General features: G+C 39.8%; 14 protein-coding genes and 1 long non-coding RNA gene across 28 annotated transcripts in view; 7 read left to right on the forward strand and 8 right to left on the reverse strand.

Moving 5' to 3' along the window:
- Positions 1 to 10,461, reverse strand: part of LOC308392796 (guanine nucleotide-binding protein G(i) subunit alpha-1) — an 11,797-nt gene extending 1,336 nt beyond the window's left edge. For both annotated transcript variants that reach the window (XM_080876047.1, XM_080876046.1), the window contains exons 1-7: positions 9,959 to 10,461; positions 7,196 to 7,238; positions 5,144 to 5,285; positions 4,064 to 4,221; positions 3,801 to 3,929; positions 2,846 to 2,975; positions 2,609 to 2,762 (exon numbers count right to left, since the gene is read on the reverse strand). In XM_080876047.1, the coding sequence (XP_080732173.1) occupies positions 2,609 to 2,762; positions 2,846 to 2,975; positions 3,801 to 3,929; positions 4,064 to 4,221; positions 5,144 to 5,285; positions 7,196 to 7,238; positions 9,959 to 10,076 (874 nt within the window). In that variant the 5' untranslated portion in view covers positions 10,077 to 10,461. The remainder of the gene's footprint in view (positions 1 to 2,608; positions 2,763 to 2,845; positions 2,976 to 3,800; positions 3,930 to 4,063; positions 4,222 to 5,143; positions 5,286 to 7,195; positions 7,239 to 9,958) is intronic.
- Positions 10,462 to 21,891: 11,430 nt separating this feature from the next.
- On the forward strand, positions 21,892 to 30,199 carry LOC308391821 (muscarinic acetylcholine receptor M2-like). Its single transcript, XM_080874578.1, has 4 exons — positions 21,892 to 22,013; positions 26,536 to 26,758; positions 26,975 to 27,838; positions 29,305 to 30,199. Exons 2-4 carry the CDS (start codon positions 26,567 to 26,569, stop codon positions 29,626 to 29,628), a joined length of 1,380 nt encoding a protein of 459 aa, XP_080730704.1. The 5' UTR covers positions 21,892 to 22,013; positions 26,536 to 26,566; the 3' UTR covers positions 29,629 to 30,199.
- Positions 30,200 to 33,837: 3,638 nt separating this feature from the next.
- Positions 33,838 to 38,089, reverse strand: LOC308384772 (uncharacterized protein; the record flags this gene model as incomplete). The annotated part of the gene is made up of 7 exons (XM_080863363.1): positions 33,838 to 33,950; positions 34,846 to 34,996; positions 35,677 to 36,018; positions 36,186 to 36,282; positions 36,389 to 36,552; positions 36,845 to 37,138; positions 37,988 to 38,089. 7 exons carry the CDS (start codon positions 38,087 to 38,089, stop codon positions 33,838 to 33,840), a joined length of 1,263 nt encoding a protein of 420 aa, XP_080719489.1.
- Positions 38,090 to 41,209: 3,120 nt separating this feature from the next.
- On the forward strand, positions 41,210 to 58,041 carry LOC308385447 (putative adenosylhomocysteinase 3). 3 transcript variants are annotated; one of them, XM_080864350.1, is made up of 17 exons: positions 41,210 to 41,476; positions 49,250 to 49,346; positions 49,720 to 49,857; positions 50,025 to 50,125; positions 50,355 to 50,457; positions 50,548 to 50,642; positions 52,118 to 52,224; positions 52,311 to 52,427; positions 52,637 to 52,700; positions 52,788 to 52,876; positions 53,001 to 53,071; positions 53,193 to 53,287; positions 53,370 to 53,468; positions 53,897 to 53,965; positions 54,080 to 54,158; positions 54,885 to 55,005; positions 55,093 to 58,041. In XM_080864350.1, exons 1-17 carry the CDS (start codon positions 41,222 to 41,224, stop codon positions 55,097 to 55,099), a joined length of 1,707 nt encoding a protein of 568 aa, XP_080720476.1. In that variant the 5' UTR covers positions 41,210 to 41,221; the 3' UTR covers positions 55,100 to 58,041. The 3 variants fall into 3 exon arrangements, with proteins under 3 accessions (XP_080720476.1, XP_080720477.1, XP_080720478.1); XM_080864351.1 differs by lacking the exon at positions 41,210 to 41,476 and adding an exon at positions 42,598 to 42,716 and having other exon boundaries at positions 55,093 to 58,038; XM_080864352.1 differs by lacking the exon at positions 41,210 to 41,476 and adding an exon at positions 42,761 to 46,189 and having other exon boundaries at positions 55,093 to 58,038.
- A 28,580-nt stretch (positions 58,042 to 86,621) lies between these two features.
- LOC308391978 (ubiquitin-conjugating enzyme E2 H-like) lies at positions 86,622 to 94,523 on the reverse strand. Its single transcript, XM_080874819.1, has 7 exons — positions 94,235 to 94,523; positions 90,866 to 90,942; positions 90,690 to 90,764; positions 90,550 to 90,589; positions 90,309 to 90,361; positions 88,324 to 88,452; positions 86,622 to 88,093 (listed from the first exon to the last, which is right to left on the reverse strand). The coding sequence occupies exons 1-7, from the start codon at positions 94,285 to 94,287 to the stop codon at positions 87,969 to 87,971; spliced, it is 552 nt and encodes a 183-aa protein (XP_080730945.1). The 5' UTR covers positions 94,288 to 94,523; the 3' UTR covers positions 86,622 to 87,968.
- Positions 94,524 to 101,029: 6,506 nt separating this feature from the next.
- On the forward strand, positions 101,030 to 107,411 carry LOC308392038 (kelch domain-containing protein 10-like). Its single transcript, XM_080874885.1, has 10 exons — positions 101,030 to 101,274; positions 102,204 to 102,296; positions 102,522 to 102,743; positions 104,432 to 104,586; positions 104,667 to 104,815; positions 104,935 to 105,019; positions 105,104 to 105,170; positions 105,255 to 105,302; positions 105,378 to 105,517; positions 105,606 to 107,411. The coding sequence occupies exons 1-10, from the start codon at positions 101,190 to 101,192 to the stop codon at positions 105,813 to 105,815; spliced, it is 1,254 nt and encodes a 417-aa protein (XP_080731011.1). The 5' UTR covers positions 101,030 to 101,189; the 3' UTR covers positions 105,816 to 107,411.
- A 1,383-nt stretch (positions 107,412 to 108,794) lies between these two features.
- On the reverse strand, positions 108,795 to 122,610 carry LOC308392724 (uncharacterized protein). Of its 3 annotated transcripts, none has more exons than XM_080875924.1 (20): positions 122,456 to 122,610; positions 119,655 to 119,807; positions 119,458 to 119,564; positions 119,251 to 119,365; positions 117,724 to 117,840; positions 117,585 to 117,646; positions 115,730 to 115,882; positions 115,327 to 115,518; positions 115,139 to 115,238; positions 114,919 to 115,060; positions 114,653 to 114,836; positions 114,255 to 114,354; positions 113,726 to 113,859; positions 113,599 to 113,630; positions 112,120 to 112,232; positions 111,852 to 111,997; positions 111,684 to 111,778; positions 111,526 to 111,604; positions 111,313 to 111,421; positions 108,795 to 109,241 (listed from the first exon to the last, which is right to left on the reverse strand). In XM_080875924.1, exons 1-20 carry the CDS (start codon positions 122,523 to 122,525, stop codon positions 109,168 to 109,170), a joined length of 2,277 nt encoding a protein of 758 aa, XP_080732050.1. In that variant the 5' UTR covers positions 122,526 to 122,610; the 3' UTR covers positions 108,795 to 109,167. The 3 variants fall into 3 exon arrangements, with proteins under 3 accessions (XP_080732050.1, XP_080732049.1, XP_080732051.1); XM_080875923.1 differs by having other exon boundaries at positions 112,087 to 112,232; XM_080875925.1 differs by lacking the exon at positions 119,655 to 119,807 and having other exon boundaries at positions 112,087 to 112,232.
- A 4,049-nt stretch (positions 122,611 to 126,659) lies between these two features.
- Positions 126,660 to 129,502, forward strand: LOC308384776 (zona pellucida sperm-binding protein 4-like; the record flags this gene model as incomplete). Its single annotated transcript, XM_080863376.1, has 8 exons — positions 126,660 to 127,614; positions 127,808 to 127,992; positions 128,085 to 128,182; positions 128,261 to 128,421; positions 128,509 to 128,701; positions 128,996 to 129,158; positions 129,246 to 129,321; positions 129,402 to 129,502. 8 exons carry the CDS (start codon positions 126,660 to 126,662, stop codon positions 129,500 to 129,502), a joined length of 1,932 nt encoding a protein of 643 aa, XP_080719502.1.
- Positions 129,503 to 131,262: 1,760 nt separating this feature from the next.
- Positions 131,263 to 137,630, reverse strand: tmem263 (transmembrane protein 263). 2 transcript variants are annotated; one of them, XM_080864643.1, is made up of 3 exons: positions 137,463 to 137,630; positions 136,137 to 136,207; positions 131,263 to 132,622 (listed from the first exon to the last, which is right to left on the reverse strand). In XM_080864643.1, the coding sequence occupies exons 2-3, from the start codon at positions 136,201 to 136,203 to the stop codon at positions 132,327 to 132,329; spliced, it is 363 nt and encodes a 120-aa protein (XP_080720769.1). In that variant the 5' UTR covers positions 136,204 to 136,207; positions 137,463 to 137,630; the 3' UTR covers positions 131,263 to 132,326. The 2 variants fall into 2 exon arrangements, with proteins under 2 accessions (XP_080720769.1, XP_080720770.1); XM_080864644.1 differs by lacking the exon at positions 137,463 to 137,630 and adding an exon at positions 137,106 to 137,384.
- A 2,553-nt stretch (positions 137,631 to 140,183) lies between these two features.
- LOC308392408 (NAD-dependent protein deacetylase sirtuin-3) lies at positions 140,184 to 156,290 on the forward strand. Its single transcript, XM_080875437.1, has 8 exons — positions 140,184 to 140,464; positions 146,922 to 147,144; positions 152,996 to 153,214; positions 153,383 to 153,615; positions 154,807 to 154,907; positions 154,991 to 155,152; positions 155,243 to 155,455; positions 155,570 to 156,290. The coding sequence occupies exons 2-8, from the start codon at positions 146,930 to 146,932 to the stop codon at positions 155,756 to 155,758; spliced, it is 1,332 nt and encodes a 443-aa protein (XP_080731563.1). The 5' UTR covers positions 140,184 to 140,464; positions 146,922 to 146,929; the 3' UTR covers positions 155,759 to 156,290.
- Positions 156,291 to 156,435: 145 nt separating this feature from the next.
- Positions 156,436 to 166,563, reverse strand: ric8b (RIC8 guanine nucleotide exchange factor B). 2 transcript variants are annotated; one of them, XM_080875436.1, is made up of 10 exons: positions 166,353 to 166,563; positions 165,896 to 165,943; positions 165,181 to 165,810; positions 163,085 to 163,179; positions 160,692 to 160,842; positions 160,321 to 160,416; positions 160,076 to 160,220; positions 159,792 to 159,936; positions 159,406 to 159,525; positions 156,436 to 157,676 (listed from the first exon to the last, which is right to left on the reverse strand). In XM_080875436.1, the coding sequence occupies exons 1-10, from the start codon at positions 166,434 to 166,436 to the stop codon at positions 157,568 to 157,570; spliced, it is 1,623 nt and encodes a 540-aa protein (XP_080731562.1). In that variant the 5' UTR covers positions 166,437 to 166,563; the 3' UTR covers positions 156,436 to 157,567. The 2 variants fall into 2 exon arrangements, with proteins under 2 accessions (XP_080731562.1, XP_080731561.1); XM_080875435.1 differs by having other exon boundaries at positions 160,321 to 160,419.
- Positions 166,564 to 168,663: 2,100 nt separating this feature from the next.
- On the reverse strand, positions 168,664 to 185,833 carry rfx4 (regulatory factor X, 4). 4 transcript variants are annotated; one of them, XM_080861288.1, is made up of 18 exons: positions 185,609 to 185,833; positions 183,478 to 183,564; positions 183,248 to 183,308; positions 180,607 to 180,730; positions 179,283 to 179,344; positions 178,010 to 178,223; positions 177,459 to 177,536; positions 177,190 to 177,353; positions 176,556 to 176,656; positions 176,389 to 176,447; positions 176,134 to 176,278; positions 175,754 to 175,848; positions 175,180 to 175,297; positions 174,139 to 174,258; positions 172,531 to 172,689; positions 172,269 to 172,428; positions 172,027 to 172,165; positions 168,664 to 170,220 (listed from the first exon to the last, which is right to left on the reverse strand). In XM_080861288.1, exons 1-18 carry the CDS (start codon positions 185,649 to 185,651, stop codon positions 169,948 to 169,950), a joined length of 2,202 nt encoding a protein of 733 aa, XP_080717414.1. In that variant the 5' UTR covers positions 185,652 to 185,833; the 3' UTR covers positions 168,664 to 169,947. The 4 variants fall into 4 exon arrangements, with proteins under 4 accessions (XP_080717414.1, XP_080717415.1, XP_080717413.1 ...); XM_080861289.1 differs by having other exon boundaries at positions 172,269 to 172,389; positions 172,531 to 172,692; XM_080861287.1 differs by having other exon boundaries at positions 172,531 to 172,692.
- A 3,794-nt stretch (positions 185,834 to 189,627) lies between these two features.
- polr3b (polymerase (RNA) III (DNA directed) polypeptide B) lies at positions 189,628 to 218,338 on the reverse strand. Its single transcript, XM_080861278.1, has 28 exons — positions 218,154 to 218,338; positions 217,863 to 217,895; positions 215,418 to 215,474; positions 215,265 to 215,329; positions 215,065 to 215,140; positions 214,419 to 214,519; positions 214,063 to 214,154; positions 210,766 to 210,883; positions 209,455 to 209,563; positions 208,643 to 208,765; positions 205,356 to 205,472; positions 205,132 to 205,266; positions 203,907 to 204,068; positions 202,449 to 202,649; positions 201,997 to 202,159; positions 200,341 to 200,494; positions 200,115 to 200,189; positions 199,755 to 199,853; positions 199,522 to 199,649; positions 198,293 to 198,502; positions 198,027 to 198,185; positions 196,148 to 196,265; positions 195,891 to 196,033; positions 192,748 to 192,851; positions 191,397 to 191,563; positions 190,410 to 190,523; positions 190,147 to 190,320; positions 189,628 to 189,977 (listed from the first exon to the last, which is right to left on the reverse strand). The coding sequence occupies exons 1-28, from the start codon at positions 218,223 to 218,225 to the stop codon at positions 189,848 to 189,850; spliced, it is 3,399 nt and encodes a 1,132-aa protein (XP_080717404.1). The 5' UTR covers positions 218,226 to 218,338; the 3' UTR covers positions 189,628 to 189,847.
- A 136-nt stretch (positions 218,339 to 218,474) lies between these two features.
- On the forward strand, positions 218,475 to 220,480 carry LOC308383471. Its single transcript, XR_013969151.1, has 2 exons — positions 218,475 to 219,622; positions 220,223 to 220,480. It is a non-coding gene; the product is annotated as an uncharacterized lncRNA (long non-coding RNA).
- A 27,910-nt stretch (positions 220,481 to 248,390) lies between these two features.
- On the forward strand, positions 248,391 to 252,964 carry LOC308383396 (uncharacterized protein). 4 transcript variants are annotated; one of them, XR_013969130.1, is made up of 9 exons: positions 248,393 to 249,172; positions 249,982 to 250,060; positions 250,271 to 250,392; positions 250,490 to 250,558; positions 250,717 to 251,080; positions 251,207 to 251,308; positions 251,670 to 251,758; positions 251,856 to 252,034; positions 252,381 to 252,964. XR_013969130.1 is itself a non-coding variant. In XM_080861322.1 (9 exons), the coding sequence occupies exons 3-8, from the start codon at positions 250,272 to 250,274 to the stop codon at positions 251,911 to 251,913; spliced, it is 924 nt and encodes a 307-aa protein (XP_080717448.1). In that variant the 5' UTR covers positions 248,395 to 249,172; positions 249,982 to 250,060; position 250,271; the 3' UTR covers positions 251,914 to 252,034; positions 252,381 to 252,964. The 4 variants fall into 4 exon arrangements, 1 of the variants encoding a protein (XP_080717448.1); XR_013969131.1 differs by having other exon boundaries at positions 248,394 to 249,172; positions 251,527 to 251,758; XM_080861322.1 differs by having other exon boundaries at positions 248,395 to 249,172; positions 251,229 to 251,308; positions 251,527 to 251,758.
- The last annotated feature ends 35,394 nt before the right edge of the window (positions 252,965 to 288,358 follow it).

Genomic DNA, 288,358 nt, shown 5'->3' on the forward strand with positions numbered 1-288,358 from the left:
GCATGTTTTACCATAACGCTAATTCCAAAAGGAAGTGCAGATCTCACAAGCCCACATTTAATTTTGTTCAAAACATAGAAACAGATGAGATAAAACTAGGATCACTCCAAGTTTGATTGCAGCAACATGTCTTGAATAAGTTAGGACAGGGTAACAAAAGGCAGGGGAAAACAAACAAACAAAACCACAAAAAAAACAACAAACAAACCCAAAAACCAAACATCTGAATTACAATTTTGCTAACAATTCAATCACTTTGGTGATTGGGTATTTAAAAAAAAAAAAAAGAAGAAAAAAAAAAAAAGGCAGTCTTAGAGAGAGGTCTTCTAAAAGTCCTGACAACTTTACAAGCAAGAGTGGCCCACAGATAAGCTGTACAATGCCTCCATCTGACAGCAGAGCTCCCTGCAGGCAGACAGGTCATCCTTAGACTGGAGAGGACAGCATATGTGCTACCTCTGTTGGACCGCAAGTCCTGCTTAAGCAGTTAATCCGGGAGATCCCGGGAGTTCCCTGGAGTTCCCTGGCACTGTCTCACAAGTCACAATTACAGATAAGTGGGCTGGCAACAGTGTGGCTGACTTCACAAAGGCAGATAAAACTATACAGCAAGTAAAATACCAACAGGTAAGACACAATACTGAAAGTATGATGTGTTTAACTGAAAGTGAAAGTGGCACAGTTGCTGCAGGCAAATCAGCGATTACGTGTGTGAGAGGAAAGACGCTGGATACTAGTTTAGTATTAACAGCACTGTATGTGTGAGGGCTTTAGCTGTTTTGGTCAGTAAAATGGGAAATCTGTTATATTTTAATAAAAGTCTTGCATATTTGAAGAAAAGGAGGAAGGCAAACTGTGTGAGTTAACACACAGCTCTATCAATAAAACACAGGAGAACCTGATGGATTATAATCGAGTGCTCAATCAGATTAATGTTTAACTGGGTGTTTGTCTTAGTTTTTATTCTTTCAGCTGCAGCCTCTGTGGTGTTTAACATTCTGAGTGTAACATGCGAATATTAAAAACAGAATCCAAACGTGGGCTTAAAGCTACAATAGGTGAAAAATTTGATTTAAAATACAAAAGGCAGCCTACAAATATTTATGCTTATGGAACAATAATATTATTAACATTAAATAAATTATTTGCAGAATTTATAAAGACTTTAGTCCCTCATAGTCTCAGTACAAAGGCATCTAAGGAATCTTCCAGAAATGACAACAATTATTCGGAGGACTGACTGGTCAGTAGGTGGTGATTTCATACATGTCCATCTCTAATATGGTTCACAGCATCAGTTACCATGGCAATGCACCCAGTACAGTGGTCTGATGAAGAGCAGGTGTGCTTGAAATGTCATACACTACATGCAATAAGGAAACTGATTTAAATACAGGAAACTCAGCGTTAACACTCAATTTAACTGGATAAGCCAAAGTCCCGCTTCACAGTACAGGCATCTGGTCTCCTCAGTACCCAGACATTTACACACTGTTAGAAGAAGAGGTGATGCCACACAGTAGTAAACATGCCTTGTCCCAGCTTTTTTGAGATGTGCCTTCAAATTTAAAATAAGCCAGTATATTTCCTCAAATAATAACTGTTCGCAGTTTTAGAAGTTCACGAGATTTGAAAATCGCTGCATTCTGCTTTCATTCGTATTTTACACAGCCCCCTTTAAAAAAAAGGAAGTTGTACTTTAAGCTTATGGTTGTTACTTAAAATTTCTTACTTAAAAGTCAATACTGAGGTCAAAATGAACAACATCTGGCTTTATGAATTGAAAAACTTTTGCTTAGTATCACAGCTGAGTGTGATTTTTTTTTTTTTTTTTAAAGTTAACGTGAGTTATCAGTGTGTAAAATAAGGAAGTAAACGGCCACCACAAAGTAATGAGAAGTGTGACACCAATATTACTGAACTGGTTCTAAAAATTCAATCTTTACCAGCAGAAATAAAACACGACAAACCCCACATCTATTTTAGGCACAGAAATGGTCCCTTGAGTGAGTGTACCACATTTGGAAACCATAAAATGTCCTTTCACAATAAATACAACGTGACCCGGCGAGCCTCCTAGGGAAGAAAAGGTTAAAACTTATCTTCTACTGAATCTCTGGATCCTTACGTCACATCGATATAAATAGATGATGACAGCATGATGTTACAGATATGGTGTTCGAGTGTAGATTCAAACCAAAATCATGGCTATTTAATCTGTATCTGTGAACCTGACAAAAATGCATTGTTTAAACATGAAGCAGCCCACACAGCTCCAGAGCAGAGCAGTGGGATAAAACATCTGTCTCATCTACAGGGCCTGCCACACCTTTGTGTAGCTACAAAACAAGTTAGGCTCTAAAAGCAATAATCACAGGATGCTGACAGTATAAAGGAATCCAAATATGACTTAGTCATGCTACACAAAAACAACAGTTTAAATAAGGTTAAATTTTTCTACACATCATTACAAATCCACGATTAAAAGCCCAAATCCTGCATACATAGTTGGGTTTAATGATTTATATACCCCGCCAACACACAAAGGACATTATTTGCATGTATAAAGCACCAGCTCTGCATGTCAGTGTTTGTTTATATGACTCACCTGCGTACTCAGGGAAGCAGATTGTAAGGGGGCTCTTTTTGATCTTCTCCTCAAACAAGTCCTTTTTGTTGAGGAAGAGGATGATGGAGGTCTCTGTAAACCACTTGTTGTTGCAGATGGAGTCAAACAGCTTCATGCTCTCGTGCATTCGATTCTGAGCGGGAGGAGAAGTGCACAGTGATTACCGATCAGAGACGTACTAGTGGGCAGAGTGTGCCGGGGTCAGACAACTCTTACCATTTCCTCGTCCTCAGCCAGCACTAAGTCGTAGTCACTCAAAGCCACGCAGAAGATGATGGCAGTGACACCCTCAAAACAATGAATCCACTTCTTCCTCTCTGATCTCTGTCCACCAACATCAAACATTCTGAGATCACAGAAAGATATTGTTAAATAAATGCAACTCTCACACACTCACATGATCTGGGTGATGACATTTTCACACAAACACACGCAAATCTTTCAGAATGTGTAAAATACTGTGGACAGCTGTCAGAGCTTTTAAAAGCCGCTTTTTCAGTTAGTTTTCAAGAGTATGAAGCTACTGTGTTCTTGCATTCAGTGTGATATTAGGTGACGAGACTACATGCTGGCCGACCACTCGTAGCTTTTCATTTTTTCATGAACAAGGCATCAACTACTAGTGGTTGCCTCACATAGGAACAGCAGGACATCTTCTATCAAAGTGCAAACTCCTGAATTTGCTGATTCTGATCCTTGCAATATGCGCTCTCTCTCTTACTTTTAAATATAGATTTATGCATAAATGTTAGCTGGTGGCTGGGTCTCCATGTGTTTATTTTAAAACATGACAAGCAACACATTTCAGCTTTTTCTGAAACTATAACAATGCAAATGAGAGACCTTTGACACTAAATGATTTTATGAGCTATGAAAATGAGGAAAGAATTGATGGCTATAAGAAAGCCATAAACCATTACCTACTACATGTCACATTTTGGTTCTTGGAGGCACTCCTGTCACAGTGTTTGGTCTAAATTGTTTAGAAAACTTCAGATGCACTAATACTATCTTTTTTTAAAGCCATGAGCCATTTTGGCTTCTAAAGGTTAACAGTCATAAATGAAAAATAAAGGCAGGCATATGTGAGTCAGTGTAGACTTTACATGGAGCACCACGAGACACTGCTGTGTTTAAACAAAACTAAAACAATGATGGTGGCTATACTCACTTGAAGTGCAAATCCTTGAAAGTGAAGTGTGTTTCCACAATACCGGTAGTTTTGACTCTAGTCCTCAGCACATCCTGCTGGGTTGGAACGTAAGCACTGTTGGATATCCTGTCCAGGTCATTTAGGTAACTTTGGAAAGAGAAAAATCAACAAGAGAAAGAAAGATTGGCAACAAGCTAAAGCACTGACGTAAGAGCGGGAGTTATTCTTCCAAGGACAGTCCCCTGCTGTTTGAAGTATGCGTGTCCGTGCATCCTACTCACTATGCTGCAGAGTCGTTGAGCTGGTACTCTCGGGAGCGGCTGAAGCAGGCTTGAACTCCTCCATCTTTCCACAGCCGCTGGATGACCCCAGCCAGTTCACTGGTCATGAAGCCCTCTTCTGCTGAGCCCGCCAGGACGAACAGCTGCCGCGCGTCATCCTAAAGACACAGAGACACTTAACTGAAAACAGCCTAAAGAAGGTTAACTCATTATCAAATAGAAACAAAGATTTACTAGATTTGTTTTGCTAATTTTTTTCTATATTTAGAAAGATCACAATTCATCTATTGTCGTTACTCCTTAGCCGAACGGGCCGTGCAAACTAAAGTGATAAATTAATAATTAATTAACTGTGTTTTTCCCAGTCTTTCACCTGTTATACTTTACATAAAATTAGATTTCAAAAGGGGCACAGTGTCTAAACGCCAGAGGCAAAAACCTTGATATTTGAGAGAGCATAAAATCAGAAAAGAAAGGCTTCAGGATTAAACTTGGTCACGATGAGAGAGCCAGGCCAGTCACGCAGACACAATGACTAGCTCTTTCATTATGCCAAGAGGGGAAAAAAAGAAAAAGGAAAGGAGAAAAAAAAAAGAAAAAAAAGGAGAAACAGATTTGCAAAAAGAAACAGGAGTCTGTTTAAAAAAAATCTGCCAAACAGGATATTAATAAACTAGACTTGTGAAAACAGAAATAAAACAATGGCCACGACGTCTCCAGTGAGAGAGAAAAACAGAAATGTTGCCTGTTTATTATAAATCAGGCAATAATAATTTTGTACACTGGATTTATTACATGGACTTTGCACATCTTCTACTTAAATTTCCTGAACTCCCCTCTCCCACCCCACTGTCCTGGTCATAATCTTTAAATATTTCTTAATCTCCATAGATAGCTGGGATATATTCTTATTTTTAAATGTTTTAAATGTGATATTAAGCACAGACCTAGTTTTTTAATCCTTTTTTTTCTCTAGAAGGTTGCAATGCAAAGAACCCTGCCCATAAGGCAAATGACTAAGCCGCTGTTACCACAGACAATCTGTGAGGTTGTCTGGATGCTGTGTTTTCTGTCACTTACTGCTCTGGCTTGATCAGCAAAGTCAATCTTGAGGCGTCCCATGGCTCTGATGATGGCAATAATGGACTGGATGGTGTTGCTGTAGACCACAGCCTTGTACTGCTTACACTCCTCCTCTGAGTAGCCTGCTTCGTGGATGATCCTGAAACACAAAGAGAGAACATTAGCAGGCGTGCCACAGTTAATTCTAATTTCATACAATAAGTACAAACAATGGGATTCAATCTGTTCTTTAAATGCTGGTAAACTGGTTGATAGTTAACATATCAAAATAGATTATAAAATGTATAAATAATGGTCCATTTCATGTTAGAGATTGCTATTAAAATCTGCAACAAGGCCAAACAAGCAATCAACTGCTTTAGAAATCCAGGAGATACAAGTAAATGCTGCTGCTCATCTGGAGTCACGTTTGCTCTAGCTCTGTTTTAGGTCTCTCCCAGCTCCCGAGGGAAATGTCTGGCTCATTAGTTGCCTAATACTCCACCATGTTCTCCAGCTAAGTGAACCTGGTGGCTGCTTTTTTTGTTTTAATAGAAATGACACAATGAACCAACCTAGTGGAGGAGCCTTCTCAGTTAAACAATGGGCTGAAAGTTGGTACCAAAGCTCTGTCAAACAGACTTAAAAATATATAGAGTTATACTTTTACTGATCACTTGTATAATTTGAATGATTAACCGTACTTATTAAAATCAAATTCTAATTCAAGCTCTTATGCCTCTATTTTCTTTAGTGTTTATTCTTAGACTATTTTTAGAGTAGTACCGCATCATTTCCAGTTGAAAATAATCCTTATTTATTTTTCGATGAGATATGATGCAGGTTCTCAGATCATCTTAAGCATTGTAGCTCCTCCCCCTATGAGGACATTTATCTCTGACTGGCTGCTCCTCACAAACTGAAGGTCTAAACGACAGGTATGTGGGGCTTATGTATTCACAGCCAGAGTGGTGTGCTTGAGATGAAAATATTAGGAATACCCATTCTGACATCATACAGAGCCAAGAGCAGAATAAATATCTTAAACTGCGTGTCTGGAGCAGTCTGAAGCCTGAGCTTCTGGCAGCATATATGACAGATATTAAGTAAAATAAAAACAGAACAACTTTCAATTGTTTTTTGAGTAAGCCTCTACTCAATTACTTTTTACTGAATGTTTTTGGGGGAATTAAAAATAATTAACTATGGGACAATCTGGTTAATGACTTGCTGCTTTTTATGTATTTTTTTTAAGGTTTTATGTTTAAGTTTATGGTCAAAAAAAGGCTTCTTAGATTTGCTACACCTGCATTCCCTTACAGTGTAGAAAAACAAAGGTGTATCATTTAAACTGCACTTATTTTAAAAAAAGAAGTCTCAGATATTTAAATCTAGAGTTAAAACATCTTTGCCCTGAAAGAATGGGGAATAATTTAGAGAGTAGATTATTTCTTCTTCTTCAGATTTGACTGTGTGTGTCTCTCCTGTTGTAGAACAGGGGTGGGCAATCTCAGTCCACGAGGGCCGGTGTCCCTGCAGGTTTTAGATCTCATCTTGGGTCAACACTACCGAATCACATGATTAGTTCGTTACCAGGTCTCTGGAGAACTTCAGGACATGTTGAGAAGCAAATTCAGCCATTTAAATCAGCTGTGTTGGTTCGAGGACATCTAAAACCTGCAGGGACACCGGCCCTCGTGGACTGAGATTGCCCACCCCTGTTGTAGAATGAGGATGACATGCCCATTAAAATAGAACATTTTTTGTTGCCTGTGCGGGAAGGAAATGGTTGTGCTCCACATATTGCCTATTCACCACATGGTGTATTTTATACTGTATGTTTAACATTAAAAAGAACAAATATTTCCATCACAAACAAAAACTGAGTGTCATGTGATAATTTCTAATTATCACAGTTGCGTTAGATAATCCATACTCTTAATGCATCATAAGGGAATTCACTGAGATTGGCACTGGTATACTGTGATCACCCTTTTTAATAAAAAAATACATCAAGTATCTTAGTGCTTGATGTATTCTAAACTGTATTACTGATTCATTCATGCTTACTTCATCTGTTTAACAATGGTACTCTTCCCAGACTCCCCAGCACCTGAAACACAGAACAGAAGTTAGAGAAAATTACAGCAATTGTGTTAATTATTTCAAAACAGAAGCGGGTACAGTTCAAACCTACAAAATTACATTAAATGCCAACCAGTGTGAAATAAACACGCATAGTTTACCTTTAAATACCAAACTGCATGATTCATTTCGAGTATCTGTGCAGCCCTACATTTAAAACACTAAGATAAGTTAATGGTGCCAGACTAGCTTCTGTTAAATGCACTTTTTTCAAGTTTTAAGTGAGTTCTGCCTGTGGTGTATGAACACCCACAGCGGTGTCTGAGGTCAGATTTAGCTGAGTCACAAAGCGCAATTGGATTAATTAATTGGATCGTCTCGTCAATGAGATTATAGACAGCTTAAACTTCCTTGTGTAAGAAATTCATCCCATACCAGCTTGGCAGGACTCTGAACTGCATCTCCAATGATTTATGTATGACTACAACACTACAGTATATAAGGCAGCGTGATACCACTACTGCCTTTTAGGTGACACATATCAAAATATAAGAAAAATACAATGCTGTTTCATTTCACATAAAGCTCAACAACTCCATCTGAGATTAAGGCATGTTTTAAGATGAGCACACAACATTTTAATTAGCTTACCCCTCCCGGGACTTTTAGTTCCCCAGTGGCTGGAGAGATTTGCCACTTCATCATCCCATATGAAAACAGCAACACACAATAGAGCTACCAGTACTGAAAACATCACTTAAATTTAATTTGCAAACACGCTTGCGCCTGACTGAGCTGCTGAAATTGAAGGGATAATAGAAACCAATTATGACAAAAACTGGTGGAGTAAAATGGTTAATGTTTTGCCACAGAGACGAGATGACAGGGAAAACAAAATACACACTTATAAAATGCAGATATCTCTGCAGTTTTTGCACCTATGCAGCTTTTTCTGTCATTTGTTTGCAAAAATAATGCTACACAAAAATAAAAACCTGTCTCATATTTGCATTTAAGCTGCTTGCAAAAACTCTACAATTAAGACAGCCCTCCCACTCAAAGCAGTGATTGCAAGAGCCTGTCATTTGCGATTACTGTATTATTGCATACATCCCCAGCGGGGAAGCATTACAGAGCAGCAAACTGCAGTGAGAACATATCAGTCTCCCTCAGAGACGTGAACATTACACCAGATATTCAACGTCACAAATGTGGATGTAAAACATCTTTGTGTTTAAACAGATTAGCCAGACCATTAGATGATGAATCCACAAACCAAACTTGCATCTCATGCAGGTGGTTGTGGGAATCGTGACAGGTAAAAGCACCATGAAAATTCAAATAAGGTTTCATCTCAAATGACGCACAGGCTTGACAACAGGACGTATGGGGTTGTGAAGCCATGCTGGAGAATAGCTGGTGCCACAGCCCTGCTTGAGCAGAGATTAGCTGCGAGATGCAGAATAAGACTGCATTTTCAAAAACAGCTTGCAGACTGCATGGCTGTGGCAGGCATCCCATTAGCACGCACTAACCGTTTCTGTCGTGCGTGCATTACTGTCAGCCCGGCTGCATAGGTTGCTATGCAACCTCTACCCCATCTATCCATGCTGAGATAGGCGAGAGTGGTCATGTAATGGGAAGAATGGAGAGGTGTGGCAGCTTTCCTTAAAACTGTGAAATAATCCTGGAGAAATGTGACATGCGGTTATGTTAACTGGAAGCTTATCTATGGTTTACATCCCATAATTTGAAAGCTGGGCCATAACATTTTTTAAGCAGCATTAGTAGTTTAAGTATGCAATTTTCTGAACATATTTGCATGGTAGGCCAACATATTCAAATGGCAGCACTAATGCTCCCCCACCCCCGACACAGCATTTGGATAATGCAGTTTTGGATGACATAAGAGCAAGTCATACAGAGATACAAACAGGTATAGATACAGAGGGTTTAAATTGTGTGTACAACGCTTCAGAAGAGCAAACATGTCTCGCAGGAGGGGGGGGGGGGGGGGGGGGCGTATTATTCGAGACCTGTTGAATAGTGGAGCTCGCACATACTTTAATGCTGTTCCAACAGATAACAACTTTAACACTGCTCACAAGTGTTAGTTTCAAATATTTGCTGGATAGTACAGATAACCGATCTAAGGGCACGTCTACTTTCTTTTTTATTTACGTCACGAAGAAACAGGAAGGGAGCTAGCTAGCTATTGTACTTTAAGCCATATTAAAAGATGTGCTATTAGTCGGAGTCACGAAAGACAGCAACACAGACACTTGATTACAGAAAGTTATTGATGCTTTCTGACGGCTAACAAATCCAAGCTAGCACCGAGGCGTTACACTAGCTAAGCAGCTAATTGCTTAGTTAAATTAGCTTACCGACTTACCGCTGGGTATTAGCGGTTTGCTTCTGTGGAAGCAACTAATCAGTGTGCTCTTATCTAGTGTTAGTTAACAGCACAGTTACAATTAGAGGTAATTCAACAAGGGATAAAAGATAGGAACTCCACTAGCTCAAACTTTTTTTAGCTAACACCACCGTAACATTCAAATAAAGCCCCGACATTTCCCCACCTTTGCCTCTGTTGCTTCATAGGCTGGGTAAAACTTGAATTTTAGCAGCTACAAAAACTTATTTAAACCTTTATCGGGTTGTTTTTACGCCTGGGCAACCAGAGTCCCACAGAAACACACAGACCCAGTCCCCGTCCCTCCCTCGGTCCGTCCATCTTTCTCTCACCAAGCAGGAGCAGCTTGACCTCCCGGGCAGCCTTTTCACCGTCGTCTCGCAGATTCCTGTCGATCATCTTGCTCCGCTCCTGCGCCGCCTTGTCGTCCGTGCTCAGCGTACACCCCATCTTTGTCTGTTCCTCAACGGACCTCCGAATAAATACAATAAACGCACACGAAAACACAACTTTTGACTACGACTGCAACGACATGCAAAGGCTACCGAGTTAGCATCCAGTGGGGAGGAGGAGGAGAAGGAGGAGGGGGCAGTCTGTCTAACAGTTAAGAGTCAAACACGCCCTAACCTCGCACTCAAGCTCCGGATTTATCAGCCGAGGCTTCTCAGATATCGTTAAAAAGCAAAGTGTCGCGTTTCTGATATCTTCGTCTAGGGTTTAAATTAGTCGACTGGTCAAGCAGGTGGAGTCAGTCACATTAAAGCAAAACAGACGGCACCATCTGCGGAGCAGTCCGAAAAACGTTCGCTTCCTGTGTTCCGCTCACATACCTGCAAACTACGCATGCGCGAAACGCAACAAGCTTCTTCTTTTAAAAAGCAGAAAGCTTATTTTTGGGAAGTGACCACTGTGGGAAAAGAAAGAAAACCACGAGACACAGAGTCAAAACTCGAAAGCATTCACGCTTTATTGCTTAACAGTTTAACAATTTTGAAACGTTCCCTAAGTGAGTTTAAATTCAGATTACACAAAATTAATTCAACACGTACTAAGGCAAAATGTGAATTTACAGATTTTATTGCTAATTTGCTTAATTATTATTATCGTGGCTCAAGAGTTGGGAGTTCGCCTTGTAATCGGAAGGTTGCCGGTTCGAGCCCCGGCTTGGACAGTCTCGGTCGTTGTGTCCTTGGGCAAGACACTTCACCCGTTGCCTACTGGTGGTGGTCAGAGGGCCCGGTGGCGCCAGTGTCCGGCAGCCTCGCCTCTGTCAGTGCGCCCCAGGGTGGCTGTGGCTACATTGTAGCTTGCCATCACCAGTGTGTGAATGTGTGTGTGAATGGGTGGATGACAGGTTGTGTAAAGCGCTTTGGGGTCCTTAGGGACTAGAAAAGCGCTATACAAATACAGGCCATTTACCATTTATTTAGATAAAGAAAACAAAAAACGTTTATTTAGAATTAGAAAAGTAGAAATATAAATTACAGTGGTACATTTGTGGTTATCTGTCTACACTTATCATGGTTATGCATGTCATGGCAATTTCGGGATTTCTTTGAATTTTTCTTTTTCCATGTTGTACAGCAGACATTTTTAATGACTTAAATTTTTTTCTAATCCATACAGGTTCAAAATTATACATAGAGGCTCAAATAAATGCTTATACACTCACTTAAATCTTTCAATAAGTGGTGCTAAAGGTTAAAATGTGTCTTATTTGTGCTTATGACTGAATACAGCTGTTATTTCCTCTTGCAGCATAAAAAGGATTTGCCTGACAACACTAATTGGACACAATAGCAGATTTAAACAAGTCACAAAAGTCTCTAGGAGCCATTTCCAGACAACTGCAGATCCTAACATCATCAGTTCAAACAACTGTACATAAGTACAAGATGTTCAGATGTGTTACCACTTTGCCAAAGTCTGGAAAAAGACAAACTGTCACCCTCACATGAGAGGAAATGGGTTAGGATGTTCAAGTACAACTTAGGAACCACCATGTCTCAAGCCTGCCATGAACTGGAGACTGCTGAAAAACCAGGGTCACTGGTCACAGCGAAGCAAGTTTTACATCACTGTGAACTGAGAGAAACCCCTGCTCCAAAATCAGAACCTTAAAGTTTAACTAACATTTGCAGTTGCCCACACGGACAAGCCAAATTCCTTCTGGGCAAAAGTACTATGGTTAGTTAGACAAGTATTGAGCTATTTGGCCACAATGATGCATGTTCAGAGAAGTAAAGGTGAGCTTTGCAAACCTAAGAACACTGTGGCATCTTTCAAGCATGACGGTGGTAGCATTGTATTCTGGGGTTGTTTCGCTGCCAGTGGTACTAGTACAATGCACTTAAATGGCCTAACAAAGAAGGACGACTACATCTTAGTTCTTCAAATTTACCTCAAATCAACATTCGGGGATTAAAACTCAGACACAAATGGGAGTTGCAAGAGGACAGTGTTCCCAAACCATCAGTGTATGGTGGGGTGGGGTGGGGGGAAGCTGCTCCTGCTTGGTGAGATCTGTCTTATTTAGACAGATCTCTGTCTAAATAAATAAATAAATCTGGGTAAAATCCCAGATGATTAAACACGCAACTAGAAAGCAAATCAGCAGCCCATTTATGCAAGATAATTCATAATTTTATTGGGGGGGTTATATTGGTTGGGTCTGACTATTGGGGGGGGGGGGGGGGGGGGGGGTAGGGTTTCCAGGGGGGTGTCATAACCCCCCTGGAAGTTACGCCCCTGTCCCAAATGCACACAAAAAACTGGTTTTGGAATGGATAAAGTAGGCTAAAAGTGTGGTATGTGCAAAGAAACAAACCAGTTTAAATGAATTCTACCAATTCTGGTAGCAGAGGAATGATCAAATAGCCATCTAGGATTATGGCAGAAGCTTGTTGATCGTGTTTGGTGCAAGATGCAAACGCTAAAGGACATTCATCCAGATCTAAAGTGTATGGAATTATATTAGCCTGTTTGTGTATTTTTGACCATGTGGATTAGGGAAAACTCAAATTTCACTTCTTGTTTTTTTGAAGTCATTAAAGATGTCTCTTCTACAATCATTCCACGCTGGAAAAGTAACTGTTTAAAGATTACAAATAGCTCCAAATTACCATGAAATTCATGCCTATGATGAGTGTATGTGAATTTTTTTATACCAGCTGTAGCTCAACCATTTTTATTGCAAATAGAGTGCAAATATTTCAGTTAAAAAATGTCAAAATAACGACTAAAATTTGGTTAGGAAACATGTTTTGCTAGATAAATCTTAACATTTCTGCATATTGTATGCCACGAGGACTCTGTATGACGAGTATCTCGGTAATGTTCAAGCAGCTGCTCTTCATTCATGCAGTGTTCTTGAGGCATGTTGGTCATGTTGCTAGGATCCAGAGTAGGTGCAATGTAGAGTTTGCAGACATTTGGATGCACTCTTAGTGAGGTCACACTCATCTGTGACCTGACTGTTGATAACAGACTCTCCCATGACCTTGTGCATTTTTCATGAGCAAGGATAAACAACTTATAAATAAACGTCCTCTGAGTGTGACATCCACAATATCTTTGCACGAATTTGATAGCATGCTTACAATAACATTTCTTAATTTGAATTACTATCAAATGAAACTAGCAAATACTAATTTACTAACACAAAGAACTTCACGTTGTATTATGAAGTGAAATATGTTCTTAGAAATGAATTCATGCATTTACACTGCTGACAGAAAAGCTCTTGATTTCATGTCAGGTCTTAAAAAAGAGAAGCTGGAGAGTTTTTCTGGTATGTTGCAAACATCTGTAGTGTCTGAAAATCACATGATAATTTAGGCAAATCAGCTGCAATTAGGTGGCACTTGTTTGTTTTGTGGAACTATGCAACGTAGAAGTGTTTGTGTGTGAGAGAGCGCAGAATAATTCACACTTTGCCTGTGATGTCGGGGCTGTTTTGCATTGCAAGCCTCTGTTCGTGAGTTCTGGACATTCAGTAACATGTTTGCATATGAAGCTTGTGAGAAAAAAAGCTGTGACATGCTTTTAATGTAGAAAAGTTTGCTCATTTTGAGTATTTCACATATAGATTTTTGCCTTTCATAAACTTTTGTCCATATAATTTCTATTATCAGTTGTATTCCTTAGAGATCATTTTCACCACGAATATTTTGACTGGTCATGATAGGGAACCCACAGGTATATTACTCGTGGGTAGGTCCTGGATTTGTGCATCGTGGTTTATGGTCATGGCCCTTTAGGACGCTTAATCAAATTGAATTATCACACGTGAGCCTTCCCTACTCTGCATGTCAAAATGAAAAAGGTCTACAGTGAAAAATGTCAAATCTATTTATAAAGACTACAGTCTTTTCTTCCAACATAAAAACAACATTTCAAAAACCTAAAAACACAATATATGAATTCCTCCTACTAGTTTCTATAGGTCTTACAGGTGATAAAGGCGGAGACAGTCGATGACAGTCTGAAGTATTTCTGAATAACCAGCATTTGAATTGTGAATGCGATTTGATTTCGCCATAAATAAGTTAGAAATTATTGGGACAATGGGACAATCATTGGGACACCGTCAGGCCTCTTGTGCGGCTGTCAGGTGGTGAATGGATAAGCTTAGGTCCACAAATGAGGGCTACACCCTGTGGTTGACCTCTCCCAATGACCACATCCAAGAATTCAAATGAGTGTTGTGACCAAAGCACCTGAAATCTGTGCAGCTAAAAAAAAAGGGGAAAAAAGTAGAGTATGAAAACAGGATTTTAGTCGTGTTTAGGAGTTTATTTTATGGGCCATTATTTTGAATTTAATAATTTGAAACACGCATAGACCTGTGAATACGGAGGGCGATGAAATCAAAATCCTGCTCTCCTAATGTCAGCTCGACCTTTCGTGAACCATTGTACGCGTAATCATTTTGTTTATACACAGGATGGGACAGGGTACAGATGTGGTTAGAATTCATATCCTCAATTTACATGTGATTTCCTTGGGAGATGGCTATGTCATGCAAACTAGCACCATCATTTTTTCAGTCTACACTAAGTAATCATGGAAAGATTCCCCTTTTGCATGTACAATGTGCAAAAATCAACAGGAAAACCCCCCGGTTTTAATAATCGTCAGAAAACATATGTCAGGCTCTCAGAGGAGGGTGTGGCATGTTTTTTCTTCCTGTCAGTGTAACTCGCGAGAAACAGGAAGTCTTTGAACTTTTTAAACTGAGTGCAAAGTGAGCGTGTCAGCACGTTCACTTTGCTCCATAGAGATCAGGGACTCTGAGGGAGACTATTATTGTGTTTGCATGCGTATATGTGTTAAATGGGTTTCTGTGTTTTTGCACAAAGAGCCTTAAATATCAAGAATAAATGGCAAAATAATCACTAACTACCTAATGTACTGGTGACAACATCGGATTGCATTGGTATTATGTAAACACCACAAGCTTTTCATTGGCAGTCATAAATCTGCATGTGGTGGTACAACCCCCCCGCACACACACAACCAAAGAAAGACCCTCACCTCTTGCTAACCACATTATTAACCCCATAATTGTGCCACAGAATAGGAGGAAGTCGTGAATTAGTTTTGTGAAAGTTTCAATCACAAACCCAAGACACCATAACAAACTTAAATGTTCAAATATTTCTGGTTTTGCTCTGTGTGTTATGACTTTGCTGACAATTTGGGGCAATCGTGGCTCAAGAGTTGGCAGTTCACCTTATCATCAGAAGGTTACCAGTTCGAGCCCCGGCTCGGACAGTCTCGGTCGTTGTGTCCTTGGGCAAGACACTTCACCTACCGCGTACTGGTGATGGCCAGAGGGGCCAATGGCGCGATATGGCAGCCTCGCTTCTGTCAGTCTGCCCCAGGGCAGCTGTGGCTACAACTGTAGCTTGCCTCCACCAGTGTGTGAGAGTGAATGAATAGTGGAATTGTAAAGTGCTTTAAGGGTCTCAAAAAGCGCTATACAAATGCAATCTATTATTATTATTAAAAGGTGAAGCATGGTTCACCCACTTCTACATGATAGTCATCTGCAGATCAAGAAGGCAGAGGGGGCAGAACCAGGAGTTGCTGGCCCTCCACAATCAGCCCTCCAGGTGGCACCAGAGTCAAGAAACAACTCATCAGCAGGAGCTCAGAACTGGTGAGTGTTTAAATAGAAAGAAAAACTTTCATCTGTGTTTTTATGAAGATTACTCAGGATCACTTAGAAAGTTGTTTGTCACACATACACACACAACAAATGGGAGAACGTTTGATGATGAAGTTGAGCATCCACAACACCAATTGCAAAAACATTAGAACACTGTTTAAAATGGAAATAATACAACGATTTACAAGTCTCATAAACCCATTTTATTCACAGTAGAACAAAGGAAACATCAAATGTTTAAACTGAGATTTTCTTTACGACCCAATGAAAAATATCAGCTCATTTTGATATTTGATGACAGCAACAAAACAAAAGTTGAGGCGTGGCAACAAAAGACTGGACAGGTAGGTGATACAAAAAAGAAACAACTGGAGGAAGATTCTGCAGCTAATTGTGTTATAATGGCAACAGGTCAGTAAGATGACTGGTTATAGAAAGAGTTTCTGTTAGAGAGAAAGAGTTTTTCAGAAGAAAAGATGGGTAGATGTTCACCAACCCTCAAAGAATTTCCAAATAATGCTCCTTAATGAATTATCTCATTATCTGCAGTACATACTAATGTCAAACATTTCAGAAAATGCGTGTGCAAGGGTTAAAACCCCAAATCAATATTGGATGCCTTTGATTGTTCCAGAAATCACTGTATTTGAACAAAGTTCACCGTGCCATCTACAAATACAGTTTAAGCCTCTGTCATATAATGAAGAAGCAATATGTGAACTTGATCCAAAAACACTGCTGTCTTCTTTGGGCCAAAGTTCATTTATAATGGACTGAGGCAATGTGGAAATTGTTCTTTGGTCATATGAATCATAATTTTAAATATGTTTTTAGAAAACGTGGATGCTGTGTCCTCTAAACTAAAGAGTAGAGAGACCATCCGCCTTTTATCAGTGCTTAGCTCAAAGCCTGCATCTCTGATGACATGGGGGTGTATTAGTGGCCATGGAACTGGCAATTTACACACCTGGAAAGGCACCATTGGTGCCTGAAAGGTATATACAGGTTTTGGATCAAATTACAGTCTCATTCAGACAGTGTCTTTTTCAGGCCTTGCATATTTCAGCAAGAAAATGCTAAACTGCCTACTGGAGCTATTAGAACCTGACCTGCCTGGAGTCAAGACCTTTTACCAACTGATAACACTTGGGCCATCCTGAAATAAAAAAACACGACAAAGAAGATCCAGGACTGTTGACAGTTATTATCCTACATCACACAAAAATAGGACCGCATTCCTCTCCCAGAAGTCCAGCAGCTGGTCTCCTCAGTGCCCAGATGTTTACAGGCTAAAAGAAGAGGGGATGCACATACACAGTGGTAAACATGGCCCTGTCAGCAGCTTTGAGTCGTGTTTACACCATCAAATTCACAGGCACCGTATTTTTTCTTAAAATTGTACATTTTCTCCTTTTAAACATTTGGTATGTTTCGTATTTTCTAATGTGAATAAAATATGGGATTTGTACAGGACCTCTTCTACACGTTGAAGGTAAAAACACTTCTACAAAGGATACACCTATGCATCCTCAATTACAGCTCCTCTGGCAAGCCTCGTCACTCCTCTGTCCTCTTGATGCATTTTAGGAACTGACACATCCTCAAATATGAAAGTTTCCTTTCCAGTTCACAGGCAGGAGGCCAAAGCAGACATGGGAGGCACAAATTTGAGAAATAACAAAGGTTTAAGGAGGCCAGCGGATATGATGAGGGGAGTAAAACAAGAACAAGACACATAAGTTGACAAAGACACAGGAAAATGGAGGACAAAAGCACATGATGACAAGATAGCGGGAAGTAAACCACAGGGAACACAAGAATACAAGAATAAAATCAAAGCAGAAACCAAATCTCAACAACAGGACAGTGACAGACTTTAATGTTGGAATAAGTCAACAGCAGCTGTGAGCATGGAGCCAGAATATTCCCATCATTCATTTGATATATTCTGTGTTTACATGCTGCTGACACGTTGGAAGTTCTGAACTGATATTTATCTGAGAAGTTTCTGCTTCTCTTGCTACAATAACAGTGTCACAGTGCAAAGCCTTCAGAAGATATTTCCAGAATTCTCAAACAAGAAACAAGAAACAATAAAAGGCTTTTGTACAATAAGAGTCACATGCTCCTCCATCGTGACCCCCAAAAAATTCTATAGCCAGAAGAGAAATCTCTGCGGTAAAACCGAATGACACATGTGATTCTAAATATTAAATATTGCTGTTGTTTTGTTTCTTTTCTAGTCTCACACAAAATAATCATGGGCACGTGTTTGAGGGATCTGATCGTACTTTGAGGAGACAGGGAAGAGCTCCTAAATTCATGAAGCATTTATTTGTTTTAGGACATCTTGTGTGTAGCTGTTTGTCTGTCCCATTAGCTGATGGTAAAGAACAAGATATGCAATCCAGCACTAATTTATGTACAGGTCATATCAGTGCCAGCGCTTGACAATAATCCAAGTGGCCCAAATCTCAACTGTGCCCAAACGCACTGATGAATTATAGCCTTTCTTTAATGAATCAGCAGAGGAGATTAGAAAGTCACGATTTGCTCGGGGCTTGGTGAAGACTTACAGTAAATGTCCGCGGATCATGATGAACATTATGCTATTAGCACACGAGGCAGCATGCAATTAACCAGAGATCACGAGTCCGTTCGACTTTTAAAACATACGTTCTGCATCTTTGCTATGAGCGGAATGCAGTAGGAAATGCATGGTATTGTGTGTGACCCTTCTCCATTCAAATAGCTGCTGGGGCTCCAAGTAGATGACCTCGTTTCCCTGCTGTCTCAGAGCTTTTCGTCATATTGTGAGGAGGCGAGGAGAGAGAGGAGCCTCATTGTTTTCTGTTCTTTCACTGCATGCATGAGTGGTTCATAGCAAGGTTCACATTTTTAGAAGTTTGGGAACTGGCAAGAGAAGGGAGAGCGAGAGGACAATGTATGTAGCTTTTATCACACATGCTGTTACGTAATAATATATATCATATACCCTAAAGCAGCAGATCCACTATGGTTTCTTTCTGTCCTCCTTTCATACATGTATACTTCATGAAAGAATATTGGGCGTTTGAATGAAGACACAGACAAACAAGAATACTGGAATATGTACAAATGGTTACTATATACAGTAAAATACACCAATATTTCTATTTATTAATTTATTTTTATTTAATGTGTATGTACAGGCATTGATGTGTTAATTAGTTTCATCTCTGTCTTCTTTCCCACCTGTGTCTGCTTCCCTTGATTACCTCATGCATGTATTTAAGGCTTCAGTACTTATTGTGTCATATTGTTGCTGTTTTCTTTGTGCTCTGTTTAAACCCCCTTCCCACTTTTTAAAAAAAATATGTATGGAATACGTTTTCAGCTGCCTGTTGGATTTTCTGCTGCACCCAAACAAAGGTTCATTTCCTGTTTATTAAGGTTGAGTTCAAGTCTGTGTTTCAGGTCCAAATTAACCACACGCCAGGATAGTTTTGCCCAGTGTTAGGGAAAAAGATCAATACCTCCCTATTGTCTCCATTTTAATAAAGTGACACAACTGCTCCATGAGTTGACGTCACAATAAATTCACCTCATTGGAACGATGCGCTGTGCATAAACCTCAGTGAACTGAAGTGCAAAGAAGAGTGGACCAAAATTCCTCCACTGTGATTGGAGAGGCTAATAAAGTCATCCAGAAAACCACTAATTCAAGTCATTAGTGCTTAAGGCAGTTCTACCATGTACTTGGGGGTGCTTAGTTTTTCTCAGGACTGAACGTTAGATCCTCTTAGTTAAAAACAGATGAACACGTAGCTAAAGTTAGCCCAGTTCTAGTCCAAGATGCCCCAACAGAACAATGTTCCAAGCGTATGTAAATGTGCCAAGTCTTTACAAACACATTCACATCAACCACTCCATATCAGTATAGAGCATTATTTTTTTCCCTGTTGAGATCTGGTGTGTTCGTTTACGTTTTTGAGCTGCACATGTGTGAAAGTGTTGTCTTCTTATGTATTGTTCTCCAAGTCCAGCTTTTCAATAAATGTCTATCAGCTGTTTTCAACTACATGTAGTTTCTGATCATTAGTTGATATTGTCAAGTTAGCATTTGATGATAGCTCAAATTTTTTTCAATGTAAATTACATTAAATGCCACCTTTTTCACTCACTGTGTTTATACACTGCTCTGCTTTTGATTATTAGTTATTTTTTACTTCTGTCTCTCTTCCACAACATGTCTTTGTCCTGTCTACCTCACCTAACCCCAAACGGTCGCAGCAGATGGCTGTCCTCCCTAAGACTGGTTCTGCTGGAGATTTCTTCCTGTTAAAAGGGAGTTTTTCCTTCTACATGATTCTCTGTTTTCACTGTATTGTTCCAGGGCTTTTACTTACAAAATTAAACTGCCTTGAGGCAACTGTTCTTGTGATGCTATATAAATAAAATTGAATTGAATGTTTGAGTCTTCATCAGTTTTTTCAAATCAGAAAAATCAATGCACTGTTTAAAAATATGCAGCTATAGTTACAAATAATAATTTCCTGTAAGTATCATTAATATAATGTCTCTGCTTGTATTCAGGTCATACTGAAAAAATAAAAATTTTTTAAAATAAAGATTAAATATTGTCAAAATTAATGACAAAAAAGGTCACTTTTTTTTTGTTGAAATTAATAAAAATAATAAAAATGGATAAATGTTTATATTTCACGCTTTTACTTGTGTCTTTTTCTAACTATCCATATGAGCCAAACATTTATCAGAGAGCTCTAAAGGCTTTGTTTCACCATTTTTTTCTATCTTAACTATAATTTATTCATTCAGAGTGAAGATATCCCTAGTATGGTCATCTCAGCCACGCAACTCAGTGAAAACCAAAGTCTCACCTACCTGCTGTTCAAACCTTCTGTTTCTCAGTGGCAGCTAATAAGAAACAAGTTAGCTTAAAGGGAATGAGATGGGAACTCAAATGACTTGTTTCAGGTGCACTAAACTCCACTGTACAAGCAAGAAGGATTATTTTGATCTGTAACTCATGCATAGCTGCTCTAGTTGAGGCCAAGGATAAAATTATGATGCTGAAAATTAGCATTAGCCTACACATCCTCTTTAAGATCTGCTTTTTGAGGAAATTTGTTATTGCTGTAAAAGATGAAAGATGAAATGATCCATACCTACCACCGTATATATATATTTTTTAATATTTAAAATTACTCAAGATAATAAGACATGCCAGACTTTCTTGGAAACCGGAGAAATTGGCTTATAGGAGACAGGAAACAAACACACCCAACTGCAGACAGACAGACAGACAGACGATGATATTGATTTGTGTTCTTGACAAATGAAGAAATAGTAGAGGTGGCGCTTATGTCCTTACCAATGCAGTTTTCAAAGATATTACTGTAAAAATAACAACAAACAAACAAACAAAAATACATCTGTGATGATACTCAGAATTTCAAATGTTCTGTGGTTGTGCTCAAAGTCTGGATGGGACAACCACAATAAATCATCTGATATTTTCTCATAGCAATTATGTTACATGCAGGACTCTGGTTTATTTGATAGCACGGTCCTTGTTTCATTTACTGTATTGTTTTGTGGAGAGGGACCATTATCCTCAGTGGTAATTCCATCAAAGTAAGGTCATCTACCAACTGGGGCAGTCTGCGTCACCAGTTTGGTTAAAAGGTCAAAACAACAGTCTGAAAGGTTAGCGTCCTGCAGCAACAGAGTAACAGAGCGAACCTCTCTCTTTGTCCTCTTTTTTAATAGTGCTTTACCATTTTATCTCATCCCAGATCCATTCATACTTCTCTCCACTTGATTGCCTACAGCTCTGGAGAATATGATGTGTTTGTGCCACAGAGGCAAGTGCTCTCCATGGTCCTGAAACAAACATCTCTCTTTCTCTCTCCGTCCATCTCCATCTCCTGCTTACTGAAACTTGCAACCCTAGCTTGAGGGATTCAGCACCACAGTCACTAATAGCTCCCACAAACCCCTCCCTACTCTATCCGTCTATATTTCTAACACACAAACAAACTCTCTCTCTGTCTCTCTCACACAGACACACACACACTGGTTCTTGTCAGAGGAGGAGTGTCATGAATGTCAGGTTACTTTCTGCTTTGCTCTCCGCTCCAGTGTGTCGGGAGAAGAGAGAGTAACATGGACGACTTCAAAACAGTTCACCTGTGTCGTTCTCTGCAGATGAGGTAAGATAAGATTTTTCTGCAGATTTCTACCAAACTCCTGCAGGTAAGAACACTCTGTTAGAAAAATTATGCAGACTTGGAAAAACTTCCATGGAACACATTTAATGTCTGCTCGCTGAGGCAGCGGTAGAGTCAAAAGATGGGAAATGTTTTCCTAAATTTTTATTCCCACGGGAACTTTGTATGTAATGTATGTAAAAAAAATTTATAACCACTTTGATTCAAAGGAAACAAAGTCAGCTAAGGATATTCTTTAAAGAAACAGTCTCACATGAAATGTTAAAGCATTATAATGATACATCAATATATTGATTGACATTTTATCCGTGGCTTGTTGTTCAGTTCAGTTTCCTGATAAAGATTGAATTGAGAGCAAAGTAAACCTGGCGTCTATTGTTCCCCTGAGACCTTTTAGGAGATGTTTAATCTTAATTTCTCTCCTGACACAAAAGGTTTCACTCAGCATCAGATCCAGACTCTGGATTCCCTGGTTTCCCCGCTCCCGAGGAATCCCCTTATTACAAAAAAAAAACAAAAAACAAATTGTTTAAATGGGAAATTTCCTCTAACTCACCAACTTGAAACTTCTCAGTTTTATTTTTATAAACCTTCACTCTCTAGTTGCTGTGGTATTTTTGTGTTTTCTCACTCTCAGTGCTACACTGGGCATTCAGTGGTTTTCTCTTCTCTCAGTTGCACCGCTCTGTGAAGCCAAAGCTCAGGCTGATGTGAAATTTCCCACTTTTCACATTCAAGACACAGTTCTCTGAGATGAAAAAAACAAGTATGAATTAGTGCCATAACATAAGGAACATTTGCTGCGAAACGTGACGGTGGAAAAAAAAAAAACACTTTTTAAATTCATGAAATGTTAACCTTACAAATTAAACTAACTGAAACTGTTTGTGCTATACGTATTTATTTCATTTAAAATCCTGTTTAAACATTCAGTGTGGTGTTGCATTTTACAGTTAGACGGATGTTTGTCTTCTAAAGAACTGAACAATAAAACTACGGCACAGATCAATATAAAACGGAGCTACCACACTTTGATCCCTATAGCCATTAAATCCCGTAAGCGCTGTGAAACATCTGCAGTTGCAGACGTGTTTCCATACCTGCTCTTTTCTCTGCAAACAAACCTGCTGTTCCCACGTCTCATCCGGCAGTAAGTCTGCAGCCGCCTGGTGTATTGTTCATGGTATCAAAGACTTTTTTAAACCGAGCTCGCCCAGTCAGAGGACTGTATCCTAGAACCATATTACCGGTGCAGCTGTTGCAGGCAGCATCTGCTGGATCTAATTACTATGTTTCTGTGCCTGTCAAAGAAATATGGTTTGCCTCTGTGACTCTTTCCAGTAGCCCTGCATACCAATTAGGGAGATCCAGTAATGTAGGTCTTATTAGTGTGAAGAGAGAAGAAGTGAGGATGGCCTTGAGAGGAGGCAACAATCTCCTTAGCGAACTCTACATCACGTTGGAAAATCTCTGGCGAAGCCCACTGAGCAACTTGATAATTAAGATAATTTACTCGGTTAATCAGTAAAGTCACTAGAACAGCTACATAAAGTTAAACACATCTGACTGACACATAAGTGCTGCATTCAAGTACAACTGCAAGAGAATACCTAATGTCAAAACCTACCTACTTAAAATAATGCATCCAGTTATTTTAAGTATTGTGAACCTTTGTACAACCAGTTGCTTGGCATGTCGAGAGAGTTTCTTCTCCAAGAATCGTGTTATTGCTCTTCTATAGATACAGGACATTTGTTGTGGCTACAAGGTGTAGTGGTTGACACAACTGCTTTACAGCAACAGACCCCCAGTTTGACAGGGACGAGGCACAAAGCCAGCCTCGGGGTGTTACAAGCTATTGTGTCCTAATGCTGGTCCCAAACCCGGACATATAAGAGGATCACATCAGGAAGGGCATGTGCCAAATCAAACATGTGAATTTATTATTCTTAGGAAATGAAGCAGTAGCCAAAAATACCCTTTTATAGATAGAGATATCTTTATTGTTCATAGAATAAAGCTGACCTATTAAAATTTTTATGGGCTCCTTTATCATGGGGCCCATAAAGAAATGAGTATTGAGTCAGGCTGCTTGCAGCTTCTTTTTAATATAAGCAGTCATTTCTTTTTTCACTTTCAAATATCACATTTTGTGCAGCTTTTTCTGTAAATATAAGAGACTTTATATTTTTCTTTAAAAACTCTTTAAAGAAAAAAACACGTGAACTGCTTTTAAAATGCAGTGTGCTGTTATGAATATAACTGACTTAACAACAAAGTAAGAACAGGCTCCCATGAGCATGTCCATAAAGCAAACTGTACTTTTATGATAATATTTATGTACCGTAGTACAAGTATTTTTACTTAAAAGGGCCACTGTCAGTTCATTGCTCTCAATTCATTAATGAGAAGTGATTGATGAATGATATGATCATAAATTTGACCTTGAGCCAAAGTCAGTCCTTAACACTCAAATGTAACATCCTACCTTTTGTTGTCCTCCCTTTGATGTGCATCAATTTTACATTTTTCTGACTTTACAAATCATCACCGTTAGGCTCTGAACTCTCTCTCTCTCTCTCTCTCTCTCTCACACACACACACACACACACACACACACACACACACACACACACACACACACACACACACACACACACACACACACACTCTTTTTGTATCTGTGACTGAAAAGACCCGGAATGGGTCTTTAATGAGTAAGCGATGGAGTTCAACATGCTGTAATAGAGTTTAATCTGGCTGTAAGAGCAGGAAGGAAACATCTTTCAGGTACAGTATGATGTTATCATGTGGCCTAATGGAGTCACTTACAGGGTTTTAGCAGTATGCACCAACCCTCGTGGTCTCAACTAAGTATCTTTTTATTGATTCTCTGATCAGAACAGACTAGTTAATCACGTTGTTTTGCCACTATTTCTGATGTTTCTTCATTTTTAATATAATAGTAACAGTAATGATGCTTAACAATTGAGATACATAATTGGTATGTTTTGCCTGCCCGGGATCATTTTAAATACGCGGCTCGGTAGTAATTTAAAAGAAGCGGTATCCCCATATGCATATCATCTGTTATTTACTGAATGCTTTTATCTAAATCACCTGACAGCACCACGAGCGCCTGAATCTCGAGCGTGGGTGGCCCCAGTGGAAATCTGTTTGTACGCTCACCCAAACAGGCTTTCATAACTCGCAGAACAAGCAGTTCCAGTGCCAAAGAAAAGACCCCCATCCTCCCTTTTTTCTCACTGCAGACACAAGTCTGCGGATAACGCTTCTTTAGCCTCAGAGAATCTGTCCTGTCTTAACATAAAAACCGCAGCTTCTATTAAGACTTAATAATGGATTGGATTTATATAGCGCTTTTCAAGGCACCCAAAGCGCTTTACAATACCACTATTCATTCACTCTCACATTCATACACTGGTGGACATCTGTCTGAAAGAGCCAAACACACAAGCTCATGTGGACACACACATGTTTGAATTTACCCAAATATGCCAGGCAGTCCCTTTTACATATCCAGGAGCAGAAAATGACGCCTGCAGCATGAAGCGACCAACTTGATCTTTTTGAAATGACTCTCCTGCAAAGATTAGACACTCTCTCAGGGCATTTTTGAAAATTGTAAACTGTAGATGTCCTCGTTCAAGCTCCCAGGAAAGAGTGGATTGGTTAAGATTTCTGGGAGCCAGACACACAAAGCTCAAAGCTAGAGATTCATGCACACTTGCATATGCATTCTTTTTGTGGCATTTGAAAGTTGTTTTGTGGGCACACACGCTATTTTTAGATCCTTTGAGATTTACATAGTTTAAACATACAAGAGAAAAAGAGGGAAAATAAATATTAGCAAAGGATAAAATGTAGCAAAGTTTAACCAACATGAAAGATTTGATATTGTTCCGTGGTGCTGCAGTGCTTTACAGCGATCTGTTACAGTGGTCTGTTATCTGGATTCTGGCTTCAAACCTGCTGACAGTGTGTGTTTTCTCAGTGTGGTCCATATTTTTCCTAAAGCCCAAAGACAAACATGTTTAACTCCAGTATGTAACCAGCTTGTCGCACAGTGAAGGCTGGGAAAGACTGCAGCATATCCATTTTAAAGAGTTCTTAAAAAAGTAAATTAACACAATAATTCTACTGAAACTGTTCATTTTTCAGAATCAACATGTCAGCATCTCCATTAGCATCAAAGCCGTTTTAACATGTTATTCCTGTTTGTGAGATGTGGCTGTGACTTTGTAAACAAAGCTGCTGTGACCTTTATTTGCACACCTGCCCGTTCTTTTCACCGGGAGCAAGCTGTTAGCACAAAAACACCTGCGAATCATTTACATGCTGCAAGTTCTGCACAATTTTGCATGATTTTGCATCTACACATAGAAAGATACTGAATAATTTGAACACCCCCGGCCCCCCAAAAAAACCAAAAACAAACCTATAGTACTAAAAACTTATGTTTTATAATCTCTCTTCTTTTCAGGTTTTGCACATATGTGAACGACGCTTGAAGCATGCAAAGGATGCTGGACAGCATGGAGATTCTCAATTCATCCCACGCTAGCAACATCAGTGTCAGCAATGGCACTGGCCTCTTCTTTCGAAGCCCGTACACGACTTTGGAGATAGCGCTCATCATTCTCGTTGCAGGATCTCTGAGTCTGATCACTGTCATCGGAAACATCCTGGTCATGCTCTCTATAAAGGTTTGGGGTTTTCCTGTTTTGATCCTTCATGATTAATGAGTGTGATTCAAACATCCATCTCTGGACACCTTGAACAGCACAGCCAGACTTACAGATAAGACTTGAACATGTGCAACCCAGCACAGAGTGGTAATTTAATAGAAACGAGAAAACACACATCACATTGCACAAAAAAGATTAGCATCTGACAGCCTCCTCTATGTTGTTCCTCTAAAGGTAAACAGGAACCTGCAGACCGTCAACAACTACTTCCTGTTCAGCCTGGCTTGCGCAGACCTGATTATTGGTGTCTGCTCCATGAACCTCTACACCGTCTACATTGTGATTGGGTTCTGGCCCCTAGGAGCAGTGGTGTGTGACCTATGGCTGGCTGTCGACTATGTTGTGAGCAACGCCTCAGTCATGAACTTGCTCATCATCAGTTTTGACCGTTACTTTTGTGTCACCAAACCGCTTAGTTACCCAGTGCGGCGCAGCACCAAAATAGCAGGGCTGATGATTGCAGCAGCATGGGTCTTGTCCTTCATCCTGTGGGCTCCTGCAATTTTGTTCTGGCAGTTCATAGTTGGGGGAAGGACTGTGAAACCCAATGAGTGCTACATCCAGTTCTTCTCCAACCCAGCGGTGACCTTCGGGACGGCTATCGCGGCTTTCTACCTACCTGTGGCCATCATGATCTACCTTTACTGGCGCATCTCCAAGGCCAGTCGCAGCCGCATGAGGAAAGACAGCAGGAAGACCTCAGGCACTAGTCTGGGAGAAGCTCCTTCTAACAGCCAGGAGGAAGGAGGTGAGAACACCACTGCAACAAAAAAGGTTCAGGAAGAGGCTGCAGATGGCAAGGAGAAGGAAATGCTCCAGCAGAAACAGCAACAGAACGGAATCGGTCCGTGCAAGGAAGACCGAACCAACCAGGTGGACTCCACATCAGATAGCATTCAGGCTTCGACATCCAAGGATGCTGAGATTCCACCTTCGTCACGGAAAAACTCAAATATTGGGAAAAATGAAGCCCAACCATCTTCTCGGAAAAACTCAGCAGCTGACGCTCAAATGCTAGTCACGAAAACTCTGTTTAAGGTAATCAAAAGATATTCATCCTTAATTGGCCAGATTTATTACAATTTAAAGCAGTCATGGGTTTGGTCATGTCAAGTTTGTTGTTAATTAAAAGTTGTTTTTTTTATCACCATATTTAATAGCTCAGCAGAAGTTGTCTTTATTTTAGAGGCATCATAAGTTTGGTGCCTGTAGTTTAAAGAATACATCTGGAACAGTTTATAATCTGGACCATAAAGAAAATATCTAGAAGTTCACAATCTTTTTTTTTTTTTTTGGAATAAGTATTAGGACAAGAGAGTCCAGTGCTGAGTTGTAAGCTAATGCTAGCTAATGTACACACAAAGAGGTGCTAAGGGTGCAGCAAACATAAATTAAACAAAATAACTGAATTTAACTCAAATGAGCAGAAAGTAGTTAGGTGGTGTAATTAACAGCACAACAGGACATATTATTAGTCAGATAATTTTTAGTAAAAATGAATTACTAAACACCACAAACATAGTCGATATGTTCTGTCCGTTGATGTAACTTAGCAGATAGGTAGCAGCTAACCAAATACCACTCTTACTTATTCAAGTAAACTGGTAACCATATAAATGAAGATGGTAACCATGGTGAAGAAAAAAAAGGAATAAAATGATATTAGATTTAATTTAAGTGATCTTTGTGCCTGATGGCAGCCTCACAGAGTTGCTAGCATGACTGCATTCATTCAGCTCTATGAAGCATTTTTGTGTGGTTGAAACTTCCGTGTTGTTGTTTTGGGTCGTTCTTACTTTTCTTTGATCTCAGTGTGAAATTGATACACTTTCAGATTTTCTTTAATTTTCCTTGACAGAGATTCAATACTGAAAGTATTTCTCAGATATTTTGGTCCATATTGCAATGATAGCATCACACACTTGTTTCAGACACTTAACATTTGTCAGTCGCACATCCATGATGATCCACCACATCCAGATGGTGCACTACTGGATTGAGTTTTGGTGACTGTGGAGGAGATTTGAATACAGTGAACTCATTATGTTCGAAAAATGAGTTTGAGATGATTTGAGCCTTAGGTTCCAGTTCTTAGCTGACAAGCGTGTGAGGTCTTCTGTGTTGTTGTTCATTCAGAGATGCTCTTCTGAATACTGTTGCAACAATTGGTTATTTTGTTTACTGATGACTTCCTGTCAGCTAGAAACAGTCAGCTAGAAACATTCTTCTCTGACCTCTGGCATTAGCTGGATATTTTCTCTGTTTTGGACCATTCTCTGTAAACCCAAGAGATGGTGTTGTGGGAAAATCCCAGCAGTTTGTGAAATACTCAGAACAGCTCATTTGGTACCAACACAGGTATGGAAGGTTATGTTGGACTTACACAGGAGTGACACACACACACAAACACACACACACACACACACACACACACACACACACACACACACACACACTAAAAAGAAACAATAGAACTCTTTTCTTCTTCTACTGTCATTTTTCAGGTAACAATGCGCGCGATGAGTGAAAACGCTGTGGCAAAGTGGAAAAAGAGGGGAATTTCTTCCAGGGAGAAAAAGGTCACACGCACCATCATGGCCATCCTGGTTGCATTTGTCGTCACGTGGACGCCGTACAACGTGATGGTGCTTATCAACACATTCTGCTCCATCTGCATCCCCAACACGCTGTGGACCATTGGCTACTGGCTGTGCTACATCAACAGCACCATCAACCCAGCCTGCTATGCCCTCTGCAACGCCACCTTCAAGAACACCTTCAAGCAGCTGCTTCTGTGCCAGTACAAGAACATACGCACTTCACGATGAGCAGGGGGTGCAAATGCTTTACTGTGTTTGTGGTGGAATCTGAATAATGTGACAAATCTTTTAAAGAATGATTTCGAAAGTTGGAAACATAGATACATAGATAAAGTGTGGTCTTGTTGTGCAATTACTTCATGTTGCTTTTCGGTGGTAGAATCCCCCCCAGCCCCCTTCTTCCACTGAAAATAAAACTGTGATTTAACTCATAATCATATTATAAAGTCAAACTTTCAAAGACTTAAATGGAACTAATTTCAATGAGCTTTACTGACTGTCTGAAAAATACTTTTGCATAACAGTCACTTGGAGTTTTATTTCTTTTTTTATTTCCTCTTTTTGCTACTTCTACACAAACTTGTGCAGTTTGTTGTTTAAAATGTGCTTGTTGTGATGGTTTTGTGAAGGTAGTTTAAAAAAGATGTGATTGAAAATTATACTATTATGAGAGCATTAGAGCTAAGCTCTAAAAATGAACCATGTCTTTATACTAAATCCACGGGAGAAAAGAGAATTAGCAGCTGTGAAGTGATGCGTGTCCTGTGTGTCGTGCTAAACTTACATTTCACATTAATGGAACCTGTAATCTGTGATGTTGTGAGACGTGTGCGACTATTAAACGTGCCTGTGTCTTCCCTCTTTTTCTCTGATTTGTGTAAATAAAAAGGATGACAGTTTGGAATCAGAGTTATTTGTCATAACCTGGGTGTCCTCTTTTTTTCCTTCATTTCTGCTAATATTATTTTTTTCCCATTGGCTATCATCCGATATGAAAAAAACTTAACCAAACCGACCAAATTACTGCCACAAGATTACAGGCTGTATACGAAAGAAAGAGGTAGCCATCACCCATGATGATGTCACCCATTTGTTTTTGTTTGTTTGTTTTGTTTTAGATGCTGTAAATAACATAGTCATGTTTTTTATGCTGGGAGTCTTTAGGGACTAATTTGTTTTTAGAGCCAGACTCACTAGAAGAACTGTAGGTTTTGGGTCTGAACACCATTGCAGGAGTCCTAGGCTACGTCTACACTAATCCAGATAAATTGGAAAACGGCGTTTTGGTCTAATAACGCTCCGTGTCCACACTATCTTTTTCAGTTGTTTTCTTCCACACTCTTAGAAAGGATGTGTTAAAATTGACACATCATGTGTTAAATTTTAACACATGTGCTGCATCAGCTCAGGGACAACACATGATGTGTCAGTTTTAACACAATTAATGTGTCTGCTCCTTTAACACATCTTCTGTGTTAAAAAAAGTCAACACAAGGATGCGTTATTTTGACACAAAGATGTGTTAAAATGTGTGCATTTCATTTTTTTAAAAAAGGAGAAAAAAGATGGTATATATTATACATTTATTGAATTCCATTTGTTACTTAGCATATTATAAATTATTACAAACTGAATAAACAACAGTTTTCAGAATCTTTTCAATTAAAATGTATTAAATTCAATTTTAGCCAAAGCTATATTACAATTTTTACTTGACAAAATCAAACAAAATTAATATCTGTTAGTTAATTAATAACTTTCTAGATCACTAAAATGTCAAATATATATGTTCTCATATAATCATGTCCAGACAATACATGAATTAACTTTTTTTTAAAGGTAACAGTTGTCATCTTCAACAAATTGTCAACATTCAACAAATGTGCAGTTGCATGCAAACAGAAAAATATATTTACATTTTGGCAACTATAGCATCCAGGTTATACAATTTTGTACCTTGGGTTTAAATACAGCTTATTAGCATCAAAGCTTGTCACTATATATAAAGGCTGAAAATCAAAAATTTCAGCCAATGTAATCAGTTCATATTCGTCTGACCTTTCCACTGCATAGGCATAAAAATGGTCATCAAAGAAGCTGACTTTCAGAATCCTCACAAACACGAAGACGGACTCATTAACTGACTGTGGCAAGATATGAATGACTTCACCAAACAAAGGCTCTTCTCTAAAGTCTCTTCTTAATGTCAATACAGAACCAGTTCTATAAGTCTGGCCGTACACACCAATACTGTGTGACACAAAAACAGTACTAGTCAGAGAAAGGTCTTGTTCAAGGGTTAACCTCAAGTTGTCTAACAAGACATCTGCTTTTTTCAGTGACCCCACACTAACTAGATAGGCATTGGGCACATCCATTTTCTTAGCTAGATTATCACTATGCTTATAGTGATACATGTGTTGAACCTGATGTTTAAAAGCCAATGTTTTTGACACATTTTTGAAGTTACAAACTGAATGTGCTAGTCTTTTAAATGGATTGTGCTTGGATTCAAATCGCATACACCAAAGTTTAGACAGAGGTCCAAACAAAACCATCATTCTTGGATAATGTATCATAAAATGATGTTTCGGAATAAGATTTGTGGCATACAGCTGTTTGAAAAGAGTATGGTGCTCTATTATCAGTTCTTTTAAGAATACTGCAAGTCCCCTTGTAACGACTGGTGCAAAGATGATACTGCATATCTCTCTCAGTAAAATAAATAAATGCCAATGTTGACTTTTTCGGTCTACACAATCTCCCAACAAAAAGGGCAAGACCAGTAAAAGGCACCACATTTGAGATGCTGTCTGTTTTAATGCACTCTCACTGTTTCTCAAGTTCATTATAACACTTGGCTTGTTTTTAATGTCTCCATATCCATATTGAAAACTGGAAATCCTCTCATTTAGCTGTTCCAAAGTCAACAACTTCTCCTCATAAATGAAATGGCGAAGCATTAACTTAACCTCTAAAGGGGCTACACCTTCAAGTACATCATGCATGATATCAACACTTATGTTTTGTGTTACATGAAAATACTTAAGGTTATTCAGACAGGAGTCCTCTTTTACACCAGTTTTGCTTGGTTCGTTTAAGCTGACATGTTCCTGATAACTGTCTTTGGTGCGCAACTCAACTTTGTCTTCATCATATATCAACTGTGCATCTGCTTTGTCAATCATGCAAAACTGACAGAATTTGTTTGCAGAGAAACTTTCAAGGTAGCCACAAAGTGAATGAATTGCCAAATTATCTGCTGTTAACACACAAACTGTACCATATAGTTGATGGCTATGACCTTTTAAATCCACAATTAGACCAGAATTTTCAAGAAATCTCAAGTCATCAAGAAGTGGTTTCAAAATCTTGTCAAATCCATATACCTCCCTGTCAATTGAGTTAAACAAAAGACACAGGTGAATATTTGCAAGTGAGGAATTCCACTCTGGTGGCAAATTCTTCAAGGTAAAATACACAGCTCCTAGCTTATGTATTTTTGTCTTGGAACCTAAAGGATTTGTTGTTTCAAAGTCATCAAAGTAAAGTTGCATTTGAAGAGCATCAGGGTACATTTTAAACAATGGGTGTGAGGAAAAGTGAGAGCCATCACAGTAATCACGCATTTTGGCATCAGTGTTCTTCTTATTCTGAACAAAGAAGTCCTGAATGTCCTCATGTTGGAATACAAACTTGAGCGTTTCAATGACTGATACATACTGGCATGTATCTGCTGCCAAAACCTGTTTCATCTGACCATCTTTTCTTACAGTATCTGACCTGTGACCCAGAAAGATTTCCTGTGGTTTAACAAGGGAAAACTTCTCAGTGAAGTATTTGTTCATTTTATATTTCGTGTCTACATCTTCAAATATGTTTTTAGCACTTTCAAACTCCTTCATTAATGCTTGAACAGCCTCACTGTCTTGTGGTACATCCAAGCTACTCAACAAAGCAGCAGTTGACTGTTGCAAACAGTCTACAGTTTTCTCAAGCAACTCCTTTGTACAGTTTACACTTCTTGTAACATCTGTTAAAGTAATATTTGATGATGCATACATCTGTGCCATAAAAGAAGCAGCACATTCACCAAGATCAGTATAGTTTTTTAACTTTGATACTGCACCTGCTACATCACTGGGTATCTCCAAAACATCAGGAACTAGATCATCAGTTTCAACTGAACTGTTTGATGTCTCTCCTTGGTAAGAAGGTTGAACTGAGTCAGCATCCATTGAAGATGAAGTAGAATGAGATCTATGCAGGTGCTTTGAAAATGAATTTAAGTTATAATACGTCCTTGGGCAGCCATCTTGGCTACATATAATTTTCAAGTTTTGTCCATCTGATAAGCAGTGTATTTGACGAAGATGCCAAATGAGGTTTCTCACCTCTGTGAACAGAGACTCTCTACATTTTGGACAGGTGAACATTTTACTTGCATGCTTTAATCTGTGCAATCAGCTCCAGTACTTTGGTTTTCCTTTGGGTGGACAGCGGCAGGTCATAGACAAACTCAAAGAAGGTGAAGACGGAGCCAAGCGGTGCTGGATAGGACAAGTTACATACCCAGTACAGTTTGAAAAGCTTATCCACAGCACACGTCAGGCCATCATTCAGAGGAATGGTTACTTTATCATTCTTAGCAACAATGATGTACTGCCTGGTTGCACTCTTTAGATCACCGATGCATATCAGCTGGGGTTGGTGTGTTGTGGATGATGCTTCAGGATCACTGCAAAGCGATGCAATACTTGTTCCAGGCTTGGAGATGGGGAAGATAAAGATAGATTTTTAGAGAAGTATTCAGTGAGGTGTTGACCAATGCTTTCCTCAGGTAAATACCATGAGAACTGTACTGAATACATACCAGTGCAAAATCAACCAAGTGCGTTATAGCTGATTTAAGGCTGCAACGACTGGCACCAACTGGTGGGAGCAGGTGTGTTAACACCACAAGGGCAGTGTAACAAACCTCATCTAGCAAAGAAAAGCAAGATGTAAAATTATTCAAAATACAGAAATGTGTTATTTAATGAATTATGAGATGTACATCAAAAATGACTTTTTCTTTTGTGAATAGATGAAATCAGAAATGCAGAGGCTTAATGCACCTCATTTGGCTTATATGTGCAGCTAATAAAGTCGCCCAAGGCCACATAATTTAAATTCTCCTTACAACCATCTCCATAGACCTCATTCTCCACCATCAGTAAACATAGACATATTTCAATTCATTTACCAAAGGGTGGCATCTAACAATTTCTTTGAAAAAGAACAACAAAATTTAAAAATATAACCCCTTCTTGTATAGTTTTTCTATTCAGCCTTTAACATCCACTTACTTGTCATCTAAAGACAGTAAACAGAACTATTAATTTGATCATCCTTTTTTTCTTACTTTCTAATAGTAAACGTGAGGCGGGGGGGATGGAAAAATACCTTCAGTCTTCTCTTCAAAATCCTTCAACAGAGAGGACATTCTTGTTTCCAGGGCAGCTACTGATTTGAGTTTCGGAATGATACTGGCTTCCCATTTTCGTAAAAAGAGGTCCACCTTTCCTCCTGTAAGCTTGCCAAACTCCAAGTCCAGCTAATGGAGAGAAAAAAAGTATTTAAGTTTAAAATTAAGCATTAAATACATGAAATTAAAAGTACATTCTGCCCATTTGGTAGCTGTATGGCTAAAATCAAACCTTACAGTATCACATTTCTGTTACCCACTTCCACATCAAGCTTACCTACACAGTGAAACATAACAATTTACTTGGAGTGGTATTTGAATACAAGTCTATTATTCCTTAATTTTAGCTATGATTTGGGTCCCATCAGACCCTGAGAAAAAAAATAGGACTTTTTAGCTGATGTTCAACTTTCTAGCAGCCAATTTCTTATTTTGTCTGCGGTTTGTCCTGTAGAGCTTTTTTGCTGAAAATAGGTGAAAGCAGAGTTCGTACAAATTTAGGTGATCCTTTTGTCGTTTTTTCACTTCCACGAGCAGCACCTTCTGCATTGTCATTTGATGTCCCTACTATTAGATAGTCATTTGGTGGCACGACTAAGATTTTGGATCATTTGAAACGTGATGCTCATTGTAATAAAAGCCCAGTGAATAAAGATCCAACTCTGAAATTATAAAACTTTCAAAATATTCACTAGGAGCTCATAAACATACCTCCAAATGTATCCACTCCTGTTACATACTTTGTATGCAATACACAACTGAGTGGAGAAGGAGTACATAAACCATTACCAGGGAACCAAGCAACTTACCAGACTTGGCATGTCCAAAAACCGTGGGTACTTTCTGAATATTTCAGCAGCAGTGGGGGAGTCCTTGCTAATCCAGGCTCTGCGACTGGTGTATGTTTCCTCCATGCCTGACATGATAGTTGGAAGGTTCTCAGCTGAGGGCCGCAATCTTTTGATCAGGGTGACCCACTCATCTGTGCTGCTGGTATTCCCATCCTCTTGCCTGAGCTTCTTGTCTTCACCACAGTCATTGGTCACTTTTCGCTTCTTATAACGTCTCTGCCCCTGGTCGAGATTCCGTCTAAGGTTGCGCAGTTTAGTCTCTAGGAATCCACAATGAGAGACTGGATCATAATAATGCTCCTGAGGAAGAAAGGACAGAGGTATATGGATAACAGCTGAGCAATTTTAACTGAGAAAAAAACCCGCTCTAATAAATAATGAGATAAAGGTTAAAAGATACACAGTAAGTGGGAACAAGTGCAAGTATGTAGTGGAATTTACATTATTAAAATGCTAAATTTACTTACAAATCCTTCCCCCTGTCCTGCCACTCGGACACTCAGGGATGGAAAAGTGGTGATGATGCTTTTTGCTACAGTCAACTTCTCTGCACTAAGAGGGTAACTGGAAAATAAAGGTAACCTTTCTTTTACTCCTGTGCACTTCAACATTTTTAAAGAAAACATTCATTGCAAAATTTTAACAAAGTGCAGTAAGGTGCTATACTTACTAACCACACCTCTCCACCAAATCCCCAATGCAAGTCTTCACAAGAAGCTTCCTCGATGGCACTGACAGGGTACCTGTAGTTTCATACTCCTTAAGAATCTGTGGGGCTTTCCTCTTGAGTAGTGACTTCAGGGGTTGACTTTGTTCTTCTGTGGTAATGGTAGACTGTGTAAAGGCAACACCAGACACTTTACCTCTCTGCAATAATCTTCAAAGTCATGACAGCAAATTTCCACAGAGCATAGAAGCATGAGTTTACTCAAAAAGCTGCAGCAGAAGAAGGCGGTTTCTTAATTACCGTGATTATAACGCAATGACTAAAAGAAATTCTGAATAATAATTAAATTGATTTTATCTTCTAGTTGCTACTTGGTGAATAAATCTGATCCTGACTAATAGTTAATAACTGTTAAAACACATTTTATGACTTAGGAAACTGAAGAAATGCAAAGTGTACCTGATTTTGTCTAATCTCCCCAAGAGAGGTTTCCATCGGTGGCCCTCTGGCTGACAGGAAGATATGGAATCTATCAAAGTCCTTAACGTCTACCTCATTGTCAACATCAATATATTCCATGAAATCAGTGTTATGCTTTAGCAACCTATCAAGCACGCAGCCCATGTGCTGAGCTTGGCTTTGACCTATGATGTCTTTGGCACTGCTGACATGAAGAATTTTTTTACAAATCTCTTTCTCATCTATAAAAGTGGTTACAAGGACTTTGACAGATTCTAAGTTGTCATATTCGTGCTGAAAAAAAAAGAAACACATGGCTAAAGTGCATGGTCAAGTTGCTGTTGTTTTTTTGTTTTTTAAATAACACTGACTATTACTTCCTCATAAGGTCTGCATAAAAAAGAAACTATATCAGAGCATGTTTCCAGCAAAAAGCCTTAAAAAAGAAAGACTTTAGTTAATCATACTAAATGCAAAAACTGCTTTAACTGCTTAAAAAATAATTATCTCTGTCAATGTGAGGTATATTTCATGTTAACCAGTGATAAGTAATTATAACAAATATTTATCACAACACTACTAAATGTAGTCTATTAAGTGTGATAACAGAAGACAGAGGGGCGACATCAAACTAAAGTTACTCAGTCTTAAATTCCTATTCTGTGCTAGCAAACGAATGGTCGCGGTGATAACTACATTTGCTATATTCAGAGCTAACAACAATATTGTCATTTTACACAACACTGCAAATGTTAGGTGCTGACTCTGGCGTTGCTCATAGACACCAGAATGCCTGTCGGAGCCGCTAGCCAACTACCACACTGGTTCTAAGAGCAATTTCTGAATACTCTAATACATAAATAAAGTAAATAGATAAATACATGAATAAAGTAATACATAAAAATACTACCAAAACACATTAACTCTAATGGAGTATGGCACGAAAGCCAAGAACTAATAATAAAATTAAGAGTAGGATATGTTAGCAAGACTGTTACATTAAAGTTAGCTAGGTATAGTTAAGCAGTAATTAACTTAAACTCAAAACTCCTACATAACTCCAATATTTTATGTAAATTCACATTCTTCCAGAAACCCGGCATATTTTCAGTACATTAAGATAAACTGGTAAATGATACTTACTGTAAGGTCTGACAACATACTAGGCGACGTAACCTCCATCTTTGTCTCCTTTGTCTCAGTGGCGCGAAAGATAGCGCCCCCTTCCCGCCGCTGGTATGTCATGTTGCTGGGCAGATTTTGTTTCAATTTTCAGCATGTGTATTCTCAATTTCCTACTTTTGCTTCAATTGTATTCACATGTTGCGGTCAAAATTAAGCCTGTTCTTTGTGGATACTTATGCTTGTAGTATAGCCATGGCCATTAATTGGTATGCCATACATATTGAGAAATAAAAAATTAATCCTCTTTCAGAATTTTAGTACACCATACACACCTTGGTCCACATTAAATTATAAAATGTTTTATTTGTTGAACGTAATGAGGAAAGGATTAAGGAAAACAAACAATAACTAAACATTTTATTTATTCAGTTAATATAGTTATAATACATTGTTAATCTACAATTTATTTCACTAAACACAGGGCTAGCATCAAATTACTGAGCTGCTAATTTTAGGTCCTGTTGTTAGATTCTGAAAATAACACACAAAATGTGTTAAACTGTGCAACACATCAAGTGTGTTGAGCGTTTTACACATTTTTTCAATGTTTACACATTGTCTTACACATGTTATGTTAAAATTCACACAAAATGTGTTAATAGTGTAACAACACATTTTTTGTGTCACTTTTTAACACATCTTTTCTAAGAGTGCACACTGAAAACCCTACGTTCCTGTACTGTGCATGTGTGAAAAGTAATACGATTGAGCTGGGTCATTTCTGTCTGCCATTTATTTACTTTCTGGTTCTTTGAAAAGTCAAGGAAAAGTGCTGAGTTTTATCTGGAGCTATCTGGAGCATTTACAAACTGATATTAATCTTTATAAAGGCTGTCAAAATTGAGAGCAAACAAAACAACTGCTGCACAATGCCGTCCGCCATCTTAGTTGAATTGATCACATGACTGCAACGCTAAAACGGTGTCTTCAAATGTATCCACTTTGGAGAGCGTTTACAAAAAGGTCTGTTTTCCTTGACCAAAAACGACGTCTCGGTGTGGACGGAAGGCCAAAACGGAGCGAAAAAGATGCATTTTCAAACAAAAACATATTAGTGTGAACACGGCCTTAGACAGCAAGCTGAGGTTGCTTAAGTCACATACAGATAAGTGTTTGAAAGATTGTAATCCAGTTTACCAGCCAAAAGCAATTTACTTCACATTTTTAACGAGAAGAGTTATTTGCTGTAAGCATTAGGATGTGTGCAGTCCTCTGTCCTGTTACAGACTTATCACTCAAAAAGTGCTCCCACAAAAGAGTTTAGACATAAAAATAAGAAGTAAATAGACTTTCTACTTGAACTATATAGACTATAATCCTACTTAGGTAGAAGCTTAGTAGGTTAATATTGTTCAAATTGTATAATCAAAATGATGACGATCATTTTGGCTAAGAGCCCATGACTGACGGGGGCCCTAGAAAACAGCAGAAAAAACATTATTAACCTGTCTCCATAAAATAATGTTTGCCTCAAGGTCCTTAGAAACATGTTTGTTTCCTGGCATTACTTTTATTTTGGTTTTGGCAACAACGTGGCCTCCGACTGCCTCACCCCTCCTAATTCCCTGATTTGGTTTGGTCCAGATGCACGCGCTCCTAGCTGATGCCGAGCAGCAGCGGTAAGAGGTTTGGGAGACAGGTTTTTATTCTACAGACTTATTTATTGTGTTATAATAATACATTATAATTATAACCTATCCTGTTTATATTTTGTACACTGCCTGGGACTGTTGCATGTGGTGAGAGAGTTTTCAGTGATCCAAAACTGATTAAAACCTATTTGAGTTTCACAGGTTTCAGGACAGACATATTTTATTTGGCAATACTTTGTTTGAAAGTTGATATCCAAATGAGTATTTAGGTTATATTTGACAATACTCAGTATTATAAATAAAAATGTTTAAACAGTACACCATTTTATAGATGAGAATTTAAATGTATTTCCATCTGTATTTAGTGTACAATTAAAAAAAAGATTACAAATCTGATAACATTATCATTCAAAATAGAGAAAGATCCAGGCGCTTCGTCTCCGATCATGGTACTGCAAACACGTCCTGAACATCATCTTAAAGTCTTCTCTCTCAGAGGGTTTTTCTGTCTTAGCTGATGGGAAAACACCTCCCAACACCTGCAGAGCTGTTACACCCTCTAGTGGATAAAAAAAAAACATGTACCTGGAGGTTAAAAGGTAGAAACCTGAAAAGACCAACTCTGTCCAGTTCACTGGATACTGCACAGAAGAACCTTTTATTCTGTTTGTAGGGACCTTCCTACTGCGATCTATTTAACCAGACATAACAAAACTATTGTACAGACTAAAGTTAAAGGACCTTTTTTTTTTTTTTTTTAAACAAAGGTTAATAAAATCTGTCTTCAAACACCAGTCAGGTGCCCCTGTATGAACATTAAGACTTGTCTGTCTTGCTATATTTATTCGTCTGGTTCACAGTGGCCATTATGTATTAGCTCGCCGTACACTGGCTATCATCCAAAGTTTCTGCTGTTTTGCTGCAAAGTTTTTTCTTTCTGTAAGTGCAGTTCATCAGGGGAACACTAGGTGCGATTTATAACTGTTTCAAACCCCTTATATATACAAAAATCAGCCTATCTGAGAAACCCAGGCACTTCTGCCCATACCTACATGCAAAATCCCACCTCGTGTCTTTCAGCCTGGCATTGGAGCAGGTGATCAGGAACCACGGGGCCTCTGTTGATGCTGGTGGCATTTAATGTAAACATGACATCATGCCTGGTTGTTTATAATGTAACCCTCTGATCGAGTTACACATGTGCCTTAATGGGATTTGAGTCAGTGTTATCAAAGGCAACACAAAAACAAGAAATGCAAGTCCAGATGACTCAGATCTTGAATGCAAGGGCTTCCTTGTGTCCTTTTAGCATGAAAGACTGTATGACGGCACAAACTGACATCTACTTATTGATGGAGGTGAGTTACACTCCTGCATTTCCAGGTTACGTTTGCCTCGTGTCGAGCAGCAGTGCTCATATCTCTGTTTACACTGTACACACTGCATCCAAAATCAATTATCTGCTTTACATTTAGTCAAAGTAACCAAGAACTGCTACTGTTTAGAGTAAATACACTCTATGGAGGAGGAAATATCAGATATATGTGGGTAGAGAAGAAGAAGAAAGAAGCTAATTCAACACATTACTATCAGAGGAAACATGGAAAAGAACCAGATCCTGGGATTAGCTGATGGGTATCTGAAACCACTAGAGGAGTACAGAGCTGAACTTAATGGGGAGGATATGGAGAGTGCTAATGGTGGAACAAGGGAAAGCAAAGGCAGTCCGAACCTGCTGCAGATGCTAAAAACGGCAGAGAGGAGGAGGGCGCAGCAAAGTCGGGACAGAGACAGGTTAGAGGTATCCAAGGTTGTGACGAAAGAACCGGTTACTGAAGCGCTGAAGACTACCATGGTGAGCAGAGACAGCGTTTTCACTATCACTATAAAAGTGCTAGGCCCACATAACATCACACATGCACCTGTGACTACACCACGGGGAGCGTGAATGTGCATCTACTCAAGATGTTAATGATATTTAGTCGCCATGAATGTTTGACCAGTACGCTCACGCAAATACTGCACTTGCTTTCCCTTTCTGAAAATGTAAAACGAGAGAGCTAACAAACTGACTCGTGTCATGTCTGATGATTGCAGCATTAAAAGCAGGACCTCTGAATAAATGTTTGTGAAAGAAGGATAAAACATCTTAACGTTTATGGGAACTACTCGTGGGAAGTGTGGGCAAATAAAAATGGCAGATCTTTTTCAATTACTTAGTACATTTGGCCCTTCCCTGCTCTGACATATCCAAATGTCTCTTTTAAAAAGCATATATATATATACATACATATTTCATTCTTGTGTCACCACAAACCTGGGAGCCTATCAGAGATACACCTATGTACAATCAGAAATGGGCAATATATCCTGTTCTTGCTGCCGATCAAGCTCCAAAAATATTGAATCCCAAAGTTCCTATCATGGCCTCAGTTTTGTTTTAGGTCCTGTGACTTTACAGAGCTGCCCTGTAGCCACAGAAAACAATAACCAACTGTTTCTGCAGGCTCTTGTCTTTTCCGTCACAGTTTAAATCAGTCAAATGCCACTCTAAGAGACTTCAGTAACACTGCAGTGCTGCTTGGTCATTCTGTGGACAGAAAACAATGAATTCATGCTCTATTGTCACATGGCCTCTCATGCTTACCTCTGTAACCCTTTTGTTAAGAATAATGTTCTTTCCTCGTGACCAGTTCTTCTGTCGTTTTTCTTTATGTTGCAATAACTGTCATTACGTTGCAAAACTGTCACCTCCCTGCTGTCTGTTTATTTTAAACTATTTTCATCTGTGGCCTCAAAAAGCACTCAACTGAGATTTTCTTTCCTTAAATCTCGCTCTTCATCTTTGTAGTTCCTGCTGTCGGTATTTTCTCAGAATCACACACAGAAAGCCTCACAGAGGTCACATTTCTCACTTCCACCTTCTTTTGTCACCTGTTTGGTGAGGGAGTGGCATCAAGCGTCACTTGAACAGCATCGGCTTGCAGCTCTGCAGGGTTCATGAGAGTCACTGTGCTAGCATGAAGAAAGCGTATAATCTAGTGAATATATCTAAGGGCAAGAGTGAGGAGGCGGTGCAGTCCATCTGTATCAAGGTATCACAACTTTTCTTTCTTTTACAGAGGGCAGCGAGTCGAGGACTTGATGTGTAATTACAATTCAAGCTTTTTTAAGATTAGAGGGTTTAAGCAACATTACATTGGTTATGTTGGTCTTTATCGATTGCACTGGCATAGAGGAAATGTGTGGTTGGACACAAAGAGAGAGATATTTTACACATTAAGATGTAATTCTGAGATTTATTTGAAGAGTATCTGTGCAGTAGCTGCTTTGAATTTGAATGTCCACCTGTACCTCATTAAGTTAACTTTCACACTGCTCCAAGTCAAAGGTTAATAGCTTTTGTGTTAATGATTGGTGGCTTGTGTAAGTGGCAGCTATTTTTGGAAGGCGGTATTTAAGTGATTTTACGAAACACAAGGTTTTCTTATAACCATGTGTTTAAAAAAAAGCCCCCAGACTTTAAAATACAGCTTTATTTATATTTATTGGTGACTTTTTAATATAATTTATTTTTGTTTGTACCTGGTATTACTACACCCCATGTACAAAAGCCCTGGGCCACTTACAGGAAGTGCTTGGTCAGTTTTTATGGTGATGTTAATGCCTGGGGAGGTTTGAACTCTGCAGTTGTTGACACACTATGTGCCTCAGTAGAGCAGTGATCCTGCTCTGTGACTGTCACGGTCTGTGGGATTTGCTGTGGACTTCTGTTATCTGTGTTTCGTCTTAAATTCTAGTTTCCTTTATGCCTTTTACTGCTAGGCTGCTTTTTGATTCCTGTTAGTTTCATGTTTATTTCAGCATGTCATATTTTAGGTCAAGGTTAGGAGTTGTGGAGTTTAGTTACTCGTGTTTTAGACAATTCAGCTCTGATTATGCTTTAATCCCAGTCTGCTATAGAGTTTACTTCCATCTCATCCTCATGTGTCTTTTCTTGTACAGTTTGTTCAAGTTTCTTATCGATGTTCACTGCCTGTTTTATTTTGCTAGTTAATTGTCTCCTATGTCTTGTCTTTAATCAAATGCTGAAATCTCAAGGCAAACTTCAAGAAACAACAAAACCTTTATTTAGGTGAAGGATAAAAATCCAAAGAATTCATAGCAAAGTTCAAAATCTTCCTGAGCTCCAGAGGCACATTTTAAGACAAGTTGAACAGACTGAAAGCCTCGTTATACCCTGCAGTGCCTGGCAAACAGCACCATACAATAATGTTGTCATCAAACTGACATGTGCTGTCATAATCCGCCCTTACTGCCCATCGTCCGCCACAGCTGTCTTGAAGACACAAGTGCACAGTTGTGTTAGTTTTTACTGTGAATTTAATGATATATCAGTGCATATACACATTCACTTATACTGAGGGAGCTATTGCAACAGCACAATGGTGTGGTGGTTTGCACTGTTGCCTCAAAGCAAGGTCCTGGGTCAGGAGCACTCCAGCTTCTCCCATACTCCAAGACATGTAGTGCCTTGCAGTGCAATTATTATCTTGCAGTTATATACATAGTAGGTAAGTGCGGCAGAGTGGGTAACAAAACACAGCTGAACTAGACCAGGAGCCAAACTGAAAACAGGCCACAAGAGACAAATGACTATCAAAATACAACAGGAGGTAACATGACAGAGAAACTCCTAACACCTAACTCTCATGTTTTTTAACTTGCTTTTGGTTGATTTTTATCTTTATGTTTTAGCTCCTGTGAAGCACTTTGTGATTTTTATCTTGAAAGGTGCTATATAGATAAGATTTTACTTGACTTTTTTACTTTACAAATACTTAACAAGATACGAGAGACTATAGGAGAATTACAAAGTAAAACACAAAGTAACACATATCACTCTAAACACAAGACTAGAAACCATAAAATAAAACAGAGGCCAAGGCAAAAGAAAATATGAACATCACAAGAAATTCATCACAGAAATGAAAACTTGAACCACCCACTAAAAATTCTAAACAAAAAAAAAACCCTGAACTAAATTTAACTTTAATAGTGTTACTAAAACTGTAACCAAACAGAAAATATTTAATATCAAACCCTTTAGCGTTCTGCTCAACCAATTGGTAGAGCACATTTTCAGGCCCTATCTAACTGAGGCTTTTGCTGAAATTGACCTACCATGTTGAGTCTTTTCTACCAATTGGTTTACATCTGTAATGCCAAAAAAGTCCACCAGAAGGCACTGTGAATGGAAACTGTTGGCTCTTCTTATACCCCTCCCAACCAGGAAGTCAGAAACAAAAAAACATCCAACATATTTTGAGTGTTTTTGATGAAACTAAGATAGGAAGATATAATTTTTTCTTATATGACAGTGTTAGAGGACTTACTAAACAGATGTATTTCACTTGACAGCATTAAAAAAGTGAAATTAAATGTTTAATAAATTTTTTTAAATTTACCACTAGACCCATTTTCTTTATCCATTGCTATTGATAAATCACATTAAGTGTTAGCACAGCAAGAATATGCTGAAATAATTTCCTCAGTAAGTCATTTTTGTAACTTTCTGAGTTAATATTATTAAATATTGTAAAAATCAAGACTAACATGTGGAAATCACAAATATCACAACTGATTACCTTTTAACCAAATTACAGTATCTGGTAAATTAATATTACTAAGTTCTCAAAATTATAATTTCATGTTTAACAAGTACTATGTGGACGTTAAACAATTATATGGCTAAAAATCACATAGTCCTGTGGCATGATACTCATGTATACTCAGTTTTGGTCATGTATGACCAAACTGCACCGGTGGAGCTCCCCTGATGGCAGACAAAGACCTGTTGAAGAAGGGCCATGGAACCTGTTATTACAGGTCTGATGAAGGTCTGATTGTGGTGGTGGTGGTCAGAGGGCCCGGTGGCGCCAGTGTCCGGCAGCCTCGCCTCTGTCAGTGCGCCCCAGGGCGGCTGTGGCTACAATGTAGCTTGCCATCACCAGTGTGTGAATGTGTGTGTGACTGGGTGGATGACTGGTTGTGTAAAGCGCTTTGGGGTCCTTAGGGACTAGTAAAGCACTATTCAAATACAGGACATTTACCATTTTACCATGATTGCAATAAAATGGTTTGACAAGAAATGTGTTAACCTTCTAAACAATGCCTGTGGGTTCATGCCTCTTTCATTGGTCAAACGGTGGAGCAAAGAGCCCAATGCAAAGACCAATGCCCATCACTCATCCCTGTATATAATTAGCATATGGGAAGAATTAAGCTTTCTGATATGATATTACACCTGTATAAGACAAGTTATAAGTTACAAGTTAAGGAGATGGCATATTCCACTGTTCGGATACATCCTTGACTTGAATACCTGGTCTACAAGAGGGACTGTGCCCTACTGGACCAGAAACCGATGGCTCTCAAAAGGTTTCCACCTGGCTGTGTCTGAACCAAGTTAACAAGCCAGCATCTAGAGTTGGAGGACCATGATTCAGCTCTCCAAGACCACAGAATCAATGCTACACCCTACCCCGACGACCAAAACCATGAGCAGGTGTGCTTGATTTGCACTGTTTTTATTTGATTTTGATTTTGCACAGTAGCATTCAATCAGAAATGGCCTGAATGGGAGTATTTTGTGCTGCAGCACATTTTTCACATTTGCAGACTAAAAAAACGATGTATTTTGTTGTTTGATATAATACTTTCCTTTGATGGAATGAAAACAGCAATGTTCACTGGCATGCTACTAGAAATAAACTGTATCCAATGCCCTGGATAGTTTTTGTTATCAATTTAATTATAATTTGGCCTTTTTTTATAATTGTATTATCTAATGTATTTGTATGACATTTCATACTTTTACCATTACGTGACATCTCAACCGTTAGAGATCAATATTTTAAAAACTACAGGGTCTATTGAAAAAATATATATATTGATTGTGGTTATTACTCACCCAAATCAATAAGAAATGCAAACAAAAAAAAATCCATTGTTTTTTCTTGGTGTTGACCTCAAAGGGTTAATTCAAAGTTAAAAACCACAAAACCCACAGTTCTGAATCAGTGTTTTAGCATCTGCATACTCGTCCTGTGTCCTACTTGTGTTCCCTGGGTGGATCTCTGGTTGCCACTTGGTTGGGCTTGCTGCCCCTTATGTAACAAAGCTCGTCCTTTGTTTTTCTTTTGTTGTCCGCTTCAGAGACCTGTGTTTGGTTTCTCTTTCACACCATTCATTAGAGTGTCTTTACTTGGTCTGGCACTTCATGGCACTTCATGGCTCAGTTGCTGTGGTCTCTAAACACTTCCACTTTCCAATAATACCACTTGTGGGATATCTCAGCGGGAGGAAATTTCACAAACTGACTTGTTGCAATGGTGGCATCCTGTTACAGTACCACACCCTAATTTAGCAAGCTCTTAAGAACAATTCATGCTTTTATAAATGTTTGCACAGGCAGAGCGCACGGCTAGGTGCTGGATTTTATATACCTAATTTCAGAGATTATGAGGCGTGACCCAGTACTGTTGCCCATAAAGTGTATATTTAAACCAGATCAGCAAAGTTTACTAATGTTGTTAATGTTGACAAGAGACCTTTGCCAAACAAAGTATTTAAATGAGGCATGCTTGTCACAGTCTGGCGGAGGCAGACTGTATGGAGTGAACAAACTAAAACAAACAACAAAAAAAAACCTGGACATGAAACTTGGAAACATGGTGTGGAGAACGTGACGTGAACAACAGACGACCTGACAAAGAATGAACAGAAACACGCCGACTAAATACACACATGGGGAAACAGCTGACACTAGTCTGACATAATGAGACAAAGGAAGCAAATCTGACTACACTGACATAGGACACAGACCTTCAAAATAAAACAGGAGACATGAGACGCAGACATGACAATATAAACTTGACAACATAAGACACGCAGCATGAAACACATAAAGGGAGAGGGAAACTTAAATACAGGGGTAGAAAACACAAAGGGAATCTAATAAACAAATGAACTTAGCTACACTAAAGAACTTAAACATAACATCCAAATAAACTAAAACTCAAAACGCTGGGTCAACAGACCAGGAACTTGACAATGCTGGGCTGTTTTAAATCAGCAGGTTTATGAAATAAATGTTCATGTATGTGGACTGTATTTCATTCATTGAAGAATTTGACGTGTAGAGGAGTGGCATCGTGAGAGTGGACAGTCTGTCACAGCAGCTCCTGTAGTTTCCTCAGTAATTTCCCTTGTGAGATCGATAATCTGCCTGTCTGTCTGTCTCTCTTACTTTAGTTTAATGGACCTCAGGGTGTCCAGTCTCTTTCCATGACTGCCTGCCCTGACTTAGTATTTTATGCCATTATAAAATTTATTTGGATTCTAGATTTCTTCTTGCACCCTCGGTCTAGTTTAAATGTGTGGTTAAGTTGGGGGATTTAAAAAATATTACCCTGCCTGGACTTAAAGATACCTGGAATTAAACTGTATCACATGTAATGAAAAGAAAGTTTTTTTCAGGAACGTAAACCCAGACCAATGCTTTTTTAAATATGCAATATAAAAACCATAGGCTACCATCATTAAATACATGGCAAACCAAATCAATTCTGCATAACACTGTAGGTGTTCTGAGATGAGATTAGAAACCTGAACTCGTGCTTCACTAAGCTTTCCTGAAGGCAGACACCTTTTCCATGCATAATATCTTTTTCATTGCTTTGCTTTGTGTCATAAAAAAGCCTCAAACATATGTGTTAATCGCTTCTGTCTTGTTGTTTTTAGTTGCATGACTGCTGTGTTTCAGCCATGAGTGCAGTTTCTTGCTTTTTTCTTCTTTTTTGCTCACTGTTGTTGTTTTCTCCTTCTGTGGGGTTTGAAAGCAGCTGACGAGTTATGACAGCTAATAACAGAATTGAAACAAGTTAGTCAAACCCCCATTACTTTAGGAGCTATATGTTACTGTATTTTTTACATTACAAAAAATAAGAACCCTCTCCTTTCCTGTAATGCATCTCACAAGGTGCTAATGTTCCCATTTGAGGCTTATTAAGGATCAAGTTTGCAAAAAACAGAAATATGTTACATTTTCCAGAATGCAATCAAATGATATCTTAAATGCAAAGCTTCAAACACTTGAGGTCAGCGTGTGGGCGTGTTGGTCTTGGTGGGTGTGCACATATGTAAGAGAAAGAACAAAAGCAGAAAAAAAAATCTGCCATCCACAGAAAAGCTGAAGACAGGTGGTGAGCCTTCAGTAAGGCTGAGCTGTAGGTTTAAGTCTACGCGTGCAGCCAGGGAGCAGACATGGCCAAGTGGGATTCCTGTGGCAGCAGCCCAGCCTTCAAACAGCCACACTGGATGGTGAGATTGCAACAGATACAGAGATAAAAGAGAGAAATAGAAAGATTAATGACACAGATAGGCTGTGAGAAGAGAGTTAAAAGAAAGTTGGTGTTTTATGAGCAAATGTATCTGCTTTGACTGCCGCATCTATCTGCTTCAAACAGAGAGGAAAAAACTTTTGTGACCTGCTGAGAGGTAAAACTGAAATATTTGGTATCTGTCTTTTTGAGCCTGTCTGTGATTTCCTTTTATGATTCTTCAGCAAATACCGTTCACTGGCCAGAAGCAAGAATTCAACAGACCTCCCACAAGGACTGTTCGGTCCATGTCTCAGTCATCTACGGATAGCTTCGCTTCAGGTATGGAAACATGAAAACAGACTCGCTGTGAAGTCTAATCACATGTCTCTGATATATAAACTGAGCTGTTTTTTTGATCCCAGCATCGCAAACTGAGGATTAACCTGTAGGCCAAACCTTAATTAAAGTGAAAAGTCTTCTGCAGAATTAGGTCTCATTAATTTGGTCCTAATCTGCTCCATGAGCCTTTCTCAAAAATGTCAGTCACTGCCAGAGTATGTGCAGACTTCAAAGAGATCAGAGAAAAGAATCACCTAGTTATCAACAAGATAAAGGCTGGAAAACCTGAGCCAAAGAATCATGTGTTTCTGTAATACTCCTTCATGTGTCAGCCAGATGATTTGTCTCACATAGTCTAAATTATGTGTTGCAGTGCACAGTGACACCTCTGATGATGAGTCTTCTCCTCGAGACAAGCTTCAGAAATCCACCAAAGGCCCGTCTGACTTCTGCATCAAAAACATCAGTCAGGCTGATTTTGGACGCAAAGAAATAGAAATGGCAGAGCAAGGTACGCCAGTACCAACGGCCTTCAAACCACAGTTTATGCAGAAGTTACAATATAACAGTAAAATGAATGTTACTGCCCATCTAAAGAGGCTCTGTAGAGAAATGCACAAGAGGAGGATCTAAGACTGTCCTGGTTTTTGTGTCTTGATTCTCATCTGTGATATTTAGAAATGCCAGCTCTGATGAACCTGAGGAAAAGGGCAGGTGGGGAGAAACCGCTGGCTGGAGCCAAAGTAGTGGGCTGTACACACATCACTGCACAGACAGCGGTCAGTTCAACACACACACTGCTGTCAAATAAAGAAACAAGCACTGACAGAGATTTACAAAGTGCCAAATACAGATCTGGTTTGTTTCTTTAAATAAAGAGAAGAATATCACTATTTAGATTTTATTTTATTTCTATATTGCATATTATCCACAGTGCATCATATAATTCTGCATTAGCACTACTTCAGTGTCTAGAACCGGCCTCTGTGTGTTTATGGTGTCCTGCAGGTGCTGATTGAGACTCTGGCTGTGTTGGGGGCGCAGTGTCGCTGGGCGGCTTGTAACATTTTCTCGACTCAGAATGCTGTGGCAGCTGCTCTGGTTAAAGCAGGTACAGCTTCTGCACAAGCTCCTGGTTTTACTCTTCCTCCCTCTTACTTTTTTGACCATCACACATTTTTCATGCCACTTCCCTTCTCAGGCATCTCAGTGTTTGCGTGGAGAGGAGAATCGGAGGATGAGTTCTGGTGGTGTATTGACCATTGTGTCGGCACTGAGACCTGGCAGCCCAACATGGTATGATGATCGACTCTGCTTACACGTCACATAGCTTCCCCTAGAAGTACACAGTTCTTATGGTAGTTTCATTTTGATGGAGAGAGACAGGCTAGCAACCAAAAATGAACCAGAAAAAACACAATACATACAAGTTATAAACTGATTTGCATGTCATTGAGTGAAATAAGTATTTCATAACCAAGATGAGATTTGGTACTTGGTGGAGAACCCTTTGTTGGCAAACACAGTGGTAAAGTGTTTCTTGTAGCTGGTTACCAGCTGTGTACACCACAGCACGTTTCTGTATCGTTTAAAAAGACAGGCCTGCACATGTGGCTTCTTGAACACGAGGACCATTGCAGGCACTGCAAGATTTTAGTCCATTACCCCATAGTGTGTTACCAATGGTGTTTTTGGTGAGTGTGGTTCCTACTAACTTCAGATCACTAACAAGTTTCTCCGATATAATTTTGTGATGATTCACCACCTTTTTCAATTATCTCACCTCATGAGGCAAGATCTCACGTGGAGCTCCAAACCGAGAGCAACTAGTGATCATTTTATATTTCTTCCACTTTCGAATAATCAAGCCAGCAGTTGTTGTCTTCGAACCGCGCTTCTTGCTGATGGACTTGTAGGCCATTCCAGACTTGTGCAGATACTTCTTAAGATCAGAATTATCTGTAATTGATTGATTATAATCTGTGTGCTATATGGACTCACAACCAGCATGAATTACAGCAGGGTTGTAGGGGATCATTTCACTCAGTGTGGGGTTTTTTGTTATTTTTTCTTGATCTTTTATTGATATTCGGACTCTCTCCAGTAAAATGAAATTACCATGAAAATTAAACACTGTTCATTTATTTCTAAGTGAGCAAACTTACAAATTCAACAAGAGGTTGAATAATTATTTTCACTCACTGTATGCATAATGTGTCCTGTTTTTTTCAAAGCAGGTCTATTATGCACATTTCCAGCTCTATATCCTTAGCTATGTTTTCCTGCAGCCTCATCTGGAGTCTTAAAATAAACTTCTTTGAGCTAACTTTCTCCTAAATGTTGGCTTTCACCTGATAGCTTCATGTGCAGATTCTCTTAAGAGAGATTAATGTAATATTTAAGCATACATTTCAGGAGGAGTGTATTTGTACTCACATCCTCCGTGGTATTTCAGAAGATACTGTTCGTGTTTGAAGACTTTTTGTAGCCTCAGATCTTAAACACCATTAGTATTTCAAATATAATTAATACTTGGTAAACTGTTCCTTTACACTCAAATTTTCAACGCAATTTATTGGAATTTATTGGAATCTTAATGAATAATTATTTGAGTACATGAACCTTTGATTTTATATATTTCAGATGCATTTTATTGAAAATTATTGCTTCATGTTTATGTGGGCCAAGAACCATTTGACCTACAATTCAGTGTGTTATCTACAAATGCTTCCATGAAGGTGCCTCGAGCTTGTTTTTCTTATTATTCCCAGGTCCTCGATGACGGTGGTGACTTGACTGACTGGATCTATAAGAAGTATCCGGAACTGTTTAAGAATCTCAAAGGTGTTGTGGAGGAAAGCATCACAGGGATCTATCGGTGAGTGTAAACACGAAGCTCGAATGACTTTAAGGTTACAAAGTCAATCTGCAGCTCACGTGGGTGTTTCCGTGCCTCTGATTCAGGTTGTACCAGCTGTCAAAGGCAGGCAGACTGTCTGTTCCTGCTATGAATGTCAACGATTCGGTGACCAAACAGAAGTTTGACAACCTGTACTTCTGCAAGGAGTCTGTACTGGAAGGGTAATTAATCCTGTTGCGACTATTGGAGATTATGTATCGGAATTTCAGGAGCAGGACCACGCCTCCAAACACGCTCCTTCCGGTTGTCATCTATATAGGTTGACAAACTGTCTGTCAAACCTAAAATGAGGTCATGGGCCCAGCCAGTGAATAAACAGATAAAAACACCAGCATAGCAGCAAACTGACCATGATCAACTCTGCTTCCAGGCTGAAGCGGACCACTGACATCATGTTTGGAGGAAAGCAGGTGGTGGTGTGTGGATATGGCGAGGTTAGTGGGATATAAAGTGTTTGCCCCGTGAAATAACCCACATTTAAGCCACTCGGCCAGACTGTGTTGAATTTCTTTTTCTCGTAGGTTGGAAAAGGCTGCTGCGCTGCCCTAAAAGCACTGGGTGCTATAGTGTATGTCACAGAAGTGGATCCTATCTGTGCCCTTCAGGCCTGGTATGAATAGAAGAAGCTTTTATCAACCAAGATGTGAAGTGTTCCCTCCTCTTACGCCACACCATGAAAAAAACATGATGAAATACTGTTTTAACCCTGTCCTCTTATCCCCCACTCCACTCAGCATGGATGGCTTCAGAGTAATTAAACTGAGTGAAATAGTCAGACATATAGACATGGTCATCACCTGCACAGGTGACTGCTGTCATCCTATGATTAATACTTTTTTTTTTAAACAAAACAATCAAAATATTATTTTTAATTAATTTTTTTTTCACCTGTTTTTTGTTTTTTTTTACTCACTGCTTCTCTGCAGGGAATAAAAATGTTGTGATGAGAGAACATCTGGACAAAATGAAGAATGGCTGCATAGTCTGCAACATGGGACACTCCAGCAGTGAGATAGATTTGGTAAAGACACATGTTGTGTGTGCGTGTATAGGCCTCTATATGTGAATGATTTGGCGTTAAACTATAGATTCCTATGTCTCAGGCTGGTCTGCGGTCTTTAGATCTGAAGTGGGTGCATGTGAGACCTCGGGTGGATCACGTCATCTGGCCTGATGGCAAGAGAATTGTCTTGCTGGCAGAGGTGAGGATACTCTGTTCTTCTAATGAGGCCCAAATCATGTAAGGACTTTAAATGTGTGACCTTAAAGTACACTGCTTATTTAGCAAGAGAAATATGCGCTCTTCTTAATGTATTATAAGGAACAGATGGGTGAATCTGAGAGATTCTGAGATAAAAATAGAGAGAAATTCAGAAAAGAAAAGCAGCAATTATGATATAAAGACCAGGTGTGTATCCTCCAAAAGTAAATAATAACATCAGACAGCACAGGAAGAGCATTTGTGTACGCTGTGCTTTAAACTGGGGGCTCATACTACACTAATCATAACGTTATCCTGTTTAGTACATACAAACCACAGTTCAATTGGGATGAAATATTATTTCAAATGGTTGTAATCATAGCCGCTCTTACGTGATTTGTTTTCATTTAGTATTGACTTTCCTCTCAGGGTCGTTTGCTGAATCTGAGCTGCTCTACCGTGCCCTCATTTGTCCTCTCCATCACTGCCGCTACCCAGGTAAGAAAACAGATTTACAAAGTGGTTATTCTTTTCTAAATGCATCACAGCAGCTCTGTCAGTCATTAGGCTGCTCGCAGTCACTTTTAGTTAACGTTCGCTGTTATGTTTCAGGCCATGGCTCTCATAGAGCTGTACAATGCCCCAGAAGGAAGATACAACAAGGATGTCTACCTGCTGCCAAAGAAGATGGGCAAGTTACAATGCATTCTTCATTTTAAAAAGGACTTTTTCCCTCCCACTGTTGCCAAGTGCATGCACATGTTGGTTGTAGGGTTTTTACCTTTTAATATAAAGTGTCTTGAGGACTGTTGTTGTATCTGGTGCTATACAATTAAAACTGAATTTAATTTAATTACTTTCTCTTTCTATCCCACAGCTGTTAATGTATCTTGTACTCGATACTAAGCTTTAGTTACTTACCATTTTGTATTGGAAATCTACATTATATAAGTGAATACCTGTAATACAGTCATTAAAAAGTTACAAAATTAAAATGCATATAAATGAATTAATAATTATGATCTAATAATATAAAGTATTGATTGTGGAAAAGTGCCATTCTACATAATGACTACATTTACTTTAGTGTTACTAGATACTTTAAATATGTTTTTTATATTATATAGCATGATAATTATTAAGCTACTTAAAGGGGATTTTATTTAATTTAAGTTAAAAAAAAAAGTCTAAATACTTTTTTGCACTTTGCACTATCCAACACAAAATCAAGCTTGAAAACATTCACATAATACATTTGTAATGGGTCTCAGGGCTGCACATAAGCCTGAAAATCATATTAAATGTTTTATAGACCATTATAATTTTATTTTGTCATTAATTATTCTTTTTCCTGTTTTATCAGTATAGCCAAGAAGAAAATTAAGGTGTGATAATCTTTGTGTCTCCATATTTTCAGATGAATACGTGGCCAGCCTTCACCTGCCGATATTTGACGCACACCTCACAGAGTTGTCAGATGATCAGGCCAAGTACATGGGCATCAGCAAACACGGACCCTTCAAACCAAACTATTACAGGCATAAACTTCTCTCTCACATAGACAAACACTAACACACATTTTAACGTTTAATGTTTCTGATCTTTTTCTGTTTTTGTTGTAACAGGTATTGATGTTTTGCTCACAAAATTGACGGACAGACGATCTTCAGAAAAGCTGCTGTGAAAACAGGAGCGCTGACGCCCTCTACAGTCTGAAGCTTTACAGAGTGTATCTGAAGCAACAGCATATTACAGTTTTTTACAGATGCTAGGACACATTTCTCAATACTTAGGTCACTTTTGCAAAACTCTTCACACAATCCTCCTAACTGACCTTCAGCTTGGCAAAGCAGTTCATTTCACATTCAAAATGCACTACAACTACCAAAACACTTTATTCAGGTCTCAAATAAACTCATTCTTCCAGAACACTAGCAAAGGTTGACAGCCGACAAACACACTTTGTCACCCACAAAACAATGACCTAAAAAACACTAACAACATGTAGCATTACACAGTGTTTTCTTGTGTAAAACAAGGACACATCTCTGTTTATAATTTCAATATATGTTACTGGAATGAATCAGACATCATGCAGAATTCGTTAATATTTGTTTCTGTATTTTTTTTTTTTTTTGCACTAAGTAATCCCAAAATACAAGAATTTGTATACACACCATCCACTGATACACATACAATAGTAATGCTATTCTACTCGGTCTTCTCCATTTGGCCACAGGTTCTCATCCACATCACATCTCATGTCATCTAGGGCAACACACCTAGGAAAGAATCTTCTGGCTGCCAGAATTGAAGGAGTTGAAAAATTGAAGGAGTAACACCTGTGTAGATGTTCATCTACAATGAGAATCAGCTGTGGCTGGTTAAACTGCATTTTTAGATTTACAGTTTTTCTCAGTCGCTTTGGTGCGTTTCTCAGATCAGAATTGAAATTCTCATAACTATTAGTTCAACCTCCACAACACTCAGTCATTTGTGCACATCATAGTAGCAATTTCTCCTCTCTCTGAACAAACTGCAAATGATTTTGGACATGAATCAGTTGCTTCCATACATTTCCCTGCTGCTTTCTGACATTTCCATTTGCTTATGTCATGTCAGTCAAAAGTAATCATACCTATGGATGCTGAATAGTCGTTCCCAATAAAACTAATAGTCATACATCCATTGCTTAAGTCATCACACACAAAATTGTTGAATTAGTTATCACATGCCAAATATTGGCCATCTGTCAAGCAAATCCTATACCTTTCTGTATCATTTTTCCTGGAAATGTCTCCGAAATTGAACAATTGATCTCAGGTGAATTACAGCTGTCACTCATGAGGAGGCTCTACCAAATTGGTGATTTTATGTTTACATGTATTCTACAGTGAACAAGTGACTGTAGCATATTTTTCTTTTGCACAATTCTGTAGGATTACAAACACTTCTACACAATGGAAATGTGAAACGTACGTATTCAGTGTCTCAGTTACTCCCAAGACTCCCATAACATCTACAGTGACTTTACTGCACATTTCAGATGACTGTACAGGTAGGCCATAGTGCTGTCGTCAGCATTTTCAGGTGTCACCAATTGTTTTTGCAATGGGAAACACTGAAATTATAAACTGTCATAGTGGAAACATGACAATGCCATTTGACTATCTTGTTCATAAAGATGGTGTCAAGACTTTTCATTTTGATGGCACTGACAGTTTCATTGACATGGATACTTGCTTTTGAGGTATGGATAATCAATTCTGTGCATGTGACGTGCTTTTGCAGGCTATCCACTAGGTTTTGCAGTTTGCACTAATTGTTTTGGGAAATGCACTAACTGCTGTGCAAATGTTAATGGTGTTCTGAGAAACGCGCCAAAGCGACTGAGAAAAACTGTAAAATATGTTTCAATAAAATATTGCTGTTGCATTTTGCTGTCTTTTCAAGTTTTGCATTGTGTTATTGTTTTGGCCATGAGTTTAACAGTTTTGAAAACAGTATGTAAGCACATGCAAAATGTCCTGTACGTACAAAGATTTTTGGCAGTTGTTGTGTCTGAGTGAGAAAATAATTCATGAAATTTGAGAGATGTAGTCATTGAATGCATTTTGTGCCAAAACAATGATAACTGGTCCTCAGTTTAGCCCACATAGACTTCTGTTGTGCTCACTGTGTGAGGAGTTTTGCAAACGTGACCTAAGTATTGAGAAATGTGTCCTAGCGTCTGTAAAAAACTGTAAGACTGACTTTTCTGTATTCCTATGTATTGTACACTGTTCCAGATTTTCACATTGTCCACAGTAACCAGAATTTAATCAGTATGATGTCTTAATTCAAGAGGGAGGAAATGAAAAACTGTTCTGAATGGGACGGAGTTGCTTTTCTATCAGCTGAATGGAGTACCTGAAAACGTACTCTTGTCACATCACCTAAAACCCCCATCCTTTTCTAACATTTAGATAAATTAATTTTAACTAACAGGCAAGTTGTTAGACTTTTGTACATATAAATATAAAATAATTATTATAATAAAAAATACATTTTACTCTTTCTGCATTTCTGCTTTATAACTTGAAAACACCAAAACCACCAATGAACTTTCTAACTTATAAACCATAGAACAACTTAATGAACACTATTTGACTTATTTGTATTGATAGATACGGTTGCAGTTGTGTACAACCTTGTATATTCAGGTCTACTTCTGGTTTCCAAGAATTAAAATGTATAGTAAATGGGCTGGTTCTGCCTCATTCACAAAAGCCATGTTTCCCCTTCACGCTAGTGCTTTCTGTTTAACATTCACACACCAAAAAAATGCATCTGAGAGCAACTTGGGGTTCACACTTTAGTTGCCAGGGATTGCACTACCAGCTTAACAATTTAGCCAGAGCTTGACAAAGACTGTGCACTGTGAGTTTCACCCACTAGGACAGGGGTGGCCAACCAGTCAGAGACCAAGAGCCACTTTTTTTTTTACTGTGTTACCGCAAAGAGCCACATCATACGCATGGGCACACATGAACATCACCCATCCTTTCCTCCCTCTCTCTCTCTCTCTCTCACACACACACACACACACACACACACACACACACACACACACACACACACACACACACACACACACACACACACATCTCTGCTCAGCCAGATTTATTGTGTGGATGCTTTAAGCATCCACACTATTGAGTTCCTGTTTCTCTTTATTAAGTGTGCCTATGCGAAGGCACACTTATTACTATTGCTCGGATTTATTATTATTATTATTCTTTTTCCGCCTGAAATTTTGGACCTTAACTCGCCCCACAGTTTTGAGACAAGGTTCACATATGATATATCATTGTGTGCGGCTGGAGCTGGAATGAGTTGCTATGACTTTTGGTGTTTATTACTTCTATAGTTTTTTAAATATGAATATTTTAATGCAAGTTTTTGCCCATTCAAATGAATGGGAACGAACGAAAGTGAAACTTTACTTACTTTGTGGTGTGTTTGCTCACTCACTTAATTTGTGGTGTGTTGGCTCACTCTAGTGGTATGTCCCCGTATTTGGATTACCATAATGACAACAATACGAACGGCGCGCACAGCGTCGGTGCTTTCAGGAACCATTGGAATTCTTAAGGTTGCACGAAGCATTGAATAGTTACGGTAACGGCAATGGTGTACGCTTGGTGGAAAACTGCATATCCCACAATTCAAAGCACGCCTCTACCAGTCAAACAATGGCGGCTGCCACTTGGTTTAATATATTCCTCTTATTTGTGTTTCTAGGTCACAAAGTAAACTTTTAAGATATTTTCAGGTGAGAATGTAGGTGTGTAAACGTCAAATATCTGCTCGTTTTGTCAAAACATCCCATATTAGCAACAGAGTTCTCACGATGTTGCTGCTAGCCGGCTAGCTAGTTCGGCCGGCTAGCTAGCTCGGCTAGCTAGCGCCGCTTCGCTCAAAAGCACCCAGGCTTGGCTTTCAGTGAGGCGTCTCTAACTCCTTTCACCCCCGATCGCTCCGCAAACAGTCTTTGTCTTAGCTGGACTTATTTTTCGTTTATATGGGCCGATGATGCTGGTCGATGTGGAAAAAAATAACTGAGTTGTTCATATACCGGTGGCTAGCTAGCTCCGCGTTAGCCACCGGTATATGTCTCTTCCCCTCGTATGCGGGGAAAGAAACACCGATCGACCGGTGGTGGCTAACGCGGAGCTCAATCGTGGATAAGGGAAACCCAATGCAGGAGAAGCAGGCGGCTGGTGAACTGAATTTCAGGTAAGACGTTATTAACTGCACTCTATTTGGGTCAGATATAAACCGACTTTAGGTGTAGTTTATTTTCGTTGTGCTGACAGTTACAATAACTGTACTGCGTGCTAGCTAGCACGACGGAGTTTCTATACAGCTGTGCGCGCTAAGTTACTGATGTTGAACTTTATGACAGCCTCCCCTATTTTCAGGCGAGAATGTAGGGGTGTAAACTTCAAATATCTGCTCGTTTTATCAAGAAGTCCCATATTTTATCAAGAAGTCCCATATCTCTCACGATGTTACTGCTAGCGCCGCATGGCAGCTAGCTGGCTAGGGCGGCTTGGCTGACACCTAGGCCGGGCTGACTGATACCCAGGCCGGCTCACGCTCACGTTTCACCGCCGCATGGCAGCTAGCCGGCTAGCTGGCTAGCGCGGCTTGGCTGCCACCCAGGTCGGGCTGGCTGACACCCAGGCCCGCTCACGCTGTCGTGTTATTTTTCATTTATATGGGCTGGTGATTCAGTATGAGTGTCCGGTGAACTGAATGTCAGGTAAGACGTTATGTATATGTAAGGTAGTGACTGGAATAAGTCACAAGGTGTCGCTGTTGAGCTGCATATATGTTGTAAATTTTAGCAATTTTGACCATTTGTCCTCTGCAGGACACCGTAGTTCAGATTTCTCGTTCGCGTGGGCACCATCTTGGTTCAGTGTTTACTGTGATGTGCAAAGGTAAGCACTGTCAGTGGCGAACTGCATTGGTTTTGTTTAAAAATAAGTGTTCCACTGTGTAAAATAGCGGTTTGTCATTTAAGCCGAGCATATATTTTGTTTATTGAGAGGTTCATGTATTGTCTGATGAGAGTATGAGACAAAGATATACTTTTCTTTCTTACTCTCATATAAAATATTTAGCTTTTATTAAATAGTTATCTGAATCTTACAACCAAAGTTTGTATAATAATACACAAGATTGGCTGTAGACCATTGTTAATCATTCAGAACACTGTGTAAAAATAACAAAAAACAAAAAGTGAATGAAAAGTGCATAAATATTTATTTTACGTGTTTGATGTGTGTGGCAGGGCGTGGTCGGCAGTGCTGCTGCAGGGGAGGTGGACCCACCTCAGCGGCATCTGCAATCACGCCTCTCAGGTGTAAAGTCTGTGCTCTCTCTGCTTTTTTTTTTTTTTTTTTTTTGTATGTGTCGGGCTATGAGATGAAAAGCTACAGCCGGCTGTGTGGGTACAGCAACTATGTGTGAAAAGTGGTCCATAACGTAATGCTTCAAAGTGTGTTCATGCAAACATTGTCGGGTCTGCTTATGAACCTCTGCGCACAGCGTCTACAAATTGGGGCTGTACGAAGTCACCTCATCTTTACACAAAACCGTAAGCTGTCATCTGTGAGGCGCGAGCGGTGTTTGGTTTTACCATAGTTCATGGTGGAGAATGGCTGCTCTGCTGAGTTTTGCTCTCTGTGGCCGTTTGAATGGCAAACTATACTGATTAGCGGCGGCATAGGCACACTTAAAATTTCTTCAGAAATTTTCGCTTTCTAGTTCTTTATTATTCTTAGGACTTCCGTACACTTTTCGCCGTGGAACTACTTCCACAATTTTTGTGCTATTTTCACCGTTCAAACTTTAAACTATTTAGCTATTTTTGCTAATGCCGGCTATGACTTTTGCTATTTTTAACTATTATACTTTTTAAAATATTCCACTTTTTTCCTTTAATTTGTCCCATTGAAATGAATGGGAAACTTCTGCAATTCTGCTAAAATTTGCTTGTTTTTGAAACTTAACTACTTCCTCATATTTTCACCTAGAACAACCATTCAAACTTTAAAATGTTCATAAATTATTGGGCTATTCAGGTATGATTCAGCTTTTTGAAATCTTTTACTGTTTTACTTTTATGCCTCTTAAAGTTTTGAGTTGCAAAATTGTGATTTTTCACAAAATACATGCGTTGTTATGGTTGCTATGCTCTTGGCTTCCAGTGTGTCACTGAAGGTTTTGCAATTTTCACTTCATGTCCGAACAACTTCTTGCTACTTGCTCAATTTTCACTCAACTTCCACAAATTATACATCAAAACGTAGGTATTTTTGCTGGCTTTCAGAAAATGTCACTATCATTGTTGTGGGATTTATAGAATTTTTGCAAATCTCCTCAGACCAACACAAGGTCTCAAAACTCTCCATATAAAGTCAATGGAGAGCTTGTTCAAAATCATCGCTGGATTTCTGTAATGAGAGGCATATTCGAATCGTCATATCTCCTTAACGAAGCGACTTTAATACATGAGGCTTGTCCCCGAATATCTTCAGACACCCCTGACGCTCACAATTCAAGAATTTCTTTCTCACCTATTACCGTTCTGAAATGAGTTGGACTTGTTTGAGGGTAGGAAATTCGTCCTTCGCTCAGATTTCTTCAGATTTAAAACTCTGGAAATGAACCACTTTTTTCTCTCGTCATAACTTTTTTTTGGATTTCCACAGAGACCTGAAAATTTCCATGACTGTTCACCAAAGCCTGCTGTCTCTTACGGTGAAAGAATGATATCGATACTCCAAATAGATTTAGAGTTAGAAAGCGTTGTTTGAGGGCAAGTCAAGGCAGTTTTTGCTTCGCTCTACTCAGTTATGGTGCATTAGAAGTCAAATATCTTTAATAATTCATATTTTAATGATAAATTGTAAACACTGGAAGATTCCCCCATCTCTTCTGAACAAAACGGTGTAAGAATGACCGCTCTAGCCCCTACGGTTTGGAAATTATGGTCATTTGTTTGAGGGGAGTCCTCACTATGAGAAATAGGCTGCAATAATCCTGTGCCTCTCTGTGCTGCGTGTGTAAAAAGAGGCACATGTTTTGGCGGGAAAAAGTACACAGGCTCTCTGATTGGTGGATTCAAATTCAGCAGCTCCCAGGCTGACCTAGAAACTTACTTCTCTCTCCCTGTGCATTTTTTTGCTGATTTTTTCATTTAACAAGTATATTTGAGGGACCCTCAGCATGTTCAGCATTTTTTCAGCTGTCCATTTTGCTTTTCCAATTTTTCTGTTTAACTGATTACTATTGTGCTAAATCATACTATTTCTGCTATTTTATAAGATTTGTGCCTAATATAGTATTTCTGCTAAATTACAGTATTTCTGCTTTTTATACTATTTGTGCTAAAACATAGTATTTCTACTAAATGTAGTATTTATGCTTAATCATACTATTTCTGCTTTTTATGGGATTTGTGCCTAATATAGTATTTCTGCTTTTTATAGGATTTTTGCTCAAACATAATATTTCTACTAAATGTAGTGTTTATGCTTAATCATCCTATTTCTGCTTTTTATAGGATTTGTGCTTAATATAGTATTTCTGCTAAATTATAGTATTTCTGCTTTTTATAGTACTTGTGCTAAAACATAGTATTTCTACTAAATGTAGTATTTATGCTTAATCATAGTATTTCTATATATTTCTGCCAGGTGCCCAGGCAGCCAATCCTCTGTGAGGACTTAGACATTCAAATTTTCAAATCAGGGCCTGCACGGTTTTCCAGCCAATCATATATGTGTCCTGAGGCATTCAAATTTGCATATTGGGGCCTTCAAGGCTTCTAAGCCAGCCAATCATATCTGAGGGCTGAGGAATTCAAATCCACAAATCAGGGCCTGCACGGCTTCCCAGGCAGCCAATCATATATGTGGCCTCAGGCATTCAAATTTGCATATTGGGGAATTCGTGGCTTCTAAGTCAACAAGTCATCCATGTCGTATATCTCTAAAAATTCACATTTTAATGATAAATTGTTAACACTGGAAGATTCCCCCATCTCTTCTGAACAAAACAGTGTAAGAATGACCGCTCTAGCCCCTACGGTTAGGAAATTATGGTCATTTGTTTGTGGGGAGTCCTCACTATGAGAAATAGGCTGCAATAATCCTGTGCCTCTCTGTGCTGCGTGTGTAAAAAGATGCACCTGTTTTGGCGGGAAAACGTAAACAGCCACTCTGATTGGTGGATTTAAATTCGGCAGCTCTCTCCCTCTGTGTCTGTCTGTGTGTGTGTGTGTGTGTGTGTGTGTGTGTGTGTGTGTTTAGTGGGAGAGAGAGGACCCTGCCCTTATTTGGCAGCATGTCATTGTAGGATTTAAATTGAATATAGTTAGACTGGTTGACTGAATTGGATCTTGTGTGTGTGTCTCTCTGTGCATGTGTGTTTCCTCATGTGTGCATATTTGTAATTGTGTGGCTGTCATAAATTTTTTTGCAGATTTTTGTCATTTAACTAGTATATTTGAGGGACCCTCAGCATGTTCAGCATTTTTTCAGCTGTCCATTTTGCTTTTCCAATTTTTCTGTTTAACTTATTACTATTGTGCTAAATCATACTATTTCTGCTATTTTATAAGATTTGTGTTTAATATAGTATTTCTGCTTTTAATAAGATTTGTGCTTAATATAGTATTTCTGCTAAATGTAGTATTCATGCTTAATCATACTATTTCTGCTTTTATAGGATTTGTGCTTAATATAGTATTTCTGCTTTTTATAAGATTTGTGCTTAATATAGTATTTCTGCTAAATGTAGTATTCATGCTTAATCATACTATTTCTGCTTTTCATAGGATTTGTGCTTAATATAGTATTTCTGCTAAATGTAGTATTTCTGATTAATTATAGTATTTCTGCCAAATTATAATATTTGTGCTAAAACATAGTCTTAATTTAAAATTACAATATTCATAGTTCATCACAGTGTCTCTGGTAAATCACAATATTTCTGCTCTGTTGTACTATTTTTCTAAATCATAGTGTTTCTGTAATGTTTAAGTATTTTTGGCTAAATATATTCTTTCTGTTATCTTATACTATTTCTCCTAAATTCTTGTATTTTTGAGAAGTTATCATGTTTCTGGTAAGTTACAATATTTCTGCTAAATTCTGCTATGCTATTGTATTTCTGCCAAGTATTATGTTTCCTCTAAGATATTGCAGTTCTGCTAAGTTATTCCATTTTAGCAAACTTCTTTTGCTTCTGCAAAGTTTTTACAATTTCTGCAACTTTTCAGCTTTTTCAGCTAGTTTTTGCATACAGCTTCAGCTTTAAGCATCCACACTGCATTTTCGCAGGAAATGCAAATTTTTCTAGTTGTAAATGTCACACACCAACATGATAATGACAGAAATGGACTCCTACAGTACTAAAACCACAGGCCAGTCATTTTCAACAATGAACATTGTGTGCACTGTCTCACACACACAAACTCTCAGTTCAACCAAGTCCACAAACAAAAATATAATAATCTACAATAGCATTTACTTTTATAATGCATGTTGTTTAGTGGGACTTCTGGCATTCCTTGCCTTGAACAATCCTCTTTAAATCTGGCTTGTATTCCGTTGTTGTCACTCGAAGCAATTCTTTCACATGTGTGTCAGTCAGAACAGATCGATGCTTTGATTTCACATGTTTTAGGGTAGAAAACACAGACTCGCAGACGTATGTTGACCCAAACATTGACAGTATCTTAAGCGCAGCCCGTTTGACATTGGGGTATTTTTCCATTGGCACACTTTTCCAGAACTCAATGGTCCCTTCCCTTAAAGCAGGTTTCAATTGGTCCTCTTCACAAAGATCGATCATCTCCAACTCAGCCGCAGCTCCATCTGTGACTAGCGGGACTTTCAAACAGCCGGTCTCTGCATTAAATGGGTCGACGAGGAACGTAATCTGTGGCCTTTTCAATTGTAGATCATGGAACCGGGTCACGAAGCTTTCGTGCAAGTTTTCAATCAGCATTGCATATCTGGCTCTTTGCTTACTCAGGGCAGCACTGGCGACTTGCCCGCTGGCTTTTAGCAGAGTGGGAAAATGCGTTAAATCTCCCTTTTGAATATGTGTCTTGAACAGCTTCAGTTTGTTGACAAACGCAAACACACTTTGCACTAGGTCAGGGAGCATTTTTAACTTACCCTGCAGGGTCAGGTTCAGTCTGTCCAAGTGACACAGCATGTCGACCAAAAAGGCCAGATCCATAATCCACTTGAGGTCCGAGAGCTCGGGATAGTCCTTGTCCTTCTTTTCCATAAACAGTTTCACGGCATCCAAAAGCTCAAAGAAGCGAGAGAGTACCTGGCCTTTTGACAGCCACCTCACAGTGCAGTGCAGCGGCAGGTCACCTGGAAGCCCTTGGTCCAGCTCAGCGATGAGATTCTTGAATTGCCTGTGGTTAAGCGCATGTGTGCGGATATAGTTGCCAATTTCCATCACAGGCTTCATGACGTTATCTAAATTCAATGATTTAGACACGAGTTGCTCCATGTGGATGATGCAGTGGAAATTCCAAAAGTCAGGAATAGTTTGGTCAGCTTTGCACAGCCCCACAAGCCCGTTCACAGATCCCATCATGGCTGGTGCTCCATCCGTGGCTATTGCAGTTAATTTCGTTATGGGCAGATTTGCTTTTTCAAATGCAGCCATCATGGTTTCTTTCACATCTATGCCACGGGTTCTGTCTTTTAATGGCACAATATCCAGGAGTTCTTCTTTGATCACACAATCGTTTGAAACAGACCGTGCAAATATTGCCAACTGAGGCTTGTCTTGTATAAAACAACTCTCATCCAATGCGACACTAAAATACTCACATGCTTGAAGGTCAGAGTGCAACTGTGATTCAATAGCCGTGTTAATGTCCGATATTCTGTGTTCAACAGTGTGGCGGGACAGTTGGACGTCTGATACCATGCGTTTTAATTTGTCGTTTTCAGGAGACAAGATTTCAACAACATCACTGAGGCATTTTTTAACGAACTCCCCTTCATTGTATGGCTTTTTAGCCCGTGCAATGTTCCAAGCCAGCTGATAGGATGCGAGCGTTATGGTCTCTGACCGCTTCGTAAATTTTTGGAAAAACTGTATCTGCTTTTCTGCCTGACTTTTCAAAGTGGCCAACTCGTGCTTGCGAAGTTCAGTCCCTTTTGGAAATTCGAGGTCGATGTTAGCATGGAGTGAGCTGAAGTGGCGCTGAAGATTTGAAGCTTTGAAATGCGCTAATGACGTCTGACATATAAGGCAGAATGGCTTACCATTGCGTTCAACAAAAAAATATAAACTCTCCCACTCTGTTAAAAACGTCCTGTGTTCATCTTCATATTTTCTTTTTGCTGTGCATTTTTTTCCTGCCATTTTAAGGGCGAACTTGCTCCTACTGGGAAACTTTGCGGTATTTTCATCTCACACACATGCGCATTTGATGAAAATACCGTATTGAACTCAAGCGAAGCGAACGCGCACATTTTAAAACAACAACATAAAAAAAATCAAAACACAAACATAAACTTTGATATGAACGTAAGAGCCGCATGAAACCAGGCAAAGAGCCGCATGCGGCTCGAGAGCCGCGGGTTGGCCACCCCTGCTCTAGGAGGAGGAATAGTAACATTATCGTTTGGTAAGCTGTGGTCCTAATTGCTTGTATGTGTGTTGTGTGGTGTTAGTTCAGCAAGCATTACACACACACGCAGGTAGGAACAGAGGATTACCGGAGTTGACTCCTTTCTTTATTTTTCTTTTTTCTTCTTCAAAACCACAACCAGAACAACATACTCACTAGCGCCCTCTAGCGCTTCTGGTAAATGCATCTACAGAACAAATGCAATAGTATGTGTGGACACAACAATGTGTCACTGTCAGAGCCTTCAGTGCTGCTATCCTTGTATGGAGTATCTGAAACCTGTGTGTGTGTGTGTGTGTGTGTGTGTGTGTGTGTGTGTGTGTGTGTGTGTGTGTGTGTGTGTGTGTGTGTTAATACTGTGCTTTGGGGACATGAAGCCACACAGTCACAATATGTATCTGAAACCTGTGTGTGTGTGTGTGTGTGTGTGTGTGTGTGTGTGTGTGTGTGTGTGTGTGTGTGTGTGTGTGTGTGTTAATACTGTGCTTTGGGGACATGAAGCCACACAGTCACAATATGTGGGCTACCTCCATTGTGAGGTCAATAAGTCCCCATAACATATATCACCAAATTTTAAGGTGAAGGCTTTGCTAAAGGTTAGGGTAAAAGTGCAGTACTGTAACTTGATGGAATGTATTACTAAATTCAGTAATTACCTTAAAGTTGCATTTATGTTGTTACTTGTGCCACAAAGATTCTTCAGATATCTGCACGCCAGGTCGATAGAAAAAAAATCATAAAGCAAACATGCATTTTTTTTTCCTGCACGGTTGCACTGCACTCAGATGCTTTCATTTCGTATGCTGGAGGAGGAAAATTGTGGCGCAGTACAGAGACACAGCTTTTCAGGAGCAGAAATATAGACAGCACTTTTATTTTTATTCCAGAAAAGGGACAAAAGTGTGATGGTAACGGGCAAACTGTTGCCAGGACAGAAACAATCACAATAAGTTCAAACAAAAGTAAAGATTTTTTTAATCTTTACTTTTGTTGTCACACCTTCACGTTCATATGTAAATACTAAAAGAAAGATTGTACGTGTGTCTTCATTAGGATAGGGATTCATGTTGGTATTAGTGTGTGGGACTGTAGCCTAAAGTTTTATATTGTTACGTGATAGTTATGAGACATTGCATTTGAGGTCATTTTATGGAGTAATGAGAAAGTACTGTAGTGAGTAGTGTAACAATTTACTTAGTACTTGGGAAACATGGGAAACATAGAAACCCCAACAATTAGACCCCATATGAGCACTTTGGCTTGCTAATATAAAGCCCCCAGCAGCCCTGACTTATTGCAACATAACTAAGGGAGGATTCAGTGTCACCCTAACTATATGCTTTATTAAAAAGGAAAGTTTTAAGATTAATCTTAAAAGTAGAGAGGGTGTATTTCTCCAAAATCCAAATTGGAAGCTGGTTTTCATAGAAAAGGGGCCTGAAAGTTGAAGGCTCTGCCTCCCATTCCCACAGGTGTAGACCTAGAGGAAATAACGAATGGGAGATGTAAACATTTGCACTGCCATTTACAAAAGCCTTTGTTGGAAGATAAAACGCAAATATTTACTGTAGACTGTCTTAAAGTTGGGTTATGTTGCTTTCCAGCAAAATTAGAAGCATTGCTGGAAAGGTTAATGGTAAATGGACTTGTTCTTATATAGCATATTTAACTATAAATAAACTATATGTAGTTTGTTGCTCAATCTGTCCTGTAATTATAACACATAAAAATTTTGTTGCTTTGCAGATTTTTTTAATGTGGATTCATTGTAAAAAATACAAATTTCTTTAATAGATTGTGTAAAAACAAAACCTTTTCTGTCATTTTATTGTTTATCTATTAGTTAATAAATTTTGTGTGGTATGAATAGCCACGGGGGAGGCCTTTTTCAGTATGAAAATAACATTTATAAAAGCACCGGTAAAATATTTGACACCCCTGTGTTAGGCGTAAACTAATACAATATGAGGTTGCATGAATTTAAATTTAAATTAATCGGCTGAATCAGAAAACCAATAAATACACTATTTGGTTCTGTTATTAAAGTTCTGGGGAGTTAGATGGGTTAACAACCTCTTTCCCTGAGATAATTTGAGGCAGTCAAAATAATTTTGTACTGACATCATTCGCTCTACATGTGTTCCTCGCAGACACTACGTAATTAACTGTATATCCAGAAAATCCAGCTGGTCATATGACAGTGATTATCTGTTTTCCTCAAGTGTCTGCCTCTGGTCATGTAGTCCTAAAAATACCCCCAGTCCCTGGATTATTGTAATCCAGTCTTCCTCTTTGTACGCGTGTGTGTTTATAGTGCATGGCCTCTATACTTCTTTAACTATATAATACGATTCTTTATGGCAGCAGACTAAAGCTCACAATGCTGCATCTAATACTCTGATAACGTAACAATAAAATTTACCCGAAAAACAAGTTTTGCTTCCAAATCCCAGCTTTTCTTTGACTTCCTCAAGCATTTTTTGGTCGTTTGTATTGTGAGATAATCTCAAATGAATCAACACTTACCATCCTGTTGAGATTAAAACACTTTTATTGTAACAGAGGAGCTGCACAGTGATGTACAACGGAAAGAAGCAGTTGAGACAACAGCTATTAAACTGCCATTAGCGCGTGTGATTAATGAGGAGATCCTTCCATAACTTCCACACCCAATCTAATCTAATGATACCACTCATTCTGTTGTATTACCAGACTCTCGAAATCAGAGGGGGGTTAGTATGTGTGTGAAAGAGGGGTGTGTGTCCTAGGGCAGAGCTGCTGATAATCCATTGGTTGGTGATGCATCTGCAGAAGACAGATGGTCAGTGCAGCCTATGCTGTTGGATGTGGTAAGCTGAGTTTGTAAGCAGTTTTAGCAACCAGGAAGTTGTGTATCAGGATTTCATTCCTCTCTCTCTGTGTGTGTGTGTGTGTGTGTGTGTGTGTGTGTGTGTGTGTGTGTGTGTGTGTGTGTGTGTGTGTGTGTGTGTGTGTGTGTGTGTGTGTGTGTGTGTGTGTGTGTGTGTGTGTGTGTGTGTATCATTGTGTCCTCCCACTAAGGGATTCTCCCTAAAGAGCTTTGATGCCTTCCCTGCATCACTGCACGGTCTAATCACTCGTACCAGCTGTCAGCATGTCGGCCTCCCTCTTTCCTCTCTCTTCTGGCACCACTTAACCTCAGGTCCTCTGCAGTCGGCCATAATGGACTCTCACGGCATTCAGACTGAAACATGATGAACATACATCAGCCGCTCATTGCTCCGGCGGTGCTGCACAGATGAAGCCCTGCCAGCTATATGTTTTGTCCTTTTATGAATGCGCTGTACTTCAGTATAACCTTAAGCTACTTTATGGACGTGTTAAATTAAGAACACAGATTTTTCACTTTTCTCCACATCACTCTTAAACCATGTGTTCTTCCTAGTTTTGACTTCATTTTTATTCAAATTCAGGTGTTTAGCTAAATCATTTTTGTACATCTGCATACTTACGTTATAGAAACACTGAAATCTACATAATACGTTTAATGATGGAAACATTTAAAGACAAATTTCATTTCGTAACAGATTTTAGATACATTTTATTGGAATTTTCCAGGCTGTAAAACACCTGTTTTATGTTTTGGACGTTTATTTAACTGTTTAAACATACTATCTCTACATAAAGGTTCGATTATTACTTGGAAGTCTCCCAAAAAATCATAATTTCAGAAATATAAACTCTTTATTTTAACATGTAGAGGTCTCAAAAAGTGTACATATCAAACGTCACTATCACTATGTGCACTGTATGTTAAACTGCAGATTGTAAGCATCACCTTTTGTCTCTTTAACTTCCCGAAAGTAGAACTGAGGATTTTATTGCAAGCCCTCAAAGATAGTTACAACCCTGTGAATGTAACAAATGCATCTAGCCTCAGTTTAACATCATTTTGCACCGCTTCACTTCAGTTCTTTCCTGACTGAGAAAGATCTGGTTGCACCATCAGCACAGCTTCTGTATCTGCTGCTGCTGTTAGCAGATTTGCAGCTACAGCTATTTACAGCTGCTCCTTTCAGACAAACGAGCACTACTGATTTCTCAATCAGGGCAAATGATTGTCAGTTCAAAGCTTAATGGTCTGCACATGGATTATTGTCTCATGGCCTGATAATCAAAGTGTCCTTTGGTTCGTACTTTGAGTGTTTAAGGCCTGAGATTACAGAAGAGTTAGATATTGTGATCGACAAACTGCGTTCAAGAAAACTCTGAGAAGCATCGCAGCTTCAGGAGGTTTAGAGACAGACTGGGTGGACTTCAGAAGTGTTTGTCCTTGTGTCTTGTTCCTTCCAAATATTGGAAATTTTCTCCATCCTTGCAGATTTCTAAAGTGTTCTGAGACTGCAAGAACGCTCAGGGGGGGATCATCAGTTTTAACCCCATGCTGCTCCGCCTGCAGTCACTCACACAAGCGACACCTGAACCTGCTGACCTTTTTTGACACCAGGATTTTAAAAAAAAAAAAAGGTTATGGCCCTTTTCCAAGCACCTTGTCCTGCAGTGAGTCCCCTTGTGGAGGGTGAATGGGCAAAAGCTCTCAGTCAGTTGTTGGCAAGTCTAGAACCACCGGATCCTTCCAACTCACCAGAGTGAGTTCTACCATTGCCAAACACTGTGGGAGAGTGCACCGGTAACCACCACCAGATCTGTTACATGGAGCAGCATCTCAGAGATAAAGCCTCCATGGCAACCAGCGACATCTGAGATAGACGACCCAATCGATGAGATCCACAGTTCAACCTCCCCATCCCTCCCTCTCCTCTCTCTGTGGTTCTCACTGTTGCACAAAGATAGTACACAGGAGGCATTAGAAAAAAGTTTGGATTCCTTTAATCTGAAAAGCTGCACGTCTGTCTCATCCTATATTGGCACCACACATGATTGCTCAAAAGAGGAGAAACAAAGCAAAAATGTGCTAGTGCCAAAATGGGCAAAGAAGACTTGGCGTGAGGTCGAGAGTAGATCCATCAATCACAAACTTCAGAATCAGAATGAGGACACCAACGTAGGCTGTGTGGTTCTGTCTCTACTCTGTTTATGGCCCTATGGTAATTCACTGATAGTGTGCTGTGACAGTGAATTCTACCAGTGCCATACACAGAACAGGAGGAGAAGGAAGTGAAGTCTGACTATTCTGCAATAGAGCAACAGCACAATTGTGAATCCTGACTGGACCTCCGTGTCTTTTCTGCGAAGCTACCACTAACCTTTTGAAGTTTTGTGTTTTGGTGCCAGTGGTTTTGCAGTCACATGCAGAGTCTGTATCAGAATCAGTAGTGTCCTTCCCTCATCTCTGTTTTGTTTATAGCTCACAGGATAGTGAGTAAATCCAGCTATGCCATCTGCTGCTGGGCTACTGGATCGGACTGTTTATCCCAGTTCACCCACTGTCTTTGAGCTCTAAATGTTAGCACTGGGTAGCTGGGGTGGGGGGGAGGTCTTGGCACTGCATTTATGGCCTCCATGAGAGCCTTCCTGAACACGGTCTGAAGGTCTGCTGTTCGAATTGATTCTGGCTGTAGGGAATGATGTGCTAAGTGATTTTTGAGATGCTTTCAATGGGTCCCAAAGCAGGGCTCATATTCCCGTTTCCGGGAGAGATCGATACTGTAAAAAGCTTGAGTGAGAGAGAGAGAGAGAGAGAGAGAGAGAGAGAGAGAGAGAGAGAGAGAGAGACAGAGAGAGAGAGAGAGAGAGAGAGAGATCAAAACATCCGAAGTTACTCTGTTTAGCTGGTTGTTTTTAGTTTGTATCTCACAACTGAACAATAATAATTATTAGGTCACACATTTCCAAAAAACCTGATTTTCTATAAATGGAATAAAATGCATTCATGTTTTTATAATCAGACCACAGTGAAAGCTAAGTCCACTGAGCCTTGTGTTATAACTGTGTCTTTATGCAAAATTCTCACATCTTTACATCATGAAATTTGCAGTAATCTGGAGGGAAAAATCATTAAGTTGTCATTTTCAACTTGACTACAGACCATAGTTCCCCGTTTTGTTTTGTTTTTAAATTTCACTCTGCCTATTAAAGTCCTGCGCCGGACATTGCTCCTTACCTTGATCATGTAGTATCCTTATAGCGCTCAAAACCCCATCAGTTAGAAAAACTGAAGAAGCTTCTTCGCTGAACCCACCCTTCAAACAATCCAGGAGTAAAATATTTTCAAAATATTTTTAAACTGTAATGAAGGTGACAAAATTTCCCGACTGGGCAGCATGTGATGGACTTTTTTTGTACTTCTTCAGCCTTCAGAGTCCAAACAGGATCAGATTATTCTCCTGGGCTCCACGTCTCCCTCCCTCGCGGATACTTGCTGGTTTGGGGCAGCAGAGGATTTTCTAGTGGACAGGTAATTAGTTGGTAAGCATCTTAACTCAGTGGCAGTATAGTAATCCATTATGCCCTCCTCCCTTTCCTTCTGCCGCCTTCACACGCAAGTCTACGGAAAATTTCCCCTGCGCCCTTTACGCACTGGACGCGCACTGCAGTGGGAATGATGAGGTCAAGCAGGACTAGTAATCCAACACTGCCCATATTTACTTTAACAAAATATGTGTTGTGGTTAAAAAAAACAAACCACAGAGGAACAAAAGCTTCGTTGTGTAATTAATATATAAAGCAAACAAGAAAAACGAGTATTTTTTTGGCTCTTATTTACCTTCTAGTGTCCGATAAAACTCCAACCGTCGTAATATCTGCAATCAGACCTACCAGCATCCAGCGGGTGTGGCTCACCGCCGCAGCCAGGCCTCAAGTTCCGCGCTCTCATCCCTGCACAGGTCCGAAAGTGTCTCCTAACCTAGGCCTCCTCTACTCCTTGTTTTATACCAGCACGCAGATGTCCCTCCAGAGCTCATTTACCTGCTGTCGGTGATTATTAGACAGATTGCAAGTGGAAAAAGTGTCATCATCCTTTCAGCTGACGCGAGTCCACTGGAGTGGGATAAGACAGGTTTGGGTTACGGCTCTGTCAAAGTTGAGGCTGAAATCCACCCGTGCGCCCTTTGTCCTCTCCATACATTATGAAGGATGCCCAGCCGGTCAGCAGCATCTCCTCCTTCTCCTTCTCCCCCTGCTGCTCAGATTACCCTGAACTAACTAACCAAACTTTACTACTTTACTGTTATAATTACCTGCTCCCCCCGCCCCTTTTAGCAACATTTGCAAACCGGGATTACGAACAGAAGGATCAGTTTAGTCAAATTTGCGAAATTCATCCCCCAGAATCGAGGACCAGAATTGAATAGTTCATCAAACTATTCATTTTTGTTTATTGTTGGTTTGTTCATTTGTTTATGTAACACATTTCAATAGAAAATAAATTCATAACAAAATAACCTGCGTAATACTGCGTGTGGTAAAGCGCCCAAACTAAACCGATGTAGGAACTGGAAACCAGAATGAGCTCAGAAGCGAGCTACTTGTCCGAAAACCGATGAATATTTCATAGGATCCTTATACGTTCGGCCTTAGTCTTCAGAGCATCTCCTCAACACACACACGGACCATCTTCGGGTATTTGTTTTCGTCTTTAATTTGAAAATCTTAAAATGATCGGATTAAAAAGAATACCTCCAAGTTTGTAGTTTTTCAGGCTCAATGTGTATATATGATGAGGTATTTTAGCCGAATTCCCGGGATAATGGTTAAGATCAAAACTGTTTATCTGCCAAAAAAACAAAAAAAACAACAACAAACAAACACTTTCTCAAGCTTCACCTTATACAAGCAGTAGACACAGGAGTTAATAACTCCCTGAACCTGAAGCATCGAAAAGGAAATCAACCATCAATGACATAGAACAGGAATAAAATATAAAAACGGAACATATATTTATATATATACATGCAGAGGCATTTTAATAGCTTTCGTCATACTTACCCGTTTAAAGAATAAACCTCCAAAGTTACGATAAAAAGAATAAAAAAGAATTCTTTTTGTGCTCTTTTGTGAAGACACGTCAACGTTTACTGCCATCCAGTGGACACAGGAGGGACACACGCTATAATGGTTATTCTGTGTGAGACGTTTCCTCCAAAATAAGACCATTTTTATTAAACCTCAAGACTTTACAGAACATCAAGAATTAAAATTTATATAATAGGGATAACAAAGGAGTGACAGAGTGCATATTGGGTCAGCTCATGTTTCTAATAACAGCACAGGTGTGAATGATCACCTCTCTTTTAGAAAACAGTGTCAATCCCAGGATTGGAATAAACTGGAATAAACTTCTGACGCTGAGCTTCATTCATGACAGCCAGCATTTTCAGTATTGTGATGAGTTCGCTGATGCAACTCCATCATCTCCTCCCTGTTTCACTGCAGAGGCTGTACGGAATTTCTCTCTTGCTGATTTTCACTGATAATCCTTGTGCCAAGTCTGAAATACTCACCTGTTATTCCAAGCCAGACTGTGGCTCTTTTTATCAACACCTAGTGATTATTTTTACAACTGAACTTCACTGTAAAACAGATAACTTCATATTCAAAATCTTTTAGAGATGGATATAACTACCAAAAATGGCACATGCAACTTTTACTCTTTTTTTGATGAAGTCCCTTCGCAATTGAAAAATGAAGATGAGGAAAATATAACTGTTTTAGCTGGTGAGTCAACAGGACAGTACTAACAGGGATGCAGGGTTGTAATTACAGATAGCACTTTTCAGCCCAGATCCTAGGTCACCAATAGGTGGAGTGCGGTCCGGATTAGGACACAGATCTACAACTACATTTTCGAAGGACAGTTTCTATTTTACTCTGCGCAACTTTTCTCGTACTTATGGTAGGGCTATTATCCGTGCAACCTTTTTCTTTGTATTTATAAAGAAATTAATACGATATTAACAGGCTAACTCGGCTAACTAATATAATAATTGGCTAATAATAACTTTCATATCGTCTGTGTTCTTAAAATGTCTTTTAAGTTCACAGGCTGTTATAATTTGGTGGACGTTCATTTCAGCAACGTGTCTAATAACTGACTGGGTCCTAAAATATCTTTCTTGGTAGGACTGCTATTCTTGTTGTCCCCTTTTTCACCCTTATCCAATCACTTCTGTTATTTACTGCCTCTACCAGAGTGCATTGAGGAGTAAGACTATGTGGTCTACAGATCAGCATTAAATGACTTTTTATGAGATAAACTGTGTGGTCTGCCACTAACCAGCTCCTGTTACCCACTCATTTCCCTCGTGTCTGGCTCTCCTATGTTTCAGAAATAATGTGGAAAAGTTTCAATAAATATTTTCCTTCATTTTCGCCCAAATAATTGATGCATGTTCTCCATTTGGGTTATGTTGGTGTAACTTGTGAGCATTTTAATAGTCACAAGTGGGCGTTTTTCTTCAAAGTTGCAATAATCAGGTAATATGTGTACAGTGGGGCAAAAAAGTATTTAGTCAGCCACCGATTGTGCAAGTTCCCCCACCTAAAATGATGACAGAGGTCAGTAATTTGCACCAGAGGTACACTTCAACTGTGAGAGACAGAATGTGAAAAAAAAATCCATGAATCCACATGGTAGGATTTGTAAAGAATTTATTCGTAAATTAGGGTGGAAAATAAGTATTTGGTCACCTCAAACACGGAAAATCTCTGGCTCTCACAGACCTGTAACGTCTTCTGTAAGAAGCTTTTCTGTCCCCCACTCGTTACCTGTATGAATGGCACCTGTTTGAACTCATCATCTGTATAAAAGACACCTGTCCACAGCCTCAAACAGTCAGACTCCAAACTCCGCCATGGCCAAGACCAAAGAGCTTTCGAAGGACACCAGGAAAAGTATTGTAGACCTGCACCAGACTGGGAAGAGTGAATCTACAATAGGCAAGCAGCTTGGTGTGAAAAAAATCAACTGTGGGAGCAATCATCAGAAAATGGAAGACATACAAAACCACTGATAATCTCCCTCGATCTGGGGCTCCACGCAAGATCTCATCCCGTGGGGTCAAAATGATCATGAGAACGGTGAGCAAAGATCCCAGAACCACACGGGGGGACCTGGTGAATGACCTGCAGAGAGCTGGGACCAAAGTAACAAAGGTCACCATCAGTAACACACTACAACGGCAGGGAATCAAATCCCGCAGTGCCAGACGTGTTCCGCTGCTGAAGCCAGTGCATGTCCAGGCCCGTCTGAAGTTTGCCAGAGAGCACATGGATGATACAGCAGAGGATTGGGAGAATGTCATGTGGTCAGATGAAACCAAAGTAGAACTTTTTGGTATAAACTCAACTCGTCGTGTTTGGAGGAAGAGGAATACTGAGTTGCATCCCAAGAACACCATACCTACTGTGAAGCATGGGGGTGGAAACATCATGCTATGGGGCTGTTTTTCTGCCAAGGGGACAGGACGACTGATCCGTGTTAAGGACAGAATGAATGGGGCCATGTATCGTGAGATTTTGAGCCAAAACCTCCTTCCATCAGTGAGAACTTTGAAGATGAAACGAGGCTGGGTCTTCCAACATGACAATGATCCAAAACACACCGCCCGGGCAACAAAGGAGTGGCTCCGTAAGAAGCATTTGAAAGTCCTGGAGTGGCCTAGCCAGTCTCCAGACCTCAACCCCATAGAAAATCTGTGGCGGGAGTTGAAAGTCTGTGTTGCTCGGCGACAGTCCCAAAACATCACTGCTCTCGAGAAGATCTGCATGGAGGAATGGGCCAAAATACCAGCTACTGTGTGTGCAAACCTGGTAAAGACCTATAGTAAACGTTTGATCTCTGTTATTGCCAACAAAGGTTATGTTACAAAGTATTGAGTTGTATTTTTGTTATTGACCAAATACTTATTTTCCACCCTGATTTACGAATAAATTCTTTACAAATCCTACCATGTGGATTCATGGATTTTTTTTTTCACATTCTGTCTCTCACAGTTGAAGTGTACCTCTGGTGCAAATTACTGACCTCTGTCATCATTTTAGGTGGGGGAACTTGCACAATCGGTGGCTGACTAAATAATTTTTTGCCCCACTGTACGTGTTATTTAGGCCAGGTTTTAAAATGGGATCCTCTGGGAAAGAAATCCTCCAGTTTGGATTGCTTGCTATAATAAAACTTGGGAATTATATCTCTGCCTGAAATAGTTGATGAATAACAGCTCCACTTTAACTTGTTTTTTTTTAACTCTTGTGGTCAGTATAAACAAATTCTTTCATAATAAAAGACCTGTAGCAATAAAGCATTAGTATCAGGCAATGACTTTTGGCATGGTAACTGCATCAGCCCCGGGGTGTGTTTCTCTGATTTGTTGTGTTATTTGGCTTACTGCATCCCCTGTGCTGTAACAAAAATAACATTGTTTGTGTGGGTCAGAAAACTATGTGCACACACACCTGTATAGTGTAATAATACATAATTATAGCTGATATATTTTCCTTCTGGTTTTATAGTTTATGTTGGAAAACTTGGTGTTGTGGGGGATTTTTTTCAATGGAGTGAAATGCTAAGTTCGTTTTGTTTTGTTTTTTTGTTGTATTTTTCATATTGTTGGAAACAACACAGATTATATTGTAATTAAATTTAACAAATGATGTAAAGATTATCTCATCAAACTACTTCTTAAGAGGTAATATATTGATGATCACAGGCAGGTGATATAAATTAAATATTCAATTATGCCACCAACAAATTGTTCATTTACAAAAGTAACAGAGCAGACTGTTTATGACATTGTGGTTGTAATAGCATCCATAACTAAATATTTTTCATTAATTTATCTTCACATGCCTAGATGATCACATCTGTTTTGTTTTTTGAATGAGGTGTTAAGTCGTTGAACGTTACATTAACAGTAAGTTAGACATTAGGGAGGAAACTGTCCACTGCCCTGCATTTACACAGACTCTGAGCAGTGTTTCAGATCTAAAAAAGCTCTGCAGATTAATTTGGGGGATCAAGGGGTCACAGAAGGAGTAGGTAACAGACTTGCTGGCTTTAAACTAATATGCTTGTTGTGTTATTTTAATGAGACAGTTGCCTTAGCTCTGAGGTGTCCAACTCCAGGCCTCAACGGCCAGTGTGCTGCAGGTTTCAGATATCACCCACGACACTATAACTTTGCTGCATTTTAAAGAGTGGATGTCTAGGATCAGAACAGAAAAGGTTGTCTTATTTCAGAGACAAATTTGGTGTTGTAGACCCAGTTGAATATATTTAGAACTGTTTATGTCCCAGTTCAAAAAAATTCTGCAAGGATTGTTAAATAAGGATGATGTTATTGACAAGAGGCAATAACAGAAGATTGTAAACCCACTTCTGGGAACCCTACAACTGGGAACCAGTGTTATGGTTACAGTGTTGTATGTGTTATCTGATCATTTAGGAGCACATTCCTTTGTCGGTTTTCAGGAGTCATTTAATGTTGATAAATTTTGTCGGATCTGTTTGTCCCCTGCAAAGTGGGTCATTTTCACTGAGAACCAAAGAGTTGTATAATGTCAGTGTTTCAAAGCTCAGACAAAATGTGAAAATGCAAACTGCTGACGGGGTGAAAAATAAATGTGTATTCAGCAGGTTGTCTTGCTTTCATTGTACAGGGAATGCAGAATTATTAGGCAAGTTGCATTTTTGAGGAATAATTTTATTATTGAACAACAGTTTGCTAACGACACTGCTGTTGTGGGCCTGATCTCCGACAACATCGAGACGGCCTACCTGGAGGAGATTAGGAACCTGGAGACCTGGTGCCAGGAGAATAACCTCCTCCTAAACGTCAGCAAGACTAAGGAGCTGATCGTGGACTTCACTACAAAGCAGGCGAGAAATTACAAACCCCTCATCATCAGTGGCACGCCAGTGGAGAGAGTGGACAGTTTCCGATACCTGGGTGTCCACATCACTCAGGACCTGTCATGGTCCTGTCACATCAACACCCTGGTTAAGAAAGCCCGTCAACATCTCTTCTTCCTCAGAAGATTTAGAGACTTCCATCTGCCACTGAAGGTGCTCAAGAACTTCTACTCCTGCACCATCGAGAGCGTCCTGATGGCAAACATCTGCACCTGGTTTGGGAACAGCACCAAGCAGGACAGACGAGACCTGCAAAGGGTGGTGCGCTCGGCCGAACGCATCATTCAATCAGAGCTCCCTGACCTGCTGTCCATCTACACCAAGCGGTGCAAGTCCAAAGCTAGGAAGATTATGATGGACCTCTCCCATCCCAACAATGGACTCTTCTCACTGTTGAGGTCTGGGAAGCGCTTCCGCTCCCTTAAGGCCAAAACAAAGAGAATGAGGAGGAGCTTCTTCCCCCAGGCTATTCGGGGCCTGAACCAGGTGTTGGGCTGGACTCTCCCAAACACGTCACTATAAGACTGGACTCTCACACACGTCACCACACGCACCACCACACATTTCCTATCCGGTTGTTCAGTGATGACGCGACGAATCCTACTTCCGGGTCTAAAGTAGTCTGCGTTTAATATGGCTTTTGTGTTGTTAACATGTTTAATGTTATGTATTTTCTTCTATTTGATCTCAAAAAGCTCCTAAAACAGTCAGCGACCACTGTTGACCTCCCTCGGCTTTTATTACCGCTAATCATTTATTTAAGCTCAGTTTTTAAAACCTTAGGATGTAACTACAGCCCAGCCCATGCAGCAGTATATGAATGACTAACCTCGTATTGTGGATGGATTATCTCAGTTGTTCTCCTGGCTGAAGTTTGGTCCTTTTACAGCATCCTGCCATGCGATTACATTTGTTCCTGACCACCGAGAACACTCACATTAACTTTTATCGAGTGGAAAAAAAGTTAGCTTGTTTATATTATGCTAACATAGCTGTGTCGCTAGCGGTCACGTAGCAAATCATTATATACCAGCTAGCCCAACTTCAGTAACCCTACAAACGTCACTGCTATTTAGTTTTCTGTCTTCATTTATGCTGGAAGTGATAGCAGAGCTGTACGTTTTAATTTGTTTCCAAAACCCCGCAGTCAGGACATGCTATATTGTATTTAGATAGAAGCTAGCGAGCTAACTCCCTGCTAACTTCTAACTCCGTTAAATGTCATAAATTCGGTTTTCATGGATGCCTGGATGTTAAACTCAATTGTTACACCTGGTAGAGCAGAACGCTGATCATTTTATTAAAGATGAAAGACTTTAGACAGTTTTTCAACTCTCAGTAATGCCATAGTGATCGTTTGATATATGGACCTGCAGCGGAGTTTAGACCCAGACACGGCTAGTGACGTCAGACTGAACAACCGGATAATCCTATAATTTATAATCCTTATCTTTATAATCTCTTCTGCTATTTGCACATTCTTTACTGTAAATTCCTAAGTTAATTTGTAAATTTTTGTAGTAAACTGTAAATTGTAAATATTGTAAAACTTTTCTTCTGTCATTTAATGGTCGGGCATTGTACAGCTACAAGCATTTCACCCCCATGTCATACTGTGTATGGTTGTGTGTGTGAGACAAATAAAATTTGAATTTGAACAACCATGTTCTCAATGAACCCAAAAAACTCATTAATATCCAAGCTGAATGTTTGTGGAAGTAGTTTTTAGTTTTAGCTATTTTAGGGGGGATATCTGTGTGTGCAGGTGACTATTACTGTGCATAATTATTAGGCAACTTAACAAAAAACAAATATATACCCATTTCAATTATTTATTTTTACCAGTGACACCAATATAACATCTCCACATTCACAAATATACATTTCTGACATTCAAAAACAAAACAAAAACAAATCAGCGACCAATATAGCCACCTTTCTTTGCAAGGACACTCAAAAGCCTGCCATCCATGGATTCTGTCAGTGTTTTGATCTGTTCACCATCAACATTGCGTGCAGCAGCAACCACAGCCTCCCAGACACTGTTCGGAGAGGTGTACTGTTTTCCCTCCTTGTAAATCTCACATTTGATGATGGACCACAGGTTCTCAATGGGGTTCAGATCAGGTGAACAAGGAGGCCATGTCATTAGTTTTTCTTCTTTTATACCCTTTCTTGCCAGCCACGCTGTGGAGTACTTGGACGCGTGTGATGGAGCATTGTCCTCCATGAAAATCATGTTGTTCTTGAAGGATGCAGACTTCTTCCTGTACCACTGCTTGAAGAAGGTGTCTTCCAGAAACTGGCAGTAGGACTGGGAGTTGAGCTTGACTCCATCCTCAACCCGAAAAGGCCCCACAAGCTCATCTTTGATGATACCAGCCCAAGCCAGTACTCCACCTCCACCTTGCTGGCGTCTGAGTCGGACTGGAGCTCTCTGCCCTTTACCAATCCAGCCACGGGCCCATCCATCTGGCCCATCAAGACTCACTCTCATTTCATCAGTCCATAAAACCTTAGAAAAACCAGTCTTGAGATATTTCTTGGCTCAGTCTTGATGTTTCAGCTTGTGTGTCTTGTTCAGTAGTGGTCGTCTTTCAGCCTTTCTTACCTTGGCCATGTCTCTGAGTATTGCACACCTTGTGCTTTTGGGCACTCCAGTGATGTTGCAGCTCTGAAATATGGCCAAACTGGTGGCAAGTGGCATCTTGGAAGCTGCACGCTTGACTTTTCTCAGTTCATGGGCAGTTATTTTGCGCCTTGGTTTTTCCACACGCTTCTTGCGACCCTGTTGACTATTTTGAATGAAACGCTTGATTGTTCGATGATCACGCTTCAGAAGCTTTGCAATTTTGAGACTGCTGCATCCCTCTGCAAGATATCTCACTATTTTTGACTTTTCTGAGCCTGTCAAGTCCTTCTTTTGACCCATTTTGCCAAAGGAAAGGACGTTGCCTAATAATTATGCACACCTGATATAGGGTGTTGATGTCATTAGACCACACCCCTTCTCATTACAGAGATGCACATCACCTAATATGCTTAATTGGTAGTAGGCTTTCGAGCCTATACAGCTTGGAGTAAGACAACATGCATGAAGAGGATGATGTGGACAAAATACTCATTTGCCTAATAATTCTGCACTTCCTGTATAAGGTACTTTTGACACGATGTTTTAGAAAGTATTGTACCTTTGGAGCTCTGATTGTGTTTGAAAAATGTTATTAGAAAGAAATACTTTACATTTACATACTTTACTTAATAAAATGCTTCCCCTATAAATTTTCTGACAAAACTAACTGTACACGGAAAATTTCATTTTCAAATACTTGTATGTGAAACTGTTGGGGGCAATGGGCATGAAAATTGGGCTCTTAAACTTAACATCACTGCTTTAGCCCACTTATTGACTTTTGGTCAGTACATTCCAAAGCTAAAACAAACAATTTATGTTAGTCAGCCTTTTACAGCTGAGGGCTAATAAAAAATAAAATAATGTCAAGAGACATTTTAAATCAACCAGAATAATTTGAATTAACATGCAAGAAAGATTTGTTAAAGGTTTACACTTTAATCTCAGATGAAACCCCAGACTTTTTTCCCTTTAGGCTCACCTAAAGATGCAACCATTTAAGCACAAGGATGGTAAGTGCTAAAGGCTTAGTTTTTCTGTCCTCGAAATCTTCTACAGCCCACAGACAATGAAGACACATTGAATCAAGGGGATGGAATTCTGCACTGTGATGGTAAAAGAAGAAGGCATCATTGATGTGTTGGTTGTCTCGAGGATGCAGTAATCCTGTGTGATCTGAGTGATGTCCCGTGTGCCGTTGCCATGCTGATGGATCTTATTTTTGCCCTCAACATAGACTATCCAGAGGAGCTTAGGTACACATTTGAAGTCATTCAGAAGATTCTTATCAACACTGATTGTTGTAATTCTTAAATTCCAATTTTACTGTTTGCCTTTCCACAGCAAATGCCTTTACGTATTTGTTCATGGTTTAAGAAACGTACTTCTGTGAAAAACAGTATAATGGTGGACTCTGCAAGTGCTCATCTCATGCAAGTTCATAGGGTTTTGTTTGCATATGAGCACACTGAAAGCTATGCTTCAGAAGCATGCACTCATTTTCAAAGCAATTGGTTCTCTGGAATTTATTGAGGTTGTAAATGAAGTCACATACCAGAGTTTGAGGTGTTTTATGGTTTATATTCACACACTGATCTGCAGTACAGTGTTTATGCTGTGAACTTTAATGCAGCAGTTTTTTAGCTCATGCCATGGTAAAGGTTCTGTTGTCCAGCTGTCCACAGTTCACAAGAATCGTTATTCCTCCCGGAGTATTGGTCAGAATTTAATTAAACATGCACAAAGCCATTACCTAATGAGTAAATAAATGGATGGATTGTGAACCCAAAAAGGAACATTAATGATTTTTCTGATATCTGTTTCTAACATGAGTAAGATGGAGCAATAACTGAAATAATTGTTGAGTCCTTGTAACAAACTTGATGCGTGAAATAATGAGATAAACTTGAATCTGTTTTATTTATTCATTTTTTATAATGTATGAATAACTAAAAATCAATTTAAACACAAATTTAAATGTAAGATTTGCGGTAAACCTAACAGGTTTGCTGAAGTTGATGTTGAAGGCTTAAAGATCTTAAGTTCATACACAAAAACATCTTGGTCCAGTAACCTTTATAGATCAAATAAAACTGATTTACAAGTTCACACTAGACGTTTGGGTAATTAACAGACCTTAATCAACTAAACTAAGTTAAGAGTTTAATCAACAGATTGTTCTAATTAACCTGAAACTGATTCTCAAAGTTAAAAACTGTAAAAGCATTTGAATTAACTAATAAATCTAAGTTAATTAAACTGAGATAAGCGTAAGTGTAAGAGTTATTTTACAGTGTGGAAAAGAGGAGCCAAGAAAAACCATTTCAGGTGACTCCTTCATGAAGCTCATCACGTGAGTTCCAAGAGTGTGTAAAGCCATATTCAAAGTAAAGGCTGGTTATTTGGAAGAATCTAAAATATAAAACAGGTTTTGAGTTATTCAACACTTTTGTTTACTACATAATCCCCATGTGTGTTCATTCATAGTTTTGATGCCTTTGGTGAGAAACTACAATGTAAACAGTCATGAAAATAAAGAAAAAACATTAAATGAGAAGGTGTGTCCAAACATTTGACGGGTAGTGTAAGCACCAGTCCAGCTACTAGTTTCACTTTAATATAGTCAAAAACACAGATTTTTTTTTAACTCAGAGATGCTGCAGTAAAATACTTTTTCCCTAAACTTTAAGTGTTTGCCAAGTTGGATCATTTCCAAAAAAAGTGTGCCACAGGAACAAACACACAAATTCTGGTGCTTGTTTCCACTTTTGAAACACTGTTTCATTGTTGACTTGATCTTCCCTGTTCCTTTAACAGTCCGGATAAAGTCTCAGCAAGTTTTTCCACACACAGCGGTCACAACTGTACTCTCATTTGTTGCACTGAGTTTCATAGTTTGAGGCTCATGTTTTGTTTGTATTTGAATGCTCATAAAAGGTGTTGACAAACGTTTTGTTTGTCAACACAGAAATATTGAACTTTATGAGGTTAAGATGACATAACACACTCACTTCACTTCCATGATCGCTCCCCAAATGCTCAAGAAATCAAAATAGAACTACCATCTCCAAAGGTTGATTCTGTTCATCTGGACGCAGCGTTTTCAGTGGGAGAAACGTTTCGTCACTCATCCAAGTGACTTCTTCAGTCTCAGCTTACTGCAGGTTTCCCCAATCTTATAAACGCCACATTTGCATAATGACTGAAACCAGCCCACTGAAGGAACAATGGGCTGGGAGGTCACCTGCAGTCAGCTGAGACTGAAGAAGTCACTTGGATGAGTGACGAAACGTTTCTCCCACTGAAAACGCTACATGCATCCAGACGTTAAAACTACCATCCACAGAAGCATTTAAAAAAAAAAAAAAAAAGTGTTTTTTTTTTTTTAAATAAATCACACTAAACAATAATTTTTTTGTTTATTTCTTTCAAGTTACAAGGGAAGCACATATATTCATTTTTTGCCTTTTAAAATTTTGGGATATCTTGAACTGTATCATGGAAACAGGGCATAGGAAACTAAAAAAAAAAGTATTTTAAAAACCAAACAAAAAAAAACAAAAAACAAAAAATAAAAATACACATTCAAACAAATTTAGGCATCAAATATATGCGTTCCAGTAAAATACATAACACAACAAGGAATCCAGGGCTGACAAACAACAAGTGGTTTGTTTTCTGTTGCAAATGAAAACCAACTGTGACATCATGTCATCTTAAGACCAACACCCTCATATATTTGGTTATCGAGCCGAATTAGAGCAATTCTCACCTTTCTTTTTAAAATCACCATATCAAGAAGAAGTCTGACATGCAGTTTTTACCACCTTAATTAAGGTATCACCCTCTTGCAAGACACCACAAAAGAGAAACGGATCTTTTTTCTTTCTTTCTTTTTGTTTTTAAATTCATTGAATTTTTGACTCAAAAAACGAGAAATGGCTCCTTTTGATGGTGATATGACTCTAATTATGTTTTCTTTCACAGGGAAAAAACAAAACAGCAAACTGATCTGTAATGCAATGAGCACAGGTTGCAAACAAGATCAGGGTGCCATCACAGCTCTGGTAACACCTCCGCCACACGAATGCTAGCAGGCACATAAAGCTTTTCATAAAGCAGGAAAAACGCTGAAACTGTCCTCTCAAGAAGAAGAAGAAGATTCTGAAGAGTGTTGTGTCCAAATTGAAGTTTAAACTAATCTGAGATTCACCACTTGAGAGTTTGACCATTTGAGGAACTTTTATCTACTCAGCTTCACTCTTTATCCATAACCCAGTTTAAGCTGGGGGGGGCATGACACTACAGCCTGTAAGATTCATTAGATTTTGGTCCCACCATTTTTCGGAAAAACAGGCCACCAAGAGCATAAAAAAGTGAATTGGAAACAGAGCGCTTCTGTCTGGCAGCAGAAATCGCTTTTGATTGAGATGTTTATGTAAGAGGGAAAAAAAAAAAAGGAGGGGGGGGTGCAGAGGAGCAGGGCTGCAACACGCCTCTAAAGACTTGCAATTCTCCCCGTCTTCATCAGGACAAGAAGTCTTTTTAAACTAGTGTGTAAGTATTAAACCATACATTATGATAGGATTCACCAACCGCGAAAAACTAACTATCCCTACGCAAGTCAAACACCTATTATAGTTCAACACAAGCAATAGGCAAAGTTAAGAAGTCCGACGATTCACCGAGAAAACCCGGATAACGCGTGACTCACAGAGGCGTCCCCTTCGTGTCTATAGCGATACAGCTCCACAAAGCCCTACACAAACTTTAACTGTGTCATGCCACAATATACAAAGATACTCAGAGAATGACAAACGCTTTCCTAAAACGGAGAGGAAGAGGAGGAGGAAGAGGAGAAGGAGACGGGTGCTGAACAAAAGAAGTGTCGGGATTATTGAACCTCCTCTTCTGGTTTCTCCTGAGCATCGGAGGGGGAGCCGGGGCGCCAAAACAACACAGATTATCAATGGATTACATTCATGCATGCACACACACGCACACACACATCTAGACACACGCACATGCTGTGGTGTTTTGTGTGGCTCATGGTTGATGTGCCGCTTGCTTGTTAAGTGTGTGACGTGCCTGCAGGTTGCACAGAGGGCACGGGTCTGTACACATGACCGCACGCTTGTGGCCTTCTGCTCCTTCAAAGTGATGCTTTTAATGGCAACTCCTCATCGTGGCAGTGTCAAAAAGATGAAGATGGGGCACAGGTAACTTAGGGGGAAAAAAAGGAAAAAACAAAAAACAAAAACAGGATTCCTCTCTCCTTAGAAGCAGAGACTGCTCTGAATCATGGATGTCCTCCTGGCAGTCTTCTGTCAGCGTGGAAAAAATGCCTCATGAAAAGAAAAAAAAAAGAAAAGAAAAACTTGAGCGTTTTAGAACGAAAGGTGGCGAGGTGAGGCCTGTGGTACACAGTCTAGTTTTGTGCTGATGGCTCTCCTCCCCTGCCGGCCTCACAGCTCAGTTTCGGTGGTCGGAGCAATGTATAAACGTCGGCTCGAGCCACAAAAGATCAACCCGGTCTAAACTGGGGCTTGGGACGAAGGAGGAGGAGAAGAAGAAGAGGAGGAGGAAGATGAAGGAGGAAGGAAGGGCAGGTGGCAATGACTTCCTAAGTAAGAGTGAATATTCTGCAATATCATACTGCAAATCCTCGTGTAGCAATAAAAATCCTTGTGTTGCTGTAAAAAAATTGTCTTGTTTAAATATGAATATAGTACTGAGTTTCTGCTCTTTTTAGGAAATGACAGTCTGCTGTGAGGTGAAGGCGGCTCCACCTTCACTACAACTCCATATCCTGAGCCTCGTCCTCCGAAAAGTCTGACATGGAGCTCTCAGAAGATGAGTCGCCTCCTCCTTCCTCCTGCTCCTTTAGCGCCTCCTCCGTGGCGTACTTCTGGATGTACTCTGAAAGAGACGCACAAGTCGAGCAGACTTGATGATGACAAACGTGGCACAAACCCATTCCGTGCACATTTTCAAGCTAAGCATTGATAAAATATGATTTTAAATACAAAATTTTGGAAAATCTGGTGCAGGTTGACGTACAAATCTGACATTTTGGGTATAAAATTCGTAGTTTGATGTTACAGCGCTGTATGAACATTTGTGTTTTCAATCATGTGTGCGCAAACTACCTTTGATTTTGTGTTTATAATCCTCTGGCCGGTGCAGGTACATGGCGGCTGCATCCCCATTCAGAGGATCGATGGGGTTGGGGTAGGCGAGCAGCTGAGGGAGGAACGACTCAAAGATGTTGGTGAGGTCTGGTGGATGTGAGGTGAAAAATTACAGTCAGTCCAGAAAATAACAAAGCTGCAGAGAAACGCCAACAACATGCACGAGCACTCCTCACTAGTGCTCGTCTATGCTTCTGTGTTTAACCTCCCTGGAAATGCAACTACACGTCACATCAGTGCAGTGCAACTATTCTGATTGGCCTGTTCAAGACCACCGACTCCCAGGAGCAAAAGATAACATAAAAAATGCTTTGGACCAAGTATAAAACAAGAGGAAATTACTACAAGGTAATTAGCACATGTAGAGTATTAAATGCTGATAATTACATCAGCTACTTACATAAGTTGGGCTGTACGTCTACAAAGAATCACAGGAAATCTAAAGCAGACTTTATTTGAAGCAGTCCGTCCATTATGTGTGCACCTATAAAAACGCCCACTAGGGGTCTCCCTTGCAAAGAAAAGTTCACTTCACAGAGCTGTTTTGTTTCCTCTCTGGTTATAAGCAACCTTCACTTCAAAGTGTGAGTGGATGATGACGAAGGAACTGCTCAGCCTTTAATGACCTTTATAGCAGCATTCAGCTCACTGTACATACAGCACTGCACAGGGTGAGGCGTTTTTCTCATTTACTAATCTACTAAACCAACCACATATAAGTTATATGGATATTAAATTACAGTGTTTCCTACAAAAAAGTCTTTACCTAGAATATTTTGCAATTTATTTTTTCATTTGTCCAAAGTGGCCACTACTGGACAATACACTGGCTCTTATTTTGAAAGTTCAGTTGCTGTTAACCAGGTAGTTCTGGAGCTTCCCGTGTAACATTTCCCTGCAGGCAGACTGGTCAGGTTGTTGTTACAGCACTGAATGTAAACCAGCTCTTTCTCCGTTTCCACTTGATCGGACAAACTCCAACTGCAGGCAGTGACGGCAGCCTCTGTTCTGCTCTGTAGAAATGCTGTGAGTTCTCCAACCAGAACCTGCCACAGGTGGAGAACCTCAGGCTTTTTACTCCAAGGATTCAGAGCAGAACAGGAGCTACTGTCACCAGCTTGTGCAATTTAAAGAAAAAAGGTCAAAAGGTCACATCACAGCACCCTATATTACAACTCTATCATCATCATCAGGAAGTATTTTTAGAGTAGCCAAGGAAACTTTAGGACAGACTGAAGATGTAACACCAATTATTGGCTAATTTAATATCTTATTATGTCATTGTGATAGCCTCTTTCACGCCGTCAGGCTAAAACTACACTCAGATACATAATTAAGCAAGCACTGTTCTCAGTGAGAACATCCATTAAATATACATGCTGAAAGCCAGTATAATCAGTATTAAGGAGGCACAAAGACGTCACTGTAATGCTACAATGATAATGCTTCAACTGGGGCTACTGACTGTAACCTTCCATTTGTGTAGATGTTGAGTCAGTTACAGCTTAAGATTATTATCTATGTGGAGTTGTCGTCACAGTGGTGTTACAGCACCCACGGAAAACACTCAAACGCATATAGAGGTGTTTTCACACATACAGCACTTCTAGAAAACAAACACAGCTGTGGATCACAAGCAGACTGAAAAACAGAAATGTACCTTGTGTCCATGAATGAAACAGTTGACCTAAACTTTGAGTTTATTTACACTCTCACATAAAAGACAACTCCACTCCAGCTGAGTGTGTGTAAAGACCTCTTAGTCTCGAGACCTGACCCATCTACCGGTGCTCAATGCATGACCTCAATACCAGCAGCGGTTATCACTGAAGTGTAAGCAGATTAAACCGAGACGCTCTGCCTGAAACCGCGCTGCAGAGGTGCAGCACAGGCCGCTCGGTCATTGTTTTTATTGGCACCAGTCAGAGTATGTGTGTACCTACCATAGAGAGCTGTCCACGTCTGGTTAATGACATCTAAACATACAGTTCCTGACCTAAAAATAAAAAAAAGAAAAAACAGTGAATAAACTACACACAAATCGTTAGATAGAACCAATGATTCTCTGTAGGAGTGTTTGTGTGCTGAAACAATTTCCTATCACATAACCGTCAGGCCGTGCATTTAATCTTCCCCATATTCACCGGATAAATGATCATTGATGTTTGAATCTGTCCTACTTACGCTTCATCAATGTTGGGATGAAAGATTTTGTTCATGAATCCTGAAAGAAAAAAAAAAAAAAAATGCAGATTTTTTCCCCACGTTTTTAAGTTGTCTGTTTTTTTTTTTTACAGTGTAAGGTGAGTTCAAATGTTTTATACCTATTGAAGGTGATTTGAAGGGGTACTTATCAGGCAGGTCCACCCGGACCTTCCACACGCCTCCTTCATACGGCGCTAAAATAAAAACATATTAATTATCCACATGTCACATGAAGCTTTTAATATATGTTTAATATAAGTGAAATGACAAAAAGCTGGTTAACGCTGGGTCTTACTTCCAGGTGGTCCGTGAAACTTGACCACAAACTCATTGAGTCCACTAAGGATGGTAACCTCGTGCTTGCTCTCGATGCTGACGCCGGGTTAAGGAAAATGCTACAAACAAAAACAAACAAACAAAAAACAACAGCGAACAAGCTGGAAAAGTCACACATGATCACATATGGTTGTTTTCTGTTTATTTTTCCCAGCTGGGCTGCTGTGTCTGCCTCTTTCCATGTGAATTTGTCTGGGCAGAGGTCACGCGTGGGTTCAATAACATTAGCCGTAATAATGAGATCAATAATGCAGCGGCCTCTGTCAGACAAGCAGCCTGCTTCTAAAGTGAAAACAGGCTCACGGTGAGACAGGATGGAAAGATACTAGCAAGGGCAGAAAGTTTTCTACTGCACACATCCTTTCAGCGCAGAGAAAGGCACAAACACGAACCTGTGACACGTTCTGCTTAGTTAATAATCACAGCATGTGGTGAGAGCGAGAGACTGAGTCAGCTGTCTTGACAGCGGTGCAGAAAGGTGGAGTGGGTTTAATCTCAGTGACTGTGTGAATGTGACACAATGACGGAAAAACAGAAAGGAAGAAACCACAAAAGTAACAGTTGCGCCCTGTTTCATCACCTCATCGTAAATCCTCCTGTCCTCACCATTCCAACAATCTGAACAAGGCAATGTTCACATGCTAATTTAGTTACATTTCTCAAGCACAAATAGAGCTACACGGCCTGAATGCATAATAGCCAGAAGCAAAGAGACTAAACATCCAGCAGAGCAGACGGTGGTTTAGAAAAAAAAAAATGGAAAAAAAAAAAAACCACTGACCAAGACAGGGAAGCTCTAAATGTGATCCGAGGGAACAGCTCCTATAAATAAAACCTGTTGTAGATGTACGCTTGTGCAGCAAAGCAGAGCAACTCTTGTGCTTTTTTAGCCCCTACAGGGTTATCCATAGAAACCTCACCAAGATTTATTACACAAGGCAATTCCTATATTTGGACAGAAGCTTGCAGAGCACCTTATCAGCTCCTTTTGACACAAAGATATGAAGGATTTATTTATTCTTTTAATTGTTTTCTTCATCACACCAAGCACATCTTTCCCATCTTCACTGGCACAATTAAACCTGACACCAGCCATACAGAATCGCCTCACCTACAGCACATGTGGAAGTACATTTCGAATGATATAATCTGTCACAGTGATTCAGTCTTACATATTCGATTTAAAGACACAGCGTGAAACTATGAAAGGCATCTACTGTTACACGCTGCTGCTGCGGCGCTCTCTGTTTGGGAACTGGTGAAACGAGATCCACAGCAGCAACACCTGATGGGTCCCAACATGTTTTTCCTCAGTGACTCCTATTATCCAATACTGAATTTCTCATCTCACTCAGCTAATAAAACACAGGAATCTTATTTTGTACCAACCCCCCACATACAAAATACCTCATTCTTACTTCCTAATACCAGGTTACATTGGTGTTATGAAACATTAAACCCACTGTACACCTTATATGTGGCTCCTGCTAAGTTAAAAAAAACTTCACTGTTATCAGGAAAATATTAAAATAACGATAGTATGAATGTGGCAAAGCTTCAAGGAACGAAAGGAAGTGCTGACTTAATTAAAATTAATCAAGGCATTGACATTAATAAGAACTTATTAGATCTTCTAAATATGTACGTTGAAAACTTTTTGGACCACAAGGAAAAAATGAAGCATATAAAATGGTTTTGTTTATCCATTAGACAAAAACCACATGTAATACACACTTCTGCTAAATAAAGTAACAAAGACTTATTGCCTTAACTATCTGTGGATCAGTTGAGCTTACATGCACAGGTCATCCCTCAAAAGGCATTGTTGACCCATAAAACAAAAAACAAAAAAACCTTGTTAAATTTCAACTTTATGGCGACCTCATTTCTTTAAATGGAAAAGTAGATGTTTTCGGTTTGTTTGGTTTTTTAATGAACGCTGTTCAATACTGAGTCATGTACTTCCCGAGGTGTGTGTCTGTGGAGGTGATAGATGAGTGTGAGTGAGTGCAGCCCTGTCCCTGCTCCCAGCCCCCACCCCCCTTTGCCCCCCCAACACACACAGAGCATGCTTGTTGATCCTCGATCAGCTGTGTGAAAGAAGCCCCGCCCTCTACCATGTTCCGGATGGTAACAAGGTGGCCAATGAGAGCGCAGCATGTAGCTGCAGGACAAAAACAAAACAATTGAGCCTCACGCTGTCAGAAAAACCTTTCAAGCAGAAACTTCAGCAGGTCACTGCAAACAATTACTAAACCACACAAGCATTTATACGAATATAAGAAACGCAGGTATAAGTCGATAAATGAAAACTGCGGAGGGGGGAGAGGGGGAGTAATTATGTAAAAATAAAGATCACGATCACTTTGGTTTGTATTCCTTTTTTTCCCCCTCATTCAGACTGAAATTAAACTAGTTTTGCTTCACATCCTGCTGGAGAATCTGTGCCAAATACGCCATCCGTGACTACTGTGTGTACCATTTGTGATTTGTTTGTCTTCAGTTAGAAGGATTGTTTTCATTTGGACAACAAATTAAATAAATAAATAATAAATAAGCAAAAATTATTAAAGTATTGTTTTATGTTCTCTGATCTTAAAGAGCGAAAGGTCGTTAGCTGTCGGCTCTGCATTTTTCAAAGATCGTCTCCACATCGACCTTAATTGTTCTTTCTTTGGTGATAGCATGCTACACAGCTAGCTTCCTCGGCGTCAACGCTACCAAATCACAAATAAAGGAACGTGTCCTTCCACATATTTGTTTCCAAAACGTACAAAACCCTTCGCCATGACTTCCCAGTGTGCTGTCAGTCCTGTGGGAATCACATTTTAGAAGCCAGTGGGCTAACTATAGACGCTATCAGGCTAACGCTAACAGTGTCCAAAGCTAACACAAGAGTTAGCAGCCAGCGTTGTATTGCGACAGTTTCCGCTGCTAATTCTCTATCGATACAAACAGGACGATAATGCTAACGTAGCAGCGAGCTAACGCTTCACAACAGGCGGTGGAGTTCACTCAAAAAACGTTAAATAAGCGTCCTGTTCGCCATTCTGCTAACCGAGCTAACGTCCAGACTCGGTGGAGACACAGAGCTGTCTGTTAACGTTAAAGTCTTCATACTTTTTTTCAGAATCTCTCAATCTCACACAGCTGCCAGCCACCTCATATATATTATATATACACACACACACACACATACACATACACACTTACAGAGCACCCATCGAGAGCAAATTATGTAATTAAGCACTACCACAAAGCTAACAGCTGATCATTAAGATAAAAGAAAAAAAACCACCAGCTTGTGTTTATATACTGTAAAGGATACAGTTTCACCACGTCGGTATCCATTCGCCTCTTTCCCGGACTTGGAGACGACATTTTTGTATTCCTTTCAGAAGTGAGCTAAAAATACTGCGGCTACTCAGCTACCTCAACCTCTCAGCTTGAAAATACCAAGAGAAGCTCCCCGGTCTCTATCAGCAGCCTTTCCACAATGTCCATACACGATATCCCAGCTGCAACATCGCCCACTTTTTTCCTCTCCCTCTATCAGCGGCTCCTTGCCTGACCAGCTTGTGTCCTGTCCTGAAGACTCTCTGCCAGTGACATCAACCTCCAGCGACTAGAGCGAGCAGAGGAGGGGCTGAGCTATAGAAATACAGCCGAAGGACAGGGCCATACTGTCAGCATTCCGCCTCTCAACCACTTTAACTTACTGCGGTGGAGCATTTCTGCAAAGACAGGAGATCAGGAGGAGATAAGGTTTAAGGAGAGACATTAACTTCTGGGTCATTTTAACGAGTCTGCTCGCATAAAACTCAAAAAGAAAGTGCGTGCTGTTCTATCGTGTGTAGATCTATGTTAAAATCTCATTATTGAGGGGCTGCAATAAGTACATTAGGCCGAAGTTGTTTGTTTCTTGAAGCGCTGAATGAATCATTTAAAGGAGTAGATATAGGTTAATTCAAGGTGCTTATTGCACACACATTGCTATGACATCCAGCAGGTTTTAAACAGTTAGTAAGAAGTCAGCTAATGACTGACGCAATCCAACACAGCCGTCCTGTAATGCACCTTGGTGTTTAATGGATTTTCTATTTGTTTTGAAATCAATATTCCTTTATTGATATGTACAGTTAAATGGATTGCAGACTTCTAACAAGAAGACAAATACACAAACTACAAAAGAGGCTCAAGAACACGAAACACTAATGATTTATTAATAAGAAAAAGACTTACAATATAACAGGTAAAGAAGCCAAATCCGATTTGTAATGCAGTCTTCCTCAGAGCCGTGCTTGTGTTAGTATTGTTCTTCCTTTGCTCAGGTTTTTACCCTTTTCCAGCATTCTCTTCACTAAAATCCATCCAGCGTTTCCAGGGAAGTGAAGTAAGGCAAGAGGTAGACTTGTTTTAGGCTTGACGGTTGTCCTAAAAGCTATGAAAAAGTATTTTCTCCATTCTAGATTTCTTAGTTTTTTTTTTGTTGCATTGTTGTATTGTATTTTTTGTTGTATTTCATCAAACAAAATCTAACATCAGACACAGATAACCCCCATAAATACAAAATTTAGTTTTTCAAATGATGATTTTATTTATTAAGGGGGGAAAAGTGATCAAACCTACCTGGCTTCTGAAAAAAAAATTGCTCTCCCTCTGTTCAATCATGGCTTAACTGTGATTAAAACTTTTATTCAGAAAAGCTGATTTTACTTTCTGACTTCACATGATCTAAAGAAAAATTTGAAAAACAAATTGACTATCTATGAGTCTGGAAAGAGTTACAAACACATTTCTAAGGCTTTGGGACTCCAGTGAACCACAGAAAGAGTCATTATCCATGTATGGAGTGACTGGCTTACCAAAATTACTCCAGGAGCCATCGACGACTCATCCAACAGATCAAAAAAATAACCCAGAACAACATCTAAGGTTGGTAAAGATAAATGTCCATGATTCAACAATAAGAAAGAGACTGGGCATGCATGAGAGAGCACAGAGGCAAAAACCACTGCTGACCAAAAAAAGAACACAAAGGCTCATCACACATCCTGAAAATATCCCCAAGACTTTTGGGAAAATAATCTGCGGACTGTGACAAAAGTTGAACTTTTTGGAGGGTTTAAGTCCCGTTATATTTGGTGTAAAACTAACACAGCATTTCATAAAAAGGTCATCACATCATTAGTCAAAAATGTTGGTGGTAATGTGATGTTCCGGGGCTGCTTTGCTGCTTCGGGATGACTAGCTGTTGGAATCATGATTTCTGCTCTCCACCAGAAAAGTTTATGCCCTGAAGGTCAAGGACATTTGGGTTATGTAGCAGGACAACCACCAGAAACACACCACCAACTGCACCTCTGAATGGCTGCAAAAACACAAAAACAAACAAACAAACAAAAAGGTTTTGGAGTAGTTTCAGCAAAGTCTGGTTTTAAGTCTGATTGAGATGCCTTAGCATGACCTTAAACAGGATGTTTATGCTGAAAAACCTAATGTACCCGGATTAAAACAATTAGGCAAAGAAGATTGGGACAAAATCCCTCCACGATCATGTGAAAGACCCATTGGCAGTTATCACAAAAACTTCTCTGCCAAGGATGGTACAAACAGTTATTAGGTTTAGGTGGCACTTTTCTTGCATTAAACTGTCTGCTCTTGGACTAAACTTGCACAGTTGACTGTCTGCAAATTCAGCCCATCTTTAGATTTATTCAGTCTCTTACTAGACTCATAAGCACCCACAACTACTTTTGCCATATTTCACCTCACAAAATATGGCAGCACCATTTGTTTTTGTTTCAGAATCTGACTTTATTCTGTTGCACTCTCACGAACGTTCATTGCACATGAAACCTTTCAAGCAGTGCTAAACAAAGATCAGCTTGTCCATAATTTCTTGTTTTAAAGATTGGCATGTACGACATTTTGTGCGAAGGCCAGCACACTCGCTGTAAACACAGATGGTCAAAGGTGAGGTTTAAAAAGGTGCAGACATCTAGCGCAGACATAAAAGAGATAAAAATGTGTCTTTATGCACCAGTGAGACGTATTTGCACAGCGACATCTGCACTCAGAAATCTATCCATAGATGCCTTTGAATATCAAGTTGATCACTGATTCATTCTGGTTTTGTATTAACTCATTGTTTCCATTATTGGTAACACCTCACCACAAATGTGTTGTGCCAGCTGTGCTTTAATATAGTGATGTGAGAAAGGTTGCTAAGGTTTAATATATCTTTTAAAAAGTAATCTCCTCCATACCAGGTTATAAGGTTATTTAAATGCAACCTCAACTGAACAACAGCACATCCTCCTAAAATCATTTATTTCCTCTGTAGTGGACTTTTGGTTTTGGTTTATATGTTTTGACTTATTTCAGCTACCCTACCAAAGGTTAAACTGAAAGATAATTTTATCCCTCTCTAGGATCTCCAGGATATGACACATTATTTGTTTAACAAAACTTTATTTAGGCTTGTTTTCCAGCAAGAAAACCAGAGGTTGCTGTCGTTGAGCTGACCACGAACTCCTCTGGATACCACAGCAGCAGCAAATCTGCAACAGAATGACTGAAAAAGAAAAGGCAGGCTTTGGCAGGAGCTTCAGGGAGCTGTGCACAAATGAAAGAAGCTGTAAAGAAGAGTGGGCGAAAATTCTTCCACAACGATGCAAGGGTCTGATAAAGACACGCAGACGTCATGTTTTCTGATGTGCTGATAAATCTTTCATCTAAGTTAGACTATACTTTCATTGTTACTATATTTTTATATTTCTTAGCATCTGCATACAGAACTACAGATCATTGAAGTCTGTTGTATATCATGTGAAACAGAGAAGTAAGCCATTGAAATCATGCTCTGATAGAAGCTTATTAAACTTCATCTATGATTGATACATATGACATATTCATGTGTAACACAATAAAGCAGCACTTTGTCTAGCCTGACTTATTCAGAAGACTAGCAGACACTCTGACAACATCATCCAGTTGGATAGTTCAGTTATCTTTAATCTTTACATGGAGGAACATAGAAATGTCATCAATGTGGTGCATCTTCCAGTAAGTCTAATCAGTTTTCAAGCTGGTTGATCTCACGTCCTGACCTCTGTAAGTCAATAAGTAGATCACAGCAAGCAACAAAAAGCTGCCGACTCATCTCCTGTTTGATCTCATTAACACAGCAGTGGCTCATTGTTCAGGAATTTCTTACTGTCTGTGACATTTCACAGACTCCCTTCATTGTCTACCTGCCGCCAGTCTGTTCAAGGGTTATTTGGACAGTCTGTGTTACATTATGAGACCAACAGTGGCTGAGAATCTTTCTGCCTCTAGGTGAGCTCTGAATGTACTCTTTGGGATAATATTTTAGCTTCAGATGAGAAAAAACGTGTCTGTAAACGAGTGAACATTGTAAAACACCAGCAGAAGGATTGTTTGATTAATTGTTGCATTGGGAGTAGCTGTCCCATAAAAAGAGATCAGGTGTAAAAACCTTTGTCTCAAAAGGTTCTTGCATTTTAACAGGGTTTGGGCACGCCTGCTGTATTTGCGCTTGTACCTTAAACAAAAGAGGGTGTTGATCTTTTCCAGATCATTACTCACTGTGAGAATTAGCAATTATTACAATTCTAAGTCTGTTTATTTACACATGGTCCATGTAAACAAGCTACAGTTGTTATGTGACGGCTGTGTGCAGGCAGGAAAAGGACCCAAAGTGCAGACTCCGGAGACAGAAAGTAACTCAAAACAGCTTTAATGCTGAACTCAAAAGGGTAACATAACTAAGAATACACCTACACAGCCAGCACACACAGCAAGATAAGGGTAGATAAGCATAGATCACAACAAATGAAAAACTGAAACACAGGGCTTAAATACATAGAGGGAGCAATCAGGGAATGGACAACAGGAGGGAAACACAGCTGGGGCAAATCAGAACTGACGAGACAAGGAAGCGTAACCTGAACACACTGAGATAAGACAGAGACCTTCAAAGTAAAACAGGAAACACATAATACAGACTGAACAAAAGACACAGACTCACATGCAGACACTACAACAGAGGGAACAGAGACGTGGGACCAGGGCAGACACAGACACTGACTGGACACGGGGATATAGCGGACAGGGGAGACAGCAACTAAGGATTACACAGAGACAAACCATAAGACATGACTCTAACAAAAACCCAAAGACTAGAAATGATAAATAATATAATAAACTCAAAAACCCTGGGTCAACGACCCAGGCATCCTAACAACAGTGGCTAGTCATGCGTTTGTTTTGCTCCTTCTGCAACTCCCAGTGAGCTTCAAATCCAGATTATAACATGTCTGCATTGCAGCTCCCAAAGATGTGGGCGAAAGGTTGACTCATGGTACAGCTGATCAAAAGGAGTTACTCCAACCACGTGTTTGGCTCAAATATCCCTTATTTAAGTTGTGTGTTAATTATCCTTTGTAGCTTGGAAGACATAAACAAAGTTTGTCACTTTTTAATTTCTTAATACACTTAGATCCATGTGTTGACAAACAAATAATGCAATCAATATATGATTGACATGCAGAATTTCAGCTTTTATTCAAGGCCTTTAACAAAAGCATTGAAGTAACTGTTTAGGTGTTGCATCTGTTTTAGCTCCTTATATTGATACATTATTTTTTAAATTCATGAATAGAAACACAGTGGGTTTACAGGAAAGTGAAAACTGATTCAAATTGTTGGACTGATAAAACTAAAATTGACTTGATGGAAAGAGAAAAGTATGGAGAAGGAGGGAAATAGCTCATGATCTGAAACAACCACAGAATCTGTTAGTGATGGAGACAGTAAGACAGTGTTTATTGATAACATGACTGCTGATAAATGTAGCAGGATTGTGAAGTGTACAGGGCTACGCTTTCTGCTCAGATTCAGCCAAATGCTGCAAAACCGATCAGACCAAGCTTCACGGTGCAAATGGATAATGACCTAGAGTATGCTGCAAAAGCAAAGCAAGAGTTTCTTCGAGATATAAACGTTCTTCAATCTCAAAGTCAGTCACATGATCTCAACTCAATGGAGCGTGCTTTTCAGTTACTGAAAGACCCACAGACAACAGGATTTGAAGGTGGCTGCTGTAAAGGCCTATCAGAGCATCCCAAAGGACGACTTTTTGCGATGTCCAAAAATGATTTCCGACACAGGAGTTTCATCTAACTAAAAACTGTATTTCTAAAATCCAAAATATGTTAGTTTCTCCAATGACGTATGAACCTCTGAATATCTGGGGATTTACATAAAAAAATTACACTACTGTGAAAAAAAGTCTGTATTTCACTTGATAGCCGTTTATTAATCCCTCAAGTTTAAAATCACAGTTGTTTTTAATGGCTAGTATGTGCATTAAGTATATAATATAAGGTAAACATGCAAATCTACAAACATCAAATCAAATCACTTTTATTGTCACATCACATGTGCAGGTACATTGGTACAGCACATGTGAGTGAAATTCTTGTGTGCGAGCTTCACAAGCAACAGAGTTGTGCAAAATACAATAATGTAAACAAGCAAAATACAAGAATGGCTACATCTGAAACTAATAAATATATGTACAATATATAATAGTATATGCATTTCTGGATGTGTATACTAAATATTTTTCTACGTGTGTGTGTGTGTGTGTGTGTGTGTGTGTGTGTGTGTACACATATTTTACAAATTAAATAGAGTAAACAATAAATAAAATATATAAAAATATACAGAGTTGAGACATGTGCAAAACAGTGGCATTACTGTACAGTATGGAGTGCATAATGTTAAAGTTCCAGTAGTGAAGCTGAGGTGTCTATGACGTGTTCAGCAGTCTGATGGCCTGGTGGAAGAAGCTGTATCTCTGACATATACATGTCATTATCCATATATCTCTGATAAGCCATATTCATTCAAAACAAAGGGTATTGACGTTCACGTCAGTTGTTACCGACTCTTTTATTTATTTGTTATTGCTAGATTATTGCGGCGAGGCCCTTTAACAAAACTATAAACATTTCCATGTGACTCTTGAACGCCACTTGAGCGTCCTATTCTCCTCTGATTGGTTAGTTCAGACCACGTGGCTATGACGTCTCGGACAGCAGCAGCTGTGGACAGTTGGAGGAGTTAGCATATTTCTTTATTTTGCTCTGAAGCCAGAGCTGGTGGTTTCATGTCGCGCCGTTTGTTTGTACTGAGGCGGATTCCTGTCCGGGTCTGGGTGTGAGCCTCTTCGGTCGGCGTGTCCCAGGTTAATCATGTCTTCGCCTGAGCACGGTGAAACTTTCAGTCAGCTCAATAAGTTTGAGAAACTGTCGTGGAGGCCCTCCACCCGCGACTCAGGTTTGTAAACACAGGCGACTGCTCTGCAGCTGGATCCAATCAGCAAGCCTTCCTGAGAAGTTAATGTAAATACTTGGTAATGCTGCTCAGAGCTCGCTGCCTCTTTGGACAGAGCTGGCTGCTCATTTGCATTAGCTGGGCTTTGTCTGTGAGCTAGCCATACTAGCTTTGTGTGCATTCTGCATCGCTACAGCAGCTACACAGGCCAAATGTTGCTAACGTTGCTACGGAAGCCAGCAGAAATCAGCCACTGAATATTTCAGTGTTATTGTTGCTTATGTTCCCATTTAAATGGAAATGAAAGACAAAGGCACAGCAATGGTTTTCATATTCTGTAAGCTCTCCCATACATGAAGTGGATTCTCGGTTACACAAAGCATACTTAAGAATAGAAAATGAGAGCGGTTACACCTGTAATCCTGATTTCTCTGAGTGTAGCAGTGCACAGAGTATCTTGATTCACCGAGGAAGTACAATAGCTGTGGCTTAAAAACAAAATAAAAAAAACTATGGGAGTATACGATGACTGTATTCATATACTTCTACGGTTTTTACTGGGATCGTCCCAGAAACATCAGCCTCGGTTTGCTGGAAGTGTGACGCTTGGCTGAATATACGTGACTGTGGTTGTTCAACATTTGTAAAGCCTGCAGTGTGGTTGAAGTAAAATAAACAGGTGTGACGGCGGTGGAGCTATCAAATGATCGTCCAGGAGCTCCAGAAAATCTTTTCCATGACAGAAGGATCGTGGACAACACCAGCTGCTCACAGCAATCTGTGAGATCCTGTAATTGGTCTGTAGTGAAAAGGGGAAAGAAATGTCCCTTTGGAAGTTAAAATGAAACGGTAGATGCTAATTAGTTCAACCCCTGACAAGAACATGAGAGAATTGGTTTATGAATCTGTCTTTTTCTCTGTATATCTTGCAGCCACTAAGAAGCGAGCACGGTGGTTTCAGGCCCGGCGCATCTTCTCCCCTTCCTGCCCAAACCTGCGGATCCCCAACAGGTTTCTGAGAGAAGGTACTAAACCTGCACAGACACCACACTGGACGGTCTAAACTCATAAACAGTAGAATTCAAAGTGCAGGAGCTGCAGTTAATGTCCTGTAAAGCAAAGCTAGAAGTGTTATATTGCTCCTAATAGAACTATTCAGAGGGGAGAAAGAAGTCTGCGTGATGATTTACATGGTGGTGTGTGGCGATGAGACTGATGGTGTCTGTCTACAACTCCTCCTCCCCCCACAGGACACTGCATTCCTCCTGCCCGCAGTGGACACCGCTGTGTAGCAGACAGCACCAACCTGTATGTGTTTGGAGGCTACAACCCAGACTTTGATGAGGCAGGCGGCTCAGAGAACGAAGACTACCCTCTGTTCAGGGAGCTCTGGCGGTATCATTTTGCCACAGCATCCTGGCAGCAGGTCCACACAGAGGGGTACATGCCCACGGAGCTGGCTTCTATGTCAGGTAAGGACTGATGCTGCTTTTATTTTTATTCCCTTGGTATAAGGGACAAGCTGGAGGTGGCGGCTGGGGAGAGGGAGGTCTGGGCCTCTTTGCTTAGGCTGCTGCCCCCGCGACCCGGATGAAGCGGATGAAGATGGATGGATGGATGGATGGATGGATGGTATTCAAATGATGTGATGTGGTTCTGCTGGATTGATGAAAATATTTTTTGACTTATTCCAGTATTTTTATCAGCATATTCTAAAGGCTGTATGCACACCCCTGCCTTCATTTATGCAATACACACTGAGCACATGTGGTTAGTCTAGCTGTTATTGAAAAGCAGCTCTAAATTCACCCCTGCACACTTTTTTTTTTTTTTTTTTTTTTTTTTTTTTTTTTTTTTTTTCTTGAACTCACACAAATAAATTAGGACGCATCACATTTGAGGCTAGAAGCTGGCCTGCATTTCTCAGCAAGTTGTGAGACTTTTGGTTGCAATTTACAGCTCAGTTAATTTAGGTGTGAATTCTGGCATTTTATAGCAATGTCTTTTTTTTAGCAATAAAAATAAAATATTCTGCTCTAAATGATATTTCTCAAGTTCATACTTTTATCTGATAACTAAAGTTTTATCGTTGTTTAGTCAACAAACAGATGCAAAGTCCTGCAAAAACTCAACTCTTTGGTTTGTAATTCATTATTTGTGTAGTCACAGTTGACTGTTGTGTAGACTTTAGGGGGACCTTTTGGCATAAATGTATTCAGATTTATTTTTAGAATTAGTCCATATAAGAGGGAGGTCCACCTCCACACTACATTGTGTTGTCATGTTTCCACAGCATAGGCAGAAGTGTGCAGTGAAGGCCATTTAGTTGGTTGAAATCTGTAGCCTCACCACTAGGTGGCACTAGCAGAGAAAGCAAAGCTAGCAGAGGTGTCTCTTCTGGGATAAAAAAAAAACAAAAAACTACAGTATTCAGAGGACAGAAGTCTGCATGATGATTCACTGTGTTGCATCAAGATGAGACTGCCTGAGAACCACTGAGCCTGGTTTGTGTGCGCCAGTGTGTCTCACTAACGGACGTGAGCCAAAAATGACCTGACGGCGGCTGCCGTGCCCTGCACTTTAATGTCTTTCTGGTTTTGTGTCAAAGTGATTTCCAATGTTTATGCATTTTCTCTCTCGGTGTGTTGGTGTGTGTGTTGCTTCTATTGGTAAATAAACTGTAGTGTAGTCTCAGGATTTATGAAGGTTATGTATTAAATAAGGAAATGACCCGTTTTGCAAGTATCTTTGTGACTTGGCTTTTTTGTACCTACATTATAATCAGTCCTTTGTATCGACTTTAATGTTTTTATACAACTGCTATGTTATTTGTCTCTTGCCCTCCTGGCAAGATCACTCTTAAAAAATATACATTTTTAATATCATAGAAACGTTTTGGCTGGATACATAAAAGATATATAAAAGTCACTATGCCAAAAACTGATTGCAGCTTCTTCGTGACAGGAATATTCTTTTCTGGCTCAACATGACTTTACATCATTCATGCGAGATGAGATCTAGAAAACACTTTGACTCAGATTTCCTATAGGTTTTATAACAGAAGACTCCTGTACAAAACATTCAGGGTTTTGTTTCTTTTTATTCCCAAACTTCACTCCTAATCAACAAAACTGAGTTTGATGCTGTTATCTTTCCCCAGCTGTCCTACATGGGAACAACCTGCTTGTGTTCGGTGGCACCGGGATTCCATTCGGTGAAAACAACGGCAACGACGTCCACGTTTGCAACGTTCAGTACAAACGATGGAACCTGCTCAGCTGCAGAGGGAAGAAGCCCAACAAGATCTATGGACAGGTAACTGTTTTTGTGTATGAGGTCCTTTTGAATGTTCTGTCCCATCCCATCTGTTACAACCATTTATCCTCCTTTTCCAGGCCATGGTCATCATAAATGGCTACCTTTATGTGTTTGGAGGGACGACGGGCTACCTTTACAGCACCGACCTGCACAGGCTGGACCTGACCACCAGGGAGTGGACCCACATCAAACCCAATAACGCGCCCTCAGACCTACCTGAGGAGAGGTCAGTCACCTTAGGTCATTCATACACAGCTAAAAGCAGCAGGCACACTTTGTTAAACACACAGTGAATTCTCTACATGTGGCTCCAGATTTTCTGAAAATGAATCAATAATTTTGCAGATATAGACATGAGCTAGCTCATGACGGGCAGAGAATATATATTTTTGGAGGCGGGACTTCCTGGACATCATATCCACTAGACAAGGTGAGAGTAACTGGCACTTAAACACCATTGCATGCAAACTTGTTGTCGTCCTGTCTTTAAATTAAGGTTATTTGTGTTCATCAGATTCATGCTTATAATTTGGAGACAAACTACTGGGAGGATATCATGACAAAACCCCAAGAAAAAATAGGTTTGACTCATGTTCAACTTTTATTTACAGCGGTAAAGTGTTTTGACTGCCACAAGTCAAATTCATTTCATTTTCTTCTCACAGGATATCCTGCCGCCCGTCGATGTCACAGCTGTGTACAGGTCAAAGAGGGTGAGTGTTTCACACGACATCATCAAACGGGCTTTCTCTGAAATGTTTCTGCTTCATGCCTCTTTTTATGTGCAGAGGTTTTTATATGTGGGGGTTATAACGGAGAGCGCATCCTGTCAGACCTCTGGAAGCTCAACCTGCAGACTTTTCAGTGGACAAAGCTTCCTGCGATCATGCCGGAGCCGGCTTACTTTCACTGTGCTGCGGTCACTCCGGTCAGTACCATCGCACACTGAGAGAACAAAAACTAAATCGTCATAGAGTAGACTCAGATTTCATCCTCTGGTGTTCCTTTTCCTTTAGGCCGGCTGCATGTACGTCCACGGCGGAGTCATCAACATGTCTGGGAATCGAAGGACTGGCTCTCTGTATAAAGTGTGGCTGGTGGTTCCCAGCCTGCTGGAAATGACCTGGGAGAAACTGCTGAAAACTTTCCCTCACTTATCCCAGCTGTCCACCCTCCAGCTGCTCAGCCTGGGACTGACGCACACGTTAATCCAGCGGCTCAAATAAAGACTGAATGCAGCGGTATGTGATGGCGTAGCACGGACTCTAAGATGTCTGACGATTTAGGGTGAAAGGACAAAGTAAGCCTGATGATGTCAGATAGTTATGAAAATACTTTGATTGCCTTTTTACATTAGTCTGATGTAAATGTGTGGGTTGTTTTAAAAAAGTGCAATTTTTTTTTTTTTTTTTTAAGTTTCCCAGTGTGTCATATGTGCACGCATCCATCAGAAACTGTGTAGAAAATAGAAATTACTGTATGCTGTTTGTTTTTCACTTCTGCCTTCTTCAGGTTTTTCTTCGTTTTTTGGTCGTGGAAACTTGTGGAGCCTGAGAGATATTTTATAAACTCCAAAGACCACTTGTTAAAAGGCCAAATGAATGTTGGTACAGTAGTGAAGTTTTAGCTTTTATTTAGAGGCAAAGACTTTTTTGTCTGTTCTTTCTTTTCCCAATCCTGAAGTGGAACAGGTTGTGCAGCACTACCCTCAATCAGTCCTGCTGTTCCCTCTTCAAACCCAGCAGAGGCACCAGTTTGTAGGCCCTGACATTTAAATAGAAAGTTTCGAGATTCTCAGTAAAAAGCAGACTTGTATTTCTGATTGCTTTTCACAGTTTAAGTAACACATTTCAGCCTCAAAGACTCACTGATTAGGGTGCTGATTTGGAGCTGCGATTAAAACTCAACCGTTCAAATTGAAAACTGTTCCTCTTGCCGGTCACAATTAGGCCTTCTGATCAGATGAAAACATGTGACACGGCATCACTGTGAAATATCTTATGCCTCTTCAATTTTTATTCCTCTTTTTTGGGGGGGGAGGGGAAAAAATGAAAAACCTGCTTTGAACGCCCGTAGCTCCAGAGTATCTATTTATTTAGTGCCTTTTGAATTTCAAAAAGTGGGGTGTACAAATTGGTCTGCAAGAGTCAAGTTTATTTCACTCAGTGTGTAGCCCTTTTTTTTTTTTTTCTTTTTTCTTTTTTTTTTTTGGTTTTGTTTTGTTATTCGCCCACTAGGTTTTAGTCGGTGCTCTTCACAAGCTATGTATGCTTAACTAGTCTGTTATTTTAAACCCACGAAGCCATTTTTACTATTTAAATCACTGTGCTGCTGTTTTTATTCTATTAGAAATCTTTGAACTGCACCCTACTTGTAGCTGTACTTCCCCAGAAACCCCAACCCAACATTTCTGTCACGTTCAGTTTTTTCCACTTTAAAGCCAAGAATCCATTTCAACTTTTTGTACTGCAACATGCATTGTTGATATTATTATTATTATTATTATTATTATTATTATTACTACTACTACATTGTTGTTTTTTAGAGATGCTGTGCTTTGGTACTTGGCAAGGAACATTAACAAACTAGTAACAAGGTGTGGAAGGTGTACTCAGGATGTGAAATACTGTGATCAGTCTGATGAGCCGTGCAGACACTCATCATTGAAACATCAGCAGGTTCAGTGTGAAACCAGATCTAGGCACACCAGCAGCTTTGTTTTTTGTTTTAGTTACTGTGGACTGTAAATCTTTGATACTGTTGTGGTTCTCCTAGTTGCTTTCATGCAAATTATTATTATTATTATTATTATTATTATTATTTTATTTTTTAAAAACACATTTTGCCTTGCATTGAGCATTTGAATTCACGTTAACTGCAACTGTGCTGGTTCGATTTCGAGCTGCGTTAATCTGACGGCTATTCTACTACGATCCCTTTTGTACACTGCGCCACACCTCAGTTCCTTTAATCATGTCATGGCCTTATTCATTTCTATTTTGAAGCATTCTGCTTCACTGCGTGCTCAAACTTAGTAACGACGTTGCTTCAGATTGACATGTTCAATATTTGCATCATTTTTTTTGATGTTAATGAAAGCTCAATGATCTGTTGCATGTCGGTATGGTGTGCATGTCACTTTAAACTCTTGGGAGAAAAGTTGAATGTCTTTATAAAAGGCAAATATGGCTGCAATATGTTTTGTAATTTCTGTGTACAAACAATTAAAAACGCAGGCAGCTGGTTTTTCAAAACATTGTATTGACTCACTTTTTTTTTTTCTCCCCCCCCATAGCCTGTTCATAGAGAACAAATCTTTGCTGGTACAGCCTGCCATGCCTGGTTTCCAGTTAGTCTTTTGAAAAATTCAGTACACGAGCGTTCAGGTCTAAGGTGTTGCGTATCAGTGTGTACCTTAAAACATCATCTGAAACATTACAATTGGGTAATACAACCTAAAATGAACAAACGGCAGAATAATACAGTCATTTATTTAACAAAAAAAAAAAAAAAAATGTAGAAGCAGTTTGTTGAAAAGCTAGGTACCATCTTACTGCCTCTATAAGAGGCTAAGTACAAGCCAGATGCTGCTAATCAAATGTACTTGATGGTGGGAAGGAAGAACTCCTTTTGGTAAGTCTGTTTTATTTATAAGCATATTTTAAAAACAACACAGGTTGACTAAAGTGCTGTACAATAAAACTCAGTCACAATTAAATGCTAGGGATTAATGTGTGGTAAGACCCCCTAGGGGTCTCCAAGGGATGGTGGTTTGACAGCCACGGGACTTGGGACACGTGCAGTCATTGAGTCGACCATGAACTCTGAATATTAAAGTATTTTAGAGTCGAATACAAGGCCATCTAACTGATGAGTCGTGGCCAAATTGGGTAATGCAACAAAATGATCTGAAGCACAGCAGCAAATTGAAGTGTAGCAATGACATTTCAAACTCCAGACTTGCATCCAACTGAAATCCTGTCCCAGGACTGAGAGCTGTGCATGAACAAACGGGGTGTGTGGTAGTTGTTCACACACTGCTTCTGTTTTGGCGTAGCTTTGGTTAAATAATGACACTGTGTAATATCTCATGCTGTTGTCGTTCATCTGAGGCTGTGTTTGAATCATAAAATCTGTTAAGCACTGTGTGATGTAAAAGAGGGTAAACTTTCTAACATAATTCACACGACTCATTTAAAAATGTCACATCACACACACAAAATTTTACTGCAGTTAAAATATACAGACTTCATCACAATTGTTGCTTTAAAGTATGATCAGTGCAGAAACTCCTGTTGTACAGTAAAAATAGTTGATCTCTCATTGCTGTTAATTATGTCAGTTTATAAAATATACTTTTTTTTTTTTTTAACAGCACTAGTCACAAAAGTACCATCCTGAGCTTACAATTTTTAGTTTTGTCTCAAGTATGATTACAATAAAAGAAATAAAATAGATTAAAAAAAATTAAAGGTTCCATTTGGGATTTCCCCCATCGACATTTATGCATAATTTGACGAGATAAGAACCTGCCAAAAAAAAAATCGGCAATTTGTGCAAAAAATCCCCATCCAACGTTCAACAGTCGGCTGGAGATGGAGCAAAGTAGTACTGAGCCAGGAGGATGAGGTAGACGACCACCAGAGCTGTACCTGGGAGAAAAAAAACACCAAACCACACTGGATCAAAACACCCTAAAATAAGATTCAGGTCTTTCAGCTGCCATTAGTATCAGATCCCAGATATGCCTAAGGAGTAAACGAGAGCAACTAGAGAGCAAAACTCCTTCCAAAGGGCAAGGGCTATATCCATGATGTTTTTATTACAATATGCTAATGTCAGCCTGTTGTTCCGTTATTGTAGGGATGTTGTAGGGAGTCGTATCGAATTTCATATGACTTGATGTGGTTACTTTAAATTTTTTTGGCAATGATCAACTTTCAAGGTCAAAAGCTTAGCCAACTAGGGTACTCCTGTCCCCCAAGGCCTAGTATATTGTTTTGAAGTTTTAAGACCATCCATAAAAAAACTGGGCAGTATAAAGTTTTTATTTTTACATTTTACACATTTTTACATGCTCCCGCCCTTCAGGGGAAAAACAGCTCACTCTGGTTTTTTTGTTTTTGGTTAAAGTTTTAGATTTCAAAACACCCATTAGTAATGCAAAAATACAGTGCATGGACCCCTTTTATAGTCTTATGTGATGTATTTCACAAAGGGGGAGCACATTGTAAAAATTCTGTTTCTTAAATGCACATACAGTGGGATGCAAAAGTTTGGGCAACCTCATTAACAGTCTTTATTTTCCTGTATAAATCGTTGGTTGTTACAATAAAAAATGTCAGTTAAATATATCATGTAGGAGACACACACAGTGATATTTGAGAAGTGAAATGAAGTTTATTGGATTTGCAGAAAGTGTGCAATAATTGTTTAAACAAAATCCGGCAGGTGCATAAATTTGGCCACTGTTGTCATTTTATTGATTCCAAAACCTTTAGAACTAATTATTGGAACTCAAATTGGCTTGGTAAGCTCAGTGTCCCCTGACCTACATACAAAGGTGAATCTAATAATGAGAAACAGTATTTAAGGGGGTCAATTGTAAGTTTCCCTCCTCTTTTAATTTTCTCTGAAGAGTAGCAACATGGGGTCTCAAAACAACTCTGAAATGACCTGAAGACAAAGATTGTTCACCATCATGGTTTAGGGGAAGGATACAGAAAGATGTCTCAGAGATTTAAGCCGTCTGTTTCACAGTTAGGAACATATTGAGAAAATGGAAGACCACAGGCTCAGTTGAAGTTAAGGCTCGAAGTGGCAGACCAAGAAAAATCTCGGATAGACCGAAGCGACGAATGGTGAGAACAGTCAGAGTCAACCCACAGACCAGCACCAAAGAGCTACAACATCATCTTGCAGCAGATGGAGTCACTGTGCATCGTTCAACTATTCGGCGCACTTTACACAAGGAGATACTGTATGCGAGAGTGATGCAGAAGAAGCCGTTTCTCTGCCCACAGCACAAACAGAGCCGCTTGAGGTATGCTAAAGCACATTTGGACAAGCCAGCTTCATTCTGGAATAAGGTGCTGTGGACTGATGAAACTAAAATTGAGTTATTTGTGCATAACAAGGGGCGTTATGCATGGAGGAACATGGATTCCACTCAGTATCAGCAGATTCTGGAGAGCAATGTCCAGGAATCAGTGACAAAGCTGAAGCTGCGCCGGGGCTGGATCTTTCAACAAGACAACGACCTGAAACACTCCTCAAAATCCACTAAGGCATTCATGCAGAGGAACAAGTACAACGTTCTGTAGTAGCCATCTCAGTCCCCAGACCTGAATATTATTTAAAATCTGTGGTGTGAGTTAAAGAGAGCTGTCCATGCTCGGAAACCATCAAACCTGAATGAACTAGAGATGTTTTGTAAAGAGGAATGGTCCGAAATACCTTCAACCACAATCCAGACTCTCATTGGAATCTACAGGAAGCGTTTAGAGGCTGTAATTTCTCCAAAAGGAGGATCTACTAAATATTGATTTCATTTCTTTTTTTGTGGTGCCCAAATTTATGCGCCTGCCTGATTTTGTTTGAACAATTATTGCACACAATCCAATAAACCTCATTTCACTTCTGCATCCCATTGTATATGATACAAGAGCCAGCTATCCACAATTTCAGCTCCAAAATCTTTTAAACTTACTAACTTTAACTTACCCTGAAAATAATCACACTTGCCATCCATGAAGATGTAGTTGACCAAGATCACACTGAAGATGCTGGCCCACAGGTGCTGGTCACTGAAAATCAACACAAATCCCACATCCTGGGAAAGGCAGAGATAGATTGTGTCTATTATAAAACACTGTAAAGCAGCAGAATGACTTGTATTTATATATGAATAAATGAAGGATTAAAATGAAGGCTTACATAGAAAGCATTAAATAGGACCAGTATTGGTATTTGTAGCATGCAGACCTGCACAGCGATACAGCTTCCCACCTCGAGGCTGGAATAAAAAAAGAAAAGTAGATACAAATGATGCTCTTCAAACTGTTCCTGTAGCTTATTGATGAGACGGGATGTACCTGAGACTGATGTTGTTCTGGAGTGCAAACTGGATCCCGTTAACAATCTCGGGGATCTCAGGAACCATAGCCAGAACGGTCACCCCGATGAAATACTGCCGGGAGAGAAGAAAACATTAAAGCTATAACATACAAACAGCCTGAGCGTGCTCAGATCCGTGTACTTACCTGAGAGATGTTTGGTTGGCTTAGTATGGGCTGAATGTGCTCGGTGGCAAGATCGGCACAAGCAGACGTGAGCACCGTAGCCAAGATGAGGATGACCAGAGACCTCCAGCGTGACCAGTGGACCACCGTCCCGTGGTGGCCACTCACTGGTGAGATTATAGTATTGTAAGTAAGCATCAAACACAGCTCACTTTTCTCTAAAATAGCAAAATGTAACATGAAATTTTTGGCTGACCTGTTAAGTGTGACTCGTTAGAGTGATTCATACCCTGTACTTCTCCTACGTGGATGTTGTAAATGTGGGAGTGCGTCTTCAGAGTGAAGAGCAGACCGATGATGTAGGCAACGGGCAGGAGGGCACACACGGTGTACACCAAAGGCCTAAAAACAAACATTGCACAATTAATGAGCAGCAAGTGCAGCAAAATGATGATGAATGAGGCCTTAATGTGTGGTTTTTAGACACAGTTTCTACAGCTTCAGATTGAATTACTCCTCTCCAGGAAGATTTGTTTCATTAGACTGGTGCAGCAGTTAGCTTTGCTACCTCACAGTGGAAGGGTCCATGGTTTGAATCTCCTGGTGGGGTCAGGACTGTCTGTGTGGAGATTGCGTGTTCTCCTCGCGTCCTGCAGAGGTGAACTGTTTATTCTAATTTGACTTTAGGTTTAGATGGGAGCCTGAACGGTTTTGCGGTTTAGGTCCCTTGACAGAGTGGGCACCTATCCATGGTGAACCCTGCCTCTAATCTTGGATCTGCTGGGATAGAGGTCAAGAAAATGGATGGCTAGGAAAAGAGAAAAGCCCTAAAAGTAATTTAGGGAATATTTAGATTTAGCAACATCAGATAGTCACTTTCAAATTACAATGTCAAAGTAATTCCCAATTATATCCATCTATACTTTTAACTGCTGGAGCCAATCCCAGTAACATTGGGAAAGAGAGACAGACACCGTCCACACCTTTGCCAATTCAGAATAACCACTCGGACTAACATGCATGTCTTTGAACTGTGAGACACAGACACAGGGATGATGCTCAGAAGCCCCGCAGCTGGCCAGCAGGTCCGAACCAGGAGCTTTCTTGTTGTGATGTAACGGTGCTCACCACTGCACCACCCAACAATGATCACTTTAATAAAAAGTTAAGTTGGTGCGTTAAATTGGAGAATCCGCTTAGAACACCTCACCGGCCACTTTGATAGGTACACCCGTTTAATTGCTTATTAATTCAAATATGTAATTAGCAACACTATGGTTGTTCCCATGGTCCAATGAGTCTCAATTTCTGCAACAACATTCGGGTGTTTCAGCTGCTAACCTTTCTTTACATCGCTTCCATTTTCCCTGCGCTCAAAGCAGACGTCATTGCTTTAGTCCAATCATTTTGCTGCTCGCCTTCTCCAGCCTGCATCCTTTTTTGTCATTCTGTTTTTTTGGGTCTCATTCCTACAGGCCACTTCCTCACCATATCCAGCTCAATATCTAAGCCTTCATCTTCATCTATCCTCCAGGTGTCCTCTCATAATTCCTCACTGCTGGGCTTTGTTCTGCTATGATGGGACATCGGAGTCTAATTGCCAAATGGCTTAAATTAATTCTGTATCTCAAAAATCTTTTTCAGTTCTTACAAATGATTTCTCCCTATTGAACTGAAGGAAAAAGGGGGTCCAAGCAAGTTCTTGAAAATTAACTGTGCAGTTCTAAAACAAATTTTTATTAGTAGATAAATTTGAAAAATAACTTACTGGACATGGTTGTGAAACAGTGTACCATTGCTCTGTTGAAAACAACAACAACAACAACAATAAAAACATTGTACATGTGCAGTACAGTGCATACGGACAGGGTGTCCTCCTGGCTAATGATACCTACCAGGTCATAGTGGCAGTTGTGGCAGACAAACGACCCGCTGCTGTTGCTTGTGCTGTTTGCCCCGGTAGAGTTGGTACAGGAGTCACACACCAAGTTCCCATAAGCCTTAGAGAAGAGCGTGGGTGCGAACACACCTGCCAATAACATTCAGAGGAGGGAAGTGAGTGTTTAACACTGTTTGTAATGTTTTTAAACTATAAGATGTTTCTGGGGAGAATAAAAACAAACTGTTCGTGCTGCTTTCAGCTGACTTGATTCATGAAGACAATCCTCTTAGACTTAGCTTGTATTCGGTGTTTTAAGGGCACCAGTTCGATGGTATTTGCATTTGATTATTTAATATCCAGAGATTATAATGGCCGACATCTGCTGCGGGTGTTACTTACTAACAAAAACAATGAAATAAAACTATCGCAGGCATAAACATTTGTTTTCTGATTGTGGCACATACATGCTATTCACATATTTTCATGTGGCAGTCTGAACTGCTTCTGCAGCCTTCTGCGTGTGCTGATTTTCAAATACGTGCCTCCTATAGAGATGAAAAGCAGCGCGCAGCTCACTCCGGCAGAACGGCTGTTGAACCTTTGCTCACTGTGACGGAGACCTCCAATTATCATGCAAATGCCCTGAAAAGCAAACAAAACATGACGTCTCACTCATACATGCTTATTTAACACATTTCTCAAACCTACGCCTTGAAAATATATATAAAGTATACTGGTGCTGGCACTAACTGTGTTACTTAAAAACTGACGTACTAGCATTTTTTCTTTTTTTGTACAGGTAGACTTTCCAACATATTAGCCATTCATGTTGTTGTGCACAGCAGTGCAGTGCCAAAAGGCTGTAGGTAAGTCTTACCTACTAACTAACCAACTAACAAACCTAAGCTAAGCAAGCTAAACAAGATGAAGCTTGACTCACAGGAATAAAGAGGATACATCCAAGCAGTGTCCCAGTCAGCGCAGCCTTAACAACCTCCTCCAGACAGGTGTTAGCTTTCTGGTGACCTCTGAGCAGGGCTGTGATGTAAAAGGTCAGTTCTGTGATGGAACCAAAGGTGGCGTTGACCACAGCGCCCACAGCAAAGTTACTCTGAGCTGAAATGCTGCAAATGCAAAAATGAAATATAAAAATCAGAGACTCTGTTCTGCTTCTCGAGGTGTTAATGGTTAATGAAAAATACTTACCTGGCAATTCCCATGCCAATGTAATATGACAGAGGTATGATGGAGCCAATTGCTATGGTGAATTTGACATCGGAGCTGGCGTACTTGTTTTCTCTGTCAATATATCCAGTTACCAGGGCAACTATCACTAGAGGGAGGAGGTCTGAGACAGGAGTCAAGGATAATAACAGGTCTTTATATCACAGAAGGAAACACACACATTTTATGTGTAAAAGGATACTGGCAGCAAACACATTAATCCCATCAATCGTGTACTTGTAGTAGTACCAGTTGGCAGCGTGGTAGCAACACAGTAGCGCTCTGGTCTCATAGCCCTGATGCTAAAAGTGAAGAAAACCAAAGAAAATGGTGCATTAGGAACTCCCCAGGACTATGCAGTGACCAATAAACACTACGTGTCACCTGTACCTTCCTCTGTGAGCCAGCAGAGATAGACACATCCTCAGGAGGCAGCAGGAGGATGACGCCCAGAGTTCGTGCGTTCATCTTGAAAACTGGAATGGTGAAGACCAGGATCCAGGAGATGAAGCACGCCAGAGAGTGAACGACCACCAGAGGAGGATATCCCAGCAGCAGCCACACATAGGTGGCAAAACGACGCTGTACAACAAGAAGGGCACATTGTATAACGATATGTTACACTTGCAGCAAAAAATCTGCTAAACATGCAATGTATTCAGTGCTAGGTCAGTTTTACTTCTATAACCCAGTACTGCAAATTACAGCAAGCAACACCCTCTGCACTAAATGCCAAAGTCTTACTTGTGAATTTCCGGTATCTATATATATGTTTTTAAGTGTGAACATTTACCCAGTAAGGAGTGCGCAGAGGTCGGTCTGGCATCTCTGGGACTGGCACCTCTGTGGGTGATGGCAGCAGAAATGGTGAGTTATCTTCTTCCGCCTCCATACTGCATTCACAGTCTGGTGCGCGCTCACAGCATCGCCTCAGTGTATTTCCCATCTGGAGGAACACAACCAAAAAGATGTCTTTTACAATCATGCTTCATGCTTCAGGTCTATTCAGTGGTTTTATTAAGGTACAACTTAACAACATGCACACATTTAAGGTATTCCTGCAGCAAAGATTCTACAATGTACTTAAAACAGTGGTGTCCAAACCCAGGCCTCAAGGGCCGGTGTCCTGCAGGTTTTAGATGTGTCCTTGATCCATCACTGCTGATTTCAATGGCTATTATCTCCTCAACATGTCTTGAAGTTCTCCAGAGGCCTGGTAATAAACTAATCATTTGATTCAGGTGTGTTGACCCAGGGTAAGATCTAAAACCTGCAGGACACTGGCCCTCGAGGCCTGGAGTTGGCCAAGCCTGACTTAAAACATGCTGTAAATGAAAGAGTCAGTGGAAACATGGCATAAAATTACTGCCTACTGACCAATTAACTGCAATTAAAAAGCTTATTTTTCCATGCTGTGCATTAAATCACCAGATTAACAATTAAGCATCATCTCTTGTTCTTTTTTTTCAGTTTTACTATTAGATATTCTACGTTGTTCATAGTTTTTTAGTCACCATTTGATAATATTTCAAAATAGATGTCATAGGGATCATTTTCTGTGGAGGAGAGAAGAGTCAAATGACCCTTAAAACACCCTCTTTTTGATTGGTCAGATGCTGCCAACACCCTTTTATGTGAATGCGCAGGAGAAAGCCTGGGTTAACGTAACAAACTGATGACCAGCTTCATGTGACTGTTTATCCTGATTTCCAATTTTAGGGTAAGTAAATCCAGATAACAGAAAGATACCCTGGGAATGCTGAATGAATTCGTAGTATAGGGCCCAGGTTATGTGTTCGGCATACGCTACCATGCTGATTTAAGCAGGTAATATATAAAGACAGTTTCATGACACAGAAAACTTTGACTTTAAGCTCGTTGAGCCATTAATCTCACTTCACAGTACACCTCTCTGTGTATGGGGAACAAATACAGATGCTGTGACACAGACTAAGAGAAGGAGAGAGAGGGGGGATTAAGGAATAACGAACAGGAGGATAACAAGCACAATCCCATACAAGTGAAGATTATCAGGAAAATTAAGGGGACTGTCGAGAAAAGTGGGACAGAGAGAGATTGAAGTTTCCTGGTGAAAAGGGTTAAAATCCAGTCTTTTCACAATCTTCACTTTCATTTTTGGAGTGATAATTGAAACTCTTATTTTGCTAATAGTAACTTTATTCTTAATCAAAGGGATAAATCAAAGTATAAGTCTGAGAGATATGTAGTTTGAGCTGTGAAAACGTCTAGACCAGGAGTAAAACTAATCCATAAACAACAGAAAACAAACCTTCAAACAGGAAGTACCAAAACAAAAACTAAACACGGAGACAAAGATACAAAGAAGCAATGGAGGACAGGGACATAAAACAGAATAACAAGTCAGAGGAAGGAGGCGTTAGGGACACACTGAGGGAACTCACTGAGGGTGTTCAAAGTCGCCCTTGCACCCTGAACGTGTCGCCATAACAAGTTGTTGCAAATGCACTGTTGCAGACTTGTGACATCATTCAGAAAAACACGACTTCTGCTTTAATGACCACGAGTCAATGAAGAAACTACCGGATTTACTGTGAATCAGTCTGATGCCGGCTAAATGAAAAGAACCACAGACAACAGCAGGAATATTAACTCAACCCAAACAGCACCTCGTGGATTGGGTTGCCAAACGGCCACAGGAAGTAGCAGCACAGCTTCCAGCACAGTTTACCTGAAGACAGAAACAGAGTGAAGAACAAAGGGAATTGCAGATGATCAATTATTATCATTATCTATTACCTCACCTACCATACGGTACCCCAGTAACAGTGATGAACATCAGTGTGCCAACCAGGAAATATGCCAGAGAAACCCACCAACCAAACAGGAGCACGTAGGCTAGGTTTCCACATGTGATGAAATGACCTGACAGCAGAAGGACACAGAGAATGAAAGAAGTGTTTCAGCAGAAATATCTTTACGCTTTTAGGATTTATGAATATAATTTAACTTAAATTTCATTAATTAATGCAAAAAAGAACAGAATAAATAGACAGATTTCACTTCCAGATTATTATTATCAGACACTTTTTTATTAACAATGTTACTAAAGCCTCAAAATATAATAACAAAAAATTCTATTGTCATCAGATTTAGTTCAGGTAAGGATTTGTAAGTCTTATCAGTTTCTTCATTGTTGTTACATGTAATGTGTTCAAAAGAACTTGACAGCCAGTTTTATCTTCTACAACTAATTCATATCAAAGATGGTTTCAAAGGTTTTTTTAAAGTAACATTCATAAAAGATTTTCTCAACTAAAAACTAAAACGAGGCACAAAAAATGTGTGTAAATTGGTTAAATGGTAACAACTGTCTTACTCCCTCTGACTCACTCCTCACTTTTTCCAAGGAGAATGATGCTATTTTACAATATTAAATCTGACTTGAATCTTTGATCAAATGTCATGATCCTGGGTCATTTGACCCAGCATTTTGAGGTTTCTTGTGTTTTTCTCATTTTGTATTATGTTTAAGTCCACTTTGTTAAGGGTTTATTCTATAGTACCTTGGTTATTCTGTTTAGCTTTCGTTTATTAGATTCCCACCTGTGCTTTTGCCCTCTGTGTCTCCCTCTGTGTCTTTGTGTGGTTGCTTGTGCCTTGTTTCCCCTCCTTGTGTTTTATTCCATCATGTTTATTCTATGTTTCCCCAGCTCGTTATGTCTCCTCTCTCTACCTCATGTTTCTTCGCTCCCTCTCCTCCACTCTTGCGTCATGTTCCTTCGATTCGTATTTTATTGTGAAGGTCCCATGTTTTCTTGTCTAGTTGTGTTCCCCGTGCGTTCTCACTTCCCTCGTTTTCCTTCTGTGTATTTATGTCAGCGTCTCCCTCAGTTCTGTGTCGTGATCTCCCTCATAGTTGCGTGTGTTTCACTGTGTTCCTAGTTATGTTCCCAGTATAGTTTTCTATCACTTTTTTAAATTCTCTGCAATAAAGCTGCATTTTGAGTTCACGTTTCGCCTCAATTGAGTCTGCGTTTGGGTCCTCTCCTGCCTGCACACAGCCGATTTATGACATCAAACTTTCAAATCTATCACTATTATTATTTCTCTTATTCTAAACCGAGACGTAGGGACAAGAAAACATTTTAGTTTTTAAATACATTTTTAAAATACATTTACCCTTTCATTACAGTAATTTAGCTGTAGTGTTTCTCAGCAATTATCTTTGTGCTCAACTTCAATGAACATGACAAATAATGCACGAGATTTAACAGACTGATATCATGCATCAACACAAACTTTACATAAAACAAAAACATTAACAAAACATACCTGGACCTGAATGCGGTTTTATGACATTCAGCTCAGAGTATAGTTCTTTCACAACATCTGACCGGCCTTCAAACGGCCGCTCCGTCACGTGGCTCTTCCACTTTCTAAACCCAAACTGATAAAAACGCACACACAGACAGCAATTACTCCAGTGTCCTCAACTCGGCTCACTTTCTTTTCCTGTGCAAAACTCTTCCAGTTTCTTACTCTGTAATTGTTGACCAGTTTGTTGGCTTCCACTTCATTCTCGGCTCTGATGGTTTTCTTATTTTGGCTTTCCTCCCAGCTGTCTTCGCATGCATGATGGCTCGGACCTACAATGAGAAAATAACCAAGAAATGGCTGCAAATATCTCTTAACAGGAGAGCTGAATATGGATATAAAGACTGGTAAACTACACTCACATGCACATGCACATGCAGCAGTGCATTTTGTTGCAGAATATAAGGAGTGTTGTGAAGATGAAGTGGAGGAGTCTGCGTGCTGAGCGCCACACAGTCGATCATGGGCCTGTTCATTACTGTAACCTAACAGAGGATCATGCTCGCTTGAAGAATCTGTAACACCAAAGAAACAAAAACTGAAAGATGTCAAAGACAGCATTCATACACCAAGTGCCATCCTTAAAAAGACCCAGACTGGAACTTAGCATGAGCTGTTTTTGCCAGGTGTCCATGGGCCTGAAAAGGACATCCCATAATATATGGTAATAGGCAGCATTTTGTGTTCAATCAGGTTTTAATCAAATATATTGTTGTGGCACAGCAGTGAATTTACAATGACTTTTAGAATAATCAGACAATTTAATTTCAATTGTATTTTTATAGCACGGAATCACAACAATTTGGAATTTGGAAGTGAGCAATCTGGGAAAAAAGCAATTTCAGCAACTCATGGTATTTCAGATTTTCACCCACAACCATCTCCAGATTTATAGAGAATGGTCTGAAAAAAACATCCACTGCCCAGAGATCACAGGAGAATGCAGAAAGGCAACATTATCTCAAAGAACCACTCGTTACATCTGAGCTAAGCAGAATTACAATTTGTAATTCTTGCGAACATTCAGGTACAGTTAGAATTTGGAGTAAATAACATGAAAACTATGGATCCATCCTGCTGTGTATTAATGGTTCAGTACAAACTCAGGACCCCTCAGCACCCATCACTGATGGCTGTTTCAAGCAGAATAACGCAGCATGTCACGAACAGTTAAGCTGTGCCAAACTATTCCAACACTCGCTCCTATGAACTGATAAGACAAATAAAAACATCACATGGAAACTGTTTCAAAAATCACTAATCACCGTAACCCCAACTCTGTAAAAGACTTCAGCAAGAAAATCATCACATGAAGAAAAATCAAAATAGCATGACTCTCAATCGATTCTCCAAAGTAAATGGCCTGTATTTATATAGCGCTTTACTAGTCCCTAAGGACCCCAAAGCGCTTTACATATCCAGTCATCCACCCATTCACACACACATTCACACACTGGTTAAAACAGTAATCAGAGAAGGCCAGTTTTTAAGTATCTTGCTCCCCACTTGCACATATTGCATCTGGGTCAAAAAGTATGATGTGCATATAGAATCAGATACACTGTGTCACAGTGGACGCCAGGTTTTGAGGTTTTTGTGGTTTCATGATTTCTTTTTGCTTTTTAAAAGGGATTTATGTTTGAGCTCTTTAGTCTTTTAATGATTAGACTTTATGTGCCCCTTGTTCTTATGAGCTGTTGGTTATTCTACACCTTGAGTCCTTTGCTTAGCTTTTGTTGGCAATAGGTTACTTGCCTTTTGTGTTCCCCATTCTGTTCTTTCACTCCTGTCTCCATGTGTTTGTCTTTTTTCTCAGTGTTAGTTACTTCTTGTTTTATTTTGATGGTCTCTTGCCTCATATGCTTTGTATTTAGTTCTACTTCCCTTGTCTCGTCCTCCAGGACCACAGAGTACAGGAGGATTGGAAGACAATTCTTTGCAAGATATCCCCTCATCTGTTGCTTTAAATATTGGCCTTGGTGATTCTGGTGAATTCAAATGAAATATCATGTGACTGTCATCATTTTCCTACTAACTGAACCATTAAGTGACCCCCTCATGCCATACAAACAGGGGCTTTGTAAACCTGTCAGTGTAGATGAGGAGATTCTGATTTGCCTTCCCTCTATGTCCCTTCAAAAGCTGCACACAAAACACCTCATCTCTTAAATTTTTCATTATTATTATTATTCAATGACATGATGAGACGTGTACATAGATCTCCTGAGGGGCATAAAAGGCTTTCTATCTATCTTAACTTGACCTGATTAAAGTAGCTAGATTTGTTACAGTGAAACCAGACTTGTGACAGCAATTAAAGCAAGGAAAGCGCCTGCAGCCATTCAGAAAGATACAGAAGATTGATGAATGAATGGATACATAACAAACCAGATGCATCAAAGGCAATGTGGGCACATCGGTCCTGACTTCCCTTTTTCAACAGCTCAAATTGGCTCACACACTTTTAGGTAGTCTTGTTTTGTTATCCTGGTTCTGCTTTTTTGTTGGCTTCCTTAAGTGTGTCTGCAAATACAGCAGCTGCAGTGTTATATGATGGTGTTAGTGACTGTGCACACACACAGCATCACCTCGATACACTATCGTGATTTTGTTCTTTAGTGTGCATGAGTATTTGAGAACACTGAGAATGCCTTTTAAGAAAGAAATCACCCTTGTTCCTGTGAAATCAAATACAAGTAACTAAAAATGCTGTTATCTTTAAGTAACAGAGAAGCTTGAGTAAGAATGGAAGAATTGTTTAAATATGCAGTAATGAATTAATATCTTTTCTATTTCTTTGTGTAAGCCTCTATGGCGTGAAAACTGGACATTGGCTGTTGTAATATTTGGCTTTCAGGAACGTTTGTCAGGTACATATAAAGACACTGGACAGGAGGGCACTATTTATGACATTTATAGGTCTATATTAATCTAAAAATTAACTGAAATATATGTTAATTAGTTGAGCGCTATCATTGATTAGTTGAGAGCACAACCGTGCAATAACTCCATAATGAGCTCCTGTAAATATCAGTGTAAACAAAGCCTACGCAGACAGAAATAAAGCGGAGACAGTTAAAATGGGGAGTGTAATAACGGTGCTGTTAGCGACACATAACAAATAAAGTTATAAGACGCTAAATAATGAGCTCGTGCCGCTCACCTTGCGCGTGTTCAGCCGGCCTCCTCCTCCGGCTGGTCGTGTCCGGGCTCCCCGTGGACGACAGAGACATCTCCGCCGGTAAAAACACTTCACCGTTTGCTGAGTGTGTTACCGGAGCCTGACCGGATCATCTCCTCGGATGCTGCTGTCGCTGTCGCGTGGACTCACTTGATTTAATGAGTGTTATGGAGCGTGGAATTATGGGAAATGTAGGCCTCTGGCGTCTTAAAGGGAAAAGCCACAATAAAACGCAACAACTGTTCACTTCAGCTCAGCCGAGCCTTTGTTAACTGAAAAATAAAAATACAAAGTCGTCTGACTAAATAAATAAATATTTTTTTAATATACGTATATTTGTTTTTATTTCAGCTATTTAACTTTACAATAATTACATTTTGTTATTAAAAAGGCTAAGTGTGAGTGGTATGGAGTCTTTTACCCTTCTTGAACTGTTGCTGGTACTGAAGGTGTTGCCAGTTTAGTTAATTCATTTGAAAGGACTCCCGGTGTCCGGTGCAAGTCGTGAAACAAACACTTCTTATTAATTATATAATGATGCTGGCATATTAGTGAATTAAACATTGTATTTCATAAATATCGCATGGTTTGTGTGGTATACAACGAGACTATTTTAGGTTTGTGAATCTTGGTAAAATACAGAATTCGGTGTAAATAGAAAACGAGATAAATGACAGCACTGAACCTACTAAATGTTATGAAATGCATCAGAACCCAGGTCGTTAATACCAAGGACCAACAAACAGCTGTTTCTCTTTCTGTTTTTATCGCTCTTTTTCACTAAAAAGGTCACATCCTTCAGCTTAGTTTCACTCAATATATTTCTCTTGGTTATTCATGCTCCACATCCAGTGGGCATACAAACGACCGCGGTTGCTATATCTGAAAAACAAAATAATAATAAACTGGGCCAATTTAGTTGTATATATGTGTTAAAGAGTGTAGATTTTCTAAACAACAAAACTGCACAGTTATGTGGTGCGTTTGACTTGAAAATGACTGTAGGCCAGCAGAAACACAGCAAATAGCTCCACGATATGGTCACATGTAGCTATGACATGAAGCGGTTTGTCCTGTTTTTAGGTTTTAGCAGAGGTTTCGTACTATAAGCACCAAACACACTTTTAAAATGGTTACATTCTAAATCCAGACAGGAGGTTCTTTGCAAAGTCAGTGCCTTATTATCAGCTTCTTTCTTGCTACCATAAATATATCTAAATAAATTTTAAATAAATTAATTTAGAACTGTAGCACAGAAACTCCCTCACTATACTGCACACTGTCCCAGAATAGTTTAAGGATCAGACAGCTCCAGAAACCATCTGAGCTGTCCAGACTTTAGTTTTTTGGAGTTAGGAAAAAAAAAACCTACACAATTTTTCAATGAAAATCACTCCACATATATGGCTGTTGTAGTTGTTTTGATATTTATTATAGATGTCCATTATAGAGGTGACTGCAATTGCCAATTCACATTTAGTCTTCATATAATTTATTGAACGGCCCCTCAAATTAATAATGATCCTCTATAATTATCCACTTGTGCTTTTATACATTTCAGAAATAAATGCTTAAATGAATGTCTCAGTATTATCTGATATATTTAATATGCGTCCTTTAACATTCTTGTCAAAGTGATGTTTAAGTTGGAGGTCCTGAAATAGAAATCCTGACGAGCTAGTTTGTATCTATCAGGCAATTTTTTAAATGTGTCCCCAACAGACACAGTGCTGTCAGTCCTCGTCTCCTCCACTGGATAAACCTGTTATCATTTGCAGCAGGTTTAACTAGTGTTATAACTTAATCAGAGGAATCATGAATTTGAATTTTGGCCACATGGCCGCAACTGATAAACAAGCTTTACATTGTAGTGTAAAGTTAGAGACCTTTGCATTTCAGAAGGAAATGGTCGCACTCAGGCAGACTCAGAGTAAAGCAGTGCACACTGATTTGACTGGTGAATGAGAGACGGTGCAATCAAAAAGATCCCACAGAAAATTTGCTTAAACTCACCAGCGTGTAAAACTAGAGACTGATGATTGAAAACTCTTGCACATTTTATGTGAGCTAGGCTTAATCTGGGTCAACATTATCTCCTTTTTCTCCTCTAATGGAGGCTGGTCCAGTATGGTGAAGAAGATAAGAAAGAAAGTACTGGGAAATACTGCTCCTTTACATTTAAAAACTGGCTCTCATTTCATCTACCACTTCTAGGTCATTTCACTGTTACTAAGTATGAAAACAAACTATTCAACCTCAGCTGCTGTGTTCAAGTCAAACATAGTTTTCATCTGTAAAGATTGCTTACTGTGAAAAAAATATTTAGCATCTTAAGAAATTTTTTTTTTTGGGGGGGGGGAATAGTTTTTAACTAATCTTTTGCATTCAAAATAAGAATCTATTATTTGACTAATCTTATGTGTAGTTTGGCATTACATTTGGCTTAGCTTAAGATTCTGTGCATATATCCACTGTGTTGGCCTGTCTTCACATGTCGATGTTGTGTAAATGTTCAACTGTTAGAGGAGTAAGATAAACAGCTGACAAGGTCAAATGTGAGATGTCCGGATTATTGCGTTCTGGCAAAATGAACATTTGCTGGCAAATAAAACTTGAGGCCACGCAGACCCTAAAAAGGTCTCTGTGACCCAGAGTTGGACCTGTAAATAAACTCTTTAATCTCAAACTGTGACCAGCACACTGATCTTTTATTGTAGTTTCATCTCCTTTCCCACCAATACAACTTCTTATCAAGTTTCTCAAAATTATATTACACATAACCAAAAAAAAATGAAGAGTAGGAGGCTGATACAACATAGGAAGGGGCTTTTGAGATCTCATGCCTACATGTAAATGTAGCAGCAAATATAAATCATTCACTTTAGAGCTCTTTGGGTAAAACTGGGATCAAACCATGGCAAAGTCCTTGTTTTCTATAGATAAGAACCTTGTTTAACAAACACACTCCAGTGGATGTACTGGGGGCAACTCAGGGTTCAGTATCTTGTCCAAGTATGCTTCAACATGCAGAATGAGGAAGTTTGGAGCACAAACCACAGACTTTCCGATTGGTAGACGACCCAGTCTGTCTTATGAGCCACATTCACCCAGTTAAGAAGTACATATGGAGAAGGTGTGAAACAGCTAATGATCCAAAGCATACCACATAACCTGTAAAACATACTGGAGTCAGTGTGATGGCACTGGGACACTAGTGTTTGTTGATGATATGGCAAAGGGCAGAAGCAGCCAAATGAATTCTAAAGTTTTCAAAGATAGTGTCTGCCCAAATCCAGCTAAACACAGTCAAACTGATTGGGGCTTTTCATAATACAGATGGACAATGACCCAAAACATACAGCCAAAGCAACCCAGGAGTTTATTAAAGCAATGAAGTGAAATATTCTTGAATGACACACTCAGTCACCTGATCTCAACCCAAGTGATCACGCATTTCACGTGTTGAAGATGAAACTTCAGACAGGAAGGCCTGCAAACAAACAGCAACTGAAAGCTGCTGCAGTAAAGGCCTGGCAGAGCATTAAAAAGATGGAAAACCAGCATCTGGTGATGTCCATGAGTTCAAGAATTCAGGTTGTCATTGCCTGAAACCAGAAATAAACATTTTATTTTCAGTTATTTCATTTGTCCAAATAGTTTTGAGTCCCAGAAATGACGGGATTGTGTTAAAAATGCTTTAGTTCCTCAAATTTTTATGCAGTCTTTTTTGTTCAACCCAGCGAATTAAAGCTGAAAGTCTACCATTTGACTGCATCTGAGTTGTTAAATTTAAAATTCATTGCGTTAATGTACAGAACCAAAATTAGAAAAAAAGTAGCCTCTCTCCAAATATTTATGGACTTAACTGTCACTGCGAAATCAGGCTGCACTGACATGCTATCAGTTTGGATCCATGCAGTGTTAGTTTTAAAAACATTTGGTGACAGATACAATTTGAGGCTATGAAGACCTTTAAAAGGTTTGTGTGACCCAGATTTTGGATTTGTCAACAGATATTTAAATGTTTCTGACTGTCGAAAGTTGCTAAGCTCTGATTGGTGGTTTTTTTGCCCGAGGAGGTGGGTTTATAAGAAAAAAAAAAACTTTAGGGTTGGTAGCAAATAAATGGTACAGCTGACTGAAACTGTGCACTTTGGAAGTGTCCAGATCAGACAGCTGAGAAACCATGGCAAAGTTCTGGAGTGCCAAATTTTTCATGGCACTAGCTTGGCTAGGCTCTTTAGCTGGGACAGAGGTGGAGGCTCAATACGTTCCACCATTCGTGCCTCCTCCGTGGCAGAAACCCCAGGACCCTCAAGTTCCACTGTACCGTCCTCCTCCGTGGCAGAAACCCCAGGACCCCCAAGTTCCACCATTTCCGCCTCCTCCTCTTCCAAAGCCCCAGAACCCTCAGATCCCTCCACCATACCGCCCTCCTCCACCGCAAGATCCTCAACAGCCTCGACCTCCTCCTCCACCTCCGCCATACAATCCTCCTCCATGGCAGAAACCCCAGGACCCCCAAGTTCCACCATTCCAGCCTCCTCCTCTTCCAAAGCCCCAGAACCCTCAGATCCCTCCACCATACCGACCTCCTCCACCGCAAGATCCTCAACAGCCTCGACCTCCTCCTCCACCTCCGCCATATCAGCCTCCTCCATGGCAGAAACCCCAGAACCCTCAAGTTCCACCATTCCAGCCTCCTCCTCTTCCAAAGCCCCAGAACCCTCAGATCCCTCCACCATACCGACCTCCTCCACCGCAAGATCCTCAACAGCCTCGACCTCCTCCTCCACCGCCATATCAGCCTCCTCCGTGGCAGAATCCCAAGAAACAACCTCCGCCTCCACCTCCACCGCACATCCCTCCTATACCACAAAATCCCCAGCAACCTCGACCACCTCCCCGGCCATTCCCTCAAGGGCAAGTCCCACCTTTTCCTCAAGTATCCGATGATTACTTTCCCCAAAAACCAAAAGTCCCACAGAATCAAAAGTTGCCTCCGACGCTGCCACCTGCTCAGAGCTGTGATGTGGAAAGAAGTGTGAGAGTCCCATGCGGAACTACTGGTATTTCAGGTGCTCAGTGTGAATCCATAAAATGCTGTTTTGATGGCAATCAGTGCTACTTTGGAAAGGCAGGTGAGGTTTCTTTGGTTTGTTTTATCTAATAAATGGCTTATATTAATTGATCCAAAGCTGTTGTCAACAAAACCTTGAAGTCTGATTACACTAAAAATATTCAAGTAAAAGTGGTGTTCTTAATCTTTATGTTGTTTACAGTTTGTCAGCAACATCAAATCCTTTATCTGCCAACTTTTTTTTTTATCACCAGTGACTGTCCAGTGCACTCGGGATGCCCAATTCGTTGTTGTTGTCGCCAAAGATGTTACTCTACCCCACCTTGACCTCCAGACAACCTCGCTGGCAACAGGTGGTCCTGGCTGTTCATATGTTGACTCCAATTCAGCCTTTGCCATATATCAGTTTCCTGTTACTACCTGTGGCACTACCTTTATGGTAAAACAGTGTATTCTCCTACTTTTCCACCAGTCAGGCAGGGTATATTTGTAAATATTGTTATCTTACCAACCACGTTTAACCTTTTGCAGGAGGAGCCTGGTGTAATAATCTATGAGAACAGAATGACTTCCTCATATCAGGTGGGGGTTGGGCCTCGTGGATCTATTACCCGAGACAGTCACTTTCAGTAAGTAAACATTTTAGAGTGTCCTGACATTAAATTAAAGTTTTGGACTGTGTAGCATGATATCACTTTCTTTTTCAGCTTCATCTTCCAGTGTAGGTACATCGGCACCGATGTTGAAACTGTGATTGTAGAAATCCTACCGTTACAAAATCCCCCTCTGCCAGTTTCTGCTATGGGACCCATTAATGTAGTCTTGAGGTTGGCCAATGGACGATGCCTTACAAAGGGTTGTAATGAATGTAAGTGTATTCCAACTTAAAAGAGTCCATTCGTTTGCAAGATAATGTAAAATCTTGTAATAATAATTGACGTGTCTGCTCTCACAGTGGATGTGGCCTATACTTCGTTCTATACGGAAGCAGACTACCCTGTGACCAAAGTCCTGAGGGACCCTGTGTACGTGGAGGTTCAGCTTCTCAAAAAGACAGATCCGATGCTTGTCTTGACTCTTGGTCGCTGTTGGGTAACCACAAGCCCTTTCCCTCACTCCTTCCCCCAGTGGGACATTCTGATAGACGGGTAAATAAGATACCAGTGTGCTCAGTCCTGTTTGTGACAACATGTAGAATTTTAATCAAAATGTATTTAATGCTAGATTTTTGAAGAAAATAATTTTATTAATATTTGGGAATGAAATAAAGACATGGTTTTGATAAATCATCCAATAATCTAATAAGCTGAAAGGTTCGTCTGTAGTGGACACACAGTATATTATTTATAATCGATCTTACCCGTAGCTGGTATTGCTGAAGACAAAAAAACTGTTGGCTAGTGTTCTCTTAAATAAAATTGTTCTCCATGCACTCCATCCAGATGTCCATACCGGGATGATAATTACTTGTCCTCACTGGTACCAGTGAGTGCTAACTCTGGCCTGGACTTCCCCAGTCATTACCGGCGTTTCGTTTTCAAAATGTTCACCTTTGTGGGTTCCTCAGTAAAGGACCAGAAGGGAATGGACCCACTGCATGAAAAGGTAATTAGTACATCAGTTTGAGCAGTGTTTCTGCACTAACTAAATATTTTTCCCTTTTAACCAACACGCTTATCCTTATTCCTTCAGCTGTACATTCACTGTAGCACAGCCGTGTGTGTTAGCGGACAGTTTGTCAGCTGTGAGCCAGCATGCCACAGGACAAGTAAGATATAAATTCATAGTCTCTAAGATTCAAATGCAAAATGACCTTCAATCTGATCATGTTTCTATTTCCATGTGTAGGGAGAGATGTCGAGGCTGAAGACCAAAAGACGAATGAACCAAAGACTGTGGTTTCCTCTGGGCCACTGATCATGACTTCTCCCGAGCAGTTGACAGCTTGACCTCAAGAACTTTGCTGAGAACAACAAGTTAAAAAAAAATCTGCAACATGAAACGGTTATTAGTAGTATGAAGTGGAAATTAGATTATAATGTAGGAGAAAAGAATTCAAGTGTGCTGTAGGAAGAAATATGTCTAATGATGTCATTGAGATTTATATTAAAGAAGTATTGGCTCCAACATGATGCAAATTAGTTTGTTTTTTGCTTGTACTATACCTTTTTTACCAGTGACATTCCTAAAAAGGAGAACCAATTTCTGTAGTACCCAAGTCATGCCTTTATAATGAATCCTACATAAAATACAAAAAGTCATCTTTCCCCAACCACATCCCTTTATTTTAAGAAAATTTTTAGAAAAGATTAACAGATAACAGACACCTTCCCAAAATGATTTTGGGAAGGTGTCTGTTATCAAACAAACAAAAACAAACAAAAACAAAAAAACAAGATATTAGATATTGGTTCACAGCAAATCTGTAAGCAGGTATATGGACTCAGAATGCAGAACTAAACTCACAATCACAGCATTATAACTGGTAAACAGGTGACAAAAACCAAAAGCTAAACAACAGATCCTGAGACATGACAGATTGGGGAGACACAGGGACGATGAGATGAACGTGGCAACATGGAGGCAGAACACATAGAGACCAGACGGACAGGACTGGGGAGATCAAAAGTAAACAGAAATTAAATAAATTTGCAACGTAATTTATGTTCCAAATTATAAACTAAGGTGAAAATTGTGCAGAAAGTTTAAAATCTTCAGAAAGATTAGCGTAATACACACTCACCAGTCACTTTGTGAGGTATACCTGTTTAACTACTCGCTAATGAAAAAATCGAATCAGCCAATGGCATGACAGCCACTCAATGCATTTAGGCAGGTGCAAGTGGTCAAGGTGGTCTGCTCAAGTTCAAACTGATCATCACAATGGAGAAGAGATTATTTAAGAAACTTCGAATGTGGCATAGTTGATGGTTCTAAACACGCTCGTCAGAGTATTTCAGAAACTGCTGACTTACTTGGACACAAATATCTCTCAGGTTTACAGAAAATGGTTGGAAAAATCCAGTGACTACATGGAAAAATTATGAAGAGAGAGATTTGATGTCGGCTGTAACATTCAGATGCCAGTAGGATAAGATAATAAGGTGAGAGATTCTAAGGTGCTCAATCCAGTAAAGCACCTTTTGGATGTGGTTGAATGGGAGACTGTCACACATGTATGTGCAGCTGACAAATCAGCAGTAACTCCGTCATGTTATCATGTTAATACGGACCAAAATCCCGGAGTAATTTTCAGCACCTCATTGAATTTACCTTATGAAACAGCAGTTCTGATGACAACAGTGGGTCCAACCCAATACTAGCAAAGTATAGTTACTGAAGTGTATGTTATAAACTGAAAAATAAATAATAAAAATTGTGCCTTTTCAGTGTGCTTAAAAAAAAACAAACAAAAAAAACAAAAACAAAAAAAAAACACACGAACAAATACTGATAGAAGAAAAATAAAATAAATGTTAAAGCCCTCTATTTAAAGTAACATTAGTAGACTACAACAAAAACATGAAGGAATAAGGCTGCTTTAAACTGTGACATGAATTTTACAAAATATATTGATGAATGTTCAGAGATGCTGGTGCAGTTCTGAATTTAAATCACAAATGTATTAATAGTGTAACGCTAGTAAATGCAATAATTTGGTCTTACATATATTAAATCTTATTTAGTAACAGAGGAAACAGAAAACAAATGACTTTCAGATATTTTATTACAAAAACAAATTCTAAGTATATATTTGCCATGTTTGAAAAGGCTTCTAACAATCTGTAACACTGATCATACAAAAGCTGTGGAACCTCAGTTCTCCATGATACAAAGCCTGAAAGCTACTTAACTGGAGCTCAAAGGTATGCACTTTCACAGGTTTTCAGCTTAAAATGTACACTTGAAACTGAGAATGTAATTCCAAGAAATCCAGCTGTCAGAGTTTTACCACACAGCAGTAAACAAAGTAACAAACAAAAAACAAACAAAGCACTGATGAAAACTTTACTGGACTGCAGACAGTGTGTGGAAAAATGTTTAAATAACAGAAGTAGTGAATGTATGAAACAGGAAAAGGTTTCATTGCAATTAACAAGCTCTGAATTTTAGACTGTAATGCTGTATTTATTATAATAAATCAGGATCGGTATGACAGCACAAAACATTTCACTAAGCTGAAAAATACAGAAAAAAAGACGTCAAAAACCCACCAATGAAATATCAACAACCAGCAATGACTTTTACAGGTCTGATATATCTTTGATTAGACATACCTTCTGATTTGTGAACAACTGAGTAAATGAAAGGACATGAAGGAAACCTAAGAATTTCCACATAAAGTAACAGTGTTTGCCAGTTAACAGTAAAATATGAATAAACACATCATCACAGATCGCTGATTGTCTTGCAAGTAAATTTGACTTCATAAGTGCTGGTTTTCCTCCCGTACAAAAGTTACTAATGGAAGCAGTGTAGCGGACCATCACTGAACATCATACGAACATTTTATTGGCACAGCCGAAAGGTCTGGTGTTTGCATTTAACAGCAGCAGTGGAGTGTTTATTATGCCGCTCTATACAAAAAAAGCCATTTAATTTTATGGATGTAGGTTTTACCAACAAACACACACATGAAACTAAACAAAACAAAACCAACAGCAAAACGTGCACACTGAACTTCTGAGTCCCACGTTGCTCTTTTCCTGCTCAACAGTGCTGAATCAGGTGAAACGCCGTGCCAGCGTTACCACTCAGCTGAGCGTCTCTGCATCAGTCAGACTTGTCCTTCTTTTTGCCTCCCCCTATAGGAACTTTGCTGGCTACTGCGGAGCCGACAGCAGTTACTCCTCCAGCAACAGCACACACTCCCCCTTTAACCAGTCCTACTCCCATCACAGGCACGGCGACTACGGAGGTGACAGCAGTTTTGGTGAGGTCCAGACCCTTTCCTCCTATCCAGGTCACACCGCCTACTGTTGCTCCCAAAGCTCCCTTGGTGGCACCGTATAAGCCCCCCGCCAATCTGCCGAACATGCCCGGCTGAGCCACTGGATGGTCCTTGTTGTCTGATTAGAAACATCAAAAATATCATCTTACATTTTTTTTTTTTTTTTTAAATCCTCTGAGCCATCCTGAACTATATTATACAAAATAACACTTCACCCACAGCAACAATTCTTGCTTCACATATAAATCTAAATTATTTGTGACATAATTGCACTAGGGCTGCCACAAACGATTATTTTGATAGTCGACTAGTCACTGATTAGTTGACTAATCAGATCATGCATCCATTGGACGTAAAACGTACAGCTTATTGCACCAGCATGCATTTGCTCTTATATAACTATCATTAGTTTACAGCTTTAAGTGTTTAAGATATGTGCTAACTAAAAATAAAGACAAGATGATAGTTTATTACATTTTAATTAAATTTGCAGATTGTTCGGTGAAGTTTAATAAACTCAGCAGTCTGCTCCTTGCTATCTAAAGTATAACAGGACACCGGAGTATATTCTCGAGCATCTCACACTTCTGATAATCAGTTGTCTGCTTGACGTTTATTCAGCTGTGTAAAAACTATAACTTTAATCTCAGCCAAACCAATTTACTCAGGAACAAATAAAATACTGATAAAAGCCAAACAATAAGATTTTTAACTTATCTAAGTGACTTCCATATATTTAACCTGAGTAGCGAAAGACTGCTAACTAAAAATAAAGACAAGATGGTTTATTAAATTTTTATGAAATTTGCAGATTGTTTCGGTGAAGTTTAATAAACTCCTTGCTATCTAAAATATAACAGGACACCGGAGTATATTCTCGAGTGTCTCACACTTCTGATAACCAGCTGTCTGCTTGACGTTTATTCAGCTGTGTAAAAACTATAACTTTAATCTCAGGAACAAATAAAATACTAAAAAAGCCAAACAATAACATTTTTAAGTTATCTAAGTGACTTATGTATGTTTAACCTGAGTAGTGAGCCTGTAACCCCGGCTAGCTATCGAGCTAGTGGGTAACAGATGTCTCCGAAAACGTCGGAGAGCTTTTGAAAATATGTGGTGTCTTGATGAACTGAGCAGATATTTGAGGTTTACACAGCTACATCCTCGCTTGAAAATATGTTAAACGTTTATTTTGTGACCCAGAAAGAATAATAAGAGTAATATTAAAACTAAGTAGCTGCCGCCATTGTTGGAAACTGAGCTGGGCTGCGCTATGAATTCTGGGACACAGCTTCTTCTTCTTCGGGGTTTAACGGCAGCTGGCATCCTTGTACATGCAGTGCTTCTGTTTCAGTCCGTTATTACACTCTTAAATCCTACTACTTATTCCTGCGTCTTTTGTGATCTTACAAAGCTTCAAATGACATCAGTCGTTGACGATTTTGATAGTCGACGTAATCGTGACTAGTCGACTAATCGTGGCAGCCCTAAATTGCACCAGATGGCTGAGGAAGGAGTTTCGTCCTCTTAAAAGGGAGTTTTTCCTTCCCACTGTTGTCAAGTGTCTGCTCAGAGGAGGTCATTTGATTGCTGGGTTTTTTTCCTGTATTACTGTAGATTCCTCTGCCTAAAAATATAAAGTGCCTTGAGGTGACTGCTCGTGATTTGGTGATTGATATATATATATATATATATATATATATATATATAAAATTAAAACTATCATGTTTATTAATGATTAATTTTTGTATTTTTGTTTATTTAAATATATAATCATTTAATCAAGATGTCCCAGAGCTCAGGCTGAACCCTTCAAATTACAATCTAATCAACAGCCATAATGATATTGTAACTGGTGGTTGGGCCTCAGGAGATAAAGCAGGTTATCCACCAACTGGACGCTAGCTTGATCCCCAGTTCCTCCAGTCCATATGCTGATGTGGCCCTGGGCAAGAAACTGAGCCCCAAATTGCCCCAATGCATCTGCTGGAGTCTCTGTGCGTGTGCTTGTGCATGTCTTTGCGTGCGTGCGTGCGTGCGCTTGCACGTGTGTGACTGTTACAAAAGCTCTTGAAGGCATGTGACAAAAAATGCAGTATAAGTGTGTGTGTGTGTCTTTCAGTGAAAAGTGCCTTGAGTGCTCAGTTAAGAGTATAACAGTTCCATTCTACCCCAAGTACCAGTCCTACTTGGGGTAAAAATTGCAATAAAATTTCTGATGAAATTTTAAAAAAGAAAAGAAAAAGAAAGGTGAACATTTTACTGACGCTTACATCCAGCAGAATTTATAAGTATAAGTAAATAAAAGGCATTTTCCATTCTTCTTTTCCAACGAGCTATTATAGTTAATGACACACTTCCTAATTTAAAATGTAAATCTACTGAAACAAGTTGGCACAAGCAGCAGCAGCAGCACTATAGCAGTGACACGACATTGTATTCACTGACAGAGCAGAAGACAAATTTTAGCCCAAAATTAGCCTAGGTTGTGCTTTTCACTGGAAATTCAAAGCAAATAGCTAATAATAACAAACAAATACTAAAGTAATGTAACCTTATAACTCTTTAGGACCTGCACAAATATGTCACATGATAAAAAAATAAATGAAAACTGAAGTATTTTCTATACGTGGGATGAACCAGCTGTTTCAAAACCTGCTATTTCACCATGTAACAACATCAGTAATTTCCATCTACTGATTGCTTTTCCTGTCATATGAAGTGCAACTAGCAAGGCTCAGTGGAGTCATATGTTGACATTTGGGTCACACATCCACAGGTGTTAGCATCTCCTCTTTCATAATCTGGCTGAACTCAACGGTGTGTTTTTGCCTCAAGTGGTGAAAGAAGTTTGTTGTTGCCAGCTTTAGCAGAAACTGCTTTCTTGCATATTTTGCAAAGTACTGTGATATTTTAGAGGCGGTTGGAGTACCTCCCTTCCTAGGTACTAAATTGTCACTGGAGGCTAAAAGGAAGCTCTTGCTCTCACGCATCCCTGGCTAGTCTCTTTGCGAGTACCAAGAAACATAGAAAATATATCGTAACATGATATTTTTATCTATTTTAAAAATTTGTACCACTGTTATTGCCGACAATATCAATGATATCGCACAGCCCTACCTGTGTTTCTGTAAAAGTAACCGCTGTTCAAGATTTATTAGATAAAAGTCCAATACAAAGAGTTGGACTTTGGCAGAGTAATGGTGACGCACCAACAAGAGTATAAATGTAGACAACACTGTTGCCCAGTACAGCAATGCTATTATAGAAAACATGTTGGCGGTGTGGAACAGCCATTACGACTTTCCCCCTTCATACGGGATATTTAATTATAACATTTCCCAGTTTTGACAAACTGTAGCAAAAGGACATGAGGATTTCAAACAGAGCAGTTAAAATCTCTTTGTTGTATACAGGCTACCCTGTGAACACCCGCTAATCAAATTTTAATAAAATTACAGTGCCCTTAATAGCTGATTCCTGGAGAAACAGCTAATCACTGTGGTAAAAACGGTCCTAATTACATATAATTTCCCCCACGTGTACATCTTTAACCAAACAGTGTGCTACTATGCTAAGCTTAAAAGACGTGTTAGCATACGTCAAAGGAGGTGTCCCGCTATACTTACCTGCAGCTGCTGGCTCATCTTCATGGCATGCAGGCATGTCCGAAGGCGCCTGCTCTGCCTGACTCATCTCTCTGGGAAAATAAGTGACACAATTACCAACATGTCACACAGCAACGCAGATATGAAGTGTACTGAACTACAGCTAAACAGAGACTGCCTTAACTTGAAAATCCCACTGAAACTATTGAAAGTTATCTTGTTACTGACTGAAGTGTTTCCGTGCATGTTGAAGCACGTTTAGCTGTAATGCTGAATGTGATAAGTTGCTGTATTTTCAGTTTATGTCCTTAACATTATGAACAACAAAGTACATAGTGCAAAACTGCTCCACCACAAACACGTTGGTGTAAGTTTTGACGTCTGTGACAATGTTTTGAGCTTACTGAAAGCCTTTCTTCCAAATAAAATATGTATGTATGTAAGACAGCCTACAAAGACAGCTTTAACTTACAACGTCAGTGTAAATAACTGGCTGCTGGATGCACAATGTGTACAGAAAATAAAGGAGCTTGCTTTGGGCGTGCTCCGTATCCTTAAAACAAGGCGGACCTGTTCAGGTGTTTCTCACAGAGCAGGTTAAAAAAAAAAAAGCACAAAGAGATAAAATATGAACTGTGTACACCTTCACTCCAAATCACTCCAATTCTATTGTTGAATTCGTTAGTTAATTTGTGCACAACTATTTAAAGCATTTTCATGTCTGCACAAGCCTATTTCAGAACAGACGTTGGCCAAAACAACAAACATAATAAATAAAGGGCCATTTCAAAAACAGACCATTAAGAACTTATAAAAACCTGCTCAAAAGACATCTTCTTTAAATGGGTTGTAAACATAACGACGGATAACGGTTGAAAGCTGTGGTGGAAACAACTCTGTATAGGGTTCAAACAGATCGAGCTCTACGTGCAAAATGCGACAGTAACTTCCAGTCAGTACTCGAAGAGTACGCTAACTTGTATTACTAACCTTTATAACCGTCATAGTTGTGTGACTTATACGCGGAGCCTGAACGTCACGCGCTGATTAATGTTATTTTGTAGAATCTTCTAGCTCAAACGTCACATCTCTCCCCAGGGAAACGCCACTTTCAGCAGCTTTCTCCCGCTAATAGTCGACAGTGCGTCGTCATTTCTAAACTAGCCGTCCCGTATAAAGTAAGGGTCTGCGGTGTTTTCGCTCGGGAGTTGTTTTAAGGAAATATGGCTGAGGTGTTTTCCTTTTCCTTTTTTTCTTTTCAAAAGTGACGCTCGTGCTTCTGCTGAAGTTTTCATGGCTGACTGTCATCAAACAAACTGAATCCCAAACAGCTAACCCAACACTTACCTTGCGCGAGCGTACAGCTAGCAAAGAGAGCGACCCACTTTTGGGGAAGGCTGTGTTCTTTAAAAAAAATGACCACAGTTATTTCTAAAAGGACCAAAATCCTCAACAATGAAGCTGCTGATGGCGAAGCGAGCTTGTGTTGTCTGTCTGACTCTTTTTTTTGGAGGAGGAGGACCTCAGTCTCCACCCATAAAAAAACAGACTTACGCACTGTTTGCAGATGGATCCCCAGCTGCTTCTCCGTGTGAGAAAAACACACGGCTCACAAATACTGGATCTAAAATTAGACTGTTCCTGTTTATAATTTTAGTCCACTTTTTGACATGTTTCCGAAATTAATTAGCATAATTTCATAATGCAGTGAGGCCCTTACGTTTAAGAACCTAAACAGTGTTTTCCGATTATATCTAAACGGTTAAGAAGTGTACAGGGGGTTGTTTTCACATTTAAAAAATGTTTTTATTTTGGATATGATTGGGAACACCGTATTTCGAAATATACATTTATATGTAGTAGAAACAATGGGTTTAAATAATACGCAGCCTCAAAACACAACCAGACTTTGGTGGGATGGGACACGGACATAAATACCTCGAGACCGCCTCCTCCCTTCGAGGCGGAAGTGACGTACATGTTTAGGTTTACCAGAGATCGTCTGTCTTAAATAGATGGTCACGTCTCACCTGAAAACAAATGCAACCTCTGTGCGTAAAGGCATAAGATAAGATAAGATAACCTTTATTAGTCCCACACGTGGGAAATTTGTTAAAGGTGAAAGGTGGTATGAAATATGATAATAAGCTATTAATTTTAGAAATATACACATTAAAAACTTAGTATCAACCGAACTGAAGTGAATAAGGGTATAGGTCCTGTATTTTAAATCTTGTCACAGAGTTTGTGAAAGTTATCCAAACATTTATCACAACATTAAGATAAGAGTAGTCCAGGGGTAGGCAACTCCAGGCCTCGTGTGCCCTGCAGATTTTAGACATCACCCGGTTTCAACACACCTGAATCAAATGGTCATTCCCAGGCCTCTGGAGAATGTCAAGACATTTTGGGGAGGTAATTTAGCCATTTAAATCAGCTGTGTTGGATCAAGGACACATCTAAAACCTGCAGGACTCGAGGCCTGGAGTTGCCTACCCCTGGAGTAGTCTAATCCACACTTGGTCAAAAGTACACATACAGGCTTGCATATTCATAGACCTTCACTAATACTTGGTTAAATCTCCTTTAGCAAGTTGCACCTTGACCAGATGCTTTTGGTAGCCATCAAAAAGCTTTGGTTACAGCTTCCGTTGGATATTTGTTCACTCTTCATTTCACGCTTGGTAGTTAATTGAAATTTGTTGGTTTGATACATGGACCTAACTTTCAGGTGTAGTCTGCACATTTTCAATAGAGTTATGGTTTGGAAAGGTTTGGAAAGATGTTTATAGCAGCTTAATGTTTGCCTGCATTTTCCACTCCAAAACCAGTTTTGATGTGTCTTTGTGATCATTGTCCATTTGAAACACCCAATTTTGTCCAAGTTTCAACTATCAAGCTGTTGATTTGAGGTAAACTTGAAGAATTTAAAGGGAGTTCTCCTTTATTATTCTGTCCATTTTCTGTAATGTACCAGTACCCCTGGTAGAAAAATAGCTGCAAACAACATGCTACCACCACTATGCTTGACAGCTGGTACAGACTTTGCAGATTTAAAAGCCTCACCTTTACTCCACTAAACATTCCTCTTGTCATTGTGGCCAAAGAGCTCAGATTTTTCCTTGTCTGACCATAAAACTTTTCTTCAGAGGACAGCTGGACAGCATGGACAGCTGTAAATTTCAGTCAAGCTTGAAGATGTTGATTCTAGAGCAGGGGATTGTTTCTTGACTGACACAATCTTGTTCCATAGTGATGCAAAAATTCACTTAATTGTGGGCAGAGGACATTGATGTTTCAGCAGTTTCCAGGTCATGGCAGGTTTGAGCCTCGGTGGCTGCTGGGTTGTTCCTAAACTTTTCCTGTCGTCTGAGGGTAACAGTTTGGCTCTTTTCCAGACATTACAAACAGATGACAGATCTGAATATCTTGTCCTGGCCTTGTCTTGCCAGAACAAGATGTTTAAATTGTTGATCTTGAATTAATGATCTTGTAATCTGTTTAGAAATGGCTCCAAGAGACTTTCCCAACTTGTATAAATCTATAATTCTCCTTCTTAGATCTTAATTGAGTTCCTTGGACTTTCCCATTTTTCTGCGTATCGATCAATCCAATGAGTGCTGTCAAACACAGCCTTTCTATGTTGGCAAAGAGAAACTACTGTTGTAGTCAATCATGATAGTTTTTATATTTACAAAATGTTTAGTTTTGGTTCATTTTTTAAATTAATTTCTTTTTTTTTTATTTCTTTTAACTATTACAGTACTATAATATGGGGGTTTAATCAGGGCCAATTTTTTTTTTTTTTTGCTTGTGTCTTTACTGGTCTTGTCACATGTTTGTGAGCACAGGCTAAATAAAGGAAACATCTCTCTGTATGATATCAGCAAATCAAGCTACAGCCTCCAAAAAGATTACAAACACCTCTTTGAACATCCAAAATGTATCGCTGGGTGACTTTTAGACCTACTATTAATTTGAATAGGACTTTACCGGAAACGTGGTGTCACGTGACTCCTGTTTAGTTTCCCGCCTGTATTCGTACACAGTAATTTAGTACCCGGAAACGGCAGCAGAGTGACATCTCGCTCTGTAAAAACTTCCCGTTCAGGCTGCGTGCAACCTCACTGTATGGCTTTGAGAAGAAGGAGACACCCTTAATACAGTTTAAACAGCTGTTTGTTTGGCTGCCGCAGCTGGAGGGCTACGCTTTAACATTTTACGGGAAGCTCGAAAGTTTTTGTTTATTTTTTTGGATGTAAAACATCACGAGTGGCTCAACAAAAGTCTGCAGTGTGTCGTCGTCGTCTGCTCGTCATTCAGAACCTCTGCCGTCTGGAAAGACACAGGTAGCTAATGACATGCAAATGAAATGAAAGCCCTCTTATAACCTTTCAGTGGCATTACTGTTAGTGCTACCACTGCACTTCCATCTTTTAATATCAATTCCCATGTTTTCCTGCAGAATGAAGCGAAATGACGTCAAATTGATTTTAGGGAAAGCTTTTTTTTTTTTTTTTTTTTTTTTTTTTTTTTTACTAAATGGATCCACATACAGTTTCATGAAACGAGTCCATGGGCCCTTCAAGTGAATTAAAACCCCACATTTTCAGTGTGATCTGACGTAGTTTGCACTTATGCTAAGTCGAAGAAAGGGCTGATTTTCCTCTCTGAGAAAGTGGTAGGCCTATCTAGATGTCTGCTTCCAAAATGTGGAAAGTTTCACGCTAACATGTCTCCCCCATCATTTTAGTGACAGTGTAAAGATTTTCTGAGCTACAAGCATTCAAAATACATCGGGGTTTGTCCAGAAAAAGCAAATCAACACCTGTGACAGAGAAACCGAAATAAGCATTGGCACCCTGGATGTTATATGTGCTTTTATTACAGCTCAACTGTTGTTCGTGTAAATCAGGCCTCCCTTTCACACCTTTAGTTGGTCCAAAATGCTGCTGTTCACCTTCTTAACAGAAAGCATAAGATGCAACTTATTCCTCTGATCTGGCCTCTCTTCAGTAGCTTCCCCTGCATCTTAGGATTGATTTTAAGATTTATTTTTTGCGTTGAACCCACCATATATTGCTTATCTCTTAACACCTTATGTGCCTCCAATCAGAATCAGAATCAGAAAGGGTTTTATTGCCAAATGTTGAGCAGGTTTACAACATTAGGAAATTGCTGCGGTGCTTCAGTGCAAACATACTGTCATAAATTACGCTAAAATAGACATGAAAATGAAAATAAGAATAAGAATTAAAAGTGCTACGTAGATAGATATATACATGAGTGCAGGTGGTGATCAGTGCCAAACATGGAATGATGCAGTGAACACAGTGTAGGGTCATGTGTTAGTGGTGGGAACAGTCATACGGTTATTGTTCATGAGTCCAACAGCAGAGGGGAAGAAACTGTTCTTGTGGCGAGAGGTTCTGGTGCGAATGGACCGGAGCCTCCTGCCTGAGGGGAGCAGGTCAAACAGACTGTGTCCAGGGTGTGAAGGGTCAGCTGTGATCAGAGTGCACGCCCCAGTGTCCTGGAGGTGTACAGGTCCTGCAGAGATGGGAGTCTGCAGCCAATCACCTTCTCAGCAGAGCGCACAACACGCTGCAGTCTCTGTTTGTCCCTGATAGTGGCTCCAGCGTACCACACGGTGATGGAGGAGGTGAGGATGGACTCAATGATTGCAGTGTAGAATTGCATCATTGTCCGTGTTGGCAGGTTGAATTTCTTCAGCTGCCTCAGGAAGTACATCCTCTGCTGGGCTTTCTTGATGACGGAGGTGATGGTGGGCTCCCACTTCAGGTCCTGGGTGATGGTGGTACCCAGGAAGCGGAATGAGTCCACAGAGGTGATGGGGGTGTCAGTCAGGATGATGGGGGGGGGAGTGGGGCTGTGTGCTTCCTGAAGTCCACAATATTCTCCACTGTCTTCTGGGCATTCAGCACCAGGTTGTTGTGGCTGCACCAGGACACCAGACGTTCAACCTCCCTCCTGTAGGCAGACTCATCCCCGTCCGAGATGAGTCCAATAACGGTGGTGTCATCTGCAAACTTGATTTGCAAGGGCCCTAAGATCTGCTAACCAGCTATAAACACTAGCCTTAAGAACAGGGAGGGGAAGTCTAACTTTCTCAGCTATAGTCCCTAAATTGTTGAATAAGTTGCCCCCCACCTCATGTTAAACTGGCTCCCACCTTTAGTATGCCTTCAAACTCATGTTTATTCTTTGACTTTAAAGTCTGCGTGAAAGCTTAGATATTTAAGCTGATGTATTGTCTCTTGCATTTTTGTGTTAATTACTGATAAGTGTGGGCATGTGTGCGTGGTGCATCTTTCTTTATTGTGTAACTATCTGCTTCATGTGCAACACTGGTCAACTTTGTTATTTTAAATATGTTTCATAAACAAATTTGGACTAGAATTTTTCTGTTAAACGTTTAAAAACATATTTCTGGGTCAATTTTCAAGGATCATATCATTTTTGACACCAGGCTCATCTTATACATCCATTTCCTGTGTTTCAAAAGTAAATATCTAATATAGTCATTTTAACACTTACAAGTATTTGGGCTTTGAAATAAAAAAATAAAAAAACACAGAAGGGTGTCTGGATCAGTGGATCCTTTGCATTCATGGACTAGGACAGGCTTCAGCTGTGTTGGATTAACGACACATCTAAAACCTACAGGGACACCGGCCCTCGAGGCCTGGAGTTGCCCACCCCTGGACTAGGAGAACTTCCTCAGAATCTGAAGTTGTTGGATCATTGTGATATCACCAAACTATTCTATAAAACACACAAACATCAGTGTTTTCATAGCCATGAGTTAAAAATGTGACTGCCAGAAATGATTTTGACACAGAACAGATTCATGTATATCTAAATGTAGGGGAAAGTGATGCTCATATGACCCTTGACTGTTTACCCAAAGTGCTTTGTTTTTTTGTTTGTTTTCTCCAGTGAAATATTTAAAAAAAACCCAAAAAAAAACCCCCAGTAATGTTTGCACTTGGTGCAGGTGTTAGTCTGCACCCTAAAATTGTTTAAATGTATAAAACCACAGCAGATCCAAACTAGCCCACTGGTACAAACTATATCAGTTTGTACTGATGTAGCTTGGAGAATACAGAGGTTTGTAGTCAATACAATGCACTTACCACATTGTAGCTGAAATTATCCCTATGTTGTTGGTGCCATATGTGTCCGCCTTTACTTGGGGGTCTAACATTTATCCACAATCACGGTTTCTTCATTCATTTTTATGGTTGGGCTTCTCTGTTATGGCAAGAATCTTGGTAATTTTTGTCACTGTTTTTGCATTGTTTTGTTTTTAATAATTAACTGAAGCCAAATTTCTAACTGAGATAGAAATTTGGTGCTTGCACAGTCCTAGTTTGTGGTTAGTTTGTTGTTTACTAAAATGTTATGTGTAATGCTTGAGAAGTGCCAGCAGGTGACAGTGTACCCTCACTGTGTGTAACACAGCACTAACAGAGCCTCCACCATGTTTTACAGATGACTGTAGACACACAGTTGTACCTCTCTCTTTAGGTTCTTCAAACATATTGACGACAATTTTAATCAGAAATTTCAAATTTACATTAATTAAGACCTGTTGCCACTGATTTTCAGTGCAGTTCTTGTGTAATTTGGCTACCTCAGCGTTTTCTCCCTGTTTCCCTTCCTTAAGAATAGATTCTAGACAGCTATCCTTTCTGAGAATATTTCTGTGAGACTTCAGTGAACAGTAGATGAATCAACTAAGGTGAGAGGTGTACATCTCAGGTCCTGTGTAAAGTCTGCTGGATTTTTCTTTTTCCCTATTTCTTAAAGACACAGCTTTCAGATGCTGTGTAACTGTTGTAGATCATGTTTATTCTAGCCACTTCTTCTCTGGTTCTTCACTTATCCGGTTTCCTGTTGTGACTCACCTTGTTGGAAAAAAAATAAATAAATAAAATTATGTCTGTCAAATTGTGTTGTCTTTGGCATTTTCATAGATTCACCTTCAAGTGACCACACGTTGTTTTTCAAACATTTTTGGACATATTTCAAATTATTGAAATTATTATTTTTTCTCATATGGAGTGAAAATAATGTAGAATTAAACTGTTTAATTAGAAAGTGTTTCTTATTACTAAGTTTCACTATTGTGAAAATAATGTCATTTGAATTTTAAAGTGATGCAGTGACTTTAAAGAGAATGTAGGTTGTTCGGTACAAGCTATAAGCTTGTATTGATAGCTCATTGGTTCTTAATTTAAGGCGAGTGCGTCTTCAGAGGAGCAGCAAGGCAAGAGTCATTATTCAGCCATCGACCTGCTGGGCAAATTTAGCTCTCCACCGCCCACCTTCCTCTCTACATGCAAACAATATAGCAGCACAAATTAGGACTTGCTGCTTTGTGTCAATTGAGAGTCCAACAAAGATGCTACATAGAGTGATATGTCATTAGTGAGCAGGTGGGGTGGGAGGACATATAGCTGCTGCCTCTCCAATTAAGTAATGAAGTGGTTTCTATGGAGACCAGGCTGCTGTGTCTGCTTGGGGAGGGGGCAGAGTTCAGAGTCGGCAGTTGTCAACTCTGCTGCAAGTGGAGGGTTAAATGCCGGGGCTGCAGGGGGAAGCCCCTCATTAAACATACCTAAATTTAATCAAAGGGACACCTGAGCCTTTCTTTGAAGTTTCAGTTGCACCGCTCACAGAAAATGGATAAACTGCAGCACCATTACGATGATGTAATCATAAAAACATACCTAAGCAGCTTTAACATTATTGCACTGTGAATGTCAAAACTAAACACGAAACTAACACTCTTAATCCTGTTCCTTATGGAAATGTTTGCTGTTTTTTATTTTTAAAATATAAATTACTCTACTATTCCTTTGATTTATCTCTATTTGTGTTCCTTTTTAACACAGTATTTAGGTAGAACTTGTTTACCTACTGATCAGTAAATATCGTGGGGATGCTGTTGCCTTTGTTCCCTTTATACAAACTTCTTGGTTGGCATTTGGCCTTTGCTCTCAGTCTCTTATATGTTAAAAGGATTATCAATCAGCCTAACTTTCTTTTAGGGGGGTTTCGTGGTGATCAGTGAGGTGTCCTCAAACCTAATTAGATGACTGTAACCCTCATATGAGCAGCTACAGGCCTGGTGGTCTGGTAGTGGGACTCTCTGGGCTCAGATTTTCAACTAGGGAGAGTGAGAACAAGCAGAGTGAAAGGCCAAGCAAAGAGAAGGGGGCACTCAAATCCGTTTTAAGCCTTTTGTCATTTATTCAGGGATTTATTTGTCATTAAAGAGTGATAACGGCATCTGTGGAACGTTTAGACTTTTTGCTAGATTTGGGGGGGGGGGGGGGGAAATTAAAATCAACATTTAAGTCAAAGTCAGCGTGATGGTGGTGGTGGTGATGTCATAAAAAATGACTTTGTGGACCTTTTGTGGCAGAGTTGTTTCTGAAGTTTAGAGGTCAGAGTCATTTGCTCAACTTAAGATTCACTACAGCAGTTTGTGCAGCATCTCCAGATGTGATTCTGCTACAAGAGTTAATATCATGTTGTTGAGTTGAGTGCTGCAACACAACACGGTCTGTGCGAGATCTTAATAATTGGGCTGGTGATATATTGCCTGTACTCAGCAGTGTCTTTTTGAGAGGGGGCCAGACAAAGCCAAGACCCTCGGCCTCCTGCTGTTTTTAATAGTTCTTTAGGTAATGTGGGAGCTTCAGTCTTTTATGGAGGGAAAGAATGTGTCTAAAATATAAAGCAGGTTGATGAATGTGAACTTTAACATGTTCTTTATCACTAATGCATTATTTTAAGAGGGGAAAAAAGTTGAATTTTTTTTCTCAATTTTTATTGTTTATTTTTTGCTTCAAGCCTTTAAATGTTAAAGTAGTTTTAGCAAAGTAGTGTCCTGCAGAGGTGTCTCTTCTCCTCTCACCTCTGGAGGGTGATAAAGAGCTTCTGGAGGAGGGTGCATCGTATCTCCCTGCTGCTCCCATTGCTTTCTGAAATGGACTTGTTTTATGGGTTGTACATCTTTTGTTTTCTTGTTCACAACCTCTCTGTGGTCATTCCTCGTGGAAGTTCTTTGAAGGCCTAGAATAGCTTTGAGGAGAAGCCCCCTCCTCCCTTCTGTCCTCTTCTTCTCCTCTGCTACCTTTTATTGAATCCTGCTTCTGTATCATTTATCTCTGAACACCCCCTCACCCCTGTCTGCCCATTTGTGGGGGCTGTTAGGGGGCATCCTCTTTTCTCTCCCAGCTGGGTTTGTTGACACACAGTCAACCTACGCTTCTCTTTCACCTCTGCTCCCCCTCTTTTTAACTCTCACCCCCCACCTCGCAGCTCCTCTCTCTGCTTCGACTGAACAGTAAAGCTGCCACAGCTGTGGGTTGTATTGGCATAGCTGCTGGGGGGGTAAATATATTGCAGTCATTACCTTTTGTTCAAGAGTTGACAGTTTTAAAACATTTCAGCTTCTCAGTGTGTAGAGGAACTGAAGAGAAAAGGATGCCCCGATGATTTGAGTGTAACAGCTTTTTAAATATGGGAGGAGAAGGAAGGAAAATCAGAGAATACACATTCATAACTAATTAGCAGAAAAAGATGTGAATTGAAAGGAAAACGTGCATTGGAAAAAAAAAACAAGCTTATGAATTGCCTCTTTAAAAAAAATGTCCATTGTGCTATCAGTACACAGACAAATCTCATACAAATAAGACAGAGGGAAGAAATTTGAATTACAGCTCATGAACAGTCACTGAAGTTTAATTTGTGTATTGTTTTCGCCAACAGGTGTTGGAATGAACAGGTCCAGGTCCAGCTGGGATAAAAAGACCTCCCAAGCTTCAGTCACCAGGATAACCCGCAGCTCTCAGGCCAGGCACACCAACCACATAGAGCCCCCGGACTCCGGGCCGAGCCTGTATGGAAAACAAAGGAGGAAGCAAACTGATTCGGCATTGGCTCAGAACCTCAGTCAGATGAGTGTGAGTGGACAGGATGCTTTGTTTACAGGGTAAGGACATGTAACAGTGATCCTGTATAAAGAAAACCACTTAACATCACACAAGTCCAGTACAGCAGTGTATTAATTAATAGGAAAATGTTCAGTGTCTTGGAGAACTTTTGGCTCTCTCAAGCCATTTTTCCACAGGAACATCAGGAAACATCAAGACAATGGCCCTCATTTACTAATATATACATAGAAATGTCACTATGCTATGAGCACTAAATAAAAATAATCAGGTTTTAAAAACATAATATGATCAAGAAATTGGAGTGCAAGTGTTGCAGCAGTGTGGCCTTAATATGCTTTAAAACTGAGGCATGATCATCATCATTATGTACAGAAGTGTTCATATCAAGTATTTTTGTCTAGCAGTGAAATGGTTGCCTATGAACTAATTATTATTTTTAAAAGTATGCTTCAGCCCACGCCCACCAAAATGTCTTGAGTCTTGGTTTCTTTACACTCAGTTTTAAATCCTTTTGTTTGATTCTGTGGGTTTTACTGTTGGTTAACATTTGGGAAACGTGACAGAGATGAAATTATGAATATTTTGTCATTTAAAGATGTGTTAACTAGAGCAGGGCAATATGGCCAAAAATATTTATCACGATATATATTTGAAAATTTGCGATAACGATATAACTGACGATATAATTGATGCGAGACAAAATACAACTCCACAACATTACTAGCGCAAAAAGACAACCTTCCATTTATTTTCACTTAAACAAGAAGCTGGTTTTTATGTACATTAAAGCTTTATAAAAATGTAACAGTGCAAATGCAAATTCCTTGCTGAAAGTTTAACCAAAAGGCATTTCCAGTAGAAATGGGCTGACATATACTGAGCATAACCATGTATAATATTCACTGAAGTTAAAAAGAGGTGCTTTGCAACATTAAACTGCAGTGTGCAGTATGCATTTTTCGGACCATGAGGTGCACAGGATTATAAGAATCAGAATCAGAATCAGAATACTTTATTGATCCCTGGGGGAAATTATTTTTTGTTACAGTGCTCCATTTTAAACCAACATTAAGACAAGACAGACAATACGCTAACTAAGAATAGTACAATATATACATATATATACATACATACATACATAAGTCACTTATAAATAAATATTTGGAAAAGAAACATGTGTAGTTGTAGCAGCAAACAGTGTGTTAAGTGGATGCGTTGTACAGGGAGATGGCCACAGGCAGGAATGATTTCCTGTGTCGTTCAGTGGTGCTTTTCGGTAATCTCAGTCTCTCACTGAACGTGCTCCTGTGACTGACCAACATGTCATGGAGTGGGTGGGAGGTGTTATCCAACATTGTCTTTATCTTGGACAGCATCCGCCTCTCCGACACCACCTTGAGGGAGTCCAGCTCCATCCCCACAACATTGCTGGCCTTACGGATCAGTTTATTAAGTCTGTTGGCATCTGCGACCCTCAGCCTGCTCCCCCAGCATGCAACAGCATAGAGGATCGCACTGGCCACCACAGACTCATAGAAAATCCTCAGCATTTTCTGGCAGATGTTGAAGGACCTCAGTCGCCTCAAAAAATAGAGACGACTCTGGCCCTTCCTGTAAAGTGCTGTGGTGTTTTTAGCCCAGTCCAGTTTATTGTCAATGTGTACTCCAAGGTATTTATAGTCCTCCACAATGTCAACACTGACCCCCTGGATTGAAACAGGGGTGAAGTGTTTCCTGGTCTTCCTGAAGTCCACGATCAGTTCCTTGGTCTTTGCCACGTTGAGCTGCAGATGATTCTGCTCACACCACGTGACAAAGGAGTCGACCACAGCCCGGTACTCTGTCTCATCATCCCTGCTGATGCATCCAACCACCGCAGAGTCATCAGAAAACTTCTGAAGATGGCAGGTCTCTGTGCAGTGGCTGAAGTCTGTGGTGTAGAGGGTGAAGAGGAAGGGGGAGAGGACAGTCCCCTGTGGTGCCCCTGTGTTGCTAATCACCTTGTCAGACACACACTGTGGGAGACGTACATATTGTGGTCTTCCTGTCAGGTAATCAACAATCCAGGACACCAGAGAAGCATCCACCTGCATCGCTGCTAACTTATCACCCAGGAGGGTCGGCCTGATGGTGTTGAAAGCACTGGAAAAGTCAAAAAACATGACCCTCACAGTGCTCGCCGGCTGGTCCAGATGGGTGTAGACACGATTGAGCAGGTAGATGATGGCGTCCTCTGTTCCGAGACGAGGCTGATAAGCGAACTGAAGGGGATCCAGATGTGGTCTTACTATGGGTCGCAGCTGGTCCAGGATGAGCCTTTCCAGGGTCTTCATGATGTGGGAGGTCAGTGCCACGGGCCTGTAATCCTGGGAGCCACTGGGACGAGGCGTCTTTGGTACAGGGACGAGGCATGATGTCTTCCACATCACCGGGACCCTCTGCAGACTCAGACTCAGCATAAACAGTTTATGAAAGACTCCACACAGCTGGGGGGCACAGGCCTTGAGGACAAGGGGACTCACTCCGTCTGGTCCAGCAGACTTGCCTGAGTGAAGTCTCCTCATTTGCATCTCAACCTGGTATTGAGTGAAGGTGATGGGTGGGGGAGGGGTGTCAGGAATCTCACAGGAGGCAACATGTGAAGAGAGAGGCTGGCACAGTGGTGTGGTTCTGGATTCCAGGCTGACTGCAGGTGAGGTTGTGGGGGTGGGAGCAGACACTGTGGTGTCGAATCTATTGAAAAACAGATTCAACTCGTCGGCTCTATTCTCACCTCCCTCAGCTCCCCTGCTGTTGGTTGGCCTGAATCCAGTGATGGTCTTCATGCCCCTCCACACCTCTCTCATGCTGTTCTGCTGGAGTTTCCACTCCAGCTTCCTCCTGTAATTGTCCTTAGCCTCTCTGATCTTGTCCTTTAGTAACACCTGGACCTTCCTCACCTCCTCTTTGTTGCCCCCTCTGAAAGCCCTCTTCTTGTTGTTGAGGAGGGCTTTGATGTCCTTAGTCACCCACGGCTTGTTATTTGGGTAACAATGAACAGTCTGAGCTGGAACAATGGAGTCGGTGCAGAAAGTTATGTAGTCTGTGATACACTCAGTAAGCCCATTGATGTCCTCGGCGTGAGGCTCACAGAGTGTTTCCCAGTCGGTCACCTCGAAACAGCCCTGTAGTTCCGCTATTGCCTCCTCCGACCACCTCCTAACAGTCCTGGTGGTCACAGGTTCCCTCCTCACAATTGGCACATAGCGGGGGGTGAGGTGAATCAGGTTATGATCTGACCTACCAAGTGGGGGGAGGGAGGAGGAGCTGTATGCATCCTTGACGTTAGCATACAGTAAGTCTAAAGTTTTCTCTCCCCTGGTGGGACAGTCCACATATTGTTTGAATGTTGGTAGTGTATTGTCCAGTGATACATGGTTGAAGTCACCCGAGATCACAAAGGCACTCGGGTGCTGAGTCTGTAGCCGAGCTATGGCAGAGTGGATAGTGTCACATGCAGCTGTGGGGTTAGCAGAGGGGGGAACATAAACAGCCACCAAGATGACGTGAGAGAATTCCCTGGGTAAATAATACGGCCTGAGTCCAACAGCACACAGTTCAGTGTCCGGGCAACAAATCCTTTCTTTGATTGTTATGTTGGCAGGGTTACACCACCGGTTGTTAACTAAAACAGCAAGCCCACCTCCTTTACGCTTACCGCTAGCGATGCTGTCCCTGTCCGCCCGAACAGTGTGGAAGCCTTCCACGGAAGCATTCTCATCGGGAATGACCTGGTGCAGCCATGATTCGGTGAAACACATCAGGCTACACTCTCGGTATTCCCTCTGACTCCGTACCAGTGCTGAGAGCTCGTCGATTTTAATTGCCAACGATCGCACATTTCCCATCACGATAGACGGCAGACACGGTTTAAACCTCCTCCTCGCTTCGAGCCTCCGCTGTCTCACCGTCACCTTTTTTCTTCTCTTCTGTCCTTGACCTCTGCATCCCCGATGTGTTTTCCTCCAAATTTCAGCTGGTACTTCTGCGGGCACTTCTGCGGGCCTGGCCAGCGAGCCGGCCGGCATCAGGGCGATCAGCTGATCTCTGGAGTAAACAGTCCGTGCGTGTAGGAGATGTGCCGCGGTCCCGTTCCATGATAAAAGTAACAGTTCCACGGCCACCAGAAGAACAAAAACTCTCTCAATCCACATGATTGAGTAAGAGATAGAAAACGGAGGAAAATACAAGTCAGAAAAAAAAAGAATACGTAAGAAAAAAGAGCTAAACTAAGAGAAAAGCAGGAGCGACTGTAACAGGCTGCACGCTGGTTGGCGCATGCGCACTTAAGCGAAATTAAGCGAAACAAAGCAGTCAGATAAATCAAACTTTATTAAACTCATTCTTCTTGCTTCCTCCACTTCTCTACCATTGATTCATTAATGTTGAATTCTCTGGCAGCTGCTCTATTCCCATGTTGTTGCAGTATATTAATGACTAACCTCGTATTGTGGATGGATTATCTCAGTTGTTCTCGTGACTGAAGTTTGGGGCATTTACAGCATCCTGCCATGCGATTGCATTTGTCTCTAACCATGAAGAACCTTCACGTTAACTTTTATAAGTGTAAAAGTGTTAGTGTTCGTCCTCCAGCTTCACTGTTTATGTTATGCTAACATAGCTGTGTCGCTAGCGATAACGTAGCACATCATTATATACCAGCTAGCCCAACTTCAGTAACCCTACAAACCTCACTGCTGTGTAGTTTGTCTTCATTTATGTTGGAAGTGATAGCAGAGCTGTACCTTTGAATTTTTCCAGAAATCTCTCAGTCAGAACATGCTATATCATGCTTAGGCAACTAGCGAAACTAGCGAGCTTACTTCCGCTAGCTTCCTGCTAACTTCTAACTCCGTTAGTTTTGTTTTCATGGATGCCTGGAAGTTAAACTTCATAGTTACACCTGGTAAAGCAGCAATGCTGATCGTTTTATTAAAGATGAAAGAATTTAGACAGTTTAACTCTCAGTGATGCTGCAGTGTTTGCTTGACCTGAAAGTACGGAGTTTAGGACCCAGATTACTCCCAGATTTAAGAGCATCTTAGTCCGACAAGTACGACAATAACGACGGCCGCTTGCATGTTCTGCAAAAAATGTGCTTTGTTGTGTATCTGACGGACAAACACCAAACCAGTTCCACATCACGGAAGTTGCACCATTTTTACAAACCAATTCTGGTTCATCTGTTTCACTCAACAATCGGCCATGTGCGTATGAAAACAAAGGCACTGCGCGTGCGCGTTTTACTCATATTCTATCGCGATATTTCATTTTCCTATCGTCGCCTAACATTATACCGGTATTACCGTGAACGTTATAATATGACCCAGCCCTAGTGTTAACATTCTGAGGCGTGCTGGCCTTCTCAGACAGGTATAATTGTAATAAAATATTGATGGATGCTGGATTTGTGCTGAAGATCACAGATCTGTTTGAGATTCCTTTTGGTTGAGGTGCCTGTGGTCTTTGAGTAGAACATGCAGGATGTAGGACCATTCACTAGCTGTGAAGTCACTGCATTACTATTACATACTGCTCTATTATTTGAGCCACCAGGTGAAAGATTTAACAGCCAGTGTTTGCATCACATGCACTTACTGAAGTTCAGCACTGTTTTATGAAACAAAAATGACACACGGACTTCATGAGGAGTTTAGGACTCACAGTGCTGAAGAGAGTCCTGCAACAATGAGCGGAAACATAATGAATTTGGGGCAGATTACACCTCCTTGGCGGTATGGCCTGACTGATAACTGTCTAAAGTAATGTTGGTGTGGTCCATGTGACACGAGACTATAAAAAGAAATAATGAAAGCTGCAAAGTAAAGCACACACTGTCTTTTTCTCCAGTAAAGGAAAGGTTCCCAAAGCCAGCAGTGATTCTGTGCCGGCACCTCAGCCCTCTGCACCAAGATCTGATCAGACTGCTCCATCTTCGCCCGCTGTTAAGTCATCATCCCAGGGAGGCCTGGCATCTGTGGCTCGGCTGGTGAAGCTCGGCCGCTGTAAGAACGTAGTGGTGGTGGCTGGAGCAGGAATCAGCACAGCAAGTGGGATCCCAGACTTTAGGTTGGTGTCTAAAACCTCACCAATCTGCAGATTTTCACTGTGAAAGCTGTGTAGCAGCTCAACCTTCTTGTCCATAAGAAGAAATCCACCACTGGCTCACTTTTATCTGCATTACTTGAACCTCAGAAAATCAGTGTTTCAGAATGTACCAATGTACCAATTTTTCAGGACTCCAGGAACAGGTCTTTACGCAAACTTGGAAAAGTATAACATCCCATACCCAGAAGCCATTTTCAACATCGACTACTTCTCCAATGACCCGCAGCCGTTCTTCTCCTTGGCTAAGGCTCTGTATCCTGGCAGCCATCGTCCAAACTACATACACTACTTCATCCGCATGCTTCATCACAAAGGCCTCCTGCTCCGATTGTACACCCAGAACATCGACGGACTGGAGAAATGTGAGTGAGAAACAGTTGGGCTACAGCATCAGTGTTGTTTTGAAGCTGCCCAGTGGTTTGTGCATTGACTTAAGCTCGAGATGCCTCATTACCATTAATGTGACTTTTTGAAAAACCCAGCTACAGGATTGGAAGATTTGGCTGCCTTTTTTTATTGAAGCATCTGCCAGCAGGGATGAATTGTAAAGGGTTGTTGTTTGACGATTTAACAATAAGGTGTCTTTGAAGGGGCTCCCTGTCCACTGCTGTTTGGTAGCTTTCATTTTTCAGTGTACTTCGCTATCTGTGAGTTCTTCAGTGCATTAGTCAGAGAAGATGTGTAATTTAATTTACCTTTTTGGTGGGGGATTTGTCAATGTAGCGGCTACCTCGGGTTTTACAAAGTGGCTGCAGCTAAAAAAAAAATTGAGTTTAGCTAAATCTACTTTTTCAAGGCCAAGGAATCCAGTGCAGGAAAAACAGGTTTCCCCCGTACAGCAAGTGATGTTATCTGTGCTCTGTGGATGATTTTATATAAGCGATCGAAGAAACGCCATCAACACTGGCTTTCTCTTTACAAGCAGCGTATCAACATTAAGACAACCCTCAACTGCAATGGCATCTTTTCTGTAGCTGAATGCAGAAGAAGGTGAGAACTCAGTCCGTCACTGCTCTAAAGCAGCACATTTTGAGAGTTCATATTCAAACAAAGGTACTGGTGACAGCTGCTCTGCAGGACCCAAAGCTGGCTGCCTGTTCTCCGTTCTCCTGTGTCATAGTCGGTTCAAGCTAATTTGTTGCTGTTATTGAATTCCTTGGCCTAAAAGTATATTTAGCAGTTAAAATCAATGTTATAATTAGTTTCTTTTTTTGTTTTTTAAAGAAGTTTAGAAGCAGAAATCCACAGAGACATCTGGGCAAAATGCAACACTGTGCTTAAAAAAACAGCTTTTAGATATCCCCCTAAAAACCCACCAAAAATACAATTAATTAACAATAATTATAAACCCTCACTATGTGGAATATCTTGTTATGTAAAAGATTTCAGTCAGCACGCCTGATGTTAAGATTTGTCTTGAGGGAGCTAGAGTAAGATTTTTATTCCCCCTCATTATTGTCTGACTTTAATAAAAGTCAAATAGGACAAACTCAGATTGTTTGCATTAATGCTCCTGTTTCGCTCCTAATGTGATCATATTTGAAAACCTTCAGTGTGTGGCATCCCTGATGAAAAACTCGTAGAAGCTCATGGAAGTTTTGCCACTGCTTCGTGTCACCTGTGCTACACTCCTTACCCCGCTGAGGAGGCCAAGGTTCGTATGCCTCTTTATATTATATATGAATCCCATGCGCTTGATGCCACGTTAATCTTTCCTGCGTGTTTTTTGTCTAACAGCGGGCGATAATGAATGACAACGTCCCCATATGCACATTTTGTGCCGCAACGGTCAAACCGGATGTTGTGTTTTTCGGAGAGGACCTTCCTCAGAAGTATTTCCTGCACACTAAAGATTTCCCAAAAGCTGACCTGCTCATCATTATGGGCACGTCTTTGCAGGTAAACATTAAAATTTAATATGATATCATAGTAAAAACAGGTTGTTTGTGTAAAGGCACATTCCATTAAATGTTAAATAAAATGTTTCAGATTGAGCCATTTGCCAGCTTGGTGAACACGGTGCGCTCCACTGTGCCACGTCTCCTCCTGAACCGACATGCTGTGGGTCCCTTTGAGAAGGTCCCGCTCCGGCGAGGGGACCACATGGAGCTAGGAAACCTGGAGGATACTGTGCGGAAGTTTGCCGAAATGCTCGGCTGGAACAACGAGATCGAAGAGCTGATGAGGAACCAGGAAACACTGGTGGGTTCTAAAAGCTCTCACAGGTCATACATGTCTCAGTTAAAAAGGAAAAAAGCTGCAGAATGATTGTTACACAGTCCTGTGGCACTCAGTGGTTTTCATTTCTTTCTGCAGACCATCCCAGCGTTGGTAAGCAGTCCGCCATCACAGACATGTCCGATCAGAGCAACAGCAGAGCCTCAAGGCAGGACGGAGACATCCAGGTCCATACCAGGAGCTCAGAGAGCAGCAGGCAGCGGTGGCGAGGAGACAGATTCTGAGACAGACAGCAAGAGCTCTGCATCGTCCACCCTAAGCAACTAAATATTACGACACTTGAGGGATTTTGAAGTTTCCACTATCCATAGTTCACATGGCAGACTGTTCTGTTAACTGTAACCTCTAATCAGATTAGAGTCTTACCTCTTCATCTAAGAGCCAGTAATGTGATGTTTGTATCATGGTTATATGAACGCGTCAAAAGGTTAATCAAGTTCAAACAGCATCCATCAAGAACACTAGTAGACATTCGAGCCTTGTATCAAAAATATTAATTTTAAGGTGTTTTAAGTCAGTGTAATGTGTTAATGTTTTATAATCAGTATAACACTGTCTTTGAGAGCGTATTTAATAAAAGTATTGTGTAATTTGCACTTTGTCCAAAAAAAGACATTTATTCTTCAGTCTATTAACTTTTGTGGAAATGATATGATGCCAGTTCATAAATGCTTTCCACTTAGAAAAACACGAAAACTTGAATGTGGTGGAATAATTGTTTACAGCTGAGCACAAAACAAATCTACAGCGATGCGGGGAAAAATACAGACATGAGAAACCCAGCAAATGATAACCAACTTTGGCAAATCGAAAAGAGTAAAGTCAACTTGCACAAATTTGATTAACAATGAGAAACGCTGATGTAACAAGCAGTTAAATTATGGGTATAACCGGCCAAGCATGTGAGATCTGCATAGAATTAAATTATACCAAGACACAGAAAATATATTACTTTGTTTATATAAAGTCACACATTTAGTGTCAAATAAACAACATTTTCATAGGTTTCTTTTTTTTGATTCAACATCATGCAGATGACAAAAGGAACAGAGATTAGAAAACAATCATCGTAGTTCACACATTTCATTGTCAAGAGCCCGAACAGGCAAAAACCACCATCGACCTGTGGAGAATGCTGCATTGCCTCAAGTCTTAAATTTAATGAAACTTGTTTTCTTTTCTCCATAACGTCATCGAGTACCAGAGAGAAAAAAGTGAACTACCACTAACATTTGTCTTTTGTCCATGGTAAAAACTGATTACACAAAGTGAGCTGCAGGTTTAAACCGTCCACAAACACATCAGTCCTGTGCTCCAGCAGTACCAGCAGCTTTACCGCTAACAGTGTTTACTATGATTCGTGTTAAAATTGTGCACCTTCTAGTCATATATTTTTTATATGTATATATTTTTAAAAAAGAGAAGTGAAGGAATGTTTATTCACACCCAAAACTACACTTTAAACAAAACAGTGTTTCCAGCAAGAAGCAAAACTCAGCAGAAAGTAGTCTTCCTGCCACGCACGACTCCGCTTCAGCGCGAGACAGCCTCTGGAGCCTGCTGTGAAATGTTTAGCTGCGTTCTACTTCAGGACTGGTTTGATTTCATTTATTACAGCAAGTGCCTGTCCTATTTGAAAAAAAAAAAAGAGGCTAAGATTTTGCTAAGAGTCCAGTCCATGATTGCAAAATAACACTTTATTTGCATTTAAGTGGCCGTCAGTCAATATCACTAAGAAAAACCAAAGAGGAGCTGATTGCCCTGCAAAGCGCAATAAAAGCCTGATATAAACTTACACATAAATATTTTATTTTTCACCATCACCATTTGTTCAGCTTTCTGTTAATCACTACCACTTGTCCCAGTTACAGCCCCTGAGGTGATAAATGGGACTTTCCCATCCAGCACCTGAAGTTTTTGGACACAGCTCTACACTCAGCAGCAGCTCATTCAGGATGGAGGCACAAATTCAAGCCCAGCTACAGAACCCACCTTCAATAATCACAGCTCGAGATTTGTTGGGGGTGGGGCCCATCGGGCTTAGTCTGGAAAACGTGGCTGAGATATTCAGCAGCACTAGTCCGAGTCTGAGTCCGAGTTTTCCTCAGGTGGACTGCAGAGAGTTTCTTCCAAAGGTGCCAACGTCCCGTCGGGTTTGACGCCCATCGGTCGAATCACGTGCTGCCTGCGGACACAAAGAAGTAGATATCAGATATGACGTGCTGGATGGATGCTAAAGGAAAGCTGGAAGAACATTTTTCTTTTTAAAAAGGGCTTTTCAATTGCATGCGTCTGCACGTTCTGCATACACAACTCAAGGACCCTCACTCAACAACTCCCTCCCCTCCTTTCATGGACACTCGCCCCTGTCTGGCCATCCTCCCTCCCCTCCTTTGCAGTGGCAGTTTAATTACAGGATCAGTACTCAGCCTAATCTCCTCAAAGCCACGGCTGCCCCTTCACCCTAATCCAATTATACCTGCACCGTGTGTCACCACTCCCTCCGAGATGATTTATCAGAGAATTATCGGTCAAAAGATTTGACAGACTCAAACACAAATGGCCATGTAATTCCTTCTGATTCCTAGAATTAAATATCATTTAATTCTTAAAGGTTAAAGTTCTTTAAAGAGAACCAGAATCTCGTGACCCGGTATCACTGGCTCATTTACAATACAGACCAGCGTGACAAAACAAACAAAAACATGTGCCATCATCTCTTCCAATTAGAGAGGGCGAAAAATGTCTTCCTTCCTCCTCGGGAGTGACAGAGGGCTGGGCGGGGGGAGTCTGGCAGGTGTAAGGGGTGGGGTGGGGGTGCAGAGTATGTGCTAATTGGAGCACCAGTTAAACAGTTAGAGGGGCACATTCTTGCAAGGACCTGACCGATCTCCTTAGAGTCGGCATCAAGGGACCACCTCTCCTTCATTGCAGAGGAAGAGAAGAAAGGGGATGCGGCCTCGGAAAGGAATCTTCCTCTTCTGGGTGCACGTGCCTCATTACAGCTCAACGCCCTCTTTTGGCTCAACAAAGGCGAGGACAGCTTTCTTATGCCTGCGCATTTATCCACCTACGTCTCTTGATCCACGTTCCACCCGAATAGCTTTGTCTAGCTGTGCCTCTGTCTCAGTCCACTCCTTGTCTGACCACCGCCTTGCTTGTCAAATAAAAAGAAGAATAAAGTCAGGACGTGTGTTATTAAAAACCCGAATAAAGGAACAGGGAAACGACAAGTCGACTGTGTGAGCCAATTAGGTGATAATTAAGGAGCGGAGGTAATGATGCCGCTGGTGCGTTGTGGCAGCAGCTCCCCCATTTACACCGGCTGAATGACGCGGCGTGCACAAAGTCCAGTCCTAATTGAAGCTACATCTAAAAGGCAAGAGATTCTTCCAACGATGACTCGGTTGGCAGGGAGCGGGCTCAGTGTTACTTTTGTGCAGGCGCTGTGCAAACTAACGTTGGCCTCTGCGCTCGCTGAGGAAAGGTCAACACAAACACAGCACGACCCTTTGCTCGGGAAACTGTGTATTTATATTTTGAGCAGGCGTGGTAAAAGAAAAAAAATATTTCGACAAGACTTCTGAGGCATCTATCATACTGAATTTTCCATTTTACACAGACTTTTTTTTAAACACATTCATGCATCCAAAGCTAATCTAAAATATGAAAAAGCAAATTCCCAGACAGCAGATTGCTTTATATATTTGCGCTTTGAGGCAGAGCATGAAATGACCTCTAAACCTTTTTCAGTCCATCAGAAACTGCGGTGAAGTCAGAACACACACAGCTGTTTTCGGTCCAAAAACTTTGCAACTGAAAATCCTCTGGTACTTTTCTAAGTGTTGTAAACAGCACATTGTAGATTTTGAAGCATGCCTCACTACTAGTTAGCGAGCTCTCTAGTTTATTACCTTGACAACTTGTCGAACATGTTGGCCAGCTTCTCGGCTTCGTACTCCTTCTGCTCCTCGGTCATCTCTTCGACGGGGTTCGGCATCGGCTCCTCGACGTGACCGGTGATGGGGTTGATGCTGAAAAAAAGAAATAGATGAGAACGCTGAATGTATAGCTGCAAAGTGAATTCAACTAATGGCAGCTATTTGTTATATCTGGGATTAAATTACTGGAGTTTGTTCTACGAGAATAAAAGGAAATAATTTTTTTTTTTTTAAAAGAGAGAGGGAGGATCAACATCAGCTACTAGACCAGCAGTTTTTGAATCGGTGCAGCACAAATGTAGTACACACAACAGTTAAATATGTGACACCTTATTGTAATCCCAGTGTGGAGGACTCACAAAGGTTTGGCAGATTTGTATTCTTCTGTGTCTGAGTCCTCATCATCAGAGTACTGAGTCTCTCCTCTCCCTCCTCCAAGAAGTCCTCGAGCCGCAAGAAGTCCTGCTGCGTTTCCGTACCCCGTGTACTTCAACAGGTTGTCCACTGCAAGACAACACATTTACTAAAAGGTGGTATTGCTACACATAAATCCTGATGTGTTAAGGTAATTATTCTCATAAACTGCACTCAACCGAAAAGGCCACATTTTTCGTCCCCTTCTTCTCCATTTTAAATCACTCACCGCTTTCTTTGCAGAGGACGAACAGGAACTCTGCAGCTGTCTGCTTCACGCCCATGTCCACATGTGTCATGAGGCGAACCAGCTTGTTTCTGATGGTGGTGCCAATCTCTGGCCTGCTCTTCACATCTTTCAGTGGGGGAAGTACCTTAAAAAAAAAAAAAAAAAAAAAGGATATAAGGCTTAATAGTGCATCAATATTTCTATTTTAACACGCCTCTAAAGCTGAGCCCACAAACCGTGATTACCTGAGCTTTGATATATCTGCGGATCTCCCTGTGGTGTCTGGATCCTTCAGTCAAAAGGCTGAGTACTGGAGTCAAACCCTCTTTGTAATTGGACCCCTGCTTGGAGTGACAGACCACAAAAACTTCACTGTCTCCACAAACTCAGGGGCTGGATAGATATCCTTAACACACAAGCACGCAGCTAATAGAAATAAGATGACGGAGACACTGAATAACAGAGGAGAACCTGAGGGACATGACCTTTATTCAGGCTTTCTTCTCCTTCTAATCATAAATAAAAACAAAAACATCCAGGTGGAGTTAGAACACCTTTATGGATGCTAAACCGTTATTCTCGCGTCATCGTCATCGTGACAGAAGTTGAATTTTACCTTGTCGATTCTTTTCTCCATGAAGTCCAGCAACACCTCGATCGCGTCCATGTTTTTTCCGGCATATTTCTCCTGCCCTCCCTGCACGGGGACGTCAATTAAAACATCCAGATAGGACACGGGCAGGTTGTTCAGCAGGTTCACGGCATGGCTGCAAACAGTTAAAAACATTATATTTTTTAAATTATCCAGAGGTTTTAGGGTATTTGGAGAATAAAATCGAAATACAAAAAGGTTAAAACACTTTTGAAAAGACATACCAGGTTTTGCTCAGGATTCACCACAATTCACAGGTGCAAAGCACACAAAGAAAGTGACATGTTTTCTTCTCACTCATTGGCTGTATTAAATAACAACATCTGGGACAGGTCACTGTAGTTCACTACCAAATGAATGTGTCGGAGTTCGGGAGAATTAAGACGACATGCTCAGCAGAAACCATGAAAATATGTGAGTGCACCCGCATGTCATGGCACTGTTAACCCACAGGACCCCTTCCGTCCTAATCCCCACCAATGAAATCATCACAGTCTAATGATATATAAGTGAAATGCATAGCAATGCAATAGTTCAACCTTTCCTATCATTTGGTACTTTCTAAAGTTCTTTCTTCTTAAACGTGTGAATCTTATGTCACGACTTTCAGATTGGGCTTAAACATTTCCTTTTTGACAAAGCTTCTAGTGAGGGCTGGTCCAGATGAGTATGAACCCTCCGCTAGTTAAATGGGAATAGACCTAGGCAGCCGGAAGCTTCCCATGATGCATTTCATCTTCTCACACCTCTTTGCACTCTGTTTATACACCACTCTGCATTTAATCGTTAGTTATTATATCTCGCTCTCTTCCACAGTCTGTTTTTTGTCCTCTCTTCGTCCCTTCACACCCAACCGGTCACAGCAGATGCCTGCACCTCCCTGAGCCTGGTTCTGCCAACGGTTTCTTCCTGTTAAAAGGAAGTTTTTTCTTCCCACTGTCGCCAAGTGATTGGGGTATTCTCTCTACTATTGTGGCGTCTTTACCTTACAATATAGAGCAGCTGTTGTGATTTGGCACGATATAAATAAAGTTGATTTGAATTGAATTGGAGTAAACTGTCTTTGCCAATTTGTTGAAACTGAATATTGTTCAGTGTATCAGGAGCAAGCGATTGGCGAGATTGTAAGTCGTCTCCAGAAAGGTTATGCTGGTAAAATGGAACAGCAAAAATGATAATTTGGTTGAAGCATCGTTTAGTGATCTTTGTAATCAAGTTTCACTCAAATCTGACCTATACCCAGGAGGAACAGCAATAGACAGATAAAGGAGTTTTTTCCTGTTTGTTTTCTGATACGTTTCTGCTTTCTTCGCATTTGTTGTTATTAATGCTTTCCAGTTTGAGACCAGAAGGAGAGAAAAATCACTAGGAGCTCAAAAAGAGCACATGGAATAAAAATATGACAAATCGTGTCTCTGTCATGTGGTAAGTTTGCATTTTAACATCTATACCTCCTAAACTAGAGATTCACCAGAGATCATCTAAAATACTTTATTTTTCTCAAGTTAGCAATACTTACAATTACTGGTACCCAAAGAGATAAAAGTAGGAATAAAAGAAAAAAAAATAGTAAGAGTAGTTCTGGAAATGAGGTGATCCTTGAGCCGGTTAGTTTAAAAAGACAACAGTTTTATGGCGTAACCAGGGAGCACAGATGTAGGAATTACTGAGTCTGATACCAGAAGTCCGTCAGTCATAAACGCGTAGCACCAAAACACTCTACATTTGAAAATATTTATGTGTTAGTCTGACGATCATCCGACTAACAAACTTTAAAACGCCTGCCAGCTTGGCTTAAAACTAACTCTCTCCTTCGTGCTACCCTTTTCTATTCAAATTAGCTCTGTGTTACACTGCATTCAAATTACAGCTGGGTCGGTCAATGGGTCAACCTCCCACGACTGATTCAGCCACCAATCTGACAGGTCAAGAGGATCATCACTCACTTTTACATGACACTGTTTAAATTTCAGGCTAAGACCACACATTCTTGGCATTCTTGTGTGAAATTACCATGAGAAACACTGCTGTCGCACAATGACAGAAAAAAAGCTCATAGATAATATAAAATACAACTACACAGCACTTTGCTATCGACACACGCAAATCTCACAAGGTGATTTTCCTACACAGACACGGCGATGCAGTCTGCTTTTCTATGTAAATCACTTTCAAGTCATGTCTGAGGCTATAACTCATTCACACATGAAAGCTACAGGACACGGATACACAAAGGGACTGAGCCTCTTTGTGTTTAAGAGGTCCAAACAAGTATATTGGTTTAAATCAAATACGAAGGTGCAGTCTGCTACAATAAATTATTAACATATGAAGATCAGCGAGGAACAGATTCCCACCTGTGTGCTTCCTCCGTTTTCTCCTCGGTCTCGGTCTTCAGCATCAGGAGATGACGCAGGATGGCAGCAATGAGCCGGAGCTGGTGATCGTCTTCCTGTCAAGCCGAGCACACAAAAACACCGAGTCCAACCAGGGGTTTTGTTTATGCACAGCAAAGCAGTACGGTAAAAATACCTACGCTACAAGGGCATGAGGCTGGAAGCAAAGGCTAAAACCTTCAGTTAATCAATCATCCGTGCAAGTACGCATCAGTGGTACGGAATAAAGGGGCTATTTTTATTCTAATATTAAAGTAGCTACTGCTATAACTACCGGGATATGCTGCCATTGTGTAACTGAGTAGGAATAAAATAAAAAGGCATGAAGGGGTCACTATGTGTGTCATTTTCATTTGTTTCTCCCTCCTATCAGCACCATCTACCATTTAGCTCCCGCAAGTTTCTTCTTTATTTCCTTAATTAACTTTTATTCACGTCACTAAGTGACAAATTAGGGAGGGCAGTTAAAAGTGCCTAAATATAAATATCAAGATTGACACCAATACATCAAGAAAATAAGTAAGAAATTGCTGTGTTGGTACTTTTGCTGATGATATTTTGAATATGAGAATGGGGTGATTCTCAGCTCAGCGCAGAGCTGCAAGTATCTAGGCTGAAAGTAAAAAACTAGTTTAACAACAAAAAGTAACCTGAGAACTCAGGAGTACGCGAGGAGGAGTTACTGGTCTAATAGTGACAGGAGCAGAGAGGCTGTGGTGAGACTGAGGAAGAGGAAGTTTGGATTTCTAAGAGGAGAGCAGGGCCAAATGGGAATCTTAAAACTAAACGTAGCGTCAGCAGGACTTACACTGCCTCAGGTGCTGCCTTTGCAGTCGCGTTTCTCCTTTGAAATGCCTCCTCAGACAAGACGATCAAGTTTGACAGTGAATCAGATGCAAAAATTATCATACAATAAGTACATCATGAATGAAAAGCATGTGTACCAAGTATCATCCTTTTTTCAAGTCATGTTCATACTGAGTGGCCTGTGTGTGTGTGGGTGGAAGGACTTACTGATTTTGTAATAAAGGAGCAATGAGCCTAACTTCAGACTGGTCTAAACACAGCAGGACAAATTTTCCTTAATGATGGTCAAAGTGGCAGCCTCAAACTTTTTCTGATAGGCTTCACTTTTAAAGCCAATAAGATTTTTATCAGGCGTTAACATCTTTAATATATAATATTATTCCAGCTCAAATTTATTTGAAGGTCAGGGCAAAATCATCAGAAAACATATTGACTTAACATTGCTGTGCAATTTTAGAACTATGGTCTTTAAGGGCCGTTTTAGACTGTGATCATGTAACAATGTTTCATAGCTGTGATCAGTTTTTGGGGAGATTTTTTTACAGAGGCAAACATATTTATCCTTCAGGTTTTTCCACTTCTTCGCATATTCCCTCACATCCATTTTTATAGTTTCGTAGTCTCCTTACAGGAATCTGCTAAACTTTGTGAGTAATTATATTTATGCTATGATTATTATTGCTTATACCGAGTTGATGACCGTTATTCTCTCATTGATAATGTCAAAAACTGTGGCAAAAATAAGCTGGGAATGCACAGGAGGATTCGACGGGGCTTAACTGGCCAATAGCACTGGGTTAAAAGGGGTTTCCAGTTACTTCTTAAGTTATGGTATAGATTTCCTGCAAAGGTCTAAATCAGGCATAACGGATGGGCAGCTTGTTTCACACAGTGAATGAACACATTCTCTGTTGTAGTGCTGCACCTGAGATAAATAAGGATTATTCTGACTGAGAATCATGCAAAGCTACCAGAGGAGCTTTGCATAAAAGCCATTCTTACTGATTTTTTTTTTTTTTTTTTTTACTCAGGCTGAGTTAATGTGGTTACACACTCACAGTAAATCACTGAGAGGAAGAGCGACTTCCTGAGAACCAGCAGTTCATGACAGATGCAATTTGGCTGCTCTTGGGAACAGCATATATGATCTTTGTAGTTCAGATTAAGACTGTAGTGCAATTAGTCACAAACGATTAGCACCGAGTGAGCCTTTACTGTAACATTGTTTTGTATAACCACCGCATACTCACCTCACCACCAGTTTCAGACAGTGTGAGGTTGAACATGGCTTTGAGTGCTTCCATCGCTCGCTCATTATTCTCTGCAGGCATGGACACAGCTTGCGGATCTGGACGGGCAGCTTCATACGGACCAACCCAGCGCACATCCAGCGTGTGCTCCAACACCTCTGTCAGCAGTCTAACAGCATGCCACTCTCTCCTCAAAAGCCCCCTCACGGCAGGTTGGAGGGCAGACAGCAGGAAGAGAAGGCGCAGTGTGAACAGGCCCACCTCATGGGACCACGTACGGGCCGTGGCCAGGCTGGCACACAGACCACGAACCAGCTGCACATCCACGCAGACCTGCTGAGCCGCAGGGCTGTTATATACAACGTTGCAAAGGCACTTTAGGGCCTCCACCACCACCCTCTTGTTCTCCTCTGACAGTGTCTGTTCCTGAGAGCTTTTCTTGTCAGCATCCTGTTCCTCTCCAGCCCGCAGCCTCGCCATCCCTGCCAGGGTCAACATGCCTTCCTTGGTGGCTACAGGAGCCAGGACACGCTTATCTCTGGACATGATGCGGAGGGTCTCCAAGCATGTCTTCTGACAGCTGGGCTGCACCTGTCTCCCGAGGACTGTGAGCACACCGTGGCACAGCTTCTGCAAGGACGCACAGAGACACACACACACCGTCACTATCACACATTTCATGTAATAAGAAGCTGCTGGGCTAGATGGTACTCACACTCCGCAGGGTTTCCTCCTTTGGGTCAAAAGTGAAGGTTTGGGTGTTCTGCAACAGAAAGGATGCTCAGTGTCGACAGCAAACAAGATCGACTCGTGTCAAGCGTGCACTATCACATATTAGAAGCTATGAAACGGATTTAAAGTTGGAAACCTCAGAGAAACATGCAAAGTTTTCACGGATGATGCATGATTAGCAGGCATGATTAGCATTTTTAGCTCTACTCTTTGCGCTGTAAATAAGGCCATATTGCATACTTTTGCTTCGCTCAATGTGTGTGTTCTTTTTTCTCTGCTAATGCGAAACCAAGTTTCATTTGACGGAGCCAAACATTTCGGCTCAGCAGCCCAGAAAGATGTTCATGTCACCCAGAGCTAGCTGTCTGGCTAGGTGGCTAGCTAACGTTAGCACGGGCGTTTGTTTTGGTTGAAGAAAAACGAGCAAACGCGCGACTCACCTCTACATTATACTGCTGCAAGAGCTTCTCGATGTCCTCTTCGCTGGCAGTTTCAAGCTGAGATAAAATATTATTCAGATCCATGGGGGCTACCTGAAAAGCTCGGAGAGTTACCGGTGAGTGATGTGCAGCCACAGCTAGCTGGATGACAGGCTAACTTGTTTCAGGGCTGCTACTGTCAACAGGGAAACTCCCCTGACTGCCTCCATCAGCTGCAGCAGAGACCTGCTCCCACTTTATCTATTCACATATTCCAGTAAACAGTCCGATGATGGCAAAATGTGTCATAGGGAGAGCCGCAGTTTATCTGGCAGGATACATGACGTGTATTTTGCGTATAAACAAAGACGTGTAGAATGAATGAATCCAAGTAACTTTAATAAACATTTAGAAAACTGGAAAAACTAAAAAAAAAACCTAAAAAAAACCCCGTGAAATTCTTAAATTCATTTGGAATTTGTGAAAACAAATTTTGATCAATCAAAGTGTGTCGGATCTGGAAAAATATCAGTTTACTGACCAATAAACCCCCATAAAACCGGACTCTGTCTCTGACATTTTATTTTCAAGTCATGTTTTCTCCCATCGAAATAATAACGAGGAAAAATTCGTTCTCATTTTGGTCATTTTCGGGTTTTGATATTATTAATTTTATTTAATTTTAGTTTCCAAAGTAGTTTTTCTTGTTTTAGATTAATTTTATTGGTTTTACTGCTCATCAGTGAAACATGTTCATCAGTACCTCATCAGGGTTGCAATCAATTAATTTTTAAAATATTTTTTCAGTTCACAAAGTCATCTCAGTTATTTTATTTTAATTTTAGGTCTAACTGTAACATCAATAGATAGACTGTGGTCATAACGGATAAGTGACAATACCCACATATGATAGCTGGCACTAAAGGGTCTAAAGTGTGCCTTACACCATTACATCGCCAGCTACCCGAAACACTGATCCAAGGCAGGATAGATCCATGCTTTCATGTTGAATACACCAAAGTCTGATGCTACCATCCATATTTTGCTGCAGAAATCAAGACTCATCAGATGAGCCAACATTTTTTTTCAGTCCTCTATCATCCAAATTTTGTGAGCCCATGTCATCTGTAGTCTCAGTTTCCTGTTTGTAGCTTACAGGAGTGGCATCAGTGGTCTTCTGCTGATGTCGCCCCTCCTATGCAGAAGATGCTTTTCTGCATACCCTGATTTAAAAGAGTGTTTATTTGAGTTACTGTTGCTTTCATGTAACTTGAAGCAGTCTGACCTCTGATGCAATCAAAACATTTTCACTCAGAGAACTGCTGATCGTTATTTTCAAACTTTTGGACCATTTTCTCCACACCTAAGAGATGGTTGTGTGGTTTTCCCAGCAGATAATCTGTTTCTGAAATACTCTTACCAGCGCTTTCTGGCACCAACAACCAGGCATTTAATAAGCAGTTGAACAGGCGTACTCAGTAAAGTGCCTGGCAACTGTGTTTGTTTCACTTTTTAAAATTATATTTCATTATTATTATGTGTAGTCTGTGTTGCTTTGAGACTGTGCACCTCAGTTTAAAGCATGCCTTGTCTCCAGCATCGGCTCCATAGACTCAATGTTTTCTCTCCTCATTAGCTGTTTTTTTCTAATTATAATACAGTATTCCCGATTGAGTTTCACACAAACTGTTGGACTGCATAAGAAGTCTAATGTGGTTTATGCAAGGAACTAATTTTCATGTATTTCTAAAAACAAAACGGGATGTGGTTGCTATAATAACTGTGTAAGTGGTGCTTTGGTGATATCAAAGATGAAACCTCCTGTGGCAGCACATTTCTCACAGCTGATAGGATCGCAGATCTCAGTCTGAAATTTCCAGCGGATATTGATATTGACACTCAGGTCAGCTGATTAAATCGATGATATATATATATTTATATATTTATATTTGGTGGTTTTTGTTTTTGTGTCTTTAAAGAAGTTTGCTTTATTCAAAGTTTCTTGTTGGGAATCAGATATAACACAGAGGATCTACGCCCTAATAAATACAAACTGGACAGGGGTCAGAGGTCAAAGGTTACGGGACTGAAGTGCAATGACCCCAGCACAGCAGGGACATTCAGTCCTTAGAAATGTAACCCATTCTGCAGTGTGGCCTTTCTGCTACTCGCCCAGCCCCCCACTGTGTCGGTGCATGGACAGCGAGAAGGAAAATCCAATTCAGGAAACATTTCTACTTCTGCAGCAGCACACGGATTAGAAATGTGACATATGGATAAAGAGGAATGAGGGAATTTCAAAAACAACACAATAGCAGTTACAAGATTAATGTATTTGGGCAGGAGATGATTTAATTTAAATGAATACGATGTAAAACAGTTTAGAAAGAGGCTAACTCGAGACTTTACTCCAGCGCTGATGCTGTGATCGTTCAGTAGGTACCACAATGCATTGACACCCCCCACCCCCCTTCCCTCCAGAAAAAAAGAGATTAAAAAAAAAAAAAAAAAAAAAAAGACATTTGACAAGAATGTCTCATGGTTTTAAATTTATGTGTCAACATATTTCACACATACACACCAGTTTTAACTGTGATAGTCTAACAGTCACCACGGATGGTTTCCAGTGCTTTTATTTACAGAAAAGTGACTAGACTTCATGTTACTGTACACTTTGATATTTTTCCCTTTTTATAAATACCCATAGGGTAATAGGTCCTCAGTAGCTTTGAGTGCATTATATAGAACACACAACCCTAGGTTAATGCGTCTTTACTAGCGATACAAAACAGAGAACAAAGTACCAATTGTAACATCGAAAATAAAGGATACACCATGTTACAAAGTTACAGAAAATACATACTATATATATATATTTATATATATGTGTGTGTTTGTGTGTGTGTGTGTGTGTGTATAGATATATAGTCACAGAAAAACAGCAAAAAGGCTTGCGACAGAATACACTTTTTTTTCTTTCTAAGTCACATTGTTCATCATTTTTTTTAAAAAAGTATCCAAGATGAAGAAACCTTAACACACCCATCAAGGTCTTTCTTGAGTTTGTATCGGTCACCTGTGATGTTAAGTATCCCAGGAGAACGTTAAGGCAGTGCAGTCCATCATCATCATCGAGCTGCAGTGCAAGCATCTGCTGCAGAGGGCTCACGACAGGATACTGCTGAGCAACAAGAGGAGACTGAGATTGTACAGCTTAGAGCACGCAGAGCCGTCAGTCGCTGGACATCACTGACGGAGGGGCGGGCGGGTTGGTGGGACCGTGTGTGCGCCCGACCTCGTGGATGAGGGAAACTCTGGCAGAGGTGTACATTCCTTAAATCGAAGGCACAGCTTGGCAGCAGCATTGCACTCTCATAATGATTTTGCTGCAATCTTATTTTGTTTTTCTTCTGTCGACTGCTGAAGAAACTTTAATAAACCTCCCCACAAGTTGCAGCCAATCATTGGATGTGATTGATGTAATGCGTGTTTTAAAATTGTCAGAACATCCACGCCGTGATTCGTTTTACCTTACGCTGGCGCATTTTACTCTCCGTTCCCTTTTTTTTTTTTCATGCGCTTGATTGGAAAGTGTTCACAGCTCTCAGATTTAAGGCTATTTGGCCCAGCCGGTGGTGGCCTCCCCATTGATGTAGGCAAAGCCGGGGAAATGTTGCGAGTGTTCGTACTCTGAGTTCCTGCGTGGGCCCAGAGGTGAGTACATATCCCCAGAGGTGGCATAGCGGGACGAATGCATAGGCGGGCTGGTGTAACAGCTGTTACCTGGTGACACATCTGGCCACCGGGGGGCAACAGGCGTGGGGTGCAACCGAGGAGTGCTGCCCATCAGGCACGGCTCCATTCGGGACATCTGGCTGTTGAGCTGGTACTGTGGAGAGGAAAAGGAGGGGGATAAGTTAAGTAGAAGATGGAGCAGTACTTCTATGGTGCTGTTCGGCTTTGACTGCTATTCAAAGTGCTTTTTTCTAGTTAGTCACTCTTCGCTGGAACCATCAGGGGCAACTCAGGGTTTGGTATCTTGTCCAAGGCCCGAAGAAGACCACCAATCTTCTAACTGGTAAACTATATCAGTCAACCCCAAGTGATGGCGAGCATTAGAGGAGCTGTTGCGTGGATTTTATCTTTTTCCATCCTTTATGTTAGGATACCTGATCTAACACTCTTCCTGACAGCAAGTCATTTAAATGCTGCCCTCTTTGCGCTGCCAGAGTGATACGAACCTTAAAATTCCCTTTTCCACAGGTCTCGTGGTCCTGAAAGGTGACCACGACCCGGCCGATATCTCATTTGATGCTGTATTAAGCATAAAATATTGGGTTTGAACTGACCCTGCTGCTGGTAATTTCCTGTCATGGGAAATTGCTTCACAAGTTGTGGCACAGTGGTCAAAATAGAAAATTAAGCCACTTAAGAAAATGAGGGTTTCACCCAAAAAAGTGCTTTTTCTCTCTCCCTCCTTGTGTGTGCGTGCATGTGTGTGATCTGTTGCCTGTGGTGACTGACCTCAAACAGACCAAATCTGCCTGTTGACAAAAATATTTTGGACAGATGGGGATCCGGCAAAGTTTTCAGACCGTTTCAGCTCCATGTCCAACCTCTCGCAGTGACAAAGTGCAGGCATTGTGCCCTATTTAAGCTCAGACGGGGCTAAAAAAAAAAAAAAAAATGTGGAAGTAGACCCTTTCCCCTTTTTTTAACTAAATATAAACACGACAGTCGAAGCCATTATGAGGGATCACGGCATGGAAAAAGACAGTCAGTGCAGAACAGGCGGCTCAGCTGCCTCTTGTTCACAAGCAGAAAAGAGACCATTGAATAACAATATTTTAATAAACGCCCCCTTGCCCTGCTCCGTGGCCACTGGCTCAGACAGATGAAGAGACTATTGAGAGCTGGAAAGAGAAGTAACAGAGCAAGGCCCCCTCTTGGCCCCGGCCGAGCCACCTTTCACTGTCTGCTTCCGCTGTGTGGAGAGGGTGATTCAGGGACTTTTAGAAACACTGCGAGCGCTGAGGCCCAGCTGATCTCCTCCCTCTATAAAGGCAGCAGAGGCTGGAGGACCCTTGACAGGAAATTGCCACCAAAAGAGTAAAACTCACTCGGTAACATCAGCGGCTCAATCTCATTCTAATAACCTTTCTTTTCTTTTTCTTTTTTTTTTTTTTTTTTTTTAAATAGCATCATATTTAAATCTATTTATTCCCCTAAAAGGACAACTCAGTCAGTTCATCCTCACATTTAGTTTATCAGATGCTACATATTTTTTAACACGTAGTATCAGCCTCATATAATGCATAAAGTTTAAGTAGCAGTTAGGCATCACACAAGGTATTAAACCCCAGTATTTTCATACTGATACTTATGACTTACTTAGCTACTTACTTGAGTTACTTTATACGGTTTAAATCATAGTTTTACCTCCACGCTGTGAAAGTCTAAAAGTGTCCTATCACTGCATAGATGCAATCCAGGATTTCAGATCATCCAAACAGTCAGAGGGTTTTTTTTAATCTTTGGAATCTAACAAATGTCTTCCCAAGTGTTTCATTTATTTTCTTTCATTATTAAAACCTAATACTTTTATTATTTAGCATTAACAGGTCCTTAGATTAATATAAAACCTGAATTCATCTGATCTGCTACCACACCCCATTCCTGAGCATCAGAGCCTGACCTGTGCAGATGTACGGTGGTAGGCGGAGTAGTGCAGCGGGGCTGGGATCGTCGGCTCGTGGGCCAAACTCGGGTACTGGCTCTGGATGGAGTGAGGATGCTGGTTGGCGTAACTGCCATAGTTGTAGCTACCAGTGTACCTAAAATGGAGTTAAACAGTCGAAATTTAGTAAATATAATGAATCCAAAAAATAAATTGAGAATGTATTTTAATACTGCAATGATCAATAGTTTTGTAATCACCCATGCTCCTCCCTGTAGACTGGCATCCTGTGGGCAGAAGATGGAGGGGGTACGGGAGCGCTGCTCCTCATACAGGACAGCTGCTGCCCGGCCTCTGGAGCGGCTCCGCCTGCTGTTGTCACTGTGTATGTAAGGGACCAGGTATATGACTGAACAGCGCCTGGTAGACACATATATAGACACAGAGACAGACGCTTTGGCGCAGAGGAACTACGTTAAACTCTGCTTATTCTGGGCTTTTTGTACGCGAGTCCTGTCTCACCTGTCATGGCAGGTACTCCGGTGTACTCCGGGGACACGGCTGCTGTGGGGGAGCTGGCCGAGGAGACGCCCACAGAGTGGACTGACCGAGCGGGAGAGTAGGATCCCGGAGACGGCGAGGCAGGGGCGGTTTCTGTCAGCGTAAATTCCTCCTCTCTCTCTGCTGAAGGTGTCGGGAGGAAACAGGCGGTTAGACAGTTTAATGCAAAGAGGGATGCTATGTTAAAGAGCCAGAACAAATCTTCAGTTAGACAACAAAGTCTTTTTGTGTGGCAGAAAACAGGCTCATTCTAAAAGATTCATCAATACAAGGTCACTGCAAACAAGTGTATACATTTTATTCTATAATATATAAGATTAAAAAAACATTTAAAATTGAGAGAAATGAACAGGAACACCTTACAACAGTGAATTCCTGGACAGGTAAGAATAAACTACCTCTGCTGGTGTTTCGGAGGCTTTTCTGGACAGTCACCACAACATTTAGGGTGCAAATCTCCCTGGGTACGCGCAAACGTATGTCTAAGGTTTCCAGGCAAAGCTATGTCAAAATTTCAAGTTCAACTTCTAGAGTCAAACTTGAGAATAAGTCAAAATTTTTGAGATAACAGATGGAAATTTTTACTTATGGATGATAACAATTTCTTTTTTTCCAGTTGTGAAAACAAGCTTCCTTATATTACTTGATAATAATGTTGAGTGTTGACTAACAAGTGTTAAATTAATTTATTCTCATTTGTTTAAAAAAAAGTATAATACATAATAAATGACCCAAAAGTGGCTCTCACATAAAACAAATCAATTATGCTGGAAGTTAAGAATAATAAATAAATAAAACAGTTCTTTTTTCATTTAACAGATATTCAACAGATTTTTTAAATTCAAGTTAATTGTATTTATGTAGAACATTTAAAAGAACCAGAGTGTTTTCCAGGCAAAAAAATGACACTAATGACCAAAATATGAGAAATAAATCAAATAGTGTAAAATTAAACACCTGTAACTTAAACCTGATATTAGAAACAACAATAAAAAAAATCATGAAAACGTTGGTTGGAGAGGATTTATGTGGGATGGCAGACTACTGCAGAGCCTGGGGACAAGAACAGCAAAGGCCCGACCTGGAGGGCTTTAAAACCAAATGAAAACCATTTAAAATCAACTCTGTGTTTCGGAGGTAGAAACTGAGCTAAAACAGGAGCGACGTGCTGTCTTTTATGTGCACCAACTGTGTTTTGAAGCATCTGCAATCGAGGAAAAGTGAAATTGGACGATCCTTTACAGAGGAAGTTGCAGAGGTGCATCACTGAGAGGTGATGTAGGTGTGGCATAAACTAAAAACACCACTGATCTGATTGTTAAAAGTCAGAGATCTGTATATAAAAACGTGCCTTTGTTTGGGTATTTGTAGGGATTGGAATCGGAGGAAAGTAAGCCAACTTCAGCTTTTCTATCATTTAGCTGAAGGAAGATTTTTGCCATCAAGGGTTATGGATCATCCAATCAGTCAAAGTTAAGTTCAGGGTTTTGGAAATGTCCACTGATGTAGTCACCTTACCAAACAGCTGTGCTGCTGGTTACCACCTGCACCTACAGCTGGAGCGCTCACCTGTGCTGCCCTCGCCTTTCATGGCCCTCATGAGGTCGTTGGCTCTCTCCTGGCAGTGCAGGGACTCCAGCAGGTAAAGCACATAGTCGTCAAACATGAGATGGATCAGGTGGAAGGAGCCTGCAGACGTATACAAGAAAGCACAATCAGACAGTAGAAGCATTTATCTGGAGTTAGAGTGGCACAGTTCCAGTGAGTCGCTGAAACCAAACAAACATCTGTCCAGCATGTAACTGATTACAACCATTGAGATGATGACATCACATCCTGCAGGCATGACAGGAGGGCCGCTGTTATTAAAAAGGAGCGCGCGCGCTTGTTTCCGTGTACCGAGTCAGTGCCAGAAATATGTCAGCTGACCCCGGGGGTCGCACGAAAGATGAGCATGTGAGGGAGTGTCACAATTGTGTCATTGTGCCGGCCGCTTCTGCCGCCGCCGTGTGCATAATCAACACTTGTGGCCATTGAGGGGAGCCGGGTGTAACACTGACCGGTCATAAAATGGGAAAAGACAGGCAAACGCATCGGGGAGAGGGGAGGGGCGACCTTTGTTAATTAGCTGTTTGTGCACAGAGACCTGCTTTATCAAAACACTGCAACCAGCTGTGTCTTTGATATTCACAGACAGGGACAGAGGAGGGGAGAGAAAAGCCATTTTCTTTTCTTTAATTTTTACTGCTTGTCGCTTACCACAAACAGTAAGCTGTTAAAGCAGCAGCCATTTCACTCGTGCCTACTCTCTCCTCGTCTCAAAGTCGAAGCTAAGCAAGCAGAGGAATCATTAAATGAGCATTTAGCCCCAATTAAGAGACATTTCATCTCTTTATATCAGTTTGATTTGGCTCATATTAGCTTTTAAATGTGAAAATCATGAGCAAGTGAGGGAAACTCTAAACTTATACTTAAAAAACCCTCAAATTTCACTAAAGATATTATTAGCGGAGCTATTTTCAGCAGTTTACATGGCATGGATGACACAGTAAATAAAACGACTGTCAACGCTGTGTGTTTTCTGTTGCGTGAAAAGCAGGAGGAGCTCACCGAAGCTGGGCGCGCTGTGCAGGGTCATATCCCGGATGACTCTGGTACCAAAACACGACCACATAAGCAGGAACTGCTGGGCCACCTTCTTCAGGCTCCCGGGCCTCTTCCCCGCCACCTAGAGAGAACATTTCCATGAGAAAAGAGGGGGGAAGGGTGGGGACGCCGGGGTAGAATTAACCTCCGGGTCCGTATTGGGGCTTAACCCTCAGGAACGAAAAACATGTCAACAAGTCAACTATTTAATTTGCCCCCGGGGACACGCCTTCCCATTGAACTATTGTCTGAGCAGTCCAAGACGTTGCCGGGGAGACGGAAATTTTACAAGGCAATATCTGGCACATAATGGACGCAAATGGGAAGCTTGAAGACATCATTAACTGGGAGGATCGCAACCTAAGTGACTCGGTTTAAGAGAGAGTTGCAGGGAAGAGAGGGAAGAGGGCTTTCAGCCACAGGTGTCTCAGTGAGGGGAGGATTATAAAAAAATATGCACTTTTCACCTGTGCAGCTTACACTGAAGTGTCTAAACAACCACACAAAAACAGGGGATAATGCCTGTTAGCTGTCTGACCTTGACGACGCAGCGATCCACCATCGAGTCCAGCCACTCGATGTAAGCCTCGATCGGCGACTGCTCCTCCAGCAGACGATCAAACTCCTGATACACTGTGAGAGAAGGGAGCGTTACATAGAACACAAACAGCACCTTCACCTTCACACAGCAGCTTCTACGTATGTGTGACCTCTGACCCCTTCCGGGCCAATGCAGAGGCGCGAGGGTGCAGGGAATTGGAAATGCTCCGCAGGGTGTTTGAGAGCAGATTGAACTTGTTTAACCTTTTGCTCTCCGTCATTAACGCTCTGACTCTGCCGGCCGTGGGAATGACCGTCCCTCGGCGAGTCGTTCACGTCATAGTAAAGTGCCCGTCCGGGTGAGTCAGGGCGACTTACAGTGGATAATAAGCTGCCTGTGCTCCTCCTGCGAGTCCTCCATGGTGTAAAGTGTCTGCTTGGTGATGCTGTTCAAGTCCACGTTCCTCCAGTCCTCTAGCATTTGAAAGGTGATGTCGGCGCTGTTTATCACAGTCCGCGATGCCTTGGGACAGATAAGTCAACAATATGACAAATCTAAGCATACCCACATCCCTTATCAGCTTTGTTCTTTCATATGGATTTTATTAAAAACATTCAGACCACGATAGGCACCTGACATAGATGGTTTAGTGATGTTTGCCGCTTTAGGATCTGCGAAAATCTCCTCGATACTGAAATACAAAAGGAGAAGAAAATACAATAAATCCCTGAGAAGTTACCCTATAAAATCCACACGTGCTTAAGAAGCAAACAATCACTTTGGCATATTTTATGCTTACGTTCAAATTTGATATTCCTCAGGTTTTCTGGAAGGTCATGAAGTGCTATTTTAAGCCACTCATCGAGCTGTTTGGCAAATTTTCGAATGACCTGAGTTAAACTGTGCAGATGAGGAGAAAATGAAGCACATTTAGTACCTGAGACAAAACACGTGATTTTATTTAATAAGGGTCACAACTAAAGAACTAATTAACTGTTAGAGCCATAAAAACGAAACATAAAGAGCGGACCATGAGTTCAAAACCATTTCGGAGCTCAGGATTGAGCACTGATCCTCAGTAAGACTGTTCAATTTGTTTTTTCACAAAAGACTCAAATTTAATTTTTTCAGCACGTCTTTCTTGTTTTGTCTTCCAGATGAGACTTTACTTGAAACTTTGAAGCTTTAGAAAACGAGCCACCCCGCCTTTACACATCACGGTAAATAAATTAATTGTGTTTCCAAACAGCTGATAACTTTAAAACTGAAGATGTGCCTGCAAATCATCGGAGATGGAATGACGTGACCCTACAAGACACACACTGTAAAAGTGTAGCTGCATAAGCTGTGCACAAGATATTAAAACCACAAAAAGAGAGGTTAAATCAGGATATTACTGTGAACTCTGAGCTGCAGTAGAGGGACACTCTCACCTATCAGGCAGTGCTTGCAGGACGGTGGGCATCAGCACCCCTGAGATGGCCTTGTAGAGGATGGAGTCACAGACACCGACGATGTTCACCACCGTGGGGGAGCCGAGGACAGGAAGCATGTGGGGCGGCATGCCCTGCCAGAAGTGCAGCAGGAAGCTCTGGACCTGTGGCCGTTGCACACGACGTGATATTACAAACATACAAGCGGCAAACACCGAATGTGCTCAAACAGACTTTAAAGTGGTCATTTTAAACAGAAAAGGACTCGCCTCATCAAAGTTGGCCCGAATAACGGTGTCCAGTATCCTCTGACAGTGTGTTCTGTACATCATGATGAAGGTTGACACCTGTGGGCAACAGCAGGGTATTAATCTAATTGCATAACAAACTTAATAGCTTTTTTTTCTCTTTGGGAAAAAAAAATGCTGCAAAAACAAGAAGATAAATCTTGAACAAAGCATGGGAGCCAATAAATAGATGTTACAGGCCTAGGCTTGAGCGGAGTAATATAAAACGAGCTTTAGAGATCAGCAAAACACAAACCATTTAAAATCATGGCCCCCCTTTAAAAGCCGGACAGCTAGTGCCTGTCCTTTTGTCCAAAGCTAGATCTTATTATCTCCTCCAAAAGATTAAGAGTTAGAGAGGAGCCAGCATATAAATCCTCAAGGTCCTTCTCTAAACGCAAACCCACTGAAGCTCCCGGGGCAGATAAAAGAGCCAGAGGGGGCGCAGAGCTGGTGAGATGGCAAGCAACGGCGAAGGGAGGAGGGGGCTGAGGGGGGCGCTGGAAGGATGGACTTTTAAAACTCCTGTTTACCCTTTCTTCTGGCAGGCTGGCAGGCAAATTTAGGTCTTTGACATTTGGAAACTCTGGCAGGAGTGTCCCCAGTTTGGAGCGCGGTGAATACGCCACTGTCTGCTTCGTGGCCTCTTTCTTCCCCGTCTCGTTCACCCACGCCGCTCCCTTTTTGGAGTACATCACATCATAATACTGGGAGGTCTCCTTCACCGCTATTCCATAGTAGTGATACCTGAGGAGCAGAGACGACGGACAGATCAATGGCAAGGACGTTTGAGGATCACTTGGCTGATATATAATAAAATAAAATATTGTTTGAAAATTCTAATGTCTTTTTTTAAATAAATGTTATTTACAAAATAATAATAATAATAATAATACTCAAAGTGTGATTTAATTTTTTTTATTGATTAATTTTAATTTTGCTTTTTGAATACATGTCTTTTGTTTTTTTATTTTTTAGGTGAATATTTCCAAAAGTACGTTATCAGAAAAGCAATAAGTTCTTTCATATTGCTTTTCAAAGACAATTTACAAATAAATATATCCACTAATTTAAAAAAGCATGTGAACAAATCATTACAGGTTGTTGTGCAGGAAGAACATGACAAAAAAATATTTTTTAAAAAGGAAAACTACAGGAACATAAGATAAATGGTAAATGGTAAATGGCCTGTATTTATATAGTGCTTTACTAGTCCCTAAGGACCCCAAAGCGCTTTACATATCCAGTCATCCACCCATTCACACACTGGTGATGGCAGCTACATTGTAGCCGCAGCCACCCTGGGGCGCACTGATGTCAGCAAAGCACAAAATGCAGTCTAAACATGTGGTTTTTAACCCTTGTGTGGTGTTCGTATTTTTGTTACTCAGCCAGTGTTCATGGGTCTGGTGGACCCGCTAGAGTTTTGGCTTTCCAAATTAACACTATCAAACAATTTTATGTTAAATTACTCAACAGATGTTTACTTCATCCCAATTACAAGACATATGAACAGCAAACATGGTTAATTTTTTCCCTTTACCTTTGTTAGATCACATTTATGAATTAATGTGCTTCTCGTTTTTCTTTTATATAAAATGTTATAAATAAATCAGTTATAATCAAGTGGAGTGAGTGGAAAGACACAACACATTTACACGTGAAAAAATAATTAATTGTTTAATTTTTCTTTTGAAAAAAACTGAACACGGGTCTCACAGACCCGAACACCATACAAGGGTTAAATGTTTTTAAGCTGAGGAACTGACTCAGCTTCTCTAACATAAAAACCCTGAAACATCTTACTTTGACTGCCCTCTTGTTCCCAGTCGTCTGGTAGTCAGTGCTGGAAACTGCTGCCTTATGATCTGTTTATTGTGAGAGAAATACTGTTAGCAAGTATAGATTCAAAATATTTATGTGTTTTTGTCTGCGTTGGATAAAACCAAAAGAAAAAGAAAAGATGGTGTAAAGAGGCGACATAAGGAAGCACCTTATGTCGCAGGTGTGTGCATTTTACTTGTTATTATTGTACAATATGGCTTTACAGCACGCAGAAGTCAACAGAATACGCTGCACTTCATTTTTAGCTCTTGGTGAGAGAGTGTTTAATAAAGTTGGTCTTGCAGTCATATCCACAGGGAGCGCCGTGCAGAAGAAAAGCTTCCAGAGTCTATGTATTTATGACATCCATGGGTATTACTCCCCCTCCCTTACCCCCATATCTACAGCCTCCCTGCATCTTTCCACCCACCCATCCTGACTCCTTCTCTCCCTCTTTACCTTTTCCACTCCCTCCTTTCCACCTTTCCTCTCTCTTTCTCTTTCTCTCTTTTTTTTGTCCAAAGAGATTGGCTCCTCGGTCCAGCTCCTGGTGCAGAAACTTTAGCAAACAGTGTAGCTCTCCATTGTGTGGGATGAAAAAAGAGGCCAAGCTGTGAAGTTTCTGTCAGGCCCCGCTTGATAAATGAGCAGACAGGGAGGCAGTCCGGGCCCTCTCTCGTTTTTTTGTCCTGAATCAATGAAGCCTTCCTAAAGGACACCCCACACTGCTCCAGCCACTGATCTAACATTCCGCAACATCTCACCCTTCCAAATTTCCTTTAATTACACATTAATCCAGGCCCCTTCTCTTTTTCAATATCTTCCGACAGGAGCTGTGGAGGGGCGGGGGTAGGCCCGGGTTGGGGGTTGGGGCTGGAGTCCAGGGTACAGGGGATGGCTGGGGGTAGGAAGGCTGAGGAACTTCTTGGGGTTGTGGGAACAGACCAAAGCACATCTCCTTTGGCTCTAGATTATGTGTTCAGCGAGAGCTTTGCTTCACACTGAGTTTTGATCTGATATAACTTCAACACAGCCGCACAAAAACCGACCCAGGCGTGCAACGGCCCCAGCGTAACGCTCGCGGCTGACTGAGCAGAAGACCGCTTCGATTTGTGGTGCATCTGCAACATCAGCTATAAGTTTTAACTTCGTACCTGAATATTAAAAACACTAAAAACTAAAAGAAAGTAGTAATAATTGTGAAAAGGCATTTCACAAATTAAACACTCCTCCCAAGCTACAATAGATGTGACTGTTGACTCTCCACACTGTCTGATCTTCATCACTACTCAAGTTTGCATTTCACCTTTCCAAAGCTGGCTGCGTTCACAGGCTGCGTGTCGTGCTTTTCGCTGAAGTCTAGGTAATGCATATAGAGGGCACTTCGGGGGATGCACACACCTTCGGCTATCTCGTAGTTTTCTTCTAGCCTGTGAATAACAAAGGGGGAAATGTCAGGTGGACATTTGGAAGCTCGTGTATGGTTTTATGACGAACAGGGCGTTTAAAAATTACCGTGATCTGATATTAAACTGCACGATGTTAGAGTTTATGTTATTAAGAGGACAGATTAAAGCAGATATGCCATTAGGGTACCGCCTCAAATTCAGTTCAAAGATGAGAAGAAAGAAGTAGGACACAATATAAATTAAAGAGCTACATCATGGTAATCATTATCTTACTTCCAGTGTAACAACACTGTAGCAGTGTTTATTATAAAGCAAACTGTCTGTTGCATCCCAGCAGAGCTAACTGTTTCACGGAACAGCCATGCATTGGGTTGTCATGCAAGACATGACAACGCATCAACAAAGACAACAGCTACTCCCTCGGGAGTTGCAACATCCATTTTTCCTGCAACCTCGTCTCACTAACAGCTGCAGTGGACAAATTCACATTAAAGCAGAACAGCTGTTTATCAGTGTTCCCAATACTGGACGTCATATTTCATCAATCTTTGATCGTCGACAATGAGCACGTCATAATTTCTAAATGATTCACATTGAAATATTTGCCCTTATTTACACAAGCAGCATTTGTGCTCTTAACTGTTTGCCAACACAGGAGACATGAACACTTCTGACGTAATTAGCATTTCAGAGATGGTTTCAAGTATTCTGCCCCCAGTGGCTCAACAAAGCAATGACTTCAATACTTCAGCGTTGCTTTTCCGAACTCAAATATCTGAATGAGTCACTCATTTTTAAGAAATGCACATCACAACTCATGTGCATTTTTACATTTCATCCCTCATATTATTTGTGTAAATCTAACAACTTAAGAAAAGGTAATACGATAAATACAAAACGACCTAAAACTAAGCCTTGAGGTACACCAGCATCACAATTAGTAGTTTTTATTGTTTTCTGTTTGTAGTTCACCTTTTTTTAGTTCACTTTTATATTGCAGTGGAATTTTTCACAGCCCCTGTATTATTCTCTTTAATCTAGAAAAGATTTTTAAATTAACCAATAAGATTAGCACTTAATTGCTAATCTTCTATGTGTTTACAGAGGACGCAGGAATTAAGCAAAAAGAGCGGTATGAATGTGGTATGAATGTCGGTAACAATGTCAGCCTGATTTTTTTTTCACGTTTGTAAAAACTGTCCCTAAGAAATCCTGTTTTTGGTGCAGCCGTCAAACAAATCGCTTAAATGTGATGTCTGTAACTCATTAACAACAATCAGAAGAAGAAAGCACTATTTCCACTTTGTATAAAAAAAAACACCATTAAGACGCAACAGACTGATTAAGTACAAGTAAATTTGACCTTTCAAACGGTTGAACTACACGTTAAATCCTGAAACTGCTGCAATTACTTTTATTATTATTTACAGAACAAAAGTTTCATTATTAGCCTGAAACATTAATGTTTCCCATGGTTTTCCAAGCTTCTGAGACCTCATTTATTACTCCAAATAATTACCTCTTAAATGCACTTTAATGCTGGGTAATATGCCATACCGTACTGTATGTGTCTGGGTACTGCATGTAGACCTCTGCATTGGCTGATTGTCTGTTTCAGTGAAGCTGAGTAAGAACTAAGATAAATGTTCATTTACTTAGAAACTGTTTTTTGAATTGGATCCATTTTTACTGCTTTTCGGTAAAACAGCTACATTTAAGTCTTCTGACAATCAAACTGTGATCAGTCACGTGACCCAATATATTATTTTAGGTTAAAAAATTGTTCTTTAATTACAAATATACAAGCATAACTAATGCTGGACAGATTATTTACTCTTGATTCAACACCCTACCTACTTAGCTGCATAAGAACTATTTGCTGATAATTTCCTAATAGAGCATACAGTATATATTATAACATTTTTAGACTGATTTTCTTCTGTTTAAATCAACAATTTACTTATGACACAAAATAAAAAGAGACTCACTTTGAAAAGTAAAAAAAAAAAGTTCATTATTATTACAGGATATTTGATGTATAAAATTATTCTCTTTTAATTCTCTAATTTTAAACAGACTTGTCACAATTGGAGTTGGTATTCCATGTATATATACATGATATGAATGAATTGTGGTGCATGTTGAGGCTGCAGGTGCAATTATTTGTTGCTGCCTAGCAGATATAAAGTAAATTTCCCTAAAATGTGCAGAGAAACTTATCATCTGTGTGTACGGGTGACATTTAAGACAATTTAAATTAACTAAATCAATCAAATTTACTGAAAATAATAACAGAATCTGCAGGATGAAGACAACACAGGATTAAAACAATGAAAAAAAGTGCTCTGATGTGCACATTATTTAATTTTTAAAAAGAATAAAACAGACTCTTTTGTGAGTGGTTGATTTAAAGGACTGGTTACATCAGTTTTACATTAATTTGAGAATATATTTAATATTTTAAATAGGCTGTTGTGTTTTGACATGTTGCAGCTTTTCTCTTTAAATGATAAAAGAAAATTTTTTTTAATAACTTACCATTCCAGCGTAGCCGGTGTCGAATGTGGTTTCGAGGCTCTGTTATTTTCTTTTTCTTCATCTGGAATAAACAGCACACGTAGGGCTTAATTAAGTAATTACAGCAAAATGACAGAAGTGTGGCACAAACATACACTTATCATTTCTTCTCTGGCTAAATGACATTTTCTGAGGTTTAAAAGCTACGTGCAGACAGAGGATTCAGTGCAAGTACAGTTGGTCCTGCTTACGTTCATCATTGGACATGTTCCCCAGAGACGTGTGGCTGGAGTATCGCTTACTCTCACTCTCATTAAGGCATCTTTCAATCCAGCTCTCTATAAAAAAAGACCAAAGATCAGCTCTTAGAAATGACTTTAAAAAATTAAAAAATGACAAATAAGTTTTAAAAAAATGTTTAGTTTACATTTTCATTCAGTTTTGTTCTTTGTTTTTTAAATTAACTTTTAATTTAACTAAAGAAAACCCACATATTTAAAAATCCCTTTTTGTGAAGTGACTAATGTCATCCTGCAGTGGAACAGAGCCAAAGCTGTATTTGCATAAACACTGCAAATCACTGGCTATACAGGACACTTTAAATGTCGCTAATGTGACAGGGTGAGCTGACAACAATCGATTGTATGGGCAGCAGCGCAGCCCTGGCTCTATTTGACATGTTTTCACCAGGACGGCAGGAATCCAGCATTGTTCTCAGGAGACTACGAGCATACACACTTGCTTAAAAGAGCCTGTGCACATTACTGAAGCAGTCTGGGGGAATAGAAGCCATTGTCCTGTTTTAATTTCTACTTAGAAATAGCTCAACTGGTGTGCTTTCTGTGAGCGAGCAGCAGCAAAACACCAAGGCTTTCATATAGAAACAGCCGAGTAGAGTGGAAAAAAATCGAATTCTTTAACTATTTTTATGAGAGGCATTCACAAAATTCTTTTACTTTAATTCGGTGTAAAAATTGCTTGGATTTTAAGCTACAGCTTTTTCTCTACCAGGAAGTTTAGAGCTAAACTGCATGTCGTAAACAGAGAATCTGAATTATAAGCATAAAAACGAAGATGTGATCAGGAAAAAGTCACCGACATATTTATGCAAAACTAAACCAAACTTTTAGGCTCTGCAACAAATGGAAATCCTTCCACATTAAAGTTATTGAACCTTTTTTCATTTGCAAGTGACAACATTCACAGCACCAGCTGCTGGTGCTGTCTGAGCACGGCATCGAGGAAGATAATAAAAACTTTTAAAAGTTAAGATTCGATGAAGAGTGGATACTTCAATCTTCAGCACGTCCTGTCTAGAGAAAAAAAAAAAAAAAAAAAAAAAAAAAAAAAAAAAAAAAAAAAAAAAGGAGTGACTGCTCTTAAAATCCTGTCTAGAAAAAAAAACAACTAAAAACTCCAGAGGAGAAAGATTTTTTGGTACGTAAATATTTATAGCTTACTCTTTAACAGTGTTATAACACTGTAGCACTGACAGATGGTAAATAGCATCACACAGAAATTACATCATTTCCAGGTCCTCATCGTGTCTCATCAGTTCCCGTCTGCACTGGCTTCTTTCTCTAGCTTAAAAAAAACCCTGGAAATGAAAAAGAGAATCTTCTGAAGTGGAGCTAATTCTCCACAGAGGCTCGGATCTCAAGCTTCATTTGCCACAAGAACAGATAAGTTGGGGATCTAAATAATTGGATTAAATTTGATCAACAAGTGAAAATGGATGTTCACTCATTTATGAGCACACATTTGGGACTAAACTGCATCATCCTGAAAACTATGCTAAATGACAATTAAGGACTCACATAAAAAAAACAAACCAAATTGCCTGAAAGTGTGTATAATTAGATTTGTCATTAACGTTGCAGAGAGGACTCAGTTTTACCATAAGAAACTCAGTTTCTTACCATAAGAAAATTAATTTGGTGATAAATTCTTAGTAAAAACCTGTTTCAAAGCTGAAAAAATGTCTTGCTTTAGCAGTTTTGTACCTAGTAAATAACCTTTTTAAAAAGCAGGTGCACTGTGATGTACACTTGTGTTTTTAAATGCTGCTCTCATAATTACAAGTTCTCTAGTTTGACTTTAAAAAATAACAGCAAGAAACCAATTGTGGAGACTGAAGGTCCATTTCCTGCTTTTCTCTAATCAAGTGTCTCCTGCATCTTCCCGTAAGCGAGTGTGACCGAAAACACTCCCTCGTAAGTAATTTCAGAAATTTAAAAAGCTAATGAGCATCCGGACAGTTCACCCGAATGCCTGCAGAGAAAGTTCCAGACTTGCATAAGCGCAGCAGAAAACTCATACAATGTGAATAGAAGCTGGGTTTCCTCAACATATCCAAGGGAGGCAGAGTTTAACAGGACTGACCTGTGGAATCCATGTCAGGCTCCTCCAGCAGCCCGCAATGCATCCTCTTCCCATCAACGACACTGACTCCTCCAAGAAAATGGCTTAGCGCACGTTTCTCCCTCCTCAGTGGCTCTCCCCTCGTCTAGCTCTGTGTTTCCGTGACCGCTGCCCGTCACAGGAGATGTTGAGGATCTGAGGTTCGCCCAAGAGAGGGGTGGTGTTGGCGGAGGAGAGGAGGGGAGGTGGGAATGAGGGTGGAAAGGAAGGGGGTGAGGGTGTGGGGCGGGGGGGTAGAGACTCCAGAAATCCAGCGGGGGGAAAGCCAGACCCGTCAAAATGTTTGCTGATGTTTCATGGGAAAGGGGCTGATTTTATAGGAGCCCTGATGGGGACATGTCATTGATAGGCTTGGAAGGCTGATGAATGGCCCCAAGTCAGATGGGGATGTGGCAAGGCTCACTGGAAGTCTTTTGTGGGGCTGTTTTGAATAAGAAAAGCTCCCTCCCAACGAAAAAAAAAAGAGAAAAAAAAAAAAAAAAAAGAGGCTTAGATCTACGCAGTCCTAACACTGTGGCCTCCCCGTCTTCCATTATGGCATTTAATACGTTTTTATACACCCCCGAGCTCCGAATAAACATACATCTCTACACAACCACCACTCTTGCCTTTCCTTCTGGTTTTAACTCCCACTTCACATCCCTCACACACTTGTTGCCTGCATTTGTGCTGCTCCTCACTCCTCATTCAAACCACCCAAAACACTATTGTGGTAACTTTTCCAGAGCTGCGGCGCAACACACATCCATACATGATGAAACTGCACCAGTGTGAATGTTTTGGTGGAGTTCTCACCTCTTTTTTTTTTTTGCAACCTTATTTTTGGTATGCCTCTGAGAAGAGGGAACGGTCACAAAGGGGGGGAAGTAAAAGTGCAAAACCCGAGGCTGGGAGGGCTCTGATGGAGTGCCTGAGAGCTGGAGAAGGGAAAGCTGTGATTAGAATATGAATGGAACCGCAGGAGAGGGGGAGAGGAGAGGGGAAAGAAGAGGGGAGAGGAGAAAGGCGGATTATGGCTGAATTACTCACCACACCATGGAGCGCAAAGAAGGACTTTCACTCGCAGTGCGCAGGCGTGGACACCACTGCTGACACTCAGCGACGCACAGGACAGGGTGACGGACACAGGGCCACGCTTAGTTAGGACAGGGGTGAGCATCAAATCGGGCTCAAACAGGAAGGAAAGAGCTGCTGGATTGGGTGAAAGGTCAGGGAAATCTAATTTTTGACTCAACTCTCAAAGCTCTAGATGCTGGCCCACAAAGTCAGGACTTCAGAGGAGGACCTAATTAATTTCAGCCTAATTTCAATGGCTCTCACTCATTTTTTCCCAGCCTAGTGACTGTTATCTGCTTATTAGTGCCTTGTAAAATAGGACAGGTGCAGCCACTAAAAAAGAGCCCTTTTCCACCAATCCCATTCTCACACACTCTGCCCGCACAAACGGATGTGCTCTGCTTTGTTTAGTGAAAAGGCCCCAATAGAGTTGTGTGTGCACGTGGGAGTAGGGGGTATGTGGTTACGCCACATACGACAAGTTGGTGGCATTAGGGCTTCACTTTAAAGAGGAAATCATATGACTTAAAGCTGCTCTCTCCCTGGTAACGTCAACAAAGCTGCTGCATCGAGCATCCAGCTGTCCACTCGTATTGAATTCAAACAGGAGACATCCTGCTCTCTCTACCGAGAGACTTCAGTCACTCGTGTTTTTGATTGTGATCAAACAAAATTAATCTTCCAAAAATCAGTTAAAAATGTAAAAAAATTAACTGTACACTGCTGATTATATATAATAATAAAAAGATACTTATTGTTCCATGAGATGAATTCTAGAACATTTGAATGCTTTCTGTGCGTGTATCAGCTGCATAAAGATGCACTGATATCAGAGCACAAACTATTTGCTCTTTCTACGAAAAGGCTTTAAATCATCAGGATTTCTGCATTGATAACTATAAAACTGTGCTCTGATTCTCATTTATACGTTTAACTAACACAAGCATCAGCTGATGCTTTGTGAGTAATCACTATTCACACCTGTAAATTCTAAAAGGTTAATACATGTCTTAAAATTGTACTTTAACTCCTTCCCAAATAAAAAAAAAAGACTTGACAACACACCTCAGTATAAATGCACAAAGTGTTAAATGCACACTATTTTGTTTTCATTACTTCTTGGGTTAAATTCATAACGAAAACATTATTTACAGTGATGCAGTGCATTCACTTTTATTTCAGGCATCTCTCTGTTTTATTACAGATTCTTTATGATTTGACAGGATGGTGGTCACCACTTGCAGAAAACAGCCCTTTCTTTATCTTTAAAGCAACACTAGGTAAGGGTGTTTGTGTATAGTATAACATGTTACTGACGTTGTATTTTTTGTTGTTGCATTTTTAATGTGTTTTGAGTTTGCATGGCCGCCACCTGGGCAGGTAATTCTCAGACTCAGTACGATTCCCACAGAGCAACTTTATAATAACATTATTATTATTATTACTTTGAATTTTCTAAGGAGTTTTTAATTGTGTTTTTCATTTTAATCCAGTTTAGTTTGATTTCGTTTCCTGAGCGGGTTTGCTCATTTCAGTTCAGATTTTATTGTTTACAACTAAAAATAAGCAGTTATTAAAAATTATTTTCAGGGTAGTTTTTGTCCTAAGTATCGTATTTATGACATATACCAGAGGTAAGATTTACGGAAAAAAAGTCTCACAGTGTTGTAGACATCTGAAGCCTCAATAAATACATCCATCAAAGCCTCATCAGACAAGCTGTGAGAATAATTCTCACAAAACTAACATATACAAAATTGTCATCTAAATTTGTTGTTTTGGGGGTTTTTTTTTTTCAGTTAATCTCCTAATTTCACAACATTGTTTCATTAAAGTTTTGAAAAACAAATAACTAAGTTTTTTATTTTAGGTAACTAAAATGTTTTCACATCTAGTTTTAGTTGATTCCTAGTTAATTAATTTTAAAGTTAAGGCAGGTTAAAGCATAACACAACAGAATTTGTTAATTCAGGTAATAAAAAACAATGACATCCCATGGCCCCCTTACACACACACATCATGTGTTCACGGTGCAGGTGTAAAGTTGCAGTCACAGTAATTCAGCATTAGAGAAGTAATGCTTTTTTACGTGTTGGGTCAAATACTTTTCAAACGGCTCAGCAAATATCAGAAAACACAGAAACTGTTTCTGAACTAAACTGGTGTCAAGAAATGTAGAGAAAGACTCGAGAAAGAAGTTAGCACAAAGGGGACGACTGCTGATATTTTATACACTAGAAAACTAAATCTCAAATGTACTGTCCTATTATTTCGTATATTTATCTGATAGTGGATCTATACATGATGTGCTTTTGAATGATATCTTTGAGAAAGACCTTGAAAAACAAATGCGTGTGCTAATTTCATGTTATTCAAAGGTTGCATGAAAACGCTGGGGCAGGTTACACTGGTTAATTTGCAGTAAGTGACAAAGTTTACAGCCATACAGGACACTGTTCGTGGGTAACAAAGATCAGTTTATATTTAAGGTGACGATACTGATTAGATTCACTCACTTAATTCTACCATTTAGCTTTATAGCGTCCTTGGGTTGGATATCTGGCATGTAGCTGCACGCACCTGCTTTTATCTTTTTGAATTTAAGTGATTAAATCAGCAGTGAAGAGTGAATCTACTGAAAAGAAGTTATTATGGGACCTCTTTGACTCTAGGGTATGTTTTCTTCACACTGCACTGCTACAGCCGATCTCAAAGTTTCCAGCTTCAAAATCCTACTTAACATTTATTAGACAGGAGAAAAGCAGACAGAAAAAAAAAGTGGGGAAATATGACCCAGGTCAGGATGTTCAAAAGATCTTGCGGTCAAAACATGTTTCAGGACAAACAATTTAAAGTTGGTGACATCCTGGAGATTTTGCCCTCAAAGGGCAACCTTTTGATATTTGTAATGAAAGAAGTCAAAGTTAAAGAAAAAACATCAACTTATTTATTATGTACACAAACAGAGAAAAAAGAAACATTAAAAAAAAAGAAACAGGAAAAAAGTTTTCAGATTTTAAACAACAACAAAAATAGTCCTGTTTCAGCTTCTTTCTGCTTGTTTGTCGCTCGATCAAACATTCACAAATCAACTTATAACTCTTGCTCTAAACCTGTGACTCACACGTCCCGTCTCTGTCCTGCTCACTCGTTGTAGCGCGACAGCTTGAGTCGAGGGATGATATTCATGGACTGCAGCTCCTGGAAGAGGAGTTTGCAGGCGTAGGGGATACGCAGGGAGGAGACGTGGCAGGACGACTTACAGTAATGACACCTGAAACACGGAAACAGAACAGACGTTTATGGACCACCCGGATTACACAGCTACCAAGCTTTTTTAGTCACTGTGTAAACTTAAATATTTCCCCTTCTTTCAGTTCGTATCAATGTGCACCAGATCTTGTGATGCCCCCTAACATGTTTCACCAGCAGAAACAGCTTACCACCCAGAGTATCCCAACAGCCCGCACTGCCCACACACGTCCACCTCGAAAGCGTCGCTGGAAATCATGAGGCGCTCCAGGAGCAACATGCTCGCTCCGTAGCCGATCAGACAGTCACGTTCCATCTCACCCAAACGCAGACCTCCATCTCTGGAGCGACCCTCCGTGGGCTGCCTGTTATCAGGACAGTTGGATACGGAGAATTTAATTCAACACTTATAGGCACTAATCGAATCTCAACGTCACCACAGATGAGAAACTACCTGGTGAGAACGGCTCTGGGGCCTCGGGCTCTGGCGTGCATCTTGTCAAGAACCATGTGCTTCAGTTTCTGGTAATACACAGGTCCAAAGTAGATATAAGCCTCCAGAGGTTCTCTGAGGGAAAAGCAGGGGTCAGGAATTGTGTGCACATCAGGCTAACACATACATTACATAAGCATATAAAATCTATCATTTTTTGTAATAAAATAGTGGATAAGCAGAGCATGAGATGATTCCAACAAAAATCTGCCTTCTTTTTGGACTGCTGGTCCATAAATTTGAATAAAGAAATACTAACAATGAAAGATTTGTACACGTGATCCTTGCCTTCAGACGGCAGATTTTACACAGAAATTAAATGTACTGTTTATATACAGCTGGTGCCGGATGGACAGGCACTAACGAGGCCACTATGCCAATATGCAATTTCTGCATAATGAAAACATTCAAGCTACTGTTTAACTCATTCACTGCCATTGACGTCTATAGACGTCAATTACGTTTTCCAAAGGGAGGGGCTAGAATACAACCTCGGGCAGCTTGTCAGTGAATATCAGACTGCTTGAAATGTATTTTTCACAAAAAGCTCGTTTTCTCCCTTTTTTTGGTCAAAACAGGCATTTTTGGTGGAACCCACCTCTCTTCTACAGCTGATTACTAAAGAATGGAAAATGGTAGAAACAAGCTTTTTTTTTTGGATGAAAGAAGAGAGTCTGTTCTTCATTTTGGTAGGTTCAGCATTTATATGATCATAACACACAGTTTTCTGTGGCTCTTCAAAAATGAGTAAAAATGCTCAAAAACCCTGGCAGTGAATGAGTTAAGAACTAATATTGTGGTGAGAAAATGTTAACATCACTCTGAGAAATTTTTCACAGCATTAAGAGAAATAAGACTTGTAAACAGTCATGAGTAGCAATGCAAACACTTGTGTAGCAGCATTGTGTTGTGTGTGGCTATTAACCTAAAACATCCTCTATTAATTACCCAGTGATGCCTGAAGTGACGTAGTCTTTGCCCTGGTAGTTGTATCCATAACGGATGAGATCCTCACACACATCCTTCACCTTGCTGCCTCCGAAGGCTGTGCCATAGTGGAAGCGCCCATCCAGGACCCCCGCCTTCCCAGCCAAGAGTTCAATCAACTTTCCCACCTGACGAAGTTCAGGAAAAGAACAGCAGCTCTGTTCATTACACAAATCTTTTTGTGCTTTACATCCTCTCCTGGCACTAAATGTGTATATTAAGGGTGAGATTAGATTACACATGTACTCCTCAGGGTTGGTGACAGCAGTCCAAGGATGGCTGAGTTCAACAATTCCACTAAGATCGCACTCAGAGGACCCCTGACCCCGACACACAAAGGGAAACACCTACTCTCATATCACTCCCAGGCCACAGAAACATCCTCTGGAGCCAAGCATTTCTGAGCCTTTTCCATGGAAACCAGAGTGAGCAGCAGTAAAGATCATTCAGGTTTTTACAGTGTATGAAACAGAGCCAAGTCTCATGTCATTCACATTCATCACCATCCTACAGTTCACATGTACTGGCCACGTTTTATAAAACTTCCACACACACCGCTACAGGCGGTGGCCTCACTGGCAGCTGTCTCCGCAGCAACAAATATCTGTTTGTGAACAGTGAGATTGCTGCTTAACGGCGTCAATGGACGTGTGCTCTGGAAGCCAATGATAACCCAGAGAGAAGAGGAGTGGGGATAATGAGGGTTTTGTCTCAGGAGAGCCGGCACAAACCTATAAAGAGCGACAGCCACAGCATCCTACGTGACTCAGACTCCAGTCGTAGCAAAAAGAACAAAAACAAAAAGAACAACAACCCACAAATAAAAACCAGAAGCACGTCCTCAAATTAGACGGCAAATAACCAGCTTTTCACCAAGAGAAAAGAAAACTTAACCTCCCTGACAAATGTTACAACATCGGAGCAGAAATGACAAAGCCAGTGATGAATTAATAGCCCTAAAAATACCATGAATAATATATTATAAGTTCTAGCTCCAGCGAATGGGTTGATCATTAATGATTGGATCTTCCAAGATGTTTAAAGGTATCACTTTTTTGCCTTTGGGGTCTTTTAAAACTTTTGAGAAAATAATCGTTTAATCAACTGTTTAGCAAACGTTTCGTCATCTGCAGATTATATTTCACACCGTTTTTTGACATTATGGTTGTTTACTGTTTAATTTTTTAAATTTCTTCCCCTTTGGTTTATTTCTGAACAAAACAATGGAAAAAATGCAAAAAATACTTGGCATATGAATCAACAGAGAAAAATGTTGCAGAATTTGAGTTTCCACAGCTGTGAAGTGTCGCACCGTCATTCTGGAGGGATATCCATGAGGGTTCATGATGATATCTGGACAGATCCCTGTGTCACAGAACGGCATGTCCTCCTGTGGGACGATGAGGCCACAAACACCTGAAACACACAAACACACACACAAAAAACATTAATGCACACATATGGCAAAGAGAAAACCAATCAGCTTCCCACATGTGAGGATCCGAGGCTGTACTTTAACTTTACAGCAGTGTTAACTAGGGATGGGTATCGTTTAGGTTTTATCCGATACCGGTGCCAAATCGGTACTTTTGAAACGGTGCCGGTGCTTAAACGGTGCTCAAACCGGTGCTTAAAGAATGGAGAACACAAAATTGGTCCAAAAACCTCTCATGTTCAGCTGGTTTTTTGTAAAAAGATAACAATGTTAGCCTTTTCTGCAGCTATGGGGCATATATGGTATCACTCTTGGCTGGAAGCAGTGCTTAAACAATGGAAAAAACACAAACTTTGTCCAAAAACCTCTCATGTTCAGCAGTTTTCCACTTTTTCTTTGGTCATTTTAGCCTTTTTGGCCAGGGTGAAGGGAGTATCTGCCATCAAACAAGAAGACAGCCGCATGTAGCTATGATGATGTTTGCTAGTTCACCTTACATGCATTAATGTAATAACATGGTTAGCCTACTCAACGTAAATTACACACAAACAACATTAAGCTACTCACGCAGAGAAGAACGGCTGCTGCTGCATCATCCTCCTCATCATTTCTGCTACACTGGCAGAGCTAGGGGCCAGGACTCTCCTCTTCGGGTTTTTGGGGATGTTGCTAAATCTGGGTCCGATAACAGGCACCACACCCACAGTAGATGTGCTCGGTGTGAGGTCTCGCAGCAAGCTATCAAATACGGCGCATTTCTGGGCTTTTAAAAAAAACGCTATGCGTCGCCAGGTGTTTCATCGGATTTGAGGTGTTACCTCCTTTGACAGTATCACAGTATCAGCTTAAAGCACTTGTTGCAGGCTGCTGAGTTTGCATCTTTTGCTGTGAAGTATAGCCAGACTTTTGACCGCTTCACCTTGGACATTTTTAATCTGTAGCTCTGCTCTAAAAGAACGTACGTACCTGGACTCGCCTACTATCCTCGGAAACGTAAAATGATTGGCTAGAAGTGTATCACAGCTCAGGAAAAAAAAGCACCGAAATAAAGCACCGAAATGTGCGCTGCTTTTCGGTCTGGTTACTACCGTTTATGTCAGAACCGACACCGGTACCCATCCCTAGTGTTAACACATCACTTTGGCTGCACAGAATGTGTAATAGGCTTTTTATAATATTTTGAATAGAAAATGTTAAATAAAAGTGATAAGTTTTAAAAGTAGGCTGCAGTTTTAATCTGGTTTTAAGGACAAAAAAATCTGACTTTCTGACTTAACTGCAAGCACCAGTTCAGCAAACTTAATAGTGTTTGTGCTGTGGGGGCTCTGTGTGGACCACTGGCAGAGCATGACATTTCCATACTCATGTGGACAGACAGGGACCTCTTTTGACTCGCATGATGTGGGGGGACAAGCACCCCTGGTAGCCAGGAGTTTAAGTGTGAGTGCAAATGTTTACTGAGGGGCCGAAGCACTCTTCCTTGGCCATGGTAAACAGATTGTAGGTCCATTTGCAAATGAAAAAACGAAGAAAAAAAGGAAAAAGGAGTGAAGTGAAGGAGAGCAGGAAGTGGAGAAAGGTGCTTAGCTGGACAGGGAGACTGGGATTACACACCCATGATTTTCAGTTCAAGTCAGAGGAAGTGGAGGGGATCAACTCGAGAGGAGAAAACGAATCAGTGCACGTGGGAAAAATTCACTATTAGCCGACCAGTCAGCGACGCAGCTGACTGCTGATGCCTTACAGGATGTTGCAACAGGATGTTGACTAGGAACAAGTACGGCGATTAACAGGAAAGTCATCCAACAGCAGGAAGAAGGTGAAAAGAAAAGAGAAAAGGCGGGTAAGGCAGGGCCAGAAGAAAGCATAAAGAGAGAAAAGGCATTAAGAAAAAGGCTGATTATCAGGTTAAAAGTACTCCAAAAGAGGAGTGAGAGGAGGAAGAATGAAGTTGGAAAACGGTGGAAAGCACCACAGAGACACTACCAACAGCAGACATCCTTGGGTGTTGTTTGTTTTGTGTGAAAGTAAATGATAAAAGAGGCATGAAATCAGCAGAGAAAGGCAAGACAACAGCAAGGGTCCAGAGCCCTCCATCACAGCTCATACAGCTCCACAGTGGCGGCTCACACAATAGGCCCCTACTACTAACAGCCCGTCCGCCGCCTCCCCCACCTACACAGCTGTGTATGTGTGTGTGACCGGTAAATAATTAACTTATTCTGCTCTGCTGACCAGGACTTATGAGAGTAGTCATGAGAAGCTGGGAGATCCATCACTGCAGCCAAATTCACTTCTAATTAAACACTTTTATATATTGATGAAGAAATGTTCCTTTCAAATTACTCATCAGAGAAGAAATAAATGGTTGTTTTTACAGAGAGATGACCACAGTGAAGCAAAAATGTAGATAAAAAGGTTTACTTTTCCTCTTTGAGGCAATTGTGATTAAAACTAGCTCCACATCAGCTGCACATCTGGGTGTCTCCATCCAAAACTCCTCCAGCTAACCCCACACTGACCTCTCTCCTTGTCACTATCTGAGACAGAAGACATTGTCCCATCCCGAGCTGACCGCCCAGTGCCCACCATGTTAATGAAGAGAGTAAATTATGCATGGCGCCAGTTAGCTTTTTGATTAAAACATCATACTAGCCCTCTATAGGGGAGGCGCTGCAAAACAATAGAGGCTATAAACACTTTTTCCCCCCAGTAGCACCAGAATACTGCTGGGGTGTAATAAATTTGCATAGTCTGGCACAGGACAAAGAGCCAATTAATTGAAAAGGCTCTTGAAAGATGAGAACAGGGGGACAGTGACAGAACAGCAGCTAGTGGGACTTGACTCAACAAATGCTCAAGCACAGTGAAAGATTTTCCTCTTTTTGTCCAGGCATTTACAAATCTCTCGCAACAGGTTGAAAACCCTAACCCTCTGTACTCTCCCTCCAGCTTTGAGCTCAAAATCTTTAGGCTCTGGTCTCACAGAGCAGGCATTGTGGCTGTCATGGGGTCGGCACCTTTCTGTCCGTGTCGACTGCTGAATTTGTCGCCTATTTCAGGTCTCCTGGTCTGCCTCAGGAGGATCTTGATGAGGAAGGCGTCTTCAGCATTGGACGAGATCAAGACCTTTTCAATGTACGAGTCCGTTGACCCCTTATAACTGAAAACAAGAGAATTCAAACTGAGTCCCGTTTTTCCCTCTACATAGATGTAAGAGCTGAAAAAAATAGTTCCACAGTGATGTGTGTGGGCGTGGTGCTGGGAGCTGACTCACCTGATGGGCACGTCTCTGTACTGGGGCTGGCCTGGCTGGGTACTGCCCTCCAGTGGTGTCTGCGTGACAGTCGGCATAGATTTGTTCACCAGCACCTGCTTGTTCTCCACTCTCTCACCTGAAGCACACAAAACACATCAAAGAGTCTTAGACAGACTGGCCTACATAGACTAAAGGCCATTAAGTTCTCTTTAACTTGTGCTAACGTCAAATCTTTGACCAAAAGCAAAAGAACGAAAACAAATAAGTTTGTTTTCAGACTTATTTGAGCTCACACATGTGGGCTCTCACATGTGGGCTCTCAATTTAAAACTGTATTTAACACAGTTTTAAATTGCTTGTTACCTGTTTTGTTTTTGCTAGCTTTGTTTACATCTGCTTTCTTCAAAAATGTCTCTACTGTTCTGGTAATGACTTTGAATCGCTACTAAAACCATAAACTGTATATGAAAGATAGAAACAAGCTCTTTGATGTCCATGCCCCCCCCAAGGTTTGTGGTCTCCTGCGCTATTTTTTTAAAACTAAATATGATGAACGAGGAGTGGATCCGACTGAGAAGCGATCCGCACGCTAGAGCCCGACCAATACTGGAATTGATACTGAAATTTGCAGACTTAAAAATCAGATAGCAATACTCATACTTGTTATGTGCAGTAACTTATGTGTCCTTACCAACATAATGTTACAATGCAGGTTTAAAAATAAGTTTGTTTTACTTATTCATTATCCATCTGACTCTGCTCAGATCAACTGGCTGTTTTGTTTGTAGCATGTTGCCAACAGGGAAGTAGCAGAGTGCCCTCTAGTGGACAAACTATGCAAAGTCAACACCGATAACATGGTTGAAGGGTGTTTTTTTCTGTTTCTTCTTTACTGTTAATTTATTGCCTGACAAATGAAAATTAATATATCAGCAAATAGGAGCTTTATATAAGTTGGGCTCTGTTGCTAATACAGGATATACAAACAAAAATCAACTTTTTGAATCTTAAATATTATTTTCATAATAAAAGCAGTAAGTCACAGGATGCTTTTAAAGGGGTCTGCCACATGAGGTACAAATGATTAATTGAAAATAAGTTTCTGTACACCCACCTTTACATAATAACGAAACAAAAGCAGATGCAACAGATTTACATTACAAAACAAACGTCAGTTACTTACATCATTTTTCAGCATGTTTATAATGTCACCAGACAACAGGACCTTCGTTTCTTTTCACTCGTCTCTACAATTTTTTTTGTAACTGCTTTGATACTTTGCTCATACCGAGGCTTACAATGCATCTCATGGCTGCAGGCCGGCTATAAGCTCTGGACAGCTTCAGCTTTAGGCACTTTCTCTTTGTTAACTCCTTTAAAATGTCCATATTGAGCTTGGTGAGGGTGATTTAGGTGCCAGATTTGGTTTGTTGTAAAAAACGATTTTGTGGTGGTTCCACCAGGATTTACTCTGGGAACTGTGTGTTCACTCACAGTGAAGAGCTCAATAATGGCCACAGCGAGTGTGTGAGCAACTATTTTCCTGCGCTACTGTGCATGCATGAAATGGACTGGCTTGTAATCAGGCATACGTGAGATGCCTGATTAATCCACACTTGTACTGTATGATCCTATTTTCTTCTTCTTCATACTAATAATATTGATAACACATTTCTAACTGTTCCAATCGATGAAAAACTATGGAGATATGTAAGAAGTGGTGTGTGTGTAAATATTGCAAAATAGGCTTCACTTCTCTCTGAGTGAAACATCAGTAAAAACAAACTCCTGACCACTATTAATGACACAGATAATGCTCATAAAATGAATGCCACAGAAGAGGCTGTTAAGGAGCAGCGAACCATGCTGGATTTGCTCCAGTCCTGCTGGTACTCACCAGGGGAGCAGATACCATCAGCATCCAGGATGCTGTGCCTCCAGATGGGTTTTCGTGTTGCAGCATCCAACATGGGGCCCATCACCTTGTCGAAAGTCTGATTGGTGTAACGCCGCAGTATGCATTTTGTATTTTTGTAGACAAGGCACCGTCCAAATCCTGTTTGGAGACACATTTACTGTTACATTAGATTTTCTACCTCCTATTCTGGTATTTTGTTGCTTAAAAACGACTATGCAATTCTTTAAGTTGGACAGATCTCACACCTCTGTCCAGTGAGGCTTTGTTGAGGACCAGAGCGTCCTCAATATCATAGCCACTGTAGCTCATCACAGCCACGGTGGCGTTCTGACCAGCCGGCAGCTTCTCAAAATCAATCAGCTCAATGGTTTTTGTTTTGACCATCGGCCTTTGAGGATAGGCCAGCAGGTACATCAGGGTGTCGATGCGGTTTCTCTGGTTGTAGCCGATAGTCCCTGGAGAGAAGAATCACGAATTTTAAAAAAAAGAACTGAATTTTTAATAAAAACTTATATGTAACACACTGTGTGTCTGTAATCTAGTGATTTAGGGCATCTATAAGAAAATATATAAAATTGTCAATAAATCCATTTTTAGAGGATTATAGATGTTACTTCCTCCTGATTAGACCTCTCTTATATTATGGCCTAAAGTCTGGCCTCCGTGTGGTTTTGACACTTGTCAGATGATACTGCTTCACAATTAAACTGCGTGTGATAACAGGGCCGGGCCACACAGCCAGATTTGCACATGTATGAGAGCCGTCCATACAAAATAGACAAGGCAGAGAATATTGGGCCAAATATAGTTCCAGTCAGTGTTTTTGTAAAGACTGGGAGGGCGGGGAGGAAGGAACGGATGAAGGTAAAGTGGAGGGGTGGGGGCGACCGCAGTCCTTATGAATGTTAGCAGGGCCGTTTGGGGAAGTTCTGGTTACCAAGGAGCTCCGGGTGCACACTCAGTGGTCTTTTGCAGCTGAGCACACTGACCCCCCGAGCACAGCCAGAGCAGACACAATGAATTGCTAATGACACTCTGGGTGACTGGCAGGGAAAGGGCCTCTGCACACACAGCACAAAAGAAAACCTACGCAAGCTCCCCATGTTTGATGTTCATGCTCACACACTCACACACACACATGAGACACTTAATCACACATACAAATGCATTCTGACAAGAAGTGGTGCAGGAGTGGAGTTTTGGGGGAGACGAACCAGCAGGCTGCTTGTATCTATACCATTTGTTATTCTAATGCCCTTTTGTATGATTTTAACTTGTGCAAATAAAAGTGCAAACTCTGAACCGGCAGATTTAGGAGGCTTAGGAACACTGTTCATGTGTTCATGTAAGATTAAATTACTGTAAGAGGCCGTGTTTGTGTGTGCACATGCAGCTGTGGGGAGGATGTTTGAGAAAGGATTCGAGATCCTTGCAGTTTGATGACCTGTGTGCTAGCTGCTCAGCCCACTCTTACCCATTGCCTGCTTGCCCATAGCACACTGGTATGTGTTCCTGGGTGACTGGTTGTGGTGGGGGTAGGGAATGAGGCCGGCACACACCCCGAGCAGTGTGAAGGGCTCGATCTCCAAGTGTGTTGTGTCTCTAGAGAGGTTTAAAAAAAACCCAAAAAAACAGGTATAACTTACTTGACATAAACCTGAATGATCTTTTCATTTTACTGAAATCAGCTTATCATGTGCCACTGACTTGTTAATCATGTATTCATAAAGGGCGATCTGACAGTCGTTCTCCTCGTTGACATCCAGATACTCCACCAGGCCTTCATGTAGGAAATCCTCAAAAGTTCTGAAGCAAAGTACAGAAACTATTAATAAAAATCTACTGTTTGGGAAGTGCCTGTATGGTGTGATTGTGGTGTGAGGATACACTCATAATTTCACAAATATGCACGATACTAACCAGTGGCTTTTGTTTTTCAAGCAGTTGTATAATTGATGTTTATTAAGTTAGCAAATAAGCCAAAGTGGCGAGTTTAAAAAACAAAACAGTAACTTAAAGAGCTGCTTCTTTAATAACAGCAGTCACTCTCTGCACTCCTACCCTCACCTGTAGCCCTGAGACAGGTCTTCGATGTGCTTGTTTTTCACCATTGGAACTCCCTTCTTTACGATGATGTATGGTCTGCAGAGGGAAACACAACAAAACAAAGCTGTGTGAAAAACATTCTTACAACTAAAGAACTCAATGTTACGCTAAGCAAACACACTGGTGTGTAACGATCTTCAGCAAACATTTATTTCCACATTATGCTATTTTTTCTAAACTTCCGCACCTGCAGAGTCGTCCTCCATCAGATGAGATGTAGACGCAGCGGTCGCTCAGGTTTGTGGAAATGGACACAAACTCATTGATGAAACCCGCCCTGCGCATCAACCTGAAAGTGTTGATCAGCTTCTGATGGTCTCGGATCACACCGAGGATGTTACCTGTGGACATGATACAGATAAAGAGGATAGACATTAAATATTAAACATATTTTTGGGTTAGAAGACTGATGTGCTGAGCTAAACACATTCTGACTTTGCGTATTCAGTAATCTTTAAGAGCAACCAAACAATTGTTACGCAATTGTGATACAGCACGCCAAAACAGGCTAAGACCAATTTTTTTAATTTATTGATGTTACAAAACCCTTTGATAAGAAGAACACATTATATTGATCTTCCTTTGATTATTTTATGTGACTTTTTCACTTCATTATTTCAAATTCATGTCACAGTCACTTGTAGCACGTTTGTCAATGTTGAAAACATCTGATGGATCACAATGCATACAACACTATTGTCACAGCGTAGAGACAGAAAAGTTGCCAGCATCATTGAGGAGCTACATTTCACTCTCTGACGAGCCAGGTAGCGTCTGTAGGTGTGTGGCTGTGATGAGTGAAGGTTTTGCCCTCACAGCAGAGATGTTTGCTGGATGTAAACCCGCTAAAAAGAGTGCACTGTTAAATGTAGTTTATGCATTAGAGACTGTTCAATAACAACATCTTTTGACATAGTTTTGACAGATATTGCAGTTCACATTAGGGACAGTAGGATTGTTCTTGATTGCATCACTGCTTGGTTGTTTGTGTGTGAAGCTGTTTAACCTGCTGCATCACATTTGTTTAACATTTAGAGTTCACATTAATAAACACATGGATTTTGCTTATCCAATAATTTACCAGTTGTTTTCTCAGTTAGTCAAATTATCAGTAAAATGCCAAAGAATAGTAAACCATATAACAATGGCCACAGTACAATAAACACCTGTCTGAAGCTCCATTATATAAAACAAGAAACATGGACACATTTGACATCTAAGAGGCTAAAACAGGACATTTATGGGATTTTTACACAAAAAAGCCACGACAAATTATTCATCAGCTGATTTTGGTTAAAATTCAAACTTTAAATGCAAAGAAGGAGTGAAGGCGGCATTTGTAAGACACCGCAGCTTACTCTGGAAGAAACGGAGCTCTAACTGCCTGTAGGGGTGTGTTCATATCAAGTCTGACAGACAAATGACTGGAGAACAGAGGAGACACTGTGCTCTGCCTCTGTGTGAGGACACATTTGCACTGAACACACTCTGAAGGGCTTTGACACCTGCTGCTACCAACTAATTAAATGGTATGGCAGCTAATATAATTTGACAGTTATCAGTGGCGAGACAAACATATCCAGTAATTAAGGGGCCAAGTTTTGACTCAAGAATAATACCTACTGCTGTCGTGAAATGAATGAATTATCAGCCTCACAGTGAAATGCAAAATTACCTTCTGTAAACTAAACAGAATATTTTTCCCTTCATGTTCATAAGCAACACATTCAAAACAGGGAGGATTAAGACTTTCTTTTCAAACGATCTAAAGCAAAAGCCTCCGGTGTTAATTCTCTCTGTGTTTATTTATTAATTAGGCTCCACTGCGGAGGAGGAGGTTTACCATTGAGGAAGACGAGAAACACGCTCGGGTAGGAGAGCTCCTCTCCACACAACAGGTTCACATCTTCCACCCCGAGGTTGAAGGCCAGCTTGATGATGGGACCGTCCTCCATGTCGGTGGTGATGTGCGTCATCAGAGCCAAGTTCTTCACCAGACCACAGGCCTACAGATACACATATATAATCCAATATTATCCTTGTGGAAATACATAAAAACACAGAGACAAGAGTTTTTCTAAGAGTCTCAGTGTCAGTAACCTCCCCTCCAATCCCCATTTAGAGGTAGATCATTGTCTAACCATCACAGGGAGTGTTATAACATGAGAATAACTCATTAAAGTGAGAAAGAAATTGCTGACCATGATTCCTATATATAGCAGTACATGTGCCACAGCATATTAGCCTTTGAGAAACCTCCTGGGCCATCAGGTGTGGCTGCCGCAGCACACTCACCTCGCCCTCAGGGGTGTCAGATGGACACAGCATTCCCCACTGTGACGGCTGCAGGGAGCGCGGTCCGCTGACTTTCCTCGTCTTCTCAAACTGGGAGGAGATCCTGGTCATCATGCCGAGAGCTGAAATGTAGGAGAGACGAGACAGGACCTGGGTGACTCCCTGACGGTCCATCTTGAATCTCTTCAGAGACCAGTTACCCTGTTGCAAGAAAACATCAACACCAATAATTACATACTGCATAGTAAATATTACTTAGTACACAACACTTTATTGCTCATTAATGCATTTTAATGACTGATAAGCATCCAAAAATGGAAGCTAGAGTGTGCCAGTATTAGCAACTATTCATAAGTGGTGCATGTTTCATTTTAATATTACAAAAATTCATGCAATGACTCCAAATTAAGAAAGAGACATTTCTGGCTTAAATTCTGAAAGCGGAAGCAGGATTTCACTCTTAATGTTGTTTTAATATAAATCTATAAATCTCCATCTAAGTAACTCCTGCTTTCTAATTTTTGTTTGATCAGTGACCACTTTATTCTTCTATTACAAGTACAGCATGAGAAAATTTTAAGTTAACACTCACATAGGAACACAAACTGAACCTCTACTTAATTGGAGGCACTACGGTTGATGATGTCGGTACGCCTGATAGTTTTTGATTGTTTTGTTTTTTTTAGCTATCATAAGGATCTTTAATAAATGTAATAAACATTTTGATATGTTAAATGAACATTTCCCCTGCACGTCTGTTTCTTTTGGCCTGCAGCTCTATTTATCCATCAAGACTGTTTTGCAAGCTGTTTGATGTCAGATACTGACTTTAAAGAGAGTCCAGCCAGCAAGCAATACAGCTCAGCCGACCAGGACACCATTAATACTGATATTTTAGTTTTTTTATGTTCAATATTTGATCAACCCAAAATAAAAGATGAATGAAAATGAATTTGGTCCATTTTTGTGACAAAGAATTTCATGTACACTTGTTTTGTATTACAGTGCTGTGAAATTTAACTATATATCATTTTAAAATGATCACTAATAGCCTATTTAAAGGTTTTTATTGTTTGTTTTTATTAGTGCATACTCAAATATGGGATTTTTTGTTCTTTAAACTTTAACTAGCCAATGAACAGACATTTTTGGATGCAGGCAAATTAGAGGATCTGTAACTTGGAAAATGTCAAGATTTTATCTTTAATAGTTTTCAGCTATTTATATTTAAACATAAAAATAAATAAACATTAAAAAAGGTTTGACAGCGATGAACCTTTTCTAAAATTATGTATCTTAAAAGTGTCTGACATATGAAGCTAAAATTCTCATTATATACGCAAAAATTTTGGACCATAAAATTTTGATGCAACATGCAGACGGTTGAGCAGAAAACTTTCCAAAATGTTGTTTGAGATGGAACGACCTCCTGAGCTATAGCAGCCATGACTTTCTCACCGTGGATATCGCATTGACCATGCCGTTGGTGATCTGATCCTGCCGCATGTGCTTGACCACATCAAACTGAGCTGCTCTCTGCTTGGGGATGATCTGGTCTGCGATTTTCTTCAATTCGGCATTAAACTTCTTAAAGAGATCTTCAAACAGCAGAGACAGGAGCTAAAAAGAAGCAAAAAAATGCAGATGTTTTTTGTTTGCTTTTTTAAATCTCAGGTCTCCTGGCACGCAGTGTCAGTTCACGTGCATCTACTGCCAGATGTAATAGCCAGGTGTGCCAGCTCACAAGTAAGCCAGGTCCCTGTGGTCCTCTGTCCGGTCTACAGGAGGCAACTTCTCTTACAACCCCCACCCAACCTGTGCATTAGCATACATCCAAACAAACAGGCAGCACTGCTTGAAATTAATAAAGAAATTAAGCTTCCATTGCGCAGCCAGGCCAATTAGTTGAATGTCAGGGAACCATAATTGGAGAGTGAGGAGATTGCTGGCGTTGTTAGTATGTAAGCCCCCTATTGAAACAGGGCTCTGTGCTCCCCCCTCCCTCGATCCCTCCATCTCCTGCTCCTTATACAGAGCAGGTTGGGGGGGGGGAAATTAAAGGCCTTAAGACAGCAGTAATTACATTATCAGAGCCGGGCCTGCGGATTAGCTCAATCGCTCCAGTCAAGGCAGCATTTCTATTGTCACGGTGCTGAAAAATCCCCATGCTTCCACAGCCTCAGGATTTTGGTGCCACCGCATATCTCTCTCCCGACAAAGCCAGGCTGAAATACTAGTGGGGGAAAGGAGGGGGGTTCAAAAACAAAACAGGGAAAAACAAAGCTGAGGGAAAATAATGAGAGTCTTATTAAAAGAAGGTGGCAGGAACAAAGGTGCAGGTGAGAGATCAGGCCTGGAGCCGGCGCTGTCCTCTGGTGTAGTGCTGTGATCCCTTCACACTGAAGCACGAGAGTGTTGGTGTGTTTCTGCTCGTATGGTATTAATAAGCATCAGGCATGTTTTGTTTCTAGTTGTTTTATGAGTAAAGAAAAGGAAGTAAACACCTTTCAGCTCACAAACATGAAAAAAAAAAATCAATAATCATTTAAATAAAACTTTATAGTCTGAACTGAACTCTGGCTCATTTGGTTTTAAAGTCAAAGAACAAAAACAGAACTGAATGCAGCATTAAATAAAGGCAGTGCATTAAAACCTCAAGGATGACAGATGCACAGAAGCTTACCTGTCCAGCCAGCTCAAGACGTTTGTTGCCATAGTAATCTCTGTCATCCACCTTGTTGTCCCCTTGAGCCAGGATCACCCGCCGGACCATCACGGCCAGGTAAATACACTTAGCCCGAAAGTTAAACTCTTTCACCTGGACACAAGTTATACAGTCTTTACATTTTGTCGAGTAACCTTTTAGTGTGAATGCCAGTTATCGTGATGAGCATTCTGTTTACATACAGGCACATGTGTGAGAATGAGAGATGCTAACAGCTCTCTGGCCTCTTCCATCTTTGTTTTCTTGGGGCCTCCCCACATCCGCTGTCTGCGCACTTTATTCCCAAGATACCTCAGGGCCTGAAACAGAGCAGCCAAACAACATTTGATTCAACCTTTTGAGGAACATAAATATTTTTACCAACATGACTAATTTGGGGGTGAGGAAGACAGGAGGAGGACAAGGACACACTGTGGAAGAGAGCCTAATGAGGCAACATTTTTCTAATCTTCTATTGTCGAGTTCTAATGACTCTTATGTGAACTGTAGCCTTAGTTTCCTGTTCTTGGCTGACAGTAGGTGTGGTCTTCAGCTGCTGTAGTTCGCAGCACTCATACTCTTCTGGTACCTTAGGTATAAAGAATGGTTATTTGAGTACTGCTACCTACCAGCTTGAAGAAGTTCAAGTCAGCCGCTTGAACTGCGGCTGACTGGATTGTTTCAGATACATACAGATGGTTGTGTGGAGAAATCCCAGCAGATCAGCATTTTCTGAAATACTCAGATCAGCCCATCAGGCACCAGCAACCATGGCATGTTCAAAGGAACTTAAATCAACTTTCATCCCCATTCTGATCCTCAGTTTGAACTTCAGCCAGCCATTCTGAACAAGTCTAAAAACCTAAATTCACTGATTTGTTGCCATATTGTGTTAACAAGCAGTTGAGCAGGTGTTCCTAATAAAGCTGTGTGTATATGTTACATCAACTGTCAGTCAGACAAGGAACGCACCATGAGAATCAGTTAATTTTCCAACCAACAAAAATGTCCAAAACAACAAATATAAATAAATAAATATTAATTAGTGCTGTCAAAATTATCGCGTTAATTGTTAAGATCAACGCGAAATGTTTAATGCATTAAAAAAATTTAACGCTGATTTTGTTTTTTTATTAATTTCCTGTAATCTAAGACCTTTAAATTCATGAGCACCTCTGGAGGAGGGGGCAACAGTGTGCTATGCTGGCATTTGGCCTGACAGAAATGATTAGAAGAAGAAGAAGAAGTGACACCATGCTACTATCTAGCTAACACTAGCTAACACACGCAAGCATGGACGAGGGTGGACTTTTGGGTGGAAAGTTTCTCTTTAAGAAGTTGCCTGATGGCTTGTTGGACAAAACGAGAGTAAGATGCACAATTTGCAACGCTGAATTCAAGTACCACAGAAGCAGTTCATCACTGGCGTATCACCTGAGAGCAAAACACCCAACTGAATCCACCTCTACGGGACCTCGCCAGTCTACGCTTCAGGAGTATGGTGCTTGTGGACGAATAACAAAAAATGTGAGAGAAAAGGTAACCAATTCCTTGGTTGTTTGGATAGCTAAAAACTGCCGACCAGTTAGCATAGTAGAAGATGATGGACTGAGAGAAGTCATTCGTGCTGCATCAGGAGATGAGTGTTACAATCTGCCCTCGAGAGGAACCATTGTGTCGAGACTGCACACTTTGTATGGGGACCAGAGGGCTCAGCAGTCCAGCAAGCTTGTGCAAGTAAGGAATGTCGCTCTCACCGGAGACCACTGGACTTCGGTGAACAACGATAATTACTTAAAATATAAAGAATAAAAAAATGTAATTGGAGCCAGGCTATTAATAAAGTAATTGAGATTAATCGCAATTAATAACAGAAAATTGTGAGATTAGTTAGTTAATTTTTTTTAATCCATTGACAGCACTAATATTAATATAAATTAATGTTACAGTCTCGAGGAGATATTTTGTGTAAAAGATCAACATTCTGAATTTTTAAACAGAGAACGGAGAATCGTGTATCAGACTCTTGGTAGGTCAAGTGAACCACAAAGGGAACAATGTGCACATCACCCACACCTGAGTAAGCGCCCAGCTGGAGTCCTCAACAGAATTATAGCAAAGGTCAAAGGTTAATAAGGATGGACCACCCAACTTGCCCTCAAAACTGCATAAAAAATAAAAATAATTATTGTTAATATTTCTTTAAGGTAAAGGTAAAAAAAAAAAAATCTGTTTAATTTAGAGAAATTTTAAAAAAAGAAATCAGATGTAATCAACAGTGTCCGGATTCAAAAAAAGAAAAGAAGATGACAGTCAAATTTGGTTTTGCCAGATTATTTATCATAATCTGATAACAATGTTTCTTAAGCCTTATCTGCCTTTAATTATATAGATTTAGGCCTCATTGTGCACAATACAATGACCCAATGAATACCATGAAAAGACATCACGGAGGCTGGCAGACAGAGGAACACGAGAGCTGTGGCGACCGGTTGCTAGGAAGCAAATGTGGACTCATCAATGCATCAGCGGTTCCTCTAACAACATAATCTTTATGAAAAACAAATTGGCCGATTGCATTCATCTGTCGATGTCAAAGAAAAACACGTGGGCCTCATGAAATCCCCATGAAAAGCATTACTTAACTGGCTGGTAAGACAAAACCTTCGTCATCTGATCTCAAAGAGACAAAGAAAATACCTTCTGACAGCAGACAGCCAATAGAAACAGAAACAACATCCTGCTCTGCACACATCCGCAGCTAATGATCGCACATTAGAGATGCCAAGCAATTCACACTGACTTTTACGTGCTCTCACCCAAAAATTATTATTTTTTAAACAGTTTTTTGAATCAGGATTTCATTCACTTGAGCACGAGGAACATTTCTGTTTAATAAACAGTCAGAAAATTAACTTCCACTCTAGATGTGCATGAAAAGGTGTCGTTTTCAACAACAGTTTATTTTTATTGGGTGATTTTAACTTGTCACATCTGTAAATATGAAGGTGGGGAGCTTATTTACAAAAACCAGCCGGGAACAAACAACAGGCTGAGGTTCTGGGCTACGTGACCAATTGGTCATCTTTGGTGGTGCTAGGACCATGTCTGTGCTAAGGTTAAGGTGAGAGAATAGTCTACGGTTACAGCATACCTACAGCACAGATTTAACCAAGATGTACATCCCATGCATGTTACGACATCTCTCTTGTTAGTGGTGGTGAAGTTCAAGTCTTATAACCCTTAGAACTGTAGTTCTTTTATAGCATAAACATTAGCACTGTACTTTCAGTGCTTTTTAGTGCTCCTTCAGTTTTGTAATATTACTTTTTTCCCTTATATTACCAGTATATTGTCTTTGGAAATCAAAATTCAAAGATAATTAAAGCTTCAATCTAACATCGAGTAAATGGGGCTAAACTGACCAGAGTGTTTGTTTAAGCTTGAAATAACACCGGCCTGCTCTGGTTCTCTTGGATTGATAAAATACCTGAGTCTGTGTGAAGATTTGCGCTTTCTGGCACTCCTCCAGGCTCGGGGCGAAGCTGGCCATGACACTCTCCTCTGTGCCGATCATCTGAACTATCTCCTGGTCACTCTCCACACCCATCCCCTGTGTGGATGACATGTAAACGGTGTGTGTAAAATATTTGTACAACTACAAAAAATAAAAATCTTGTTATATTTAGATAAAAGCTTAACCGGGAAGGGGGAGTACATGAGACAGGGAGTGTTCACAGGGAGGGGTGAGGTGAGGAGGGAGTCATAATGTTGCCTGACATTTGCTTATGGAAATGTGAAGCTGTGGGAACTGATTCCAGATCGTCTCTGCAGCCGCTGCCAAACAGAGGGAGGGCTGGGGAAGACGTTACCCGGCAAACACGTGCAGTGAAAACACAGCGAGCATGCAGCATCATAAGGTAACATGTTTGAAGAGGTCTCTCCTCAGAGGGCAAAGAAGTTCATGATACCAGCTGTCAGCTAACATTTTCATTCTGAGGTGGTGTAAGAAATGTAATCAGTCGAGCAACTAATGAAACTAGAGTTCTAAAACTATTCACGATCTCATATAAAAACACTTCTCTATATATGTAACTTAAGCTTTGGAACAACTTCAAGCTGTAGCAAAAACAAAGACAGAGTTTGGAAACACTCACAAGTCTTTGCTTCAATCTGTAAGGCAATAACATCACAAACATCTTCATCTCTGACCATTTACCTGTGCTATAGCACCACCTACTGGACTTATTTCAGCAGACTCATAAAGAAAAAAAAAAAAAAAAAAAAAAAAATCACCCCTACCTTAAATATGATTGCAATGGGGGCATCCTCTGACAGCGTGTTGTGTCTCAAGTAGAAACGGCCTTGTTTAACAATAATATTAGTTCTGCTTTTCTTTTCATGAGTGGAGCTGGAGAGGACACAAAGAGCAGAGCAAACACGAGCATGTTTAGTGTCAGGTTCTTGTTCTTTTGCATGTTCACCTTATAACTGTGTGAGGTCTCTCTGCATACTCAGACTTCCTCCCACAGTCCAAAAACTTAACTGGTGATAATTAACTGGTCAAAGGTGTGAATGGTTTTCTCTGCTGATCTGGGAACCTGAGCAGAGCTCACCCTATGACAGCCGGCTCCAACACAACCCCAAATTGGAAAATGAGTCAGAAATTAGATGGATCCACTAATATAAGACTAAAAGCTTAAGCTATACATAGATCTACTTCTTGCATAATCTTAAAAACAACAACAACAAAACAAAAAACAAAGGTTTATATTTAACTCCAGCCAACATCTACAGTGATGTATTCTTTTCATTTAGAAAAGAGAAGTGCAAAGTTGGAGAACCGAGTGCGCAACTGAGCAAGGGTGTAAGGGTCATTCAGTGTCAGGTCATCAAATGTCTCCCACGTGACCATCTGAGATTTGAAATAGGACACTACAGCCAGATAAAACAGTGCTGTTCCTTATTAAAGCTTTAATGTCTATAAAACAATTGCCGTGATTTAAACTTTTATTTTAAATCATACTTAAATAATGCCACGAACCTTGTGTACGAGAATCTGTAAACTAAGTGCCAGTCTGCAGAATCGTGGCCTCCAACATCTGCTATCACAGACAGGACACTCAAATATTTTCTGACCTTTAAGCATCCATCAGTCTATGTTATCATAAGCTACACTCCTGAGATACCAGGGATTTCCCCTAAAACATTCCAAGGATAATGTTGCATAATTCCTAGTAATTAGTGCATCTTTCCCTGGAATTAATTCAAGAAAGACTGATGATCACAGTCCTGGTGGAAATTTTTTCCTTTTAGATTTGATGAACTGGAATGACCACGAATATATCAGAGTTTCACAGGTCTTAAATTAGCAGCTTCACTTTATGGTTTCCACCAAGCACCAGTCACAGCATCCACACTGTTGAGTCGTCTCCACACTTCTGCGCTTCTGGGCAGAATCGCAAAGAAGAAGCCAATAAAAGGAAAAGGTTAAGATGGTCAAACAAGACAGCTACTGAAAAGAAACAGCTGATTTTTTCTTTACATGTCTGCCAAGAAGGCGACTTTAAAATCATGGATGAACAGCTGCTAATGGATAGGTTGTTACAGTACCTGGTAACTGATGCTCCAACTGCACCCTTCCTGTCCTGCTCCACAATGATTCGGTTCTTGGACAGCTGTTCTTGGATCAGAATGACTTTCTCCTGACCTTTTACAATGAAATAACCCCCTGTGGAGAAAACAAAACAAAACAAGGGACACGGATCAATTTAACTGGAGAACCTGATGACAAGTCATTTTCTTTTACTTAATTACTCTCAGAGTGTGTAAAGGAAGTTTTAACTCTTTACTCCTTGAAACTCTTTTCAGTAATGAGCCGTTTCTGTCATATTTCAGACCTGCTTATAGTACAACTTTTCTGAATGTGCATCAGACATTAGTGAGGGTGATCACTGCCTGTACAGCCCTAACCCCTAACCCCATCTACCATTCCTCTCAAAAATTCTTAAAAAATATAGTTGCTTCACAAGTCCATCTACACCTTACTGATAATAACCTTTACGAACAGTTCCAGTCTGGTTTCCGTCCTCTGCATAGCACCGAAACTGCTCTTATAAAAATAACAAACGATCTTCTTATGGCAGCTGATTCTGGTCTCTTCTCCATCCTTATTCTCCTTGATCTGAGTGCAGCCTTTGACACCATCATCCCATTCTTCTTAGCAGATTAGCTTCTATTGGTCTCTCTCATACTCCATTAGCCTGGTTTAAATCATACCTTTAAGGGGCGATCGTGGCTCAAGAGTTGGGAGTTTGCCTTGTAATCGGAAGGTTGCCGGTTCGAGCCCCGGCTTGGACAGTCTCGGTCGTTGTGTCCTTGGGCGAGACACTTCACCCGTTGCCTACTGGTGGTGGTCAGAGGGCCCGGTGGCGCCAGTGTCCGGCAGCCTCGCCTCTGTCAGTGCGCCCCAGGGTGGCTGTGGCTACAATGTAGCTTGCCATCACCAGTGTGTGAATGTGTGTGTGAATGGGTGGATGACAGGTTGTGTAAAGCGCTTTGGGGTCCTTAGGGACTAGTAAAGCGCTATACAAATACAGGCCATTTACCATTTATACCTGTCTGACCGCACTCGGTTCATTCAATTAAAATCCTTCACTTCTCAGCCTTCTCCTCTATCTACTGAGGTGCCCCAGGGATCTGTCCTCGGGCCCCTTCCTTTCATCATTTACCTTCTTCCACTCTGACATATTTTTCGTAAATATAACATTCAGTTCCACTGCTATGCCGATGACACCCAGCTTTACCTCTCTACCAAACCTGATTCTACTCTTCCTCCACATCCCTCACCCTCTGCTTAGCTGAACTCAATTCCTGGTTCTCCTCCAACTTTCTTAAACTCAACAGCAATAAATCAGAACTTCTCCTGGTCGGCACTAAACGATTGCTATCCAGAATTAACAATTTCTCTCTCACTATCAATAATTCGTTGGTCCCTATCTCTTTCTCTGTGAAAAGCTTGGGTGTCATTCTTGATAGCACATTATCTTTTAATTCACATATCAATAATGTCACACGTGCAGCATATTTTCAACTCTGTAATATCAATCGCCTCCGCCCTTTCCTCACTCCTCATGCCACTGCCATTCTCGTCCATAATCTTGTTATCTCTCGAATTGATTACTGTAACTCACGATTATTTGGCCTTACACAAAAATCCATTAACAAGCTCCAACGTGTCCAGAATTCTGCTGCCCGTATTATTACTAGGACTTCCTCTACCCACCACATCTCCCCAATCCTGAAGCAGCTACACTGGCTCCCGGTTAAATTTCGCATCCATTTTAAAATAATCCTTTATACATTTAAGGCTATTCATTCTCTCTCTCCACCATACCTCTCCGATTTAGTACAGATGAACTTCCCATCCTGGTGCCTCAGATCTTCATCTTCTCTTTCTCTCTCTGTTCCTTCCGCTTGTCTGATTACATTGGGGGGCAGGGCTTTTAGTTGCTCTGCCCCTTGACTTTGGAATTCCTTACCCCCTGACCTCAGAAATATTAGTTCATTCCCTCTTTTTAAGTCCACCCTCAAAACTCATCTGTTTAAAATTGCTTATGTTTAAACCTCTGTATGCTCTTAACTTTTATCTGTTATTCTTATCATTGTGTATATTTCCAGTTTTTGTGTTTTTATCTGTTGTACAGTGTCCTTGGGTGCTTTGAAAGGCGCCATTTTTAAATAAAATGTATTATTATTATTCTGTCAGGCCTAGGCTACTCACTAGGGCTGGGTATCATCACTGATTTCTATAATCCATTCGATTCTGGTTCTCAAAGTCCTGATTTGATTCAATTTAGCCTCAGACAGTCAGAAATATTATAATTCTGATCATTTATCAGTACTGATACATGTGAGACTTCATCAGAATTGTGAACATCACAGCAGATGCCTTTGTGTCAAAGTAACTGAGAATAAAACAGAAAAACATGAAGGAGATTTTTCTGCCTGGATTTTTATAGCAGATAACCTTAAAAATATTCTGCAATTTTGCATAATTTTAAAAAGTTTTAGTTTCTTCAGTATTGAACAGCAGAAATTAGGCTTTCTTGTCCGAGGTCATTTAAGTGAAAAGAGGGAATTCATGACGACATTTATCAAATGTGAAGCGTAGTTTGCTGCTTCTTTTGCTGCTGGCTCGGTTCAAAACAAAACCTGCAGCTCAGAATCAGCGCAAAAAGACGTAAACACAGAGCGGACCCAACGCATCAGAATCGGTGAGCTCCGACAGTGTGTCCGTGTTCGGGCCATCAGGTGAGAAAGCCGAGAAAGAGAAAGCTGATTCTGATGCGTCGAGTCCGCTCTGTGTTTACGTCTTTGTGTGGAATCCGTGTACCTGCTCTCATTTGCTGTTTGGTGGTTGTTGAATTAGTTTTGTGGGCTTTAATCGGAGAATCTGGCGTTTCTGGCAAAACACAGTTCTATTTAAAAGTCGATTCAGGATTTAATGAATCGATATCGTTTTATTCAAGCTACTCACCTCCCACTTCCACCTGCACTTTCAACTGGACCACGGCCAATCAGAGAGGTCCCGCCCCTGACTATCTCTGATTGGTTTAGTCCACGATAGGGGCATACTGTGTGTCTGTTGTTGACCACACGGAGAGTTGCCGATTTTTTTTTTGTTACCCGAACAGTTGGTCGCACTGGTGCGACTAAATATTTTTTTTAGTCACACCACTGAAAAATTTGGTCATATTTGCGACCAAATTAGTCGCACTCTAGAGCCCTAAATGGTCATCAAACATTTTACTGATATATATATACTGAGATGCCAAAACTCATCATTAAGGGTTCAGGTGAGGCCCTTCAGGGGGAAAGAGTTAAAATGAGAGTGCTATGGTTACGTGCCTGGATCCAGGGGACATTCGTTGAGTTTTGAAAACTCCATGGGCGTCTTTCCCGTGAGAACGCAATTCGAGCTTCGCAGCATGATGGGCATCCTGAGAAAAGCAGAGTTATCTTCATTAATAAAATATGAATATTGCTTCAGTGTTGTTATAAAGCAGAATGCGTCAGCACAAATGAGTGAAGGAGGTCAGTTTATCAGCAAACAAAGCTTAAAAATCACAAAAGCTAAATCTTTTTTTAGCACTTGTTGGCTTACTGAGCTTTGCTGGAGAGGTTTTAAATTTGTAGATTTGATATAGATGTAACATAAATATGTCTGTATCAGGGGAGGGGGAAAAAAAAAAAAAAAAAGATACCTTCCGATGGGCAGCGCATTGCGAATTATCCTCTGACTGCCACGGGTGTACTCTATATCCACCGTGATGGGCGCAGAGTAGGTCATATCTCTGAGACGACACTTTGGGATGAAACAGATGACTCTCAGCTATATCTCATCATCTTTAAAGGAAAGTATTGGAGGTGTAGGCATTCAAATATAAGTAACAAAAATAATTAATTAAGAAATACCTCTATGAGGGCTACAACTAAATGCCAACTGAGTCTAGAGATGCCTGAGTGACACATGTTCCCTCTGTATTTAATGTGTGATTATCTGTCCAAAGTGTAGAGAATTAATGTGCTCATATATATATATATATATATATATATATATATATATATATATATATATATATATATATATATATATATATATATATATATATATATATATATATATATATATATATATATATATATATATATATATATATATATACACACATACACACACACACACATATATACACATACATATATACATATATATATATTTTTTTTAATTTACTTATTTTAACTAATTTAAAGCTGTGTATTTGATTACTCTAAAGCTTTATTCAACTTTAATTAAAGCACAGTAAACAATGGTTCATACTTAACAGCAGAAACACAGACTACTCTCACCTCGTGGGGAGAGACTGGTCTGGTCACATTGAAACTTTCTTCCACGTCCGGCATGCCAACATAGATATTGAGGTATCTGCAAATATTTAAAAATCCATTATTTCCTCTTTTAATAAAAAAAAATAAAAATAAAAAAAACAACTTGTTGTGCATGTCTGCAGTGTTAAAGTCAGTGATGGTAGATGCACACAGTGACTTACTTGAGGTACCACATTGGATCAGCATCACTTGTGATTTTCTCATTTGCCTTCATAATTTTTTTGATCTAGAAGCAGAACAAATGAGACATCGATGCTCAAAATCCAAATGTACATGAAAAAGCAGCAACGGACAAAGACATGCTCGTGTTTTACCTCTACATTAATGAAATAGTTGAATGAGTCGATGTGCTGCTTTACCAAACCTTTCACCTGCAAAACACACAACGTGATATACATGTTTACTCTCCCAAATAATATTACTCACACAGATGTAGACCCACCAACTGTTCTCTCATCATTACACAGGAGGATACTTTGATATTTGATGACCAAAAAAAAAAGTAATTTAAAGAAGGTCCATGACTTAAAACTTTAACAGGGTAAAAGAACAAGACACGCTGTATGCGGTATATTTGGTCATTATGGCAATATTTCATTATTTCATGGCCATACTGGACTCAAATGTTTCACTTTTTACTAAATGTTTTTCTTTGGCCAAAAATATCTTGCTAAGGAATCAGAAGAAAAATGACCAAATAACCACATCAATAAGCTTACCAAAACTGCTTTATGTAACTTAAAAAAAGGTTAGAAAATCCCTATCTCAAACTGACTGAGAAATTGGATGTCAAGGAAGGTTAGTTTATTGCAGTGCTCTAGTTTCAGGACTCCCCAAATCATCAGTTGGATTTCCCTTACTCATTTAAAATCTAGCCTTGGAATCCTTACAGGTACACAGAAATCACAAAGCTTTTGATGATTTGGTACCCAGTACAGACATCTCAGGTCATCAGTTTCAGATCGGTTCTCAAAATCATATCTTAGTGTGTTGAGGGTACTTTCAGATATTCTGGCTCTGTTCCTTGGAGCACGCTGCTGACCTAAGATCAGTTACATCTCAGTGTACATTGAAAAACAGACTCAAAACCTTTTTAGCCACACAGGCCCACAGCTAATAGATGCTGTTGTTTTATTTTATTGTTTCTAATGCCTTAAGACATCATAAACCTACAAAGGGTTTTTTTCAGCTGTCATGTAATTCTGTATAAATAATCATTCTGTAAAATACGATAATTTCTCAGTCATCCAGGTCATCGTAGTCAAAGGAGCTTGCAAAGAAAAGCGTCTGGACTTCTTTAAGTTGCTTGAAGACGTTTTACCTCTCATCCGAGAAGCTTCTTCAGTTCTAAGGTCAAATGGTGGAGAGTCCCAGATATAAACCTAGTGGGAGTAACCCCCCACAGAGGGACAAAAGGACCCCCTGATGATACTCTAATCGCCTGAGCCAAGGTGGGAAACTGGGCGTGGGTCCCAATCGGCCAGAGTTTCGGGTGTGTTCATTGTGAAACCTGGCCCCACCTTATCATGCGAATTCCTGAGGTCAGATGGCCCAATGTGAGTGGGCGTTAAGGCGTCTGGGAAGGGATCTCAAAACTGGATTATAGATGGCAGAGAGTTGGTGTCGTAAACCCCCGCCTCTGTTCAAAGATGGTCGCTCACAGTGGACATAGATGGCTTCTTTCACTCCTCTTTCAGACCATCTGTCCTCTCTGTCCAAAATGTGAACATTGGTATCCTTGAAAGAGTGTCCTTTATCCTTAAGATGCAGATGGACTGCTGAGTCTTGTCCTGTGGAGGTGGCTCTTCTGTGTTGTGCCATGCGCTTGTGAAGTGGCTGTTTGGAGAGACCAAACAGCCACTTCACAATCCAGTTTATATAATCCAGTTTTGAGATCCCTTCCCAGGCGCCTTAACGCCCACTCACATCCTGGGCCATCTGACCTCAGGAATTCGCATGATAAGGTGGGGCCAGGTTTCACAATGAGCTCACCCGAAACCCTGGCTGATTGGGACCCACGCCCAGTTTCACACCTTGGCTCAGGCGATTAGAGTATCATCAGGGGGTCCTTTTGTCCCTCTGTGGGGGGTTACTCCCACTAGGTTTATATCTGGGACTCTCCACCATTTGATCTTAGAACTGAAGAAGCTTCTCGGATGAGAGGTGAAACGTCTTCAAGCAACTTAAAGAAGTCCAGACGCTTTTCTTTGCAAGCTCCTTTGACCAGTGACAATAAAGTTGAATTCTATTCTATGTAATGACCTGTACTATTTAAATAAAGATGTCCTTGTTATTGTCTGACTGCTTTGGAGTGATAGGAAGGAAACAGTAAGTCAAATTACTACTACACCACTACACGAAACTGAGGCTACATTTTGCACAGACTCAGCAATATAAGATTGGAAAAAGGTTTTCTGGTCTAATGAGTTTTGATTTCAGAATTTGGTGTGAAAATCATGAAAGCATGGGGCTGCTGGTTGTGGTGGTATAAATGGGTTGGGGGACATTATCTTCTCACACTTCGGTCCCCAGTTGACTAAGCACCATTTAAACACCAAGGCTTGCTAAGCATTAGTGCTAACCACAGTATGGCTGCTTCCAGCAGGGTAACGCACCATCTCACAGAGCTCAGCTCACCTCAAACTGTTTTTATAAACATGACAGCACACTATTATAGTTTCTACCATACTTTAAACATATTTTAATCAAGCAGCATTAAAATTTAGTAAAAGTGTGTAAGGGCTGTTGTGTTCTGTTACCTTCAGGAAGGCTGGTAACAACTTCCATTTTTCCTGTTAAAAAGGGAAAACGAGCAAATAAACAACAAGTCCGTTTTTATTCATAACGCGAAAACTATTCGAACTGTGTCCATACTTATGCACTTTCTCCAAATTGTACACTAGAAACAATATCTATCAGAAACAACAAACTGGGACACAGGACGTTCCCCTTCACTCTGCATCTCTATGAGCTAACAGCCTCCACGCTAGCGTTAGCATCTCTGTGCTCGTGCTGCTAGACTTTCGGTCCTTTCCGGTCTTCATACTCACAGCTACAGTGTTGACAGGAGCCGCCAGCTCCAGTGGGGTCATGTCGCTAAACTGTCCTCCCAGGACCTCCATGGTTTACTCCACTGCTTAACAGCAAACACACAAAAACCTGTACCAACTGTCAGTGTTGATATCGTGCAAGCGTGACTCCTTTGTGTTGCACTCTAAAACGTCCGTACGACCGGAACCAAGAAAAGCGTTCCGACTCTGTAACTCAAAAGGACTGTATCGTTCTACTTTTTAAAAATTACGTCATATAATATTGTATTGTGACGCACAGTTACTCACAATTGCGTCACAAAAAAAGTAACTGTGCGATGCAAAAAATGGTAAATGGCCTGTATTTGTATAGCGCTTTACTAGTCCCTAAGGACCCCAAAGCGCTTTCCATATCCAGTCATCCACCCATTCACACACACATTCACACACTGGTGATGGCAAGCTACATTGTAGCCACAGCCACCCTAGGGCGCACTGACAGAGGCGACAGTACAATGAGACTTTAGAATGTTTCCTTTCTTACTTATTGGAGTCATTTATTTAATTTAAGTTCATATTCTCTCTCTCTCGCACTCTCGGGTTTTCTTTAATGAACTACTGTAATAAATATTTAAGAAGAATGAATGGCACGTGGTTCATTAGACTTAAGTCAGATGTCCTGCTCTAGAAGTGACATCTCCAGTTTCATTATTCACTGATGACTCTTCTACTTCTGGATCACCTTTCAGTGCATTGAAACTATTTTTGAAACCACCATTACTAAAATTTAACCTTGACTTCAATAATGTCAATCTAGTTAACACAAAAGTTAAACAGTAAGATATTGAGAGACCTATAGCTTGCTACTGTCAACAACCTTCTACTGCTTAGAAGTATTTCTTATTTGGCTTTCTGTTTTTCTTCTTTTTTTCAACATATAGTGTACATACAGTGTAATGACTGTGAATGCTTCTATGCTGGAAATGTCAGGGCTTTGTGTGCGGGCAGGCAGAGATGAGGATCCAAATGCAGGACTCGAACACAAAATTGTAACTTAAAACCTCAACTTTATTGCTGGAGAAAACAAAACATGAACTGAACAAGGGTACTGAACATGAAAGTACTGAACACAAAAACACACAGGTACACAGCAAATTCAAAAGTGTTAAATGTTTTGGTGTTAATAGTCTTCTTGCAAAAGTAGAGTTAATTTTACTCTAAGCAGAGTCACATTCTTTTAATGTAACTCTGAGGTGTAAAATGATAGTAGTTAAAATCGAGTGTTAAAAATGAGTGTTTCTCTGTCAAATCTGGAGGTGTTACAATGGAAACATTAACTCTTGACCTCTTAACTCTGAACTCCTAGAAGGGCTTATGACACCAACAGAGTAAATTCACAGACTCCGCCCCCAGCACGGCTCCAATCGAAGCTGAAGTGAAGCCGTTTCAGAACTTTTTGCTCTACATATTTGAGTTGTTTGCCATGCTTGGTAAGTCATTTTTTCAAAGATTGTTTCAATTATTATTATGAGCTTTTACTTCTGTGGCTCTTTGGAGTTGAGACAAAGCTGTGTGAAAGGCATTAGCCATGTTGCTCGGTGATAGCATAATATTCTGTTTTAGCTAGCTGAAAGGTATTGTTTGCAGGCAAATACCACAGCCTTGAAAAAAAGCTTGCATGTGAATTTTCAGTCAAACTTTTGGTCAAATACACCTAAAACAATGTCTAGAATGTGAAATGTTGGTATAATGGTGCTACTTGAAGCCTGAAAACGATCGCCCATAAAAATAAAAAAAAAAACGAGCAAACAGCAGTAGCAGACGTCCTGACTGGATTCTACGTTAGCATAGATCCCTCCAGAGTTTTGTGCACACGGTTTAGGTAAAAATTAAAAAGGTTGAGGTTTTACATTTAGTTCAGTATTACCTGTTGCCTGTGTCTTTGTCTTTTGGGAAAATACTTTACACAAGTAATGGCTCAAAGAGGACTCCTTCTTTTTTTTTTTTTTTTTTTACTGTGCTGCAATTGTTTACTGGATTATTTGTGCCATTAATTAGTGTCAACTAATTTTTATTCAATCTCCACACAGGATATGCTTGTGAAGATGGAATATGGGGGAGAGCAGAAGTGCGTTGAAGTTCCACAAAGGGATGAATGAAGGACATGCATATTGTATTGAAGAAATAAGTGATGAGAATGCTGTTATTTGTATTTACCAGCTCACCTATGTCAGACCTTTTGATAAACAAAACTCTAATGAAAGTGAGAGCATGTATACTGTTACATCTTTCAGAAAATGTTTTGAAATTGTGGTGCACAGTTCAGAATAAATGTTTTTCAAAAACCATTGCATCTTTTTAGTAAATGTTTATTTCCAAAAGAAATTTCTAGAAGTTCAGAACGGTGAAATTCCCGCTTTTTAGAATGAATTAGAAGATAACTCTTACGTAGTCAAACTAAAATACTCTTTGAGAGTTAATATATAAACTCTTAACACCAAGTGTTAAATTATCAACTCCAGACAGATTTGGTGTTTAACACTAAATCAGAGTTAACGTACCAACTCTCCAAAAAGAGTTAAATTAACACTCTCTGGTGTGGACCCATATAGACACTTTAATAGTGTTGAAATCAAATCCGACAGTGTTAATTTGGACATGCTGGATTTGCTGTGTATAACCAGGTATAACCTGTACGACGCAACACTGAGCAATGGAAAACACAGGGCTAATATACACAGGGAAGTAATCAGGGAATGGAAAACAGGAGGGAGACACAGCTGGGAGAGATTGGGGCTAACGAGTCAGAAGATGGAAGCTGGACACACTGACATAAGACACAATCCTTCAAAATAAAACAGGAAACAATACACACTAAACTAAGACACGGACAGAGAGAGACAGACTAGACACTGAACTAAACCAGCAAAAAACATGAGAACACAAAACCTAAGAACTAATCCCTAAACAAGAATAACTAAAACATAGATTAATAATCATCATCATCATCATCATAACCAACACAAGCACCACAAGAGAATAAGAAAAAAATCCATAATGCAAAAACACACCAAAACATAACAACTCAAAATACTGGGTCAAACTGACCCAGAACCGTGACAGGTAAGGAGATGTCATTTAAACCAGACTCTAAGAAATTGCTGTGTCTAATTTTGCGATGCTGTGAGTAACAAACTGGGTTTAGTTTGGAGGTTGAAGAGGAACTTTCCCTTGCCAGGCCGACAGCCGTCTGTGTTTATCTCATGCAGCGCAGGGCTAAATTTAAAATTATTAAATACTTAAGACAATGTATATTCTTCTATGACAAAAAATACAAGTATTCATTTAAGCAAATAAACAGAGCCGTAAGAGATGTTTTTCAGAAACTGTTGTCTTTATTTTGATTTGCAACTAACAAATTTTTTTAAAATTTGTAGTTTTTGTTGTGCTCTCTATTATGTGAACCCCTCACCTAATTTGTTATGTTTTTTAACAAATTAAACCCCAACAATCAAATGATCCCCTGTGAGCAAGCACTAGGCACGGTGGAAAGGAAAAACTCCCTTTAAACAGGAAGAAACCTTTGACAGAACCAGGCTCAGGAAGGGGCAGCCATCTGTCGCGACTGGTTGGGGGGTGAGAGGCAAAAGAAAAGAAAAATGAGAGCACAAGTTAGAGAACATGAGCAACATTTAGCTAACATGAACAACATATGGTTTTCTGGACTGTGGCTGAAAAGCAGTCCATCATTACTAGTCTTTAAAAGGGAACTAATCGATCACCAAGGTGGCAATATGGCTCAACGAGGCCATAGACAGAGTTAAATAGGCAATCACTGTTAAGCATTGAAAATCCCCAGTAAGCTGCAGCTATAATAAGGCCTACTGCGGCAACACCTAAACCTATTTTAAGTAGGCGTTTGGCACCATGACGCCATGAACCACTACTAGTCGGAGCCACGTCAGGAGATGGTTCTGAGACAGGAGAATCAAGCTCCTCAGGTTGAAGACCAAGATTCTCCTGTGTCGGAACCACGTCAGGAGGTGGTTCCAAAGCAGGAAAAAAAAGCTCCTCGGGTTCAGGAGCAAAATTCTCCTGTGTCAGGACCACAGGTGGTTCCAAGGCAGGAAAAAAAAGCTCCTCGGGTTCAGGAGCAAAATTCTCCTGTGTCAGGACCACAGGTGGTTCCAAGGCAGGGAAAAAAAGCTCCTCAGGTTCAGGAGCAAAATTCTCCAGCTGCAGAGCCTCCAGAGATTCCACCTGTGACTGTTGTTCTTGGTACTCAAGAGGCTCTAAAGTTTTCTTGAGTTCGTCTCTCTCCCTTTCATTAAGTGACAACTGAGCAGCAATGCTGCTGTTCTGTCTAAGGAGATATTCTTCCTTTTCCAGAAAGTCACGGTGCATCATTTGAACGGTGTTAACCTGTTCCTGCAATTTAGCCTCCAGAGAATCCACCCTTGACTGTTTTTCATCCAGAGCCTGTCTCACCCGACGCTGAAGAACACATATTTCTTTTTTCAGCTCAATTATTTGTTCAGTCTTGTGATCTATTTCTCTATTCTGTTTTTCTATTATCTCTTCTTTTTTTGTTATTTTGTGGTGAGCTTCTCCCACTTGGTGCTCAAGTCTCTCTAACTCTTCCTTGACATCACGATGCATCGTACTAATTTGTTCTTGTATTTTCATTTGAAGGTCTCTATCCGATATTTCTCTCTCCACTAACCCATATAGTCTTTGTGATTCCGCTGGAATCGCTCTGTCAGACTGTGAATTATTGACTATTTCTCGTGACATTTCTTTAAAAGCTTAATGCAACGTGTCGAAAGAAAAATACGTGTGCTTAATTATTTAACTTTAAAATAGTCCCTTTCTGAAAGGTTTCTGGTTTGCTAAACACAACTCGCTGTTTCTGAAAATGTTCCAAGTAAAACTGTGTTTGCAAAGGTGAAGAGGGGCTATTTATAGACTTTTGTGGCAGCGAATTTGACGTCAGCGCTCTTTGAGCCTTTGATCCTTTGTTCGATCACAGGATCACATGACAGCTGTGCGTAATTCTGCGCATACTCAGAGAATACCCATTGTGACGCACGGTTTTGTTTTGAATTTTTTTTAAATACCCTGAAAACAGTCCAAACAGTGTTTCCAACTTAGCGATTTTGTCGCTATATTTAGGGAGTTTTCAAACCCCCCTTAGCGTCGTTTTTTTTTTTCTAAAAAGCGACTAGCGACAAATCTGGCGACTTTTTCTGGTGTTATTGGAGGCTTATTTATGACGACTTTTGACGTGAAAGCGCTTGTTGCTCTCAACAAGCAGCGGGTGCTGCCGTGGGCACCTCGCTCGTGCCAAAGCGCTCACAGGCGGAGGATAGTCCTCCTCCAGCCGCTGTCAGGGCAGGAGATGTTCACGTGTGTCCAAACTGCAAATGAATCGCGCACGAGCAAAGCCGCCGCTCCCGCACTGACTGTAACGCAGTCAATTCTTCTTTTACTGTTATGCTGTTTTGTGGATCACAAGGTTTAAAACTACTTGTAAACACACACACATACAGTAACTCCACCCTAACCTGCAGCTGCAGCGCAAATAACAACGAAAATTGTTTGTAAACGTGTCCTGGAGTTTACAGGTGCAGACAGTGCAACAGCTTCCAGGTCATTTATTCTGCCAATATGGCAAGAAGGTAGTGATGGCCCGCTTGAAGCTGACGCTCCGGAGCGTGTGTCGAAAAAAACAACACACTGGTTCAGAAGCACTGTGTCGAGGCTTGCTTCGTTTGGCAAAAGTCACGTGACCAGTGACGTCCGAAGCTTCATTACGCACGTAACTGCTTCGGTACCTGATTCAAACGGATATAAGGAAGTGAATCATCCACGGGATTCGTGGAGTGTGTTGATGGTGACAGAGAGCGAAGAGGTGATCATTCCACTGACAGATATGGAGCCAGCGAGGAAGAGAGGACATTCTGGCGTGTGGGAATATTTTGAGTTGATTTTGCTCAATTCATTTTATCTGCCGAAGTGAAAAACTTGAAATGTCCAAAATCATGTTTTCATAATGTAAATATCATTACAGCATATGACTTCAGGAACACTTCCATGTGAATTAAAGCTAATGAAGACTACAAAAATGTATTTGACACTATACGTACATTACATTGCTACACAGTTTAGAAAATCATTTTGTTTATTGTTTTTAGGTGATAGTCTGCAGGACCCAGGAATACCTGCATATCTACCAACTTGCAGTGTAGTTCCTGCACTCCACAGCCTCTTCTGTTCCATGCAAGTGGATTTTCTCCAGGGCAGGAGAAACTATTTCTAAGAAAAGAAACAGACTCAGCCAGCGCACAGTAACACTAATCCTCTTTTTAAATGTAAATAACAAAAGGGCTACCTGACATAGAGCATGTTTTTACTTTGCAAGTTCTTGATTAGGGGTGGGTTTTGATTATCGCCTTTCTGATTACAATCCATGCTAAATTGAATAAAGTGATATTGATTCATTAAAATCCCGTGTCGATTTGTAAATTAACGTTATTATGCCTGAAACGCCAGCATCTCAGGTTAAACCTCACAACATGTCGTCAAACACCATACAGCTAAAACAGTAACTGGGAGCAGGTTTACGGATTCTGCATACAAACGTGAACACAGAGCGCGGACCCGACGCGTCAGAGTCAGATTTTGGTGCGTCGTCGGGTCCGCGCTGTGTTTGCCTCTTTTTTTTTCCCGCTGGCTTCTGCAGCTGCAGGTTTCATAACTCTCTGTTTACATCTCTAATTAAGTCTCACATGTGTCAGCTTTCTTTTAATAGATACGAAATTATGGATATATACTGTTAAATGATCAGAATTGTAATATTTCTGACTGAGGCAAAACTTTCCAGATTCCAATCAAATTGAATCGGATCCTGTATCGAATCAAAAATGATTCTACAAATCAGTGACGATGCAGCCGTACTCAGCTCCCTAAGCATTTTCCCTTTCCAGTTCACAATCAATCCCACCCCTAGGTCAAAAATATGTATAGGACAATTGGCCTCATCTAATATTTTGTATGAACCTGTCCAGCTGTCCAGTGATTAAACGACAAGTAGATGGAGGCAGGACTTCACAGCAGGGGCATACTCCATAATGTGCTGTGCATTCTCATATGTATATTATATATATTGCTCACTTATTGTATTTACCAACATCAAGGAGTTATGAGCAAAGAAAGGCCACACCATAGTGCATGTTTAAATAGGGAAAGTTTATTGATCAAAATGTATTACGCAAATACGCATTACATTTTTTTCAGCCCCCCAATCGAGAAAACAAAACCAATTACATGTTCAAAGCAACGGAACGGTGGCCCAATATCAGAGAGAACTCCACTCTTGAGTGAGCAGCGATGATTGAGCAGTCCGTTTTATTTTGCAGATTCAAGCTGCTCTTCAAAATTTTCACCACCAGATGTCACCGGAGAGGACTGTGTTGAAAAGCTTCGAGTAATGAACCGTTTTTCAATACAAGCTTCAGTGCTTCGGAAAGCTTCATTTGGCCATCACTACAAGAAGGTCATAACTGCTTCAAGCACTGTCTATATCAGGGGTAGGCAACGCCAGGCTTCGAGGGCCGGTGTCCTGCAGGCTTTAGATCTCACCCTGGGTCAACACACCTGAATCAAATGATTAGTTCATTACCAGCCCCCTGGAGAACTTCAAGACATGTTGAGGAGGTAATTTAGCCATTTGAATCAGCTGTGTTGGTTCAAGGACACATCTAAAACCTGCAGGACTCTGAGACAGGAGAGTCAAGCTCTTCACGTTGAGGACCAAGATTCTCCTGTGTCGGGACCACATCAGTAGATGGTTCTGAGACTGGAGAAACAAGCTCCTCAGGTTCAGGAGCACTACTATGACAATTTCCCACATGCCAAAGCAACGGAGGAATGTGCTTCATTTGAGCACAACACACAGGGAACCAGCAGTCAGTGATGGGCAATAGAGGAAGCCTGGAAGCAAGAAGCAATCCTGGACTACAATAGGCACAAATACAGCTTGGATAACCTAGAGAGGATGTCAGTCAGTACAGCCTTCCCTTGTTAGCAAGTAAAACCTGGTTCCGTTTTGTTTCCTTGCTTTCGTGAATGAGAATAAGTTTCTAAATTAGCGGGGCCTGTGGAAGCGCAGACCTAACAGAGTGTGCCATGTGTTGTGCTGTGTGTCACGTCACATGTGTATTCATACCTCACAGTGAATATAAACCACTAAGCCCACCAGCTAAATCCTGCAACCACACAGACCATACTGATGGATTACCACAGAGTAAAAATGGCTTGAGCAAGAAAGATCAGAACTCAGCCTAAACCTCCTGTGAATGAGACGAACTGTGTTTGACCTCCAGTGGGACAGATCATCTTAGAATTGTAGACATATTCTTGCTCTATGACAGATTCCCCGACTCATCTTCAGCCTGTTTCCAGCATTTCCTTTTCTGTTAGCTGCCACTTTAGCCAAGCAGCAGCGTGAGTACAAATTACAACCTAAAAAAGCCAAAAAATTGTGACCTGTTCTCAGTTTTCTACCACGGTCTATCCATCTCTTAAATCTTAATGTTGATTCAGAGGTTTGCCTCTTATCTTTATTTAATTTAATAACAGTACAGTACTTTGTTTTTGGTAAGCATTGTTCTTAAGGTAAATATGTAAAAATTGTGTGTGTTTCAGTTCTGTGTCTTGTGTACTGTTTGTTCGTACATGTGTCTTTCTTGCTACTGTTACATCCAAATTTCCCCTTGTGGGACAATTCAAGGATTATTCTATTCTATGTCATTTGTTCACAGCCTCTCCCAGTCAGAGCTTTTCTCCATGCTTGTCTTACTGCACATGATGTTATTAGCACAACCACTTTAAAGGTGATAATTTAGGACTTCATCAATAACACAGACAGCAATGTAGTTAAACATCTTACACTTCATTTTTATTAGCAATGAACTTAACCTACATACACATTGTATTTATCACTACCACTCATTACAATATTCATTGTTTGCTCAAATGTAATTAATACTTTCATTTTTCTAAAAATACCTCAAAACACAATTGTATGGAAGTAATAAAACACAAACAAATCAGTAAAATATGTATTTTACAAAATTGTGCTAGATAACATTCTGCAGTATTGCACAAACTCTTTCCAATGACAAGTAAAATATAAACTATTTTGACCACTTTTTTCCATTTGACTGCATAAAAATGAACATTTACAAAGAGTTATCTTATCTTATCTAACTGTTAATTTAGACTTCATCATTATGCAATGCATACCCTGCTGCATCTAAGCCCAAACCAGTAACCAGGCAGAAGTACAGAACAGTGTCCCTGGTAAATGAAGAGGAATCAAACGGGGCTTGCGTTTGTGTGTGTGTATTTGTGTTTTAATACATGGTGGTGAAGCATCTTTTTTAAGACCCAAAGGGTTACTTTGGATATTTACAAGTCTGCTTTAACTCCAAATGATCAAAATTTAGATATCTATAAATTTCTAAGAGATCATAGTCATGTTTCTGCAGTCAAGCGACTAGTCTAAATTATGCGTGGTGACACTGCACTATTTTACAGAACCAGACTTCTAAAGGTCCAAACTAATCCTTTAACATTATATAGAAACATATGCACATTTACAAAAAACAACAAAAAGCAAAACAAAACAAATCGAGAACTCCAAGGAAGATCTCCTCTATTTTGTTCGCTAGCTGTCTAGCTTCACATGGTCACGTGTCGTGAGGGCAGCATAGTGAGGCTGCACTGACTTACAAAGCTTGCTCTACCCTAGGCAGTTCAAACACAGAACATGTCTTTGTACAAGCACAAGACACAGCAGTCGCTAAATAAACTAGAAAAGATTTGTCACCTGAACAGAGTTTGTGTGGATTCTATCAGTCATGTGTTAGCAGGGTGAACAGCAGTGGGCTGTGTTTATTCCTAGTGAGTCCAACTTCTTTACCAGCTTCTGGGGAAGTTAGGTTATATATTACCAGTAACTTTTCAGATCAAAAGGTGATAAAGTTCAGATTTCTTTTCACCATATCATTGATGAAACTTACTTTTTTTTTAAATTTGAGCATCAGGGACAAGGCTGTTAATTGTTAAGGTCAAGGTTAAGCATGTGAATGTACTCTGTGTGAACACTCGAGAGCAACAGAACATGATCTGGGATGCACTGAACAGGTTCCTGAAAACTGTGGAACAAACCAAAAATGCTTATAAATATGTGACCTCATGCAGTGTGTGCACTTAACAAACAATGAAAATAGAGATTTTCCATTATTAAAATATGTAAAAGGACTCTGATGTGTGAGTGACATCTGTTGTTATATCTTACACCGATTAGTTTTCTCTGAAATGTAAAAAGAAGAAACAAACATGTACTCCCCCTCCATCTGTTCTCACCTATCATTTTAGTGATAAATATGTCTTGAATTCTCGAATTGACTCGTTAAATATTTAACCTAATTAAACCCTAAAAATGGAGTCATAAGACTTTTGTCCAAATGTTACCTGCAGTCACAACAACAGTCACCTGAAGGGGCTGAATACTGCAAAGACCCCACAGAACAATCAGACAATCCACTGTCAGTAAATGTGAGTAAATCTGTGATTCTGTGAGTAACACACTGGCTCCAGTTTGGAGGCTGAAGTGGAGCTCTCCCTCGCCAGGCCGACAGCCGTCTGTGTCACAGTTAATCTCATGCAGTGCTGATTTAAAAACTCTCACATATTTGGACAATCTATAATCTTCTAACACAAAAACATACAAATGTTCATTGAAGTAAACACACAGAGCAGTAGCAGATTTTTTTAAATGTGTTTTATTTATTTTCATTTGCTGCTAACTGCCTTGTTTTCATTTGTAGTTTTTGTAGTAGGAAGAACTACAAAATCTACAAATAAAAGTGCAGTTAACAAATGTAGTGCTCTCCACTATGTGAACCCCTCACCTGAATTTTTTTTAGGTTTTTCAGTTCAAGCCAATTAAATGAAATCTAAAAATTCAGCCCCAACAATCAAATGATCCCCTATGAGCAAGCACTCTGGCAACGGTGGAGAGGAAAAACTCCCTTTTAACAGGAAGAAACCTCTGGCAGAACCAGGTTCAGGGAGGGGCGGTCTTCTGCCATGACTGGTTGGGGGGTGAGGGGCAAAATAAAATCAAACATAAAGGAGAGCACAGCGTATTTATAAGATAAAGTTTTATAAAAATTTTATAAGATCAGATTATTATCAGGGGTGCACATAAGTGGTCCGCAGGTGCACATGCGATCTTGAGGAGATCTAAACAAACTCCTCCTCCAGAAAATCTTATGTACGCAAACACGCATTGCAAATTCTTATCTGGTGCGCGTCTTTTATTTTGACAGCGCATGCGGACCACTTATGTGCACCCCTGATAATAATCATGACCCCACAGAGCGGGACATTCACTCAGCCAAAGAGGTTTGAGATGGCCCAGCAAGCTGCAGGAACAACAATGGCCACTGTGGCAACACCCAAGCCTACTTTACACCACCAAGTATGGGTCTCCACAGTTTCCTTGAGTTCTGCATTGTCTTTTCTAAGCTGTGCGTTCTCCTGCATGAGTTTATCTACCTTACTTTGGACCTCGCACACCTCAGCACGAAGGCTCCTTTTCGCCTTAAGGTGACCCTCTTCCTTTATCTGAGCCTTTGTAATCAACGTCTGCATTGTACCACTCAGTCTGTTAAAATGCTGATCAATGTTTGGTACAGAGCGTAAATTATTTAACCTTTCCTCTGCCATTTTTTTTTAAATTGACCGCACAGTGTCACGGTGTATTAGCTTTTTGAAAGGTTCCTGGTTTCTGAAAATGCTCCAAAGTAAACTGTGTTAAACGAGCTCTTATTTATAGACTATGGACACTGTGACGTCATATTCTTTGCCACTAGTGGCAAAGAATATGACGTCACAGTGATCGTTTGAGAAGATCAAAGGAGCGCTGTGGATCATTCTGCGCATGCTCAGATCATGCGAATTTCCTGTTGTCTATCACATATGGGCTGTATCCCAATTCAGGGTCTGCAGCCTTAAAGTCCTCAAGGGCCGCGTACTCAAAGACCACTAAGGCCGGAAGTGCGAGGTCCAAAGTAAGGTAGATAAACTCATGCAGGAGAACGCACAGCTTAGAAAAGACAATGCAGAACTCAAGGAAACTGTGGAGACCCATACTTGGTGGTGTAAAGTAGGCTTGGGTGTTGCCACAGTGGCCATTGTTGTTCCTGCAGCTTGCTGGGCCATCTCAAACCTCTTTGGCTGAGTGAATGTCCCGCTCTGTGGGGTCATGATTATTATCAGGGGTGCACATAAGTGGTCCGCATGCGCTGTCAAAATAAAAGACGCGCACCAGATAAGAATTTGCAATGCGTGTTTGCGTACATAAGATTTTCTGGAGGAGGAGTTTGTTTAGATCTCCTCAAGATCGCATGTGCACCTGCGGACCACTTATGTGCACCCCTGATAATAATCTGATCTTATAAATTTTTATAAAACTTTATCTTATAAATACGCTGTGCTCTCCTTTATGTTTGATTTTATTTTGCCCCTCACCCCCCAACCAGTCATGGCAGAAGACCGCCCCTCCCTGAGCCTGGTTCTGCCAGAGGTTTCTTCCTGTTAAAAGGGAGTTTTTCCTCTCCACCGTTGCCAGAGTGCTTGCTCATAGGGGATCATTTGATTGTTGGGGCTGAATTTTTAGATTTCATTTAATTGGCTTGAACTGAAAAACCTAAAAAAAATTCAGGTGAGGGGTTCACATAGTGGAGAGCACTACATTTGTTAACTGCACTTTTATTTGTAGATTTTGTAGTTCTTCCTACTACAAAAACTACAAATGAAAACAAGGCAGTTAGCAGCAAATGAAAATAAATAAAACACATTTAAAAAAATCTGCTACTGTTCTGTGTGTTTACTTCAATGAACATTTGTATGTTTTTGTGTTAGAAGATTATAGATTGTCCAAATATGTGAGAGTTTTTAAATCAGCACTGCATGAGATTAACTGTGACACAGACGGCTGTCGGCCTGGCGAGGGAGAGCTCCACTTCAGCCTCCAAACTGGAGCCAGTGTGTTACTCACAGAATCACAGATTTACTCACATTTACTGACAGTGGATTGTCTGATTGTTCTGTGGGGTCTTTGCAGTATTCAGCCCCTTCCGGTGACTGTTGTTGTGACTGCAGGTAACATTTGGACAAAAGTCTTATGACTCCATTTTTAGGGTTTAATTAGGTTAAATATTTAACGAGTCAATTCGAGAATTCAAGACATATTTATCACTAAAATGATAGGTGAGAGCAGACGGAGGGGGAGTACATGTTTGTTTCTTCTTTTTACATTTCAGAGAAAACTAATCGGTGTAAGATATAACAACAGACGTCACTCACACATCAGAGTCCTTTTACATATTTTAATAATGGAAAATCTCTATTTTCATTGTTTGTTAAGTGCACACACTGCATGAGGTCACATATTTATAAGCATTTTTGGTTTGTTCCACAGTTTTCAGGAACCTGTTCAGTGCATCCCAGATCATGTTCTGTTGCTCTCGAGTGTTCACACAGAGTACACATGCTTAACCTTGACCTTAACAATTAACAGCCTTGTCCCTGATGCTCAAATTTAAAAAAAAAAAAAAAAAAAGTAAGTTTCATCAATGATATGGTGAAAAAAAATCTGAACTTTATCACCTTTTGATCTGAAAAGTTACTGGTAATATATAACCTAACTTCCCCAGAAGCTGGTAAAGAAGTTGGACTCACTAGGAATAAACACAGCCCACTGCTGTTCACCCTGCTAACACATGACTGATAGAATCCACACAAACTCTGTTCAGGTGACAAATCTTTTCTAGTTTATTTAGCGCCTGCTGTGTCTTGTGCTTGTACAAAGACGTGTTCTGTGTTTGAACTGCCTAGGGTAGAGCAAGCTTTGTAAGTCAGTGCAGCCTCACTATGCTGCCCTCACGACACGTGACCATGTGAAGCTAGACAGCTAGCGAACAAAATAGAGGAGATCTTCCTTGGAGTTCTCGATTTGTTTTGTTTTGCTTTTTGTTGTTTTTTGTAAATGTGCATATGTTTCTATATAATGTTAAAGGATTAGTTTGGACCTTTAGAAGTCTGGTTCTGTAAAATAGTGCAGTGTCACCACGCATAATTTAGACTAGTCGCTTGACTGCAGAAACATGACTATGATCTCTTAGAAATTTATAGATATCTAAATTTTGATCATTTGGAGTTAAAGCAGACTTGTAAATATCCAAAGTAACCCTTTGGGTCTTAAAAAAGATGCTTCACCACCATGTATTAAAACACAAATACACACACACAAACGCAAGCCCCGTTTGATTCCTCTTCATTTACCAGGGACACTGTTCTGTACTTCTGCCTGGTTACTGGTTTGGGCTTAGATGCAGCAGGGTATGCATTGCATAATGATGAAGTCTAAATTAACAGTTAGATAAGATAAGATAACTCTTTGTAAATGTTCATTTTTATGCAGTCAAATGGAAAAAAGTGGTCAAAATAGTTTATATTTTACTTGTCATTGGAAAGAGTTTGTGCAATACTGCAGAATGTTATCTAGCACAATTTTGTAAAATACATATTTTACTGATTTGTTTGTGTTTTATTACTTCCATACAATTGTGTTTTGAGGTATTTTTAGAAAAATGAAAGTATTAATTACATTTGAGCAAACAATGAATATTGTAATGAGTGGTAGTGATAAATACAATGTGTATGTAGGTTAAGTTCATTGCTAATAAAAATGAAGTGTAAGATGTTTAACTACATTGCTGTCTGTGTTATTGATGAAGTCCTAAATTATCACCTTTAAAGTGGTTGTGCTAATAACATCATGTGCAGTAAGACAAGCATGGAGAAAAGCTCTGACTGGGAGAGGCTGTGAACAAATGACATAGAATAGAATAATCCTTGAATTGTCCCACAAGGGGAAATTTGGATGTAACAGTAGCAAGAAAGACACATGTACGAACAAACAGTACACAAGACACAGAACTGAAACACACACAATTTTTACATATTTACCTTAAGAACAATGCTTACCAAAAACAAAGTACTGTACTGTTATTAAATTAAATAAAGATAAGAGGCAAACCTCTGAATCAACATTAAGATTTAAGAGATGGATAGACCGTGGTAGAAAACTGAGAACAGGTCACAATTTTTTGGCTTTTTTAGGTTGTAATTTGTACTCACGCTGCTGCTTGGCTAAAGTGGCAGCTAACAGAAAAGGAAATGCTGGAAACAGGCTGAAGATGAGTCGGGGAATCTGTCATAGAGCAAGAATATGTCTACAATTCTAAGATGATCTGTCCCACTGGAGGTCAAACACAGTTCGTCTCATTCACAGGAGGTTTAGGCTGAGTTCTGATCTTTCTTGCTCAAGCCATTTTTACTCTGTGGTAATCCATCAGTATGGTCTGTGTGGTTGCAGGATTTAGCTGGTGGGCTTAGTGGTTTATATTCACTGTGAGGTATGAATACACATGTGACGTGACACACAGCACAACACATGGCACACTCTGTTAGGTCTGCGCTTCCACAGGCCCCGCTAATTTAGAAACTTATTCTCATTCACGAAAGCAAGGAAACAAAACGGAACCAGGTTTTACTTGCTAACAAGGGAAGGCTGTACTGACTGACATCCTCTCTAGGTTATCCAAGCTGTATTTGTGCCTATTGTAGTCCAGGATTGCTTCTTGCTTCCAGGCTTCCTCTATTGCCCATCACTGACTGCTGGTTCCCTGTGTGTTGTGCTCAAATGAAGCACATTCCTCCGTTGCTTTGGCATGTGGGAAATTGTCATAGTAGTGCTCCTGAACCTGAGGAGCTTGTTTCTCCAGTCTCAGAACCATCTACTGATGTGGTCCCGACACAGGAGAATCTTGGTCCTCAACGTGAAGAGCTTGACTCTCCTGTCTCAGAGTCCTGCAGGTTTTAGATGTGTCCTTGAACCAACACAGCTGATTCAAATGGCTAAATTACCTCCTCAACATGTCTTGAAGTTCTCCAGGGGGCTGGTAATGAACTAATCATTTGATTCAGGTGTGTTGACCCAGGGTGAGATCTAAAGCCTGCAGGACACCGGCCCTCGAAGCCTGGCGTTGCCTACCCCTGATATAGACAGTGCTTGAAGCAGTTATGACCTTCTTGCCATATTGGCAGAATAAATGACCTGGAAGCTGTTGCACTGTCTGCACCTGTAAACTCCAGGACACGTTTACAAACAATTTTCGTTGTTATTTGCGCTGCAGCTGCAGGTTAGGGTGGAGTTACTGTGTGTGTGTTTACAAGTAGTTTTAAACCTTGTGATCCACAAAACAGCATAACAGTAAAAGAAGAATTGACTGCGTTACAGTCAGTGCGGGAGCGGCGGCTTTGCTCGTGCGCGATTCATTTGCAGTTTGGACACACGTGAACATCTCCTGCCCTGACAGCGGCTGGAGGAGGACTATCCTCCGCCTGTGAGCGCTTTGGCACGAGCGATGTGCCCACGGCAGCACCCGCTGCTTGTTGAGAGTAAGAGCAACAAGCGCTTTCACGTCAAAAGTCGTCATAAATAAGCCTCCAATAACACCAGAAAAAGCCGCCAGATTTGTCGCTAGTCGCTTTTTAGAAAAAAAAAAAAAAAAACGACGCTAAGGGGGGGTTTGAAAACTCCCTAAATATAGCGACAAAATCGCTAAGTTGGAAACACTGTTTGGACTGTTTTCAGGGTATTTAAAAAAAATTCAAAACAAAACCGTGCGTCACAATGGGTATTCTCTGAGTATGCGCAGAATTACGCACAGCTGTCATGTGATCCTGTGATCGAACAAAGGATCAAAGGCTCAAAGAGCGCTGACGTCAAATTCGCTGCCACAAAAGTCTATAAATAGCCCCTCTTCACCTTTGCAAACACAGTTTTACTTGGAACATTTTCAGAAACAGCGAGTTGTGTTTAGCAAACCAGAAACCTTTCAGAAAGGGACTATTTTAAAGTTAAATAATTAAGCACACGTATTTTTCTTTCGACACGTTGCATTAAGCTTTTAAAGAAATGTCACGAGAAATAGTCAATAATTCACAGTCTGACAGAGCGATTCCAGCGGAATCAAACGAACTATATGGGTTAGTGGAGAGAGAAATATCGTATAGAGACCTTCAAATGAAAATACAAGAACAAATTAGTACGATGCACCGTGATGTCAAGGAAGAGTTAGAGAGACTTGAGCACCAAGTGGGAGAAGCTCACCACAAAATAACAAAAAAAGAAGAGATAATAGAAAAACAGAATAGAGAAATAGATCACAAGACTGAACAAATAATTGAGCTGAAAAAAGAAATATGTGTTCTTCAGCGTCGGGTGAGACAGGCTCTGGATGAAAAACAGTCAAGGGTGGATTCTCTGGAGGCTAAATTGCAGGAACAGGTTAACACCGTTCAAATGATGCACCGTGACTTTCTGGAAAAGGAAGAATATCTCCTTAGACAGAACAGCAGCATTGCTGCTCAGTTGTCACTTATTGAAAGGGAGAGAGACGAACTCAAGAAAACTTTAGAGCCTCTTGAGTACCAAGAACAACAGTCACAGGTGGAATCTCTGGAGGCTCTGCAGCTGGAGAATTTTGCTCCTGAACCTGAGGAGCTTTTTTTTCCTGCCTTGGAACCACCTGTGGTCCTGACACAGGAGAATTTTGCTCCTGAACCCGAGGAGCTTTTTTTTCCTGCCTTGGAACCACCTGTGGTCCTGACACAGGAGAATTTTGCTCCTGAACCCGAGGAGCTTTTTTTTCCTGCTTTGGAACCACCTCCTGACGTGGTTCCGACACAGGAGAATCTTGGTCTTCAACCTGAGGAGCTTGATTCTCCTGTCTCAGAACCATCTCCTGACGTGGCTCCGACTAGTAGTGGTTCATGGCGTCATGGTGCCAAACGCCTACTTAAAATAGGTTTAGGTGTTGCCGCAGTAGGCCTTATTATAGCTGCAGGTTACTGGGGATTTTCAGTGCTTAACAGTGATTGCCTATTTAACTCTGTCTATGGCCTCGTTGAGCCATATTGCCACCTTGGTGATCGATTAGTCCCTTTTTAAAGACTAGTAATGATGGACTGCTTTTCATCCACAGTCCAGAAAACCATACGTTGTTCATATCAGACAACATAAGCAACATTTAGCTAACTTGTGCTCTCATTTTTCTTTTCTTTTGCCTCTCACCCCCCAACCAGTCGCGACAGATGGCTGCCCCTTCCTGAGCCTGGTTCTGTCAAAGGTTTCTTCCTGTTTAAAGGGAGTTTTTCCTTTCCACCGTGCCTAGTGCTTGCTCACAGGGGATCATTTGATTGTTGGGCTTTAATTTGTTAAAAAACATAACAAATTAGGTGAGGGGTTCACATAATAGAGAGCACAACAAAAACTACAAATTTTTAAAAAATTTGTTAGTTGCAAATCAAAATAAAGACAACAGTTTCTGAAAAACATCTCTTACGGCTCTGTTTATTTGCTTAAATGAATACTTGTATTTTTTTTCATAGAAGAATATACATTGTCTTAAGTATTTAATAATTTTAAATTTAGCCCTGCGCTGCGTGAGATAAACTGAGATGAGATAAACACAGACGGCTGTCGAGGCCTGGCGAGGGAAAGTTCCTCTTCAACCTCCAAACTGAACCCAGTTTGTTACTCGCAGCATCGCAAAATTAGACACAGCAATTTCTTAGAGTCTGGTTTAAGTCCTGAAATGACATCTCCTTACCTGTCACGATTCTGGGTCAGTTTGACCCAGTATTTTGAGTTGTTATGTTTTGGTGTGTTTTTGCATTATGGATAGTTTTCTTATTCTCTTGTGGTGCTTTTGTTGGTTATGATGATGATGATTATTAATCTATGTTTTAGTTATTCTTGTTTAGGGATTAGTTCTTAGGTTTTGTGTTCTCATGTTTTTTGCTGGTTTAGTTCAGTGTCTAGTCTGTCTCTCTCTGTCCGTGTCTTAGTTTAGTGTGTATTGTTTCCTGTTTTATTTTGAAGGATTGTGTCTTATGTCAGTGTGTCCAGCTTCGATCCCCTGACTCGTTAGCCCCAATCTCTCCCAGCTGTGTCTCCCTCCTGTTTTCCATTCCCTGATTACTTCCCTGTGTATATTAGCCCTGTGTTTGCCCTTGCTCAGTGCTGCATCGTACCGTCGGATTATGCCTGTGTGTTTTATACTGTGTTCAGTATTTTCGTGTTCACTACCCTTGTTCAGTTCATGTTTTAATTTCTCCAGCAATAAAGCTGAGGTTTTGAGTTACAATTCTGTGTTTGAGTCCTGCATTTGGATCCTCATCTCCGCCTGCCCGCACACAGAGCCCTGTATTTAAAATCCAACTCTTACCTGAACTCTGCTGCCTTTCTGTCTCTCTCGCTGCTTTGTAACGCACCATCCCCCTTTTGACATTAGATAATGGTACATCAAACCTGCACTGCAGAGAGGTTGGCATGACAGGAAGTCGAGATGATAACGATAGACCAGCCTTCAAACTAAGACGCGTGATGTATAAAAGTCTTTCTACTGAGTAAAGGACAGTTTGAGTTTCCTGCTGGCACCATGCACTGTCTTCACAAGTTTCTTCTTTGTTTTCTACCATGTCTACAAGGCATCAGTGTGAACATCAAATATATCTGATTTATCTTACGGCTGTAAACGGCACACTAACTTTATCATCTTCTTTTTTTTTTTAATTTACCAGAGTTTTCAACAGGAATTATTCATGGAACAAAAGCTCCGGACAACTCGATACCCTACATGGGATCAGTTCAGAATAACAAGGGTCAACATGTCTGTGGAGAATTCCTCATCACTGAAGACTTTGTGCTCACTGCTGCACACTGTGACCGGTTGTGAGTTAGATTTCCTGTTCATGAAGTTCATCCAAAAACAAACTTTTTCAAACTTGTGTTTATTGATCAGATCACTCTAAGTTATTGATAAGGCAGATGTTATTTCGAGGGAAAATAAAACACAATTAAGTGCAATAGCATCAAATAAAAATGACCTTTGACTTCTGACAGCCGTTGGTTACAGCAATGCTGACATTAACCTGCTTGTGACGATTGCCTAATGAGAAATAAAGATATCAGTTTAAAATTGTTGACATTTTTAATTCCCTCTCAATGATTACTCACACAGTGACCGCACACACTGATCATCCCAAAATAAAGATTGAGAGAAAATGAAATCCATGAAGGATACCAAAACACTGAACATGCTAATGACATCATTGAAAGCAGCATCAGTTTCATGTGATGTATTTGTAGAATAATTATATTTTTAAAAGAGTTTTTACATGAAAATGTGTTTCTATTTTTTACTTCATGTTGTGTCTCCAGTTGTGTGTGAACGTTCGATTAGTTCACAGAGTACAAACAATTCAGCCTCCACGTGCTGAAATAAACCTAAAAGAAAATCAAGTGTTTCAGGTGGCGAACCTGTTGATGAGCCGACGGTGGTGGACGTGTCTGTCATCGAACCAAAGGTCTGTAAGAAACACTGGCCTGGTCTTCCTGCCAGTGTTTCCTGTGCAGGTGGATATGGAACAACCAAAGGATTCTGTCAGGTATGTTTTCTGTGATTTCAGTGGAAACTTGTGTTCTGTTGACAAATGTATAAAAAAAAAGAATATAATCTGACATATTAAAATCCTCACAGGGTGAGGTAATACCAGGATGCTCTGTAGAATCCTGACCACTTTTTCATGGGAATTGATCGGCTGCTGACCGCAAGGCACTGCAGCGGGTGATATAAACAGCCCAATTATTCCACCATTTATACTGGCCTTATCTGTATTTATACATGTAAATGGTAAACGGCAAATGTACTGGTTCTTATAGAGCTACTCTTTCTACTGTTCTTTACACAACTTGTGCATTCACCCATTCGCACAAGCACATTTTTCTAGGTGCTTTCTAAGTAACATTCACACACACTCTGTGTGAATGTCAGAGATGATCTGCTCTACCACCTGAGCTACAGCCACCCCGTGTGTGTTGACAATAAACTGAAATCCTAATCCTAAAATGTGGGTCGTGTTTTGGGTCTGCCACTTGAGGATACACAGAAATAAGCCATGCTGAACAGATTTCCACATCTTTTCATCTCATCACAAATGCCTCCAAGATACCTGAAAAGCTTCTGTTTCATTTTATATGGAGAAATAAAAGCTAATATTTACAAACAGTATTTTGTTTAATGTTAAAAGAATCTGGTGGTTTGGAAGTTTAAAGTTTGAGACGTTAAAGTTACACGGTTAACTACTGTAAGGAACAAAAAGACACTGTTAGAAACTCTTTCTTCAAACATATCCTTCATTTGATACATTAAATGATGCATGAATTCTACTAATTCTATTCTACTACATCAGTCATGCGTGATAAGCACTGTTGATGATTCACCAGCAGGATCGTTTTACGCTGAAATCATTTTGAAATCAGGACGGTGTGTGGCCACAAAATAAATGATTCATATCAAATGTGTTAAACCTAAAGTAAGAAGCTCATTTTGGAAATGTGAGGGGGGAGAAAGTGGAGACGTTTGACTTCAGATGTTTGGTGTAAAAACAAAGCTCTCAGGAGACTCCTCGAATACTGTAACTCTGTGAGTACAGTAATGGAGTATTTTTACTTTGTTACATCATTGATTAACATCAGTCAGCCTTTTAATATCATTTATTTAAAAAGACGTTTGTCTGTCTGTGTGCGTGATGCTCTGCGAAGCGTCCTGCAGTAGAAACAATGGAAAACTATCCACATCTCTCATTTTCAGCGACTCGTTTGATTTCTGATGCAGTACGCTCATTTGGCCACACAGCGGCGCTGCTGACTTGTTAAATAGCTCAGCAGAAACTATCACTTCTACCTCTTCTTAAAGTCAATAAAGAGTTCTTTTACTGATGGCATGAAGTTGGCTTTAATGTTAGTTGTAAGATCTTGGGGTTGTTACAGCTTCACCTTGATCACAAACTACGCCACCGTCGAACTAAAACATAACATAAAATCCAATGAGATAGTAAGACGAGTGAATTAAAGACATAAAATGATCTATATAACATACAAACATACCTCGCTGGCTGACCCATGCTTTGAGGCAGAAATGAGCACTTTACAGATACTTTTAAGAAACAACTTTCTCTGAATTAAATTGGCTTCTCTTGCTTCAACTTGCCATGCTCACACATCAACATGGGCGTGCATCTCCCTCAGGTGCACCAGTGGAACCAAAATGCAGTACAATAGTTCCTACATGAGAATTTTCACAATAAATGACCTAATGGCATATAAAATATGCATAGTGCAAAACAAAATACATTAACTGAAAGTAAGGCAGTAAAACTCCCACCAAATCACAAAACTATTGTGATTTCTACTTAAACATTATAATAGGAACATGTTTACAATTTAGCATTTATTCTGCTTCTAGCAATAACACAGTTTTGTGTACTGGCCTATCAAGGTACACTGGTTTGACAGTCCTTTTGCCATCCTTATCCAAGGTTGAATCACTGAGCAAAAGCTTAACCTTTCTAATTCTTCCATCTGCACTTGGATATATCTCTGTTACTCTTGCCAATTTCCACTTGTTCCTTGGAGAATTGTCCTCTTGGAGAATAACAATGTCATTCACCTTTGCATTCCTTTTATCTCTTTGCCAGATTTGTCTCTGTTGAAGATTGAGAAGGTATTCCTTTTTCCACCTAGTCCAGAATTCATTGGCCAAAAACTGAACTTGGCGCCATCTCCTTCTTAGGTACAGGTCCTGGCTCACAAATTCACCAGGAGGAGGTAGAATAACACTGGACTTCATCATGAGAATATGATTCGGTGTAAGAGGCTCTAAATTTGGATCATTTAGGTTCTCTACTGTTAATGGCCTGCTATTCACAATAGCCATGACTTCATAAAGAAATGTTCTGAGTGAGGAATTGTCAAGTCTCTTAGAAGTGTGATCCAAAATAGAAGTTAAAACACTTCTAATAGTTCTAATTTGCCTCTCCCAAACACCTCCCATGTGACTTGAAGAGGGGGTGTTCAGAACAAACTCACATCCATATTGTTTCAACTGTTCTTTGTCAAAATCCTTTAGTGCATTCAAAAACTCTCCCTTAGCACCAACAAAATTAGTACCTTGGTCACACCTAATTTGTCTTACATGTCCACGAATAGAAATAAAACAACGTAATGCATTCATAAAGGCATCAGTGGTAAGGTCATCCAGCATTTCAATATGTATTGCCCTAGAACACATACATGTAAAAAGAAGACCATACCTTTTAAGTTCTTTTCTACCCTCTTTTACATAAAAAGGTCCAAAACAGTCAATGCCACAGTAGGAGAATGGGGGTGTTGCTTCCATTCTATCCTCTGGCAGATCGGACATCCGTTGATCTTGAGTATGTCTCCTGTACTTTCTGCAGGTTGTGCACTTGTAGATGTGAGAAGCAACTGCATTGCTGCATCCTGTGATCCATAGTCCATTGGAGCGCAGCTCGTTGACAGTTATTCCTCTTCCTTGATGTTGCACCTTTTCGTGGTAGTGTTTAATAAGTAAAGACGACACATGACTTGATTTGGGAATAATGGCAGGATGTTTGATATATGGGTGCAGAGTTGCTCTTGTTAAACGTCCTCCCACCCTGAGCACTCCCTGCTCATCAACAAATGGACTTAGGCTGTACAGCTTGTGTGTCTTATCCTTCAGTTGAATGTCCTTTCCTCTAGTTAAGTCCTTGATTTCTTTGCTGAATGTGTTTTCTTGTGCAAGTTTTATTATGAACAGTTCTGCCCTTTGTCTGTCCTCAACACTTGTGTTTTCACTCTTTGTTTGGGTGAGTCCTTTAAAATCCTTCACAAATTTCTGTAGACGAGCAATAGCTTTAACCGCTCTTCTCCAGTCTGAGAATTTGGTGAGACGGTCTAGTATTGTTCTCCTTTCTTCTACTTTGGTGTTGAACACATGTACTGTTTTTAGCTCTGGATCATTGGGCTTGACTTCCGTAAACTTGCCATTTTCAACAGGTAGCTCGCTTTGCCACAAAAACTCTGGACCTTTAAACCAGTTAGAGTTGAGTAGCTGTTGGACACTGAGTCCTCTTGATGCATGGTCTGCAGGATTACTTTCAGATGGTACATGATGCCACTGTCGTGGGTCTGTGAGTGACCGTATCCTTTGAATCCTATTTGCCACAAACACGTGAAATCTCTTTGCATCATTATTCACGTATCCCAACACTACCTTGGAATCTGTCCAGAAGTGTTCTTCAAGATCACTTATCTCCAGTTCATTTCTTAACATTGCACTTGTTCTTGCGGCAACTACTGCAGCCGTTAATTCAAGTCTAGGGACAGTAGTGACCTTGGTTGGGGCTACACGTGCCTTTCCCAGGACTAGGGCACAATGAACATCACCCTTTGATGTTACTGTTCTTAAATAACTACACTCTCCGTAGCCTGTCACACTAGCGTCTGAAAAATGGTGTAATTCACACTGTGCAATGTCTGTGTTTGCAGGTAAGACATGTCTTTGAACTTTCACCTTTGACAGGGTTTGAAGATCTAGGAGCCAGGATTCCCACTGTGTGCTGAGATCATTTGAGAGTGGCTCGTCCCATCCAACTTTCTCTTGACATAACTGTTGCAGGATTTGCTTTCCTCTTAGGATGAACGGTGCCACAAATCCCAGTGGGTCATACACTGATGCTATTGTGCGCAGAATTCCTCTTCTTGTCATTGGGTGCTCTTTTACAGTTATTCTGAACTGAAATTCATCAGCAGAAACGCACCACTGAACACCAAGAGCCCTTTCCATTAATGGCTCTCCAAGTGCCAAATCTAAATCCTTAATACTTTCTGCACACTCTTCTCTCGGCAATGACTTTATCACATTTTCACTGTTTGATATGAACTTGTGTAATCTTAGTTTACCTGTGCTACACAGTTCTCTTGCCTCTTGGACTAGTTTTATGGCTTCTGACTCTGACATAACACTAACAAGTCCATCATCTACATAAAAGTTCCTTTGAATGAACCTTACAGTGTTTGGAGTGAACTTTCCCTCACCTTGCGTGGCTAGATGTTTTAACCCAAAGTTGGCACAGCCAGGAGAAGAAGCAGCGCCAAAGAGATGAACCTTCATTCGAAAGACTGAGGGTGGAACGCTTAGGTCACCATGCTCCCACCACAGGAAGCGTAAGTAGTCCTGGTCTTGAGGTGTTACATGAAACTGGTGAAACATGCGTTCCACGTCACACATTACAGCAACGGAGCCCTTCCTGAACCTACAGAGCACTCCCACCAAAGTGTTTGTGAGGTCAGGCCCTGTAAGCAGGTGCATGTTCAGCGAAGTGTCTTGATATTGTGCAGAGCAGTCAAAGACTACACGTATCTTGCCGGGCTTCTGAGGGTGGTATACCCCATGGTGGGGGATATACCAAACAGGTGTATTACAGAGTTCTTTCTCCGGCACTTTCTCTGCGTCACCACATGCTATCATGTTCGCCATAAAATTTGCATAGTCTGTGTAGTACCTTTGGTCCCTTTTGAATCTGCGTTCGAGACTACTTAAACGTTGCATTGCACTTGGCATGTTATTGGGAAGATCTGGCCTGTCGCCCTTGAAAGGCAGTGGCATTTCATAGTGTCCATCTAGCTTTTGCTTTATTCCTTCTTGTAGCTTTGTAATAAAGCGGACATCTTCTTGCGAAATGCTTGTCTCTTCCACTGCTCTCTCTGTAAAGTCTGATTCAAGTGCTTTGATTACATCTGGAAATGTTACTTCCTTTACTTGTGTCTTGCAGATGTAATGAACCTTATTCTTTAGTTTTGTGGGTGACTCAGTCTCTGGTATAACTTGTTTTACAATGATGCGGTGACTTACTCCAATTACATCATTACCTGTATCACATGAATCACAGTAGCTGATGATGCTCCAACCCAAATCTGTTCTCTGAGCGTATGGCTGGTTTTCTTCACCACATACGACCTCTCTGGGCATTAAGGCTTGTGTGCAGTTGTACCCTAAAAGGAGTCCTATTTCACAGTCCAAAGGGGGTGCAATATGTTCAGTGAGATGCTCCAAATGTGACCATGCCCTTGCAGTGTCTGGAGTAGGAATATGACTACGATTAGCGGGTATAAAGTCCCGTGTGTAAACAACTGGTACAGTGAGTTTCTTCTTGGAAAACAGTCCTCTTATTTGCAGAGCTTCAAGTTTTGTGCATGGTACAGTAGTTTTCTTGGATGACATTGTAGATAGATTGAGCTTAACTTGAGTTTTGGTTGTGTCCAAGTTATTTGCTACTTCATTAAGAATAAATGAAGAATCACTCTGTGTGTCCAGCAGAGCGTAGATCAGTACTTCTTTACTTGGCTCATTTTGTGTGGATACGTAGACTGGGACTATTGCGGATGTCTGTGTGTTTTTACTTTCATGAGTCACTCTATTAGATGTGGTCTCATTGACTATGTCTTGTGACTGTGTTACCTGATGCTGGGTTTCCTTCAGTTCACTTACTTGTTGCTCTTTAGGTGGTTCTTTCTTTGCCTCTTGTCTTTGTCTTTCTTCATGCAGGCATGTAGGATGCCGTTTTGAGCATGTGTTGCATGTCATCTTGTTGCTGCAGTTCTTGGAGAGATGGCCACTATTTAAACAGCCAAAACATAATTTTTCACCTTGAATGAATTTGACTCTCTCAGCGACAGGTTTCTCAGTGAACTTACGACACTTGTGTAAGCCGTGTCCTGCTCTTTTACAAAACACACAAGAGACCATGCTTCTTTCAGTAGAGTTAGTTGTGAAGATTTTCACTGTATCTTGTCTCTTAGGAATGGGTGTAGGTTGAGGTTTTGTCTTTGGTTGGTCAAAGTCACTTTGTCTTATGGCTTGGTATGATGTAATGGGATTACATGCGATACTTGCCTCCATTGACAGGAATGTTACAAAGTAACTGAAACGTGGGAATCTTTTGTGCTCCAGCTGGTACTCTGTAGCCTTTCGGTTCCACCTGTTACTTAACCAATCTGGTAGTTTAGCAGCAAGTCTTTGATTCTCAATGCCATCATTGAGAATGTTCAGATTCTCATTATTAGTCATTGCAGATTGGCAGCTTTGTAAAAAGTCCACAAACTTTCTTAGCTCTGCACTATCCTTTCCTGTGACCTTTGGCCAGGTGTGTAACTTGTCTCTAAAGGCCTTAGCAATGACAAAAGGCTCTCCATAACGTTCATTGAGCATATTCCATGCTGCCTCATATGAGTCTTCAGAGCCAATCAGAAAATAGCCATCTAAGGCTTCCTTAACACAGCCACCAACATACTTCTGTAGAAAAAATATCTTTTCGGCAGTGGGAATGTTCTTTCTCTCTATTAGAGTCTGAAAGGACGCCTTCCAATGCTTAAACTTAAGTGGATCCCCACTAAATACCGAGGGCTCTGGAATAGGCAGTCTATTAGCTGACATAGCTTCTGCCAAAACCTTTACAAGCTCACCTGTGCTCTCATAAGTGACATTTAACTCTCTTCGTGGTTGTAAGGGTTGATTAGCAGTATTCTTGGACTCTGTTACCTGTAAGTTTGCAGGGTTTAGAGTGACTCTTTCTTGCTTTACTGAAACGTAGTCTTCCTCATAAACTTGTAGTTTTGCCTGTGCTGCCTTGAGTCCTTTCAGATTTTCCAATCTTTCAATTTCTCTTCTTAAGTCCTCAACTGACTTCCTCCTTGCAGCACTTTCCTCTTGTTGTCTCTTTATCACGGCCGCTTTCTCCCTTTCTCTTTGTAACTTGCGCTCAGTTTCCTCCTTTTCCTCTAGGAGACGTTGTGACATTGCAGCAGCTGCTTGCTCTGCGAATATGCGTTTGTCTTCTTCTTCAAGCATTTGCATTCTTTCTCTGTACTTCTCTTGTTCTGTCATTATCTGAAGCACAGCCTTTGTGGCTTCATACTCTGCTGCAGCTTCTTGTCTTTTGGAGGAGGAACCATTAGAAAGAACTGTATTGGCTTTAAATGGACTATGAACTGAGACACTAACAGAGCTAGAGGATGTAAATATAGAGCCTGCATCAGGCCATACAATCTCCTCTTGAGTTTCTCCTTTAATGTGACATTTGATCTTTTGCAAAACTACTGTAGTCACTGATGTGCATTTGTCTAGCTTGGAACGCATATCATGAGGTGGTCCATCCATTGCTCTGTATTCATCATAAATATCATTAAGCTCGGCTGCTTCTCTTTGTACAACGTTCATGTGACCTTCAAGAATGTCAGGTGGATCTCCTTTTATAACAGATTTTTTTGCCACTTTGATTAATGCTTTCCATCTGTCATAAATACTGTCAAAGCGACGTTGCAACCCTTGTAACCTTTGATTATGGAATTCTTTTCCTTTTTCTGTGAGCATGCGAGACCTTTCACTTCTACGTTGCTCTATTTGCACTGTTTGCTCTAAAGAGGTTTCATCCACTTGCCTTGCAGCTTGTTCTGCACTGGGAGCTTCAATTTCTGTCTCATTTGTGTCTGACATTTTGTTTTTCTTGTAATGCACTTATTTGTTGATGCAAAATCTCCCTTTAACTTGACTTGAGTAATGAATTGTGAACTTGGGTGCATTAATTCCCTTCTTGCTAACTTGTGATGCTGTTGTTGTCAGGCTTAACACAGTTCCTTATTGTTTCTCCTTCCTTGTGTCATCTTTCCAAACATAAACTTTAATGTCTGGCTTCTGGACATCTTTATGAAGAAGCAACCGTGAACTTGTGTGTCCATTAACATTTGCAGCAGCTTGGTCCTTGGTGCACTGGCACGATGTTGCCACCAGGGGGCCGGGAATCATGCAGGTCCGAGTTCGACTATCACTTCTACCTCTTCTTAAAGTCAATAAAGAGTTCTTTTACTGATGGCATGAAGTTGGCTTTAATGTTAGTTGTAAGATCTTGGGGTTGTTACAGCTTCACCTTGATCACAAACTACGCCACCGTCGAACTAAAACATAACATAAAATCCAATGAGATAGTAAGACGAGTGAATTAAAGACATAAAATGATCTATATAACATACAAACATACCTCGCTGGCTGACCCATGCTTTGAGGCAGAAATGAGCACTTTACAGATACTTTTAAGAAACAACTTTCTCTGAATTAAATTGGCTTCTCTTGCTTCAACTTGCCATGCTCACACATCAACATGGGCGTGCATCTCCCTCAGGTGCACCAGTGGAACCAAAATGCAGTACAATAGTTCCTACATGAGAATTTTCACAATAAATGACCTAATGGCATATAAAATATGCATAGTGCAAAACAAAATACATTAACTGAAAGTAAGGCAGTAAAAGAAACATTTCAAATTATTTCATTCAGCATTCGTTTCGTGTCTCACTATGAAAACGCCTCATGCGTGACCTCATCAGAAGCTCAAATGCCATTACAGCAGCCATAAGTGACGCCCATGTCAGGAGCGACAAGTTTCTGGTCACCTTCTGGTGTGCTGTATACAAAAGCCAGCCGGCCCTCATAGATCCAGTTAAAATTTTTAATTTTATCTTAAAATATCTGAAAAGCTGGAGCTGCTTTTATTTGAACTCATTTATCACAAAAGAGAAAACACATTAATAGAGGAAAGGGGAGGACGAGTCACAGATATCCTCGGTCCTGCTATGTTTTCTGAAGCGTCTCATTCTGTGGCTTGGAGCAACCCGTTCTCACTCCCGACACGTAAAATAATGATGATTTGTCGCGTCCCTTAACTTCTCATGCTGACGCTAAAGGTATCCTTCTCCTGCATGAGTTTATCTACCTTACTTTGGACCTCGCACACCTCAGCACGAAGGCTCCTTATCGCCTTAAGGTGACCCTCTTCCTTTATCTGAGCCTTTGTAATCAACGTCTGCGTTGTACCACTCAGTCTGTTAAAATGCTGATCAATGTTTGGTACAGAGCGTAAATTATTTAACCTTTCCTCTGCCATTTTTTTTAAATTGACCGCACAGTGTCACGGTGTATTAGCTTTTTGAAAGGTTCCTGGTTTCTGAAAATGCTCCAAAGTAAACTGTGTTAAACGAGCTCTTATTTATAGACTATGGACACTGTGACGTCATATTCTTTGCCACTATAGTGGCAAAGAATATGACGTCACAGTGATCGTTTGAGAAGATCAAAGGAGCGCTGTGGATCATTCTGCGCATGCTCAGATCATGCGAATTTCCTGTTGTCTATCACATATGGGCTGTATCCCAATTCAGGGTCTGCAGCCTTAAAGTCCTCAAGGGCCGCGTACTCAAAGACCGCTAAGGCCGGAAGTGCGAGGCTTGTGAAATGGCAACCCGTTCTCACTCCCGACACGTAAAATAATGATGATTTGTCGCGTCCCTTAACTTCTCATGCTGACGCTAAAGGTATCCTTCCCCGTTTTTATGTGACGCTGTGGGTTGTCAATTCATTCCAATATGAACCCGCTCGCGCGATCAGAGACGCTTCGAGCAGAGGCTCCAGCCATCCATTTACTCCAATAATAACCCCGTCACAGCGAAACATGACGCTGTGAAGCACAATCTAACTGGAGAACCGGGGACCCTCTCCGCGAACGGGTTTTTCTCCCTAATTTAATGCTTTCTTTTAATGGACATCGTTAACATTTCTCAACAAAAACACATGAAAGTATCACTGATAATGCAACAATAAAATCGCTTCATGTTGTGGCCATCACACAGTGTTTTCCAAACTGATTCACGAGCTGAAAGTGCTCAGATTTAACGTACATAATCCTTTGTTAGGTTTATTATTTTCATTTCACACGTAAAACACATTTATAGATTCATCCACCACTCCTGTTAGTTTTGGATGTGCTCGGCTCCAACCAATCAGATGCAACCTGTGTAAGCAAAGGATGATGGGAGAATGGAGAGACCCATTTATAAGAATAAGAAAATGAGGCGGAACTGATTGATTCTAATGCAGGTATGTAAAAAATACATATTTAAAGTAATAGGGCAGCACGGTGGTTAGCACTGTTGCCGCACAGCAAGAAGGTCCTGAGTTCAATTCCACCATCAGGCTGGGGTCTTTCTGTGTGGAGTTTGCAAGTTCTCCCCGTGTTTGCGTGGGTTCCCTCTGGGTACTCCGGCTTCCTCCCACCGTCCAAAGACATGCAGCTTGTGGGGATAGGTTAATTGGATAATCCAAATTGCCACTAGGTGTGAATGTGAGTGTGAATGGTTGTCTGTCCCTATGTGTTAGCCCTGCGACAGACTGGCGACCTGTCCAGGGTGTATCCCGCCTTTCGCCCTATGTCAGCTGGGATAGGCTCCAGCGCCCCCCGCGACCCTGAAAAGGATAAGCGGAAGCGAATGGATGGGTGGATGGATGGATGGATCTTGATGTGTGTTTCAAAGTTTGTTTTTCATAAAAGCTTCAAACAAACAGAGGTGACTGATCTCGAAACGGTTTAATGCATTTAAAAATGACTACAGCTACCGTCAGCATGCTTGCTTGGTAACGACTACACGTGGCTACTGCAGCATTAGCCATTTAATCCAACGATGATGGATTAAATCTATTACAAACGTTAAAGGACTTGTGTGCTGCAAAATACCCTCACATGGTGCGTAAAGCAGTTTTTGCATTAGAGTTCTGCTAGCTTTTTATAAACTGATGATGCTAACGTTAATTGCTAACGTTAACTGGAGCGCCAAGACTGAAAATCATTTGAGTTGCGTTAGTTATGCGTTTATGTCACAGAGTTCTGCAAAAATCTCTTTCCTCTTTAGCTTGAAAATGAGCGATTCAGAGGATCCCGAGCTGGAGGAAGAGCTTCAGGCTGCTGACGAACTCCTTCAAGATATGCAGGTAACATTTTTAGTGGAAACAGTTGTTAAAGAGGGAACACGCTTGTCTAATATTTTGTACGGAGTAAACGTTATATTATTTGAATTTTTTTTTATATATGTGTATATATAAGTTTATGTCAAATTAAGTTGGTTAACTTAAGATGTTTGATAATCTTTGCTTTATGGACTGTATTTTAGGTGTTCCCTTTTTTCCTTGTTAATTGCGTAGAATGATGCACAGAGTGAACCTCAGCCAAGACCAGTGCGCTGGAAAACACGTGACAGACAGACAGGGAGATTTTATTCCTCAAAGACCATCAACCAGTCGATGTACTAGTTGCATGCCACGTGGTCAGTGTTCACACAACCAATGATTTTATCTCACAACTTGTTTTCACCAAAGAATTTCAGTAAGTAAATATTCTTCAATCTCTTTTTTTCCTCCCAGTGTCCAGAGAGCAGCATCAATGTCCACGTGAAGAACCTAGTTATGTTGCCAGTGTCAACCCAACAAAAGGTACTTTACCTTCTTGTATATGTTGTGATTTCTGTTTACTTTTATATTTGTTGTTATAGTTGAGTTAGGCAGGGCTTTTGTGCAGTCCTAAGAAACATACTGCCTAGAGTGTTTTTCACTTTGTGGAAGAGTTTCTTCCTTTATTTTTTTTCTGTTAGTGTATGGAACTGAGGTGCTTCGTCAGGAGCTCCTTCAGTTGTTGGAGGATGGAGAAGAGGACGCAGCCATGACTTGTGAGACGTCGTCTGAGTCAGCTGCTACTCACTGGGCGATCAGAAATATGGTGTCCTCGCAAAAGTGGAAAGAGGCCAGGCCTTGTCTTATAGATAATATGTTAGCTACTCTGGATCCACAGTCACACCGTGTGTGTCAGTGTGGCAAACAAGTAGTTGTGAGGTGTCTGGACTGCCTGCCTCTCCCATTCCTTTGTGCTGACTGTGATATTGCAGTTCACACACGCTTTGTCCTGCACAACAGAGAGGCAGTAACAGGAGGGTTTTTGCAGCCTTCATCACAGTTTAGGTACGGTTTTTAAGTCTTATGCATTTCTTGCTATGTACTATGAGTGGGTGCTGTTATTGTATATTTGTTGTGTATCAGTTAATTTCCAATTCCTTTTTATATATATATTGTGTGTTTTAATGTTAGTTCGGCTGTTGCCTGTGCAAAGGCCAGAACATGTGTGTGACTGCCCAGCAGGTAACGTTGAGGTTTCACGCGGCGCAATTGTGGCTCTTGTAACCATAAATGGTAAGTTGCCCTTTTGTCACACACTACATACACAATAGATGTGTTTGGAGGTTTTATTGCAAATTGTGCATTGCTATCTTGGTTTGAATTACCCTCGGCCTGCAGTATATGTGGGCACCTGTCAAAGGTCATTTGGATTTACCAGACCGATTTGAAAACAACATGAAAAAAATGAATGCTTTGAGCCATGACTGAATTTATCCTGATCCTTTCTAAAGGCCGTTATAACCTTGCACTGCCAGTGGTGAGCTGCACCAGCTGTGGCCTAATGTGGTCCCCCTCAGTTAAGGACATCCTGGGTAGTGGATATTGGCCTGGCACCTTAAATTTCTGCACCCTGTTTTCAATGGATGTCTTTCAGTCTTTCTATGACATTAAGAAGGCTGCACCAGGGATGTCACTTAAGGCATTTGTCAAAGTGCTGGATGAACGAACAGCCATTTTGGAAGGGTGAGTTTCTAAATTTGCCAAGTTTAAGGAAATTGTGTAAATCAATGTTTATGATGACTGTCCTTGAATATTCTGTTGTATGTCCTCTATGTAAAAGACTGGCCGAATATCAGCTGATGCCTTCAGTAAAAGTTTCTTGGAGTGGAGTGCTGTAAAGTTTGAGGTGGACAGGATGTGCAAGGAGCCATGCTTTAGCTGCCCTGCCTGCACTCCAGACATGCTTGCCGTCTCAGTTGATGGAAACCGCAAGCTTTATCGCTTTCAGTCTAATGCAAGGTACGTTATGCATTGTGTACATAAGTCAAATATGGATTTGTAGAAAGATGTGTGTGTGTATACATATATGGATGGATGGATATTTATTTTATTTTTCTCTTAGTGTTGTCGTAATACTATTTACTTTATCTTAATGTGTACTTAATTTTGTCACCATGTGTATTTAAAAAAAAAAAACAACAACATGATTTTTATTTTGTGTTGTCAGTGCTGTCCTGGGGAGATATGAGGTCTCGTGTGACTTAAGGCTAATTCAGCTAATTGTTATGCATTTGTTTTAAAAAGTTTGTCCCTGATAGGGCTTAATCATGCCGAGTCTTTTATGTTAAAATCTTTGGGTGTATAGGTCCCAGGGAAAGGGTTGTGCGGATCTTCATCTTGGACTGCAGCAAAGGAGTCGTCCAAAAAGTCCACTGGGAAGTTGGATGAAGAGGGCGTGGAAATAGCTGTTTGTCACCACGGAGTCCTCTTAGCTGCATTGAACATGTTTCGAGGGGAGATCTTTGCTTACCCTCTTTTTCTCCAGAGGAAGTTGGCAGCTAGCTTCCCAGGACATATTACGTTCCTTTGCTCCGATGTGGCCTGTAAATATTTCCCCCTATTTAACCAAGGTGGCTCAGCAGTGCCCTGAGCTGAGGAACCTCTTGTCAATGCGTCCTTTTCTCTCCGTCATGCATGCAAAAGCTCACACTTGGAAATGCGAGGTATACTGCAGCCTCGATACGCGCTTCGCGGAAACGCCCCCTCCATTACTCGACACACGCTCCGAAGCCTCGATACAGAACGACCCATCACTACCTGCCCGGGTGTGGCAGCGTGTGTGGAGTTTTGGAGCGAGTGTGCGGAGGAGCTGTGGCGGTGACTGTGTGGAAGAGGAAGCGTGTGTGTGGATTTCCCCCCTCCTTCTCTCCTTGGAGCGCTGGACCCCCCTCCCAACTCACTGTACATATATATATATAGCACTGAGGTGATCCCTGTTGTAAATAAATCTCCTTTTGTTCTCTGAGAAAGAACTGTCTGTGCGTGAGTCCATTCAGTAGCCATGACAGATCTGTTTCTTGTGTGGTAAGCTTCCTGCTTTTATGATCCTTTTGGTGAGCAGCAGGTCACACAAACATGAGGATGAGAATAAGTTTCTAAATTAGCTGTGGAAGCACACAGCAAAATCTCCAGTGTTAAATTAACACTATAGAGGTCCACACCTCTGAGTGTTAAATACAACACTGTTGAGTGTTAAATTACAGTTTTTTATAGCCGCTAGGACAAATTTCTCAATACTTACGTCACTTTTGCAAAACTCCTCACACAGTGAGCACAACAGAAGTCTATGTGGGCTAAACTGAGGATCAGTTATCATTGTTTTGGCACAAAATGCATTCAATGACTACATCTCTCAAATTTCATGAATTATTTTCTCACTCAGACACAACTGCCAAAAATCTTTGTACGTACAGGACATTTTGCATGTACTTACATACTGTTTTCAAAACTTAAACTTATGGTCAAAACAATAACACAATGCAAAACTGAATAAGACAGCAAAATTCAACAGCAATATTTTATTGAAACATATTTTAAATCTAAAAGTGCAGTTTAACCAGCAACAGCTGATTCTCATTGTAGATGAACATCTACACAGGTGTTACGCCTTCAATTTCATTACAAAAGGAGACAACTGCTGAATAGGTTTGTTTTGTGATGTAAACATGGACCCAGCCAGAAATGGAGAAGTGGCTGAAAGAGGAAGAAGAGTGGCTGGGAGGGGGCGAGGTATGCGTGGTGGAAGAAGAATAAGAGGAAGATCAAGAGCTGTAGTCTCAGATGAGATCAGAGCTACTGTAATTGATCATGTAGTAAATCATGGTCACTCAATGAGAGAGGCTGGTCAGAGAGTGCAGCCAAATCTGCAACGCTCTACAGTGGCATCTATTGTTAGAGTTTTCCGGCAAACCAACAGGTAACTTGTATTCTGCAGGGGCATTTGCACATTTCAGAAGTAAATAAGCTTTTGTGTAATTTTTGTTGCATTTCTGCTTAGGACTCAACAGTTACCTCACATAGGAGGGAGAGGACGGATGTTCACTGATGTGCAGGAAACTGCCATTGTTGATATGGTCATCAGAAACAATGGGATAAAACTCACTGAAATTAGACAGAGTCTTGGCAGACAACGTTACTTTCGCAAATATTCACAGTGTAAGCATAACAACAATTTCTAAAGTCCAGAAAAAACATCAGGTCAGGATGAAACAGTTGTACACTGTGCCTTTTGAGAGGAACTCTGAACATGTCAAGCAACTCAGGAACCAGTATGTCCAGGTAAGATCACAATAAAATACAGATCTGGTTTTGAACAAAACCAAACACACACAAAGACAATTTTTACAAATTTACTACTGTAACAGCTTATGTTGCCTTGTGGATTTATGTTAGAGAGTCATGGAGATTGAAGGCAGGCAAACGCACCACATTTTCATCTTTGTGGATGAGGCAGGTTTCAACTTGGCCAAAGCACGGCGACGAGGGAGGAATGTGATTGGGAAGAGAGCCACAGTGACTGTCCCAGGCCAGAGGGGTGCCAACATCACAATGTGCGCAGCAATATCCACCGATGGACTGCTGTTACACAGACCACTAATTGGGCCATACAACACTGAACGGCTCCTTGCGTTCCTGCATGATCTCTATGGACGGGTTGTGCTAGGTGAGGAAAGGGATGCAGAGAGAAGGAATCAGCCAACATTTATAATTGTATGGGACAACGTGGCATTTCATCACTCCCGTGCAGTCACCAAGTGGTTTGCAGCCCATCCCAGAATGGAGTCTCTTTTCCTCCCACCTTACTCTCCATTCCTCAACCCCATAGAGGAATTCTTTTCCTCATGGCGGTGGAAGCTTTACCACCATCATCCACATGATCAAATGTCCCTCCTGGATGCAATGAATGCTGGATGCCTGGAAATATCAGCAGAAGATTGCCAGGGATGGATCAGGCATGCCAGGAGATTCTTTCCTAGGTGTATCGCCCTAGATGACATAAGATGTGATGTGGATGAGAACCTGTGGCCAAATGGAGAAGACCGAGTAGAATAGCATTACTATTGTATGTGTATCAGTGGATGGTGTGTATACAAATTCTTGTATTTTGGGATTACTTAGTGCAAAAAAATAAAAATACATAAACATAAACATAAATACATGATGTCTGATTCATTCCAGTAACATATATTGAAATTATAAACAGAGATGTGTCCTTGTTTTACACAAGAAAACACTGTGTAATGCTACATGTTGTTAGTGTTTTTTAGGTCATTGTTTTGTGGGTGACAAAGTGTGTTTGTCGGCTGTCAACCTTTGCTAGTGTTCTGGAGGAATGAGTTTATTTGAGACCTGAATAAAGTGTTTTGGTAGTTGTAGTGCATTTTGAATGTGAAATGAACTGCTTTGCCAAGCTGAAGGTCAGTTAGAGGAGTTGTGTGAAGAGTTTTGCAAAAGTGACCTAAGTATTGAGAAATGTGTCCTAGTGGCTGTAAAAAAAAAACCAAAAAAAAAACCTGTAACACTTTTGACAGTGTTATATGTTTAAAAGTAACCTAGTCAGTTTTGAAGATTAACAATGGCTAACACTGAGCAGTGCTGATTTTCTAACACTGGAATATTTCTAACATTTTGAGTTATTTTCCAGTGTTAGAAAATCAGCACTACTAGCACGTAGAGGCCTCCTCTGTGCTACGATAAGCCAGCCAAACACTGGCTGTAGCTTCAGATGTCCTGCACAAACATGAGAGGCAGCAGTGCTCTTATAACACTCAGCAAGAAGGTGAAGATCAAAAGTCAAAAAGATTTCTTTGAGTTTATTGCTGTTTATTGCTTTATGTCCCTCCTTTTAACTTTTTGTCCCTTGCATCATATCCTTTCTAGGTTTTTAATGACGTTTGAGTTTTGTATTCTTCATGTATGAGTGTAGTTTTACGGTGGTTTAAAGACCCATCTAAGAATGGGCACAGTAAGCAACCCTAGGCTACATATGTGCTTCTAGAAAGTGCTGCAGGAACAAACCTGAAATGCCTGAAATAAGTTTGCATTTTGCACTTACTGGTCCCTTTTCTCTCAAATCCTGTGGGTTATATTTTCTGAACCGTTCACAAGTTCTGTGGGTAAGTTACAAGTTACATTTTTGAGAGGTGGAAATAAAGCAAGTAAAAAGTAGACATAAAGCGAAAAATAGAGCAATCTACTAATAGTATTTCCTACATGACAACTCTGTACAGAGAGGGTGGTAATGCACGTATTTGCTGGCGAGAATCCAAATAGCATTCTGGGTATTTCACACATAGTATTGCACCTTTTGATATTTAGAATATTTTACCTAATATTGCACCTGTTTCTCAAATCAGTTTCAGTAAGCATATTGTACATTAAACAGACAGTGATTTATCACATTGTACATTCGAAGTGAGGTGAGGTAGTGTTGTATTATTTCACGCGTCCAGTGTTTTGTTTTGCCATCAGTCTGACTGTGGCGGGGAAGAAGCTGTTGAAAAACCTTGTTCTGTGTGTAATGATCCGGTCCGCTCTGTTGTGTCTCACTTTGTACAGTTTTTGTGTCTCAGCAGAGAGTGAGCTGGATGGTGAGTCCCAGATAATTCCCTCTGCTCTTTTTCGGCAGCATTGTACATACAGATTACATGGAAGGAAGTTTTGTCCCTGTGATCTCTCTGCAGTCTTTATGACTCTTTTCAGAGCCTTCCTCTCTGCCTGTGTGATGTTCCCATACCAGACAGTGATGCCTGCAGTGAGGATCAGTCCTCTGTAAAAAAAAAAAAAAAAAAATCATCCCTACCTTCAATATGATGGTGATGGGGGCATCCTCTGACAGCGTGTTGTGCCTCAGGTAGACTTGGCCCTGTATAACAGTAATATTAGTTCTGCTTTTCTTTTCATGAGTGGAGCTGGACACAAAGAGCAGAGCAAACACAAGCGTGATTAGTGTCATGTTCTTGTTCTTTTGCATGTTCACCCTAAAACTGTGTGGTCTCTCTGCATACTCAGACTTCCTCCCACAGTCCAAAAACTTAATGGCTACATCTGAAACTAATAAATATATGTACAATATATAATAGTATATGCATTTCTGGATGTGTATACTAAATATTTTTCTACGTGTGTGTGTGTGTGTGTACACATATTTACAAATTAAATAGAGTAAACAATAAGTAGAATATTTAAAATAATAAAATAAAATATACAGAGTGATAATAAACTGGTCAAAGGTGTGAATGGTTTTCTCTGCTGATCTAGGAATCTGAGCAGAGCTCCAACACAACCCCAAACTGGACAATGAGTCAGAAATTAGATGGATCCACTAATATAAGACTAAAAGCTTAAGCTTCTGCCCCAAAGGTAAATGTAAATATAACAATACAGTCTACTTCTTGTGTATTCTTAAAAGAAAACCAATTAATATACTCTAAAGTATAAGACTAAAATATTTGCTATATTAGAAGAGTAGAGTTTACTACTCCTTTCACAGAAAAGTGCAAACCAGACTGAACCATAACAAAAGTTGGAGAACTGAGTGCAGAACTGAGGAAGGGTACAAAGGTCATTCAGTGTCAGCTCATCAAATGTCTCCCACCTGACCATGTGAGATTTTCTTGAAAAGTGACACTACAGCTAGATAAAAAGAGTTGTTCCTTTCATATTAAAGCTTTAATGTCTATAAAACAATTCACATGATTTAAACTGTTAATTTGAAATCATAACTAGAAAAATTTGCATTTCCTGCGAAAATGCAGTGTGGATGCTTAAAGCTGAAGCTGTATGCAAAAACTAGCTGAAAAAGCTGAAAAGTTGCAGAAATTGTAAAAACTTTGCAGAAGCAAAGGAAGTTTGCTAAAATGGAATAACTTAGCAGAACTGCAATATCTTAGAGGAAACATAATACTTGGCAGAAATACAATAGCATAGCAGAATTTAGCAGAAATATTGTAACTTACCAGAAACATGATAACTTCTCAAAAATACAAGAATTTAGGAGAAATAGTATAAGATAACAGAAAGAATATATTTAGCCAAAAATACTTAAACATTACAGAAACACTATGATTTAGAAAAATAGTACAACAGAGCAGAAATATTGTGATTTACCAGAGACACTGTGATGAACTATGAATATTGTAATTTTAAATTGAGACTATGTTTTAGCACAAATATTATAATTTGGCAGAAATACTATAATTTAGCAGAAATACTATATTAAGCACAAATCCCATAAAAAGCAGAAATACTGTACTATGATTTAGTAGAAAAACTATAATTAATCAGAAATACTAAATTTAGCAGAAATACTATATTAAGCACAAATACTATGAAAAGCAGAAATAGTATGATTAAGCATAAATACTACATTTAGCAGAAATACTATATTAAGCACAAATCCTATAAAAGCAGAAATAGTATATTAAGCACAAATCTTATAAAATAGCAGAAATAGTATGATTTAGCACAATAGTAATAAGTTAAACAGAAAAATTGGAAAAGCAAAATGGACAGCTGAAAAAATGCTGAACATGCTGAGGGTCCCTCAAATATACTTGTTAAATGACAAAAATCTGCAAAAAAATTTATTACAGCCACACAATCACAAATATGTACACATGAGGAAACACACATGCACAGAGAGACCCACACACAAGATCCAATTCAGTCAACCAGTCTAAATATATTGAATTTAAATCTTAGAATGAGATCATCCCATTAAAAGCCTTTCTCTCTCTCTCTCTCTCTCTGTCACACACACACACACACACACACACACACACACACACACACACACACACACACACACACACAGGGAGAGAGAAGTAAGTTTCTAGGTCAGCCTGGGAGCTGGTGAATTTGAATCCACCAATCAGAGAGGCTGTGCACTTTTCCCCACCAAAACAGGTGCAGCAGCACAGAGAGACACAGGATTTTTGCAGTCTATTTCTCATAGTGACGACTCCCCTCAAACAAATGACCGTAATTTCCTAACCGTAGGGGCTAGAACGGTCATTCTTACACCGTTTTGTTCAGAAGAGATGGGGGAATCTTCAAGTGTTGACAATTTAATATTAAAATATGAATTTTTAGAGATATATGACATGGATGACTTGTTGACTTAGAAGCCACGAATTCCCCAATATGCAAATTTGAATGCCTGAGACCACATATGTGATTGGCTGGCTGGGAAGCCGTGCAGGCCCTGATTTGTGGATTTGAATTCCTCAGCCCTCAGATATGATTGGCTGGCTTAGAAGCCACGAAGGCCCCAATATGCAAATTTGAATGCCTCAGGACACTTATTTGATTGGCTGGGAAACTGTGCAGGCCCTGATTTGAAAATTTGAATGTCTCAGTCCTCACAGAGGATTGGCTGCCTGGGGACCTGGCAGAAATATATAGAAATACTATTATTAAGCATAAATACTACATTTAGTAGAAATACTATGTTTTAGCACAAATATTATAAAAAGAAGAAAAACTATAATTTAGCAGAAATACTATATTAAGCACAAATCCTATAAAAAGCAGAAATACTATAATTTATAACAAATAGTATAAAAAGCAGAAATACTATAATTTAGCAGAAATACTATGTTAGGCACAAATCCTATAAAAAGCAGAAATACTATAATTTAGCAGAAATACTATATTAGGCATAAATCCTATGAAAAGCAGAAATAGTATGATTTAGCAGAAATACTGTATTTAGCACAAGTACCGAAAAGTACCAGAAATACTATGATTTAGCAGAATAGTAATAACTTATTGAAACACAAATGCACAGAGGGACACACAAACACAGGCTCTAATCCAGTCAACCAGTCTAACTATGTTCAATTTAAATCCTACAATGACATGCTGTCAAATAAGGGCAGGATCCTCTCTCTCCCACTAAACACACACACACACACACACACACACACACACACACACACACACACACACACACACACACACACACACACACACACACACACACAGGGAGAGAGGACTAAGTTTCTAGGTCAGCCTGGGAGCTGCTGAATTTGAATCCACCAATCAGAGAGGCTGTTTACGTTTTCCCGCCAAAACAGGTGCCTCTTTTTACACACGCAGCACAGAGACATAGACCTGCTTCTTTCAGTTTATTTCACATAGTGAGGATTCCCCTCAAACAAATGACCATAATTTCCTAACCATAGGGGCTAGAGCGGTCATTCTTACACCGTTTTGTTCAGAAGAGATGGGGGAATCTTCAAGTGTTGACAATTTATCATTAAAATATGAATTTTTAGAGATATATGACATGGATGACTTGTTGACTTAGAAACCACGAATTCCCCAATATGCAAATTTGAATACCTGGAGCCCACATACATGATTGGCTGGCTGGGAAGCTGTGCAGTTCCTGATTTGTGGATTTGAATTCCTCAGCCCTCAGATATGATTGGCTGGCTTAGAAGCCATGAAGGCCCCAATATGCAAATTTGAATGCCTCAGGACACATATATGATTGGCTGGGAAGCCGTGCAGGCCCTGATTTGAAAATTTGAATTTCTCAGTCCTCACAGAGGATTGGCTGCCTGGGGACCTGGCAGAAATATATAGAAATACTATGATTAAGCATAAATACTACATTTAGTAGAAATACTATGTTTTAGCACAAATACTATAAAAAGCAGAAATACTATAATTTAGCAGAAATACTATATTAAGCACAAATCCTATAAAAAGCAGAAATAGGATGATTAAGCATAAACACTACATTTAGTAGAAATACTATGTTTGAGCAAAAATCCTATAAAAAGCAGAAATACTATATTAGGCACAAATCCCATAAAAAGCAGAAATAGTATGATTAAGCATAAATACTACATTTAGTAGAAATACTATGTTTTAGCACAAATAGTATAAAAAGCAGAAATATTGTAATTTAGCAGAAATACTATATTAGGCACAAATCTTATAAAATAGCAGAAATAGTATTATTTAGCACAATAGTAATAAGTTAAACAGAAAAATTGGAAAAGCAAAATGGACAGCTGAAAAAATGCTGAACATGCTGAGGGTCCCTCAAATATACTTGTTAAATGAAAAAATCAGCAAAAAAATGCACAGGGAGAGAGAAGTAAGTTTCTAGGTCAGCCTGGGAGCTGCTGAATTTGAATCCACCAATCAGAGAGCCTGTGTACTTTTTCCCGCCAAAACATGTGCCTCTTTTTACACACGCAGCACAGAGAGGCACAGGATTATTGCAGCCTATTTCTCATAGTGAGGACTCCCCTCAAACAAATGACCATAATTTCCAAACCGTAGGGGCTAGAGCGGTCATTCTTACACCGTTTTGTTCAGAAGAGATGGGGGGATCTTCCAGTGTTTACAATTTATCATTAAAATATGAATTATTAAAGATATTTGACTTGTAATGCACCATAACGGAGTAGAGCGAAGCAAAAACTGCCTTGACTTGCCCTCAAACAACGCTTTCTAACTCGAAATCTATTTGGAGTATCGATATCATTCTTTCACCGTAAGAGACAGCAGGCTTTGGTGAACAATCATGGAAATTTTCAGGTCTCTGTGGAAATCCAACAAAAAGTTATGACGAGAGAAAAAAGTGGTTCATTTCCACAGTTTGAAATCTGAAGAAATCTGAGCGAAGGACGAATTTCCTACCCTCAAACAAGTCCAACTCATTTCAGAACGGTAATAGGTGAGAAAGAAATTCTTGAATTGTGAGCGTCAGGGGTGTCTGAAGATATTCGGGGACAAGCCTCATGTCTTAACTTTGCTTCGTTAAGGAGATATGACGATTCGAATATGCCTCTCATTACAGAAATCCAGCGGTGATTTTGAACAAGCTCTCCATTCACTTTATATGGAGAGTTTTCTGACCTTGTGTTAGTCTGAGGAGATTTGCAAAAATTCTATAAATCCCACAACAATGATGGTGACATTTTCTGAAAGCCAGCAAAAATACCTACGTTTTGATGTATAATTTGTGGAAGTTGAGTGAAAATTGAGCAAGTAGCAGGAAGTTGTTCAGACATGAAGTGAAAATTGCAAAACCTTCAGTGGCACACTGGAAGCCAAGAGCATAGCAACCATAACAACACATGTATTTTGTGAAAAATCACAATTTTGCAACTCAAAACTTTAAGAGGCATAAAAGTAAAACAGTAAAAGATTTGAAAAAGCTGAATCATACCTGAATAGCCAAATAATTTGTGAACATTTTAAAATTTGAATGGTTGTTCTAGGTGAAAATATGAGGAAGTAGTTAAGTTTCAAAAACAGGCAAAATTTAGCAGAATTGCAGAAGTTTCCCATTCATTTCAATGGGACAAATTAAAGGAAAAAAGCTTAATATTTTAAAAAGTATAATAGTTAAAAATAGCAAAAATCGTAGCAGGAATTAGCAAAAATAGCTGAATAGTTTAAAGTTTGAACGGTGAAAATAGCACAAAAATTGTGGAAGTAGTTAAACGGCGAAAAGTGTACGGAAGCAACTAGAATAAAGTATAAAGAACTAGAAAAATTTGCATTTCCTGCGAAAATGCAGTGTGGATGCTTTAAAGCTGAAGCTGTATGCAAAAAGTAGCTGAAAAAGCTGAAAAGTTGCAGAAATTGTAAAAACTTTGCAGAAGCAAAAGAAGTTTGCTAAAATGGAATAACTTAGCAGAACTGCAATATCTTAGAGGAAACATAATACTTGGCAGAGATACAATAGCATAGCAGAATTTAGCAGAAATATTGTAACTTACCAGAAACATGATAACTTCTCAAAAATACAAGAATTTAGGAGAAATAGTATAAGATAACAGAAAGAATATATTTAGCCAAAAATACTTAAACATTACAGAAACACTATGATTTAGAAAAATAGTACAACAGAGCAGAAATATTGTGATTTACCAGAGACACTGTGATGAACTATGAATATTGTAATTTTAAATTAAGACTATGTTTTAGCACAAATATTATAATTTGGCAGAAATACTATAATTTAGCAGAAATACTATATTAAGCACAAATCCTATAAAAAGCAGAAATGGTATGATTAAGCATAAATACTACATTTAGTAGAAATACTTTGTTTTAGCACAAATCCCATAAAAAGCAGAAATACTGTACTATGATTTAGTAGAAAAACTACAATTAATCAGAAATACTAAATTTAGCAGAAATACTATATTAAGCACAAATCCAATGAAAAGCAGAAATAATATGATTAAGCATAAATACTACATTTAGCAGAAATAGTATATTAAGCACAAATCTTATAAAAAGCAGAAATACTATATTAAGCACAAATCCTATAAAAGCAGAAATAGTATATTAAGCACAAATCCTATAAAATAGCAGAAACAGTATGATTTAGCACAATAGTAATAACTTAAACAGAAAAACTGGAAAAGCAAAATGGACAGCTGAAAAAATGCTGAACATGCTGAGGGTCCCTCAAATATACTTGTTAAATGAAAAAAATTAGCAAAAAAATCTATAACAGCCACACAATCACAAATATGTACACATAAGAAAACACACATGCACAGAGAGACACACACACAAGATCCAATTCAGTCAACCAGTCTAAATATATTGAATTTGAATCTTAGAATGAGATCATCCCATTAAAAGCCTTTCTCTCTCTCTCTCTCTCTCTCTGTCACACACACACACACACACACACACACACACACACACACACACACACACACACACACACACACACACACACACACACAGGGAGAGAGAAGTAAGTTTCTAGGTCAGCCTGGGAGCTGGTGAATTTGAATCCACCAATCAGAGAGGCTGTGCACTTTTCCCCACCAAAACAGGTGCATCTGTTTACACACGCAGCAGCACAGAGAGACACAGGATTTTTGCAGTCTATTTCTCATAGTGACGACTCCCCTCAAACAAATGACCGTAATTTCCTAACCGTAGGGGCTAGAACGGTCATTCTTACACCGTTTTGTTCAGAAGAGATGGGGGAATCTTCAAGTGTTGACAATTTAATATTAAAATATGAATTTTTAGAGATATATGACATGGATGACTTGTTGACTTAGAAGCCACGAATTCCCCAATATGCAAATTTGAATGCCTGAGACCACATATGTGATTGGCTGGCTGGGAAGCCGTGCAGGCCCTGATTTGTGGATTTGAATTCCTCAGCCCTGAGATATGATTGGCTGGCTTAGAAGCCACGAAGGCCCCAATATGCAAATTTGAATGCCTCAGGACACTTATTTGATTGGCTGGGAAACTGTGCAGGCCCTGATTTGAAAATTTGAATGTCTCAGTCCTCACAGAGGATTGGCTGCCTGGGGACCTGGCAGAAATATATAGAAATACTATTATTAAGCATAAATACTACATTTAGTAGAAATACTATGTTTTAGCACAAATATTATAAAAAGCAGAAATACTATAATTTAGCAGAAATACTATATTAAGCACAAATCCTATAAAAAGCAGAAATACTATAATTTAGAACAAATAGTATAAAAAGCAGAAATACTATAATTTAGCAGAAATACTATGTTAGGCACAAATCCTATAAAAAGCAGAAATACTATAATTTAGCAGAAATACTATGTTAGGCACAAATCCTATGAAAAGCAGAAATAGTATGATTTAGCAGAAATACTGTATTTAGCACAAGTACCGAAAAGTACCAGAAATACTATGATTTAGCAGAATAGTAATAACTTATTGAAACACAAATGCACAGAGGGACACACAAACACAGGCTCTAATCCAGTCAACCAGTCTAACTATGTTCAATTTAAATCCTACAATGACATGCTGTCAAATAAGGGCAGGGTCCTCTCTCTCCCACTAAACACACACACACACACACACACACACACACACACACACACACACACACACACACACAGGGAGAGAGGACTAAGTTTCTAGGTCAGCCTGGGAGCTGCTGAATTTGAATCCACCAATCAGAGAGGCTGTTTATGTTTTCCCGCCAAAACAGGTGCATCTTTTTACACACGCAGCACAGAGACATAGACCTGCTTCTTTCAGTTTATTTCACATAGTGAGGATTCCCCTCAAACAAATGACCATAATTTCCTAACCATAGGGGCTAGAGCGGTCATTCTTACACCGTTTTGTTCAGAAGAGATGGGGGAATCTTCAAGTGTTGACAATTTATCATTAAAATATGAATTTTTAGAGATATATGACATGGATGACTTGTTGACTTAGAAGCCACGAATTCCCCAATATGCAAATTTGAATACCTGGAGCCCACATACATGATTGGCTGGCTGGGAAGCTGTGCAGGCCCTGATTTGTGGATTTGAATTCCTCAGCCCTCAGATATGATTGGCTGGCTTAGAAGCCATGAAGGCCCCAATATGCAAATTTGAATGCCTCAGGACACATATATGATTGGCTGGGAAGCCGTGCAGGCCCTGATTTGAAAATTTGAATTTCTCAGTCCTCACAGAGGATTGGCTGCCTGGGGACCTGGCAGAAATATATAGAAATACTATGATTAAGCATAAATACTACATTTAGTAGAAATACTATGTTTTAGCACAAATACTATAAAAAGCAGAAATAGGATGATTAAGCATAAACACTACATTTAGTAGAAATACTATGTTTGAGCAAAAATCCTATAAAAAGCAGAAATACTATATTAGGCACAAATCCCATAAAAAGCAGAAATAGTATGATTAAGCATAAATACTACATTTAGTAGAAATACTATGTTTTAGCACAAATACTATAAAAAGCAGAAATACTGTAATTTAGCAGAAATACTATATTAGGCACAAATCTTATAAAATAGCAGAAATAGTATGATTTAGCACAATAGTAATAAGTTAAACAGAAAAATTGGAAAAGCAAAATGGACAGCTGAAAAAATGCTGAACATGCTGAGGGTCCCTCAAATATACTTGTTAAATGAAAAAAATCAGCAAAAAAATGCACAGGGAGAGAGAAGTAAGTTTCTAGGTCAGCCTGGGAGCTGCTGAATTTGAATCCACCAATCAGAGAGCCTGTGTACTTTTTCCCGCCAAAACATGTGCCTCTTTTTACACACGCAGCACAGAGAGGCACAGGATTATTGCAGCCTATTTCTCATAGTGAGGACTCCCCTCAAACAAATGACCATAATTTCCAAACCGTAGGGGCTAGAGCGGTCATTCTTACACCGTTTTGTTCAGAAGAGATGGGGGAATCTTCCAGTGTTTACAATTTATCATTAAAATATGAATTATTAAAGATATTTGACTTCTAATGCACCATAACTGAGTAGAGCGAAGCAAAAACTGCCTTGACTTGCCCTCAAACAACGCTTTGTGACTTGAAATCTATTTGGAGTATCGATATCATTCTTTCACCGTAAGAGACAGCAGGCTTTGGTGAACAATCATGGAAATTTTCAGGTCTCTGTGGAAATCCAACAAAAAGTTATGACGAGAGAAAAAAGTGGTTCATTTCCACAGTTTGAAATCTGAAGAAATCTGAGCGAAGGACGAATTTCCTACCCTCAAACAAGTCCAACTCATTTCAGAACGGTAATAGGTGAGAAAGAAATTCTTGAATTGTGAGCGTCAGGGGTGTCTGAAGATATTCGGGGACAAGCCTCATGTCTTAACTTTGCTTCGTTAAGGAGATATGACGATTCGAATATGCCTCTCATTACAGAAATCCAGCGGTGATTTTGAACAAGCTCTCCATTCACTTTATATGGAGAGTTTTCTGACATTGTGTTGGTCTGAGGAGATTTGCGAAAATTCTATAAATCCCACAACAATGATAGTGACATTTCCTGAAAGCCAGCAAAAATACCTACGTTTTGATGTATAATTTGTGGAAGTTGAGTGAAAATTGAGCAAGTAGCAAACAGTTGTTCCGACATGAAGAGAAGACTGCAAAACCTTCAGTGACACACTGGAAGCCAAGAGCATAGCAACCATAACAACGCATGTATTTTGTGAAAAATCACAATTTTGCAACTCAAAACTTTAAGAGGCATAAAAGTAAAACAGTAGAAGATTTGAAAAAGCTGAATCATACCTGAATAGCCCAATAATTTGTGAACATTTTAAAATTTGAATGGTTGTTCTAGGTGAAAATATGAGGAAGTAGTTAAGTTTCAAAAACAAGCAAATTTTAGCAGAATTGCAGAAGTTTCCCATTCATTTCAATGGGACAAATTAAAGGAAAAAAGCTTAATATTTTAAAAAGTATAATAGTTAAAAATAGCAAAAATCGTAGCAGGAAAGAGCAAAAATAGCAGAATAGTTTAAAATTTGAACGGTGAAAATCGGCTGAAAATTGTGGAAGTAGTTTAACGGCGAAAAGTGTACGGAAGCAACTAGAATAATAATAATAACTAGAAAAATTTGCATTTCCTGCGAAAATGCAGTGTGGATGCTTAAAGCTGAAGCTGTATGCAAAAAGTAGCTGAAAAAGCTGAAAAGTTGCAGAAATTGTAAAAACTTTGCAAAAGCAAAAGAAGTTTGCTAAAATGGAATAACTTAGCAGAACTGCAATATCTTAGAGGAAACATAATACTTGGCAGAAATAGCATAGCAGAATTTAGCAGAAATATTGTAACTTACCAGAAACATGATAACTTCTCAAAAATACAAGAATTTAGGAGAAATAGTATAAGATAACAGAAAGAATATATTTAGCCAAAAATACTTAAACATTACAGAAACACTATGATTTAGAAAAATAGTACAACAGAGCAGAAATATTGTGATTTACCAGAGACACTGTGATGAACTATGAATATTGTAATTTTAAATTGAGACTATGTTTTAGCACAAATATTATAATTTGGCAGAAATACTATAATTTAGCAGAAATACTATATTAAGCACAAATCCTATAAAAAGCAGAAATGGTATGATTAAGCACAAATACTACATTTAGTAGAAATACTTTGTTTTAGCACAAATCCCATAAAAAGCAGAAATACTGTACTATGATTTAGTAGAAAAACTATAATTAATCAGAAATACTAAATTTAGCAGAAATACTATATTAAGCACAAATACTATGAAAAGCAGAAATAGTATGATTAAGCATAAATACTACATTTAGCAGAAATACTATATTAAGCACAAATCCTATAAAAGCAGAAATAGTATATTAAGCACAAATCTTATAAAATAGCAGAAATAGTATGATTTAGCACAATAGTAATAAGTTAAACAGAAAAATTGGAAAAGCAAAATGGACAGCTGAAAAAATGCTGAACATGCTGAGGGTCCCTCAAATATACTTGTTAAATGACAAAAATCTGCAAAAAAATTTATTACAGCCACACAATCACAAATATGTACACATGAGGAAACACACATGCACAGAGAGACCCACACACAAGATCCAATTCAGTCAACCAGTCTAAATATATTGAATTTAAATCTTAGAATGAGATCATCCCATTAAAAGCCTTTCTCTCTCTCTCTGTCACACACACACACACACACACACACACACACACACACACACACACACACACACACACACACACAGGGAGAGAGAAGTAAGTTTCTAGGTCAGCCTGGGAGCTGGTGAATTTGAATCCACCAATCAGAGAGGCTGTGCACTTTTCCCCACCAAAACAGGTGCATCTGTTTACACACGCAGCAGCACAGAGAGAGACACAGGATTTTTGCAGTCTATTTCTCATAGTGACGACTCCCCTCAAACAAATGACCGTAATTTCCTAACCGTAGGGGCTAGAACGGTCATTCTTACACCGTTTTGTTCAGAAGAGATGGGGGAATCTTCAAGTGTTGACAATTTAATATTAAAATATGAATTTTTAGAGATATATGACATGGATGACTTGTTGACTTAGAAGCCACGAATTCCCCAATATGCAAATTTGAATGCCTGAGACCACATATGTGATTGGCTGGCTGGGAAGCCGTGCAGGCCCTGATTTGTGGATTTGAATTCCTCAGCCCTCAGATATGATTGGCTGGCTTAGAAGCCACGAAGGCCCCAATATGCAAATTTGAATGCCTCAGGACACTTATTTGATTGGCTGGGAAACTGTGCAGGCCCTGATTTGAAAATTTGAATGTCTCAGTCCTCACAGAGGATTGGCTGCCTGGGGACCTGGCAGAAATATATAGAAATACTATTATTAAGCATAAATACTACATTTAGTAGAAATACTATGTTTTAGCACAAATATTATAAAAAGCAGAAAAACTATAATTTAGCAGAAATACTATATTAAGCACAAATCCTATAAAAAGCAGAAATACTATAATTTAGAACAAATAGTATAAAAAGCAGAAATACTATAATTTAGCAGAAATACTATGTTAAGCACAAATCCTATAAAAAGCAGAAATACTATAATTTAGCAGAAATACTATGTTAGGCACAAATCCTATAAAAAGCAGAAATACTATAATTTAGCAGAAATACTATATTAGGCATAAATCCTATGAAAAGCCGAAATAGTATGATTTAGCAGAAATACTGTATTTAGCACAAGTACCGAAAAGTACCAGAAATACTATGATTTAGCAGAATAGTAAAAACTTATTGAAACACAAATGCACAGAGGGACACACAAACACAGGCTCTAATCCAGTCAACCAGTCTAACTATGTTCAATTTAAATCCTACAATGACATGCTGTCAAATAAGGGCAGGGTCCTCTCTCTCCCACTAAACACACACACACACACACACACACACACACACACACACACACACACACACACACACACACACACACACACAGGGAGAGAGGACTAAGTTTCTAGGTCAGCCTGGGAGCTGCTGAATTTGAATCCACCAATCAGAGAGGCTGTTTACGTTTTCCCGCCAAAACAGGTGCATCTTTTTACACACGCAGCACAGAGACATAGACCTGCTTCTTTCAGTTTATTTCACATAGTGAGGATTCCCCTCAAACAAATGACCATAATTTCCTAACCATAGGGGCTAGAGCGGTCATTCTTACACCGTTTTGTTCAGAAGAGATGGGGGAATCTTCAAGTGTTGACAATTTATCATTAAAATATGAATTTTTAGAGATATATGACATGGATGACTTGTTGACTTAGAAGCCACGAATTCCCCAATATGCAAATTTGAATACCTGGAGCCCACATACATGATTGGCTGGCTGGGAAGCTGTGCAGGCCCTGATTTGTGGATTTGAATTCCTCAGCCCTCAGATATGATTGGCTGGCTTAGAAGCCATGAAGGCCCCAATATGCAAATTTGAATGCCTCAGGACACATATATGATTGGCTGGGAAGCCGTGCAGGCCCTGATTTGAAAATTTGAATTTCTCAGTCCTCACAGAGGATTGGCTGCCTGGGGACCTGGCAGAAATATATAGAAATACTATGATTAAGCATAAATACTACATTTAGTAGAAATACTATGTTTTAGCACAAATACTATAAAAAGCAGAAATACTATAATTTAGCAGAAATACTATATTAAGCACAAATCCTATAAAAAGCAGAAATAGGATGATTAAGCATAAACACTACATTTAGTAGAAATACTATGTTTGAGCAAAAATCCTATAAAAAGCAGAAATAGTATGATTAAGCATAAATACTACATTTAGTAGAAATACTATGTTTTAGCACAAATAGTATAAAAAGCAGAAATACTGTAATTTAGCAGAAATACTATATTAGGCACAAATCTTATAAAATAGCAGAAATAGTATTATTTAGCACAATAGTAATAAGTTAAACAGAAAAATTGGAAAAGCAAAATGGACAGCTGAAAAAATGCTGAACATGCTGAGGGTCCCTCAAATATACTTGTTAAATGAAAAAAATCAGCAAAAAAATGCACAGGGAGAGAGAAGTAAGTTTCTAGGTCAGCCTGGGAGCTGCTGAATTTGAATCCACCAATCAGAGAGCCTGTGTACTTTTTCCCGCCAAAACATGTGCCTCTTTTTACACACGCAGCACAGAGAGGCACAGGATTATTGCAGCCTATTTCTCATAGTGAGGACTCCCCTCAAACAAATGACCATAATTTCCAAACCGTAGGGGCTAGAGCGGTCATTCTTACACCGTTTTGTTCAGAAGAGATGGGGGAATCTTCCAGTGTTTACAATTTATCATTAAAATATGAATTATTAAAGATATTTGACTTCTAATGCACCATAACTGAGTAGAGCGAAGCAAAAACTGCCTTGACTTGCCCTCAAACAACGCTTTCTAACTCGAAATCTATTTGGAGTATCGATATCATTCTTTCACCGTAAGAGACAGCAGGCTTTGGTGAACAATCATGGAAATTTTCAGGTCTCTGTGGAAATCCAACAAAAAGTTATGACGAGAGAAAAAAGTGGTTCATTTCCACAGTTTGAAATCTGAAGAAATCTGAGCGAAGGACGAATTTCCTACCCTCAAACAAGTCCAACTCATTTCAGAACGGTAATAGGTGAGAAAGAAATTCTTGAATTGTGAGCGTCAGGGGTGTCTGAAGATATTCGGGGACAAGCCTCATGTCTTAACTTTGCTTCGTTAAGGAGATATGACGATTCGAATATGCCTCTCATTACAGAAATCCAGCGGTGATTTTGAACAAGCTCTCCATTCACTTTATATGGAGAGTTTTCTGACCTTGTGTTAGTCTGAGGAGATTTGCAAAAATTCTATAAATCCCACAACAATGATGGTGACATTTTCTGAAAGCCAGCAAAAATACCTACGTTTTGATGTATAATTTGTGGAAGTTGAGTGAAAATTGAGCAAGTAGCAGGAAGTTGTTCGGACATGAAGTGAAAATTGCAAAACCTTCAGTGGCACACTGGAAGCCAAGAGCATAGCAACCATAACAACACATGTATTTTGTGAAAAATCACAATTTTGCAACTCAAAACTTTAAGAGGCATAAAAGTAAAACAGTAAAACATTTGAAAAAGCTGAATCATACCTGAATAGCCCAATAATTTGTGAACATTTTAAAGTTTGAATGGTTGTTCTAGGTGAAAATATGAGGAAGTAGTTAAGTTTCAAAAACAAGCAAATTTTAGCAGAATTGCTGAAGTTTCCCATTCATTTCAATGGGACAAATTAAAGGAAAAAAGCTTAATATTTTAAAAAGTATAATAGTTAAAAATAGCAAAAATCGTAGCAGGAATTAGCAAAAATAACTGAATAGTTTAAAATTTGAACGGTGAAAATCGGCTGAAAATTGTGGAAGTAGTTTAACGGCGAAAAGTGTACGGAAGCAACTAGAATAATAACTAGAAAAATTTGCATTTCCTGCGAAAATGCAGTGTGGATGCTTAAAGCTGAAGCTGTATGCAAAAAGTAGCTGAAAAAGCTGAAAAGTTGCAGAAATTGTAAAAACTTTGCAGAAGCAAAAGAAGTTTGCTAAAATGGAATAACTTAGCAGAACTGCAATATCTTAGAGGAAACATAATACTTGGCAGAAATACAATAGCATAGCAGAACTTAGCAGAAATATTGTAACTTACCAGAAACATGATAACTTCTCAAAAATACAAGAATTTAGGAGAAATAGTATAAGATAACAGAAAGAATATATTTAGCCAAAAATACTTAAACATTACAGAAACACTATGATTTAGAAAAATAGTACAACAGAGCAGAAATATTGTGATTTACCAGAGACACTGTGATGAACTATGAATATTGTAATTTTAAATTGAGACTATGTTTTAGCACAAATATTATAATTTGGCAGAAATACTATAATTTAGCAGAAATACTATATTAAGCACAAATCCTATAAAAAGCAGAAATGGTATGATTAAGCACAAATACTACATTTAGTAGAAATACTTTGTTTTAGCACAAATCCCATAAAAAGCAGAAATACTGTACTATGATTTAGTAGAAAAACTATAATTAATCAGAAATACTAAATTTAGCAGAAATACTATATTAAGCACAAATACTATGAAAAGCAGAAATAGTATGATTAAGCATAAATACTACATTTAGCAGAAATACTATATTAAGCACAAATCCTATAAAAGCAGAAATAGTATATTAAGCACAAATCTTATAAAATAGCAGAAATAGTATGATTTAGCACAATAGTAATAAGTTAAACAGAAAAATTGGAAAAGCAAAATGGACAGCTGAAAAAATGCTGAACATGCTGAGGGTCCCTCAAATATACTTGTTAAATGACAAAAATCTGCAAAAAAATTTATTACAGCCACACAATCACAAATATGTACACATGAGGAAACACACATGCACAGAGAGACCCACACACAAGATCCAATTCAGTCAACCAGTCTAAATATATTGAATTTAAATCTTAGAATGAGATCATCCCATTAAAAGCCTTTCTCTCTCTCTCTCTCTCTCTCTCTCTCTCTCTCTCTCTGTCACACACACACACACACACACACACACACACACACACACACACACACACACACACACACACACACACACACACACAGGGAGAGAGGACTAAGTTTCTAGGTCAGCCTGGGAGCTGCTGAATTTGAATCCACCAATCAGAGAGGCTGTGCACTTTTCCCCACCAAAACAGGTGCATTTGTTTACACACGCAGCAGCACAGAGAGACACAGGATTTTTGCAGTCTATTTCTCATAGTGACGACTCCCCTCAAACAAATGACCGTAATTTCCTAACCGTAGGGGCTAGAACGGTCATTCTTACACCGTTTTGTTCAGAAGAGATGGGGGAATCTTCAAGTGTTGACAATTTAATATTAAAATATGAATTTTTAGAGATATATGACATGGATGACTTGTTGACTTAGAAGCCACGAATTCCCCAATATGCAAATTTGAATGCCTGAGACCACATATGTGATTGGCTGGCTGGGAAGCCGTGCAGGCCCTGATTTGTGGATTTGAATTCCTCAGCCCTCAGATATGATTGGCTGGCTTAGAAGCCACGAAGGCCCCAATATGCAAATTTGAATGCCTCAGGACACTTATTTGATTGGCTGGGAAACTGTGCAGGCCCTGATTTGAAAATTTGAATGTCTCAGTCCTCACAGAGGATTGGCTGCCTGGGGACCTGGCAGAAATATATAGAAATACTATTATTAAGCATAAATACTACATTTAGTAGAAATACTATGTTTTAGCACAAATATTATAAAAAGAAGAAAAACTATAATTTAGCAGAAATACTATATTAAGCAGAAATCCTATAAAAAGCAGAAATACTATAATTTAGAACAAATAGTATAAAAAGCAGAAATACTATAATTTAGCAGAAATACTATGTTAAGCACAAATCCTATAAAAAGCAGAAATACTATAATTTAGCAGAAATACTATGTTAGGCACAAATCCTATAAAAAGCAGAAATACTATAATTTAGCAGAAATACTATATTAGGCATAAATCCTATGAAAAGCAGAAATAGTATGATTTAGCAGAAATACTGTATTTAGCACAAGTACCGAAAAGTACCAGAAATACTATGATTTAGCAGAATAGTAATAACTTATTGAAACACAAATGCACAGAGGGACACACAAACACAGGCTCTAATCCAGTCAACCAGTCTAACTATGTTCAATTTAAATCCTACAATGACATGCTGTCAAATAAGGGCAGGGTCCTCTCTCTCCCACTAAACACACACACACACACACACACACACACACACACACACACACACACACACACACACACACACACACACACAGGGAGAGAGGACTAAGTTTCTAGGTCAGCCTGGGAGCTGCTGAATTTGAATCCACCAATCAGAGAGGCTGTTTACGTTTTCCCGCCAAAACAGGTGCATCTGTTTTACACACGCAGCACAGAGACATAGACCTGCTTCTTTCAGTTTATTTCACATAGTGAGGATTCCCCTCAAACAAATGACCATAATTTCCTAACCATAGGGGCTAGAGCGGTCATTCTTACACCGTTTTGTTCAGAAGAGATGGGGGAATCTTCAAGTGTTGACAATTTATCATTAAAATATGAATTTTTAGAGATATATGACATGGATGACTTGTTGACTTAGAAGCCACGAATTCCCCAATATGCAAATTTGAATACCTGGAGCCCACATACATGATTGGCTGGCTGGGAAGCTGTGCAGGCCCTGATTTGTGGATTTGAATTCCTCAGCCCTCAGATATGATTGGCTGGCTTAGAAGCCATGAAGGCCCCAATATGCAAATTTGAATGCCTCAGGACACATATATGATTGGCTGGGAAGCCGTGCAGGCCCTGATTTGAAAATTTGAATTTCTCAGTCCTCACAGAGGATTGGCTGCCTGGGGACCTGGCAGAAATATATAGAAATACTATGATTAAGCATAAATACTACATTTAGTAGAAATACTATGTTTTAGCACAAATACTATAAAAAGCAGAAATACTATAATTTAGCAGAAATACTATATTAAGCACAAATCCTATAAAAAGCAGAAATACCATATTAAGCACAAATTCTATAAAAAGCAGAAATACTATATTAAGCACAAATTCTATAAAAAGCAGAAATACTATATTAAGCACAAATCCTATAAAAAGCAGAAATACTATATTAAGCACAAATCTTATAAAATAGCAGAAACAGTATGATTTAGCACAATAGTAATAAGTTAAACAGAAAAATTGGAAAAGCAAAATGGACAGCTGAAAAAATGCTGAACATGCTGAGGGTCCCTCAAATATACTTGTTAAATGAAAAAATCAGCAAAAAAATGCACAGGGAGAGAGAAGTAAGTTTCTAGGTCAGCCTGGGAGCTGCTGAATTTGAATCCACCAATCAGAGAGCCTGTGTACTTTTTCCCGCCAAAACATGTGCCTCTTTTTACACACGCAGCACAGAGAGGCACAGGATTATTGCAGCCTATTTCTCATAGTGAGGACTCCCCTCAAACAAATGACCATAATTCCCAAACCGTAGGGGCTAGAGCGGTCATTCTTACACCGTTTTGTTCAGAAGAGATGGGGGAATCTTCCAGTGTTTACAATTTATCATTAAAATATGAATTATTAAAGATATTTGACTTCTAATGCACCATAACTGAGTAGAGCGAAGCAAAAACTGCCTTGACTTGCCCTCAAACAACGCTTTGTAACTCGAAATCTATTTGGAGTATCGATATCATTCTTTCACCGTAAGAGACAGCAGGCTTTGGTGAACAGTCATGGAAATTTTCAGGTCTCTGTGGAAATCCAAAAAAAAATTATGACGAGAGAAAAAAGTGGTTCATTTCCAGAGTTTTAAATCTGAAGAAATCTGAGCGAAGGACGAATTTCCTACCCTCAAACAAGTCCAACTCATTTCAGAACGGTAATAGGTGAGAAAGAAATTCTTGAATTGTGAGCGTCAGGGGTGTCTGAAGATATTCGGGGACAAGCCTCATGTCTTAAAGTCGCTTCGTTAAGGAGATATGACGATTCGAATATGCCTCTCATTACAGAAATCCAGCGATGATTTTGAACAAGCTCTCCATTGACTTTATATGGAGAGTTTTGAGACCTTGTGTTGGTCTGAGGAGATTTGCGAAAATTCTATAAATCCCACAACAATGATAGTGACATTTTCTGAAAGCCAGCAAAAATACCTACGTTTTGATGTATAATTTGTGGAAGTTGAGTGAAAATTGAGCAAGTAGCAAGAAGTTGTTCGGACATGAAGTGAAAATTGCAAAACCTTCAGTGACACACTGGAAGCCAAGAGCATAGCAACCATAACAACGCATGTATTTTGTGAAAAATCACAATTTTGCAACTCAAAACTTTAAGAGGCATAAAAGTAAAACAGTAAAACATTTGAAAAAGCTGAATCATACCTGAATAGCCCAATAATTTGTGAACATTTTAAAGTTTGAATGGTTGTTCTAGGTGAAAATATGAGGAAGTAGTTAAGTTTCAAAAACAAGCAAATTTTAGCAGAATTGCAGAAGTTTCCCATTCATTTCAATGGGACAAATTAAAGGAAAAAAGCTTAATATTTTAAAAAGTATAATAGTTAAAAATAGCAAAAATCATAGCGTAAATTAGCAGAAATAGCAGAATAGTTTAAAATTTGAACGGTGAAAATCGGCTGAAAATTGTGGAAGTAGTTAAGTGCCAAAAAGTGTACGGAAGCAACTAGAATAATAATAATAATAACTAGAAAAATTTGCATTTCCTGCGAAAATGCAGTGTGGATGCTTTAAAGCTGAAGCTGTATGCAAAAAGTAGCTGAAAAAGCTGAAAAGTTGCAGAAGCAAAGGAACTTTGCTAAAATGGAATAACTTAGCAGAACTGCAATATCTTAGAGGAAACATAATACTTGGCAGAAATACAATAGCATAGCAGAACTTAGCAGAAATATTGTAACTTACCAGAAACATAACTTCTCAAAAATACAAGAATTTAGGAGAAATAGTATAAGATAACAGAAAGAATATATTTAGACAAAAATACTTAAGCATTACAGAAACACTATGATTTAGAAAAATAGTACAACAGAGCAGAAATATTGTGATTTACCAGAGACACTGTGATGAACTATGAATATTGTAATTTTAAATTAATACTATGCTTTAGCACAAATATTATAATTTGACAGAAATACTATCATTTGGCAGAAATACTATGTTTCAGCACAAATATTATAAAAACCAGAAATACTATAATTTAGCAGAAATACTATATTAAGCACAAATCCTATAAAAAGCAGAAATGGTATGATTAAGCATAAATACTACATTTAGTAGAAATACTATGTTTTAGCACAAATACTATGATTTAGCAGAAATACTATGTTAAGCACAAATCCTATTAAAAGCAGAAATAGTATGATTTAGCACAATAGTAATAAGTTAAACAGAAAAATTGGAAAAGCAAAATGGAAAGCTGAAAAAATGCTGAACATGCTGAGGGTCCCTCAAATATACTTGTTAAATGAAAAAAATCTGCAAAAAAATCTATAACAGCCACACAATCACAAATATGTACACATGAGGAAACACACATGCACAGAGAGACACACACACAAGATCCAATTCAGTCAACCAGTCTAAATATACTGAATTTGAAGCTTAGAATGAGGTCATGCCATAAAAAGGCTCTCTCTCTCTCTCTCTCTGTCACACACACACACACACACACACACACACACACACACACACACACACACACACACACACAGACACAGGGAGGGAGAAGTAAGTTTCTAGGTCAGCCTGGGAGCTGCTGAATTTGAATCCACCAATCAGAGAGCCTGTGCACTTTTTTCCACCAAAACAAGTGCATCTATTTACACACGCAGCACAGAGAGGCACAGGATTATTGCAGCCTATTTCTCATAGTGAGGACTCCCCTCAAACAAATGACCATAATTTCCTAACTGTAGGGGCTAGAGCGGTCATTCTTACACAGTTTTGTTCAGAAGTGATTGGGGAATCTTCCAGTGTTGACAATTTATCATTAAAATATGAATTTTTAGAGATATATGACATGGATGACTTATTGACTTAGAAGCCACGAATTCCCCAATATGCAAATTTGAATGCCTGAGGCCACATATATGATTGGCTGGCTGGGAAGCCGTGCAGGCCCTGATTTGTGGATTTGAATTCCTCAGCCCTGATATGATTGGCTGGCTTAGAAGCCATGAAGGCCCGAATATGCAAATTTGAATGCCTCAGGACACATATATGATTGGCTGGGAAGCCGTGCAGGCCCTGATTTGAAAATTTGAATTTCTCAGTCCTCACAGAGGATTGGCTGCCTGGGGACCTGGCAGAAATATATAGAAATACTATGATTAAGCATAAATACTACATTTAGTAGAAATACTATGTTTTAGCACAAATACTATAAAAAGCAGAAATACTATAATTTAGCAGAAATACTATATTAAGCACAAATCCTATAAAAAGCAGAAGTACTATATTAGGTACAAATCCTATAAAAAGCAGAAATACTATATTAGGCACAAATCCTATAAAAAGCAGAAATACTATATTAGGCACAAATAGTATAAAAAGCAGAAATACTATAATTTAGCAGAAATACTATGTTAGGCACAAATCCTATAAAAAGAATAAATACTATAATTTAGCAGAAATACTATATTAGGCACAAATCTTATGAAAAGCAGAAATAGTATGATTTAGCAGAAATACTGTATTTAGCACAAGTACCGAAAAGTACCAGAAATAGTATGATTTAGCAGAATAGTAATAACTTACAAAATTACAAATATGGAGGCATATTGAAACACAAATGCACAGAGGGACACACAAACACATGCTCTAATCCAGTCAACCAGTCTAACTATATTCAATTTAAATCCTACAATGACATGCTGCCAAATAAGGGCAGGGTCCTCTCTCTCCCACTAAACACACACACACACACACACACACACACACACACACACACACACACACACACACACACACACAGAGGGAGAGAGCTGCCGAATTTAAATCCACCTATCAGAGTGGCTGTTTACGTCTTCCCGCCAAAACAGGTGCATCTTTTTACACACGCAGCACAGAGAGACACAGGATTATTGCAGCCTATTTCTCATAGTGAGGACTCCCCTCAAACAAATGACCATAATTTCCTAACCGTAGGGGCTAGAGCGGTCATTCTTACACCGTTTTGTTCAGAAGAGATGGGGGAATCTTCCAGTGTTAACAATTTATCATTAAAATGTGAATTTTTAGCGATATATGACATGGATGACTTGTTGACTTAGAAGCCACGAATTCCCCAATATGCAAATTTGAATGCCTCAGGACACATATATGATTGGCTGGGAAGCCGTGCAGGCCCGGATTTGAAAATTTGAATGTCTCAGACCACATATATGATTGGCTGGCTAGGAAGCCGTGCAGGCCCTGATTTGTGGATTTGAATTCCACAGCCCTCAGATATGATTGGCTGGCTTAGAAGCCATGAAGGCCCCAATATGCAAATTTGAATGCCTCAGGACACTTATATGATTGGCTGGGAAACCATGCAGGCCCTGATTTGAAAATTTGAATGTCTCAGTCCTCACAGAGGATTGGCTGCCTGGGGACCTGGCAGAAATATATAGAAATACTATGATTAAGCATAAATACTACATTTAGTAGAAATACTATGTTTTAGCACAAATACTATAAAAAGCAGAAATACTATAATTTAGCAGAAATACTATATTAAGCACAAATCCTATGAAAAGCAGAAATACTATAATTTAGAACAAATAGTATAAAAAGCAGAAATACTATAATTTAGCAGAAATACTATGTTAGGCACAGATCCTATAAAAAGCAGAAATACTATAATTTAGAACAAATAGTATAAAAAGCAGAAATACTATAATTTAGCAGAAATACTATGTTAGGCACAAATTTTATAAAAAGGAGAAATACTATAATTTAGCAGAAATACTATGTTAGGCACAAATCCTATAAAAAGCAGAAATACTATAATTTAGCAGAAATACTATGTTAGGCACAAATCCTATAAAAAGCAGAAATACTATAATTTAGCAGAAATACTATATTAGACATAAATCCTATGAAAAGCAAAAATAGTATGATTTAGCAGAAATACTATATTAGGCATAAATCCTATAAAAAGCAGAAATACTATAATTTAGCAGAAATACTATATTAGGCATAAATCCTATTAAAAGCAGAAATAGTATGATTTAGCAGAATAGTAATAAGTTAAACAGAAAAATTGGAAAAGCAAAATGGACAGCTGAAAAAATGCTGAACATGCTGAGGGTCCCTCAAATATACTTGTTAAATGAAAAAATCAGCAAAAAAATGCACAGGGAGAGAGAAGTAAGTTTCTAGGTCAGCCTGGGAGCTGCTGAATTTGAATCCACCAATCAGAGAGCCTGTGTACTTTTTCCCGCCAAAACATGTGCCTCTTTTTACACACGCAGCACAGAGAGGCACAGGATTATTGCAGCCTATTTCTCATAGTGAGGACTCCCCTCAAACAAATGACCATAATTCCCAAACCGTAGGGGCTAGAGCGGTCATTCTTACACCGTTTTGTTCAGAAGAGATGGGGGAATCTTCCAGTGTTTACAATTTATCATTAAAATATGAATTATTAAAGATATTTGACTTCTAATGCACCATAACTGAGTAGAGCGAAGCAAAAACTGCCTTGACTTGCCCTCAAACAACGCTTTGTAACTCGAAATCTATTTGGAGTATCGATATCATTCTTTCACCGTAAGAGACAGCAGGCTTTGGTGAACAGTCATGGAAATTTTCAGGTCTCTGTGGAAATCCAAAAAAAAATTATGACGAGAGAAAAAAGTGGTTCATTTCCAGAGTTTTAAATCTGAAGAAATCTGAGCGAAGGACGAATTTCCTACCCTCAAACAAGTCCAACTCATTTCAGAACGGTAATAGGTGAGAAAGAAATTCTTGAATTGTGAGCGTCAGGGGTGTCTGAAGATATTCGGGGACAAGCCTCATGTCTTAAAGTCGCTTCGTTAAGGAGATATGACAATTCGAATATGCCTCTCATTACAGAAATCCAGCGATGATTTTGAACAAGCTCTCCATTGACTTTATATGGAGAGTTTTGAGACCTTGTGTTGGTCTGAGGAGATTTGCAAAAATTCTATAAATCCCACAACAATGATAGTGACATTTTCTGAAAGCCAGCAAAAATACCTACGTTTTGATGTATAATTTGTGGAAGTTGAGTGAAAATTGAGCAAGTAGCAAGAAGTTGTTCGGACATGAAGTGAAAATTGCAAAACCTTCAGTGGCACACTGGAAGCCAAGAGCATAGCAACCATAACAACGCATGTATGAAAAATCACAATTTTGCAACTCAAAACTTTAAGAGGCATAAAAGTAAAACAGTAAAACATTTGAAAAAGCTGAATCATACCTGAATAGCCCAATAATTTGTGAACATTTTAAAGTTTGAATGGTTGTTCTAGGTGAAAATATGAGGAAGTAGTTAAGTTTCAAAAACAAGCAAATTTTAGCAGAATTGCAGAAGTTTCCCATTCATTTCAATGGGACAAATTAAAGGAAAAAAGCTTAATATTTTAAAAAGTATAATAGTTAAAAATAGCAAAAATCATAGCGTAAATTAGCAGAAATAGCAGAATAGTTTAAAATTTGAACGGTGAAAATCGGCTGAAAATTGTGGAAGTAGTTAAGTGCCAAAAAGTGTACGGAAGCAACTAGAATAATAATAATAATAACTAGAAAAATTTGCATTTCCTGCGAAAATGCAGTGTGGATGCTTAAAGCTGAAGCTGTATGCAAAAAGTAGCTGAAAAAGCTGAAAAGTTGCAGAAATTGTAAAAACTTTGCAGAAGCAAAAGAAGTTTGCTCAAATGGAATAACTTAGCAGAACTGCAATATCTTAGAAGAAACATAATACTTGGCAGAAATACAATAGCATAGCAGAATTTAGCAGAAATATTGTAACTTACCAGAAACATGATAACTTCTCAAAAATACAAGAATTTAGGAGAAATAGTATAAGATAACAGAAAGAATATATTTAGCCAAAAATACTTAAACATTACAGAAACACTATGATTTAGAAAAATAGTACAACAGAGCAGAAATATTGTGATTTACCAGAGACACTGTGATGAACTATGAATATTGTAATTTTAAATTAAGACTATGTTTTAGCACAAATATTATAATTTGGCAGAAATACTATAATTTAGCACAAATACTATAAAAAGCAGAAATACTATAATTTAGCAGAAATACTATATTAAGCACAAACCCTATAAAAAGCAGAAATACTGTACTATGATTTGGTAGAAAAAACTATAATTAATCAGAAATACTATATTTGGCAGAAATACGGTATTTGGCACAAATCTTATAAAATAGCAGAAATAGTATGATTTAGCACAATAGTAATAACTTAAACAGAAAAATTGGAAAAGCAAAAATGGACAGCTGAAAAAATGATGAACATGCTGAAGGTCCCTCAACTATACTTGTTAAATGAAAAAAAGCAGCAAAAAAATCTATAACAGCCACACAATCACAAATATGTACACATAAGAAAACACACATGCACAGAGAGACACACACACAAGATCCAATTCAGTCAACCAGTCTAAATATATTGAATTTGAATCTTAGAATGAGATCATCCCATTAAAAGCCTTTCTCTCTCTCTCTCTCTCTCTCTCTCTGTCACACACACACACACACACACACACACACACACACACACACACACACACACACACACACACACACAGGGAGAGAGAAGTAAGTTTCTAGGTCAGCCTGGGAGCTGCTGAATTTGAATCCACCAATCAGACAGAGAGCCTGTGCACTCTTTCCCTCCAAAACAGGTGCATCCTTTTTACACACGCAGCACAGAGAGACACAGGATCATTGCAGTCTATTTCTCATAATGACGACTCCCCTCAAACAAATGACCATAATTTCCTAACCGTAGGAGCTAGAACGGTCATTCTTACACCGTTTTGTTCAGAAGAGATGGGGGAATCTTCAAGTGTTGACAATTTATCATTAAAATATGAATTTTTAGAGATATATGACACGGATGACTTGTTGACTTAGAAGCCACGAATTCCCCAATATGCAAATTTGAATACCTGGAGCCCACATACATGATTGGCTGGCTGGGAAGCTGTGCAGGCCCTGATTTGTGGATTTGAATTCCTCAGCCCTCAGATATGATTGGCTGGCTTAGAAGCCATGAAGTCCCCAATATGCAAATTTGAATGCCTCAGGACACATATATGATTGGCTGGGAAACCGTGCAGGACCTGATTTGAAAATTTGAATGTCTAAGTCCTCACAGAGGATTGGCTGCCTGGGGACCAGGCAGAAATATATAGAAATACTATGATTAAGCATAAATACTACATTTAGTAGAAATACTATGTTTTAGCACAAATCCTATAAAAAGCAGAAATACTATAATTTAGCAGAAATACTATATTAAGCACAAATCCTATAAAAAGCAGAAATAGTATGATTAAGCATAAATACTACATTTAGTAGAAATACTATGTTTTAGCACAAATCCTATAAAAAGCAGAAATACTATAATTTAGCAGAAATACCATATTAAGCACAAATCATATAAAAAGCAGAAATACTATATTAAGCACAAATTCTATAAAAAGCAGAAATACTATATTAAGCACAAATCCTATTAAAAGCAGAAATACTATATTAAGCACAAATCTTATGAAATAGCAGAAACAGTATGATTTAGCACAATAGTAATAAGTTAAACAGAAAAATTGGAAAAGCAAAATGGACAGCTGAAAAAATGCTGAACATGCTTAGGGTCCCTCAAATATACTTGTTAAATGAAAAAATCAGCATAAAAATGCACAGGGAGAGAGAAGTAAGTTTCTAGGTCAGCCTGGGAGCTGCTGAATTTGAATCCACCAATCAGAGAGCCTGTGTACTTTTTCCCGCCAAAACAGGTGCATCTTTTTACACACGCAGCAGAGAGAGGCACAGGATTATTGCAGCCTATTTCTCATAGTGAGGACTCCCCTCAAACAAATGACCATAATTTCCTAACCGTAGGGGCTAGAACGGTCATTCTTACACCGTTTTGTTCAGAAGAGATGGGGGAATCTTCCAGTGTTAACAATTTATCATTAAAATGTGAATTTTTAGAGATATACGACATGGATGACTTGTTGACTTAGAAGCCACGAATTCCCCCAATATGCAAATTTGAATGCCTGAGGCCACATATATGATTGGCTGGCTGGGAAGCCGTGCAGGCCCTGATTTGTGGATTTGAATTCCTCAGCCCTCAGATATGATTGGCTGGCTTAGAAGCCATGAAGGCCCCAATATGCAAATTTGAATGCCTCAGGACACATATATGATTGGCTGGGAAACCGTGCAGGCCCTGATTTGAAAATTTGAATGTCTAAGTCCTCACAGAGGATTGGCTGCCTGGGGACCTGGCAGAAATATATAGAAATACTATGATTAAGCATAAATACTACATTTAGTAGAAATACTATGTTTTAGCACAAATACTATAAAAAGCAGAAATACTATATTAAGTACAAATCCTATAAAAAGCAGAAATACTATATTAGGCACAAATCCTATAAAAAGCAGAAATACTATATTAGGCACAAATAGTATAAAAAGCAGAAATACTATAATTTAGCAGAAATACTATGTTAGGCACAAATCCTATAAAAAGAATAAATACTATAATTTAGCAGAAATACTATATTAGGCACAAATCTTATGACAAGCAGAAATAGTATGATTTAGCAGAAATACTGTATTTAGCACAAGTACCGAAAAGTACCAGAAATACTATGATTTAGCAGAATAGTAATAACTTACAAAATTACAAATATGGAGGCATATTGAAACACAAATGCACAGAGGGACACACAAACACAGGCTCTAATCCAGTCAACCAGTCTAACTATATTCAATTTAAATCCTACAATGACATGCTGCCAAATAAGGGCAGGGTCCTCTCTCTCCCACTAAACACACACACACACACACACACACACACACACACACAGGGAGAGAGAAGTAAGTTTCTAGGTCAGCCTGGGAGCTGCTGAATTTGAATCCACCAATCAGACAGAGAGCCTGTGCACTCTTTCCCTCCAAAACAGGTGCATCCTTTTTACACACGCAGCACAGAGAGACACAGGATCATTGCAGTCTATTTCTCATAATGACGACTCCCCTCAAACAAATGACCATAATTTCCTAACCGTAGGAGCTAGAACGGTCATTCTTACACCGTTTTGTTCAGAAGAGATGGGGGAATCTTCAAGTGTTGACAATTTATCATTAAAATATGAATTTTTAGAGATATATGACACGGATGACTTGTTGACTTAGAAGCCACGAATTCCCCAATATGCAAATTTGAATACCTGGAGCCCACATACATGATTGGCTGGCTGGGAAGCTGTGCAGGCCCTGATTTGTGGATTTGAATTCCTCAGCCCTCAGATATGATTGGCTGGCTTAGAAGCCATGAAGTCCCCAATATGCAAATTTGAATGCCTCAGGACACATATATGATTGGCTGGGAAACCGTGCAGGACCTGATTTGAAAATTTGAATGTCTAAGTCCTCACAGAGGATTGGCTGCCTGGGGACCAGGCAGAAATATATAGAAATACTATGATTAAGCATAAATACTACATTTAGTAGAAATACTATGTTTTAGCACAAATCCTATAAAAAGCAGAAATACTATAATTTAGCAGAAATACTATATTAAGCACAAATCCTATAAAAAGCAGAAATAGTATGATTAAGCATAAATACTACATTTAGTAGAAATACTATGTTTTAGCACAAATCCTATAAAAAGCAGAAATACTATAATTTAGCAGAAATACCATATTAAGCACAAATCATATAAAAAGCAGAAATACTATATTAAGCACAAATTCTATAAAAAGCAGAAATACTATATTAAGCACAAATCCTATTAAAAGCAGAAATACTATATTAAGCACAAATCTTATGAAATAGCAGAAACAGTATGATTTAGCACAATAGTAATAAGTTAAACAGAAAAATTGGAAAAGCAAAATGGACAGCTGAAAAAATGCTGAACATGCTTAGGGTCCCTCAAATATACTTGTTAAATGAAAAAATCAGCATAAAAATGCACAGGGAGAGAGAAGTAAGTTTCTAGGTCAGCCTGGGAGCTGCTGAATTTGAATCCACCAATCAGAGAGCCTGTGTACTTTTTCCCGCCAAAACAGGTGCATCTTTTTACACACGCAGCAGAGAGAGGCACAGGATTATTGCAGCCTATTTCTCATAGTGAGGACTCCCCTCAAACAAATGACCATAATTTCCTAACCGTAGGGGCTAGAACGGTCATTCTTACACCGTTTTGTTCAGAAGAGATGGGGGAATCTTCCAGTGTTAACAATTTATCATTAAAATGTGAATTTTTAGAGATATACGACATGGATGACTTGTTGACTTAGAAGCCACGAATTCCCCCAATATGCAAATTTGAATGCCTGAGGCCACATATATGATTGGCTGGCTGGGAAGCCGTGCAGGCCCTGATTTGTGGATTTGAATTCCTCAGCCCTCAGATATGATTGGCTGGCTTAGAAGCCATGAAGGCCCCAATATGCAAATTTGAATGCCTCAGGACACATATATGATTGGCTGGGAAACCGTGCAGGCCCTGATTTGAAAATTTGAATGTCTAAGTCCTCACAGAGGATTGGCTGCCTGGGGACCTGGCAGAAATATATAGAAATACTATGATTAAGCATAAATACTACATTTAGTAGAAATACTATGTTTTAGCACAAATACTATAAAAAGCAGAAATACTATATTAAGTACAAATCCTATAAAAAGCAGAAATACTATATTAGGCACAAATCCTATAAAAAGCAGAAATACTATATTAGGCACAAATAGTATAAAAAGCAGAAATACTATAATTTAGCAGAAATACTATGTTAGGCACAAATCCTATAAAAAGAATAAATACTATAATTTAGCAGAAATACTATATTAGGCACAAATCTTATGACAAGCAGAAATAGTATGATTTAGCAGAAATACTGTATTTAGCACAAGTACCGAAAAGTACCAGAAATACTATGATTTAGCAGAATAGTAATAACTTACAAAATTACAAATATGGAGGCATATTGAAACACAAATGCACAGAGGGACACACAAACACAGGCTCTAATCCAGTCAACCAGTCTAACTATATTCAATTTAAATCCTACAATGACATGCTGCCAAATAAGGGCAGGGTCCTCTCTCTCCCACTAAACACACACACACACACACACACACACACACACAGAGGGAGAGAGCTGCCGAATTTAAATCCACCAATCAGAGTGGCCATTTACATTTTCCCGCCAAAACAGGTGCATCTTTTTACACACGCAGCACAGAGAGGCACAGGATTATTGCAGCCTATTTCTCATAGTGAGGACTCCCCTCAAACAAATGACCATAATTCCCAAACCGTAGGGGCTAGAGCGGTCATTCTTACACCGTTTTGTTCAGAAGAGATGGGGGAATCTTCCAGTGTTTACAATTTATCATTAAAATATGAATTATTAAAGATATTTGACTTGTAATGCACCATAACTGAGTAGAGCGAAGCAAAAACTGCCTTGACTTGCCCTCAAACAACGCTTTGTAACTCGAAATCTATTTGGAGTATCGATATCATTCTTTCACCGTAAGAGACAGCAGGCTTTGGTGAACAATCATGGAAATTTTCAGGTCTCTGTGGAAATCCAACAAAAAGTTATGACGAGAGAAAAAAGTGGTTCATTTCCAGAGTTTGAAATCTGAAGAAAT

The sequence above is a fragment of the Rhamphochromis sp. 'chilingali' genome (genome assembly GCF_963969265.1).
Source record: "Rhamphochromis sp. 'chilingali' genome assembly, chromosome: 2".
NCBI lineage: Eukaryota > Metazoa > Chordata > Actinopteri > Cichliformes > Cichlidae > Rhamphochromis > Rhamphochromis sp. 'chilingali'.

Coding starts and splice junctions, on each gene's coding strand:
- LOC308391821 (XM_080874578.1), top strand. CDS start 26,567: ATGCAAAGGATGCTGGACAGCATGGAGATTCTCAATTCATCCCACGCT. Junction 26,759..26,974: donor TGGTCATGCTCTCTATAAAG/GTTTGGGGTTTT, acceptor GTTCCTCTAAAG/GTAAACAGGAACCTGCAGAC. Junction 27,839..29,304: donor TCACGAAAACTCTGTTTAAG/GTAATCAAAAGA, acceptor GTCATTTTTCAG/GTAACAATGCGCGCGATGAG.
- LOC308385447 (XM_080864350.1), top strand. CDS start 41,222: ATGGAAAAGAACCAGATCCTGGGATTAGCTGATGGGTATCTGAAACCA. Junction 50,126..50,354: donor ACATCACTGCACAGACAGCG/GTCAGTTCAACA, acceptor GGTGTCCTGCAG/GTGCTGATTGAGACTCTGGC. Junction 54,159..54,884: donor CCTGCTGCCAAAGAAGATGG/GCAAGTTACAAT, acceptor CCATATTTTCAG/ATGAATACGTGGCCAGCCTT.
- LOC308391978 (XM_080874819.1), bottom strand. CDS start 94,287: ATGTCGTCTCCAAGTCCGGGAAAGAGGCGAATGGATACCGACGTGGTG. Junction 90,765..90,865: donor GTTTCACGGACCACCTGGAA/GTAAGACCCAGC, acceptor TTTTTATTTTAG/CGCCGTATGAAGGAGGCGTG. Junction 88,453..90,308: donor GACGTGGACAGCTCTCTATG/GTAGGTACACAC, acceptor CACATCCACCAG/ACCTCACCAACATCTTTGAG.
- LOC308392038 (XM_080874885.1), top strand. CDS start 101,190: ATGTCTTCGCCTGAGCACGGTGAAACTTTCAGTCAGCTCAATAAGTTT. Junction 102,297..102,521: donor CAACAGGTTTCTGAGAGAAG/GTACTAAACCTG, acceptor CTCCCCCCACAG/GACACTGCATTCCTCCTGCC. Junction 104,587..104,666: donor CCAACAAGATCTATGGACAG/GTAACTGTTTTT, acceptor CTCCTTTTCCAG/GCCATGGTCATCATAAATGG.
- LOC308392724 (XM_080875923.1), bottom strand. CDS start 122,525: ATGTCTCTGTCGTCCACGGGGAGCCCGGACACGACCAGCCGGAGGAGG. Junction 115,883..117,584: donor TTGGCAACCCAATCCACGAG/GTGCTGTTTGGG, acceptor GTGTTCCTCCAG/ATGGGAAATACACTGAGGCG. Junction 115,061..115,138: donor GATTAATGTGTTTGCTGCCA/GTATCCTTTTAC, acceptor CTCCTGTCTCAG/ACCTCCTCCCTCTAGTGATA.
- tmem263 (XM_080864643.1), bottom strand. CDS start 136,203: ATGAGTCAGGCAGAGCAGGCGCCTTCGGACATGCCTGCATGCCATGAA. Junction 132,623..136,136: donor AGATGAGCCAGCAGCTGCAG/GTAAGTATAGCG, acceptor GTTTCTAATCAG/ACAACAAGGACCATCCAGTG.
- LOC308392408 (XM_080875437.1), top strand. CDS start 146,930: ATGAACAGGTCCAGGTCCAGCTGGGATAAAAAGACCTCCCAAGCTTCA. Junction 153,215..153,382: donor AGTGGGATCCCAGACTTTAG/GTTGGTGTCTAA, acceptor CCAATTTTTCAG/GACTCCAGGAACAGGTCTTT. Junction 154,908..154,990: donor ACCCCGCTGAGGAGGCCAAG/GTTCGTATGCCT, acceptor TTTGTCTAACAG/CGGGCGATAATGAATGACAA.
- ric8b (XM_080875435.1), bottom strand. CDS start 166,436: ATGGATCTGAATAATATTTTATCTCAGCTTGAAACTGCCAGCGAAGAG. Junction 165,811..165,895: donor AGGAGGAAACCCTGCGGAGT/GTGAGTACCATC, acceptor GCGTCCTTGCAG/AAGCTGTGCCACGGTGTGCT. Junction 159,937..160,075: donor CGTCCTCTGCAAAGAAAGCG/GTGAGTGATTTA, acceptor GTTGTCTTGCAG/TGGACAACCTGTTGAAGTAC.
- rfx4 (XM_080861287.1), bottom strand. CDS start 185,651: ATGCATTGCGGGCTGCTGGAGGAGCCTGACATGGATTCCACAG. Junction 179,345..180,606: donor ACGCAGCCAGCTTTGGAAAG/GTGAAATGCAAA, acceptor CACAATAAACAG/ATCATAAGGCAGCAGTTTCC. Junction 175,298..175,753: donor TGGATCGCTGCGTCGTCAAG/GTCAGACAGCTA, acceptor TGTTCTCTCTAG/GTGGCGGGGAAGAGGCCCGG.
- polr3b (XM_080861278.1), bottom strand. CDS start 218,225: ATGGAGGTCCTGGGAGGACAGTTTAGCGACATGACCCCACTGGAGCTG. Junction 209,564..210,765: donor GTTGGAGCATCAGTTACCAG/GTACTGTAACAA, acceptor TGTCCTCTCCAG/CTCCACTCATGAAAAGAAAA. Junction 205,267..205,355: donor TCATTCTCACACATGTGCCT/GTATGTAAACAG, acceptor ACTTGTGTCCAG/GTGAAAGAGTTTAACTTTCG.
- LOC308383396 (XM_080861322.1), top strand. CDS start 250,272: ATGATGCACAGAGTGAACCTCAGCCAAGACCAGTGCGCTGGAAAACAC. Junction 250,393..250,489: donor TACTAGTTGCATGCCACGTG/GTCAGTGTTCAC, acceptor TTTTCCTCCCAG/TGTCCAGAGAGCAGCATCAA. Junction 251,081..251,228: donor CAGCCTTCATCACAGTTTAG/GTACGGTTTTTA, acceptor GCCTGTGCAAAG/GCCAGAACATGTGTGTGACT.